Here is a 288,358-nt window from a genome sequence, read left to right as displayed (position 1 = left end):
CTCATCCTTTAATTTATCTTTGTTTTCTTATTCCAGAGAAAGAGTACATTAAAAAAGGTTTCTTTCCAAAAATAATCTCACAATGTTCAAGCATGGGCTTGATGCCTTCCCAGAATACATACCCGGTTCCCCAATACAGAAATGCTGCTATGCCTAAAATCGAAGAGTGATGGTTTCATAGTTAAAGAATTATCACCAGCAGTGTCACTAATAGTGCCTTGACACAGAAAATAGCAAAACCTAATTCAATATGGAGAAAACTTTGTTGATTGAGAAACAAAGAAATACATCATTTCATTCCCTGATCATGTAAAATCATTAGCAGTAAAAGGACAGCAAGGAGAGAAAAATCAAGTGCTGAATCATGAAAAGAGTCAGCAGATCAAGGTCTTTCTTCTAAAAAATCTTTAGCAGGGAAAAGAAGAAACAGTGGATATTATTTCCAATTATTTCTCAAATTGGAACAGAGAAAGGAAAATAAAAAAATACACACACACACACACAAAAAAAAAAAAAAAATCCCTGACTTGGTGCTACTGGAGTTTGTAGCTGGAAGGAAAGTCCTTGCTTATATTGAAGTAAAGTTCTGAAAATAAGCAAAGAACAGATTTATTGATTTTTGGTGAAGTCTGGGTGTAAAAAAGAGAAAGAATAAAGAAGTGCTCTTTGCCCGCTATGTCCAAATGACATCCCCAGTGGCCTTCTTAATGGTGGGGGAGGGGAGGGGGCAGGTGCCTACCCCGGCACATGGACACAACTGCCCTTAGGCTAGGGCTAATGGTATTGGCTGAGCCTGCTGTAAGCCTCTCTTTTCTAATAGCCAACTTTCTCTGTGCGAGAAGACAGACAGATATTGATTGGTCCAAATGCCCTTGAGTTGACAACATCTGAAATGAAAATCCACAAGGCTAGCACAAACTTTCTGCAAGTTCAATTTCTGGAATCTGATTATGAGGCTGGACTGTGAAACCGTTCAGACATGTAAAAGGTCTCCTTTTGTCGCTGCCTTTATACGTGTAATTATTGGGAGGTAAGCGACTTCGTCAGATTTGCTAGACAAATGGCAATTTTAAGAGGCAATTTAAGGGTAATAGCGTTTTGATTAAAGGAACAAAGCAAGCCGCCTCCATTGTGAAGTTTAACGACAAAGGATCTAATTCGCAAAGACGCAGGTCGCATTTCCTAGCTCTAAGCAATAATTAGGTACAAATAAATAAAATATGCATTCTCTTTTCATCTGCTGCTACAAGGGGTGCTTTCAAAAGTTACCGAACGGTGTCAGAGAAAGCTACACAATTTAAAGAGTTCACCTGTCAAGGAAGTCACTTCATCCATGCAAAGTCTAAGGTTCAAACTAACGGTGGCTACCAGAAAGTCTGGTTTTGTTTTCTAATGACTTTGTTTTCCAGAATTAAAATATTGAAGTTACACTTTGCAAATGTTAAGGATGGGGAACGGAGAAAGCCGGAGGAGTTTATTTGTACCTTATTAAGCATTCTTTTTTTATTCTACAAATTCCTCCTAAATCAATACATTGACTACTGTATAAACCTTAAATAAAGCATTATTAAAGTGGAAGCAGTGTTCCTGTCTTAGCGGGTTATTTAGAAGCATAAAAGATACACTCTTAAGAATCAGTCTCATGCCAGGTAAAGTACAGCTGGAATACACATTAAATTTATTCAGTCATTGATTTGTAATGTTGATCCTCCATGGCTTCATGTTTCTTTTCTCATTAATCTTAGTTAACCCTCTCAAAACAATGCCAACATTGTCGTTTGATGTATTGAAGATCCAACATGCAGAGGATGCTGCTTTCTAGACTGTGATTCCTGCCATCAGCAGGGCTAAAGTCACAGAACCAGAGAATCTCGTTCGCTTGGTTTTGTGTTAAAAATGAAAAAGAAAGTTTTCTCTCAGAGGGAGAAACAAGCAAAAAAAGAAGATGCTGTCCCAAGACAAGGTACCTGAATGACTTGGCTGCATGGTATTAATAGATCTGCTGGAGATCTCCTATGGGGCAAGGAGCAAACTGCTGTGGTGCTTCCACTAATAAAGAATCAGCTCGAGAAGAAAGTCACTACAGAGGAAGGCAGAAAACTGCAAAGAACTATCCTAACCTAGTAATTAAGATCTCTGCCTATAAAGTGCCATTAACTATTTCAATTTTAGATTCGTCTTATTAAAGTATTTCCTCCTTCTACCTGCAGCTCCTTCCTATCCACCTGATATCGGTGCTTTTGTAGAGAAACGGGCTGAAGAGGAGGAGGAGAGGTCATTTTCAGAGGAACCAACGGCAAACATGCCCAAGTGTGCGGACACTGGGAAGCCTCGGGCACTTACCACCCTCAGGAGGTGGCACTCATCATTAAACCCCTGTCCTTCCCCGTGCGGAAGGGATTGGGCTTAACCCATCGTTCCTGGGGACTTCACCTTGGGCATGCAGAAACCGAACTGCGGCGATTACTAGCCACTTCTGAAAATCTTGCTTGATCTCTTCTGGGCAAGCGTGGGTAACAATATATTCGTCATCATATGTCATGACACGTGACAAATATCAGCTGTTTAGACTAAACGGCCTACTTCTATCTCATCTCTCACTGCAAAACTGTAACTAGGTTCATAGTCCTTCCTAAGGATGCAAGTGCTTTTGTTATAGATCAGCTCTATGGGCTTTGATTTTAGCATTCAACTTTCTTTAAAATCCATCTGTCCTTTAATTATCATGTCCAAACTTTCCCATCTGACTTTTTAACGAGCTTTGAATCCCAACAATATACTATCTATATAGGACAAAAATGAAAAAAAAAAAATAAAAAAATAATCCCAAGCTTCCATTTTCCCTGTAATTATTTACAGAATGTAGGAGATCAAGACACAGATGAAGAATGGGTATCCCCTTTCATATCCATAGAACTTACATTCAGCATCAAGGGGAAAAGTTTTAGCTGAAGATAGACTATGAAGTAAACATTAGCAGCAAATGTGAGTCTTGTTTTCAGTAAATCCATCCCTTGAAACTGTTTCTTCCTTCAGTACCAAATAGTCTTTCTAATCTTTTGTCTTTTCAAATAGCTGGGATAATATTAAAACCATGCTTCACAGCAAACAGCATTTCTGGGATTTTCCTAAGAGATGTGGCTTTGGATAAGAAAGTGCAATTGAGTTAAAGCAGTAGGAGAGCCCGGAGTCAGTGGGTTTTGTTGTGATCAGTTGACCACTTCCCAGTAGGCATCTCTGCAGTCGCTGAGAATTACTAAACACCATTTCAAGGAATATAGGTAATTCAGTCAACCAAAAAACCAAACAAAATAACCCCAGCATAAAATACATTTTAAAAAACCCTACTGGCATGTGAAAAGTAGAAATCTGTCGAGCGTGCTTTGAATCATTCCCGGTGTACTTAGCTAAGTAAAAATCAAATGGACAAAATTTCGTAGTGTGCACATGGATTAGAAAACAGGTATTTCTGCAACCACTGAAATATTTTTGAGACAGAGAAATGACAAAGCTGGCTTTCTTTTCCCAATACTTAGAACATGTCACACCTTTCATGCAAGTATGTCACAACAGTTTAGAGAGTAAATAAGAATACACTATTTGATATGACAATTCAGAGAAGATATTACAACTGAAGGACTTGCTTGCTGTCAGATAAAAGCGTGTCAGATTTGCCCTGCGCTGAGCATGGCTCTCTGTGGCCTGGCCGTGATTTTTGCTGGAGTGCCTAAAAAACCCAGCTTGTAATCCCTGCCATATTTTCTCATAGCTTTTCATGGTGAATTGAAGCTGGCTGATAACAGCCACGATGAACAGCTGAGGAGCGTTCAGGTACAGCTCACGCAATTCTCAGGCTGTTGTCTTTTCACTTAGAGTTCCTGATCTATCATCAAAAAAATTCTGTAAAAAATTCTCAGCAGGACTTTCACAGCCACTGTTAACAAGTAAATACACGTATGTACGTCCATACAGACGTCACACACTTTTCTAAAATACCAGCGCATGCAAAACTGAATGAACAAGATCTGTTCGTATTTTATCATTATTGCACTTCTAAGACAATACTCTGCTACCTCTATAAAGAATGATAGGAGAGGCAGGCTGGAGTAGCTGCAGGGGATCCTATGCCTGTTGACTGCCAAAGCTGCTTACTACTTAACAACTGATCAACTGGCCCCCAAGGCAACAGCTTAACAAGCCCCAGTAGAAGTGGACTCAAGATTTCTTCCTCAGCAAAGAAAATGAAACCATTTAGCAGGTATGACCAATATCTAGAAAGCAAGGGTAGCAGCACCAACAACACTTCAGCTCCCCAGCTCTTTAGAAATAGCGAGGTATTTTTAGTCTGAAGTCCTGAAGTCGAGCACGGCTTGGCTAATATTGCAATAAGAGAGGGGAACGTGGTCCGGGGCCGCTTTGCAGAGACAGAGCTTGCCTTGCTGTGCCTTGCACACTTTCTGCCTCCAACCCCACCAGCGAGAAGGGATGCTCGTGGGTGCTCTGGGGCAATCCCCTGTCATACGTGTGTGTGTGAGAGAGGGAGAGAAAGAGAGAGCTTCAGTACCGAAAAGCAGCAATTCCTCTGGGGTGAGATGTGGCAGGTGTTTACCAGCACAAAGCAATTCTGTACAGCAGTTTTGGAGAGGAAATGAAGAATACTGTACTCGGCTGAAACTACAGGGGGGATTTTAGGAAGGCAGAATTTAATTACCCACCTGGAATTTGGCCAGGACACCAGGGCTCACACCTCTGCTCTTGTGAAAAGTGCCAAGGGGTCTTTAGGAGTAACAAACGGTCAAGATTTGGGGTTAGCGTTTCACCTGAATGACAACGCCTTCAATATCATTTTGCTCCTTAACAGCGTGCTAACAAAACTTCATGGAAAAGTCCTTGGATTTGCAGTGGAGTTACCAAGAAGAACAGCTTTTCTTATGAAGTTTCTCTTTATCTCAGGACAATCTAGAAAAAGCCACCTTGTAACACGTCTTCAGGTCCACTGCAGGAAATTAAAGGAATATTTGCCATTTTCAGGCAGGGTAGACCATAGAGACTGCCACCTAATATATCCAAGTTAGCTGAATCAGCTCCATAGCCTAACACGATCCCTAAAGCATCCATACTCTAGTTCTTCCATCCCTCGAGTTAGCAATGTTCTTCTTAGGAGTTGTTTGGGGTTTTTTTAGCAATTTTTCAAAAGGAAGCTTGAACCTAGAGGGAGGGTTGACGTTTTTCAATTTGTTTCTATGACTTGCTTTTTTATAGTTTTAATCCTGCAGCCATCAGGAGAGGTGTGAAGAAAACCTGCAAGGGCAAACCTTATTTGAAAATTGGAATGACCTGTTGACAACTCACCTTCCTGCACACAGATTTATTAGCATATGTTACTTGGTGTGTTTAGTGGGGCGTGTTACTTGCATGACTGGGCGAGAGTTCTCCACTTCAAATTTGTCCTCTGTTTTCACTTCTGCCATTTCTTCCTTAGCCATATTCTCCAAATTAAACATGCAGCTTTTTTAATGTCATTTGATCCATGTCTCTAACTCTTCATTTCTAGATCATTATTCACCTTCTCCCTTTATGAATATGCTAAAGAACTTGCCAATAATGAGGCTGCAGATTGCTGAAACTACCCTGTTTAATGTTAACCAGTAAGCGTCACATAATTTCTTAGTATTTTCTACTCATAATAGACTTTTTCTGATTAGATTGGAACAAGAACTGTTTTCTGCTCTGTGCCTCTGCATTGCCCTCTGTAGAAGGGCTCATAAACATTTTTTTAATGACCAAATTACTACTATTAATGGACAAGGTATCAAGTCTGCAAGCCTATTAAGTGTCCAGACGCTTGCCATTTGCAAAAGCTTCTTGGAAAAAGTGAGCGTTCAAAAACCCTGGCTAACTCTAAAATGTTTGTGACAACTTTTGGGAAGGTCAGAATCCTCAAGAAGAGGAAACTGTATAAGCTGGAAGTCCTAAGTTTTTGGAAGAGCTGTGCCAGACCTCCAGAGACAGCTTTTGGGTCTACCAGCAAGCTCCAGCTTTCCTCAGGTATGCTCAAGCATTGTAATCAAGTTTGCAAATGCTAATCTGTCATACATTACAGCACTCTCGATCTGTAGAGAGAAGCAAGGATGGTCTTTAGGACCCAAGTCAGTGGGGTCCAATAAGTAGAAATCGAACATCAGAGCGAGAAACTAGTATAATGTCATACCCAATATCACATTCAACACATGAGAAAATGGATGACATGTCACAGATGCCATGATCTCAGTGAAATAACCTAAGTACAAAAGAACGGAACAAAACAGTGTAGATCTACTCAACGAATATATAAACAAAAACTTTACCTCGAAATTCTAGGCATGACTGCTCTTGCAATGCTGCAACAGTATGTGAAATGTGAGCTCCATGTCTGCCAGCACCAAGAGGATTTCAATATCACAAGTCCTAATGATTTCTATTGCCTCATTGTAGCATCCTCTGAAAGAAACACAGGACTGGATCAATGTAGTCATTGACTGACTCAGTGTATGGATAACTGATGCACATTAATACAGTCTACATTCAGCTGGAGTGGTCCTCAGAATTACAACTAAAGTTACAAAAATGCAATCTTCACTTGAACCTGAGCAATAGCTGAATTGACTTTTCCAGCTCTGTTTTCAAGTAGACGCTGCTAGCTCCATTGCAAGGCAGTCTTGCAAGCCCCCAAGCATCCTCTCCGTAAAAAGGGGAGTACTGTTAGGTGAATTAACCCTCAGACAGAACCCATCATAGCATACATCTGCAGCATTTAAAAGTACTTTGCACTTCTAAAGCATCTCTGTAGAGTATACTGATCTATAGGTGCTTTATATATACTCTTAAAAACCTCACAGGAGATGGTGAGAGATAAGAATCAATATTCTCATTTTATAGATCAGCAACCAGATAAAACAACATACCAAAGGCTACACAAATTTTTGTACCACAAGTTCATAAACTGGAATCCTATTCCGTTGCTGGGATGCATATAGGATTTTCTCCTAAACTATAAAACTCATCTTTCCCTCAGCCACAATGAACTTGCCTGTAGCATATAACAATTCTGCAACTTTACGGCTTCCTTTGTTTCATCTGTTTGTTTGTTTTACTGACCCAGTATCACCTCTGTAACACGGAAACCCAGGCAAACCATCGAGTCCTGCTTTCTGCCATAGCAGAGCAAGGGGATTAGAGAATAACTGTTCAGCCTGTAAAACTAAATTGCATATACTGTACACACCATACCCCATTTTATGTGCCGCAGAAGAGATCTTGTCAGTGCAGCTGAGGTCTGAACTGGGTCCTAGGTGTTACACTGTTTATTTCAATGGAAAAGTGACCAGAAGGAGGAAATCCCTATGACCAATAAAATTAACACCGTAGTTCACTAGTACCCAGAGGCCAATGGCAAGCCATAGGTTTTAGAAGTTTGGGGGGATGAATACCTAGCAACCAATAATTCATCCAGCCAAGATAACTATTCAGAGTAAACAAATACAGACCCCCAAATATAAGTTTTAAAAGAAATGAAGCCCTACATACCTTCTTTCCAAGTTTTCATCTTAAACTTTGATTAGTTCAGTGTTTGGTCCATTTTTTTGCACAGAAAACCAAGCAAAAGCTCATTCTGTGCCAAGGGACTATTTTGAAAGAGGAATGAGAGGAAATTTACAGACCGGGTTTAACGTTTCAAGATCCAGAATTTCAGAAGACAGGATTACAAATTGTGCTTCAGTGTGATTAAGTTGCATTTTTGGGTGTTAGTCTGATACATTTCAAGAGGAAAACTTCCTGTCTAATGAATTGAGAGAGTAAATTAGCAGGGTACTGTAAAACATGATTACCCATACTACAATTACTAAAACAATTACTGTTGTAGAATTTCTTATTTGGTATATACCTTCTATATTGATTGATGATGTCATTTGGAAAATAATTAATGGGTAAATGCCTAAAAATAATGTTAATTTTTGAATATTTGAAAAGTACTTTTAAATACTTCTAAAAAACTTTTTTTTTTCTTCTTTTTCTTCATTTTCCTTTATGAAAACTGGTAATTCTAATTTTACCATTAGAAAACAGATCAATCATAGAGAGTCATTTCTATCACTTTGTTTATTCAGCATGGCCTACTTCTACATTTAAACCAGAGAGACCATTACTTTTTTGATGCCACACAAAATCTACCAAGTTCAAGCAAGAATATAAGACATCACTGTGATTTCTTAGAAATAAAATAAAAAAAAAAAAACTTTCCCTGTGTTAACTTATTTAGCATACAGTTATCACAACTCTTTGGGGAATCATGTTTTCATGTAGGTACCACTAGCCAGAGATTTATCAAGTAACAGTATACACACGGTACAAACTTCAGCTCCATTATCCTTTCTAAGGAACGCTGAGAAATAATTATGATCTCAGCTATAAAAGCTTTTGTTTCTTAAAAGAAAATCTTCTCACACTTCTTAATTCTCTACTTCATTTAATTTCAGAAGTTCTCAGTAATGATTTCCCAGTTATTAGCAACTCTCAAATGAGACAAAGTGCTATCACACATATACAGTTGTGGTATCTACAAGGCTAAAATACAGCTAAACCCCAAACATTTAAAATTCGATATCTAATTATTTATAGATATGCTTGCATGTTTGCTTCTATATCTTCCCTCACAATGAAAAAATTCCAAAATACCTGTTGGTAAGTAGTCTAGACAGATGTTAGATATGTTGAAAACTTTTTGAAGATTTTCATTCTAACCACTAAGAAGTAGTTCATCAATATTTTCATGTCTAGGACTACCAAAAATTTTTCTTTTCCAGTGAAAGAACTTCGCTTAACATCATGGGTCAATCAAGTGTTTTAGTCTCAGGAGAAAGTGGAAGAAATCACTTGAAAATGGCTGGAAAAAATCTTAGTTCCAGAAGGAGTTTTGAAAAGGTGGACTCAAGGTCAGTAAAGTGCTAAATGCTGTTCCCGACTCTTGCCAATCCCTTGGTGATCCAGTTCATACAGCAAGTTGATTAGAACAAGCAGAGCTGACTGCCTTAAAGAGGCCTTGTAATTGACCACAGTGCATCTGTTAGACTTGTAAAAATAAGGTATATTTTATGGAAAGCCAAGGCATACTTGTTTACACATCTTGGAAGAGGAAGAACAGATGCTCAGTGACTTAAAAGATACAAATACATACGCCGTGATTTAAGTCATAAAGATGCATAAACACATATTTTTAAAAATGATTCTCAATTTCCCTTAAAGATCTGAAAAGCTGTGCAACTTTTATGTCTAATCAAAGCAGATAGCAGCCTTTATATGATAAAATTATTTTTCAGAACAGAACTTAAACATACAGCAGAAGTATCTCCGACTTGGGTTAGTCCTGCTTTTTAAGCCTGTATGCATAAAGTGCAATGATCAAATTAATGAATGTCATGGTGTTTTGGAGGTGACTCTTCCATCTAGAAAACAAATACTACTATTGACCTGAATCCCAATAAACTGACATTATCGTGTGCCAACCAGTCATTTTTATATTAAGAATAAGCTAGTACATGTAGAATTGATTATAAAAGCTAAATGCTCTTGGGATCCTCTACAATGAAATTAAGCTCAACAAGCTCCCAGGAAAGCTAAACAAACTGTCCAAGCTTGTGAAGCTTTGTTTAGGCTGGGGATACTGAAAAAAAAGGGAAGAGAGGATTTTAAGATTTTGAAATAGGTTTTCCAAAAAAGATCATCTCACTTGTTAAAGCACCTGCGGAATTCCTTAGCTAGAAAGAGGCTTATTTTCATCTTTTTTTTTTCTTACCAATATAGTTATTAATTTGATATATTCAGAGCCAGTTCAGAACATTTTAGACTGCAGTAGTTGACACAGCAATTAGCTGACTGTACTAAGTGTCTGATTTTAACATCAACTTATCTTCTTGTTTAACCTCAAGGGCACTGTTTTTTTTACATCTCTAGATCATCAAAGGTGAAGTGATGTATACGAGACCGTTAGAATAGAGGAGGTAAAATTTTTACACTATAGTAACATAATGTATAACAACATAATTATATTCAGGGAGAAATCAGTACTTTTTGTTTAGATGCATTCATATGTATGCTTTCTAGACACAATATATATGTAGCTTTCAACAATAATTTCAGAATTTTTGTCACTAATAATTTCAGAATTTTTGTTCTGTAAAGTTTCAAAATATATTAAGAGAATCAAATACAATAAAATTAAGTTTTTACCAAAATTGCACCTGTACAAAGAAATTCATGGTTTAACCAATTTGAGTCACTGGGATCCACTACATGAAAAATAGGGTGTTCTATCAAAAGAATAAATTAACTTTACTGCATTTTATGACTATAATTTGAATTTAATGGTAATTCAGTAAAAACATTTACCCTACTTTGTAACACAGGTGTCTGACAAAGAACAAAGTCAAAAACCTCTATTTCAAGTCCAAGTTGTTCTGTGATTGACATACTGTAAAAATAATACAACAGTGCTATCACCACATTGGGTGAACAAGCAAAAGAGAATGTGGATTGGAACTCATGCTCATTTTTATAACTTTGTCAGAATTGTACAAAAAGAACCTTATTTTGACTCAAACAGGAAAGATGATTTGATGCTTTCCCCTTTAGCAGTATTAAAAATCACTTCAACAGGACTGCAAAAGCTTGGGGAATAACTCCGTAACAGTTGTACCTGTGCAAACCTTATCTTTCCATGCTCACCTAGAGCTTCTGTATTTTTACATATTTTCTATGTAACAAGATTACAAAGGCTATGAAGTCACTGTAAGCTTTTTCAATTTGTATGGATTTCTTCTAAAAATAGTGGTTGAATGCATGAATTACTTGGTGGAATTCCATGACCGCTTATGCAGAAGGCCAGACTGGATGACCATAATACTCCCTGTTGGTCTTAAAATCCATGAGTCAATTAATATATGAATCTGATATAATTTAGAGGCTTGTTTTCATGGATCCACTTGAGATTAAATATAAATGGCTAAGCTTTAATTATTTTAACATCTGATATTTGTCAAGCAAATTACTTCAAAATCAAACCATGACTTTCCATCCTGGTGAAAACATTTAATTACACTAACTACTAGTAAAATTAGTTCAATCTGGTCTCAAATGCTTTTGGTTAGTGTTAAATACTGACATGTCTATTTATCATCCCTCTGGGTTCTAAAGCTCAGTAACGTTTCCCAGTTCCATCCAGGAAAATGTTCATGCACTCACCTGCAACAGAAGCAGCTACCTGTGCCTTGTGATCTAGTAAGCATTTCCAAAGAGCTGAAGAGTAATAAATACCATTATTATGAACGCAAAAACCTTTCAGAAGAGCTAAACCCATGGTTTTTTGTATAAGCTTAAGAACTTTTTAAAAAAGCCCTCAAAACAATAACTCCAGGTCAATAAAACATTTGTCAGTGACAAGGTACTTGCAAAGCCAGCTATTCTGTTCCAGTAAAAGGCAGCAATGCTTGGGCACACAACCAACCGAAGGTATTCTGATTATTGATAGATCACCTTTCTGCTGAGGACCTGACAATTTTTCGATACCATGATTCGCATGGAGAAGATGGTAGAACTGAGAGAAATATATTTTCATGCACGCTTCGATCTATTTTGCTTGCTGCATCTGCAAATTTCTTCAGTAAAATTCTTTCACGCTGCAAAGATATTTTTGGAAGTGGACTGACAGTGAGCCAAGCCAAGAAACAGAGGAAGTAATTGTCTGCTTAGAAGCAGAGTGTTGTTTAAAAATGAAATGTTTACAAACATCAATGTTAATTTTCACTTATGGTTATTAATATGAGTGTGACCACAATAAGCTGAGGTAGCAATATTGCTGTCATTTCTTCATACTGTACATTTTCTTCATGACAGTAAGAATCTCTCTAGCACTGCAATAGCTGGGAGTAGTAAGGTGAAATATGGCAGAACAACGTGTTACTGAAGACTGTGACAAAAACTGGATTTGATTTCAACAAGGTCACATCCTTAAAAAATCACACATCCTGAATGCATAACTCATTCTCACACTCTTGAGTTGCACTTATGTGGGAGGGTGGCCTGCTAAAACCTGTTTTAAATGCACAAACTGATAAAAATTAGTGTTGTTGCTTTAACACGAAGAATTCTACAAACCCAAATCCTGCTCAAAGCCGCCCACCACCTGAGTAGCTGACTCAAAGTCTGGGCAAACATTTGTGTGCTGATGAAGAGTAAGCTATAACCTATCCCATGACCTGAGGTGAGCAAGTTGCGTTCAGAGATAATTAAACTAATTTATACCTATGTAGAACTGAACAAAATTAAACGCGAGCACCTTAATATTGCAGAAAAAAACATATGTTCTGTTTAGCCAAAACCAGCATGAGATAACTTAATTTAGGATTTCACGGATATATTAAAATGTATACGGGCAGAGCTAAGGCTGCGTACGTAACCTTACCTTGAGAACTTCTCTGCGGAGATTTGAGCAGAAGCTGCTCCTAACAGCTTACGTTTCCCTGCGTTGTTTTTTTCCAGGACAATACACACGCACTGGTAGAAAGGTGTAGTCAAATGCAAAATGCACTTCGGGCTGGTAGTTCTGATCTCCTTTAATCTTCCTCTCTTGATTAACAGTAAGGGCTTCTGTGAAGGACAATTGACGTGGTGCAATAGGTCATTTTCCGGTCTCAACCTTGACAGTGTAATCAGATACATGGCATGCTTAATAGAGGTCAGTTAATGCAAAGATTAAAATTAACTGGAAGTCAATAAGGGAATAATAAAGGAAAATGATCACCCTGTTGCTCCTACTTTGTAAGAGTAAACCTTACATTGCAGGCCAGTAGTAAAAAAAAAAAATTTCGTCGCAAGTGATCCAATAGGCCTTCATAAGCCCTCCAGCAAACAATTTAATGATTTCAGGTACCCTTTAAACTAAGTGGCCAATCACTGTTAAATCCTTTGGTATTCATTGTAATAACATTGATCATGATGAACTCTTTTGGTATTAATGTGGATGTAATATATACCTTTTTAATTATAGAACAAGAAAATCCAATTACCCCTTTGCCTCATCAAAGTTCTTTGCTAGCTGCGACTATTTAAACATACATTATGAAACATTCAAACTGAAAGAGATTTTTGTGCAAAGCAAGGGCCAAATCCTGCCGGATGCTGACCACTCTTAACTCGCAGCAAATTCGGGAGAAAGCGAGTGTGCCGAGCACCCCTGAGGAGAGGCACGGCGCTTTGCAGGATCAGGCCTTGATAGCACGTGGAAAGGTAGAGGACGCAGTGAGCAGCTTCAGGAAGACCCTGATTAAAAAGGCAGAAAGCATTTGTTTATATAATGGAGTGGAAGCTGTTACGAACAGTTAACACGATCAGTAGTTGGGATGCAAGAAACGGGAAGAAAAAATGACGAGCTGTGCAAACCGATTTGGTTTTATTCCATGTGCCACCGGCTGAACTCTCCACATTTTTTGACCCGGCTCCAGGAAACAAGTTGTATTCCAGCCTAAGTCAACTGGAAGCAGAAGCTCGCGTCCTCTGATGCCTCTAAGCCTACTTTGCAGCCAAGCAGCCCAGCAGATGAGCAGCTCTATCTTGCTGGCCTTTCTTACATGGGTAGGGATCTGCTCCCCACTCACTACACCGTGTGGACGGGGACTATTTACACAAGTTAGACCACCAGGATTTTTCCCTGCATCAATAACCAGAAAGAATTATCTGGACAAAAAAAAAATAGCCTTCCCCAGGGATCAAATCCTGCTTTCTTATTCAGTTCCCACATTGAGAAAACTCTGACAAGCTGAATATAGAGTTCAAAATTTAACTATTGGGAGAGAAAAGCAAAAAAATTAAAGTTCTAGAATTAAGTAGTCCTTTTGGAGCTGATCCTCAGCTGTAAATAAAGCTAGCTTCAGAAATATATAATTACACAGTGTATCAGTCAGGTTCCCATATGCAGTGGGCGTCAACCTTTTTGAAGGATGAGATCAGCCCGTGCCCAATGATTACACTTCATTAGTTAATCAAAAATGGTGGGGGGGAAAACAAACGTGCTCAAATACATTTATTGTTGTCCCTTCCTAGCAACCGGCCAAGCAAACCTCACGTCAGAAATGTAATCTTTTTAATTATTTTTTTTTTGGCCACTCTGTCAGTTCAGTCCCATAAAAGCAGTATTTGCCAGAACAGTTCCCACAGAACTTCATAATCTCACCAAGAATTCAAAATATCGCAGAAACCTGCTCTTGAAGGGAACCTATTAGGTATTTTCTCTTATTCCAGTTGAAAACTACCACAAAATCACACACAAAAGGAAATTTTAATGACACCTCCAGTAGATTAATCTAGGCGTAGCTGTCCCAAATGGCAAGCTATAACAGAGTTAGCAAAGCACACTGCTTGCAGGTAGGTATACTGTCTGACTAGGGATCAGGGGAGTTATGTACTACTATGATATATAAATATACTTAAACAATACATGCTTTTACAGCAAAATGGCACTGTAATCACGCCAGACTGTAATTTGTAAGATATCACTGAACATTTACGAGATAATTGCCTGATTTCTATAGCTCCATTGCAACTAGAACCTGTTAATCTCGAAAGTAGCATTCAGAAAGAACAATACCAAATTTTCACAATGCTTTAACGTTACATGAGGCAGTATAGGATTAATAAAGATATTTTAAATGTATCAAATATTGCTCTTCCTTTTAAAATTACGTTACAAAAATCTTTCTTAAACATTATTTGAATAAAGCCTCATTACTCACAGTCCAAAGAAGTTCATTAGGAGAAGATCACTTTGGAAAGCATTCAACTAACTAGCCTTTCTTCTCAGCAGTGAATTACATTAGCTACTTCCTAGTTATTTAAATCTTGAAATAAAAGATGTAAACGCCACAGTGACATCTTAAGATCATTGGTAAGGCAGGTCTTGCATGCACAAAAATGCCCAGCTGGTCTGGAGATAAAACAGATTGATAATTAGTTGCAAAATGTAACATTTCATCAGGAATATTTTGAATAATCCAATTTATCTTTGTCAGATATGCGGCACATATTTTTCCTTTGGAGACTCTTTGTTCTTTAACATAATATTATAATTTCAGCCTCCTAATTAAAGCGCCAGTCGGTCGGACCTGCCTTGATGTCACGCCGCGGATCGGAGGCTGACTGCACCGCGCGGAGATAAGGTGCCTGCCCTGAGCCGCACGCCACCACTAACGACCGCGGCGCCCGCTGCCTCCCACCATCCTACCGAGGCTGTTACTGGTTTGATACGGGGGAGATCAAAGCCGGGGGCTCGGGAGGGAGGAGGGCCTGGCTCCGCCGGCCGGTCTGCGGGAGCGGGGCCGGCGTACGGCAGCGGGGACCGCCATCGCCCCGCGCTCTCCACGACGAGAAGAAGCCGCCCGCCGGTGCGGGCTCCCGCCGGCTCGGCTTTCTAATTAACGGATAAAAACGATCTCTTCCCTCCTCGCTGCTCCAGCCGGCTCCGGAGTGGGGGGAACCTCGCTTTCTTCCCGTCTTTGCCCCCAAAAGCCGTGGTCAGAGGGGTGAGGAGTGATGGACCAGCTGGCGGCAAGCCCCACGGCACACAGCCAAAAGGAGGGAAAACCAGGCACCCAGGTACCCACTACCACTCTTTTCAGGGGTCCTTCTTGCCCTGAGAGGGCTTTCACGTCAAAAACACGCCGGTTTGGGGACCATCCCGGCTCCGCCGCTGTCACAGTTGGACACCCACCGTGCCGAACTTTAGCCCCGACGCAGCTAAGGGTATTTCTTAAGCAAACGCCGCTTTTAAAGGTACCCAGTGTGGAGGGCAGGTTTGATTCAGAGGTATCGAAGGCACAAAAAGAGCCACGGAGTCCCGTTGGACAATCCTGCCCAGCCCAGGCTCCTTTCCCAGCCTAGATCCACACGTGCTGCCATGTCGGAGAACAGCTTACGAATACAAGGAAGAGCTTCCAGCCAAATTTTAGCAAAGCTATTTTCTCAGGAGCAATACAATAACCAAATATCTCACCGGGCAGAGGCGAGGCGGAAAGTTTTTCCATTAGCTCTTGCAATATAACAGTCCCGCTCCTCCTCTGCTTTGCGATTCAGGTGCTCACACGCACTTGTGGGCAGTAAGTGCCCCTCGGCCAGCGTGCCCGTGTCCTACACTGTCAAGGGTTGAACAAGCATTTGTCATCTGCAAGAACAATAACTCATGCCCACCTTGTGCGCTTTAAAACGTTCACCACGTTGTTGGCTATAACTTGTGCAATTCATTAAATAAATGCTTATTCACATGCAGTGCTTTGGCTTTTTTAATTTCAGCTGAGCTTTATGGAAAAAAATTAATTTGGGGACCTAGATTAAAGTTTTGTGCTAGTACTTTGCCAAACTATCTTCAATAAGAGATGGAAGTCATGTAGTCTTATCAGCCTGCACCTCTGATATGATAATGATATCTGTACCGCCCAGAAAGTAGGTCACAGTAATTCTTCATAGCAGTTTTTGTAACCTACTCAGGGACTACAAGGCCAGCTATTTTAAAGATAATTCTGAATTTCTTTAATAAGATTTTATTGGATTCAGATAATTGATCCGATTATTGAAACCTGGGGAAAGTGCTATTGACCTGAATATATACATCAGTAATTCTCTTTTTTAAATGAATTTAGGTCATTACAAACTTATTGTCGCTGCTTAGTGTTGGGCAAGGTGCTCACTACAGGCCTGACAAACCGATGCGGATCCCATCCTTGCGCACTTCCCCACGGTCCTGTCCTACGTCTGCACGTAATTCCCAAACTACGTGGGCAGCTCCTTCCCCCTCGCTCACGATGAGTCGTGGGGCTTGAAGCCCGAGTTAAGCACGTTGGGACTGGTTTCACCTTGACAATGAGAATCATGTATTTTGCTTTCTTTAAATCTTTTTCCTTTTTTTTCTCGGTAGGCAGCACCAGCAGATGTCCAAACATCTGCGGTTGCCTGTCATCTCGTTACTGGCGCTCCACCTATTTCTGACCATTCAGTGACAGACAACTCCGATTTATTTTCCCACCTTACTCTTTGCTTACTTCCATGCCATCATCTATAAGACTTTTCTCCATAACCTTTGACAAATTTGTTTCCGCCGAACCTAGCACAACCAGCCCTCCCACGCTCCTCTCGGAGCAGGAGAACCGCAGCTTGGAAGTCATTTCTAATTCCATCTCCTCATAGTCCCTATCGCTCGTTACCTGCCCTGCTGCCCAGTCTACTGCAGCGTGGTGAAGAGGAGACATCAGCTCCAGCACATGGGTCCTTTTGCAGACCCAGCGGACCCCCCGAGAGGTGATGGAGGGCTGTTTCAGAGCTGATGGTCCACGGCGATCCTTCTTGCCCCAGGTGGGTGGAAGAGCTCGATGCTGTGCGGACTTCCACACGCACACGGATAAAGGCTTTACCTAGGAAGGAAAAAAAAAAAAAAAAAAGACATTTCTCCACTTCTTGCAGTTTATCAAGTCTCAGTTCAGGGCGGCCGGGCTGCTCTGATTGTCTGGGTACGCCCTGCTGGCTGGGCTATTGCTCACCCTATTTCCTTGCTTTAATGCAATGCACTTGATTAGATCTCACACACCAGATACAGCAGTGATGGGCATGATAGAAATACGCAAGGGGACAGAAAGCTGCAACAGCCTCATTCCCACCGGTCATATATAATGTTACTGAAATTATTTGTACAGCCGTGTCGTGGACCTACCTCTATCATCCCGGATCAGTTCCTGATGACTGACCTTCCGCAGAAACCGCGTGTTGCATTCAGGAGCAGTTAGAAAAAAAGTCACAATGTTTTTATTTTTTGTTACACTCCTCAGCTGTACAGTTCTCCAAACAAACTTTTCCTTAACCTTAATAACCGCACTTTTAATTTGACTATGCAGAGTATTTTTTCTTTTGACTTGGATTTGGCTTTTTACAAGGTTTTTTTTCCTTTCTTTTGTACAAACTCCCAGCCCCACTCTTGCTAGTTTAAGCATTTTTTTTCCCACATAGTTTCTGTCCTGAAGCAAAAGACTTTCTCCAAATACTACAATTCTAGCCTGTTAGCAGCTCCATCTTGGTGGCAGCGTTATCCTTCCTTCTTCAACCAACCTCTTTGATTTACTTGAAACTCTGAATCAATAGGAAGGCTTTGTCTGTATGGGTATGAACACCAAGCTGTAAAGTATGAAGTAATTACCAAGCTCAAAATAAAAGCAACTATCAAGACTTACATTGCAAACCTTTGGATGACACTCTCTAAAGCCTGGTCCTCAACGGTCTCTCAGACTGGTCAGGAGCTTCTCTCTCAGCTGCGTGCAGTGGTGCTGGTGGAAGAAATCTCCGCACAGCATTCGGGTACCTGAGCAGGAGATGACAAGTCCCATCCATGCCAGAGACCAGATGGTGACCATCAGCTGCTGAGCCAAAGCTTGCAGCCTTGAAAGTCCACCAGACCCTCACTCTAGTCCTTGATAACCAACTTATTTGGCTGTGCTTTTCTGTGATTTTTCTTTTTTTTCCCTTTGTTGCTGCTTCTTATTTCTCTTTGCCTTGTTGTGGAATTACATGCTCTAATTACGTAAATAAACAGCCAGAAACCAAACCAAACCTCTGGGAGTCCTGAGGGGTTTCCCTTCCCTACAGACACGCTGTCCATTTGCAGGTTCCCACTATCTTTGCTTTTCTCCTTTTTTTCCTTCTTATGCTGCCTAGAGGGGAGAATTTGTCACTAAGCGAGAGCAAGTCTCTCAAACTTCTAAGAAAATCATAAACAGGCTGCAGTCCCTTATGAAGGCGAAGAAAACAAATGTGTGAAAGGCAAAATCAACTATCTTTAATTTATTTATCATTGAAAAGCTAATTGCATTCCTCCTTAGAAGCATCAAAAAAGCCTCAAAGTGTTGCAAAACACACAAGCGTGTAGGCCATCCCCTGGGATTATTCCAGCCGGCTCCTGCTACCCTCGTGTGATGCCAAAGGAGACGGCTTGACCCTACAGGCTTCGTGCCCCCCAAAAATCTGTGTCTGGGGTGCAGCTCCCCATCATCCTTAGGTTGGGGAGTGGCAGAGGCTGTGTTTCTCATTAAGTTCCCATAAAATATATATTTTTTTTCCCCAAGACACTGTTAGGTTAGATATGAGAAAAGAAAAGTCTTCAACATCGTGAGGAGTTTTGAGTTTTCTTCCAAACCCCCTGAAAAATTAAATTTGCCCTTGGAGGAGTCCTGTAGCATTCAACAGGTGCAGTTCCTGAAAGTACCTAAATAAAAATAGAGTCAATTCCGGCAGCCATTCCTTAAAAGAAGAACTGAACAGAAATGATAATGTTACCTGGGATTTTTATAAAAAACAAATTTCTACGGTAAGATAAAACCCTCGATTAAATTTTACAGTCTGGTATAAAAAGTGCTGTATAAAGGTTGTTATTTTCTATTAACAATAAGGTTTTTCTTTAAGGCTTTCAGATAGCTCAGCAGGCTTTTTCTCAGACCTGATTTAAGACAGCCGGAGCTGAGACTGAGCCAGCGAGGCGAATTTTCCTGAAAGTCGAGCGAAACACCAGGTCAGAAGAAGAGCATTGACACAGCAAGGACGATAATTTTCCCTTTCCCTATTCCAAGACACACAGCACACGGACACGCGAAAGCTGGACCTGTCTGTGGCAGCTGCCGAAGGAGAAGCCGCACGCCCCGCACCAGAGCTTCCAGATTTCAGCACTGGAGCGACCTGAAAAAAATGTAATACAATACACTTCGTATCTTCTACAAATACTATGAAGATTTTGGGGATTACTTCGAGTTCACAGAACTTTTGTTTTCCTTGGCAAAGTTTGGTAGTGAAAAAATGTTAAATATATGCTGTACCAAAAAATATCTAATAAAATTAGCACAGAAATCTTATTTTTTCTGTTTTGTCTATATATTATTTTGCTGTAGACTCACAAGAAAGGTACCTATAAATCTCTAAATCTGAAACTTGGGGTTTACTTTCTTTTTGTTGATCCTTTCCAGTGAAATAACTGCAAGTATAGTTAGTTTGTGTATAATCGATATCCTCCTGCCGGTGTTAATGGGATATGTGATAACATAAAGACAGCCCCTCTCCAAAACAAATTACTGACACTTACTATTAATCATTTCTGAAGGTTTTTTTTTTTTTCTCCAAACCAAAAATAAGCAAGGAGTATGTTCTTTGTACGCACAATCATAAAGTGATCATTTGAGAGAGCTATAGATTATCTGTGTATAATACCATCTTTCATCACAGGTTTATGTTGGATGGGCTGCAACATTTTATATAAACTGTAAATGGTATATAACTCAGCTGCATGCTGAGATGTGTTGTTGAGTTCGCAAATTAACAAAGTAAATGTATGAGTAGAGGAAAATGCCCCATTTTTACTAGATAGGAGCCATCATCTTTTCATAGACTGAATAAATATGCCATTTCCAATCTGAACACCACCATTTCAGTAAATTCTCAGAGCACAAATAACAAGATGCCTTTAAAAAAACATCTGTAACATTGGGATGTCTTAGCAGTCCTCTCTTAAAAAAACTTTTTTTTTTTTTTTTTTAAAAAAAGTTTCATCTACTTCAATAAAATCCTAGTTTAATTCATCTATTTAAGAAACAGGAAAACAAATATTATTTATGCCAAATGGAGCTGAGATATACACTGCGATATACACTGACCTTGCCATCCTGAATTAATCGTAAAGCAAAAGTAAGTTAAAGTCAGTATGAAAACGGAAAAAGTAAGAAAGAAAACAACACCTAAATTAAAGAACTCTTTCTCTCCAGCCGTTTGGTCAGCAGCTCTGACTGTCATCAGGGGATAAATCAATTTGCAGCAGCTGTGGACAGCTATTTAAGTGTGAGCCCTGAATAGCTTAATTGGGGAAGTGTGTTAAAAGTTGAAGGCGCAGAGTCACGCTAAGTTCAGGGTATACGTGCAGGCACGTGTGCAGGCGTGTGCATGCGTGCACTCGTATGTCGTCCTCCAGAAAGTCTCTTGCCCTGAATTCCTGGAGTCTGCAGTCACGATACGCTTGTCTCTGCTCACCAATGAAACTCCCAAATATTGCTATTACCTGATTTGCAGAACATTCTCAAATAAAAGGGAAAAAATGATGATGCAGAGGGTACTGTGGAACTGATTTAGAGGTTAAATTTTAACTTCTAAACAGAGCCAGGCCTGTTTTCTCCTTTGAGGATGGTGGTGCTGGAGACGAGAGGGCTGGTGGTAGAAGGCACGTCCAGCTCTGGCAATGACTTCCAAAAGCCTTGGAAAAGGGTCAAGAGACACCTCAAAGGGACACCACAACCCTGGGAAACACCTTCCTCAGTCCCAGTAGCTAATGGAGAATGAGATTACACATCCCCTAGCTTTACCTCATCTCATGCAACTATTGCTATCCAAATCTCTAATTGCTGATTTTCAAAACACGTGACCCTCCAAACTTCTTGAACTCTTGTGGCAATGAATCCTACATCCCATCTGCAAGACATCTCTCTCTTGTTATCAGCCCGAGGTGCAGTCCCTGCCACGTCCTTTGGACGTTCCTGTATTCCTGTATAGGCAAAAACGGGGGGGGAAAGGTATCCGCAATATTTTCCTGAGCGCTATTCATTATTTGATACCTCTTTACCATTTTCATTCTTGTTAGCCACAAAATTCATCTTCCAATCTTGACAGGCTCTCGTCATGCACAAATCTAGCCCTCTGTCTAATCATTTCCGTCAACCATCTATGAACTTTTTATACTTCAGCTGTACCTTTTTTGAAATGGAAATGAATACAGCATTCAAGGCAAAGGCACATCACCCCTTTATGTAACAGTATTCAAATATTTCAGTACGATTTTCTCTCTTGTATTTGCATACATCCTACGCTGTGGTTTGCTTTTTATCAGTGCTGCCACACAAGTAAATGGTTTCAATGAAGGGAGCAGAATGTGATGCCCACCAGTTAGACCTGGTAGAGAGAAGTCATCTGGTTATCACTGTTGTTGACCTAGGGTGGATCATCCCTTTTTCTCCATACTGCAATTTTGCCCCCCAAAGATAATAGTGATACGAAGATAAAATCATGTTGGTAAAGTACTCTGGACCCATCTCATATTGGGCACCCTAGGATACATTTACCACACGTCCTAAGAAGAGTAAGTTACTCTTTGTACCATCAGCACTTACCTTGATTTGACCAGGTAAGGATTGCAAGCAAAGGCTGCGTTATTTCTCAATGCAAGCTCAAGCGACTCCAGCATCCGAATGAACGTGCTGTATTGGGCACTGTGAGAAACCATTTAGTCTGCTCAAAAAATGTTAACTACATAGCATAAATAATACTTACTCTGCTTGTTGGGAGACTATGCTTGCTCTGTCTAAACCCATTTGCTTTCGAATGTTTAATAAAGGGACTTCAAAAGCTGTTTCTTTACTCATGAATGGAAGTGACAAAACGGTATTATTTTTCCAAATATTGGAACCTCAATAATATATCACACTAATCTCCTAGCCACAAAGGTATTTTATAACTAAAGCAGGGTGTTTTTTATGGGTCAGATGTTGTTGTCCTACTGTACCACAGCTTGTATCCTCCTGATACGACACATGTTTGTTCTCTACTTAATTTTTAATGTATGAATTTGTTTTTATATTAAAATTCAATAAAATTTTAATTATAAAACATAATATATCACACCGAAGTATATATATCTGCAGAGACACACATCTGTGGTTTTACAACAGATGCGTGTATCTCTGCAAATATTTAAGATGCAGATTTTACCACTAAAACAAACACGTATCCAGCTTGCTTACAGATGAAAATTTCAGGTAGGCCCAGGTTGAATGCACCTAAACGGGTCCCTGATCTCAGTGGAAGCAGAAAGCTGATAACTAGATACTGAATATCACCAGGGACCAGGAGGAAAGGCAGAATTAGAGTCACAAGAAGCCAAAAAAAATGGAGAATATCTAACATGCTGAACTAGTTTTTCCACAAACGTGTTTTTAAGGATCTGAATACTTTCTAATTTGTTTGAGTGTTGCTCTTTATCGCTAGGAGCATCTTTCATCCTGCCTTTTCTGAACCATAGGTCTACTTAGCATTCACTGGCAAGGGAAGCATTTTTCTGTAGGTATCTCATGTAAAGTATCCACAGCATATTCTGTGCAAATGGCTCTTTGGCAGGACTCTGAATATGCAGAAATCCTCTATTTCCTTTTGATTTGTAAAGCAGAATTTATTCTGCTGCCACTGACACGAATGGGTGTACGTGTCTGCCACGTCTGCTGTACTTTATATGTTATTTCTTATAAGTATTTCACAGATGCAAGAGCAGAGTCTAACATACAATTCAGAAGAAACTTGGGATGAGAGGGAGGGAATGAAAATAATAATGAATGATTGAAATTAAAGGCTGGTTTCAGCGCTTATTTAAAGTAGTCCAAAGTTTTGTGCAATGGTCATGCAGATATAAATCAAAAGTAGCCTCAGTGAGAAAATCAATGTGATGGGAGGAGAAGTGGGCCCTATGGAGAGTAGTAATGCAGAATTTATCAGAACAAAACTATATCAAGATGGTTTTTTTCAGCTTAAACACCCGCACTCCCAGTTTTGCTGGTGCAATTTTGGAGTGGCTCTTCTGGTGTTGATGGAGCGCTCTGGATTTGCGCCGACATAAGCAGGTGCTAAATCTGGTTCGTGACATTCAGGGAGACAGCCCTGGGACATAACGTGAGCCCACACCATCGCACCAGCCTTCGGAGCGGCCGTGACAAGCCCCTTGCACCGTCCAAATCACACCTAGGTTTTAGGTCGACAAAAAGCCAGCGTGGATTTGGGGCTTGGCCAGGATGGAGGGGCCACTGGAAGTTCCTTTCTCAGCTCCTTTATCTCTCTTATCTCACAGCAAACTTTCAGTTTCTCATCTTACACTTTCAAATGAGATTGTGGAATAGTTAAATCCTCATCTGAATAATAAATAAAAACAAATCCCCATAAATTATCCAGACAAGCCTACAACAGCACGCTGCAACTTGCTTTGCAGTACCTTGTGCACATACAAATGCTTAAATTGGCATCTTATACTTTGTCGCGCTGAGCATTACCAACATTTTCTTTAAAGACATATAAAATTCAGTTCCTGAAATGAAGCATATTTTCCTATTCATTGCCCACATCATAAGGTTGACCCACATAATTTTAAGCAAGAAGCTGAAATCCTCCAAACTCCACAGAGATTACATGTGATATTGTTTTAACTGTTTGCTGAACTCTTTCCATTATTATTTATCCTTAATTTTGGTGAAATAAAATGCATAAATAATCATGTTTCACCCAGGAGTATGAAATTCTAACAATGAGTTTTTAGCAATGAAACCATTTTTCGGGAGGGATAAGGGAGAAATCTGAGTCTGAGAGCAAGGTCTGCAGGTTGTCTACATGTTTAAAATATTAATCAGTTGGCAACCTTTCTCCTCTGGAAGAAAAAAAAAAAAGAAGAAAAAAAAGACACATTACATAGAGCCAATAACACTCACAACTTGAGAAACCGTAAGATGATCCTTTCCTCAGAAAAATCCATCACCAGTTTAACTCCTAAAACAGAATTAGTTTTCAGGGTTGCTTTTTTTAAACAAATGAAATAGCTGTTCATTTTCTTAAAAGTAAGAAATGGCTGATGCTAATGATTAGTTTCTGTCATAATTGCAGCAAGCTGTCATCAACAAGAAATTGCAGCTAAGACCCCGCGTTGGCAGAACTCTTGGGAAGTACAGCAAGAGTAAAATCTTCCATGTCAAACTTCTGCAGATGGTGCAGATTTATGCTATCTATTAGACTCCAATATAACATGCTGTCTTTCACCTTTTTTTTATTAAAAAAAAAAAAGAAGCTATTATTCATAATCTCCTTGGCATTTACCACTCTGTGATTTGCTTTTTAAAATGATGACTCTAACTGAAGTTTTTAACACCATAAATAAACTAAAACCTTCATGCTTCAAGAATGCCAATGCTGTTTGTGAGGCGCTTTCCCTTTCTTCTTGCCTTTTGCTTCTTGCAGAGAGAGACTAAACGCACCATATTCTTAGACTTTCAAATATGACACACAGATCTATTTTTAAGCATCTATTTTGAGATGCAGAAATAAACTCCTTATTTGTGTGGTTTTTGCTTTTTTTTTAATATTATGGGAAAAAAGCCTGATATTATGTTCCCTTCATTCTCAGCACTCCCAGCCAACTTGTTTGCTGTTCATACTGCAGACACTGGGAATTCTGAATGTGCGATGAGAGCACATCAAGCCCAAAGTTCAGTCTCCCTCTGCCTTCATGGACTAGAGATAACAAATTGGGTTTTGGCACAATACTTAGTCCTTTGAGAATCACCGTGCTATAGGTGCCGCTGTTTCGTAAACCATCATTTTCGTACTTCTTTTGCTTATAAGAATGAAAACTGGACCCTCAAAACCCTTTGCAATTCAGTCTAGCAGCCAAGAAAACACAAATATTTCCATAATCCGAGTATGAATTAAAAGTCAAATTACTTTATGGATTTATTTATATTTGTACACAAGGGACTTCATCAAAACAGACCTCAAGAGCTAAAAACCAATTTTTTTCTTAAGCACAGCTTTTCTCTTTCAGTGTTAGGTTAACAGGTTCAACTTTGTGATATTGTAAAGCCAAAAGGGGAAAAGGAACTTTAGTCTGTGAATTTATGAATTCGCTACTTGCGGTACAAGGCAGCTAAATGCGTGTGAAAGAAGTGTGAACATGTTACAACACGGTTTTAGTGAAAATGCTCTTCTCAGAGTCATCTGGACAAGCGTGTAGGTGAGATTTGCATGTGGCTGTGCCATACGTTCCAGTACAACCCAGTGGCAATGCACCTAAAAGAGCTCGGTGCCAGTGTCACAGGGACTGAGCAGTCCGGATATGCTCCCCTTCTCTATGGCATAACGATGATATGACTTAAATCATGGCTTTGTGGTGAATTTCCTTTATTTTTTTCAATAGCTTGCCTTTCACGTTTGGGGGAATCTAGTCTTTTTATTGATTAAAATTTGGGATTCTGAAAAAAAATAGTGACCTTTTGATGCAGTCTACAAAGTACTCCCACTAAACAGGCAATAAGTGAATCTAATAGACACCCCAACCCACGCCAAGTCCCATAAAATCAGGGTGTGAAGCATAAGGGAGAGAGGGATTCATATTAATAATTCATTCCAAGCAACCCCCTGGAGCAGTTTTACTATGATATGCTATGCAGAATGCTTCAACACACTAATTAATATTTTCAAAGTGTTCCACAAGCCCCTTTTAAAAGCACTTTTGCCATTCATTGAGCATTCTGCATTTTATAAGGGAAAGATCAGTTCTGCCCCCCAAACCAACTGATGAACTGCCCTCTTCAACCGAGACTTGTGGAGCAGAGGAAAGCGTCGCAAACACCAACATCCGCACCAAACATTTCACATGCGCCAGATTAATAGCCTGTGCATTTTTCCTCCTCAAATCCAAAATTAACTGGAATAAATTATGCTCCCTTTGCAATAGATGTAACCAAAAACGCAGGTGACCTCAAGAGATATCTTGTAATTGCAGTGAAGAGTCCCTGCCGCATTCCCCTTTCCAGCTAACGCGGAAAGAAAAGCACTGTAAATAACTTGGTATTGATACCACACTAACTTCTTCTTATGCACGTATCTATTGTTTCTTGCAATAAGTTAGAGCATATCTACTACATCTTTACAACATAGCACGATTTCTTACTTCAATTAACAAGAAAATATAGTAAGGTTGTATTCGGTGATGAAAAAAAGTGGAGCTTTATGAGTAATGGACTTAACCCAGTATTTGCACATCAGTAGAAAAATCTATCTGTAGAAATACCTCAGCATAGGTCTCTCCATCATATTTCTATTAAATGCACTATAACACTTTAAAAAAAAAAAAAAAAAAGAGCCAGGGATGACGCATGACCTTCTCATGCTCCAAAATCATAACAAAAGAATTTCTTGAGTAAAAACGAGGCAGAACATACCATGTGAGTGAACTCTGCCCAAATGATTGTTTCCTGGTTTGTACAAATAAGCTCTTGTCTAATTAAGTGCTAAAGAATTCAACGAGTAAATTATTTTTAACCTCTGGCATGCCAGGGAATGTTTTGTAAGGTGGGGGGGGCTTCTAAAAAAAATGACCCAGGACTAAGTTTCAGCAAAAATTGACTGGTTTTAGATGGAAAAGACAGAGAATTAAGCTGCCTACGATACCTAGGAGTGCAGGCCAAATATGCACAAATCTCCCACACCCGTCTAAAATACAGGTCCTCCTTGTCCTTTGAAGATCCAGTTTGTGCAGGCTATCTGCACAGGGCTCACTGTATCTCATTCTGGGGCGATTGTCAGGATTTGACCCTAAAGAGGCACTGTCAGCCAACCGCTAATACAGATTGCACGCTAAACCATCTTGACATTTATGAAAAAGCAAAAAAATAAGATCCTCCACCATGTAGATGAATCAGCTGCTGCTCAACAGGCTCCGCAGACGTGCGGCAATAAGCAGTGGAGGGACTGTGTTTCTCCACACAAATCTACAGTAGTTCTGCCAATGCAAATATTAATAATCAAGATAATCGTGTTGATTTTGGACACTCCCTTGAGAATGCCCTCTAACCCCAGCTTGGCAATTTTCAAAAGATGTAATCTAGCGCAGCTCTAAAACCTCTCTCTCCCCAACCACTCTCCAAAGTGCCCCCATGGGTGCCGGGCAATAGTAAGAACAGGATCCCACAGCCCACGAACACCCAGAAAGCCACAGAAATAGTCAACGAGAAGCCAAGGGCAGGTAGGGGCTGGGAACCATTGCTCCCAGCTCCTGCCCTGCCCCAAACCACCTTGCTTCCCATCCCTAGCTCGGATCCCCCCGCTACCCCAATATTCCCCAATACACCAGACTCCCCAGCAACAGGGGAGGAGGTCTTCTGCCTGCAGAGATCCCGACCCAGTACCAGCCCCTCTCCTAACGTGCTGGTACCTTTAGGATGTGCATCACACTGGTACCTTTAGGATGTGCATCAAGCTGGTACCTTTAGGATGTGCATCATGCTGGTACCTTTAGGATATGTGTTATGCTGGCACCTGGGAAGCATGCCCACAAAGGGCTCATTTGGTGTGCAGGGCATCAGAAATTTGTCCTTTTTGCAACATGTGCCGTGGCTGCCCTTGATTTCGCGATGCGGTGACCCGTTGCTACTTAGTTTTTAATAAGGGTTTGCGCACAGTTTTGCAAGATTAAATCCGACTCCGGCAGAATGGGCTGGCTGATGGGAGGACGGCTGACTCCAGGGCTATGCCGAAGGCCCTTGGAGTTTCATCCCTGGTTCAGCTGCTGCCCTGCCTGGCGATGATACGGCCCTTTTTTTGCATCAGTGAAATGGTGATGTCAAACCCTCTTCCCTTGAAAAACGGGCTGGCATACGCTGCCCTAGCAGGAGCGGTGGCATTAAGCGCTGGTGGTCAAGACCTGATGGAGAAGTTTGAAGCTCCGTATCCAATAGGTAGATGATACCTTCAGGTGAAGAAAGGAACAAAGGAGCAAGGTCTTGGTTTTTTCCCCTGCCAGGAAAACATATCAGGTCAGCGACCTGTACACAAATCCAGGGCAAGCTGCTGCCTGTGCAACCACCATGTACCACGAGGCTGCAGACCCGGAAAATCCTTCCAGACCCCTGACCACAATACCCAAACCCACCTGGCAGGCGGGGAGAAAGGAGCAGAAATTGCTTCCACGGCTGCACTGGTGTGCAGTGATTTGCTGACTTTTCCGACAGGCGCACACATACCTCCCAGCCAGGGCGATACAGTCACCAGAATAACTGCACTGAAAAGGACGGGATCTGCCCCCCACCCCCCCCCACCTTCTTCCCCTCCCGCGCACGCTTTAATATGGAGTAAATTTAGCGCTCCTAGAAGTTGCCAGATTGATAGAAAAGAATTCTTGTTTGTAAAACAAACTTAATAGCTAAAACCGTTCAAGAAAACAGCCCCCACTGCTGACTTTTGTACAGCTTAGGCTGCGCGGAATAAGCTACAAAACAAAAAAATATGACCTTTTTCCCCCATAAATGTCCAAACACGAGCTTGCTCTTGGGCTGCAATGTTTGCGGCCTTCTTGCCACAGAGAAGGGCTTTTTTAACAGTTTTTTTTGGTGCATCCAAACCAGTATTTCCAGCTGCTCTTCACTGCCCTTCAGCCACTCAAGGGACCGAGCGTTCTCCCTTCCCACAAAAGGGGGAGCGCTGGCCATTGCCGGATCCAGCCCACAGTGGTGGTGGCACTTGGGGTGCAGCCCACAAGGTCACGGCGTGGGGTGGGCTGGGGACAACCTGGGACATTCAGATTTCAAGGGGGACTCCAAGTTGTTGTGTGTTGTGTGTGATCCCCCCCCCCCCAACTCCTCCTTGGCTTTTGGCAGGGGAAAAAATAGGTTTCACATTAAATGCTGAGAGTTTGATGAAATTGTTTGAAAGCTTAAGAGTGCCATCGTGTGGATAAGGGACTCGGTGTCCCCGCTCCGTGGGCCTGGGGTGGGAGTGGGGTCGGGGTTGCCCCCTCAACCCCACTCCCCGGGTGGCCAGACCCCGTGCCGCAATGGAATCCCCGGCCGGGGCCATCGCGCACCGTCCCCAAAAAGCCACAGGTGAGGGATTCAAACCCTGTCCGCCCCAACACGAAGATATTGAGCTTGCAAAAAAGACCACTCCTCCGTTTTCTCAGTATTCCTACACAGGGCATCTTGGGGACAGTGGGATTTGGTCGCGGGCAAAAATCTGACCGAGCGTCGAACAACAACAGCCAGAGCACGGGACAAACCTTCCGAAATGCCCAAGTGATTTGTGAGCACAAATCCCAGCAGCTGCCAAGGCGGCCTGTCAGCCTAGGAAACACAGAAACCGTTCTGAAGCCCCCTCTTCCCCCACCAAACATAGTTATCTTTAATTTCCTAATTTTGGGGTCCCACTGACGCACCCACTCTGTGCTTGCAATACCCTTCACTCTTTTTTTTTTTTATCATTGTTTGTTTTATCATCATTATTTTTTATTATCATTGCACTTTATTACCAGTTTAACCTTTTCCCTTTTTTGTTTATAAAACACACTTCGTCCTGGCACAAATCACAAGAAACTAAATAAACCGTGTTACAGGGCAGCAAGAAGAAAATAAATGTCTTCATTCTGAAGCCATTTCCTTTGTGCTTTTGGACTCTGGAGCTATTTGTATCTCAGAGTTGCATGTTTTACTTGATTTTAATCGCTAAATTAAAAAAATTAAAAGATGAACTGCTATTTGTGCCTGTGGTTTAGTTATATGCAAAAGATTATATTTCTAATATTAAAAAATGAGTAAGGTTTTAAATTCCATACATCTTTCAGTAAAAAAATGGAAATAACTGAGATTTCCTAAAGTGGGCTATATTTTCACAGAAAAACAACAGGTAAGGATTTTTTTTTCTTCAGATTTGAATGGTCATGGGCAAGCAAAGAGATTGTCCTTTTTGTTAAAGTAACTGAAGTTAATTAATGAAATACTGTTAACAAGCTATTTAAAGGCATGGGACTGATCCTTCTCTGAACTTGATGGCCTAATTCCTTCTCAGTGCAGTAGGTTTGGGCTAAATATCTGGGATTTCTTTTGTCAGAGAGTTTTTAATCCAAATGCATTAAAGTCAGTGGAATAACTCACATTGCCTTGACGAGGGTGGCATCAAGCCCCAGAGAACATCTTTTCCTTACATATCCATTATTAAACAATTCAGGCCCCAAATTTGACCTGCCTGCCTTGAAACCGTTATGCTCTGCTAAAGAGCAGTCTCCGGATCCCAAGTATTTGCTTCTTTTTTAAAGAATTTCTGAATTCAAACACCACGGGGGGGCGGAGGGGGGGTGTTGATACTCTCACCAAAAACACCCAAAGCCATGATCAGAAAAAAAATGCAACATTTTACCCAAAATGCTGGTGGGGGGAGTGTGAAATAGCAGCTCCACGGCTCCCCACCACTCGGCCTCCTTACCAGAGCAGGTTGGGCATGCGGACCTGCATATTACAATAACATGAAGGAAAACAGAAAGTGAGAATATCAGGGTAGAAAATTGCATCTAATTTGTTTTAAATTCACAGAAGTCTTAATCTTTTGGGACATATTTTTACTTTACATATTTGTTAATGTGAAATGATCTCGTTGCCAAATATGCTTAATATGCAAGTGGAAATGGATTCTGCTTTCGCCTCCTTACTCTTCCTAAACCAAAAATAAATCTGCTTTTGCGTTACACAGATTTCCCTCATACACCCATCCTTTAAAATGCCAGCTGAGAAAGTATAAGCACAAATGTCACCAGGAGGGTGGGATTTTCCTTTGTTGTAAAAAATGTTGTGTCAGAAAATTCCTGCTTTTCTAAACAGATAGTTGTGGATTTGGGAGAAATAGTACAAAGCTTTTAACACAGGGCACGTTTATTTCGAGTGTTAAATCTCAGCAAGTGAAAGTGGGTCTTACAAACTTCATTTTAAAAGCAGACTAGACGTGGGCTATTACAGCCCTCAAATTGAATAATTCATATTATTTGCGATCATTTAGGAAAGCTGCTGAATGCGAACGAATAAATATTTTGAAAAGTACTGAAATCTGTCCTTCAACAACCGGGGAAAAGAGACGTGCCAGCAGTGAGAAAGAAAAGCATCTCTGTGTCAAACAAATGCGTTCTGCTGCACGGCGGCAGGAGTAAAGGACCAGTTTAAAGATCACCCACCCGGCTCTGCCAAATAAAAGTCCAGTAGGAAATCCTCTCCGGACCATCCTAAACGAGTCTCCCCCCGCATCAGGCCTGAATCAAGCAGGGAAAAGCCCAAGCAAGGGAAAAGGCTTCCCCAGGAAAAGCAGCAACCTGCCCAAAATGTCCCAGTGACCCCCCCAGTAAAGCTTTAGCTGCGCAGACCAGTCCAAAGCACAAAGCTATTTAGGGTCTGGAACAAGCCCTCTCTAATAGGCATTACTTCTATTACTGCCTTTGTCATCAGTCATATGATGGTAATAAAATTTGTAACTGTTTCACTTACACTAGTGCTGCGATTTACCTAGTCTAATAGACAATGCAAATGCTAAAAGGCACATATACATCTTCATTATATAAGCTGGTGCCTGAGTCATTTTCCTCCAGAGACAGTTTTATTCATTTTTATACAATTTGCCTACTGTACAGTGCAGATGGTTTCTATTAAGTAAAATATCTGTTTGCTTCCAAATTTTTAGTTTTCATGATTAAATTACTTTAAAATGATGGTACATTGTATTATCCTCTTTCAGGACTTAATTTAGTTGCAATAGCACAAGTATAAACTCTAAAACCCAGTTCCATCCAGTCAGAAAATGGATATTTTGAGCACATGCTGAGAATTCCTTAGGTCTGTTTTATACACGCTGCAGCATTTCCCCATAAGCCTTAACTATGAGAATTATTTACTAAATATACGACTTAACAAGGGATTTCAACAAAAGCGTTGGACAACAGGACGGGGGGGGGAAGCAGAATTATTTTTGGATTGTGGAAAAACCTCTGCTCATTAGCTGGCGAGCGTGCGGTGCGAGGCAAGGCCAGGGCAGAAGAAGCAGGGCTGTGCGGCGCGGCGCGACATCCATAGCTGTGCTGCCATCGGGTGGAAAGCTGGGAAAGCTGCACGCTCCCACCGCGCCGCACAAGTGGGGTTGCGAGGACCACCACCCACCGCTGCTGCCGTACCCCTGCGAGCAGGGAGATCTCCTCCCGCAGCAAGAATAGAGATATTCCTCAATTTCCCTATTTGCCCCCCCCGACCCCATCTAACAACACCCTCCGGTCGCGTCTGGCTGTCAGGGCGTCCCCGGGATGAGGTCCTGCGCGAGTCTTTGCCCAACCGATGATGATCTCCTGCACCCAGAGCAGACCTCAAAGCACATGGCAAAGCCGATCACTGGGGTTTTCTCCCACGTCTCCCGAGCCCCTCTACTCCCCCGTGAACACAAGACCGGGTTCGGGCGCCCGGGCAGCAGCCCGTGGCTTTGCGCAGGACCACCCCACGCGTGCAGGTTTACCACGAAAGGTCAGTTCCTGCTGGCACATGCGTAAAGCAAATCACCCGCTCCTGGTTTGTAATTGTAACTGCTGCCTCGTCTCTAAATTTAGAGATTTGTTGAAGGTGGGAAGCAGGACATTAACGTGTACAACAAGAGGGTACCATTGAAACATAAGATTCCTGTTATTCCATCTGCCATCTCTCAACACCATAAAGAAATTTCTCCTACAATGTATGAACTGTCTTCTAGTTCACCGTTTTTTAATGGAAAGAAAATAACTCTCAAACTTTGAATTTATCACACGGCATTACATAAAAAGCAACTCTGAGGCATAAATTTACCATTATTTCCCTGCTTTTGAAACTCATAGAAGTGGAAAGAGGTGCAGGAACCCAACTGTGGGGTGGGGATGGGGGAGAGCTGTGCCCTGGCCAGGGTCCGCTCCCTTGGCAAATACCCCCGCGCCGACTTTGGGGGCAGCCAAAAACCCATTGGCATGAAAAGCTGGCACAAAGAAATAAATAAAAACAAACTGCAGGGCGTCTCTTAGCCAGTGTTTGATGCCCAACATGACCTAAAAATGAGCTGACAAAACTTTCAGACGTACATGGAGCTTTACTAAATGCCAGCAAGGCAAACTGGTAAGGGAGCGAGTGATCCAGTGTCACGATCAGCAGTGGCAATAAAAGTGCCCTCCCAGGGACAGGAGGAGAGAAACAAATCCTAAAGAAGTGGCAAGCCCAAGGAAAGCTGATGCAGTTCTGGTGGCTCATGCAAACAGTAGCATAACCCCGTTCTGTTCTCTGCCCAACCCAGAACGAAAGCTTGTCGTGTCTGCCAGAACATACAAATCTTCTGGAAGAAGATAAGAGAAAGAAACATACATCTGTAACAAGTCTCCACAACGTCAAGTAAAAATCCATTATCAGTCCAAATAATCTACTGGCAATGGCAACACATACCCATAAATCAGACAAAGCAAAATATTGCTTTCATATCCATTTGAGATGTTCAGGGAAATAAGGATCTCATCTCTTCAGCTGACACAAAAATTATCCATTACATCAGAAAAGGCGGATTTTGAATGTCAGCAAAAGCAACGAGAACATCTGTTACGTTCAGCTTGTCCACTGCCTTTGTCCTTGAGAGCGGCCGGTGGAGAAAACCTGATGGCAACTAAAGACAGCTCCTGCTGCAGTCAGAGAGGGTCATACAACAGACATCTCACCAGAAAAGGTCTGCGAACACACACTCCGCATCCCCAAACACCATCCTGAAGGAGACAGCAGCACCCTGACACCTACAGCAGAGCACTGGCTCAAAACCCCAACAGTGACCAGAAATACAATGTGCCACAAAGGAGCAAAACTGGAAATCACAAACACTTCACCTATATCTCCAAACTGGCAGGAAAAATGATTGGTGAAAATGCACAGATGAGCCTGGGAAATGTAGTCGCACACATCCAGAAGAACGGAAAGCAACCACCAACGCAGATCTCGCTAAGGGTTGTAATCTTAACTGCTGCCTCATCTCTAAATTTAGAGATTTGTTGAAGATGGGAAGCAGGACGTTAATGTGTACAACAAGCAGGGTACCGCTGAAACATAAGATTCCTGTTTTTCCATCTGCCATCTCTCAACACGGCAAAGAAATTCCTCCTACAACACATGAACGGTCTTCTAGTTCACAGTTTTTTAATGGAAAGAAAATAAAAACTCTCAAACTTTGAATTTATCAAAACCATCTTGAACAGTCTTTCAAAGGCCACCCTTTCTGATAGCTGCACCAGCTGCACCTAATCATGCCAAATAATTCATTTGCAGATATCCAGTGAGCTTCAGGAAGTAACTAGAGCGACTGCAGTTCAAATCCATAGGATGATTATACGTGGTTGATAACACAGGGAAATGTGATTTCCAGCTGAAACAATACTGCGAACAAATTGCAGGTAACCAATTTAAGTAAAGCCAACATTTTTTCAGAATGAAGTCCCACCATATGATAACCACAGAATAAAATAATTTCCTGGCTCCTAACACGTGACCTCATTCTCCAGCTACACCGGATTTTTGCAAGTACAATACCCAAAATACATAATTGTGAAGTTCCTAGCAGAAGGATGATGTCACAGCTTCAACCAGTGCTCAGTGTGAACCACGTCACTAAAGAGGAGTGGATTGTGCTGGGTTGATATGCAGTTAGCAAGAAAAACCAATGACCTCAAATTCTGAAGACACCACTCCAAGATTTTCATTTCTGAGCTTTTGTGCTCTCAAGATACATCTCTATTAGCAATTTAATGGACTCCCAGGACAGGACAGAATTGCAATACTTGTGAAGGTTCCTGGTCCCTAGAGTCAGCAGCAGTTTGAATTTTAAGTTCACCAGGAAGTTTTGAATGTACTGAAAAAAAGGATGCTGCAGAATAAATGGAATGTACTGAGGTGCCACAGCAAAAGTACTAGAGCAAATTAAGTGTTGAAACAGCACTACAAAACCAAAATCTTAATGTACAGAGCTTTCAGAGAAATATCCAATAATTTCTTAGGGCAAGTGAGAGGGGAAGAAAGCAACATAGTAGTTTTAAAAGGTACACCGATTTTCAGATAACAAGCAAAATTATGATGAACGCAGGAATCAGGACTATAAGAAAATGTAGAGGGTGGAAGATGGTCATCCACAGGACCTCAGCTCTTCCAGTAGCCCAACACCACCAGAGTCCCTTGGTAAGGAATACCACAGAAACGAGGCCCATGAGTACAAACATTGACAGGCAGTTTATCTAGAAAAGAAATGTCGTATCTGCTCTGGAATCAACTTATCTCTTGAATATAAGAGTACAGAATAAAACCTGATGGCAAAAGGGAACAATGCTATCAAACCATCCAACCATGGGAAAAGCATACCACAAACATCCCTGTCATTCTTCTTCCCCACACAACTAGAGGACAGAGTCACTCACAACAAGCCAAAATTGGGATGGAAACAAGTTCTTACCCTGAGAGTGCAGTGGCCTTCTGAGCAGCTCTGAGTCCAGAAAGATAGAAAGACTGTATCCAATCGAGCTGTAAATGAACCAAAATATGAGCAAAGCAGAAATGCTCTCTCCTGCTCGGTTCAAAGGGCAAAGAACAAAACAAGCGGCTAAGTGTTAGTGATATAAACCACAGTCACACCAATAAAACCTCTTACCAACAGAAACACGGTAATCAACGTTGCCTTCATGGTTGCTGTCATTTCATTTGAGGTGTTTTTAAGGCACGATGATTACTTGTACTTCGATGGAACAAGAAAGAGAAAGAGTGTTGGAATTTAATACTGTTCACTATCGATCACATCAGACTCCATCTTCTAATGAAACATGAGCACTTGTCCCAAAAAAATGTTTCGTGGCACAGACTTCCTATGGCGCTATATCATGATGAAGTTTTGAGGTAATAATGCATAAATCAGAATGTAAAGGCAATATTCATGTGGTGGAGGAGAAAAACTGAAGAACAGAGATAAAAGGAAAACTATTCTCTCTGTGGGAAAAGAAAAGGCTTTAAAAAAAAATTTAGTAGAGTACCCGTTTTAAATCACGTAAGTGCAATGATGTCTTAACAATTAGCACCACCGCAAATGATGAGGTAGTGAATTCATCCCCAGTTCAGAAAGATGCTTAAATCGTAACCTCAGCAGGACCATTCACATACCTTTGGGATCAAGTTCTTGAAGTGAAATTAAGTCTTGAGTATACTTTCCAGGCTCTACTTCAACATAAGTTTCTTTGGTGTTGTAGGCAAGTCGCTTATGCAGTCTGTGCATCAATTAAAACCATATAAAACAGTGCATCACTTCTGTGTTTGCAGATGAAACCTTAGAAGCACTGAGATGGTCTCTCAGTAGGCGTTTAAGGCACCCAATATATGAAGATCCAATTTTGGTTGAAACTACAATACAAAAAATAGCTGCTCGTAGACATTCACAGATCATGGTCAGTAGACCATTAGACCAGTCCAGCTATCACATCCAGAAAAGCGCATACGCACCTTTGTTCACTGAAGTTAATCCAGATTTATAACTCCTGTAATCAAACCCACGATTTTAGCTTCGGCCAGGTGGCCAGTCCAGCCAATGTATTTTCTGTATCTTGTAGGGCAGTAGTCATTAAACCCAATGATGGAGTAACAGTTCCAACACTAAAGAACTTGCCCCATCTGCTGAATATCTCAGGTCCTAGTAAAACAAGTGGATCCATCCTGGCTGCAGGCCAGCTGAGAAGTAGAAAGATTTATGAAAACTCTCAAGAAAACGTTTCAAACAGCTGTAATAGAAAGGAAATCCCTGCAACATCTGAATCGCAGAATTATTACCCTGCCACTCCATACAGTATTACCAGGGTCCCTCCAGCAACTACCTTATTTAATAGACCATTTAATAGACTATTATGAATCCAGTTGTCTTCATTACAGCAAACAGGCAAATGCACGGATAATGGAGCTATTTTGCGAGTGGAACAACTGCTTGGAACAAAAGGTGAAACAACACACTGATAAACAGAGAAGTCTCGCAACAGGCAGAAGTAAGAAGGCATTATACAGGCTGAAAACCAGAAAATTTCACGTACTAAACAGTTTAACTCTTATGTTATCTTAGCAAGCGAAAATAAATAAATCAATAAATATGAATGGGAGGGGAGAGGCATGTGGTGCTAATTACCTGATATATATCACATTGAAAAGTGCTTGCACAGATGTTGAACATTTTTTAGGATGAGTCAGGACACTGACTGTTTCTTCAGAACAGCCCCAACATCTGCAAACAATCAAGATGGAGACAAGGTCCAGCATTTCACATCGCTCTTACAGAACACGGTGATTTAATATTTGTAGGGTCATGATTCAATTCCAAAACAGACCAAGTGTGGATGAGCCACACGGTGTCTGACCCAAGGAGGTACCGAACACATGAAAGAAAACAGAGAAAAGCATGTTCAAGAACATGCAGGAGTGCTCAGCACATTACAGCATCAGTTCCTAAATCAGCTCTACCTGCGACCCTGCTGAAACATCGCTGGCAGTGCTGGATTCAGTGGCTGGAGATTGCCATGAAAACTCGTGAGTGCAGTGCTGAGCCAAAAAGCCTCAATAAGGCAAGCAGCCAGGGTAATCTGAAAGCTGTTTTCCATGATGCAAAAACTTCAGGATTAAAAAAGCAAGTGTTTTCAAACACTAAACTTGCAGCACTTTTCACAGTGAGAACTTTAAAGAGTCGCTAGTTGAGAAAATACATACTAAAATACAAATTTACAAAGAAAAACTTCCTCCTTCACAGTTTCCCACACAGCTCAACTTAAATAATGACTTAGCAAACAACCCCAAGTTAGGAGCAGCTGTTCCAGATCCTGAGTTTGAGTGGCAAGACATTCCCTACCTCCTCCTTGGGATAACACTGGAAAGTAGATTTCTCTCCTGTTTTGGGGCATTAACACTCTCCTCTGTGACGTCTGCCAAGGTTGCAGAGCAGTGTGGGGGAGTGCCAGGGCTCTTGCAAGAGATCCCAGGAGGAAATATCAAGTATTACTTCTCTTCCCGTTCGCTCCCTTGGGCAGACAGGTCGGAGCTGTGACAGCCGTTCATCGTTGTCTTCATGCTGACATGGTTGTGCTGCCCTTCCTCGAAATTCAGATCCTGGGTATCTGCAGTGGTACTTCTTGACACAGCTTTTAACTAATTGTTAACCAAGCACCACAGTAATTTGCCCCAAATTTTTTCTGTTTTAGTACTTTGTAAAGCAATTTCAAGACTACCGTAGTATTTTCTACATTTTAATGAAGCAAAATTCAGGGAACTTATAAAACTGACTTGTTCTTACAACAAATAATATAACTTCTTTTTCCAGATCTAAAACATTCACAAGCTTTATGTCTGAACACTCAAGCCTTTCCGAGTCTATGAGTGACTGCTGGGTTTAACTAGGATCTCTCCCTCGGGATTTTACATTGAGGTTCATGATGGGTGCAGACCCATGCCCAGATGTTCCCGGACTGCCGCCAGTGGGGATCCCACACCTGGGGACAAAACAGGCTTTCGTCGTTGTTGGTTTTAGAAATAACATTTCAAAAGAGTTCCAAACGGTTATGTATTGCTGGAATAAAGTTAGCCACTAATCTTGCTGTTCCACTCTCTGTGGTGTAAATTAAAGCTGCTCTAAGACTGTTTCCTTCAGAAAGACTACTGGTGGTAGTAACAAGCCATTTACAGCCTCGAACCTGAAATAAACAATTTGGACGTTTTGATTCTCCACACACTTCAGCTTGAAAGGAAAGTAAAATAAGCATGTGGACTTGCAGCTCTGCCCATGTGCAAACAATTTTAAAGACAATTAACCTTTCAGTTATAAGACTAAAATACAGCACTATGTTAGAGCAATCTCTTGTGCCTGTGCTTAGGACGTACCACATCCAGTAGCTCTCACTTGTGGAGATGACTTAAGAGAAAAAGCAAGACCACTTTTCCGGAGCTCCTGCGGTAGCTTGAAACAAACAGGAATCCACTATTATTCACATTAAATATGCTAACATAATCTGAACAGAAAACTGGATCACTAGGAAAAATACATTCATATATGAAAATTTTACCAGAGCCATCATTAACACAGATCAGGATGTCTAATGTAAAGTGTGTGCTCCAGTGGTCTTAAATACAAGAAAAAGTATGTCTTGGTAAATTAGTTCTCTGGAGGCCAAAGTTGAGAATGGAATAAGAGCATATCTTCATTTTCAGCAAACATCAATTCTTTTTCATGGTAATATCATTAAACAATCGCATCAGTGCAAAATTTCCCTGGCAGTGTTCCAGGACAAAAGTACTTTTTCCTCCAGGATTTTTATCGTGCCAAGTAATCAATATTTTAGCAATGTTTCACCCATTTAAGTGCGAGCCTTGCCGCAGCAGGAAGATGATAACATATCCACCCGTGGCAGAGTTCGAGGCACTTCCAGGATGGGTTATTGTCACCTGGTAGATCACTGCAATGGGGGCACGGGATTTAGCTTTTGCTTTGTCACTGGGAGTTAGCACAGGATAGGGTACCAAAACTGGATATAGAATGCACAGGGATTTGCCTTTAGAGTACAGAAAATTTCAGCTCCATCAGCTTCCCTGGAAGGACTGGGCCTGGTGGTCGGTTCCTGCTGAGGACTGGTGGGTACGGCGTGACCACATCCACTGGAAAGATGGGAAACCAGGGCTCGGAGCCAGATGTCACCATCAAACCAGGAAGGTATGTTCCCATCTGGACATTAAATAAGGAAGCAGACCTCCGTTTTGAACGAAAACAACATCCAGATTTTACTGTACCAACCAGATTAATTAAATTTTGCTTTTTCTAATTTTACAGACTATCAAAACAGGCAAAAAATTATCTAAATTACCAACACAAAATTGTAACCTGCTCTAGAGCTGATGACAAAGCCCTATAATTTCCTAGGAAAAACACATCTTTCACCAAAATTGACAACTCCGCAAGTGCTAAACTTGTACCAGCATTTGTAGTGGTGCTGCCTCATGGAGAGAGAGCAATGAAAGGAGAAAAGATGAGAGGAGAAAATGGAAGGTTTTCTTACTTTGCAGCTAGGCTTCAACCTTCACCAGTCGAAAATTATTTCAAGATTATTTCAAGAGAAAATAATTTCAAGAGATGAGGGGCTTTGGAAAAAAAAAAATTAAATTAAAAGGTGTCACCACCTCCGCGTAACTAAATGAACTTGCTTACCTTGTGGTGCCAAATAAACGTTAAAACGTTGGCTTTTATTTGTCCCAGTTGTAATCCACGAAGTGCTACCATGTTTCTTCAACATCTGGGACTCATCTTATCTCTCCTAATGACTCACTGGTCTGCAGAAAAGGCATGCTGAGGCGCAGATGTGCAGTGTCACGCAGACTTAATGGCATGCAAAGGGAACAAATAAAAAGGTATGTGTTAACGATTAGGGGGGTAAGTGCAGGCAGTTCAGAAGGTGGAGGATTTACATCGGGAGTGCAAAGGCAGTCAGCAAAGAGGCGCAATCAAGAGCAAACAGGCCTGACTTTCTCACTTAGGCATGGTTATTAGGCTGGGTCCTGCTGCAGGCTAATAAGCGTCATTAGGGAGAGGAGCAGCTCAAGATCTCAAAGTCTTCTCCCTTCTCCGCGCCGCCGCTGCTTGCGCTGCACGTAGGGTAAGGCTGCGGATGAGGCGGATATTTATAAGACATTTATTGTTACGGCACGCAAGGACACATCAGTCAAATCCTCTTTCTGCGTAAAGAAAAGGCAGACTTTTTCTAAAGTGGTTTGCTAATAGAAATTTGACTTTGTCGAAGACACGCATCTTTAAACCATGCCGCCGGAGAAAAGCTATTTCAACGAGTACATCTTTTATAATAAATACAAGGAGATTCACAACCAGAAAGGAAATTGTATTTAGGAATAAATTTGTGTTAGGATTTTATTACTAATTCATTACATTCTTAATCTGAAAAATCCTGAAGCAGCACAACTACTTTAGAATTATCATTAATAATTACATTGATACTGAATTCTTTTATGCAAATAGTACAGTAGACTTAGAGATAGCACTCTTTGTAAGCCTCCTGAGTGTTTGCAGGAAGTTTAATTCATTTCATATCTCCTTTAGTTTGCAAATGAGGTGTGAAACCATTGTCTGTTTCTAGAAGGTGTCAGCATTCAAGTGCCACACATAGTACGTACGCAGCCCTGTTAAGTTAATGGATTGGCGTATACTGTCATCCAATATATCCAATGTCATGCAGTCATCGAGTGAGGTCATCCAGATACTATTAATTATTACAATTTATTGAGTGCTGACAGCATGCCTGGCACTGTAGAGATGGCCCGTGTCACTTTGCAGCGCGCCCCGGGTCTGTACGTCCCCGTCGGTCCCGCCGGGAGAGAAGGCGATGGGCAGGATCACCCGGGGGACGCCGGGACCCACCGATGAAACGGGGAAAATCTCCGGCCCATCATTAGGAACTCCTCTACCTTCCCCAAGGAGGGAAGAGCTCCTGAGCACGTAAACATCGGGACGGCTGATTAATGAGATGCTGTAACCTCCCAGCTACTTTTTGTTGGTTTTTTTTTTTTTTTTTTAAAGGCAGATATGCTGTTGCCAAATATTTCTGTGAAGGAAACAAAACAATTTTGCTAAAGAGATTTCATCTGAATATGTTGTGTCTGAACCTCATCCTGGAGTATCTCAGCTTTCGTATCAGTCTCTGCTAATGAGTTTAGCTCCCTGGGTAGTATGTGTCTGGTAAATTTTTCAAGAACTGATCATTAGCAATGTTTTGTATATTTTATTTTCTTGTTTTCACTGTATATAGAGTTGTCATTTTTAATTCATTGCCCACTGGAATTTTATGAAGGAAAACTTACATCCTCTTAAAAATAATATGAGCACGTTGGCACAGATTTTAATAGATGCATGCTATGCTGCAGGTGAAATTTTCCGATTCTAATACAAGTATGTGAGAAACAAGGCAACATGGACCACACTGAGAAAGCACAACAGTTACAGACATAAGAAACTTGCTCTCCCAATGGCAGGAGGGATAGTGCTCTAATAGTTTAGAAAAAAAGTCCTAATTCTTCCACGTACACGATATGGCCATTGCCGTTTCTGAAGTGCATCGCTACTTCTGGCCTCTGGCTTGAGATTAGAGAATTTGAGCTCAGCAAATTGGGGATTTTGTTGGCACAAAAACCTGCAAATGCAAATTTAATCCTGATTTAGGGGGAAGGGGGTAACATAATCTTCTTACTTTATGGCATTTAAAAGCGCATAGCAGAATCAAGTGGTTTAGCCTAATATAGCTGGTTTTCTGTTAGATTTCTAAACCAAGATGAAATAAAATTAGTGTGTCCACACACAGAGCTTCTTCTCATAATGGGTTCAGAAATGATTCTGGCACAGAATTGTAATTGTAATACGGTGTTACAATATAACACAGTGCTCGTTTAACTCATTCTTACTTTTTGGTTTACTACACCATTATGACATCACAGCACTTACGTTTTTCCATATTCCATCACACAGAAAGTGATTTGCGTTTTGCTGCAGTGTCTCCCAAGCTGCAGTTGAGTCTCTGAAGTGGGCTCACCCCATGGTGCTAAAGGAGATGAGCCCTCCAGCAGTGAACCTCCCGTTCGGCTTACCCCCTCTATCAAATTAACCCTAGGTTTTCTAGCCATTTTTTTTCCAGGATCGAGGAGGAGGGACTTCTCCTACTGCAGATCTGCCCCTTTAAGTCAGGGTTAAAACAACACACAGTTCTCCAAAGCCTGTCGTTGTCTGTAACGGGAAGTTTTCCCCACTCCTCTGCTTTCCTCACCCATTTTTCCTTACTGAGATCCATGGAAGCATGAAGCACTCCAACTCCACCTCCTTTGCATGGTGTGGAAGACTGGAGAGGGGTCCTGCTGATGAAAGTCTACAAAGCTCAGAAGCTGGTGGGACTTGGTCATTTCTTTCTCACCCTGAACTAAACCTCATAACCACAAAACTCAGGGTCTCCTCCCATGGCAAACAGCTCCGTTCGTGGAGAGCAAAGATTCCTACTGGGCCTGTAAAAATGACCTCGGAAACATACTGATGTGAGTCGCTTAGTGTCCACTGTTGAATTTGAAAATCAATTTAGAAACCATTTTCTCTTTCTCCACACAGCAAGGGAAAGCACAGCCTGGCCTGGGGATGTCGGTACCCAAAGCATTCCCATAGTGCAATGCCAATCCATTCTTATCACATCCCATCCAAACAACTTCCCAGCTTAAAAAAATCCACTTTTTGCATCTCTCAAAGTGTCACAAACTAAAAGAAAAGCGAGCACAACCTCATGCAGAGCATTTCCTGACTTTCTACTTGAAATCACAAATGCGTTTGCTATGACGCTCATTGATCATGAGGCCAAGCATTTAAAATATTGCAACAAAACATACTGACAACTCCAGTGTCTCTCAAGGAACATACAGAGCAGAACAATATGGACATTTTGCAGAAAACCGTGCATATTAAATGACAGCATATTTATCTGCTTTTGTTCATCCTTTGAAAACACGTTTTACTGTGACTAAAGAAGATAGATAGGCAGAATATGTTATTGGGTAACTAAGCCCAGATATCAGAGGACAAGGAAATATTTGACATCTTAGTGGTAACTTTTAATCAGAAAACCTGCACAAAAAAGAAAAGAATACATAATAAAATGATTCCACAGGAGAAAAATGTATGACTTCAGCCTTACCCATAACATTATAAATGGATTTTGTCAGCTTGCAGTCTTACAAGGCTCGTTGATAGTAAATTAAATTTGGTCAGTTTATAAAGGTATTGCTTTCATGTTTCTCTCATAAGATCTTACATTCCTCTGAGGTTTGGAATCACCTTGCTTCTCCTAGCTTGTCTTCTGTCTTCTATTCTTCATTACACAACAGATGACCTATCAGATATTCTTCTTCTATTCCAACAGATTTCCCGTTGCCAACCTTCAATGAGAATAAAGCCTGCAACCCTTTTTATCTTCATTCCGCTGCTGTTTCCATCGGGTGGTTGGTTTTTTTTTTTTCCTAAAGATCGTTTGCCAGCATTGCTTTCTCAGTTTTACCCAGTGGAACAAGCACTGTCTTCTGAACTGACAATTCTGACTTTTTGCTGCTTGTGATTGTTCTAAAGCATGACAACTACTTGCATGAAGACATGGTAAACCTTTTCAGATAAGGAACTCAAAAAAAGAACAGCCTTTCAAAGAACAGTAGTAGTTACTGCAGAATGAAACAAGTCTCCTATGTATTAATTTAATTCAGTCATACCTTTTCCATGGCAAGAACAATTAGAATCATGACTTTTTAACACATTATATTAATTTTTTTTAAAGAAAAAGAGTATTATTACAAAAAATAAAAACTTTGTTATTCCTAGCAACATAAAAAATCTTACTAATCTTTGACATATTTTATTCTGTATGAGAAATATAAACAGAAATAGATAGGAAATGGATCACTGCCACTCTATTACAAGTAAAGGCAGGTCTGGGGTAATATTTTTTTAAAAAATTTTCCACTGCGTATATCTCATCTTTCACTTTGCAAATTAATTATTGGTTTATGGGTAGGCATAGGAGGGCATAGATGGATGTAATGTTTGTTACTGACTCTTGTGCATTTTTGGTAATTAAGCATAAAAGGGCCGACAAAGACCCAGCAGCATGTTCGAGCTCCCTGTCAGACACAGGAATGGGTGAATCTGCAGAAGTGAAATGCATCCACCCCCACGCACTGGCTTTTCTCTTGCGGAATACACTTACTCTTGACCACCCCATAGAGCTTTCACACAGGCTGAAATGGAAAGGCAATCAACACTTCTCCAGGTAGCATGGCAGAATACACTTGGGTTTGATACTCTTTTAGCAAAACCTCTGAGAATTTCCCCTCTCTTCCTCCCCCCTGCTTTTAAACAGCAGTGAAGCTACCTCTCTACCCCATCAGGGCTTGCCGTTATAGCAGCAGGACATAGTGTCTATTCTTCAAAAGGCTGTCTCAAAGTAAGAATTAGAGGAAAATCACTGTTTTCTGAATGAAAGAGAAGGGTTCTTGACTACATGCCTAGGAATTGCTTCTTTAAAGATCTTGGTGTGACTAATCTGTGAGTAATGAGGCCAGGAACGGAGCATGGGCACGGAGGAAGCGTGCTGGAGCTGACGCCACGGAGCTGCCTAAGGCAACAGCTGTGCGTCGGGGTGAGACAAGACAGGCTTCCAGGAATACATGAAATAAATGAGCAGTTCTCAAGTCCACAAGTCAGTCTGGACAATCCGATCAAGTATCTGCTGTGCAGACAGTAAGCTGTGCTGGAGCTCAGATGTGGGTGATGTGGCTGCAGGCCAGTCTAGAGGGATCTTGGGCGATGCTGATGGAGGGAGGGATGCTGCCGGGAGAAGACTTACTCAGGTTTGCAGTTTGAGAATTGTAGAAGAATGATTAATGATGATGATAGAGACGGTGTTTGTTTTGCACAGTCCTTAATACAGTTAATAGAAGTTCAAGGGGAAGAGCTGGGTTCCTTTTTAGAGCGAAAGGCATTACCCATGCCTTTATCTCTGCTCTTCAGAGGGAACTTTCATCAATACTCACCTAGGTGAAATGCTATTAAGACATACAGTACTGAGGACAGCAACTGCTATAAATGCGGCGGAGGAGAATAAGTCAATAGATCCTTACATACAGAAACAAAACTATTTTATCCCTCTTCCATAATGGATTGAGAGAACAGCTATCAGGTTATATTATCTTATTGTAAATGTGAATGGAGGCTAATAGCCTTCTCCAGTGCTAAATTAAAAGGAGGATTGAATCAATATATGCGAGAAGATGAATCAAGTGTCCATTTCCTTGAACTGATAGCAAAAATAATGTGATAATGCATGAGAAGCCCTACTCTAACATTGCTAGCATGTAACTGTAGAGTTTTCACTCAGCGCCAGTGAAAGAATAAGGCTCTTCTGACTTGGGAAGTCAAAAATGAGACTTGATGTAAAATGCATTGCAAAAAGAAACGAGCACTGTGAATTCAACTACTTACCAATAACTTTTGCTCAGCAGCAAATCTGTCAACTCGTTTGTTTTTCTCTCCTGCTAGATTGGAAGCGGTGCAAAACAGATCCTTTAATATCATTTATTACGATATCTGCTATTGTTTGTTGGCACTGGCAGCATCTCCACCATAAGTGATGGTCCTGTAACAATTCCAAATTGACTTTAGGAGTTATTTTGCAAAACTAAAAGGCACAATCAGAAATACATCACCTGCTCTCTGCTGATTTTCCTAGGGCCAAGCAAGATAGTTTAAAGGCGAGAGAGCATGCAATATGACTCAATTACACCTTACGTCCTCACGGAGCATCTTCTTAATGCCATCAGCACCACTCATCATCTTAAATTTTAGAGAGAATTAAACTATAATTGAAAAAATGGTACCGTTGCGACTGCCGTTATGTTTTCAGCAGTACTGATTAATCTCACAAGCTTTTTAACAAAGTAGCAAGTTCCTCACTGAGGTAATGGGAAAGGGAAAAAGGTAAGCGAGACGGTCATTGACACTATTAATGTATTGATTGGAGTAAAGAGCCTTGATTCTGTTTCCAGCTCTGTCACAGACTGTCAACGTGACCTTGAGCTTCTCACTTTCTTCATTCCATTTCTCTACCTGTACAATTAGCACAATAATAATTCCTCACCCCTCACCTTTGTGCTGTGATGGGCAACACAGATTATCTTTTGACAGTACATTAAAGCACCTTTCCTGAACCCTCTTTGGTATGCTATAATACAGATGTAACCTTTTCCTGCACTGAAAGATAGTTTTCCTTAAAAAATAAACAAAAAAATTATCTGTATGAGCATGGCTCAGAAGCTGCTGAGTATTTCAGATAGCCTTACCATATACTTATATTATTAGTATGTGTAAGAGCCACGCAATAACTGAGGTTGGAAGAGATCTCTGGAGGTTGTCTAATCCACCCAGAGCAACAGTTTGAAGCTTTTACTCCCAGATTATAAAACTGCACAATACATTTGCCTGTTAGTTAATCTGAAACAAAGCCCAGAATGGCTCAAGGCAGGACAATCCTGCAGTACACCACTGAGAAGACCTCCTTTCTCAGGGACATGAAGGCCAGTTCTCTAATTCTGTCTCTCTGTTTCAACCCTGTTTCAGCAGCCTCTACTCATCCTTTGACTGAACCCCAGGACTCGTGAGCCTTTCCGGAAATTTCTGCTTCTCTTACTCTTCCCCTTCGGTTATCACTTTCCTCCTTTGCCCTCTTCATTTTCTTCTGCAGAACTTCCTACAACGGACCTCCTACTTCTCCTGACAACGAGGTCGATGGCTGAGCCCCTTATCCACATAGACAGTATAATGTCCATTTTTATACAAATGACTCTCAGATCTACCTCTCCGGTCACAATTTATCTCCTTTCATTCAGCCTTGCCTTTCGCTCTCTCTTTGACGCCTATTCCTGAATGTCTCCATACAAATTCTAATTTAAAGTGACCAAAATGAGACTCCTGATCTTTCCTCCTAAGATACGCTCCTTCCCGAATTCACTGTCAGCCCTGTCAATACTGTCATCTTTCCTGTCATTCAGAACTGTAAATGAAGTGGTCATCAGTGATGACATCCTACCTTTTATGTTTTAGCCAATTAATGGTGACTAGAATGACAGAGATATGAAGATAATGAGTATCTGTGCTATTATTTGTAAATGTATCTGTGAACTTTGATTTTTATCAGTAAAAAGTGTTATCTTAATACAGATGCATAGCCTCATACCTGGATGTGCTAAATCTAAAATCTGGAAATAAAATCTAGAAACTGTTACAGATTTTCTGTACTTTCTCCAGGGGAAAAAAAAAATAAAAATCAAGTATTAGCAAGAAAGGCTTAAAAAAGTCCCTAATGAGGAGAGAACGCTAATGGATGGTTTATAAGATGAAACATAAAAGTTTATATGCTTGGGCTTTTAGAAAGGCCATGCATTCATAATATCCAGATGTATATCTAATGCTTTCCCAGCCCCAGTAAGGTGTTACAGAGGAAATAAGTTCCACGCTGTATTACGGGCAAGAATGAAACTCCTGTAAATTTATACACCCCATAGCAACAGGGACCCGATCAAGGTCACATATGTGCTTTCGCTATATTCAATTAACACAAATACTGCTACCCAGGCCCTGCCTGGTTATACTGGTTTGCAGGGAGCAGTATCGGTACAGCTCAGGTACAGACCTTGCCGGACAGCTGAGCGCCGCGTCGATCGACAGAGCATCTGTTCACGCACTGCAGGATCTCAGCAGTAGGCATGTTTTTCCCTGATCCATGCCCGTGTGGTGTTGTCAGACAGAGAGAGGGAAAAGAAAAACTAATAAATCAGCCAAGCGCGGGCGGGGGAATATCAGACAATATGAGACCAAAATGTAGCTCTTCCCGCAGAAGGAAACTGGTGGAAGGAGTCGCAGGAAGGATGTTATAGCCTCTGAAGTCCTGCCACAATCCTCCCACTCACAACAACAGCCATGTTCCTGGTTATTAGTGCAGGGTAAAGAGCAGAAATTCTCGTGAAAACTCTCATTTAAATATATTTCTTCAAAATCACAGATACTCTAATTTAATCTCCAAGGTTTTATGCTTCCCTTCTTACTTGCTACAACAGTTTTTTAAACATAATAATTACTGACTTAGACTGCCAGACTCTGTCATGTGGAGAAGCTACAAGCCTCTCCTCCTGCTGCAAGACTGTCGTCCTGCTGCACCTCACACATGCCTTCTGGCTGTAGATGCTTTCAAGATCCCCCAAAGGCTTCTCCACTCTGTCAGAAAATAAGTAAGCATCTTGTTTCTGTGCAAGATGTTGTTTTCTAACTTTTTTTTTTTTTTAAAAAGTTCTGGAACAAACTAAGGTATTGTTTGAAATGGAAAAAGCATACACTCTGCTGTCTGCCAGGTTTTGCAGCTGTTTGAGGAGCACCAACTAAAGTTGTCCTGGCTGAGTTGTACCATGGTTCAGAGAAGAGTGTTCAAAGTTCATGACAAGCATGAAATCACTAACAGCAGCTTTGCAGAGATGGTTTCAGTCCTGCAAAGATACTTAACATAGATCAGACAAATTAAAGTCTTATACAACCTGAGCTGGCTCATTTAACTCAATGTAAATGCATCTTGAAACTCCGGATGATTCTGGATGCTTGCATAAAAAGAAAATAGGCCTTCCTAGATAACACAAAGGGAAATTGAGAGTAGAGCTGAACAATCTTTTCCAAAGACTGACTTGGGATTCCAGCAACGTTGCCAGTGCAAGTAAAAGCAAGGTTTATCATATTTTTTACAAAAAGAGACATACCCCAGCATTTTCTGTTGCTAAATGATCTAGATGTTCATATGGTGGCAGGGACTTGAATCTCTCCCAGTCATCTGCCGGCTTCAGGTGAAGCAGCATACAGGTGATATTTCCTACATTCAAGATGAATAATCTGACCACATTGCTATTTCTGCAGTCTCATACCTTCAACATCAATTTCATCCTGAAATTGAGACGTGTCTTGGCGTAGGAGTTTTATCAAAATTGGAAGTTTGGGCTTTTCTAGCAGATGAGTGTTTACCAGGGCAAAACGGAAAAGGCAGCAAAACAGTTCCAGGCAGGCCGGTTCAAGGAGCTGTAAATAATAAAACAAAACAACTTTAATACCTAACTTCCTCCAGCTAAGATCTGTAATAGTCTGTTAGACTTCTCTTAACGGGTATTGGTTTTAACATTGCACACATATGTCTTTTCCATAGTCCTGGTAAGATCACCTCATCATCACCACATCTTACTATCAAGTGTTTCTGTAAAAGCAACAATTTATTCATATTAAAAAAGCAGAAATAAAAGAATTCAAGTCACACCCAGCACACTAGCTATGGTCAGCCTGCAGCAGAGGCTGTGCCAGGCTGACAGTGGCAAGAAGTGGCCCTCAGGGGTTCAGCCCCTTCACACTTGGGTCTGCTGGATCTGGACTGAAGCAACAGCCACCATCGAGGCAGCAGAATGCCTGTTTGTCATCTTTCCATAAATCAACAAATGCAGACAGAAAAGCTGTGGCATCACTCATAAAACTTGTAAGAAGCAGCTAAGTAAACAGCTTTAGAACCAATATTAGGTCCATCATCGAAAACACCCAACCCCCAAAACCAAAACCACAGAAAAGGGACCTATCTGCCCTGAGGCAATACTGCAGTGCGTCACTAAGAGATCTGCCTTGCAGCCTTTTAGCAGCAACTTACTTTACACCTATTTTTGGTGAAATCTGTGTTAAAAGCAATGGCTTCACACCTTGGCTTAGCCTCGCCCGCAGCAGCTCAGTACCTTCACCTCGGCGGGCTCCTCTCCCCGTGAGCCTGGGGAGCACAAACCCGCCGAGGAGGGGTCAATGCCACCATTCCCTGGGACGGAGGACAAGCAGCCGTCACCCTCCTTCCACGGCCTCAGCTTGTTCCCTCTGTCCTGGCAGAGGGACGGGCAGAGGAGCGTGCCGGTTACGGCAGGACCGCAGCTCCCAGGGCAGCGGCTTTACTGTGTCTTACTTTGTCGGCATCCGGCAGTGCTGTTGGGCTTTTAATAGCCGAAGCTTAAAATCAGACATCTACTTTGTGTGCTAAAGAAACCCTTGTATTTGGTCGCATTAGGGCTGCTGCTGGTTGCTGGTATGCCCTGGAGTGGGTGTGATGCTCTGCAAGAGCAGCTGAGAGCAGCGTATAAATACATGCTTGCAGTTTATTCCATATCGAAGCACTTTGATTTACTTAGGAAATAAAGTATCTTCTCTTGCTCCATTCAAATGTTATATACAGATTTAATCACAGGCCCCATGATACTTAGTGTTACTCACAAAGCTGTGCTTTTGTACGTCTCGGATTCCATTCCTTTTCCTTTTTTTTTTCTTTAAGTACCCATAAGGTTAAAAAAAAAAACCAGAAGCCAAATACAGGGACACCAATGACATTTTTCTTTTTACAATCTTATTTCTAAGCCAAATGACATGATCTGGGGGACTCACCTCAACTCCTGAATGCTTGGGATTGCTTGTGCATTATGAGACACGCTCCATCATTGGCATATAGCACATTATAAAGAACTGAATACCACAAGCGACTTGACAATGCAGTAACAAAAAGGTACACAGTCTGCTGGGGGGAAAAAAGGCTAACACAAGCAGGAGGAGAACAGAAGCAAGGACCTGGATTCAATTTAGGAGAAGAAAGGGGTCCCCTGAAAGCAGTAAAAGCTTAGGAAAAGGAGTAAAGAGGAAAAGGAAAAAAACCAGAAGGTTGAAACAAAGATTTGAAAGGGTCACACCTTTATAAAGACACTTATCTGAACCACCAAAGCTTTGTGAGGATTGAACTTCTGAACTTTCTGAGGTACCAAATGAATCCCTCAGTTCCCTGGACTCCAACCGCATCCCCACGCTCTCCCCTCCTCCTCTCCAGCCCTTCCTCACTGATCGCTCCCCAAAACAAGTTTATCAGTCCCCAGGTAAAGGAGCTGCCATTCAGCTTCCCTCCTGCTAGCGGGTCTCCAGGAGTTAGCTCGGAGAGACCTTTGGAGCGGGTCCGGGGTGGGGAGGCAGAGCCTTGCCGGAGCTGGGGGCTGGAAGGCAGCACCAAGAGCGAAGAGGCAGCAGAAGGAAAAGCAGGTGCAGCAGCTGAGCTAAAATCTGTTCAGCCCTCTCTGCTTCAGTAGGCGCAGTATATTTCAGAGAGATTGCACTTACTGCCTCTGCTGTTCCTAAAGACACGCTATTTTATATATACACACACGTATGTTAAAAGCTTATGGAATAATGCAAAAGACACGGTATCAGAGTATCAGTTCTCACACGTGTTTAGTATGATGCTGGCAAAATTCCTGTCAGTCCCACTTCTGAACGGCACACACCACTTTCTGAGATGAGCATGCTGTTGTTGATTATTGAGCAGATAAAGAGATAAAAGCAACAGCACATCTTGGCCGTTCTTTTCAGAAACACCTTGGGGTGTGTTTCGCTTTGCTGGGGGTTGTCTCTAATCACCTTACCAAGCTTCCCTGGTGGCTTGGGGTCATTCTTAGATAATCCAACATCAACACCTTCTGGTTTCCTTGAATAAATGTCTTCTTCAAAGGTATCAAAAGTTCTTGATCCTCTGAAACTGTACTGACCTCATCCTATCCTCTGGCCTTGAATAATTACTGATTTTCTTCACAAATATTTTAAGCAAATTCTCACTTAAAACAGACTATATGTCTGAGCTCTCATTTTCAGTTTCATTCAGCCACCAGGATTACAGCTTCTGAAAGCATCCTTCCATTTGCACTGAGCCCCCCTGAACACTTCTCCTCCCCCTCTCCTTCACATGTTGTTTACATTTCTTAAATTGTATTTTTGGTGCTTCGTATGCTGGGCCATGGAAAAAAAGCATTTCAGAAGCACTTTTTTTAAGGGTACAGCATCAGTTTTGCTGCTGTGCTTACAGCCGCAAGCACGCAGCAAAGCATCCGCAGCTCCCCACACGCCTTAGCGGGGGAGCCTTTTTGGAGGGGGATCCTTTGATTCTGTTTTCCGATGGCTTTGCCAGCACTGACTGTATCACAGACAGCCTGACTGCGATTTGGCAGCCTCCCACATCAGCGAAGGGAAGTTTGGGAGCAGGTTTAGGAGCAAGCGGCTCCCCTCTGCGCTCTGTCCTCGGCTGCACGGGACACTGGCGAGCAAAAGTGAGGTGGACAGCAAGGCAATACTGGCAGCAGGTTATGACAGAAGGGGGAAATAATCATGAAGCAACTCAAAGACTGAAATGCAGTAGCCTTTAAATTTAACTACAAGTAACACGCAGAATGTACCTGTTACTTTAAGCAGTTTTGTCTGTCTTAAATGTCTGGTGGTAGTCAGATTTTGTAGTCAAATTCAGCCTGGCTTTAATGAACGTATCATTTATCTATACATTTGTTTCTCCATATGCCATTCTTGCTGCCAAATGCCTATTCCTAACCCAGTAATCATAACCACAGCGGGAAAAAAAGAGAGATTTATGAATCTTATCTTGTGGCCTTGATTTTTGCCAATACAGTTTTGTATCCTGATGCACACTCCCTTTACACACCTATGGCAACTATCACCCTTGCACTTTTGGGGAAGAGTTAACCCGGATAGCCTCATTTGCAGGTCAAATCTACGTCTATTAGAGAGAAATGGACAGTCATATTTCCATCAAAATCAAAGCCAGCAGCAGGTTGGGAACAGTTGGAGCTGGGGAGAGACTGACCCATTGCCAAAGGGCGTCCTTGGGAATTACCACGTTGGCATCCAAGCTTTGCCGGATCGAGTCATTAGTGCCCAGGTGCACATCACCCTCAACTGTCTCGTGGTGAGCTGTAGCTGAGCTTTGATGCAAGAACGCAGTCATCTTGTGAAAAACGAGCAATAAATTATTACAGTGCCCTTCAGCAAAGGCATTATAGGAACCAAATACTGGATCGTCAGCAAATATGTCAAAAAAACCAGAGTAGACACCAAACTTGGGCTGTGATGGTTTAAGTCTCTTCTCTGTCTTTCGTGGGACCACAGATAGACCCCACTGCAAAAACCCCCGGTGCAGGACGGAGGGGAAAGGCACGGTGAATGCCTCCGTGCTTGCAAAGGTGTCTGGTTAGAACACGGCCACGCAACAGAGCCAGGTTCAAGGTACGAGAAAAGCCAAGGATTTAAAACTTTGCTCATATTTATTCTTCAAGTGGTGTTTAATACCACTTCTTTTGTTTGTTTTGACAATGGATCTTATCTTTTGGTAAGGGCTGTGTTCAGGACTATTATTACCCTCTATAAAAGCCTCATAGTCTTTCTTTCCACTTGTTCAGCACACCAGAGTGGCATAGCAAATTTAATCGAAGAACGCAGCTCCAGGGAGAGCCTTTGGAGACTCTCCCCTTTTTCATAATGCTGTTATCTCCCCTTCCTTGTGTTGGGGATGCATAAAAATCACAAAAAAGTCATTCTGAGTATATTCTTCCTGATAATTATTGTCAGACTCCGAGATAAGTACCCTACGTGATGTAATGTGTGTTAGACCCGGCTCTCTGAATGCAAATCCTGCAACACTTATAGGCCCAAACAATGGTCGCCCTAAACACTAGGGCCTGGTATTTTGCCACAGACAAGAGAGAGCTTTGATTTTTTGTGTTTCGATAAGGCGCAATCTGGGTGCCTTTATCTCAGCTGTTATATTTAAAGATGACATTCTAGCCTTGCAGCCTTGCCTATTGTTTTGACCCTGATTATCTCCAAATGTTGTTGTTTAGTCAAACTCACCGGTTTAATGAAAGGCCTGCTCCCAATTTAAGGAAAATTATTTAAATGCAGAGTATCCTATACACTGCGGTTTCGAAAAGAACTAGGCGGTTAATCAAAAGTTAATTGTATAATTCTCATGCAGATTAGGGCCTCTTGCAAATGAATCCCAGGTTGTGATTATTAAAAAAAGGGAAAGTGCTGGAGTAATGCACAAGGGTCTTCAGTCTGGTAAACAATCAGCTAAGGTTTAATTTGTGGTAAACAAAGTGCTGATACACTAGGGGTCTCCAAAGGAGACAAAAAGGTGAAAATAAATTAAAAAACAACATACAGATATGATCTTTTTGTTTTTAGGCATCTTTCAAAAACACGGGCTAAATGAATAAAAAGTAATCCATTAATATTTACTGGCAGCATCCTGGCAATATGCAAATGATAGCAGTTCTCTAATTATACTCCAGCCCTCGGACAGGGATCCTGATCACGCAATGTCGCCAACCACCTCCAATAACTACCTATGTGGTGCTCCTGTGTAAAATAAACAGCTATAATGAACAGTTTGATTAATCACAAACTGTTTCTCTATATGCCAATAAACAACCTTGGCAGAAAAGGGCACAAGCAGTACCTTAAAACCCTATACATATGCTCTGGAGCTATCTGTTTGAGCTAAGGAATAAACTAGTAGTGATGCTGTCCATGCCAAAACAATCATTGCTAAGTTAAAAAAAAAAAAACAAAACAAAACAAACCAGAGGCGTTGTTCAAGTCAATCTTTAAGGCCTTTTAGATTGAGGAGGTGAAAATTATACCGACTGAATTGTTTTCACTAGGTAGAGCTACTTATGATGAAAAGCAAAAGTGATGTGAACACAGTTAGGGGAAGGTCATATATGACTGCAAAGCCCACTGCTGTCAGGGGGGATAGTAAGAACCAGAAAGACTCGTCTGTCTGCCCAGAATTAGTCTATTATTAGCCTATTTATTTACTGATGACAATATTCTTGGTCCTGTAAAAACCAGACGACAGCAGCATCCCCAGATGAAGACACAAGCTGCTGTTTAAGCCCCCATCCCGCGTGGGTAGACCGGCTAACCACCGACCCCTGCGAAGCCACCCAGAGAAAGAGGCACTTCTGGAAGGGTCTGCATTTTAACCACAAGGTCTTACGGACAATCGTATCGCTAACCACTGACTCTTCAAACCTCACAGGGCTGGCCCCAGCCCAGGACGCGGGGCGCTTCGTACTCACCTTCTTGCTTTTCACTTTGTAGAGGGAACTGAGGCATAATTTTTCCCTGCAATGAAGATACTTAGCCTTCAGGTGTAAATTAAGAACAGGATCCTCAGTCAGATCCAGGTGATTTAAGCAAAAACTTCCTAGCTGGCCACACTCAGGCAGACTGAGCAGTATCCTAGAAGAGGAAAAGAGGCTTATATATATTTGAAGAGCTATATTTATATACACACAGGCACACAAATATAAATACATATGCACCTATCCGTGTATATGCGTATGTATACATGTATGTATAAGTGTGATGTATGTATTACATCATAATAATAATTTAAGGTATTCTACCCAAAGCAGATTTTCAGGGACTGCTATGACAGCCGTCTCTGTCAGCTCCACAGTGAAGCAAAACACCCTGAAATTGTACGGGAATTTGGCTCGGTTTCTGAGTGAGTGAAATTAAACACGGAAACAGGGATGTAAACAGGGACTAACTTCAAGTCTCTATCATTCTACCTTCAGTAACAAAATGCTATCATCAACTACAGTTTCAAGAAGAAATGGATACAACACACTTCTAAATACTCAGAAATCTAAAAAATTATAGTAATCTGCAACATACCAGGATTTAACAGTAACTATTGCAATATTTTAAAGAGATTATTTACATCAAAGATAAGGCCCAAAGGTAGCAAGCCTCCTATAGCTCATGTTGAAGCCTTCATCTGGAGGTGAAGGGAATGCTATTTGACATTAAAATTTGTAATTAAAGGGACATACGTTTATTTGCCGGTAAATTGAAAAAGATTACTAAGAATGAACAAATTTGTCTCTAAAGGGAGTTTTATTTCTTTTTTACAGTATTATTCCTATTTCCTTTCCTCCAAAGGAAAAGGAGGGAAAATGTTGCCTTCCAAATAAAAACCTAGGAACTATTAATTGCCCGTTATTACCTTTAAAAAAAGGGTTCAGTTCCATATATGTGTATCATTATAACTACAATAATTTTCCAGGGAGCTGAAGTCTGTCTGAAAACATTTCAGAACTCCACTGCAGTATTAACACACGCATCTCTGGGTATTCTTGCAGCGCACTACAATTAAATAACCCTGTAGCAGAAATCTGCTGTGCCAGGTCCTCTTCGTGGAGTTTGTTTCACAGTCACCTCTGCAACCACATCTGCAAGTCACCTGCGACTATGTGACCCCTTATTATCATTTATAGGGTTTTGCTCTCTGTTCGTAAAGAGCAGGAGCAAATGAGATCCCCTGCAAAAAGCTGAAAACCTGGAGCTGCAAAACTGGCTCCTGGGGCAGCAGCGGCAGGCAGGAGCCCTGGGGTCGTGCCAGGGGGTGGTTTTAAAAGAGCAGGGAACATATATACCATTTATAAACCATGCATTGCTTCAGACGTGCAACACTCACTGCACAGAGTTCATAATTATTGTTTCTTTTTACAGAGGAACCCCAGAACAGCAGAGACCTTTAAACAGCACTGCCCGGGGTGCAGGTGAGGGGAACGTTGACTTTTCACATATTCCAATCGGACCATCGCAGATACCTAAGAAATCTTACATCAGAGAAAGACTTTTGAAACCAAATTGTTCAGTAATATGCATTTTCGATCAAAACACGGGGGAGACTTTAAAAATGTACTGCACATAAATAAAATATTTGATCTTTCTGATTCTTATTTTCCAAACCCTCGCAGACACTTCATACTAATATTGACATTAAACTTCAATATTGATGTAGGAATGATAAAACAGAACTACGCGCGCTATAAATATTTTAACAGCACGCAGTCGGGTGTTTCCGCAAAAGTAAAGCGTTTTCCAGGGGGTTCTTGGGATCACTTCTCCCCTAGTGCCATACCCAAGTGTGATGAGGTTGACGGCAGCCCTGGGCAGAGCCGCAGCAGCTCATGCTCGTGCCCGCAGGCAGCTGGAGCAAACCCAGGGCCGTACCAGGGACCACCGGGGCAGAAGCAGCGTCCACCTCCACGCAGGAGCCCGGCTGCGGGCAGGAGTCAGGGCAGCAAGCGTCGGACAGGGCAAAGGTACAGCCAGGTAGGACTGTAGGTGAGCCTGAACCAAGAAAAAAGAGGCATCTAGAGGACAACGGCAGGCTTTCGGGCAACGTTTGTAAAAGCCATGAAGAACTGAGATGGCTCCTACCTCACCCACAATGTTTGCAGTCCCCTGCTGCTGTCTGGCTCTGGGTGAGTCTGGAGAGATGCTCCAAGGGATGTCTGGGCACAGCTTTGGGGATCCAGCCTTCTCCTCAACGGCAGCATGCACAGCAGAGCCTGGGAATGCAGAAACAAAAAAATGCCCTGTGGATGCATGTCTCTGGTGGGGTCTGGTCCCACGTGACTGCGACCGCTGCATCTTAATGCATCAGGTGAGCTGAGAAATCTACAGAAAGCCGCAATTCTTGCTAAAGCACATTAGGTGCCTGCTTAGCACAAGTAAAAACACAAGTCTCCGTGGCATGTCTTACTATTTCTACAAGAACGTTACCCACTTTGTTGAATTTTCTTTTTTTTAAAAAAAAAAAACAAAACACCCAGTTATTTACATTTAGGCATGTTCTCTTTTCATTGTGGAGGAAGAAGCAAGCGACCAGAGCCAACATAAAAAAAATAGCATCTAATCTACTTTAAAAACAGAAAAAAAGGTCAAATAATTAGAGTCAGGTTGCACGGGAATCATTACAGAAATCAACATCCAGCACCAGTAAAGTATCTGCAAAGTACCAGATGGTCACTAGTAAAATAAAGACCGTGAGAACTAAAATACTGTCTTTCAGGGGAAAAAAAAAAAAAAAAAAAAAAAAAAGATTGTGAATTTTCCTTGGGGGAAGACAAAACTAATCAAAATTAAATTCTTCAATTTCGTAATGAGCTTGTTTTGCTAATCAATATCTGAGCATAAAGGCCAGGCTGCGGGGTGAGCAGTGTGCCCTGTCTGGCCAGCATCCGAGCGGGGAGCTGGCCGGGATCCGCTCCTCTGGCCCCGGCTGGTGTCCACACACGTGCCAAGAGCTCCTCCTGCCTTCACGTGATGAGAGAGACGTAGTTTTGAGCTACACAGCCAGTGAATTCAAAGCAAGAATTTCTCAAGATACGTGTTTGAACAGGACCTACCATAAGGAGTAAATAAGGAGCAAAGGAAGTAATGGCAGTCCTCTTCTGATGCACCTCCTGGGCCAGGACCAAGCCACCAGCGTCCCTTGGTTTTGGGCCACCACTGTATTCCTGGAGCTCAGATGGAAGCTTGTCCTCCACCGGAGCTGAGCCAACTGAGCAACTTTGGTAGTCTGTCCTCCTCGTATGACATGTTTCCACCGCTCTTCAGCATATGAGTCAGTTTATGGGGTCTTCCTTCTCTGTAGCAGGATGGATGGTAGGTCTTTGCAAAAGCAGGCAGACATTCCTCTGGTTTTCTTACTTGGTCACAACTGAAACAACCACTTTGAGCAATGCATAGAGAGTGCAAACTTTTGGATTCAGTCCAGTGACAGGAAACTATGTACAAACAAACACTAAAAAACAAACAAACAAACAAACAAAGAATACAGGGTCTTATCTGGAGTTTAAATTTGTAAAGAACTCTCCAGTCCTACACAGTTATTTCAAGTGAAGCTCAAGTACTTTGTTCCCCAAATTAACCTTGGATAACAAAATAAATTGAAGAGAACTCTTCTCCCATCCTACTGAGAACTTGTTTTTCATACCATGCCTGTTGGTATCCTATGGTGTCTGCCAAAAGAGTTTTCTTTTACCAGATCTTCACGAAGCTGAAAAAAATAGGGGTTTGTCATCTTTGCTAGCCTTTCTATTAGGTATGGAAGTGCATGCACGTGGTCACTGCTGCTATCTTGCAGGCTAATCAAAGTATCCCTTAAATAAGTGATTGCACCTGCTATAAGTTAAAAAGAATGTATCACCATAAATATTTAGAGATACATATCACGCTGCTGTTACTACTGCATACTTTTGAAAGTGGACTTCTAAGGTACGACAGGAAAGTCAATGAAGAGACCGTGGTGGATCTGTCACGCACAGACTTATTCAGAGCACGTGGAGGTAAAAGCATCTTGGCCTGCTGAGGCTTTTCTGTCTAGTTTTGCTTGGCCTGTCTCGAAGTGATTAATATTTGCAGCTATGAAGGCAAACAAATACGCAGCCAGCACTAAGTGTGGCTACAGAGGCAGAATTTAATTACTAGTAGCAAAGAGGAAGGCCCTGGATGGAGACAACTGAGCAACCAGCCCTGGCCACCTGAAGGCCATGGGCAAACCTCCCGAGATCATCGGTTCTGCAGAGCGCAGCGGCACAGACAGGGAGTTTGGGGAGCCCCTGAGCCAAACCTGTGGGCTTGGGCCACCGACTGCAGAGCTGGGTCCTCACCAGAGACTCAGTAACTCCAGCCTTGAGTGTAACTGGTGGACTTAACCTTCTGGTTGACCTGAACGGAGGGCCAAGACCAATGATGCTCCTACCCGTGGGTAAGAACATCCTCATTCAACCAAAGTGCCTGATGCATAATGGCTATAGATAGCAAAAAAACAGTCACAGCAAAATCTGATTTTTAGATGAGAAGCGCCTTACTTTGAAAAACTTTTACTAATCATTTGCTGTAGGTGAAGGGGATAACAGCTGAAATAAAAAGAAAAAAAAAAAATTTGGAGCAAACTGTCCCTGATTTCTTTGAAGTCCACGTAATTAGGAGTATTATATCCGAGTAAGCGTGAGGCTTGCATCCCTGAGTCTGGGATAGAGTAGTGAAGTATGCCGCAGAGGTGGGGCCATGGAAGGTGACCAGAAGAAAGGTAAGCAGCACATAGTAAAACTAGAAATCACAACTCTTGCCTTATTGGTTAACATTGGGTCAAATTTAATTCTTTGAAGCCTATGTCTGACCCAGGGTTGAAGCCTTCTGCCATCTGTGACCTCATTTACAGGGGATCACACAGAAACATGAGCCGTTTGGCATGAATTTTCGGTTGGTTTTATTTGTATCTAGACATCCCTCTGAGCTGTCTGAACCAACCAATATTACTGTTATTTCAACTAAGGAATAACTTGATTACCTGGTAATTAAGAGCTGGACAAATGGAGGAATGCCAGGCACACTCTCAATACAAACTGGGCATATCTACAGAAGAGTGAGATCATTTTCATTATTTTATATTTATGTCAGGTTTTAAGGCACTGAGGTCACCTATGCAAATTCCCCTACTGCTAGCTTAAGTGCAGAAAATATGCAGAGGCACTAATTTGGTAATTTATGCTCTTCCATGAATCAGTCATAGAAAGAGTCGATGGCTGTATTTGTGAATGTCAAGACTGTAGAAAAACAGGTTAGGCAGCAAACATAAATTAAAATTATAAAGCATGCAATGATAAATATCTTGAAGAAGATTCTGTTTTGAGTTGTACTTTATTTCTCCCATCTATTAGGTGCCAGATCAGTATTTCTCCTATTGCAACAAAACTTGAAATACTTACAAGCTCATACAAAATGAATTTGGTTGTATAGCTTCATGGATGCTACACTTAGTGTAACAACCTACAGAGGAGTCATATTTCATCTTTAATTCATTTAAAATAAAGTGACTGCATGACATCACTCTGACATTTCCTAAGATAGTAACAGCTAGCTGATGTCACACACACTCTAAGTAAATATGTCAAAATATATTAGCTAATATTTTTATCTGGACAGCTATCAAATTAAGTCAACAGAAAACAAACTAGGTTGAAAGCAAACATTTCCATTTTTACAGTCAGTCTTGAAAGGGAAAGAACAAATTATTTATAAGACTGCAATTTTTACATGCAGGCAAGACCTTTCTCTTTAGACTTTAGGAAAAAGAAAACGAGGAAAGTATTACAAGCAAGCTTATTTTCAAGTCTGCACAAATTCCAATTTCATAGGTGTACAAGCCAGCATTCCCAGAAGACCGTGATTCATAATTCTGTCTAGATACAGGCTAAGTATCACTTGTTGTTTTAATGTGAACATTGTAAGAGCTTGGGAAAAATACCAGATGACTTTTTTGGTTGTTGTTTTCACAGAGACAGACACTGTTTCTGTCTCTCTCATCCTGGTCCCACTGTGAATCACACACACAAATACTCGCACCTCTCAAATTTGCATTTTACCCAAGCCTAAAAGGCAAATGGCAGTGACTTTGCAAGCCTAGAGAGACTCATTCAGAAGAGTCTGAACCTCTGTCACACAGCTTGCTCCAGCTTTAAATAATAAATAACACGTTTTCCACATTATTGACACGTTTATCACACAAGCCAACGGCGGCAGAGAGCAATGCCCATCTCCGTCCCCGCAAGCCTCGAGGTCCCCATCCCCACCTGTTGCACAGCGGTGGGATCCAACGCCAAACCTGACATTGGGTGGAAAGCAGCTATTGTGGTTTTATCTCCATTTTATTGTTGGCTCCATGCCCAGTTTTGTTTCCAAAGATAAAGCAGACTAGAGTCCGTACGCTTTAGCAGGAATTTCTGATACCACGCATAGATTGCGCGGCAAAGGTGGCAGCTCGAGCTGAAACCCAACGGTGATTATAGCCCTCCTAACTCAGTTGCTCTTAATTTTCTCAAATTCCTGCGGGGCTGAAATTTTCCGTGTTTGCTCTCCGCCCAGAGGCAAACAGTTGGCTCCTGAAACAGTCAACAGAACCTGTTTTGCTCTCTGCAAATGTTTACAAAAATAGTTTGCTTTAGTTCTGCGATCCGGGTATGTTCACATGCAATTCACTGACAGTATTTTTGACCATTTTCTAGTCATTAATGGCTTTGAGGAGCAAATAAAGTTTGATGGAAATGACCTTTCTAGATTGGGAACTCCAATTCTCACAAATTTTGTCAGAAAGTTCATTTGCAGTATTGGTTTTTCAGCTAGGATTTTGATTTAGATCGCAGCTATGAGCACTGGTTATTCAGAAATTCACTGAAATTGTTGCTTATACTAAAATAGACAAATATTTAGGCCTTTCAAATGACAACCAAAGGAAGGAGAAGTGGGAGATATTACCACCATTTTACTGGACTTTTCTGCAGGGCGAGATCAGTCTTTATCTCCAACTAGACAGACCAGATTACTTACAGTGAACTCGATACTTTTTTCAGAGAACACCATACAGACCGAAGCCTTTCCTGTTCCGTAGGCATTGGGAAGCCCATGGTGAGTTCCGTAGAAAGGATCTGTAGAACTGTCCTTGTGTTAAATGCCTTCATTGCCAGTTGTTGGGCAGCATCCTGCACATCAGTGGGCTGCTGCTCTCTGCTCCCAGAAACGCTCGCATTCAAACAGTTTCCTTTCTAATGGGTAAGTAGAGAGGAAACAAAGAGACTCTTAAAATGAAAAATGACATTGTGCTAAACTTTACTAAAATTTTATTGCAGTAAACCCTGCTGAACTCAATTTTATAACAAGGAGACATCCCCTAGGAAACAGATGAAGCTTAAATGACACTGAAAGAGAATGACTGTTAGTTAATCGGACCAGCACAACCACAAATTTTACTTAATGGAAATGTGTTTAGCTAGTGCCAAGGAGTTAACCAGGTATTAAATAAGCAGAAATTATCCAACCTTTAAATACACATTCCCAAATAAAGATTAAGAGATTTCCTGGGTACTCAAGAGAGGTTGGTCACATGGAACTGAAGTTTCAGCAATATCAAACCAAAGAGTTCTAGAAGTTTCACTGTTAATTTTCAGTTTTCTCTTTAATTAGAAACAAAAGCAAAATGCTATGCAAAGCATATAACTGTATTTACAGTTTAAAAAAATAGCCAGTCTGTGTTCAGGAATTGCAGAGGTAAGGTTCTTCTAGAACCATCCCAGCTCTTCCCTTCTTTTTTTTTTTTTTTTTAAATTGCATCTGCCAGATATAATCTCTCTTGATATCACAAATCCTTTGTTAAATAATATAATATGAGCATAATGATTTATCACCATGTACATAGAAAACAACTTCATAAATTGTACCGCCTAGCCACACTTGTGTAAAATTCCTTATTTTCACTGGGGTAGCCTAAAAAATGCAAACATAGGTGGACAGTTCTGAATTTACCTCAAAAATATCTGTTTATAGTATCACAATTTTGTAACATTTGAAATAAGTGGGGAATGATGAAAAAAACCCCACAAAATACTTGCTTTTAGTGGGTTCTTTGATGAGAAATAAGTCTTGTCACAGGTCAACAGCCACACATGACATCACTATAGCTTTCTGTATTTCTTGTAGTTGTTTTTCTCAAACACTTCTGATGTTGAACATCTACAGAAATGGCTTTTTGCACAGGCCAGCATGGCTCTGGGGAACATGTTTTGCCCCATTGGAGAGTCATGCTTTACTCTCCCACGCTACGGAAGTGATGCCACATCAGTGATGCTGACCATTGCACTTGCCTTGATGGCGTTTCAGTTATCCCCAGTCATTCAGTGTATTTTAACTAGCCGTAATGAACGACTGCTGGTAGTCTCCTGACACACGAACCAGATGTTTAGAACAACAGAGCTGAAGCAGGACAAACATTGTTTTGATGCTGACTTGTAGGCAATGCTCTGACATGTTGCTGTTTTGTATCTTGTCTTATTTATCAGGATATATTACCAGGATCTCATTTTATACAAGGACATGAAGACGCTACATATGGAAACAACTACAGAGCATAATTTAATGACTGTAATTGTCCTGATCTCACAGCCATGCAGAGGAACAGTGATGACAGCTTCACTGTAGATATTTATTACGTTAGAAGCCAGCTACCACTTTCATTCCATGTATTCCTGTAGTGTCCCGAAGCTGCTCTACTTTTGCTATTTTCTGCATAGCTTTATCACAGACTGTGACATATTTTGAGATGGCAAAATTTATCAATAGGTCTTATTCCTGCATTATCAATCTCTAAGATTGTTCAGGGCTCTTTTCACCTGGGAGAGTCTGAAACAAGACCTAGCTTTCGTATGCTCAGCTCAGACCAAACCACCGGGTCATGCAAGCACTGGTCCTTGCACAGCTGCCTGGTCTGTGTGCAGCAATGAATTTGATCAAATTTGATAGTCACCTGGCAATAATGGAATAAGTCAACAATAGTTTCCAACTTTTCTGGGCACCTGTGTTTGTACAGAGGTTTACAAAAGCCTTTACCTCTACTGATAACCAAGGTTTTATTTAACACAGCAAAGCTCATAAGTCAGACCAACAGCCAAACTGACTTTCTGGAGGACTCTTTGCAAGCAGCCTCACTAGCAAATGAACAAGGTGGGTTTTTTCTTCCAGTAAAGGTTTTCTTTAAGTGGAAAGCTACAAGATTCACGGGTGGCTGAAAAACACGTAATGTATAATAGTATAAGTTCAACAAAACAGACATTGTTCCTAATGCTGTAAGAATTCTACTCCAAATTGTGTACATACAATACACATACACACACACAAAGTGATGAGCTTGACTGCACATAAATGCGTATTTAGAAGGCTGCTACAAACACAAGTCTGTATCACAGGCTCCCTGTGAAACAAATGTCCTTATTCAGTCTTTCTGCTGTGGAATGCACTAGGCTTTTATGGGTCTGGTACAAAGCCTGCTGGAAGTCAATCCATTGACATCATATTGCTTTGAATTAAACTCATCTTGACCTAAAGCACCAACTCTTACTGTGAGTTTGGCCCTGGAAAAACATATTATTTTATCCACTGACCACAAGGGAATTAATTCCTAGTTACATATAAAATTCCAGCCCTCTGTCCCAATTTTTCCATTTGCTGGTACATTTCTGCCATTGTGTTAGAGACAATGCACGGCACTGAGCGGAGGGCAACTACATAAAGACAGTAACCTCCACAAAAGCAAATGGAAGTCCAGACCACTTCCTTTTCTGGTTCTGAAAGGCTGAGCTTTTGTGAGCAATCTACTGGCCCTGGGGTATGTTTTTGGGCTGAGGTGCATGGAAGTTTCACTTGAGAGGAGGCAGTCATACCCCAGGTTATACCTAGATGATGCCTGAACAGTGTCACTGTAATGAAGAAACTACAAGAAGGGTTGATAACAGTGTCTGAGTACTACAGCAGGAAACTGGACATATTTGTTCAGCTTCAATATAAACTTATACACCAATTTTCACTCAATGTTTCTTTGAACATAATCCTGAACTACCACTTTATACTCACAAGCACAAGATCACAAACTATTCTGATGATAATAAAAAGCATTCATCAAGATGTGCTATTTTTTTTAATGGGATTGCTCTGGATTAATGGAAAATACCCGGTGAAATTGACCTATGTAGTATTTTCTTGAAACATCAATAAACGGTATAACACTCAGGCCACAAGATCTAACAGTTAATACGTTAGGGCAATACAGCTGCAGAACATTTCACAGACTCAGGTTCAGACTTCATCTGATATAAACTAACATAGACCCACTATTGCAAGTGGAACAACACAATCACATTGACCTAGACCAGACGCCAGCTTAGTTCTGTGTATTTTCAACATCACTAAAACACACGCCTGTGTGGCGATATTTTAGTGCACAACACTATAACACATTAATGTTTTCCTCTCTGTTCCTCACAAAATTTAGTTCTACCTGCTGTAACAATCCTAGCAAGCATGCCATATTGTTCGTGAGTTCCCATGCACTTGCATTTGCAGAAAAAATAATGCTGTGTAAAATGAACTTATTCACTGACAATTATATCAATGTTATTTTTGTACTTCAAGCTATCTAAATTGTTCTTTAAAACATCAGCCCAAGATCTTAGCAGATTTGCATATACAGCAGCTTGGAGAGATCTTTTTAGACAGATCTAGCTACTTCCCTCCATTTATCTTTTCGCACTGTAGAACCTTTTTCCTCCAGACGGTGCTTTATTTCCTGCCATCTCCAAACACTGGAGTGCTATATAACAGCATTTTGCAGGTTAGTGCTTGCTAGATATAGCACGAAGATTCAAGACCCAAGGAGCACGGAATCACAAAATGAACACAAAGCATTAAATGACAATGCCAAAGCGTAGGAAGGCAGGAAAAACAGTGAGCTGACGAAACACAGGGCGGCGAGAAATATTGCAGAGGGAAATGTTTTGATTCTGCTGAGGAGAGGACAGCTGGTGGTGACTCAGTCCTGAAAATGATCTCAACCTTGACCTAGCTTTTATCTTGCATTTCTTTCTGGGGAGCACTTTGGGCATCATTCTCAAAGCCACGTGTCTCTATTTTAGTGATCTTCTCCATGAGCCACCACTACACAATCTGTTTAGGTGCAATACCTTGGAACAGAAAAGTCTCTATGTTCCTATAATAGTACCTAGTTATGAAAGTAAAACCTTTGATCGAGTCCTGATTGACCGATCATTTTGGATTGCTGCAAAGACTTTTAAGTCATCTGGTCTAATTCTCATTTAGGGCAATGTGAAAACAATTTTTTCCCGAAGTGCTCTTTGAAGCACAAAACAATTAAAACAGGTTTTAAAAAATTACATTTAGTACAGACACTCATGGACAACAAATATGTTTGAATGTTTACAGAAACGCAGCTTGTAGATAAATCAAAGTGATCGAAAATTAAGTTCTGGCCACAGAAAGTACCACACTTCATTTTTGCTAGTGCTTTTGAAGAAGAACCAAAGTGCAGCTCTCCAGAGATGTGTACTCAATATGTGCTCAGAATCAATTCATAGTACATTGCAGTGACGGACCGGACTGGAGCAGCTACAGTCTATTGTGTCAACGTGTATTTTGGGCAGGCTTTAATCTGAAGAGCCACTCGAGTGTTGTGTAACTATGTACATTAAACTCATTACATTTTTGATAAAATATAGTAACTCCCTATTCACAGCAGCCACTTTTCAAAACTGTGACTTGACTATTTAATTTTTTTTGAATAGCAAAGGATGCATAGTCTGCATCACAGACTGACTATATTCAAGATCATTGTATAAAGTAATTTTAAATGACAACTGTCCTCTGAAAAGACTTGTAGCCTGAAAATACTATGTATGTCATCATCACTTAATTTATCCCTTGCATACTTACTTAAAAAATAAATACCATAGGGAAAGCAGGGTAGGTTTTACATTTAACTAAACCAATTCATTATGCATTTGTACTTTAAAAGGTCAAACACTTGCAAATATTGACAAGCAACGAGAAATGGAGAGAGAATGGTCAACTTGCATTGAGAGAGGGAAACAGGAGAACATCAGTGACCTGACCCCATCTTCACACTGGCCTTCCAAGACAGCAACTGATGTCTACTTACTTTTTGGCTCCTGAATATATGACTGCTTTTTCCTGTGATTCCACCTACTGCACAAGTCCTCAAGGAAGAGCAATGGAGTTGAGAAACCTCTGCAAGCAAAATGAAGGATGTGGTTATTTGCCAACCCTGACAAAAACACCTCTTCCTTCCCACTTCCCCAGAGTCATCATGCTGTTCACAGAACTTACTTTTCTTCTAAGTGATCCTTTGCCCCAGGAACACAAAGAGATCAGACTCTTTATGAATACCCACACCCACTGTGACTGCAGTTGATAGCCTTCAACCTTTATTGACTGCTAAAAGCAAGGCTAGGGAGGGGCCACTGCAGCTATCATTCAATTCCCTGTTACCAAAATAAAAACCTACTAGTAGAAATTCCATTTAGGAGGGATAAAAGATAAGTAGGAGAAACTGTATTAGCAACTCCATTCAACCACAGCTCTGGGTTTTCTCTTTCTCTGAACTCTAACCTAGGCTGAATTGTAGACAGGGCACCTGGTACCTCCCCAGAGCAACACAACAAATCTCCCCTGAAGAACTCACAGTTGGCTTTGACCTGGATGAACCAGACTTGGAACTGGGCTCTGAGGGTGCCTGGCTTTGCAATGAAGCTCTCAGCTTTCTCCCAAAGCTAGTCCTGAATGAAAAGCCTGCTAGGAATAAGCAACCTATTCTATTAATCTGAGCAAATTACGTACCCCTCGAATAAAGCACATACCCCCGAACATCACCAATATTACTCAGAAAAGCTAAAGAAGCATGCAAAAATAACTTAAGAAAAGCTTTGGTCCACTTAAGTCAAAGGTAGGGAAAGACCATATGTGATCAGAATGTCAGAAAGCAGATAAAAAAAATCACAAAGGAGGTAATAACAAGAACACAGATAGGCCTAGGAGAGAAAAGACAACATTACCAGCTGCTAATTTTCAATGTTTTCTCTCTCTTGCTGGGCATCTCAGAGGAAGCAGGGCATGAGGCAGGCACTTTGCAATATATCTCTGTCAAGTATAAAAAGAAGTAAGATGTCAGGACAGTTTATGCATACAGCGATGATTACAAAAGTTATGTAGGAATAATGCTTGCAACATGCAAAAATGTTAAGTGTAAATGTGCATGTGAGTGTTGAACATCTGGGTGACAAAGATGATTTACCAACAGACAGAACAGTATATGATAAATAGATACATATACATTATAAAGATATTAGATACAGCTAGGCCATGCTCAGAAAAAGACAAGATGGTTATAGAGATTTTAAACAGCTACGAATTACTGATATCCCTTCAGAGAGCAGATAAGCTGAGCCACATGATGAATTTCTTCACCACTTAAGTAAAGCTAAGGAAAGGAGCCCTACCATATGGATATCCTATGTCTTGGCTGACTGTTTTTTCTCTCTCCTGAATGGTCCCTGGCAAAGATTCAAGCTAAGCATCCAGAAGTGGGGTTCAGGGTGTAACATCTGTCTGTAGTGCTGTCATGGGATTTTGGAAAAGAATGAAAGGATGATGAGTCGATTGTTCAAGAAATTTGTCACTTTTAGAATCAGTGCTGCTTGTCCCAAGCTGGGTTATCAAAATGATGTGGCCTGAGACCTGCATGAGCCTCCCAATGGTCCTGGAGATTATAAGAACTGGAAAGAAGACATAAAACGATGCCAGGGCCTAAGACAAGGTAAAAGCATTTGGCAGCAAGCCTGGACTTGCTTTCTCCCTGGAGAAGATCTGTTGGCACTTGTACTGGAAAGTGATGAACAAAAGTTTCTGCCTGTGCAGCATTTCCAGGACAGAGGGATTGAGAAACCATTCTACAGAAAGGACTTACCATGGGGTGTGTTTTGGAGATCCAGAAAGGACGGCATTTGAAATTTGATATAAAATTGAATATATCAAGTCCACAGACAAATCACATTCTAGCATCAAAGTGACAACCTCGTTCCTTCCTTTTCTACTCATTGCCGTAGTATATAAGTGAAAGCACCTACAGTCTACAATCCTAAGGACCTACAGGGAGATTGTGTCAGGGGAATTCTGCTGGCCCCTGGGACCACTTATAGGGAGTTTTCTGTTGCAAGATGACAGTAGTTAACAAACCTAAACAGAAGTACCCGATTTCCGATTGAGATATATGTTATGACAGTCATAGCTGGCAGAAAACATTCACTATTTTATTTCAAGGACATTATATTAAGGGTAAGAACTCTGGTAGAATCCCAGCTGGTCTTCCCATAGGTAACTGGATAAATTTCTGCTCCTGATGGAGCTGTAGATGATGTAGCTTGACCACTCTATAATCCATGGCCTGAGGTGCACTGGTCAACACTGTTCTTGGATGTCAGTCTCCCTTCTCAGCTGGAACCGTGCAAGAGCAGGGAAACTTCACCAGTCTGGACTGTCAACCTGTCTGAAGGCATACGGACTGTGTCAGGACTAGATGCCCATGGTTTTTAGAAGAATTATTGTGAGGTGTTTTCAGCAAGTTAATTTATCACACAGAGACACACTTGTGTTCATGTCTTGTGCAAGGCAGCTGGAAATTGGCTTTGCAACAGAAGTCTCTGCATTGCTCTGACTGTTCTCCTACTTGCTCATGACACTTCAAAAATATCCTCTGTTCCTCAAAAGTCAAAAGATTCTCAAAAGCAACTAGATTAAGCAAATCTGAAGACTTGAAAATTAGTCTGGCCAAATCCTGTCTCTCCAACTTCTTTGGAAATTGATTGGTAATACACTAGTAAGGCTGATACTTATTAAAAAAACCACCTTTCACTCTCTTGTCCTCTCTCTTTGGAACTGTATTCACCTCCCTTTCCCTCTGGGATGTTGTCCAAATATTTCCTACTTCATCCAAAACCCTCTTTACCATCTGCCGTAGCAGAAAAGTACAAGAAGGAAGACAGTCCTCTGCACTCTGTGGAGGTTATAGGAATAGAATATTGCTACGGGAGTCTCTACTGAGGTGCAGGATCTGTGCCATACAGCCCCTGTGAAGTTAGAACCATGCTCAGAGGTGCTCTGAATGGCTCCAGTACACTGACATTCAGTTCAGAACCTCTGCTAACACAGACATGGGGCTAAAGCACTACTGGTATCCCCTGCTCTTGAAGGTACTCACAATAAGCAGATTCCCAGAGTCCAGGCTGCATTTTGAAGACTTAGGTAGGTATTTTAGACTCTTGTCAGTGCTGGGATGTTTCCTGCAATAGGAATGAAGAAATTGATTAAGCAATAGAAGACTCTTCAAACTAAAAGATGGCATAGGCAGGAGTTTGTGTTGCAGCAATCTAAAATCCTGTGCATGGAGCATTGGAAAAAAAAAAAAAAAAAAAAGAGGCAAGGGGAGCATGGGTAGACAAGTATATGAAGAAGAAATAACCAGGCTCAGGCATCCCTGCTGTTTTCTTTCATTTTCTTCTGAGCAGAGGGAAATCTTGTCAGCTCTTCCCACACTACAGGAGGAAGAGGAAAAAAAAAAAGAAACATAGTCAACTTGCTTCCCAGTCCAGGTACTTTATGCTGAACAGAATCACTGAAGATAACCCTGAGACAGGATGGCCCTGGAGACGCATGACACTTCCAAACAGCTGATGGGTGGATGTACAACCATCAGAACAGCTCCATGATAAAAGGGCTGGATGGAAAGCCCCAATGCCTGCTCACCTGGAGAAGATGAACAAGGGCTGCCAATGTGTCTTACCTGGTTACTTACTGAGATACTGATAGGAGCCAGCCCAGCCCAGCCTTGCACGGGAGTGATAAGAGCCCTGGGGAACAACTGACCTCTTCAGTAGTTCTGAAAGTCCTCCTGGCTCTTGGCTATCACCAACCCATGAAAGATTTCTGTCTTTAGCTGTATGAAACTTCTGGTCTGGGCTCAACTGAACCTCTGGGGAAGAAACAGCTTGGAGAGTATTCCAAAAAACCCCAAACCCCTTGATCCAAACCTGAGAAAGTATGTAAGAAGATCCAACAGGTGATGGTAGAATTAAGGAAAAGGGGGAAAAGCAGCCTTTTACTGAAGGTAAATGGAGAATTTGTGGAGAGAGGAGTCACAAGAAGCCAAACACTCAATATTTAGAGTTGAGCTCTGTCCTTGCTCCCTATCCTGAATTTTCACTTACGTTTCTGAAAGAAAAAAAAAATCCAAATATTAAAAACTGGTTTTTGATGATGAAGAATATGTCTATCTAGATCTTAATACAAAAAAGGGAACATATTTTGTTTGAACATTACATACTCAGCTGCTTATTAATTTTTAACCATAACTCTCCATACTGCAGGGTCGGCTGACTATTATTTGACTCATGCTGACGCTGTTACCCCAGAGGTGAGCGTGCCCCACTGCACTGTGCTGCCTGGTGGCCTCTGGTGGCCAAACTGGCTTCTTTCTATTTCCAACAAGGAGAGCAAAAGCCCTTGAAAGCTTGGGAGATAAAAATTCCTGCCAGATAGTAGAATTTGGCCATCATTCTTGCAAACAATGCTTTTTGCATGAAAAGCTAGATTTGTTGTCAGCTAATATGGGTTTCCAAAATCAGGTATATTTCTATTTTGAAATCTGTAAACTATAAAGATCTCCTGGTTTTAATTCTGGGTTTACACATGAGTATTTTTTTTAGGTATGTTCACCACAAAACCTGACTTACATTTCTATCACTTCCACTTCTATCAAAATTCAAGCCAATTTACTGCATAAATTGATGCAACTTTGGAACTGAAAAACTTTACCTAATACATTATAAATGGAACTGATAAGGCTCAAAGTATCAATTGGTGCCCACATGAAATATTCAACAAAAAGGTCAGAAATCCTATTTCCAGATGCAGAAACTTCATGAGTGGATTTCTGAAGATAGGGAACAGTATTTTGGTTCTGTTTGAAAAACGATACTTGGGACCAGCACAGGGCAAAGTTATGTACGAAGAAACTACTAGAATTGTGTTGGCATTAATGCACTTGACCAGGGCAGCTGGCATTTCTCATCCTACCATGCTAAAAGAACTGGACTAAGAACAAAAATATCTATTATAAAACTGGAGTTTACCAGAAAGAAATGACAGGGCAGGAAAAAAAACCCCAAACAACAAAGATATTGTTTGCAGGCTGATCGCAGTGAGACAAGGACTTCAGAAGAACAGAAAGGAGCTCTAAGTACTTGACTGTTCTTAATCTGTTTTGGTATTATTAATGTGAAAATGCCTGCAACAGTTAAGGGCTTCTTAGCCAAAAGAGAAAGGTGAGAAAGTCTAAGAAGAATCATATTCTACAATTTTGTAAGAAGATTAAAGGTACTATAACAAATACCCTGTTCACATTTAACTGCTTCATCTTTTCTAAGGCCAAATCCATCGTTAATTCACTTATACTAGCAAAACTGTATCCATATTGTTCATACCAAATCCTTGAATAGAAGTCTTTCCTCTTATTACAGTCTTTTTAAAAAATACATATATCTGTCGGCAGAAGAAATTTTTTTTTACCTGACGAGTAAAAGCTTCTAGTTGAGGCAGCTGTAGGCATAATTAATTGTAGGAGGAAGTCTGTTTCACATACTATCTATATAAATCACACATTCAAGTACATGTATTTTTAATAAGTGTACCTTAAAAGCACAGATGAAATAAGATCACTTCAATATTTCAAAAGCAAAATTATTAAAGGTTTGATTCTATTTCTGCCTAGACCGAGCATCTGCTTCGCTGAGTGATCAGTGTCTCTTGACATTGAATACACATGAAGCTAAGGGAAAAAATGTCAGGAGAACAGGAATATAATCTAAAGAAATAGTTACAGAGTAAGGTCTGTGTATATTTTTCTTTTGCCACTCCATCAATTACTCAAGCAAACAAAAAAAAGCTTGTTTGAGTTCTGTTTTTCATTTTTAAATATTTGATTTTACTACTTCTCTTTGGGCTTTTTTTTGTTTTAATTAGTTGATTTTACTACTAGTTTACAGCAGGACAGCTTTCATGTATGTCTATTGCATATCCAAAAGCAATTAAATTGCTAATAGTCAGGTATTTACAAAACCGTGCGCAGATGATATATAGCAACTGCTGACACCAGAAAATAACCTGAAGCAAGAGAAAGTTGAGTCCTGGTAAATGAAGGTTACTAAAGAGATTAATCTAAGAGCAGCAGTTTAAGTAATCTAATGCTGTATTTTCTTTTCAAGATTTTCAATTAGGACAAGAATGAGACCTAGTCTTTCTACTTCTCATTTACATTTTCAGCCTTCTTCACAGACAAATATTTACTTACCTATCTTAACATGATTTCTTTCCATTCTGAAAAGGCATTCATGTACATCATTCAAAGCAAGTCATGCCTCTGTATAAAAATAAAACAGATGTTTCAATTCTGGGCAACCAGTTAATCTACAAACCAGAACCGCAGCAGTGCAAGGTGCTGAGCACTCAACTCTCACAGACTTCAGTGGACAATGAAGGTGTCCAGCACCTTGCTGCTTCAACCACAAACCTTTTCGCTGCACAGTAAAGCACCTATCAATTAGGTATGTGACAGGTACTGCCTCCTACATGAGGGACAAATGAAAACAGAAACGTTTCTTCTGATAACGTGCAATACCGCTTGCTTATCAGGTGTTTTCCACCTCTACAATACAGTAGCACCTTTGATAAAGAGCAGTGCATTGATATTTAGTCATGAGCAACAATTTAGTTGCCTTGCTGCCAGAGTATATTACACACTTAAATACGCATATTTTGAGTAGGCACTAGAAAAAAAACTTCTTTTTTGCCTTCTTCAGTTTTGTATGCTAATTGTCACGCTCATACAGCTGAGAAATTACATCAGGCGTCGTAGTGCTGGGAAAGCTCTTCCATGCTGTTTTGCCAGTACACTTCAGTCCTGCCCTTCTGCATCCCTGTTATTCCAGCCTTTGCCCTCTCTTGAGCAGAGGCTGCCAATTGTGCTAAATTGGGTAGTGGTTTTGGAAGTGAACAAATTGGGACTAGAAAAAGACCCCAAGCTCATTTTCAATTTTGTTCTGAGCTCCTATTTGAACTCAAGTAGTTAGGAAAGCAATAAATAGGCCAGGGCCATAGGGGAACAGCACTTGATGTACATTTGGGTCAGGGGCTACCACTAGGATTTCTTTAGAAAACCAGATGATATTATATTAAAAAAAATTCAAACCACAAAAAAGTTTTGCATGGAACATTTTGGCTAGTCACAGACACAATACTTTCCTAGATACTACAATAACAGCGCAATTAGCACTGCAAAATAGATAAGAATGATATTTAGAACAAAGTTTTTTTTACTCAATCACTTACATATTGCAAACTTACCTCCTCAAATGCCTCAGCTTCCGTTTTAAAACATGTACACTACACACGATTTACAAATAATTACTACAAAAAGATAGTAATTGATGAATGCCTTACACTTAAATCTATTGTTAGAAAAATCTGTAGGTTAGTCTGTAAGAAGTCAATAATAGCTTAACAACAAAATTTCAGTCTCTATCATTATTATATAGATTATTAAACTACAGTCATCACTATATTATCCAAGTTTATTATAGTTGCACAATTAAGCAAAATAACAAATCTGTCTGTCCTTTTTTTGTTCTTGTCCTTTAGATGACTAACAAGGAACATGTTGATGGAAATTAGGTTGTTTTTTTAAACGGAGACTTTATTAATCGTTTGGAGTTTGGTGGGCTATTGAGTTCAAGTTTGCTCTACTTTTCTCATACACGGGCTGTAAAGAATTTACGTTAGAGTGAAATGATTCTGGTGCTTAGACTGGAAGGTGATCAGGTTTGCATGCAAACACGCTTGCTGGCAGCAGGGCACACCGGGAAGCATGCAGCCCACGGGGTGGCAATTTAGTGGATTTGCTCCCACAGAAAATTCCTCGCTACATTTTCATGAAAAGCATTAAAAATATAACTTTAATATCTTCAGCTGAAATTCTTGGAGCATCAAAAACAAGACTCAAGCCCCCTCTTTAACAGAATAAAAAAGCGTTGCTATTACAGACATACCCAGGTAATTGCAAGGCACAGCATATTAGATAAACTGATGTTACACGTTCTAGATGTGGGGTAAGCCAAAGACTGGGATAGACGTTTTCATCGTATCTTTGCAGAGATATTATAATCTCTTTATTTTAAAGGTGTCTACTTGCTTCTTTTTTTAAGGAACTTTTAACAACAATGCATAATTACCAGTATGCGAAACACCTTTGTGCTCACTACTGTCATGCCTTTTGAAGCAACAAAGGGGATACTTTGGTATTCATACAAGTAGATTTGATTAATGTAAACAGCAAGCAACTGTTGTTTACCCTGACTCCTTCCACTCCTTCACAGTTGGACACTGTTTATTATTGCTCACTGATAAAACTGTTCTTCTAACGGAATGAATCATTCAAAGAAATGACAGAAGAATACATAAAAACAAGAAACATCCACCTTTGCTATTACGGAGACAAGGTCCTTCTCCCTTTACCCTTCAGGGACACTGTGGTGTTTTTCACTAACCCTGAATTTACTTCCAGGAAGGAAAAAAAAATCTCACATTGTTTACAAAATTATCAGAGTGGCCTGAAAACTAATCAGAGGTGCTTATTCTCATCTTCTCTCAGATCCTGCTTGTATCACTTTAGCAGTCTGCTTGCAGCCCTTTTGATGATACAAAATATGCACATTGGATCACAAAGAAACAGTTTGGGAAACAGGGATGACAAAGCTTAGAGCTACATTATTAAACAAGGCCAGAAAGGTTGGTTTCAAAAACATAATTTTTAACAGCAATATGATACATGATACTAGGTGGATTGTATGATGGGTTGCCACCTTGGTGCATAAAGAGAAAACTGAGGAAAGGTAGTAAAATAAGGGTACATAAGAAAAATACTCCATAGCCAGTTCACGCCACTAAACTTAAATCAGAAAGAATCTCATGACCCTTGAAATAAATCTAAAAAGTCATCTGTCAAGGAATTGACTAAGCATTTCTTTAAAAAGGGGATATAAAGTTGGAAGACCCTGTCAGTATCTGCAGCAATATTATTTGTTGGCATTCAAAAAGTCAAAGGGGACCCCGAAAAAATGAAGACCTCTTGTCCATACAGTCCCAACTCCTGAGGTAGGTTGCCACTTTGGTCTTAGACCTGCATGCAACCCTTTTATCTAAATACAAATAATTTTCATTACATTAAATATAGAAAAGCACCAGGTTATAAAGTCCAGAACGTCTGTTTCTGATGCGTTTCATTCATGCTTATTCCAGTGAAATGAGACCTCATAAAGTTGTGACTTTTTTTTTTTTTTTTTAATAAGAAAAGCATCCAGTCAGAAATATTTGACCAGGTTCTTCTACGTGAATGGTAGAAAACCCTAAATGGCTTTCTCTCCAGCGTCCGTCCCTATAGGGAGATCTCCAATGACTTTGTCAACACAACTGAGTGAGTATGAAAAGCTTCTATGTTTCTACCTTGGTAGCATTACCGTAGCCTCCGAGCACGATGTACGTTGAATAGAAAGCTGAGCTCACCCTGTCAGACCTTTGCGACCTGTGGTCAGAAGTGGCAGGAGCTCTGCTTGCGGCAAGGTATGTGTGGGCATGCAACTCTTGGTGTCTCCCAACTAGCAAGGCCCACCAAAAATCACCTCTTCTACCTGATAGTAAGGGCTCTGTTAGGTATGGAATGCAAACAGACAAACAAAAAGTAACAGCAAATAGGAGAAGTTTTAGCCTAGCCTGACAGCCAGCACATTCCCCACTGCGTACAATACAGGGGTAGCAGAGAAATGATGTAAAAACTTACCAAGATTGATAACTTCTTCCTAGTGATGATCAGCGAGTGCCACGGCAGTGGAGAAACACCTGTATGAGCCCTGCTGTGCGCCTCATTCGTAATAAACATAAGAATGTATTTACAAAAAGGTAGAACTAAAACATAATTGCATGAAATATAGTTACTGGTTAAATCAGAAACAGTTTGGGAGATCACACCTTCGAACAATTAAGAGCACAGAGAATGCACTGGTAAACATTAAGCATCTTAAAGTAGGACTATCTGATTCTAATAACAGGATAAAAAAATTTGGAGGAGAAAAGAAGAAATGAAGACTTTGCTAACTGTTGTTACAGTTGTTTTCTGCTTCTCTACATACGAGCAGAACTCTTCATTTTCACTCTCTCATCTTTCTGTTTTTAATTTAATTTTCAGTGTCAGCCAATTAAAAAAAATCGGATAAAAACTAGTAACTGCTAATCAGTCCATCTTTTCTGAACATGGGCGTTTATTCGTTTGAAACTAATTTACTTGAAATCAGGTTATGTGATGGAAAACAATAAAACTGCATCTGTAAGGGTCCTGTTCTCAACGCAGTCGTTGGTGACTGAGGCCACGTCAGGATTCAAATGAATTAAATTATTTCAGTTTAACAGATCACTACCCAGAGTACCCACATGTAAATATCGCACAACTGGTTACCCAATGCATCTCTCAGTGACTTAGACAGAATTAAGTCTCATTATTTCTCAAATGTGCTGTTCAAAATGATTTCTAGTAAGGGCTATTACGTGGTCTTGAGCCAGCATAACATCCATGTATTTTGCACACTGAAAAAGACTTTTCTGTCTTCACTCCCCAAGGCAAAAGTATTTCCTCTTTCCTTCGTGCTTTTCATGAGGGAACTGGTCTTTTCAAAATAAAAAAAAAAAAAGGACCTGGAAAAAAGGGTATTGCTTTCAGAGAGATACTGGAAAGTTCTTAACATGTGTACTCTAATGACTTTTCTTTATTACTAGATCATCCGTGTCATCTTTTTGTTCTGTGTATATGTACAGGTACGAGAACAAGAAAAAGCTAATAAAATCCAACAAACCTCTATCTTTTTGGTTTGGAATTTAACACAGATTCCAGGACTGGAGGCACGGGAGGGAAATATATGCTGTGAAGGTAAACAAAGCAGTCTGAGCCATTTCTTTTTTGCGCAGTAGCAACATTTAACCCGGCATTTTAAAAGATGATGCTCACAAATATGGTTAAGTCATGTATTCAATTCTGCTCAACTACTGGTGTGAAATTTTAATCAAAAAACTAGAGAGCTCATTCAAAAAAGAAATTAGTGAAAAAACTTTGGTCGTCTCTCATCAGTGAAAACTGATTTAGTTATGCAAATTACTGCTATGAATATTAAACCACTGATGAAAGGTTTTTAATGAAGGGATCTTTTGTTTTGGAAATGCAAGGGTATATGCTTTAATTTCTTGCTAATTTACTGTTCTTTGATAATGTTCGCATTTTCCCCAAAGTGACTTCACTGATGGGTTTAATACTGTGAATAGAACTACAGGCCAACAATACTGGTTTTGACAAGCCTTCCCCTGTGTAACTATAGATCATGATTTGCAGCCCCTTATGCACAATTCTATTAGGGTGAATTTTGTCTACAGGGCTTTCCATGAAATGAATTCTCATTTTAATGTTAGCCTCCTGCAGTTTTTAATTTTTAATCTGTAATATGAAATTGCAAATTTTACAAACATCATTTGAAAAAGCCACTAGGACAGAACCGAATGCCAAAGTTTACATATTGCCTAATTAGACTGTTATGAGAAGCAGCTTATCAATGTCAAGCCAAAGATCATCAAAAAATCCAATTACTAATTTGAAAAACACATATATTTATAGGTTCATTTTGTTTAATTTGCATCCGATTAGCTTAATAATTGTTTAAAAATTGTATTAAGGTTAATAATTTTGGTTCAGTTAGCAACACACCTGGGCTGCCAAAGTGGTTTAGCAAATTAGTCAGCTACCCTACCTAAAATAAAACTCAATTGTAATCTTTTCCATCGTAAAGCACAGAGAACTCATTACTCAAATGACAAAGCAATTTTAAATATGAAAAGGTATTAAATCCGCTTACTAGCTGTCTCTTTACAGCTGTATTACTGGTCAAACGCTAAGGAGGAAGGGCCCAGTCCGTGTGGGCTCCCCCAAACCCTTCGGAGGACGCACCTCTTTTTACAACGCAGTATATTCTGTCTTGTAAGAGACAGCCAAGAGCTGCTTTGATATCCTAACACAGTGCAGGAGGATTTGGCCTTTTAAAAGTTGGTATTAAAAGGGGAACAACAGTGTGCAATGCAAAGGGTTTATCTCTTTACAGTCAATTTAAGTGCAACTTCAAAAGCTTACATTTATAATTATAGCAATGGATAGGTCTGTGAAATAGGTCTTAGGGTTGGACTCGATGTTAAAGGTCTTTTCCAACCTAAACGATTCTATGGAATAAGTGCCCCATCCAACTTTACGTAACAATTTTAACTCATGTGAAATGTTCCTTTCCTCCCTGATGCGGCATTGGCGAGGTCAGCGGTGTCCTGAGAAAACACAGGAGCTTGCCGAGACAGAACTGCTGAGTCCATAGACAACAGCAATCCCACGGACCAGCACAGTACACCTATGGAGAAAAAGAAGGCAGGAAAGGTGGGGTGGGATCACGGTGTCCGTGTTTCATCGGGTGACGTGAACGGGCCTCTTCTCGCTGCGGCAGACGAGCAGCCTTTGCCCTGAAACTCAAAAGTCAAACTCGGTCTGCGACTTCCTTTATTAAAATGGGAGCGTGGTTGAGAAGGGGCATCTCTTGCCTGGGGATGCTAGTCTTTCCCTTTAGTTAATGGAAAGAAGTAGGCTTCTCTAGAGGGCGAATGAGAGCAGAAAACCAAGCTTAAGTGCCCTGGAGGAGCTGCCGTGTCTCTGCTGACTACACAGGGATCTTGGGAGGCAAGTCTCGGGATGATCAAATTAGTCTTTGTGCCTGACTCATTCCCTAATTGGCATTAGGTATACCGACTAATGAACAACGTATAGCGTAACAAAGGAAGCACACACTGGAAAAGGAGAAAAATTAGCGGGTGCTAATTGGTGGTCTTGACTTTGCTGATAGTAATCACACACATTTTAAGAGGAGGGCTACAAAGTAATGCACACACTGTAGAAGGTATTACAGTGTATATATACATATGTGTGTCTATATATATATATAATGGTTATACAATTCTATCTTGGTAAATTGACAAACTTGGATTTCAACAGAAAAAAGTTGATGCTTCTTCACCTGGTCCAGCTACCAGATTAGACTGATGGAAGTCTCAGTTTTAGTTTTAAACTTAAGTTGCAGGCTTTGACTGAAAACATGCTCTCGGTAGGTTAAATTAAAATGAATTTGGCCCTTAACTTGTCTTATGTTATGATCATTTCTGACAGAATGATCTGGTTGACCCTCCTAGAGGGTTTTCTCATTTTCCATTATTTAAAAATAGGTCATTCAGAGCTTTATGAACACATGCAAAATATTAATTACAAAGTTCACGCAACACATTTTTGGTTAGCTTGTGGAGTATCTTCTCTCTCAGAGAAAAGCAAGGGTTTACTACAGTGTGCTTTGCTTCAGAGATTTACATGGTAAATGCTCTTAGGTGGCTAAGAAAAGTCCAGACTTTAAATATAATCTACAGTTCTAATCAGTTGATTTTTAGGAAAATTTGTTTGACCTTAAGGGCAATGAAACCTGCACCTTTTCTTGGTATTCATAAACACTGGATTTTAAAATACTTCTAGAGTTGCAAAACTAAGTATATTAGATAAAGATGTAGATGCAACTCTCTCTGAAACTAGCAGAAGAGAAGATCGTGAGCTCATTTCTAGGCCATACAGTAGCCATTTAGATTTCCTTATATCCTTCCATACTTACACAGCAGCCTGGAAAAGGCTCTTAATTGCACAACATCCCACTTTTCATTCCACCATGCTGGCACTTCTAAAACTATGTCTTTTCCTAAAAAATGTGATCCTCTCCCTGAAGAAAATAATACTAAGAAAATGAAATATAAAATCTAAATATTAAATTGTTTTATTAGAAATAAACTATTAGAATAATAATTCTATATTAGAATAAGCTATTTAGAAATACTTTTCAGATGGCTGCAAATCTGTGCAGTCCTTTTATCTACCATCAATGGCAAAAAATGGTACATTTCTGGAAATCACATAAAAGTGCTTTGTTTAAGGAAAGAGTTTTTTATTGCACCTTTATTGTTAAGAAGTTTCTCTTCTACTGGAAAACTTATGTGTGTACATTGAAACAACAACAATCCAACAAAATACTGTGTCTGTTCAAGCATTCAAACTTGATTAAACTTCTCTTTCAAAGTACTGCAGTTCAGTGAGCCCAGATCTCTCCTAATGCTTGGACATTTGCGTTGAAGGATTTGTATCAGCAGCATATTTTAAACTGCTGTTTTGAAGTCAGAATAGATTTTTTTATTCCTAAATGAACACTTAAGAGTGGGACTTCTCTCACACAGTTTTTGTTTTAAATATCCATACATCTTAAGGGGGTAAAACAAGCCATGAGGTATTTTCTGCCAAGATGTTTGTTTTGACTACTTGATCTTAGCATCATACTATAAGCTTTAAAATGTAGTAATTTCATTCATGCAATTCTTATAGTAGCATTAAAAGCAGTGTTAAAAATGCTGATTTGTTGCCAGTGTTTCTTCCTTAATATACATAGACACAGGAATATTTGTCTCCAAGTGTTTAGATTTCTTCTGGTTTTGGCTAAAATATTTCCAAACAATCTAGAGTGACCTGGACACAGTGATGCTGAATTATGACGCTCAAAATCAGATGTGACTGGATACTGAAGTACTTTTTTCCCTCCCTATGTTTAAATGGTACGCCTGTCCTTAATTCTGAACTTTGACTGTAGGTCTCCAAGTTCATAAGGCATTTAGCAGGGAATATAATTTTCAATTTACTTTCTACACTCTTAAATAGTACAATTTCTTTTTTTCTAATTATCAAATATGCCGTGTATGACTTTTGAAACAACACAGGCCTGCCTTTCTTGAGGTATCACATAACATAAATCACAGTTTTTAAATGAGGATATGGCCACCTTTTCCCAAGTGGCCAGCAGAGAGACCACACATGAGAATGATAACCATCCCATAACTAGGTAAGTACCTTGCTTTCCACAGGATCATCACGGTTTTTATTGGGTTCTTTCCCCGGCTCACAGAACGTGTGATGGTGCAAACTGTGTGCCAACTCCAATGAGGTTGCCCTAACCTGCACACTTACGCCTGAAAGACACAAAGAGCTGCAGTTTGTGATAGCTTATGATTGCATTGCAACAGGCTTAAAATTCTTCTATTAAAACTTGTTAGATATTGAAACACTTCGTATCCATTTCTTGTTAAAACTGATAATTTACAGCCAAGGATAGTAGAAGGTTTTACTCATTACTCCTTCTGCCACCTATCCTGTAGAAGCTGTGGCTACCAAACATCGGGTTTGGACTACAAGGGTGTATTTTAACCACAAGCTATCCTGCATTCTACTGGAATTTAAAAAGTCCTTCTTGAAAAAAAAAAAAATTGTACTACATTAATATGGAGAACTTGCTTAAACTCATTAAAAAAAAAGGTCAAATTTATAATACTGAAGAGCAGATCACTCATTTTTTCTTGAGTTTTCCAATACACTGGTGTTTTTCCAATTTTTGGTGTTAATACCTACTGCTATTTTCTTTATCATACAGATGACTTAGCGAGGAAAAGTAATGATGACACTGCTAGTAACAAATTGGCAGGTACTAAAATACCTCCTAGGCATAGGTACCCATGTGAACCATAAAAACATATTAGTATCTGTCTTGAGTACCATAAAAAGCTAGCAGATGACCCAATACACCTGACAGTTAAAATTCTAGTTGAGTTTCTGTTACCTTTTTTTGCACTATAAAAGGAAAGGTTACTTCATGAGATGTTCCTCAAGTTTATTGCCTCCACAAATTTCAGCCTTTGATGTGCGTGCACCTCTACTCGCAAACCTGAGAATATTCACTAATTATGACTTTTGGAGTTGCATGTAACCTCACATGCAATTTTTAAAAAGGGTGCGAGTCCCACCTGTCTCCGTTTTTTTTGCGACCTCCTCTGAGTACCAGCCATAAATTATATTCTAAAGAAACAGGAAAGGAAGCTGAAGTGGGAATCTATGGAGACAACATCCTCAAAGATAATCAATTACCTGATATCTTTTAATCTTTGAGAATTGCCTCCATCAGATCTCAGCCTTTGGGAAATTATCAAACCTGATAGTGTTTACAACTCGGCTTCAAGGTTAACAACTACAATCATACTGTTCTCTCAAAATAGCATTGCACCTTAGTGTCAAGTCAGGAGAGGAATGCCACGGAAAGATACAAATTAAAAGGTGGAAAATTCAAACCAATACAAGTTTTCTTTCCACACCTCATGTAATTAAGCAGCTGATCTTGCTGTCAAGAAACTCTTTCAAGCCAAGAACTTACAGTACTCTGAAAGGATACTGGATATGAAAGAGAATGCCAAGAACAGACAGAATTGTGGCATTGATTACAAAGCAGGTTTGAAACATTAAAATCCTGTTTTGTTGTCAGGAATTTTTTTGAAGGTTTTTAAACTCTCCATGACAATCAAGTTGCTTTTTCAACCTTATTTATGTAATGGAAGTAGAAAGTCCATATATTTTTCATAAGCGTGGAGATTAAATTTAGAGTATACACATAGGTTCCCACAGTGAACTAATGTAGGCCAGTGACAATCAACAGCACAGTAGTGAAAATGCCATCAAAATGCTGTTCATACTAACATTCCTAGAAAAATGGGATCACGTCTCCTCCTTAAATAATAAATACCCTGGAGGTATTTAAAAAGATGTGTAGATGTGGCACTTAAGAGACATGGTTTAGTGGTGGACTTGGCAGTATTAGGTTTACGGTTGGGCTCAGTGATCTTAAAGGTCTTTTCCAACACCTAAATGATTCTATGATTCCAAATATCATGATCAGTCAGCTCTCTGTATCGAAAACAAGGTTTAAAATATTTATTTCTTCTTTACTGCTGGTTCAAGATCACTTAACAAATCTGAATACTGAGTTGGCTAAAAGCCCAGCCTTACAAGATAATAGTTTTGTGACCACATTTAGTAAAGTGTGACCATGCTCCTAAACACAAAACCAAACAAGAAATATTCTGTCTGTATATTCACTTTCTTACTATATCCATGTAAGATTTTATTTAAAAGTAATACAAAGTAACAGCCTTTTAAAGGGTACGTATTGTACCATTCCTGAAAAATTTCTTGATCTTCTATTAACATACTTGCTGGTATTTCTGGAATATTATTGTTTCTTTTGGACAGAAAAAATACATTTGGTTTAGTCTTTCATAGTGTAATATTCAAATATACCAAAGTGAAAAAAAGTCCTGTGCACTATTTAGCACCACTTATTTTTTTACACTGTTCTTTTTTCCCCCTCCTTGGTCTAAAGCAATCATGCTGCTGGTAAAAAGGCTGGCAGTCATGGTTTTGGGGTTTTTTATGTTACCTGACCGTGGATGTTCACCACCACTCTTCACCACCATTACTTACTATTTATTCTCTACTATCTTTCTTGATGTATAATATTTTAAATAGATTTGTAGGTATAAAAATATATAGATATATATACATAGAAACATGTAAATGCAGCCATGGGTAACTAAGCACATTTTTATAAATCCGTGAAACGTGAAGTCTTTATAAAAAATATGAAAAGTCAATTTTTTTTACCATCAAACAGAAGCTTTCTAGGACCAAGGCATTAAAAGCAGTGAGGCATATAAAGAAAATTAATTACATTCTTTCAAAATTCACAATCAAAACAACCTAGTTAGGTGGCTAAGCAACACACTATCTAGGACTGCGATGCTTTACTGCAGACAAACACATTAAGGCAATGTCTGCCTGACACTTTGATCCCTCCTGATCTTAAGAATTGCAAAAACTCTTCCGACACTAGAGGTCACCTGTTTACCCATCTTTAATTTTCACATTACGCCCCTTAAAAATTATACAAATGTTTCTTTAAATGAAATACACACCGTGCTCTTTCAACAGTACGCTAAAAAACTAGTTGCATCTTTGCTGCAATCACTTATAGCTCATACTTTGGGATAGAAAATGACACTGTAAACTCACATCCCAAATGTAAATAAATTGAGGTAGTTGAGAGACTTACAAATTTCCTCACAGAATGTTTTACAATTCATATCAAGTATGAGCATTATAATGTCTTTGAACTCCTTTAATGTAGTCTATACTTTAACATTTACTATATTTCAATTTTGTGTCCAAAAGTCCAGCACAGGAACCCTTGTTTTTCCCTGGAATATTTACTTATCATAAGACTTAGAATAACAGCCCCTTTTTTAGAACACATTCTGACACAGCAAAACAATTGTGATTTGCATTCTTTAAGGACTCCACCACCTATTTGGGGTTCATCTTCTGATTCCCACAGAGTTTCATAGAAGAGAAAAAGTCACAAGTGCTTTACCTGATTTCTGTATCTGCCCAGCTGATTTCATTTTTTGTCAGTATGATCAAAAGCGGGTCTTTCAGAAAAAGCAAAAACACTACCAGAAACAAATTTATAACAGAAAGAGTGAAATGGAAGTATGATAATTTGGGAATTATTTTGTCAGCCGTTTTGCAGCTCTACAGGTTTTTTTTAAACAAGGCATTCTGTTTCCTGAATAAGCAAAAATATCTGGCCATTAGTAGCATTTATAACATACAGACAGTATACATTTTAGAAATACCAATAGTTTCCTGAAGGGAACTATTACACTGTAGGTGTAAATTCAAGAGACAACAAATGACACATGGCATGGGATGAAAACCCCACGTTTGTATTTGCCAGTAAAGTGTTTGAGGAAAGATTAACTTAATTTGAGACACATATCTATACTTGAGAACAACTTGCAAGACAATTTTTGTGTGCTTTCTTACAGAAGATAATTCTAGGTTTTGTAGTTTCCCTTGTTACAAACTGTGAGGCTCATAAGAGGAAGGCATTTCCTCTCTGTCCACCTGAATTACTATGATGCTACAGCTAATATTTGTCATTGCAAGATGGTTCTCCAAAACTGACGTTTTCTATTACCAGCTCCCAAACTGTCCTGTGCAAATTTGTGAAACAATGCTGTGTTACCTCTTAGTATCCTTGAGCATTGTACTGAGATGAGTATAGTAGCCTTGGTCCATGGATCACCATTCAGTTAGGAATGGAATACCAGTTCTTCTCTACTGATGTTTAACCCCCAATACGGTAAAAGTAGTAAATGAGTTCACTGCCACACAGATATTAAATGTATATCAAGTATTAATTACACAGTGTGTTTAGAAACAGGTAAACTGAAGTAACAGAAGACAATAGTTACTATTAGTTGTACTGTAACTCAGCTCTAAAAAGTGAATTTCATTCTGCTGCATTTCATTCAGCTGGAAAATAGCTAAAATATTTAAGTAGTTCATACCTTAGAATTTAATCCACAGATCAAATCTATCTAAATTTATATTTAAGGTTGAGTATTGCTTTCATTGAAGGAGATCTTGACACGGGAATGTAAATCCTTATTTAACTATTTTCTCCCTGAGGTCACATACACATCGACTCAAAGCAATTCTCCAACAACTGCTTAAGATTCATAAACTCAACACTTAATCTAGACAGCACATTCTAACACTTCTCCCAGAGGTTTGTAGAGTGCTCCTATCTGACTTGAGAAATGCTGCTGGTCACTGGACACGTCCAGGCAGAATTTGGGCGGAAAGCAACCGTCCCTCCCTCCCTCTCATAACTGGCCTATTACTTAACTAACTATAAATAAATAATTAACATACTAAGAAGGAAATGTTCTCAGCAAGGCAGAATCTGAACTTCTTTCTACACTGAAAAAATATTTATATTAAATACGTAACTTTGCTAATCATACTTTACATAAGTATAGGAAATAGGATTTAAGGGATTCGAGGCTGACGGATTTGGGAAGGAATGAATGAACTATATTGCAGGGATCCCACATCCTCCATTCAAAGACCATTCTGATGATCTGCAGCACCAATGAAGTGCACAGCATCTAATGATGAAATCAAACATATTTAAATACTAATCACACCAGAACAGTTCACTATTTCCATTTAAAAGAACACGAATAAGATAGGTACTGAGGATGTAGGAAAGTGGAGGTGGTTGCTTTGATCATTCAAAATTCTGGCAATGGAAGCTGGAGAATGATAGGTAATTGTCAATCTTAAACTCCCTTTTTCTTAGTCACCCAACTTCAGAAATGTGCTTTACTGCAGTGAAGCAGCTTTAACTTATACTAACAACATCCTTCAGAGATAGATACAAAAGAAATGCTCAGAAATGGCCAGAAAAGCTACTACCTTCGAGTTCTTCAGTAAGAGCATGACAACCTCTGCTTCCTGACATTCATTTTATGTTCCATTCTTTTCTTTATTTCATTATAAGAAAGTAATCTGCCCAGATTAAAAATCAAAAAGAAAGAGGAGTTTTTAGAGTGGTTAGGTTTCTCAAAAATATATAATGCTGGCCTTTGATGATACAGAAAAGTTAGCAATGAACTTTTTCTACAATGTGACCTTTTTTAAAATTTGTGTTGGCACATTACCAACAATGTCGTCCTAGAACACAGAGAGATAAGGTAATTTGAAAATTTTCTAGGGAATAAATTTTCTAGAGGAAAGAGAAGACTTGTTTCTTTGGTCAACCCCTCAGTTAACAGCTTTGTCTCAATTCTTCCTGGGAAATTTATTAACAAAACTTTGGAGGTGCATTTGAGGTGGACTTGCAATTTCAAATTTTTCGAGTGAAAATGTAGTTACCAACACAATACATCTTTATAGAATTTGAGTCAATGTGATCAAGTAAAACATGAGCTCTACAAAAAAGCACTAGGTAAATCTACTTTGGAAATGTTCTGAACAGAGAGCAAAGCACTAGTCTGTATGTGTATAATACTTTCACAATTAAAAACATATTTATACAATAAAATATGTCCGCCAGTTATCTTATTCTACTGCTATTTTTCCTGGTTTACTGAGAACACTTCTACAACTGATATGACAACACCACTTACTTAAAGACTTACATTAAAGACTTAAAGACTTAGTAAAGACTTACTTGCAGACTAACATTTTTGACATTAGGGACTTCCCATCCTATCTTGTTCATCTCCTCATTATACAGATCTGAACTTCCACAGAACTTTATAGGATATGCATGATCCTAGTATTACAAACAAATGAGAAGTTACTCTTACACCAAGATCGAACTTTAGAGATTTCTCCTCTTTCTAGAAACTATGGTGTTACATTCCATAAGGAGAAACTCTACTGCTTACCTTAGAGAAAATTGTGACTAGTATTCCTTATTAGTCTTTAGACCAAATCTGCGTAACAGTGAGGTAGCCTGTGAAAGTAGGAACAAGAAAAGTAGACAATTCCTGAAAGACAGTTTTGGCTGGAAGGGCAGAAACATCAGCCATGGAGGAGGATTTGCAGTCATTTCATCTGATCTGGCCCCTTGTTAGATTTCAGACTAGGACCAAACACAAAAAAATGACATATCAAATGGATTCACTGGAGGGAAAAAAAAAAAAAAAAAGACACATTAGTATCAGAAAAATATTCCTCAGTGTTTACCTGTATTTCTCAGCCATGCCATATAGTTTGCATATGTGTTTACGTGGAGGTGGCCATTTTCATGTTAGGTGTGATGGCAGGACTTTGCTTTCCTCTGAGATTCTAGGCCTAAAGTTTTATGGATGTCATGTTTTGGAAACAGAATTTAAGAAAACAACCAAACCCCCATATTCTTCTTCTCATGTCATTTATATTGCTTGGGTCATTATTTTTTTTTACCTTCCCCCCAGCCCCGTGTTAAATAGATGTGATTTACTCCAATCCAAATCACTGTTTCTGTTCCTTATGAGAATGAAATGCATAGGCTGTTGATCTTCAAATCCTACTCAAAACCCAAAATATTTCTCAGTTAACTAGTTTTGAAGAAAACAACTTCAAAATAAATCAGACCCACAAAACACTTCAGTTTAAAGTCCTCTTTAAAGCCTTTACAGTGACACATACAATCACTGGTTCTGTGACATGAGACAGTCACAGATACTGTCTTAAATTGGTTCTGAAGCCCATATGCTTCAAAAAAGGAGTATGACACTCTTTAAGTGTCAGTTAGAACTAGGCTGGTTTATACAGTAAGAGCAAGGACAAAACCAACTATCACCTTTTGGAGAGAATTTCTTGGACTGCTTAGGCCATTAAGACCTATTTTGTTAAGACAGACATTGTCTTCTCTGGTTTCCCAGCAGACACATCCAGTTGTTATTTATGGACTATTTTTTAGTTATTAGGTATTTAAAGTCCATTTAGTTAGAGCGGGCATTAGCTGCTCAACAGAAAATAAACACAGAGCAGTTACTTTCTTGTAGACTGGAGCACAAACTAATAAAAGCCCGAGGAGCTGCATGCAGAGCCTGCTCAGACACATCACTGCGCTGTTCAGCACACACACAGCAACAGTCTGCATTCTAGCAGTTTCTTAGCTTTAAACTCATCAGCAGACATGTGCTGACTGCAGCTGAATTGGTCAGATACATATCGTCACAACACTTAAAGCTTCTGATTGTAAGCCTGCAGATTGGAGAATGAATAGAGAGCCACCTCAGCTCTAGCACCACCTAAAAACCACTAGGAGATAGTGTCTTCTGCATGGATCTGCTACAGCCAGCTGTGACTAAGCAGGCTTCAATGTCCAAACTACATCATTTTCTTCCATTACCTAAAATATCCCCAGCTTCCATTACCCCAATAATGGGGAGTTGATGACAAGTTCCCCCTGAAGGGAAACATCAAATGCAGTAGTTGTAGCTAATCAAGAGCAGTATAGCCATTTCTCATCTATCTGTCTGAAAAGTTGAGTGCTAATGCGGGCTTAGATGAAAATACAGTCGAGACTGAACATATTCTGACATTCTGTGAAGTATCTACTGTGTTGGAAAGTTTCAGGTCTTCATCTTCCTGTGCACTGGATGCATCTCCATACACAGGGATATGTACAATGTCTTTTTTGCATATCCTATAAGGCTACTCAGTGAATACACTGGTCTCCTCACGCCGCTGACAATCTATTTGCTATGCACAATTCTGCACAAAAAGGCCAATATGCCCTCTTAGATCCTATTGGCAGCTGAGAGTTCAAGAACTGGCATGTAAGTTGCAAAGGTCTCTCAAGGACTCTCTGTGCTTTAACCTATTGTACCAGAGTTGCTCAGGCATCCGTCTCTAATTAATCACAGCTACCTTTTATGCTGCGTGTGCAACAGGTACCTTGATATTCAGAATTATATGCAGTAGTTCACCAGCCCAGGTTGCCAACGTGCCATGGTTTACCAGTGTGGCAGCAGAGCTGAAACGAAAAACAATGCAACTACTTTATGGCAATAGTGGAAACTTCCTTAGTATTATTCCTCTACCAGCATACCACAATGTACCTGCACAAGGCTTAGTTCTCCTGTAGTATGGAGGATGTTTCACTGCTGAATGCTTCCCATCTAAATTAGAGAAAATGGTGTGACCCATTATAATTTTAAGAAACAGTTGCATGCTATGCAATTAAAAATGGAGCATTTTCTCAGTGCAATAGCCTTCAGCCCCTTCAGCACAGTCTTGGCCTCTGCCTTAAGACTTTATCATTAGGCCAGAAATTACTGCCTTGAATAACTACAGAATATTAAAGACTGCAAAGATAAGAGAGGTACAGCCACTTACAAGCACCTGCTTCTCTTACGTAACTATGAGAACAGAGCAGAAAATTTACAGATGTGAGCTCAAAAACCAGCAAGCCTGTGGGGCTCACCTGGAAGAAGGGTACTTACATCAAAAGCCCCAAGAGGTTAAAGCATTACTGTATTTCCTCTTCATATCCACATTTTATAGCGAAAGCTACCGAGCCCAAATAAGGAGAGCTTGCTGTATTTATGCAATCAAGACACGCAGTAGGAAAAACTCCTTATGGCTCAGTGAAATGTAAATGTGAAAGCAGAAATGCCAAGTTCTGAGCAGAAACTTTCATTCAGGTGGATCAAATAGTGAACAGGATACCACAAATGCATAAATGATTTCTTGAGGAGTTGAATGCCACGGAAAATGAGAGTACTCCAAAGAGAAATATCCTCTGCAATATAAGATACATAAATAAAACGGCACATACATAAGCATTGTACAGCAGTGCTCTCCAAACCATTTGCCTTGATACCACGTTCTGCATTTCATTTTCTCTGCACGTTGTCATTTATTACTGTGCATCACTAATTCTCCCCTTTGTTCTCTGCTGAGATCTAGCCATCTTCTGCAAAAAATTCAGCTAGTAGACAACAATGAGCCTGTTTTCCATTAGAATGTCAGATGCTAGGAAAAACAGGGTAAGAAATGATACAACATCAGTGCTTAACAATAAAAATCTTCCTTTTAGCATAACTTTAAAATAATAGCATAGCTTAGGGATTTAAACCTACAGTAGTGTCTGCAACATTTAGGTGTTATGGGGTTTTTTAACCCCATAATGTGCACCATAATGATAATGGGGTTCTGACAAAGTGATGCCCTATACATTAACTTCAAGGCGTTACAAACACTAAGTTACTTTGTCCCATTTCCCTTCTGTGAATCAGATGATGGTTATAGCCTCTGGGCTTCTCTGAAAACAATGGGGGATACTTCTAGGAAGCAGCCAGAAGGGGCTGATAAAGAAATAGGTTTACAAAAGTGGAGTTTTAGATGCTGTATTGCAGTTAAGACAGACTTAGAGCCATGAACCAAGTGTGAGGAGAAAGAGAACACCCTTTTGTAGGGTGGGAGGTAACTGGAGAAGTTGCTCAGCCTGCTGGGACTTAATATAAATATAGGTCAAATAAAACAGGTACAATTCTGAAAAATTCTCGAGTAACAGCCCAGACCTACTACTTCAGCTGTTGCTGTGACAAGATGCGTGAAGCTACATGACCTGAAAGTCAGGAAGACTGCAAATCCTGTGCCATAGACCAATTAAACCTTTTGGGTAAAGACATTCCTCACATTTGGAAGGCTGAAATAAAAGCTGGAGAAAAGACTCCTTAATCCTAAAGCAATAACCATCACCAAAGTGCTGACTCATCAGAAAAAAAGGCTTGGGGGGTTGTTACTATTTCAAGACGAACAGACCATCCATTGGTCCTGGTCAGTGGAAAGCATGTAACTATGATACAGCAAACATATGCAGGAAGCAATAGAGCTAATTTGAAAAATATGACTAGATCTACAGCATTTTACACTTAAAATCTACACACTAGAATTGAAGTATAGAAAAAATAAGTGCATTATAAAAGGATAAAATGCCCAAAGCATTAAAAAACCCCTATGCGTAGGGACACAGCACATTCTACATATTGAGGAAAAAAAAACACTTAAAAGAAATTCTTTGTCATATCACATCTGAGCTCCGAATGTATGGACAGCATCCAAAGCGTTCCTTATTTAATCTGACTATTTTTTAATTTAAAGAAAGAGAACAACAGACTTCACAAACAAGAACTCACCTGAAGAAAGGGCCGTTATCATTCCCAGAAGGAAGAGCTAACAAGAACACCCTAACACAGCATTCAACTGCCCTTCCATAGAAACGTCTCTAACTCCATGGACTCAATAAAAAAGTCGACTTTTAACTCCGGTCTTAAAACTGCACAAACGTTAGATGCCCGAGATGATTAGTTTTCTCCTTTTCTGCATTTAATACAGTAAACAGGAAGCCACCAACCTTCAAGAGAAATGCACACTGCTATTACCCCTACACTGCAGACACTGATCTCTGAAAACAGTCTCCAAACCATACTAGCTACTGCACATTAATTGCAACTCTGTGAAAAGGGGCAACATCACAACTTCATACACTCACTACTCCTGTCTCTCTTATCAACGCTTACTTACACATGGAAGTGCTGCACAGCCCAGCCCTGTTTACAAGTGTCTGTGCTGCAGAAAACCCACCGTACGCTTTCAAAAACGTGCCATGTGGCTAGGAAGGATGAATCTTTGAAATACACTTGTAAGAGGACAGTAGTAATTACATATTATTAACTGTTCTTAAGAACACAAAACACACAGGTCCCAAACTGTTTACAAATTTAATGACTTACAGATCTAGACTTCTCAATACAATGGACTCAAGGGTTTTTTTAAAAAAATTATTAAAATTTCCGCATAATAGTTCTGCTAATATGTCTATAGTTTTTTAAAGAATATTTACAGAACTGTAATGAAAAATAAAAGACTTAAGCACATGAAAATTTAAGCAGAAAATAGCTTACAATTAAACTGGCAGTAAAGCAATATGGCTTCCTGACTGCTGTACTGACCAACAGAAAAAGGGGGATACTGTTACAAAAAGATTTATTTTTATGTTTGCAGTTTTGCACAAGCACCCCACCATTTAGGAACCACTACACATAGACAAATCTATTAAAACAGATATCTACGCCGTATCTGTAAACACGTTAAGAAATATATTTTGAGAATATCATAATTCATTGCTTTACAAAATCTGAGTGCAAATCAATTCACATTAAAACCCTGCAATTTCAATTACTGAATTGATTTAAAAACTGGTTGTGTGACTATTAAGACTATTTTCTCGGTTTGCACTTGTTCTTGATCTTGTCTTCCTGTCCGTTCCTCCAGCGGTCCGAGTAGCCCTTACATCCTCTTTGCCAAGTTCTTCTTTAGTTTTGTTTCTTTTTCTTTTCTGTAGCGATCTATTTTCATCATTCTCTATTTGTACACAAAAAAAGTAACTGTAAATTTGTATCATAAATCAAACATTTTATACAAAAGCCAATCTTCAGTTACATTGTTTTTAAAGGAAATGTCCCTAATGACTACATTCCAAAGATTACATCTATGAATTCAACAAACCAGTTACAAACCCCATACTTCTGCATATCCAATATCCTTTAAGACAGATCCCTGAGGACTTACAGCTATTTCTGAAAGTAGGTTAACATTAATGAGAGCGCCAAAACCAATTAGCTACCATTTTAGCTGAAATTCCTTCTACTGATATGTAAAACTAAAACATATCCAACACCGAAGAAAAATCTTGCAAAAATGAATATATAGTAACTGTTTTATGGTCCAGATAAAGCTGGAAAGTCAGGCTTTTAACTGTAAAGAAAAGACTAGACACCTACGTAAGTATCTAGATAGCACAGAAAAGTTAAGCTGCTCCAGGAGATAAGCATCAACCCAAGCACCAGACATACAAACTGTCACTAAAATCCACATGGGGAAAGATGACCTCCCCGGAAGAGAAACTATCCAGGCAGGTAGTAAAGCAACAGAAGAGATCAATCATTTGGCAAGTACATATAGCAGTATCCGGAAGCAGGAACTGGCAAGAGTGTAAAGGGAAACAAAAGACAACTTAATAAACCAAGACAGATACATGGCAAAAGAGATATACATGTTATATGAGGATAAGCATGTGCAACAGAAAAGGGAAAGAGCCAAACAGAAATGAAATGAAGGGCATGGTCAAATCACAATAAGGTTTCTAACACAATTTGGCAGGAAACGCCTCAATATGTAGCTCGAAAGATTCATTGTTATTTCCATTTGCACACATTTATTTGATAATATTTTTCTAATTGCATCATGGTAGTTCTTAAGCTACATCACATCAAGCTGAAAATTCCAGGGAATATTTTAATGTCTGCAGCAAGAGTTCCATTGACTTGGGGAAAGTAAAAGAATAAAGGAAGAAATGGGAGATGCATGGAACTTTTGCTGTCTTTTTATCTCAAATACAGCTTCAGGCCCTTCTAGCATCAACTTCAAAAAACAGTTGATGACTAGTAAAGGTTCTCCAAAACCTAGAGATTTAAAAGCAGGAGCTTGGATGGTATTTAGGAGAAAACAAGATGAACAATGGTTGCTACAAACATGTGATTATCATGTTCTGTCATTACCACCTTCTTCTGCATGCAAGTTAGTCACTGTATACACTCTAAACTACAACTTATTGTTATGGATTGAGAGAGAATGTATTATAGAAGAGCACGAAGACATTTCAATACCCCATCAAGGAATAATACAGGTCATATCCCATAAAACCAATCCTTTCTACTTAGGAACACCATCTTGTTTATATAGGATAACAGAGACCCTATTTACTTAAGTCTTCTTGCTATTTTAAAGATCTACTCTATCTACATTAGCGCATGGCAGCCCACAGTAATACTAGAACTTTGTACACATTATTGTTAATATCTATACATAACTTAGCTATACTTAGAATATAGAAAGCAAATTCTTGCCTCACCTGATTTTGATTTTTTGGATGCTAAGTCATCTGTTGGCAACTGGCATTTTCTTCTGCGAGAAGTGGAAGTTGCCTGTTGTATGGGGTTAACATCTTTTCCTTTTCCAGACTGATTACTTTTATCAGAACCAGAGGATATCAAACACACAATCTGAGTTTCCAAAGTGTTACCATTTTCTGGCAAGTCGTCATTTTTACGGAGAGAAGTAGAAGTAGCTGCCTCTGATTTGAATTCTACCTTTGTCATTCTGTTCCTCAATTGCCTTGTTTTTCCCTGGGATGAACTATTTTCTAGAGATGTATCTTCACCTTCTTTAAGAATCCTCTTTTGACCTCTCTCTTTGGGCAAGTCAGATTTTTCCCTGAGAAAAGCAGACCTAGTTTCTTCAGATTTGGAAGAAACTGTTTTCTTTCTGCCTACTTGTGATGGATTTTCTTTTGCAGATGGAGCTACTTCCAAAAGTATACTCTGTTGTTCTTCAGGAGTTTCATTCTTACCATCTTCTGGCAAACCTTGAAGTGAGGTGGAACTAAGAGCCGGTGAAGTGACTGTTTGTCTTGAGTTCCCTTTTGAAAGATCCATATTTTCTTGGGAAGTAGAATTTTCCAAAATCACTTTTTTCGCTTCCCTATAGTTATTCTTTTTACCACTTTCTTTTGATAAGCCCCATTTTCTCTGAATAGAAGTAGAACTTGCGGCTTCTAACAAGAGGGCAATTTCTTTCCTTCTGCCTTTTCTCAGTTGATTATCTTTTACAAATGAATCAAAAGTTTCTAATGGAACACTTTGATCTTCTTTAGAAGCTTCTTCTCTACCATTATCTGCTGGCAAACCGCGTTTTCCTCTAAGAGAAATGTAATTAGTTGTTTGTGATGCCAGAATGGTTTCTTTCCTTCTGCCCCTTCCTAATGGCTTCTCTTTTGCACAGGACACTGTTTCCAAAGGTGTATTTTGTTCTTCGTTAGTACCCTCCTCTTTACCATCAGTTTCTGTCAAGCCACACTGGAGAGAAGATGAACTTTTTGCCTGTGCTGCTAGATCAATCTTTTTCCTTTTGTCTCTTGCTGATGCATTCGCTTTTGCCTGCAAAGTCTTATTTCCCAAAGCTGGATTTTGATCTTCTCTCACAGTAATCTTTTTATCATCACCTTCTAGCAACCCATGTCTTTTTCTGATAGAAAGAGATCTAGATGTTTGTGATGCTGCAGCAACCTCTCGTCTTTTCCCTCGTCTCAGTGGAATGTCTTCTGTTGAAGAGGGAGCATCTTCCAAAGCTGAATCTTGCTCCTTTACAAAAGCCTCATCTTTACTATGATCTGCAATTAATGTTTGTTTTTCCATAAAGGTAGAACAAGCTATCTGTGGAATGGAAACAACTTGCTTTCTTTTGCTCCTCCTTACTTGTGAAGGATTTTCTGAAGTCTCATATTTACAAACTTTGTAAGTCATTTCTTTGTCATCCCCAGGTAAACTCCTTTTTCCTCCAACTGCTTTGGAACTGGCTTCTTCAAGTTCAGAATTAACTTTTCCACCTCTACCTCTTCTACATGCCGTTCCAATTTTTTGTGCTTGATTCTCTTGCAGGATTTCAGTTTGCTTTGGTTGAAGTATTCTCTGTTCATTTCTTAACCACTTTTGATTGCTATGAGGAAGATTGTCACTGTTTGCAGCAGGTATTGATGTGGCAGCTGGGTCGTTCTGCTCCTTCGTGACTTGGTATTTATTCTTGACACAAACAGAGCCCAAAGAATCTTTGAGAGAAGATTCATCCATTTCTGTTTCTGACTTAAATTTAGGAGTAACTAGTTCTAGATTGTTTACACCTTCGGCAAATTCATCAGTCTTTTTCTCCAAAGAGTCTTTTTTGCCTCTCCTGTTTCTAGTTCTGTTTGTTTCCTGTACTGCAGTTCTGTTTGCTTCCAAGTTCAGAGCAGTAACTGGAATTTCATTTGTCTCTCCAGAAGGTGACTCTGCCTTTAATCTTTGAGATGCTTCTGTTGCATTTTCCTGAGCATTTTCTGTTTCATCTCCCTGAGATACTTTAGTCTCATTTTTGATGTGTGATTGTGTTTCAATATCAGTTTCAGTTGAAGTTTCCTCAGTTTTCTGAATGTTTTGTATATTTTCAAGCGCCATGCCGCACGCGTCTGCTTTTACTTCAGTCAAGTGCTTTCTAGCACTTCTTAAAGACTTGAGTCTTTTCTCTGTTACCTTTATTTCAAGTTTAGTTCCTTTTTCAGATTCTTCTGCTGTGGGAGTCTCAGTATCTTTGTCAAAAGTCTGTTCATCTCTTTGTATCATCTTTGCCGATAGGTCTTTACGAAGCTTCCTTGTTGTCCCGTGAAGGTCCTCTGAAGAAGTGTGTTTAACTTGGTCATTTCTAGCTCTTCTTCCTCTTTTAGGTGGAATCAGTGGCTCTGCGTTCTCTACTTTTTTTACTTCTCTAGAACTTCTCCTAGATGACAGCAGCATTTCTTCATTGTCTTCTACACAACCTTCATTAGACTTGTTTTCAGGTTTTTTTAAACCTGTTTGCAGTTGACAATTTTCATTTTGAATGCTACTGGATACACTTACTGTCTTTACAGCTGGATCATCTTCAGTTTCTAATATGTCATTGATACCATACTCCTGCAAAGTCTGTTTTGTATTTGCAGGTTCTTCTTGTAGCACTGAAGAATCTTTGCCACAAGACTCAAGGTTCTCACTTGGATGTTTTAACTCTTTTGGTTCTTTCCTTTTACCTCTTCCTGGTCTTTGAGCAGCTCCACGTGGTTCCACAAATGAAACAATTTCAACATTTTCCTGATCAGGGTGATTTGAAACAACTTCTTGTATGCAACGGTTTGTTCTCCTTCCTTTTTCTTTGTTTTTAGCTACTGAAGTTGAAGTACTCATCCCTCCCACCTCCTCTTGGGTGCTCTTTTTTACCAGACTTTGCAATTCTTTTAAATTCAAACCCTCTTCACTCTGCTTTTCTGAAGCAGGATGTACTGTCTTCCTCGATCTGCCCCTTGTTAGCCTCTGAGTAGACTGGTCTTCACTAGGTGATTCCTTCTTCTGAGAATCTTCACCTTGTGAAATATTTCCTTTGTCTTCTAAAACAGGGATTTTTTTTTCCCCATTCAAAGTTTTAACATAGAAAAGAGCAAAAATAAAAGTTACACATTACTATGCCTGATCAAAGTATCTGAGAGTTTCAATTTTCCTAACAGAGTCATCTTGCTCAAATCACACTTAATATTCTTAACTAAAAATAAATAAAAGAATATTTTAACAAATTACTAGATAAAAGGCCAGCCTTCTGACCAAAGATGTTTGGTTTATTTGGTAGGTAGCATTTGTAGGTTTCAGCTCTGTTCTTGAAAGTCTGCAAAGAAATATAATTATAAGTGGAGACCTTAACATCAAGTTTTTTTACACTGCTATGTCTGGAGATGCCAACATTATGACACCAACAAACTACTACACTGTTACTTCCATACCAGTAGGATTCCAGCACCTGGTGTTCATTAGGGATGACTGCACAAATTCCATAAGCTTTGCACACTTCGCACTGGATATTTTGGAATTTTTAAAACATATGTTAAAACTCCATAATAACATCTATTACCTTATATATTCATTATTCCTCTATAGTTAAAGTAAAAGTAATTGTACTTACCATATTTATGAGTGGAATTACTACAGTGAGATGCAGTATCTTCTTGCTTAGAATCTGTAACACTTACTGATCTGGCCTAAGGGAATAAACAATAATCAACAAATGCATGTCTGACAGGACAAGAAATAATGGAGCAAACCTATAAAAAATTAATCTATAGTAATACTTGAAAAAAGTCTTGTCAAATACTTTTCTCTAAAAATGAAATCAACTTAGTTTTATAACTGCAACCATATATATGACATTAGCACATAAATATATTGAACTTAATACTTGCCATTGAAGCTAGTATGGCAGTTTTTAAAGTTAAAGATAATAAACAGTGCATAGTTAAAAAAAAGTATTAATTAAGTTGGCTGACAAGTGTCTAAATGAGTCCTCAAAAGGAATCTGGGGTACGAAGCCGAATCATTTGAGTGTTTTGTAGTGTTTTATTGTAGTTCTACACTGATGAGCGCTAAGTCCAGTGATACTCAGCATTTTACCTATGGATCTGGGAATGAACATAAAAATCAATACTAATAAAATTCACAAATGACAAGACTGATGAAGCTGTGAATTATAAGGTCAGAATGGTAACCCAGAGCAACCTCACTAACTACTTAGACAGGCTTCCTTCAAAGAAAATACATATTAACACAAGCAAATGTACAGTGATATATATAGCTGTCTCTATAAAATAGACAGCCATTCAGGAAAAAATGAATGAAAGACTTGGGGGCATAGAGAGCAATCAACTGACCATATGATAACATGTTTTGTCAAAAGCTCAACACTTTTGGATGTGCAAAGGAAAAGAGAGCTTAAAATTTAATCTATAGGGTATGAAACAGCTGTACAAAACAAAACAAGAACAACCATGTGCCTGGCTTATGAAAAAGAAGGCTGAGATAAAATCTGACTATGGTTTGTAAGCAATTTAAAGGGTTCTTTAAATGTAACAGGAACAAATGACCAGAAAAAAACCCAACAAATGTTCAGATTCAAATTTGTAATAAGCTATATCTTCTAGCAGGGGGGCATTTATCTGGACAAAGCTACCAAGGAAAAAAAGATTGCCATCTTTACAGCTTTCAAATCAATACAAGGTACTTTTCTAGAAGGTATCTTTTCCTTCAGAGATTATGGGCATGACAGATTTAAGCACTGTAACATACAAGATGTTACACTAAGAGGTTTAAGAATTCATTCCAACCACAGGCTTCAAAGTCTAAATACATTCCTTCCAAAAGCTAAAGAAAGTATTTTACCGTAATGTCCTCTTGTATATCAAACATTTCCGTAACTCCAACATAGTCCACTTCAAAATCAGAACATTTCTGCCTGGGTTCTGCCATAAGCCTTTGCAGACCCACAAAATCATCGACTGGTTGATACTTTTCTCTTGGAGTCTTCACTAATCTACTAATACCAAACACATCTTCTATGGGTTCAACTTTTTCCTTTGGTGTCTTGAAAATACGGCTGACCCCAATCATGTCTTCTACTGGTTGATATTTCAGCTTTGGAGTTCTCTTGGTTAAAGTAACACCTGCTACATCTTTTACTGCTTCCCTTTTTTGTACTGGAGTCGTCAGCAATCTTTCAAAGGCAAATTCATCTGTAACAGGTTCCAACTCTTGCTGTGGGGTCCTCATGAGCTGCTTGATGCCCGATAGGACCTCAACTGGCTCTGGCTTCTGCTGTGGGGTTCTCATGAGCTGGTTGATGTCTGATAGGGCCTCAGCTGGCTTTGACTTTTGCTCTGGTGTCCTCATGAGCTGCTTGATGCCTGACAAAGCCTCTACATGCTCCAGCTTCTGCTTCGGGGTCTTCATGAGCTGCCTGATGCCTGACAAAGCCTCTACGGGCTCCAACTTCTGCTTCGGGGTCTTCATGAGCTGCTTGATGCCCGACAAAGCTTCTACAGGCTCCAGCTTCTGCTTTGGGGTCTTCATGAGCTGCTTGACGCCCGACAAAGCTTCTACGGGCTTCAACTTCTGCTTTGGGGTCTTCAAGAGCTGCTTGATGCCCAACAAAGCCTCTACGGGCTCCAGCTTCTGCTTTGGGGTCTTCATGAGCTGCTTGATGCCCGACAAAGCCTCTACATGCTCCAGCTTCTGCTTCGGGGTCTTCATGAGCTGCTTGATGCCCGACAAAGCCTCTACAGGCTCCAACTTCTGCTTCGGGGTCTTCATGAGCTGCTTGATGCCCGACAAGGCCTCTACTGGTTCTGACCTTTGCTCTGGGGTCCTTAAAAGTTGCTTGATGCCTGACACAACATCAACTGGCTCCAACCTCTGCGTTGGAGTCCTCCTTTTTCTTCCTGATTTCACCAGAGACACTTGTTTTTCTGGAATTATCGATAAACTGTCCACACTAATATTTTCTTCCAGCATAGCTTTTCTTTTTTCAGGAGTTTTTGTGCATATTGCATCGAACATAGACTTTAGAGACTCCTTCTCTCTCAGAAAGTGACAAATGCCTGGACTATCTCGTTTCTGTTCTGAAGCATCTGAACTATTTAATGGTGACACCATCATCTCTCCTGAAATAAGCAACAGATTTATGTAATTTGGAAAATGAATTAAGCCGAAAATCCAAGCATTCTAACTGCTGTATAACTAAGTAAAATGGATTCAAACAGACGGAGCCTTCTACAAACCAAAATCAAAAAATGTGCATTGACAATTGATTTGGTAATTAGCTTCTACAAGGTACAGCACACATTTAAAACACTGACTATAAAAAAATCTGATTATTTTTTCTTATTTAATCTGATATAAAAATTAATGTTTTCTATTGTCCCTAAAACTTCTTGTGGTGCAAGAATTTTATTGCAGTTTCCTTTGTGTTTTGAAGCAATACATAAATCACAAATTTTCACATTCAAGAACATACATTTGACCTTCCCGACACCAGGGAAGAAAAAACATGACAAGATATTTTTGTAAAATTTATATCATAGAATATCTCAAGTTGGAAAAGACCCATAAGGATCATTAAATCCAACTGCCTGCTCCTCGCAGAAAACTACCTAAAACTAAACCATATTAAGAGCTTCGTCCAGAGACCCCTTGCACTCTGACAGGCTTGGTGCCATGACTACTTCCCTGGGGAGACTGTTCCAGTGACCAACCACCCTCTCAGTGAAAAGCCTTTTCCTAATGTACACCCTGAACCTCCCCTGACACAGCCTCATTCCATTTTCTCGTGTCCTATTGCTGGTCACCAGAAAGAGAAGATTGGCACCTCCCCCTCCGCTGCCCCCCTTGAGGAATTCGTAGACTGCGATGAGTTCACCCCTCAGCCTTCTCTTCTCCAAGCTGAACAAACCAAGTGACCTCAGCTGCTCCTCATAAGTCTTGCCCTCGAGACCTTTCACCATCTTGGTCACCCTCCTCTGGACACTAATAGCTTGATATCCTTCTTATAATGAGGCACCCAAAACTACACACGGTACTTGAGGCAGGGCCACCAGTACGGCCTAGAGCGGGACAATCACTTCTCTCAATCGGCTAGTTATGCTGTGCTTGTTGCACCCAGGACACAGCCGGCCTTTTTGGCTGCCAGGGTACACTGTTGACTCCTATTCAACTTGCCACCAACCCAAATGCCCAGATCTCATTCCACAGGGTTGCCCTCCAGCCTCTCGCCCCCCAGATCGTATCTATAACCAGTATTACCCCATCCAGGTGGAGAATCTGGCACTTGCTCTTGTTAAATTTCATATATTTGGTGCTTGGTCAGCTCTCTAGTCTATCAAGATATCTCTCTAAGGGCATCTCCATGCTCAAGGGAATCCACAGCTCCTCCTAGTTTAGTATCATAGGCAAACTTCCTTAACGTACATTTGATTCCTGTGTCTAGATCATTTATAAAAACATTAAAGAGCACTGGCCCTAAAATTGAGCCCTGGGGCACCCCACTGGTGACTGGCCACCAGCCTGATATAACCCCACTTACTATAACTCTTTGAGCCTGACCTATCAGCCAACTGCTCAGCCAGAATATTATGGGCTTGTCTAGCTATCTGCTGGACATTTTATCCAGAAGGATACTGTGACAGCATCAAAAGCTTTACTAAAATCCCAAACCACCACATCTACTGACTTCCCTTGTTCAACTACATGGGTGACCCTGTCAGAAGAGGAAATGAAGTTAGTTAAGCAGGAATTTGGCTTCATGAACCCATTCAAGACCAAGCCTTGAACATTGAAAAGCTAGCCTTGCTTTGGTCCCTGGAAAAGTAGTGGAGCTGGTCCTCTTGAAACACACTTCTGGGCACAGGAAGAACAGAGTGATTGGGAACAGTCAGCATCAATTTATCAGAGGAAAAATCAAACCTGACCAACCCAATTACCTTCTCTGGTAAAAAGAACAGATTTGTGGATGAAAAGAGAGCAGTGGCTATTATTTAATGCAACTTTAACAAGGTTTTCTAATGTGACTTCAACAAGGTTTTCAACACTGCCTCCCACAATATTTTGGTATCCAAACAAGAACATCACAGGCTATATGAATGGGTACACATTTGAATAAAGAACTGGTTGGATGATCAGGCTCAGAGAGTTGCAGTTAATGAGTCTCTACCCGAAGGCCAGTAATGGGTAAGAGTACTGCAGGCTGGAGGAACAGGCTAACTCAAGGAGTCCCTTATCCTTAACTGCAACTATAATCTCAATCTTAAAACTACCACTCAGTTCATTTTAAAAGCATAACCCTCCTCTTCAAACTAGAAATAAAATACACGTGTCTGCTGGTGTCAGTTTTTAATCAAGGCTTGTAGGATGTAGCAATAACTTGCCTTTGTAGTTCCTATCCTGTCAAGTCCTAATCATAAGATAGATGTTCAAGTCCTTCCAAATTCCTGGTCCAGCAGGATTAAGAAATAAACTAGTTTTTTCAACCCATATTCCCTAAATTATGAAACTAAAGTATTCATGACGTACAAAAGGATCAATGTGTATAGAATCTAAGATTAAGGGCTTGCCCACTGATTGAAGGAAAGCACTAAGTAACAGGATAAATAACATCTGATAACAGACATCTTCAAATGAAGATCACTCTACTAGTTCCCCGTTTCAAAGAAAACACTTTTTGCTGGACCCCCTTCTGAAGTTGTAACAAGGTTTGTTATACCTAAGCCTATCTTCCACAACATCTGAAATAATAAACCAAAATACATTTCAACTATTACTATTATTATTATTATTATTTTAAATATTGGAGGATTTATTCTTGATTTTTCTTGGTGTTTCAGTAGATGGTCAGTTTTGCTAAATTCTCAAGAAAACAGAATTTTAATTTCAAGAATTCTGAGTTATACAGGGACATGACGACTGGTATGCAAGGTTATTAGTAAAAGATCCACAACCATCTTAATATAAATCTTCCTAACCTGAGACTTTGTAACAAAAAAAAAAAACAAAAAACAAACCACCAAACAAACAAAAACTTAAATAGATTTTTTTCTGCAAGATTACACAATAACCTCTCCCTCCCATGAAAGTTTGTCACTGGATTTAGATGTATCCACAGATAACCGATTCAGAAAGTGCCATGCTTCAGCACAAGATTTGCCTGAAACATTTTGAAGTTTCATACCAAACAGAACAAATAAGAAAATAACACCTACTCAAAAATTAACTGGAACTACAAAAATGTCTTTTAATACATGATAAAAATCAACGGTTCCTTTTATGGGTTGCCAGGTGCTTCATCTTAATACATCAAGTCTGCCTAGGCTGAGATTACTCACTGTCTCAAGCAGCAGACACACCACTACACTGCTACCCCTAAATATACCTAAACAATCCCTTTCTTTCCAAATAACAAACATACCAGATTCTTCAGGAGTGTGCAATTCAGAAATTTCCACTGCAGTACATGTTGGTGTAAAATCAGTCTTCTGAACAGTGTCCAAAGATAATGTTTTTCCACTCTTATTTTCCGGAGTTTGAAACATTTCAGTCATTCCTATAAATTATATTCAGAGATATGAGCATATGCTTTGACAAAAGAACTACATAGTTGGCAGAGTGAGCAACACACTATAAAAACTTACCCGTGAAGCTTTCATCCATATTCATGTTTAGCTTCAAGATAGGATTTTTCACCACTTTAGGGACTCGTCCAGCCGTTCTGACTGTGGTGGAATAAGCTCTACCTACAACTATTGTAGCAGGTGACTCTGCATGACCTGTACTAACATGACCTTTTATTTTTCTTTCTGGAGTCTGCAGAGGGGAAAGAAAGGAAAAAAAAAAGTTAGTAAACAAAGATTCCTTATATATAAAATCTACATTTCTTACACACTGTGACAAAGACATCAACACCCATTTAACATACTAAAAGCTCAGAAGATTCTAGCTTCTGTAGCAAAATACCTACAAGCTGTTTTGTGGTTGTGCAAAAACAACAAAAAGAAACATGAAAAAAGAAAAAGAATACCTTCAGTGATTGGATTATTTTCTTTCGGGATCTTCCCTTTTGGACACGTTTTTTAACAGTCTTTGACTGTGGTCTTGCAACACCTAATTTTACCACTTCTGCCCAAGATTTTGCAACTAGAAAGCAAAAGAGAAATAACCCCTTTAATTCTTAGATGTATAAACTGAAGTTCACAATTATTTATGATTCCAATGGATTTGCTGCAGTGAGGCATAGGAAAATGGTTGTTGCATCATCTGACAACACCTATACTAAAGTGGTCCATGCAACACTTTCACTTGGAAGACCCAATTTCAGCTGAAGTTTAACAAGTGTCCAAGTACCCAGTATGGCTTGCCACAATAAAACAACAAAAAAAGCTTCATACAGTGTCAAATAGGTGTTAGACCCTAGAATTGAATGCTGACCCAATTCCATCTTTGTTCTTTTTGTAAAGAAATAATTTTTCCCAATAGAAACTTGCCATGAGCCTTTCAGTCTCATTCATTATTATACCTGAACTTTTCCCTGGTGGGACATGAGATTTAACATTAGAGAAATGGCTTCTAAGTTAAACATATCCAGCTTTTCTTTCACCACCTTCCCAAGGAATTTCGTAGTCAGGAAATTATTTATTTATACTACTTACAGCATTTAGATCTACACAGACATTCCATAATTTTTTCTTATATGACCTCCTCCTTATAACATACTTTGAAAATTCCCAAAGGTTACCTTTATCACAGCATCATTCTGTACACAGAAGAATCAGGGAATTAGAGCTGTGTAACAAATGAAGCTGTAAGTTGGTAGGACATCTGCCTCATTTACTTCAGAAATAGGCTATGTGAAGACAGGGATCATATAAAAGAAAAGTTTGGGTTTCTTAAACTAGAGATAAAAAGGGGAATGCCGTTCCTGAAGAAAAGGATATTATTACTCTCTTGTCAGAATTGCTATGCAAGTTGGGGAAACTCTGTAAATAAAAAGAACTTTCAAAAGCTGTCATTGCTAGGTTGTTCAGGATATGTAGAAAAATGCCAAGCAAGCAGTAAATTATCTGACAAAGCTTTGGAAACACAAAGAGTTTTATTTTGGATACAAAGGAGACATCCAAAAGTGTTCAGAACTGTGGTGATCTTTCCATATTATAGGAGAAACTGAAGCACTGATATTAAAAACCACTTACACATTACAGAGAGGTGGTGAAAAATAGCATGTCATTAATATTTGTGAAGTACTCTGCTGCTATTATAATATGAATGTAACAACCAAAGCCACTGGAAAAAAAACCAAAACAAAACATAAAACAATAACAAACCCCACTTATTTCACTGAAAGACTAATACCACTTTCAGCTGTATTAACCAGGAAGCACTGTGAAGGCCTGTGATCTTATCTCATCATGTAATAATAATAATGAGACCATCACTGGGACATCGTATGTAGTATGTTGTTCAAAATTTTAAAATGACACTACAAAAAAATGGAGATAGTAAAGAGCAATAAAAATTCCTGGCTGAATGGTGGTGTTGGTGGGAAGCTTTAAATTTGATTTTAAAAGATTTTGAAAACAGACGACAAAGACATCTTATCTGTGAGTTTCTTCAAAGATAAAAACTTCAAGAACCAGAGCTCCCCTATCATAATGTTTCCAATGCTGTTGAAACTATTTCGAACCAGTGTTCAACATTCAAATTCAAATGTTCAACCTCAAAATATTCAAATTACTGCCTAGTTATCATACTAATTTTAATTATTATTAAATTAAATTATTTAATTAAATATTAAATTACTTAATTAAATTATTATTTAATTATTATTATTTTAACTGTCAACAGTTAAGTGCAGTCCACTCCATGGACAAAGGTTGTGAACTGTGTATAAAAAAAGGCACAAAGAAAACTGAAGCTAGATTGCGATAAAGTGCACGTCTTCAAACCACAATTGATGTAATTGATACAATTTGATTTAGTTCAATACTACTTTAACTTGAACGATCACTATTGCAACTAATCTTGCAAACAAATCCTTAATTCTACCATTTTTCAACTTGTCAATGTTAAGATTTGTGTTCTAAATACAGTTTATGATTTAGTGATTTGCTTTATGAATACGATAGAATGTAACACTTTGCAATTCCCAGTTGTTTCCAACAAGTCCAACAACCGTCAGAAGATATGCCAATCATGTGGCAGCCTCTGCATAACAAAATAATAGGCCTACTTCAGTTCTGTTCCTGTATGTTAAAGCATTAAAGTTAATATTAAAAATTAACTCCTGAAACAAACCTAGTAAATTGGCACTAGAGGCACCACTTCTTCTTTTTGCATTGATAACTGCTACAGCTCCACTTCTCCTCTTCATGGGAGTGACCTTCAAAGCAAGTTGTGCACTTCTTGTTAATTTGTCAGGTGTAGCCATTAAAAAAGTTTTATCATCTTGGTTAATGTGAGAGTTTTCAGGTGTTTGCACCTGGGCATAATTTTTTTCCTTGGTATTCATGTCTTCTGCAACAGCATCCTTCTCGTCTACAATTGGTAATGCTGTTGCAACATGAGAAACAGAGAAACGTCCTTTTGTGTACAGTGCTGGAGAGCTTAAGGTAAATTTAGGTGTTGCCTTCCCAGAGGCAGGGGATGAGGCAGCTGCGGACTTCTGGGCTGGTAAATTTTTTGGTGACATTTTTTCTTTCTGTAAATGTTCAGAAAGCTCCTGGTGGAAAAAAAATACATTAAGATAAAACGTTACTGAGCATAGCTGAACTACAAATGCTCATCTACATCTCTGACAAGTAAATACAATAGTATAAAATATCATCAGTTCATTTGAAAAAGCTTTAAATGTTATTCTCTGAAAACAAGCCTGTAACATTTTACATTTCAAAGCAGTCTCACAAGACATGCAAATTCAATTGAATAAATTAACTGAATTTATAATTCTACTTTATTCCAAAGTTTTATTCACATCAAGTACACTACTCACATTTTAACAAGTTTAAATCAACAGCAAATGTGTTCAAACTTCTAGCCAAACCACGTGGCAGTAGCTTGCACAGTCTACCAACATGCTACTGTTTTGTTTTCTATTGTTTTTGGGAAACTGGAGCTTGTAGACACCGCTGCTAAGTACAAACATACAGAAATGTACTCCTGTATATGCAGGAGAATGAGCAATAGCATGTGAGGTAAATAAAAACAGACCTCCTGTATAAAGACAGGCAGATATAAAGGCTAAGCTAAGCCCTTTCCTACAATGGAGAAGTTAAAAAAATGCTGATTAAAATTTGATTTTAAACACCCCTTTAATGTGCTATTATAATTTCACTTCCCAACATACGTCTAACAACATTTACTACTAATTTTTAATTAACTTTTAGAAGCCTTAGAATTTATAAATTCTGTTCAGATTAATTGTCTTAGCAACTTGGTTAGTCTTAACGTTTACCTGGACTGCAAAGTGCTTCAAGCCCTGAGCCTTTTTCAGAACAGCACGTGGCGAGTTTCCAAACGGTAAGCTTAGTCTGGCAGGAATCGCACCTTTTTTAAGGGGTGAATTGGGAGGCAAACTTTTATCAAAAAGTTCTGGACTTAGCTGACCACCAAAAGACACTCTCTTTCTTTTTCCTAAAGGCTGAAATAACAAATCACCACTTTTCCTCTTCTGAGATATCCTTTTTTTCTTGCCTAAAAAAAACAACAAACAATTGGAAATATTTCTATATATCCAAGAATCCAAGTCAACCTTTTAACCAGCATAGAAAACAGTGCTTACTTGTGCATTTTAAAGTTGGAAATATATCAGACTGTAACTTACCTTAAAGAGAAATAGATTCAATTGAGGAAACTTTTATACATATTATTGTGGTCAAATATAACTACATGATAAATAATTTAGAACTAATACGTCAGCAATGGATTTTACTTTTTATGTAAGTAGAAAATTTATCATAAAAATGCTACGAGAATTTCTCAAATACAAAAACAATAAGGCAGGGGATTAAACATATTTACCTGATTCGTCTCCAGCCAACAGGCCAGAAATACTCATTTCTGAGACATCCTCATTGTCTTTGAGTACAGTAGCACTTCCAGAAGACCTTCTCTTTGTTGACAATCTACGAGGTCTTGTAACGCTGGCATCTTCCAAATCTTGTTTCTGATGATACCCCTTTGTGGCCAACTCTTCTTTAGTTCCACTGTCTTTTCTGTTTGTAGTCTTATCGTGATGTTCTTGAACAGCATTTGTCTCCAATGCTTTTCCAGCTAGCAGTCCAGAGGTCCTTGGTCTACCCCTTTTTCTTCCAGAGTCAGCTTTCTGACCAGCAGGAGATGCCAGTTGTGGTGTTAACTCTTCTGCAGCCAGTGTCTCTGAATGGACACTTTTGTTTGATAATTCTTTACTTTGCCTGTTATTTCTTCTGGGACTCTTGGAATTAGAAAAAGAGGTAGGAGTTTCAGAATGTCCCTCTTTTGAGTTAACAAAGTTTGCCTGATCACCAATTTCTTTCAGCACTACTTCTTCTACAGGTTTTCCTGGTGTATGTTGCTTAATATTTTGTCTTTGTTTTAAGCATTTATTTTCTTCCAAAGGCAGTTGTTTGAGGCTATCATTTCTGCACACTGAATCTTCCTTTTGAGTTTCAGATGAAATTTCTGAAAAAGACTTACGTTGCAATGACACACGTCGTCGAGTTGTTGGAGTATCGGTATTTACAGGATTAATTCTGCTAGTTTCTTTGGTAGGCGATATGAAATGAGACCGAGGACTCTTCCTTCTGGGCGTTGGTGTAGAAAGAACATATCTATCTACTTCAGAAACATCTGTCATGTTAGTTGTTTGTGCTAGTTTATCTAATGCTATTGCAGGGCTGTGTATTTCTATTTTATCTGCATAATCCAAGCATTCTATAGAGCACTGCTTCAGTGAAAATGCTGCATTTCCATCATTCTCCTTACTGGGTTTGGTTGTGACTTCAGTACCTTTAGATTTGCCTGCTGTACTTAGTTCCTTGTGATCCTGCAAGTGATTTCTTGTACCAGTATCCCTTGACATCTCCTTTGAAACAGAAGTTCGAGGACTTCTGGTAAAACTCTTCTTGGTAGCACTTCCTATAGCTGAGATCTGGTTAAATTCTGAATTGATTACTTCTTGCTGTCTTGTTATTTTACATTCTTCAGTATTTTCACTTCTGCCTATTTCTTTTTCTTTAGTCAGGCTTCCCAGATCATAAACACAACTTGACGATGAAATTCCAGCACTTGGTTCTAGCAGAACACTCTTACCATCTTCTTTTGCAGCTTGTTGAGGTACATTTCCCTCTTGCAGAGGTTTTTTCACTTTAAGCTCACGTTTCAGTTTTTCATAGAGTTTACTAAAGGGAGACATTTCATTTTGCTTGTTACTACATTGATGTATTCTGTGTGAAGATTTGGGTGTTTGTAGTTTGACGGGTAAAGCTTTGGAAATATCTTCCTCTGTACTTTGTTTATTTTCATTGGCATGTTTTTCTTCACACTCAGCATTATCTACAAAGTAAGCAAAGCAAAGCAAAACAAAAAGTAATATAGATGCAGAGTTACTTAAAAATTGCAGAACTACAAATATGAGTTCCATATATACAGCTAAAAATTCCTTCCTTTCCTCTCCCAAGACGGTCAACCAGGGTCCAAGATACAGTACAGTAAATAGAACTCTGTTAACAATAACAGTTTCTCTCATTATAGAGGCATTAGTATCTAAATGTTTAACATAAAATTTATGTTGTAATCTGGAATTTATACGATATTCAGGTAAGGCACTTGGTACTTCATGTTTTTGTTTTTCTGCAGAATCAATGGCTCATATACATCTTTCAGGGCTGCCACAAAACAAATCTATGAGTATAGAATTAATCAACCATTTAGATCAGCTTACCACAATTCAGTCTGTTTTTTGTCCTGCATTTACACAGGTGCTATATAGCTTGAACTGTAGCAATGCTTCTTTAGGGTAAAGCCAGACAGTAAAGCAGAGCTGCCACTTCCCAGATGAGACATAGCAAGTGACTGCATGTGTGCTGGCGTTCCACTGCAATCTGTAAACTGCATCCAAGGAAGCTTGAGGTAGCATGCTCCATTTTGCGTTTTCCATGAGCAAGGGGTATATGCAAGCCAACAGAGTTCATCTGATAAGAGGTGCCTTCTTAAGCCACGAGAAGCTGAGACCTTATGTACAACTATACATCTACAAGGTCTACTTCTCAACACTGCTTTATGTCAGCATGAATGCCTGCAGGAACAAATGCTGATACATGTTGACTTTTCATAACTGTGATGGGAAATAATCCACGTAAAGATGAAAGTAGAGACTCTGACAAAGAAGGAAAAGCCTGTCAATTACCTCCCAGGAAAGGGGAAAAGGGGGGGGGGGGGGGGGGAAGAGAGACATGGGAAAGAACAGGAAATTAGATCTTTCTGTGAAAGCTTTTACACAACCAGAGACATCAGTATTTTTTTTTACTGAGCTGACAAGTTGTTCCCTCAAAGTTGACAGAACAACAAAGCAAAGACTGTTGTATTGTAGGACAGTGTTGGCGAACCTATGACCCAAATGCTGTGAATACAGATGAGCTCACAACAACCCACTGAAATGGAACACTTTGAAACAGCCTGGGTTTTTTGCACTGGAACAAACATTTGTCACAAAAATCAAACCTGCCTGTAGATAAATAGCCTTCATGTAACAACCTCATCTCTTCCTATGAAAGCAGCATTACTTAAGACAAGAAGGATGACAAGGTGAAGTCCTGGCCTTTAACCAGCCTATGGTCTATAACAACCCAGACTTAGTAGCTCTAAATGATTTTTACTGGGTCTACATGAAACAGCTACTGTACACTATTATTTCAACCAGCAAAATTAACCCTTCCCATATATCTCCAGAATTATACCCGTTTCAATTTCTTATTAGGTAAGAATACATGAGATAATGCAGTATTTGCTCAAAGGGGATCTAGCTGTATTTTAGGTCAGCAGAGAGCTGCAAGTTAAATTTTAATCACAAAGGTGAATTTGTCATGTTGTACTCGTTTGGTGCTGCTGAAAAGTAAAATGTAATAGGCAATCGTTTCACACATCAGTTTCAACTGACATTTGTACTGCATTTGCAAAGCTGGTGTACTGAATTCCCTTCCTTGCTATAAACTTCATAAACTGAATTTGCACAAAGCAATATATATGGATTTCACCAATTCGAGGCTAACTGTTACTGCACGTTTCTCAGGATGCAATTAAATTGATTTCTCTTGGCAGGACTTAGCTTTGGTAAATCACAGCATCCAAGTATGATGAGATAGTACACCAACATAGCGAGGTGTATTGTACTCACATTGAAAAGTCTTAAAATACATTTCTTTTGCTCTTTTCAACCTCATTTTTCCTCTTATGCTAAGATTAAATGCAGTTAAGGCAGAAGAAGAAAACAAAGCTCCCAAAAAACAGGTACCAACCTGAAGCATGAGGACTTTTAGATCCTGAAGTTTGTTTGCATAATAATTCCACTTCTGCCACCTGCTGAACATGAAGAACCTGTAAATTTGTACAATATTACAGCAGAGCAACAAATATTTTATAGTTTACCTTTCAACCATACATTGAAAAACACTAGATTTATAAAAGTATGTGCATTGTTGACTAAACAGGCTTAGAGGTATTCAAATTAAATCCTAGAATATTTCAAAATTTAAGAACATTGACCAGTGCACATTTAAGGTCCTATATCACAAGAGCTTAAGCCTTATTTTATCATTAAAATTATTAGCTCTAAAAGCAGCTGTAGCATAAGAATGCACATTGCAACTATAACATTAAAAAAAAAAATAAAAATCTTTCAATAGACACAGTATGCCCCTTTAAAGGAGAAAACTTTGCTGAGAACAAAAAAAGAAACTAATAAAAATAAATTATTAGAAGATAGGCTTAGTTTGGTATTTATAATTCCAACAATACGTTAGTATACTAGCATACAGAACCCCAGATTATTTTTGAGAAAAAGAATGCTCATTCTCTGGGGCAAACTTCCCCATTTAAAGTACATGGATATTCCAAGGCTCACAGTCTGCATTTCCTGCATCCCATCCTCTCTTGGAAAAAGCTAAGGATTATTTTTTAAGAGATTATCTGTATTAGTAACATTATAGATTATTAACTAACTATTACCAGAAACTGACAAGTCTAAAATTAATAAATTATTAATTTTTTAAAAAGTATTTATCTGAAGTTTACTTGTATCTTCAAACAGAAAGGTAGTCTATGGCTGAAAAATTATTCCTATTAAGAAAACACAAGAAAATAGAATACCATATCACTACTAATACCAATGTACTTGTAATAAATAAGTGTATGGCCACAAAATTACCTGCAGCGTTTCATCTTTTGGAGATCTAGAACGCCTCTTTCTTGGGGTTGATTGGAGAGGATATTCAAATCTGGAAGAAATATTTTAAAAGACAACCATTTTTTGTCAAATAGCTGATGACTAAATTCCTGTTATTAAGATAAATGACCTAGCAATAGTTGTCCACTCCCAACAATACACACATATCACTTTTAAAGACCTTAACTACATTAAAATACTTCTAAATTTTCCCCTAAAAATGACTACCCTTGAAACAAAATCAAAATCATCCTCTAGACAATTCTATCTTTATTGGTTTAGCTTAACATAATATAAGTGATTAAAAAATCTCTAAGCAATCCTGCCTTCTGAAGGTCTATAAGACATTGTAAAGAAATATGAAATAAATTAATTAACTTCTGTTTCTGAAGATGGTAAAAGGACATTTTAATTTTTCCGATTTATCTACGGCCATCTTCTGTATCTTCATCCAGCAGTAAGAGCCTGTGTCCACAAAGCTCTCTGCGTTTTTTACCTGCAGAACACATTCCAGGATCGAGGCACTAACAGTCTGTCATTGGCACTTACCTGAAAGAACGATCAATAATAGTTAACACATCTCCATGCTTCAGAGGTACAGGTTGCTTAAAACAACTACCGTTCAGCTGCGTAGGATTTACCGTACTTAAATTAGTCAATATTGCCTAAAAATAAAACAAACATTTCAGTAGCCTGATGAGATGCAATGATGCAATGCATATGTCATTAAAATATGTATATCTTACCTCCTTGTTTTCATTTACTTCAATTTTACAATGTTCTTTTGAGACCTGAGGCAATTGGATACGAATATCACATTCTGTTCTCCTGCAGGTGAAAATACAATTTGAGTTTCAAGACACACAGTAGACAGAAGAATCTGACTGCTATAGAATTAGGTGATTTTCCAACTTTTCAGCTAATAATTGTACAGCAGCATGATGCTTTCTCACATTTAGTATCATGAAGAAAATGAACTACCCAAGTCTTTCAACTGTGGTGAAAAATAACAGGAGCTCACACTCCTACATCAGAGAATCCATATCAGGAAAAACGTGTTAAAAACCCAAATTCTAAAAAAAGTAGTTCACAACAAGCTGAAAGAGACATGTCTACAACAGATATCTGGTGGTTTGAGTTTACTTAGTTTCCTGACTTGCAAGTTGCTGAAGAGTTGTGGAATATTTTTAGAAAATATCAGCACGTGCTCTTAAGCTCGCTCTTGGGCATTTGCTACTGATCACTCTCAGAGACAGAGTAAGAGGTGGATGGACCTTTGGTCTCACCTGGATAGCCACTTCTACCTTCTTAAAAGCTGTTAGTAAGTGAAAGCTGTGTTTCTAAGCATACAGATTTTTTCTTTCTGTTTTTGGTTGTTTGTTTTTTTAAAGCTAATCTGTAATGCTTTTGACATGCTGTAGGTCTTAGGCATCAAACATATGAGCTTCTGTTCATAGAAGTACGGGACACCTCTCACTGATAGAGCTGGCAGAAATTAACATTTGTACCATTTAAGTATCATCTGTCTGGGCAGCTCTGCTGAAGCCAAAGAACAGTATTATTGACACTAGAGTGCTTCCCATAGACTTTCATTATGGAATTTGATTCCAGATTGAATAATTACAGTTATTTAAGATATCTATCAGTCAGTAAAGTGCTGAACAGACCTAGTTTAAGAGAAGTAAAAACATTTTATTTGAAGCCTATTTATAGTAAGATCATCTAGTTAAGTCTTCACATATACCATCCAGGTATATTAATTTTATCTTTTAATGTAAAATAGCTGGATCAAACTCAAAACCCACTATCACTCAACTGTGTGAGTTGAAGTTTCAAGATTGGAGGAGGAGGTATAAGTTCTTACTAATTTTTAATATTAATTCTAGATATTGGCTGACGTATTCCTGAGGTTTTGGAGAACCAAAAAAAAAAAAAAAAAAATCAATCACCAAACCAAAACCCAAAATAGAGAAGAGCACTGAGGTAATGAAGATGGTCAAATGCAAGCCATGTACCTTACTTCTCTTCCCTAGCCAATTATCTGGAAACTGCCTCTGCATAAAAGAATACCATCACTTGCTTGTCAGCTGTGTATTACTTTTAATCCCTTGCCTAGATTTCCTTTGGCCAGAAACTTTAAGAAAAAAAAGAAAAAAAAAAGGTAGTTCTAGCAAGGAAAGGACAAAAATTAAGTTCAGCTTTCTAGTCTTACAAATAACCTTAGACCAATATCATCCCCTGTACATCATTCACAAATAAACAAACATTTATTTTTGCAAATAAGTATTAAAAGATATAATCTGCAGGAAAAATATCACTAATATTATTTTGATGTATGCAAGTACTCAACTAATTCTCACCTTCCAAATAAACAAGAACTTGCAGTGAGTGGAAAACTAATTCCATCAGTCCCATTCCGTTTAATTACAACAATATTCCCAAAGAGCGGCATCTTGAACTATTAGGAATCTTACCTATAAAAGAATGCCAAAATTACTCATCCAAATAATGCTTTACATATTTATGAAAGTAAATCAATGTAATTACTTTTTTTACTTCTGTTCAAGAGACATTTTCTGATGTTCAGCAGAAGAATCTCAGTGCCATTTACATGTGCTTGACTGTGTCGAAAACTGGGAACTATTTACCGTGAGCAACCACTGTAATCGCACACAGGAAGCTGAAGGCACTGTGTGTTTGGAGAAACTGATGCTTACACAGAGTGGCAAGAGCAGTCACCACATGTACATGTAAACTTGGTTATACAACTTTTACATATGCAATAGGTATTTGCTACCCATCAGAGCCTTTGCGAAGATTCAGGGGCAACACATATTTCATCCCATAAGCAACTTAAAGCTATTTTCATATAAACAGTTACCTCTCCTCACCTAAATCTAGATATTACACATTCTATTCCCACGTGGAAATTCTTAGACTTTATTCTAAAAGTAAACAGAGACCAACTGACTACGGTTGTATCCTCCTGAACAAGGAGGAAATGGTGGCATTTCCAGGAAGGAGCACTCCCAGGAAGACAGCTGAAAAGAAGGCTGAAAGTTTAGCAGTTGCTAGGATCTCCTGATAGGCTGCTGATACAGCTGAGAGGTGGCAAGTGCATCAGTGCGTACACATAGTGAGAAAGGAGAAGGAACGTTCAACTTGGAAAAAAAAAAAAGAAACCAACAAAAACCCCAACAAAACCCAAACCCACAGCGTTTGCACAACCAGATACGCTATTCCTTTCATATACAAATAGGAGTGTGCCACGAAGTACAAGCAATCCTCAAAAAAACATATATAAAACGCACTAACAAATATTACACATTTGGAAGTAGCAAGCGAAAAACAAGGGAACTAAATGCAGCTAACTCTGAACTCTTTTGCTAGGTTTCATACTTATCCAAAAAACAAAACAAAGCACACCCTAGGACAAATTTGACAGTACCCTGAAGAAAAGCCTTTACCTGCACGTTACAGAAAACTGCAATCTTCAGTTTTCCTTACCCAAAGTGCCTGCCCACAGTTCCCACCGACTCCTACGAGCGAAAAACGCCGCACAAGCCGCAGAAACCGAAGTTTACACCACCCTTACGAGCCCAGGCTCACCTGCGGCCCCCTCTGCGAGCCAGGCGGCCCACAGCCACCGCCGCGGCCGGGGCTGGTGCGTCCCGGCTCCCGCTGACAGGACAGTTCCACTGCCGGGCAGCAAACATCCACCGAGGACAGCAACACGGCCCACCCCCTCCCCGCGGCGCCCAGAGCCCCAAAACCGCGTCCTCCCGGCCCGATCCTCCCCTCCCCTCACCTCCAGGACTGCCTTTCCTTCCCATGAAGCCGCTTTCGCCCACCGTCGCGCTCCACAGCCCCGAGACCAGCGGTGTCCCGGACGCCTTCTACCCTCCGGCGGAGCCCTCGCAGACCCGCTGAGGGGGCGATGAGGAGGCTGAGGGGGCGATGAAGCGGCTGAGGGGGCGATGAAGCGGCTGAGGGGCCGCCCCTCCCTCCCTCCTGTCAGTGCGCGGCGCGGACTGAGTCTTCCCGCCAGCGGCCGCCGCGACAGAACCCTCGCACCGCCGGTCGTATCCCTCCGCCGCGTCAAAACGGGGGACGGTTACCGCGAAAACGGCCCCCGGTACCGCCCGCCGCCCTCACCCACTGACAGCCGCCACGGCTGAGGGGACACACGGAGCTCGGCCGGCTGGGACAGGAGCCCCTCGGCGACCGGACTCTTTTAGCCTTCGCTGACGCCGGCTTTGGCGGAAGGAGAAAAGGGCCGCCCCGCTCCTGAAGTCGCGGGAAGGGGTTGTTTTTCGAAAAGGCGCGCGTTAGCCCGCGATTGGTGAAAGGGCGGTCACGTGGGCCGCGCGGCGGACCCAATCAGGAGCGCGGAGGCGGTTTGATTTCAAATGGCGGGAGGCGGGCGGGCCCGGCCTGAGGTACCGTCCCCGGGAGCCGTTCCTCGCCTCAGGGCGGCTCCGCTCCGCCCGCCTAGAACCGCCGCTTGGCGGCCTTTCCCCTTCCCTCACCGCTGCCAACCGCCTTCTGCCGGACGAGAGACACCCCCACGCGCACAAACACCCCCCCCCACGGGCGAAGGTTTGGGCCCGTACCTGGACGGGTTTCTTCAGCGCCTCTGTGAGGGAGAGGGATTCACGGGGGACTCGGCTGGCTCCCAAATAACACACCTCTTCAGCTAATGATGTTGCTTGAGCCTCATGAGAAGTCCTCGGGTCAGTAAAAAAAGGTCCAGAATCAGTTTATAGCGCTTCGGCTCAACGTAGGCTTTCTAAACTAATTTCAGCATCTGTATCTTCTTTCTGCACCGGTCTTTTGATAATGAAAATGTTATTAATTAAAATATCACTAAACATAAAAATAAGGGGCTTTAAAGGAGGAGGGGAAAAAAAAGGGGGGGCAAGGATGGGAGGGAGAAAGCAGCAGTATTAAAAATAAAAAATAAAAACTAAAATTAAAAACTAGCATTTTAAGTCCATTTTAATCAGCCATTTAGTTACCTTCATTTATCTACAAAAACTGATTCCCATCTCTGCTCTCTGACAGGAATCCACTCCTAAGACATGAATTTGAGTATCTGTAAGAGAAACCAAGGATCAAGACAAACACTGTTTGTGCTGCTCTGTATTTAAAGACAGAAGAAAACAAACGAACAAACCCCAAAACAACACACCTAGCAAGTAACCAGAATTTGGTTCAGTCACACAAAGGCAGAAAGAGCTGTTCCTAGACAAATCCAGTATCATTGACATTCTCATCCTTGATCAGGTTTATATTTTGAAATTGCTATCAAGTGTTTGTATAAATTTAAAAATTAATCTCCAATCAATGAGATAATCTCCTGGTATTAAAAATGAGGAGAAGCCATAATTTGAAAATAGCCAAGGAGAGGAAGGTACCTTTGAATGTAATCTCAGTTTAGAAACATTTTTCAGATTGGAAGGCTTTTAACCATCGCCCTCTCCAGAATACACAAGATAACTCTTTAAAAATTTGTGCAGAAAAATGCAGATTATGCTGAGACTATGCAACTTCCATCTTTGTGTTCAGTTCTTCTTGTAGTTTGAACATTTGCACCAGGGGTCTGAAATTATGAAATATAGGCCCCAAACACCTAATTTTAGTCTCCAGAGTCTCCTCTATGTGATGCACAATATTAAGTTTCAAAAGCAAGATGCCTATTTGCTTTCTCATTCTTTTTGATGTCCAAGGGAGTCATGAAAGCTTTTGGACTTCTAGAAAAGAGATTGGAAGGTGCTGGTTCCGCCTGCATGAAACAGTATAGGAAAGTGCTTAAAAACAAAGAGAACAGAGATTTGCCAGGCAGTGCATGAAGATTCAGGCAAATTAATGCTCTTCCCCTCCCTGGAAGGCCAATATTGAGGGGGACAGGGAGCAAGACTGTTCTTTTGGCAGCAGTTTGCTCAGACTGCCTGATACCTCATTTTCAGGCCATGGTTCCACAAAAATCTAAGCCAAATTAATTTCTGTTGCTGGAGAAGTAAATAGAAAAGAAATTTAAAATAAGTACAAAACCCAAGTACTTCCAGAAATTCTGAATAATTTGAAAAAAAGGAAGAGCAGTTTAAATGGACAGATTATATTTAAAATATACCCTGCATAACATACACAAGTAAGTTTGAATTCCTGATATTTCCCCCCTCTATTTCCTAGCCACCAAACATAAACTGGTAACTAACACTTAAACCTGGTTTTTATCTTTTAAGACGACCACAGGAAAAACATCCTGAAGGAGCAGTGTGGGTTCCAACTTGCACAGTATTCTTGATATGCACCATGTTATCAGGCACATAAAAGCAAAACATTTCAGTTACCAGACTCCTTCGAAAAGCAAACCTTATTTTTATCATAACTAATTGACAGCAAAGACAGCCTCGCTCAATTCCTTCCTTTCTACCCCAACATCATAGTATCCCCTCCGAGATGGCTGGGGAAATTCCAAGGGAAAATAGACAGACTGTTGACTGATGCCTGATTTTTTTTTTGTTTGTTTTTATAATAAATATGCATTACTGAGATATGGAATCTGGTGACCTTAATTCCAAGTTAAAGTTCTATACATGCATGGGTGGGGGAAAGAGATACAAAGGGAGAAAGGCCTTTTCCAAGGTCATTCAGTCTTTTGTGCTTCAGGGGATAAAATTCTACTATTCAGATCTTTCACAAAGCAGAACACTCCTTTTGATATTATTACTATTTTATTTAATTATTTACTTTGCCTCAAATACTATTTTATGTGGTATGATGACTTTAGGGTACTTTAGATACGATACAGTTAGATGTAAGCAGCTTTTTAAATGTTATTTTTTTCCTTTGAATTAAATTACTCTGAAGTGTATTTTATAAGCTTTGGTGGGGTTTTAATTTAGTTCAGCATATTAAGGCATAACCTTATTATTATACCTTCAGCTTGTCACGATAGCTTTTTGCTACTGGACAATCTTGTATTTAGATGTAAAACATTCAAACAAAATCAGAACTCTAACACTGGGTATCTCTGCCAATAAAGATATTAAAGTCAGATCCTTCCTGGGGGTTTTTACAAGTGCAGTTATACCTGAACAATTATCTAAACCAAACAGTTTATACCAGTAAAACTCTTTAATTCGTTACAGTCTCTACTAGCCCATATCTGATCAAACTGAGCTGGACAGCAAAAGAGCAATTTTGCTGCTATCGTTACATGGGCATTGTCATGTTGACAAAGGCTTTGGTGATTTAAAAAATAAAAATAAAAAAAAATCTGCAGTATGCCAATAATTGTATATTCTAGCATGACATACAGTGGTTTATTAGCGCACTTACCGCACAGAATCCTGTCACATCCTTTGTGATAAATGTCTCTGCAAGCACAGCAGTGCTTACAGGAAAACACAAATTATAATAAAGGTTTTAAGCATGCCTTTAAATCTGTCTTCAAGAGCAGCATGGCTCTCTTAAATAGCAGATATACAAATATTTGCAAAAGTAGATCTATAGGAGGGAAAAAATGACATTTTCTTCAAGGTTTAAATTTTCTGTTAGGTTAATTTCTATCTGTGAACATTTAATTTACTAGGAGTACAAGCCGACAAATATATCTGCATAGATGTTGTTGACAGTAAAAACTGTCAACTTTCAAAAATGTGTTGAAAAATAGTTTATTTTAAATCTGTCCTTGAATCTGCTTGCTATTTTTTTTAGACATTTTTTACTTATTTGACCAATGAACAGGTAATTAGGAAAAAGCTACTTCACTGAGATCCATCAGTACGGATCTGTGAGCCTTTTCAGGACTTAATGATCAGGCTTATCAGTGGAAGATGGTGACCCAGTGATACAAAAAGGCCCCGAATCATTAAAGCATACTGGGGCTGAAGTCTCGAGCCAAGAGCACAAGAACAACAACAAAACAAAGAGAATGAGAAAAATCAGCATCTTAATTCCTCACATGAAGATCCTTATGCAAGGTTATTTGTTCTAGTTTCTGAACAGGTGGTTTGGAAGCACTTGAATGAATGAAGCTTCTTTCTCACAGATTTGTACTACTACTGTTTTTTAACTGACAGTCTAAGAAAGCACAAGTTCCAGTTAAAGCTTTTACTAGATTAGGGCTTTTGTAAGGTATATAGGTATTAGGTAAATAAGGCACTAAATGCAAGCTGCAACTTCAGTACTAGTGAAAGGCCATCACCACCAATCAGCCCCCATTTTTAGAAAATGGAGTTACCTTGGAATACACTAGTGCCCTCTCAATGGAGTTGTAATTCGGCCAGTGGATCCAGAAGACACAGCAGGTAAAGGAAGAGAGGCACAAGCAAAACAATCACAATAAGCCTTGCTTCTAGAATTGCCAAAACTAAAAACATTCAGACAGAATTATACCTGGTAAGTGATGACTGAACTGCTAACTTCTAACAAAAAAACAAATTAGCATTAATTCAGTTGCATTGTCATCACAGACGAGTTCTCAATTTGATTTGTGAATTTTTATTGGGCCCTGAAAAAAAATATAGTTCAGGCTATTCACACTGTGCAAAGCGAAGTCCAGATATTAGTAAGTTATTGTATGATGAATCTCTGAAAATTTACTGTTTTGCAATAGACTTCCTCTCTTAAAATGATGGTTTATTACACTGACACATTATTGCACCTAAGATTTTTTTGAATGCTTGTGTTCACACACAGAACCCAATTTTGACAAATTATTTTATGTGTGAGGAATCTGCATGAGTTTATGAACAAATGGGATATGGTTTCCAAAATTAATAAATATTTTGAAATAATACATTTCTCTTTCTGTGGTGAGAAAACACAAAATAACAAACTACTACGAGAAAGAAATGGTGAAAGATCAAACTTCTGTATGTGATGTGAAGCACTAATATTGTTACACAAAAAACTTCTATATTTCACAAAATCAAAGTTCATCTTGAAAACTAGCTTTCTAATAGGCTGTTTTCACACAGACCCTTCAAAGCCATGAAAGATGACTGGAAAGCAAACTACACAATGTCATGATGAAATCTATCAGGTTTTAAATGTAAATTAATACTTTGTATCTGGGACTGGGCATGTCTTTGTTCTGTGTCCCTATAACAGTCTTGCCAATTACAAAGTTACAGAACTGGTCACATAATATGTAAGTATACTGCTCAGCAAGAAATGTATCACTGACAACTCAGGATACTAAAACAGTAAAAACCCTCTCATCTGGGAACAAAATTCTCACTCCAGGAAATTTGCCATTAACTTCAAGAGATCACTTTTAATCCTAAAGGTAACCATAAGAGGAGTTTTGCCTTGCTCATTCAGCCCTTTTGCACATCTGCTATTTGTGTAAGAGCTAGTGATTTGTACGCTTGTTTATTGTGACCGGAGCAAGATTCCACCATGTTCAGCAAATTACATCAACCTCCATTCAAATATGCAGTCCTCTAACAAGGGCGGAAAGCTATTCCATGTGCTGCTTCCTTGGAAACAGCTTTTACTCAATCCAGAGGCTACCACGTAGTTACCATAAAAATTTCCACCAGAAAATACTTGTATAAAATTTTGAAGCAAGGTAATGTAAAAGCAAATAAATAAAAAAAAAATAAAAAATTTTTTTTTTCATAGAGACCAAGAGAGTACTGGTGACTCCAGGCAGACAGGAATATAATCTTCTCTCACAGGGACCATGAGCAGGACGGAGACAGCCCTCTGGCTGCTCACTCACTCACTGCCTGTTGTACTGAAACACGAAAAATGCAGCCTTCAGCCTATATTCTGCTACACCCTGGCTGCTGGTATCAGATCACTGCCACCACGAGCACAAACTGAGCTTCATAACCTGACACTATTGCAACTGTGCTAAATAATTCCTTCTCAAGCTCTTCCAGACCAGTATAGTTGTGCTTTTTTAATGTTTACCCAACTGGCATTGGGTAGACACAACTACCCTGATCTAAGTCACAACTTCTGTTCAATGTTTATAAATAGTTTGTGTGTGACATTCAGGAAAACGCTGGAACAATTTCTAATGCAAGGCAAACAGGTGAAAGAAAAAAAAAAGATTATTTGTGAAAAGAACTTCCTTGGCAAAGTCTCATCTTGATTAATAATTTACTAATTCTTCTACTCAGTGCAAAGTAGCACAGAAAATGTATAAAAGAAGCTCTTATTAACCTATCTAAATTACAACATAATCCTTTAATACCTAAGATGAAGAACATTCATGGTGAAGTTCAATTGCTTGAAAAATTCTCAGATGCATTGCACAATTTCTGTATTAAGGAAAGAATAGCTTAGACTTGACATATATGCCCTATACTGAACAAACATGTCTTTGATCTTGCTTATATTGTTTAAATAACCTCTTAAAATGAATATATTTCATGAACAGTTTACAGTGAAAGTGTGTTTTTTCTAAAAGCTGAGTTTCTAAAAACAACCATCTTCAGCATCACAAGATGTAAAATGCAAAAACTCGATAAAGAAGCACAAGGTCTTTATGGTATTTCTTAGTAATGTTTCGAAGTAGGAAAAAAAACGTGCACAGTCTCATCTGATGAGCCAAGAAAAATTAATCGCTGGAGAAGTGCACAATGATAAAATTTAGTTCCTACATGTAATTAAAAAGAATCTGTATATATAAACAAGATTGCAAAAGATAGAGGTTTCATACTTTCTGTATAGTTGTATTATTTCTATATTCTCCAAGTGAAGTCTTGTGATTCTTCTATTTGGTACAGATTTGTCATTAAAATGGGACATAGTTAAGAGAACAGCAGGTATCTATTGTGAGGAAAACCCTTCCACTCATTGGATCTTAATTATACTGTCACCTTCTCCCTGAAATCTCTTTTTATGAGATGTTAGAGGCAAATAAGAAAGCTTTATTATCAGTACAGTATCTAAACAGCTGTATGTTGGCTGCTTTACAGAGGTGAGGATCAAGTGATCCCAAGTCCTTTCTACAACTTTAGATTTGTTGTTAATAAAAACACTATGACTTGGCTGCATGTTAACAAAGGCGCTTTTTATTGTTGATCTTTAATACAGAAACAGACCAACAGAAGCACACTAAAATGAACACAGGAAGAAAGTCATTCTTTGTCACGTAGCTTGTAATCCCTGTTATTTAGCCTGAATAACCTAAAAACAGTGATTCTACTATACTGCTAGACAGAACCTTATTATACTAGAAATTGTGCAGATCTGTAGTAATCAATAATTACGATTATCAATAATTATTATCAATAAGTATTGAAATGAACAAATGATTAATTAATAACTGATTAGTACTTAAGATTCTTCTATTTTCTGAAACCACATAAAGGCATCTGTCTGTTCTCACACAAAGTTAACTTTGAGTGGGCTCACATGCTGTGCATCTTGATACCTGCTAAAAGTATACGATCCAATCACACAGAATATTTTATCAGCTCATCTGGAATTGTTAAAAAAAATTAATAGCTTTTACACGTAATGAAAAAGATTACTTGGTACTATTTAGCATCACAGTAAGACAGCAATATTTTCCTGAACACTAATTTCCTCAAGGCTCTGTATTTCAGTGCGGTGTATCCCTGCATTTAAAACTCTGCAGGGAAATTCTTGATTAGTAAATCCATCTTTTTGATGAAGCAAAGACATCTCTTCAGGATGTACGTGCTCGCTGTCTTTAGAAAGCAACACTTAAGTTACTACTGCCAAACATGTTGCTACAGTTATTCCTGGATGGTTCACAATTTGTGTTGAAAGCAGTATGATTACCAATCGATTGCAAACACTTAAATGTTAGAATTGTGCACAAAAAGTACATGCAAAGGGAAAATTCTTCCAAACAAGTTTGGAAAAGATGATCAGAAGATTACCTACACTGAAAAGGTACCTCCCAAATGTCAGGTGGCAGGGGTACCCGATGAAACAGGGCTAAAGGGGTCAAACACATAAATGTTGCTTCATTAAATCATACTTGACAAATAACGTTCAATCTTTTCAAATCTCCGTGATATTAGCTCGACATTAGCATTGCAATCTTTCAGCACGGTTACTCCTGGTTTACAGAATGACAACAGTGGGCCACCCTGACTATTTTCGGCACGAGGTCCAATATAAAGCCTGTTGAAGTCAATGAAGAAATTGCTGTTAACCAGAGTGGGCTTTCAGTTAATGATGGGTGACACACAGTTGAAAGTTAAGCTACTATTTTTATCTCGGTATGGCACCGTGGCGTACCACAGTACTATTAAAATCCACACACGAAAAGCCAGGAAGGTTCCGTGCGCTGCGAGTGCGCTCTCTCCCCTCTCCCCAACCCTCCCATTTTGTGAACTCCCGTCTCCCTCCGAGCCCGAAACCCGCTCCTGCGCCCCACCTGGGCTCCCCCGCTCCTCCCCAGTTCCCGCAGCTCTGCCCCGCGCCCACGCTTTGCTGGACGGGAGGGCTGGGAGGGCTCGAGCAGAGCGCGCCGCGGCGCGAGGTGCTGTACGAATATACCGGAGGGACAGCAGTCGTTGAGGTACTGCAGGGTCAGGCTTTGCATCACCACATTTATACTCGTCCCACTGCAGCCTTCCCTTACGAGTCATGTCAAAGCTCTGTATTGTCAGGACTTACTTATTAATACAGCGTGGGAGGACCCGGCCTTTCAACTCCTAGCATGAGTTTATACGCGCTTTATATGCACAATGCTTCAGTTCCGACGTGAACCAGAATATTACTCCCAAATAGCTGCAGATAAGTACTGAAAAATTATTTATCTAGATAATGGATTTCAACTCTTTTAGAATACTTAATTCAAATGAACGCACAGTGCAGGAATGAAATTAAAAGATTTAAAGGAAGTAATACAGTTTGAGAATAAAAACGAAGCTTTGTTCTTGCATCAGAATGTATTAGATCTTGCAATTTGCATATACAAATAATTCAGCAACATTCACCGGCATTAAAAACACAGCAAGATCAAATTATAAATGTAATAAAAGAAAATAATAATAGCTGAAACTGTATAATACATACATATATTATAAAGATTTGACAAATTAAATACAATTTGGTTATACAGAAAAGTTTCAATAACTTTACATTAAAAATGGTACGAGGGAAATGAAAACCATTTCAAAATACTGAACACAGGTGGTCAGGCTCATTTTAAAAGTTTAAAAAACTGATACGTAAAAATACCCTAAAAAACACTGGTAATTACAGTATGCATTCTTCATTAAGGCCCAATTCAGCAAAGCACTTAAGGGATTGCTTCAGGAACAAAGAACCTATGGTACTTAAATGTTTTGTGGAATAGAGATGTCGTAAAGCGAATGCTTAAATGCTTAGGTGAACTGGAACTTCTCTTAACACGTGAAAACAGACAGTCGAGTCACATAGTGACCAAAACCACATACAGATCAGAATGTACAACTTCTAATCAACTATTTGGCATTTTAAAGTAACTCCATGCAACATAGGAAAATCGAAAAGAAAATTCATATATATCTATATCAAGGTACAGCTCCCCAGTTACTAGGCTGCTGCAATGAGCAGCCTCTTGACTAAACACAAGAACTGGAAAGCAAGCTTTTCAAATTATAAAAAAAAGTCGTTATGTAGCTATATTTGTGACTTCTGAAATATAAGCATTTCTGTTTCCTCCTAGGTCTCTTAGTACAGTTAGCAACTAAAATCTGAGTACCCACTTAGTATCTGACGTTTCAGCGTTACTCCATCCCACTACTTGCTGTAACTACGAAGAGCTGCCTGCGCCCCGCGGAACGATCCCCTGTAGTAAACCCCGCGGGGCAGCCCGAGTTCTGCTGCAGCTCCTGCTGCTGCCGGGGGGCCGCGTCCCCCCGCTAACAGCACACCGCGTTGCCACTGCACGGAGCAGGTTTGCTTTGCGAGGCAACTCTTAATCCAAGCTTTTCTTTAAGGGACCCAAAAGGCTGTCCAACAGACAAATTATTTTTCAAACGTAGGCTAAAGATCCTGACCCTGGGATCTAACCGGGACCCTAAAACATTGGGCTTTGGAAAACGGTGGGAATTTCTTTGCATTATTTTCTATCACCGTTTAACCTCTCTGAGTCTCCCTGTGCTACAAATGATCATACTGAAAACCCCACTGTATTGGTTTCCATACTGAATTTATTTGATGGCTTTTTAAAATCTGATAAAATTTCAGCATGCAGTAGTAATGTAAACTTACTTAGCATTCGTTTTCGTTACTCGACACTTTCTGCGGCTTGAGTGTATCTTCTCATAGCAACTCACAACAAAGGTTTAGTCTTTAAACAATCTTTTTTAAGTGCATAATTTACTGTACAAATAAATACAGAAGTGCATCGATGGGAAGACGAGAAGCAGTAAATGGCAGTGTTCAGAACAGTGTGCTTAGGAATTTCTAAACTGCGCCTTTTGCATTCAGTATGAAATGAAAGGAGAGGTACCAACACCTTCCTGTTCCCTTGCATTGTTACAAAACATAATGCTATTTGCTATCGGAAATGAAAAATGGTCATGGGATAAAATAGTGCAAGAACAATAGTGAAATGATCAGTGTAAATTGCTTATTTTAAATAAGGCTTTTATGTTTGCATTGAAAAAAACCAACCAACTGGACAAGACAGTACTATTGCATATTAGTTATGTAATTAAAGTACATATTCGCATACTTTGTGCTCATTAATTCATATATGCATTTTAAAGAGTGGAAAAGATATACTTTTTAATTATTCAACATTCGGATGCCCTGTGGTTTTTGGATTTTCTAACCCCCAAGCATAGCCTGTTCAGGGCTATGATAAAGACTTTTAAACTTTATTTCACCAATCGTATTATCAGTAGTACTTTCATTAAAAATATATCTATATACACAATCATATACTCCTTTTAGATAAAGGAATCATTCCTTTTTTTATAATATATATGGGAGGGTAAGAACCCAGAGGAGCTTTTTGCTACAACACTTCATGTTGCTAGCGTTACACTGTTAGTAAAATGGTTTTTTTGTTTTTTTCAAAATTTTAGCAAATACTGTTAATTATTCTGTGGAGTCGAATCAAAGAATGAGAGTTCATCTCTCTTGCCTTTTCTCAAAGAAGTGGTAAATTATGCACGTGTATATAGAGAAGCTTTAAATCCATTTCTGACAATGGCTGTAAAGCCTCTTCAAGTTCAGGTGCTGCAAAATATACTCTTCCGATATGCAAAATATTCTCAAAATAGTGGTAAACTCACATTATTGTCTTTCTAAATTGATTTAAGCTGGTGTAATATTTAGGAAAGAACAAAATAAATGGACTTTGAAAGCTATATTAAATCAAACATTCACATCTGTATTTATACTGATTATATCTTATTGACAGTAAGACTCAAAATAGAACTGCCATCAACCAGGAGGTTCTTAAAAACAGACTTTAAAAGCAGTTATATTTTTCAGTTGGACTGTACATTATTACACATGAAGGGCCACATTCTGATACCTTCATCATTAATAGCACTTCACTCGAACAGTCTCTTTGCCTTCAGTGAGACTATTTGTGAAATAAATTACAAGTAAGCAGGAGCAGGTTATCAGAATGTGTCCCCAAATAAACATCTATTTTCATAGTGAAGAAAGGTTTATGGTGAAAACATGTTTAGTTTAAACTTATGTACCACAATTCACTTTTTTTTTTTAGTATGAAATGTAAATCGCCTGCGTAAAGTTTCAAGAATTGGGAGATAACATTTTTGATAAATATTTATAAGTGGAAAAATTCAAAGAAATAGACCCTCAAGAATTAATTTACTGTTATTTAGAATAAAGATTTCTATACCGTCTTATAGTGATATACTGTATATGAACATTATACTTCGCTTTAGAAGATATTTATATTTAAGAAATAACTTTATACAGCAAACGCAACTTTTAGAGCAAACACAAGGTCATATTTACAATAAAGTCAACAATCAAAATGACATGGAATAAATTAACAGAATATACAACTATTTATACAGACAAATTAAAAAATAAGGCAGGAATTTTCATTTGAAATTAGCATAATCAGAAAATATGTCGATGAAATCTTGTACCACTCTGTAGCAGAATTCATATTGTTCCTGAAAAACAATAAAAAAGGTATCAAAACGTGCTTTGGTTGCATCATACAATTACACTGACAAAATCATACTCAAGCAAATCATACTGTTAAATGCAACACGTTCTAACTTGGACCAGTAGCTGAGGACTAGTCTGTTCTGATTTTTATTTAGGAGTTTATTTTTTCAAATAAAAGCAATGGTACATCGCTCTTTTGTCAAATACAGGCTGATTGTTGCTCTTCAGTTAAACTGATTTCTTTAAACTTTCTAGGTGATAGTTCTTAAAATGAATCACTTCTTAGACCTGTCTTCTCATTTAAATGAAGCAGATTACTGCACCTGGCTGTTACCCAGCTCACACCACAGCAAGTAACTCCCCCTGTGCATGCCCCAGGAGCCTGGCTGTTTAACTGTGGGCTCCATCTTCGGAGCTTTGCGGCAGAAACTACACCACCATATAACTTCTGACAATGCAACTCCAAACATATGGAACATGAAAAAACCTCTACATTCATTTTTCTGCCTATGTTAGCCTGCGAGCGAGCCCTCTGCATCCTACAGATGGGACACAGCTGCGGTGGTGCATTTCTTCCCCCTTTCCAGGCTGATTTAGGAACTCGGGACGGCTCGCTAGCCCTTAGCATAAGTGCAGTGAGTGGGGCGGTCCAGCGACCCTTGGCCGTGCCAGGAGCTCCGACCCAGCCGAGGCAGGGAGATACGCCGCGCGTCTCAAGGACTCCTGCTGCCCGGCGGAGGCGGGGGACGGGACGGCGATAGCCAGTTCTCATCACCACCCGCAGCCCGTTCTCATAACAACCTTGAGACGTTACAGCCCTCCCCTGGCCATCTCGGAGCATCCCGTGTCTGCGTCTCACGCTCTTCGCAGGCAGCCTCGGAATTTTCCAGCGCCGCTGGGGTGCCAGCAGTTTGCTGATGACTAAGGTCAATCATCTCCTGAACCTATAAGCAGCGGTGCTGAGCGAGGCCCTTTGAGCTCTCCCGGACCGCAGCGGGCTGCGACCAGCACCTCCCTCCGAGCGGGACGCCTCTCGGAGCTCCCAAACCGGACGGTTTGTGAAAATCGGAGGTCTGTCGCCAAAAGCCGACACGGCCTGGGCTGATTCTCTCCACTCCTTGAGGCTCGGCCCTTCGCCCATCAAGAAAGATGCTGAACCATTTGAAGTGAATCTTTTCACTGACATCGAGGGGAATTTTTAACAGGTAGACCTCTTTTACTCTCTTTTACTCTCTGGTTTGTGTATCTCTTAGTGTACTAACCTGAAAAGGCTACGATAAGCATATTATAGCAAGTGTATTATAAGTTACTACTTTCAGATTTATACTTCAGTTACTGTCGTGAATTCCATTCAACTCTGAATAAATTTTAGGCTGCTGTTATACTCATAATCCCTTTAGATATAAACCGTTGCCCAAGTCTGGGACTAGGAGCCGATCCAGCCGCACCTAGACTCCAACAGGAGTTTAGAAAGCAAGGGGGTCTTCTCCGAACCTCGTGACTCAACGGGAGGGTCTCCCCTACTTTTCCACATTCCCAACCTTTGCACAAATCGCAAGAAATCAATTCTAACTTGATTTTTCTTTGTAATATTTCCTTTTACCCTATACGGTCTCTATATACCTAAGTTTAGTCTGATTTTAACTTCATTTTCCTGAGTGCATTTCATCCATGTAATAATAGAGTGAACCTTGTCATTGAATTCTGTGAAGTCGCAGTTCTATATAAATTTCTATTAAATAATTTTCCTATTGCTAATACAATTGGAGGCGATTCTTTAAGAGATCCGAACTCCTCTCTCATTCCCGCCCCCCACGACAAATTGGCGTAGTTGGCAGGATGGCAAGTAGCATCACCGATTACTTACTAAAACATGGGATTAGTCTGAGTCCCAAATTTTCTGAGGAATGGGCTCGTGATAACTGGCATGATTGGAAGTCCGTGGAAAAACAACTAAAGTCAGCCAGGGGCAATGGGAATGGTGGAAAAGAAAACAGAATTATTTGCCAAATGTTAGGCACCTGCTTAGAAGCCGCTTGTCAGTTTAGGAAGAATAGCATTAAAAGAGAAAAGGACCTAAAGGAAGAAATGGAAGGCAGAAAAGCAGCTGAATTAATACTATCCTTGAAAATTGAGCAGCTGCAGAAACAGTTACAGGAAGAAAAAGAGAAAAAACAAAAGTTAGAGGAAAGGGTTGAAAAGATGCTTATGCAAGCTCCCCGTCCCCTTGACATCGTGCAAATTAGAAAACTGATTGTCTCCCCTGAAGAATGGGATGGAAACATATGGGGTGACCCTGATGATAACTATGCAAACCAAATTAATCCTCCATATCCTCCAGTTCCTTTAAATTCCCCTGAATATGAGGGCAGGGCCATCATAAAAACAGACAACACCGCTGGACCTCCAGGTGGAGCAGGAGATTGTACCCGAAAAAAAACCCCATTCGATCCAATTCAAATGGCCAATTTACAAGAACGCTATGGCCATAAGCCAGGCGAAACTGAAACTGAATATGTACGGCGAGTGCGTCTAACCGGGGGAGACAGAATCTTCCTTAATGGTGATGAAGCCAATGGATTTGGGGGCCCTGGTGTCTTTTTAAATGCTGGACCCGCAACCCCAAAAGATCCCTACTCGATAACAACTAGAGTGGCATACTGGGCTGGCGGAAAAGATGTCTTAGAGGGAGGAGAGCCTCTATTAATACCCATCAAATCCTTGAATGAGCTCTCTACAGCTATTACAAAAGCTGCCGCTATCCAGGCCGTGAACGAATGTGCCCCTCTTAATGTTCCCATACCAGGAACTGTGGATCCTGACATGCTAAAGCCTCTAATTAAGGGAGATCCTGCTATGCCAAAACCCTACCTCATTGTAAAAAGAGATGAAATCAGGAGAGACGCAGACTTTAATCCCCTTTTGGCCATAAGAGAAGCCGCTGACAACAAGGAAGAGGCCTTAGTGCAAAGAAATCTCCCTACCTGGGCTACACTGATGCATGACATCATAAATCAGGGGCGCAAAATGGGGTGGGATAATCTATCTGATGAAACCAAAAAGACAAGTCGTAATGTTAGGCAACCTAAACAATCAATCCAAGATAACCCCCCAGTACAGGAACCCACTGATCATCAATCCAGAACTCAGAGATGGAGAGAATTATACAATCAAGCGTTGTCACTAGGTATCCCTAGAATTGCAATTCAAAGGCAAAGTGCCAGTGCTATTCAGAGTCTAATTCGTGCATTTCAGAAACGTAATGATGATACTCAGAAAGGAAATGCTCCGAACACTCAGACACCGACTCCTCCTCCAAGAGGGAGTAATACCCCTTTTTCTCCCAAAGATTCGGAAACAAAAAACTAGTAGCACTCGGATGACGACTGGGTCTGTCGGTCCGGCAAGTGGAATCTTATCAACAGATTTATAACAATGGCCCATACATTTTGATTCCAACTGGTCCTCGACAACAATTAGTGACATTCCTAATAGATACGGGAGCACAAATTTCAATCTTAACACAACATGATGCTGAGAAGCTGGGTGTACGACCCAGACAGCAAAGAGTTAAAATCACTGGAGTAAATGGAGCAAGTGTTCTGTGCCAAACCGCAAAAGTAAATTTATGGCTCCCGGGCAAGAAGCCTGTGTTATCTACTCACTTTGCTATCAAGACTCACAAAGAAAGTATTTTAGGCTTTGATGTTTTGAACGGCCGAGCCTGGCACTTGCCGGACGGTAGCGTGTGGTCATTCCGTTCAAACTCCAACCCTGACAAAAACCAGGATTCCACACAGCCCCTGCGCTTCCCAATGGAAAGATTGCTAATGTGCCGCAATACCCGATTTCTGCTGCAGCACGGAACGGAATTTCAGAGGTAATAACAGATTTAGAGAAAAGACAAATCATCTCTAGAACTCATTCCCCATATAATTCACTCTTCTGGCCAGTCCGTAAGGCATTTAACAATTGATTATTGGCGCTTGAACACCAGTACAGCCCTGCTAACAGCTGCTGTAGCAAACGTTGCAAACTTAACAGCTACTTCGCAAGCAGCTGCACACCCCTGCATGACGACATCAGATGTGAAGGACATGTTCTTCATGGTCCTCTTACAGGAAAAAGACAAAGAGAAATTTGCTTTCACTTTGGAAGGTGTACAATACACTTTTAACAGGCTCCCCCAGGGATATAAACATTCTCCCGCAATCGCTCATGCTGCACTTGCAGAACTTTTACAAACGGCGTCACTCCCCCAGGATGTGGGACTATACTAATATATAGACGATATTCTAATCAGGGGTACTTCCCCTGAGACACTGAGGGAAGCAGCAGCAGCAGGGCGACAGCCACCACACAGAGCAGAGGTTGAGATCCCACCTGAGAAATGCCAAAGGCCAGGCAGAGAGGTAAAATTTTTAGGTACCTGGTGGATTGCACGTAGTGCAGCGATTCCACCAGACACCCTAAGTAAAATAAAATAGAACAGTTACAAACGCCCCAATCCAGGAAAGAACTACAACAACTCACGGGTACTTTAGGGTACTGGAAAAAACACGTACCTGGATTTTCTGTCATTGCTTGCCCACTTTACTCACTTTTACAAAAGGGAAAACCATGGCAATGGAACTCAGAACACAAAGAGGCAGCTGAAACCTTAATACAGGAATTAAAAACATACCAATCACTGGGACCGATTCACCCCCACGATCCTGTTATAGCAGAACAGCGTTTTGCAGAACATGGTACTTATTGTAATCTGTTTTAAACTGGTCCTAACGGACCTAAGAGACCTTTACTGTTTAGCTCAACTGCATTTAAAGAAACGGAGCAGAGACACTCTGAGTGAGAAAAAGGACTTTTGTCTCTAACCCGAGCAGTAAAATGAGTTGAGAAAATGCACCAGGGACAACCTGTTCAGACTAGAAGGCCATTTAATCTGCTAGATACAATCCTAAAAGGAGCTCCTCTCCCAGAAGGAATTGCACCAAAAACCACCCTCAGGGAATGGTGTGCATACCTGGGAGGAGTAGCAGATGAAATGCAAATGACTGAAGGACACAGGAAAATTTCCAAATTCATCATAAAGGGGTAACCCGTTCGGCCTTCCCCACCGAAACTTTTCTTTCTTTTCTTTTTCAGGAGAAAATGGATCTGTATGGAGAGCAACAACTATGGCCGTTTATCCCCAGTTTGCTCTCAGTTTTTCTCTTAATTAGGATAAGTATAATCCCTTTGGTCCAGACACGAGACCCTTAGGCCCATGCCCTACTAAATTATAATGGAAGCATTGGAATGACACCAGAAAATAAGGCAAACCTGGCTGGATGGACAGGCCCAGAGGGTTGTGGTGAATGGAGTTAAATCCAGTTGGTGGCAGGTCACAAGTGGTGTTCCTCAGGGCTCAGTACTGGGGCCAGTTCTGTTTAATAGCTTTATCAATGATTTGGACGAGGGGATGGGGGTGTTGGGTTGACAGTTGGACTCGATGATCTTAAGGTCTTTTCCAACCCAAACAATTCTATGATTCTAACAACACCTTTTGCGGACAGGAATAGATGATTAAAGGAAAAAATGAAAATCAACTAATTCCATCTTTAAAAAGAGCTAAGGGAGATACCATTTCAAGAGGATGCTGAATTGAAAATCACACTAGATGTACGACATCAGCTTTATACATTATTGTAAACTACACCAAGGGAAGACACAGCATACATACCTGTCCTTTTAAACACGTATGTTGGTATATTTTTACTCTATCTCATTCAGCACATATAATGTGTTTGTGGACAGACTTCAACTCTCATTCTGACCTAGGCCTTCAATTCAGGATTGAAATCAAACAACCAAATTTACCAACACAGCCCCCCCTCAAACTGTCTCCTCACATTCATAATACTGGCATCTAAGCAATTTCACTTATGACCATACCACCAGTAAAGCCACAGCTTTTGTTTTGACAACACGCAATGCTTTGGTATACATCTAATCATTGCGCTGGGATCAAATCACCCTGGAACTATACTCTATCTGATGAAACATAGACTATGGGCCCTACGAAAAGAAAACAAATGGCAAACTATTGATATAGATGCATGCTTTGTACGGGAATACCAGGGATTCATTTGCGAAAGTAATACCATTAAGGCTCAAGACGTTTGTCTTGACACTGAACAAAATGTTTGTCATTTTGAAATACATCCTGATGAAACTCCTGAAACTGTACTTATGTATGTTGGAAACAGATGCGTTTGTATGAGAACCCTTCATGATGCTATACTTATAGACAATACCACCATGGAGATATGTAATCACTCAAATATCTGTGTTTGTAATTTTATGAAAATTGTAGGATGCGATTTTAACTACTCAGCTCCTGTCAGGACTTAATTGCTACAATCAAACTACACAGCTTACCATGACTTACTGCCTACCCCCATTGGAATGAATCTTACATTGGTGAGAAAACTGCTACAACAGGATGACCTGAATCAGTTGCTAACACGAATTTGAGACAATGGACAAAAAAACCCTAATGACTGTCCGTCATGATGCAGAAAACATACACCATACCCTGGAAAGAGTGAAGAGAGATGGAGAACAACACTGGTGGGATAACTTATTCGGAAGGTAACTGACAACAACAAGAACTTTCAATCGAACATTACAGCCTGTGATAATTTTACTCATTTCTGTTATATTATGATTGTTGTTAAACTTTGTTCTATGTATTAGAATGTGGAGGACAGTCAGACAAACATCACTGTCACAGAAACGTCCTCGCATATATAAGATTCCTTAGTTATATCTATCAAACATTTAGAATTAAGCAAACCTACAAAAAATTTCCCTCAAATTACAATTGGAACACGGCATTGATCTGTTTATAGTCACGGAGGCAAGAGGCGACCACACCGCCACTCCGTGAGAGGGAGATGGATTGACTTTTGTCACAGGGTGGAATGCGGTGGTGCATTTCTTCCCCCTTTCCAGGCTGATTTAGGAACTCGGGACGGCTCGCTAGCCCTTAGCATAAGTGCAGTGAGTGGGGCGGTCCAGCGACCCTTGGCCGTGCCAGGAGCTCCGACCCAGCCGAGGCAGGGAGATACGCCGCGCGTCTCAAGGACTCCTGCTGCCCGGCGGAGGCGGGGGACGGGACGGCGATAGCCAGTTCTCATCACCACCCGCAGCCCGTTCTCATAACAACCTTGAGACGTTACAGCCCTCCCCTGGCCATCTCGGAGCATCCCGTTCTGCGTCTCACGCTCTTTGCAGGCAGCCTCGGAATTTTCCAGCGCCGCTGGGGTGCCAGCAGTTTGCTGATGACTAAGGTCAATCATCTCCTGAACCTATAAGCAGCGGTGCTGAGCGAGGCCCTTTGAGCTCTCCCAGACCGCAGCGGGCTGCGACCAGCACCTCCCTCCGAGCGGGACGCCTCTCGGAGCTCCCAAACCGGACGGTTTGTGAAAATCGGAGGTCTGTTGCCAAAAGCTGACACGGCCTGGGCTGATTCTCTCCACTCCTTGAAGCTCAGCCCTTCACCCGTTGAGAAAGATGCCGAATCATTTGAAGTGAATCTTTTCACTGACATCGAGGGGAATTTTTAACAGGTAGACCTCTTTTACTCTCTTTTACTCTCTGGTTTGTGTATCTTTCAATGTACTAACCTGAAAAGGCTACGATAAGCATATTATAGCAAGCATATTATAAGTTACTACTTTCAAATTTATACTTCAGTTACTGTCGTGAATTCCATTCAACTCTGAATAAATTTTAGGCTGCTGTTATACTCATAATCCCTTTAGATATAAACCGTTGCCCAAGTCTGGGACTAGGAGCCGATCCAGCCGCACCTAGACTCCAACAGGAGTTTAGAAAGCAAGGGGGTCTTCTCCGAACCTCGTGACTCAACGGGAGGGTCTCCCCTACTTTTCCACATTCCCAACCTTTGCACAAATCGCACGAAATCAATTCTAACTTGATTTTTCTTTGTAATATTTCCTTTTACCCTATACGGTCTCTATATACCTAAGTTTAGTCTGATTTTAACTTCATTTTCCTGAGTGCATTTCATCCATGTACTAAGTAATAGAGTGAACCTTGTCATTGAATTCTGTGAAGTCGCAGTTCTATATAAATTTCTATTAAATAATTTTCCTATTGCTAATACAATTGGAGGTGATTCTTTAAGCGATCCGAACTCATGTCTCTCTCGTTTCCCCCCCATGACAACATCCTGATCTTCTAGGCATGCTGAAACGCCTTCGACATGATTTGCTGGATTACAAAATCTGTAACAACACTGATAATAAATGGAATTGGCATCTGAATTCACTCATTCTGGAAAGCAGAGTTTAGCAGAAGCCTTTCTGCAGGCTCAGCTGGGAATATCTGTGGCAATTATACCCTTAACTAACATTATTAAATCACAGAGCCAGAACCCCAAAAGAAATATTTCATCCCTGTCTCAGCATAACCCTGGACAACCCAGTTCTACTTCTTCAACCCCTTTCTTCCTATCTGTAGTGTGGACAAAACACCTACCTGAAAAAGGTGTTTTGAGATAATTGTTTCTAAAGAAGTTTCAAATTACCGGATGGAAGCTGCTATCAAAATACAAAATACCAGCACTTTTATATATGTTCCAAAAACATAAGTCTCAAAAAAACCTTATTCAATAGGGAGAAGTGTCTGGACCAAGCTTCACATATTACTTGTAGGTGACCGTAAAGAAGTCAAAGACATTTCTCCCTTTCAGTGACTAACTGCAAGCCAGTTTAAGCGCAGACATTTTAAGGTTAGAAAGAACAACTGATACACAGCTTCAAAGGCATTTACTTCATATGTTTTATCATCTGCAACACTCAGAAGATTTTGGTTTACCTGCCTCCAGTTCCTAAAAGATGCAGAATGTTTAACCAAGTTGTATTTTTAGAAATGCTGTTAAAAAAAAATTCTGTAAAAATACAGATTTCTGATAATACCTTGTACATACATACCAATGATATATAATTTATTTCAACCTCAAAAAAAATCCTTTGTTCTCCTCCCACAGAATATTTACAAACATACATCCTTTGACAAAGATCCAGATCGTTAAATATCATACCAGTGTTTGCACCATATGTGGCCTTTGCAGTCTTAAGCTCTTCACAGCTTGAAATACATCTAAGAGCCCTTCAGCCTTCACTCGTTCCAGAATATTGCTGAGTGCTATGAAGGTACCTGTTCTTCCAGCGCCAGCACTGCAACATAAACACATTTGCTTACCATACAGTAGGATAAAAATGTTAGAAGAGAAATAATAGTGATATAGAATAGCCAAATACTACTATTAGCCAACTTCTACTCAGGTTTTTTTTTGCTTATTTTGTCACCTCAGCTATGCTAGAAGGGAGCCAGAATTAATGGAAATTAACTCGGAGCCAGGCTGGAACGAATAAAGGCTCGTTAGTGACAGCTTCTGTACACAAGCAGGAGATCCTGAGCTGGCTGCGGCAGCACATGGACCCCCTCAGCCAAAGCCTGGGACTCAAATAATGAACTGGCAAAGCTGCTTACTCAAATCTGCATTTGCTTTCAACAAAGACAACTTTCGGTGCTCCCACACTCTGCTTTGGGTTTTAATCTTGATGGGGGGGAACACAATCTCTAGACTTTCAGTTGCAAAACTTGGTTATAATGCAAAGAAGCACTGTGCGACCAAACCCACATTTTTCTATTAGGTTGTGATTTATACTTCTGCGTGGTGGACAGATACAAAAGCATTATTATTATTATTATTACTCCTCCTCCTCCAAAGCAGTTTGATGGAAAATGTCCTATGCAACTGTAATGATTTTAATGACTCTTAGGATCTTAAACACATGTATTAATATAAGGACAAACTAAAGCAAGACTACATATGAGGCTATAGTACACACAAGAAACTAAAATCAACTGTTCTGCCTCTGTCTTGACTACAATAAGCAACATAATGTACTCCAAAGTAACTGTAGTTTCTTTTGTTTCAGTATGTTTGACTCAGTATTTTGTCCTTACATCTGTTTCAGATCACAATTCTGTGGAACCAAAATATATTTCAGTAATTATTATCTGATTTATTATGCTTGCTTAACTCTAGAGAAAAAAAAAAAAAAAAAAGAGATTTCTTTCTCTCGCCCAATCGCACTAATAAGGAACTACTTGACACCAAAACAGTGGTTGTGCACTTGAAAGCCAATAGCTTTGATAGGGAATAGTTACTAAAACCAGGATGGGATTGGGATATTGGCAATCAGTGCTAAGATGGAGTGGAAGGTTCACTGATTGCTGAATAAGGATGAACACAAAATTTATTAAATTTAAAATTTTCATGGGTTTTAACCAAAAGTAGGTGAATTGTAATCACCTGTCATTGCTTCTACCTTATTTCTATCAAATACAACAAAAATCTGATAAGCACAAGCCTTATGAAAAGATAAAGTGCAGATGCGTGTATCCTCAGCTGGATACATTAAAAGTCTTGTTGGAGGAAAAATGAACAGGTACAAGGTATTAGAGGTGTCATTCCCTTTAGACAATTACTTTTATCAGATTAAAGACAAATACAAAATCGAAAAGGGTTCAGATTTATTTGTAATTAGTTAATCTCTAGTAGCCATCTGTGGTTTCTAGAGTAACCCATGAGTGATGCATTTTGGCATAGGTCTGCAACTATCAAAAGATGAGGATGTGAAGACATAAAGTAAACCTGTACACACACATCATCACACACGTTGCTTATTCATTTATGCCTAGGAAGAGGGAGATATGCATTGCTTTGCACTCCATTTTTAATGCTTGTGCTAGGCTCACTCTCCTTTTTTCTTCTGAAAACAAGCTTTTAGCAAATCCTTAAAGCCCATACAAGTTGGGGGTTTTTAATTAATTTAAGAATTTTTAGTATGGATGCATGGAAAACTAAACTGCATTTGAAATGCAGGAGAAAATATGTATTGTCTCATGGGAACACAGCACTACTCTTTGCATACTTGCTTCTCTTTCTGCAATTCCCTCAAAAAAAAAACAGTTAAGAAAGGTAACTTTTAAATTTAACTCAAACTTCATTTCTTGAGACAGAAAGTTCAAGGGCAAAGGACACGCAGAATGGGCAAAGACTGGGCAAAAGACAGAAGTAAGGTATCTCTAAATAACACAGCAGCCTTGCATAGTTTATTAGGGCGCGGAAAGGAGGAGATAGTGAAGAGAGAAAAAGCGTGGGTAGCCACGAACTAAACAGAAGGCAGCTGCAGACACACGCTGGAAGAGAAGGGAGTTAGGATTTAGAACAGATTGTCTTTCAGTTCTGTTGGCAACTCAGTGAGGAAAAGCCTTCTAAACTATTTAGGGTTATGTCTTGATTCTAGTTAAGAATTATCTTTTTTAGCAGCTCCTTAAACTGTTTGTAAATGGTTGGAAAAAATGAACAGAAGTTTTCACAGGTTCATGTGAACACTCTGAGAAATCAGTCTCAGACTTGAAATGTGTTTACTTATTCATAAGGTTACATTCATTTATATTTGAAGACTCTAGTACGACTTCACGGAGAAGTTCAAGTAACTCAAAAGCTGTGATGTACAGGCTGCCCCAGTCGGGACTGGGTTAAAAATCCTAGAATACCTTGTGTGGTTTGGGTTTTATTTTCTTGTTTAATACATTTTAAAATGATTGCAGTAGATTAAAAAAAAACAAACACTAGGTGAAATGCATGCCAAATGATTAAGCTAAGCCTCCAAAGAGGCTTCAGGTCTAAAAGCTTGAAAAAGCAGAAGCAATATATACCTCAGATAGTTCTTGCGCATCTAATTTGTGCATACCAAAGACAGTAGTTTTTATCTCTTATTTTACCAGCTAGAACTCCCTGATATTTTACCCACTTTTAATTATTCAGAATTTTAACTCTCTAGCAAGAAGTGGCTGTTAAAATCTGCCAAATTGCAGAATCAAACACAAAATGTCATCATCGCCCTCAAGTGCAGCCACCACGGGGTGGGAGAACCCACAGTCCCCTCGGGAAAATGTATGAAAACAGCAAAGAGCAAAACACTTCCGAAGCAAGGAGGACAGAGTTTTAGCAATGAATATGCATTGGTACAAGATCATGTCCCAAAACACAACAAATCCGAGTCCTGGCTCAAGTTCTCAAGATCTCTTTGCTTTCAGCAGCGCATGAAAAATACAGGTGACGTTGCAGGCAGCCAAACACAAACCATAGTTCTCAGAGACTGAGACAGCACCTTTGAAACTCAAATCAGAGCAAAATAAAAGTCAGTATATGCTGCAGAGAACAGCTGTAATATGCCCATTCCTACTTCTAACTCTAGTAGAGCAAGCAGACAGGTTCTTCTATCAAAATACTTCCAAATGGTCAGTGAGTGTACTTCCATGTAGATAATGCTACAAGAACAATTTAAGCATCACATAAATCAATATAGCTTTTTTTTTTTTCCAGAAGAAAAAAATAATCAGTCACTCATTCAAAAGCAAATGGATATTCTCTGAAATGCAGGAAAAATCCAGAAGCAGCATCATATTATCTAGCTCACTGACAAAAGGTTGGGGAAGCTTATCCACACAGTAGGCAGTCGTAAGGGGTCTCTATCACAGCGTAGGTGACAAGCATTCTCAATAGTGGGATCACAGACAGGTAGAGAAAATATCAGAATTAATATAACTGATGGTTTTAGCTAAAAAGATGCCAGGAACTTGACCTCCGTGTATTGCTAGAATATGACCAGTGGTCCCGCAAAACCAGTTTATCTTGTACAACACACCCAAAAGGAAAAGATGTAAAAGGTCAGTAATTAGAATGAATTAAATAACTGATTTTCAGGGCAATCGGAGATAAAACAATGATTGGTTTTTATGTTGTGCTTAAGCCTGCGAGCTTCAACTGCAAGAGAGACTCCATTGCAGAAGGTCTTACGTGAGCAGAGTACGGAGGGATGTGGCCTCTGAAAACTCTCACACTGGGTAAGGGCAGCTGGGAGTCACTCAGTACATCTCCCAGAACGGGTCCAAGAAGGCCACAGCAGGAAAGAGGTTCTTGTCAAAGGGTGACCTCTCCAAGTTAATAGCTTCTTATTTAAAAAAAAAAACAACCAAAACATAGGAACTTCTCTTCTGGGGGCTCTGAAAGCCTGCTGACCCTGTCCCTGTGTACTGTGAGCTTGACTTTGTATTGACCAGACAGGAAAAACTTTACTGATTTATAAAATTTAAAATAGTTTAAAAGCAAGGGATGACTTCTGAATTAGGAAAAGGCAGAATACTAGTTTCACTGCTACTACTTTTTTTTTTTTTTTAAATCAGCAGATGTAGTACAGAAAGAGAAAAGACAAGTTTAAAACACTGATAAAAAACCCCGCAGTCTGAAAAATATGATTTGAAAAAACAGAGGAAAAGCCCAATGTATACATTAAAAAAAAAAAAAAAAAGTTGCTGTAATCAAAACGTACAATTAAAAAAAAACAAAACCAAAAAGTGAAAACCTGGCATAGGACAAATATATTCTAGTTATCATGTATCAAGTCAAGTCATACACAAGCTACCTCTTAGCATTAATGTAAATACTGTTTTCTCTCTGCTTTCAAGGACAGGAGTAGACTTTGCCTTCAGCTTAGATTAGGGATATATTCTATTCTTCTGATAGTTTGTAAAAACCAACAGCATTTTGATCTTGATAGAACATTTGGGCTCTATATTAGTGGGGTGTACTACACATCACTACAATAAACCTACAGCTTTACTTTCTTAATCACAGCATTTAGCAAAACTCAGGTGCAAGACTACAACACCCCAAGTTAATAATGCATTTGTTTACCCCCAGCCATTAAGGCTACCATTAAGGTATTCACTTTGCTAATTCAGCCAAAGACAAGTCAAAATCCTTTATGCAATACTAGATTTTCTTTTTTCCTCTCTTCTTCTCTCATTTCTTAATTTTAATGTATTTTTTTAAAGGACACAGTCTGCTCTCTCCTGAAGGAAAACTGCCATAAAAACAACCAGCCTGGAGAGAAAGCAAGCTGGTTCCTTAGCTAATGGTGGGAAGAAGAGGCGAGTCTTACCTGCAGTGCACGGTAATCGGGTGATTGCCTGTTTGCTGCTGCTGCTTTTGGACAGCCGCAATCAGGTCGATCATCCCTTTTCCTTCTGCAGGAATCCCAATTTCTGGCCACCCGTGGAAATGGAACTGCCGAACAAGCCTGCTTTGCTTCTCCTGGTTACCCTGCATGCAGGAAAAAACCACCAGATTTATCCAGCTGTTACATCAAAATGGAAACATGCTTCTTACCTTAAACATTTGTAGCGTTAAATTTTGTACCGCTGTAGTAGACGGGGCTATTTGCAACCTGGTCCGTAACATACTGGTCCTGCAGACCTGACAGTTCTGCTTCTAAATTCCCCATCCGCTATGCTGATAATTCACCCCTATAATTTTCCTTTTGATTTGCACAGCGGTTTCATCTGGGTATTGCTAAGGACACACTTAAAGATTATTCATCCTGAGTGCCAATGGTTGAAAGCTTTCATTGTGCACAGGCCAAATGCAAAGTGCCAGTAAAACAACCCAATTCATGAAACGCACTCGTCTTTGCACAACACTACCTGCTACTTTGAAACTTAACGATTATTTGCCTTGTCTTTATCCTTGCTGATTAAAAGCACACTGAAAGTTCAAATAGGTATTAATACCATGCTAACGCAGTTAGCTCCAGACAGGTTTGGATGCACAAAGGCTCTTCATTTTAACTATCCTGAAATTTGTGCTTGCTGCTTCCCATGACTGCATTATAATAGCGTGTGGATGCAACATTAATATTCTGGCAATTTTACTACATGTCATTAACTCTTGCAAGTCACAGAGAGTTGAAAACACGAGGTCTCTGGTGATGCCAGGTGCTTTCAACGTGTCCACCATAGGGGACATCTGGTGAATGAGTTTGATGGGGAGTCTCAGGACGCTGCTTTGTACTGGAAGCCTGGAAGATGCCACCATTACGAGGAAAAAGGCTTGGTCAGTCCTCCTTCCTCCCAGCTCTGCAAGAGATCTTTTAACATAATATTGCTTCAAATAACATTGATGTAGTCTAGCGGGACTCGGGCATAATACAAAAGTTTCTCAGATTTCTTAGATCTGCAGCAGCAAACACTTCTAACGATGCTGGATTGTAGTGCAAAAATGTTGCTGCTTGGATATTACCTAAAATGCTGTTACTTGAGTTTTAAATACTTGTAATGTGACCTAAGTCAACACATTGACAAGGACTCTCTGCTTTGCGAAGCACGGTGTGTATTCATGCCTAATCCACCACCCTCCTTCATAAGGAAATACAGAGTACTTTTAAATTTTAGTCCTTTTGCTTTGCATGTGCCTAAATTATTTGCAGTGCAGTAAGTAGTTAAATGAATGATATTCTCAACTGCAAGCAAATTTTTTTCTCTTTTATTTTTTTCTCCAAAAACAGCAATGCAAATCAGGTCCTAAAGAAATGATGCAGTGAGTGAGGAGATGCACGCCCAAAAGATCAAAACCAGGTTTTGAGTAGATCATGCCTGTAGCAGAGAAACATAAAGGAAGAGCTGGTAGGCAGAGGCAAGTACATGTGCTGTAAAATGCTTCATAGGATTTAAAAATCTTGAATCAATTTTTCTTTTATAGATATGTGGGAGATGGTAGAAAATAAAAGAATAGCAGCAACAACAAAACATAAAAAACCCTAAAACCCACATCCAACTTCGATCAACGACATGTTTCACTGACCAGAATTTTCATGGGACTTTAGGCAAAAATGTTTCGTATAAGCTCCCTCTTGACTGATACAATGCTGGATGTTGATTAACCACATTTATCTTTAGAGAGAAATTCCAGCATTTAAGTTACATAATCATACTTGCAAATGCCTTCAAATGCAAAAAAAACCCCCAAACCCTCATGTAATTTAAAACCAGTACCTGATTGTACGTAACTATGAAGTCCCTTACGCTTATGGCATCTAACAGACTGTCATTCTTTATTTCTACAGTTATCTCTCCATGAGTTACAGAGCCCTCTGATGGCCAGTACTGGCAGCACTTTTCCTGCAAAAGTGAAAGAGAACTGTAAACATTCCTTGACATTTTTTCCACTTACCTACACTGTCATGAATCTCTGATATAGGAGGTGACATACAGCATAATAAACGCGTTCTAAACACTTTGTAATGAAAAGGCTACTAACCAAGAATACAGTAATAAAACATTTCTATAATATAAACTGTTAAGATGAAAAGGGCTTTGGAGTCATAGATGGCAAATACGGCCTTTAAAACAGATTAGAATAAAAGAAGTAACTCCTGAAAGCAACGCAATGTTGCCTCCCAACACCACCAACAAAACACATTTCACAGCACTACAACACCCTGGTTGCAGCGTTGAACCCTGAATCTTCAAACTGCAGCACATGGAGGTATACAGGACTTAATTAATTAACGATGTACTAGGGGAGGTTCAGAATAAGCCACTGGAGCTTATACTGGCAGAACAGGGAGGGAAGTTTGCACACAAGCTGTGTCCATCTGTTCCCAAATCCCAAACCACTGTTCCGTGTCAGGCATCCCTATAAATTCTGTGCTTTTAATGTGAACTGGGCCCTTTCACAAACCATAATTTTCAGTAGTTTTGCTGGGTTTTCTGACAATTCAAGCAAAAGCAGCAACATCGGCCCACACCAAATAGTGAAACAAGAGCTCCTTTTAGGTAAGGCAAAAAATCTCGTATCGTTAGAATTTGTAGGCAACAAATAGTTTATCTAATATTAATGCCCACAGTTTACAGAGCAACTGCTTCGCTCTGGAGCTGGCAGCCGCAGGACACATACCTGCTCCCTCTCTTGAACTTCTGTGAGCATAACAATGGTGTGGCACTTCCATTCCCACACCATCCGCCAGAAATCCTCCACCGTGTGCGGAAGCGGTCCCTGGGTGGCAATGAAGTAATCCTTCTGGCGATAGCCCTGCGGAGAAAGAGCAGGATCCGCTTATGTCGCGACATGCGAGCAGAAGTGACGGAAGGCGATGGTGGGAGAGGAGATCGCCACTTCAACTGGTGCTTCCCATCAGCCCCGCTGCTCGATAACATGATGGGTACTGCAAACCTGGTGATGCTGAGCCCACCCCATTCCTGCTCGTTGCCAGAAACGCAGGAAAAAATCCCCCAAATTCACAATCCTGAGTTGTATTTTATGACTTTTTACAGTCATGGCTGAAGGGATGAAAATTTTGCGATAAAAAAAGGTAACTGAAAGGATTTCACAAGGAGATTATAACAACTGCAGCAATTAGCTTTACTACAGAATTAACATTTAACTCAATTTTTGAGCTACAGTTCTATTTACATACTGATGTGATCATCACAGCTGTAGTATCCACAATCCTCAATCACTAATGGGGTTTTACTGCTTAAGGATATAATTAATTCTCATATTTAAATAAAAACAAGACACAGCGGAAGGTGTTGCCCAGGTTCCAACAGGAAGCTGGGAAGAAAGTTAGGAATTAATGCAGGTCTGCCCAGGTAAACCCTGGTTCCCAAATACTGTGACAGCCTTTCCCTGTGCTAAATACAGACTTTTCTTTTCCCTTTCCTCAGACAAGCACATGTTTACATCAGTTAACCTGAACACAGATAATGGAACTGTTGGATGTTAGTTGTATAACTAATTTGTTTTGCTGCCTGTTCGTTAGGATTTAATAAAAGCCTTAGTCTATAAATCTAACAACAAGAAGAATATTTAAATTACATGACCATTTAAACTGAAATTGAAAACACCAGATAAGAAATGCATTTGGAAACTCTCATAAGCCAAACCCAAACAAAAAAGCTAACGTTCTTCATAAGCCAAGTTGATTGTGTTTCTCTCTAAAAAGACTTATCAGCAACAGCAAAATATCTGTCTTGCAATATAAATACATTGAAATTTTTCATACATACATCTATGAAGGAAGCATTGATGTAGTCTGTATACTCTTGCCCTCTTTTCATCGACAGAATCACTCTATTAAAATCATCTGGAAAAAAGAAAAAAAGTCTAGTCTTACTTTTGCTAACTGTGTGCTGACTGCTCTGCTATTACATTTGTGAAAGAACAAAACTAACAAAATCTTTTCTCTGAAAGCCAAAGAGCGTCTCAAAGATCTTAGCCAGGATTTAGTAAGTGTGTGGAGGAGGGCACAAGTTTTTCTGCTGTTGTTTTTCCTTTCACACAGGATACGGCCAGCAAGGTCTGAAACTTTCATTTTCAGGTGCAGATGTGACAGTGCTGCTCCAGACCATGCAAGGAATCACTCAGAAAATACGTTGGTTTAAAAGGTGAGACTGCTGAATTGTTTAATTCAGTCTTGAAATATACCTGATCGTAATATATTTTACACCGATCAAGTAAAAATTCATTAAATTCTTTGCAGACACTTCATAAGGGCATTACATTTAAAAGGAGAGGATAGTGCTGTTTGTATCAGTAAGGTCTCTAGAAACTGCAGAGCAGACATGCCTGCAGAGAGGACAACAAAACCAAGGGGATGGCTAATGGAAACACACAAAAAAAACATGTTCTAGCTAAAAATGAAGCAAAACTACCACTGTGGACAGTACAACAGGTTTTGAAAGAATTTGAATTTCACAGGTAGAGGAGTTAAAACTTTTTCTCTTGCAGAATTCCAGTTTCCAAATCCAGGCAGGATCTCTACCCTTGAGTGATCCCAACAGAGCTGTATTCTGAAATAAGCTGAGTTGTTGTCAACATATAGATACAGTATGCGTACTCACAACAGACTTGGGATAACTGGGTATTCATAGCACTTGTTTCTATATATAAAAAGTTGATCTCTTACATGGTATAATCTGGATGACTCTAGCTTTCTTCATATTTGCTGGAAGATTGCCAGTTCTCATGTTTTCTTTCATTATTCGAACGTTTGTCAACTTCTGTAATAAAACACACAAAAGAGGATGAGAACCCATTGGAACAGAAGCAGTTCTCGCTCACCATATCCTGTACTCAGAGGGTTCCTAAGTGTCTTTATCAGGTACAAAACACTAACACAGTCAAAGTGAGACTGACTTTTCACAAAAGCCACTTCATTGTCCTGTCTACAAAAATGAATTAAGAATAATAGTCATGTATTTTTTTTCATACTGATAAATATTTCAGAATCTGAACATACTCCCAAGGCATATCAATAAAGTTTAAGGGTTGTAAAATGAGACCAGTTTTTAACATTTTGGGTCTGTGTGGTGTTTTTTTTTTTCTTAAGACACTTTTGGACCATCTGAACATGGCTTTCAGAAGCACAGAGTACCCATTCCCTTTGAAAAAGTGTTTCTTAAATTTGACATTTGGAAATTTAGTTCCATAAAATAAACCACTTTTGAGAATACCTTTTAATAAAAAGGTCTGTGTACCATTTTATTGAATTAGTTTTAATTTTTTCTTGCCAGCCTTTCCATAAGCGGAGGCAGACTGACCAGCAGACCGACCACCGTTGGTCTCCCGCAGCGGCAGCCCCCGATCAGGAGCTTTCCCAACAGGCACTCCAGCCAGCCAGGCACTGCAGGAACAGGCTTTTCATTTCCACGTTGTTCTCAAGTACTGAAAAACCCCCTCTTTTATTGACTTCACTTCCTTTATGGTCAAAACGTGAACTGATTTCATATTCATATTAATTTCATTCATGTTACTATTATTACAATCCTGTTCAGAGTATTAAAACTCTGGTCCTTTAGTCCTGGACTGTGCTTTCCCTGTGGCACAGCACCCTGTTTCTGGCACAACAAGGTTGCATGAGTTTATGGACTGCTGTGCACCAAATCCTGCAAGTTGGCTCTATACATCTTCAAGATTTTGCTACTGAAGGGACCAATATTCCTTATTGTTTATTCAGTTTGTGCTGACAGCATTCCCAGGGCACAGAAGACAAACAATGCTCTTGCCCCAACAATTTTTTTATAGTATAGATTACACACCTGCAAGGTAACACAACAATAATAAGCTGCTTCTGCCGGGGTGAGACTTACCAGAAGACAATCATAGTTACACAGTTGCATTTCAGCAACTATTTAATATCAATTCAATTTAAATTAAAATTCACTTAATTTTCAAACGCCAAGCAGATTTTCAGGCATGTATTTGCCAGGTACTGAGTTTCAGAAGCACATCTCAATTCTAGTAAAATCTCTAATACCGGCAACAAACTATTAGAAAACAGAACAACCCTACCCTCTGAGAAATCACTTTTCAGCTACTCTGTAATACTGCATTCATAGACTTTATGTCAAGGCTCTCATACTGGTTACAACATAGCTCTACTCTTTTTTTTTGGCGTAGGAGGGCTCAGCGCTCCTGGGCCATCTAAGTGCTTTTCAGAATACACAGCAGAACTAAGCATTACTCTCGGCACTTTAATGCAGCCTTGCTGGCACAGGGGACAGCAAAAACAAACTTAGGAATTCTGGAAAGAGTAGAATATTTGATGCTTTCATTTGCTTCCTTCCCTCAGACAGACCAATACTTTCAATTTTTTAACTTGTTGCTATATCGTCAGACTTATTTTTACATAATTTTGTTTTCCCAGTTCCCAATTTCTGATCAAATTAATCCTTTAAAGGAAAGGGAGAACTCCAGTTAACACCTGTATGTCATTTAATGCTTCAAACCTATATATAGAATAAATATTTTAGCACAGCAAAAGTTACACAAAAGTTCTAACTATTTCCTCCGGACAATAAAATCTATTTTAAACAATGATCACAAACAGCCAGTGTGGTTGCTTTCTGCATTTGGGGTTTCTCCACTAAACAGAAATGCTTTTTTTTTTTTTTTCCTTTTCCTTCCTGACAGGTCTGGATATTGAGCACTAGATGTGTAAATTCTCTGCAATTCTTTCTGCTGTCAGTCATCACTGAGTTAACAATCCCACTGAGATGCAAATTAGATGCACTTAATCCAGCTCCCTCTTCCAGCATTATCTGATCTGGCATCTAGCACCAGACCAAAAGAGTAATTCCATTTTTCTTTTATAAACAAACAGAAAGCATATAGGAAAAGGGCCGTAAAAGGACGTAGCTTTGAATGAGCATTTGCAGAACAGGATGTTAAGCAAGGCCCATTCACTGACTCTGCAGGATTCATTTACAGCAAGCACAAAATAAAACAAGTAGCTCCGTTTTGATGGACCTTTTCTTTTAAGGTTACACTTTTCCTGCTTTTGAAGTATCTTTTTGGCTTAAATGTTTCCACGCTTAGAAATCCTTTGGCAAAGGACTTTCATACTTACTTTAAATTCTTCTTCTAGTCCTATTTTGACGAGGTTTGGCGCCGCGTTATGTGATGTTTGTAGATGTTTTTCTAAGGATGACACATCTAGCTCCGTGTCACCGTAGAGGTAGTATTCAAGTAAGGCTTGATAAATGAAGGAGTATTGCATCTGGAATGAACAAAGAGGCAGATAAGCATACTGTAAAGCAAGGAAGTGAAACTACAAATTCTGGCACTTTCATCTATCTCATTTGGTCTACAATCTACTAATTATCAAAACATACCTTAAGCTAAAACAGAGTTTTCCTGTTACATCGCTCACATTCTCTAAACTTCCACTCTCATGTGCATGGGGAAACCTGGACATGATACTTAAAGATAACACGCCTTACAGCAGTTTTCACAGCCCTAACATGCCTCCATCTTATTCCCCAATGCCATCCTTCTACTGGGCTTTGTTCATTTTCCAATTATCCAGGTGGGCAACAGAATGGGACATACTGGGATGCATATCAGAGTAGAAGCACAGAAGCATGTTCTTCTTTGACTGTGAAAAGTTGTACTTTCAACTGATTAAAGTCCACTTACGTCAGTCTGAACCATCTGCGGACGCTGATTACGGATTCTTGAAACAAATTCAAAAACATCAACTTTCTGTTCCGCATGCATCATGTCTATTATGGCATCTATAACAATAAATGTCCCTGTGCGACCCACACCAGCGCTTGAAAAGGAAACAAAAACGAACAAACAAAAAAGATCAACTGAATTACAGGAATTGCTACAGCAATGACACAGGTAGAACTTATGCCATTTATACTGGACTGAAACATAAAATTTCATTTTTTTATTTTAACAGTGATAGCAAAAAAAAAAAGTTGTGTGAGTTTTTAACATAAAAAGTCACCTCTTAACAGCTCAGAAATGATGACATCAGCATTATATTAGAAAAGAAGGTTGGAAAAGAATTGTGCTTGACCAGCTATAATAATTCAGTCTAAGATGAAATTTTAAATATTTTTTCTTAATTTTTAGCTCTTTTCTGCATGGTTGCTGTTGCATGCTACTTAGATAACAACTACTTGTTACAAGTTCTACACTTCCTAATGCTGCCATCCCAAACGATTTTTTTTTCTTTTTTAATAGCCTTCAAGAGCCACAAGAGGGAGCACGATCATTATAAATTACGCTACTCCCGCGACTTTCAGCTCTTCCTTTCAGAGGAAAAGGGCATGGCATCCTGTGCTGGGCATTAATAGCTCTCCTTTAACCTTCTGTTAGCTTACTTTGTACAGCAACTGCTGTAATGTCCGCAAACACCTTCCGAAACACGACAAAAATCTCTCCCCCCCTCACCCCGGTGTGCTCAAAGATACAGATCAATTTTCAGGAAGGAAACATAAGGTTTTAAGTACCACCAGAAAAAAAAATGATTGCATAAGTAATATGACTTAGCTCATATGTACACACACACACTTTTAACAGAGAACGCCATGTGTTTGAAAGCAAAGCCCCCGAGCCCTCCTATTCCAGAGGTCCGGGGGGACGATGGAGACGAGCAGACCCACGAGTACCACAGCCCTCCACCAAAACGTCACGCAACTTCTTTGCGGTGAACGAGCCCACTGTCACCTTCTGCCTCCAAATCCCTTTGCGTTTCACCATCGGTTTGGCAGGCTCCCCTCTCTCCTCGCCCAGCCACGTCCCGCTCCAACGCTCCCACCCGCCGGTGCCCTTGGCCATTGACCACGGGCCACCGCAGCTTCCAGCCCACGCTGGCCATGGCTCCCTGCCCTCTCGCTTCCTTTCATTCATGTTTGACCTCTGCCACTGCGGACGAGTCCGCCTCGAGTCCTACCGTCTCGACTCTCAGCTGACAGAGATTTTCCTCGTCCTGACACCTCCTGGAAACCACCTCTGACCATGGGTCGCTCATCGCCACTTCACACTTGACCTTCGTTCCTCAGTCCTGTGAGTTTTCACCCACGGAGCCCCACGCTCATCTTCCTCACTTCCCTTTCCTTTACAGATATGATCCCTTCCATGTTCCTGCTAAAGCTGGTAATTTCACCAGCCTTGACATTTGCCTGGGAAGTTCCCTGATTTTACCCATCCTTAACGTACTCTAGGGTATCGCTTACTCAGCTACTCCTCAACGTAGCTCTCTGCTCACTGGAAAAATGTATTTCTGAAAACTTCTGGAAAAAAAGAATTGGCAGAAAATCCTGCTTTTCCCCCACCCGTTTTATCTGCTCTTCTTTACCTCCAAATAATAAAATAGTGTTTTATTAATTTCTGAAAGATTCTGACTGAGCAGTTTTCATCAGAATGACCGGGTGGTATTTTTATAAAAGCTCACTAAATATGGATGGTTACTCACTATCGATGAGTTTCCCTTTCCTTTTTTCAACAATTCAATAGTGTCATATCCTGAACTGTAACGGAAATTGTTACCTCTCGCGTTCTTTATTTCTAATGCAGGCTGAAGCACTGCACTAGCCCCCAGCACTGACACATAACAGTGTTACTGCGTTCCGTTGGACCATTATATTTAAATCTCTGCAGATTTTTATTAAGATATTTTATATTTTCCTTTATTTTGTCTCTATTTCTGCTGATTAAACTAAGTACAGAATTTCCTGCTGGTGCAAAATAAAGGTCAAGCCCGGTATGAGTCTCCACAGAACATCATGGCAAAAGGCTATAAAAATATTGTGGGTTTCTCAAAGGCAATACTATGTGAGACTATTAAAATCTTCTTTTTCCATTTAATGCTTTTCTTTAAGCCTCTTACGTATGACACCTGGGAGAGAAGATGAATCCTAGCAAGGCAAGATCTGGATGGAAACGAAGAAACAAAAAGGCTGGCTTGGTCAGGACAAACATGCTCTTTTTCAATAGTGCACACTTCAAGGACTCTTAAGAGTCTAGATGTCTGATATGAGCAAGAGAAAAAGAAACAAATACATGAATCTACAACCATTTCCTTAAAAACAAGACCCGTAAAGACAAAGCTGCTATTCTTGTCATTTTATTCTAACCTCGCTATGATAATTGCTCCTGAAAAGACACTTCTTGCTCAGTTGTGAGCTTACAGTTGCTATAGAGATTGCAATTACACTCTTAAAACTGATTTGGAGTTTGTTTGTGGTTTCATTAACATAAGAATTCAAAAAGTTTAGCACAAGCTTTTAATAGCAGGACATTCATGTGTATGTGACCGAAAGAGTGGGAATATGTTCTGTATTGGTATGTAGTACATTTCTAAAATTGCAGCATTTAAGTCTCTTAAATGCAAGTCTTTATTCAAAACTTTCCAGGCATTTAATGGATAATTTACATAGCAAACTGCAATTTTATTGTGGGAGAAGTGGGGGATGAATTCTCAGAGGAGCACTTAGTGGCAAAGGTCACAGATTTGTATTACAAGTCTGTTTTTCTGACAGAGAGCATATTTTTACCAAACACTGGATATCACTCATGGATAAAAAAACCCAAAACAAAACAACAACTTCTGTTTGAGTATTGAAGTTACAGCAAAGAGAGATCTTTTGAAATCGTTTTTACCCTGGGCTCTCAAAAAGCTCAGCATATTATTGCCCTTTACACATACAAATATAAATATGTAAGTAAATATATATACACACACATACACAGACACACAAACTTCGCAGCCTATGAACAGAGGATTAAAATTTAACCTGATATTATACATGTAACTCCAGGCCAAGCTAAGAGAACGGCTGGAAGAGCACATACATACCTACAGTGAACCACGATTGGTCCAGCATGGGCAGGATTCAACGTTTTGACTTTTTTCAGGAATTTCAGCATCCCAATAGGTGTGAAAGGCACCCCAAAATCAGGCCAGCTGGTAAAGTGAAGCTGCGTAACGAGCCTCGGAGCTTTACAACCATCATGAAGCTGTGGAGAACACACAGACTCTGAGTTTGACATTTCATTTTTCATGCAAAGATTTACAAACAAACTGCTGTGGTTATTTATGACTTTAATTCCTGCAACACTTAGAGCCTAACTGAAGGATTAGAAGTTCTCAGTGTATGTAAAGTACAAGCACAGGGTGAAATTACCATGTATTATTAAAATGCACCTCTGCAGTGAAAACTGGAATAATCCCAGGACAGGGTTGCAAAGAGTAAGACTCACAATTCATGTTAATAACAGATCAAATCCTAAGTCCTTTTCCATTTATAAAATCCTCACAACACTTCTTTAGGAGCCTTAGATGCAACTCATAAAATTCAGTCTAAACACTGGGGATGTGCATTGCTATGAGATGCCACATGCCAGCTTTTGCCAGGTCGCGTATGAAAAACAAAAGAAGGGCTGCACCTCTAATGGCCAACTACTGACAGGTTCATGACCTGACCTACTCTCCAAGAATAAAAGAAGGTACTACAGAAGCAATGACAGCAGAGCTCAGCATCCTTTCACCTGCATTCACTAATCACAAAGTAACCTTAAGGTTAGAAAGCGTATCTGTCTCGCAAGCTTTCCATCTGTTAGCCAGGGTCAAGGCCATTTCTTTCAAACTGGAGAAAGCCAATTGGTTTTTGTAAGGTTGCTTGGTCTTCATCAATGGGTAACCAAACCCCACAAACACATACTCAGCAGAGATCTGACAAGTGAAAGGCAGCCGGGTCCATCCCTAAACTTCCCAGCCCTTCAGCTTATCTACAGTAAGTACATCTCTGTACGGTTCCTTCTTTCCCATTCTGCTTTCTGAGCACAGTTTCCCTGAGCATTTTTATCAGCAATGCCTTATCAGCAATCACTAGTCATACCAAAGTGATCTCCACGCTAGATCAGCAGAGACTGCTTCACAGTTCAGAATCTGTAACTAATGCTGAATGAATCCACCCGTATCTTGAGGGGCTCTGAGGTCTCCGGGTAGTTCTACACATGGTTTATCACCTCTCGCCAGCCCATACTGTCTTCAGTCTTCAATCTCAAGCAGGCGGTCATTGCATTACAAACACAGCAGCCCTCCCTTTAGGGGGTGAGGATCTCTAGCAATCTGCTCCTGTACAAGGCTACATGCTGTGGACAAAAGCAAAGTCATCCCCGCCACCTCTCTCGTGATCTAAAGCTTTAACTTGTGCTGGAGACCAAGGACACAACAGAAATCAAGCTGTAACGCTGGCAGACGTTGGCCAACTAATATCCACAGACTACTCCAAATACCCAAACACAAATTCACTCATTTATTTATCTGTGCAATCTGCCCCAAAAAAGGTCAAGACACTGCTCCTGGGCTCCCTCTGTGACAGTCACAAGGAATGACTTTCCACGGCCCTTGGCTACAGACAAGAAGAAACCGAGCAGAACCTCTTGCAATCCACGAAAGCGTACCGGATACTATTCGTGCTGACCTGCAGAGCTTGCTTCCCTGCCTAGGAGAGGTGCCAAACCTTTCTTAATTTGCAAATATGCTTAACTAATTTCCTGAATTTCTTTTAAGCAAATATTTGACATTGTACCAATTTGCTTTCAAAATTAAAATGAAGACAAGAGCAAGGGCACTATTGTTACTTACCGACTGAACGCAGAACTTGCGGATGGTGTAGTCCACCAGAACTATGCAATCTTCCACTGACACGCGGATATTTCCATAAGTCCAGCACCCTTGGTCAGGCCAATACTGATAACATTTTTCCTGTACAAACATACAGTGAGTTTTATAACACTGAGCCTGCTTTCATTGTTGGTCACTCATAAAACAATGGAGTTATTTGAAAATAGTGTACATAACTAGACATAGGAGCATGCAGAGGTTCTCATCTGGCACAATACAGCTTTAACACTTTGCTAGTGCTATTGATGCTTAAATTTAAGCACAGAAGGTGAAAATAGCTTTGAAGTTGTTTTTTAACCTAGCCGGACCTAAACAGCTTTTATTTCGGTTTGTTTTTTTTGTTAGGGGGTGCCTAACTGTGGGGACTGTGATGTCTTGACTCTTTGTTTTTAAGCTTTAGGTGTAGTCGGTGAGAATTGCGAGGCAGTCCTCATTCGGAGTCATCAGGAACATCCAGATTTAACAGTTCTGGCTTCTCATACTGGGAATGGGCTCTTCTTATGGACTGCCTTTGCTATTTGAGCTTCAACAAGCAGTACTACAACTGCAGTAAAATAAAGCAGAAGTACCACCGTGAAGAGGCAGACAAGGAATGCCCATCCTTATACCTGCGGTGAGCTGACAGTATCTGAATTATCTTTTTGTTATTGTAAAAAAAATGCACCCAATAGGTATGAAGGCCAAATTCCACACAGCGATATGGCACATCACACCTCATAAGCACATCCTCATCTCCTTCACAAGGCCAGCTATTGCTGCTTATCCCCATATTTCCCCGTTGGCAGGAGAGGTTGCCCTTGGGGGCAAGAATAGCCCAGCTCTCCAGCACTGGGTAGCTTCAGCCTCCTCCCTCCCGCAACCACCGGGGAAACAAGTTGTTGGTTTTTTTTATTGGGCATAAGTTTTTGAGGACTTTATATATATATTTCACATAAGGATGTAGCATGCTCAGTGTGGCAAACTGTCCCCCAGGGGAAAAGAAAATAACTGAAAAGTATCTTTTATATTTCTGATGGTACATTTCCTTAATATTTTAATTTAGCTACTCAAGTCAGTGAAGCAGGAGTGAAGTTAAATGTTTCACGCTTGTTGCATGTGTCTCAGCATTCAGCCAGTACATGTAGAAAGTCTCACACAACGGGAGGATCGAGATGCATACGAGGAGGAATGGGGGGACAGGAAGGAACAGCATCACTCTCACAAAGCAGCAGCTTTGTTTTTTAATTGTTTTGTGCATGTGCCAGAAAGAATTTTCAAACCTAATACTCAGAAAAAATGAAGCGAGTTTTTATCTTCATTTCTAAGCAAACCTGTCCACAAGTGCAGCTTTATGCTGAGATAAAAACACAGGCACGAGAATTTGCCTTTGGCTATGGGCTACAGAGGACAAACTTAGCTATCGGATTTTTTTTCCTTGAGATCAATTCATATAAATTTGTATTTTGGAGATGAAAACTGCATTTATGAGCAGAAACTTAGACGTGCTAGAAGGAAGAAGGAGAAGGAAGTGGTCAGAAAGGCGACTGGCCAGACGCTGAGCAGCCACAACTGCTTTTGGAGCATGGTCTCATAGAGACATCCCAGAGCAAACTTAAAGCTCTTTACCTCTTTTCTTTCTTTCAGGTTGGTTAACATGACGATAACAGCCGACTTCTGCTCCCATATCATCCTCCAGAAATCATTAACTGTTTCTTGCTTCGGTCCTGCAGACAGAATACAGCTCTGCTCAAGAGGGATGATGGAGACCAGCATATCACAGTACTCATGAACACCCCCTGCCCCTGCGTGCCCACCCAGATCTATGTTCACTACAGACTGCTCAGGTTTTGAATATACCACATATTTCTTAAAAAAATCCTATTTTCTTTTACACAATCACATGCACTCAAATCCATATTTCTAGCAGATACCTCCTCTCTTGAGATATTCTTAATGCTCTTTTAAGCAGGCTACGGCAGGAGCATCATTTAGGATTTCTGCTTTGCAGCTCTCCCCCATGCCAAGGTCCAACATCACCTGTGACCACAACGAACCACTGTCTGAAAGCAGCGCATCGTGCTGTGCGGGACAAGAGTATTTCTGAAGGGCAGGGGCAGTTATTGCTTTGTGTCTGGGATTGTGGTGACAAAGTTCCCCAAATTTGTGACTAAATACAGCGCAAGAACTCATGCGAAAATGCTGATTTCTATATCAAGATGGCTTAGACAGACTGTATTATCAGGAGACATCATTTTTCAAACCCCGAGTAAGGAGATTAAAAAGAAAGAGAAGGAAAGTGGGGGTGGAGGGGGGAAGACGAGCCTCTTCACTCAGAGCACTATCTGTGGGTCTAGAGGCAGTGGGTTACCTCATGCTCACTTTAATTTCCTTTAAACTGCAACCTCTAAATCCCACCTCACATTTGGCCACATCTGCAGCTGAAACTAACCTTTAAAACACGTCTAAAATTAAATACATTCGGCCATAAGAGGTACGGAACAGAGAAATGAGAATAAATTACCTTGTGCTGCTATGAATTTATTCTTTTCTTTATAACCCTATGGAAATAAATATCAGAGCAGTTAAAAGATGAAATGCCAACATATGCTAGCAGACAAATACTTACGTAATTCACAGTCAAAGTTTGCAGTTTGGCCAACAGTGGACAACTGTGAACTTACATCTATATATGACGCATTAATGTAGTCTGAAGGTGGGACTCCATCGATCTGGGTCAAAATCACTCTGGAATGATCATCTGGAAGAAAACATATTACAAGCATGTTTGCACATTAATCAGAAATCTGTTATTTCCTTGCAAGCAGGAGGCCAGGCTAAGCACACACTTCCCAAAGCAGCTCTCTCCTGTGCTGTCCCTGGTTCTCATGAAGAAACTTTCTGCACAAATGTCTTGCTTTGCTCCCACACCTGGAGGTCACTGGGACTGCAGCTCTACAATACTGGCAGCCCAAACTTCTCCCTATTTGCTTGCACCAAACTAACCTGAGATCCTAAAATATCCACTTGATGTAGCAAAATTTGGTAGCACCTCGTGAGAACTAAAGCTTTATAACACAGCACCTGATCACCGCTACAGAAAAACCGAACAGGGGAAGATCAATACTAGAGACATGCCACAAAACAGACAGGTTTTGCACATATAACGCATGAAGAACATTTGTGACCAGGGAAATTGTATTACTTGAATATTTTCAGCAGATGAACACTATTACCAGTCTGCTCAATGCCAGAGTTAATTGTCTGATTTAAAAGAAAAGACAATGTCTTACATGGCAGGATGTTAGGATATCTGTTTTTCTCCCTGTTTTCTTCCTTATTCGCCATTTCAAATGTTCCTTGCACATATCCAGGTGTTAATGACTAAAAAAAAAGATACAGAAGTCAATGTGTTAGAAAACAGCTAACTCTTGACTGCACATGGCTTAGGGAAAATCTGCATTTATACATATTGCCTTGCATCCAACAGAATTAAACATTTTTTATTTTTTTTTTCGCAATAACTTTCATTACTCTATAAAAGGAAACTACGTCCTGGCAGATTTCACTACAGAAAACGAGTTCAGCAGTTTTGGAAAAATAAGTAATTTTTCCGCCAGAGATCACAGTTATTTAGAAAATTGTTAAATTCTGAGCTGCTGCTTTAAGCTGCCATCTGCCACGGTGATTCACAGCGCTGTGACCCAGCCGCGTGGATGCGCTGCTCCCTCGAGCTCAGCTCCGACAGCTACTTTTAGCAATAACAGTTGGTTCAACAGCATAAATAGAGTTTGATTGTTAATGGCTCACTGCTAAGAACATTAAATATCAAACATCTTGCCGAGATCCACAGGTGAGGGCCCAACTCTGGCTGAAAGGGAGGAAGAAAAAATAAATCACAATTCTTTCATGCTGCGAGTCGCTGCACGAGCACAAGTCAAATTCTGCAAGTAATCAGCAAGATCTAAGACTGCGGATAAATTTAGTCAAGCTTAAAAAATACATATATATAGTCTTGCAAAGTAAGCAAATGAAAGGACAAAATGGAGAGGAAGAGGGTGAGGATGAGAAGAAGGTGCCCAAGGCCACGGCAGAAGCTGCTGAGATGCCAGCACCGAGGTCAAGTGGCCGATCATCATGTTCATCATGAGATGTGGCACAAGGCTCCTGCCCTGCACTTTTAGCTGCCCCCTCACTGCGAATGGCATAAATGAGAAACGAGTTTCATCAAGTTTCTTGTATCGAACTCCTAAAAAAAATACAGCGTCAGCATGTTGGATCCCACTGAGGTAAAATCCCAGTGGTTTGGGAACATACAACCACCTTCTTCCACCCTTCTTCTACCTCCCACCACCCAGTCTGAATCACATAGAGGAAGGGAAAAAAATGGTAACCGACTGCACAGCTTAAAGCTCTGCCTGGCAGAGAGAAGGGCTTGGAATTTCCCCTTAAAAACAGCAATATGTGTTGGCAGGGTGACATAGGATAAAAGTGGGGGTGCGGGGAGGAATTCACCACCACAGAGGAAACAGCAACGTGCGTTTGTGGTTTTGTTTTTGGTTTGGTTTTTTTTTTTTTTTTTTTTTATATCACTCAAACTTCTGAATGTAAGTAAAAGAGAGAGAAGGTTAAAAAAAGAGTTGAAAAAGAAAGCTGCTTTTAGCAAACTGCTTAATTCCTTATTTGAATGAAGCCCATGGTTTTGCTAATTAAAATACATTTACAGTTTATAAAACACTGAAACTTAATTTATGTTTTGCATAAAAAGAAATAATTGGCACTTCCAACACGATTTCTTCAAACTTCAAAAGTCAGGCAACAAATTCTGAATAACCAGTCATATAAGCTCTGCATCTTCACATGAAAAATGCATGAAAAGTAATTATCTCTGGCAAAATAATCTCTCCATTCCTTGCTCCCTACTCCTGCAAGGCCCTGACATCTCCCTAAAAACCTCCTAATGTCACGCTGCATGGCTTAGAGCAGGTGTTGAACCCTGGTGCAAGGACACAGCCCGTTTTGCTGCTCCCATCCATCTTCAGAGTGGAGGATGTGATTCATCGAGGATGCACTTCATCACGTCCTCTCCATCACCCCGTGAATCACGAGGAGCTGATGAGTCTTGGTGGTGCTGGGTCATCTGCTGCCACCGCAGTCTTATCTGCTCCCACTTGGCAGGAATTCTAAAATCTCTCTGAAGCTTCCGAGGGGCTCAATCTACGCCAGCATCGGTGCATTTTCTCCTTTTTTTCACTGCATGAACCACAGGGAAGTCTTAAGTCAAAATTAAAATTTCAAAAGCAAATTCTTAGAGGAAGGTTTTCAGACATTAATCTGAAAATCAAGGAAATAAACCAGCCATCATAAACTTCAAAAATCCAGCTCATCTTGTGTTATGGATGATAAATAGAGGTAAGTGCCCATACAGAACGGAATATGTTTTTTTTTCTTCTTTGTTTCTTTTCCTTCTGTTTAGAAAGTACACACTCTTCTTAGTGCTCAGTGCTCACAAAGAAATCAAATAGTAAAAAAATGAAGCAACTGAGGGTAGAAGGAGCCTCTGCTATTTTGGCTAGTGTACAAGTGCAACAAGTGCAATATACTTCTTAAGGGTAATTTAGGCTTGAAGGATAAAATCAAAAATACTAAAGAACACCATTACGCACATAAATCTAAGAGAACTGCCCTCAAAAATCCTTTCCATCCGCTACATGTCTTCATCTATCAGCACTTGCTCTGTTTTTCTTTTCCCCAGCAAAATCACTTGGGACCTAACTTCTTTGACTGGTTCACGTGCCTGGCCACCTCTGGCTCACAGGACTCACCATTTTCAGCCTGAATCTGTTTCAAATTCACAATGAAGACCCTGTATCTGTGTTCCCGGCAACCTCTGACCCCGCTGGCATGTTAGATCAGGCTGTGTGAAGAAAACACCAGAGAGGGCAGAGATGTCCCAGCACATCCCCATCAGCTGAGCATCCCCAGCCAAGGCTGCAGTCAGGGTCCACCACGGCTCAGCAGCTCCTGCCCAACGGCTTGTGCAAAGGGGACAGCTTTGGACCCATCCAAAAACTGCAGGATTTGGCAGCTACAGCTTCGAGGGGCAAATACAGGCGTAACCTCAGCTGGTGGGAGGATGGAGCTGAGTTCAGGGCATCCACATGCTGGGGGATGCTCTGAAGGAGATCATCGCATAGATGTCTGTGCTGAAGGGTCTGGATTTCTCAGCCCCTTTCCTTCCAGTGCTGCAATAACAGACTTCTGTTTGTCAGCTTTCCTGGTTTATGCTACAATATCAATCACTCTGATTTTCAATTGTCTTTCACCCTTTCTTCCTCTCTCAGGCTTGAGCAAACTGCTCATACATATATCCACACAAGCAGCCACAGGAGATATACAGCAGGGAAAAAAAAAAACCAAAACCAAACACATAAAGCATCGAGCAGACTTGCTGTGCCATCACCCCCTGTCACTGCTCAGACTGCTCATTTATGGGGACCGGACCCCAGTTTTCAGACTCAGCACTTTTGTGCAGACAAACTCACACGCTCACAGCATGGTGCAGAAAATGATCAAAGCAAAGCAGGTTTTAAATATAAAAATAGATGTCTTGTTTTGCTCCTAAGTGCAGAACGAATTAATCAGGAGAGTCAAAATTCACAAGTGCACATCTTGTCAAATTAGTTTTCACATTCATTTTGTCGACTTCAATAAAAATCTCCACAATGCTCCCTCTCTGATAAGGCAAAGAAATTATGTGTTTTAAATATATCATCAAACAAATTGCAGATATAAATATGCTACCAATTAAGAAGGTAACTTAACAGACTGTCTAATCAATGCATGCATCGGCTTTGACAACTCCGTATTTGACATTTAAGCTACTGCTCTGTGCCACTTGCTTCTGCTGTGAAAGGAAGTGAAGAGAAATAATAAAAAGTATGGAAAAGGTCCCTGAATGCAGACGTGCAAGAGCAGACTCATTGCACAGGGTTTCTCCATAGAAACCAGCTCTGCAGCAGCTCGCCGCAGACTCTGGTTAAGACTTATCTATACAACCACACACGACTGAAGCTCAGGTTACGGGCAGAAAATAAAACCTCCTTTCTGACCAAGGCAATGCTTTAAAGAAAACCCCTTAAAGTTAAGATGCTTCATAGAAACGTATGTGCTAAGGCACAGGGTGCTGCAAATAGGGAAGCAATGGGATGGTAACAAAGAGCAAAACGTCAAATTACCAAAAACCCCCCACCAAAACGCAAAAAAGTCAAATCCCTCCAGGGCAATATTAAAGGCCACACTGTGTCTTCTCCTCAAAGTACTTCCCATAGAGGTGAAACACTCAGATTCCCAAAAAAACCCTCCACCACCACCAAGAAAATCAATGCTGAAGAGATTCATATTCAATTTTTCTCTCCTCTTGAAATGTTAGCAAGTGTCAAACAGTTTATATATTACCAATTTGGCATCACCATATCATAAAGCAGTTAACGTTCCAGATTTTGTCCACATAAAGGGTTACCAGGCATGACAGGACATGTACGAACAGTACCAGCACACTCACACAACAAATGCTGAGGCTCCGAGATACCAGCATCATGCACCAAACATTCTTAAAAGAATTGTTAATATTTGCAGGCGTTTTGTTTTGCCTCCCTGTTTTTGCAAGGCAGCCATCTGCTCCACGTGTGAGGACTTACATTAAACTCCTCCCGGAAGAGCTTCCCTTCATCCGCCGATCGCATCCGAATTTCCTCTTCAAGATTTTCTACTGGAATAGGGAAATACTTCTTTGGGCCCGAGGGAGACCTACTGAGCAGCATGACTCGTTGCTGTTCTGTCAGTTCAAGGAAAGTATGTGTTAAAGGCAAGTCCAGAGCAATGGATAACAAGCTATTTCCAACTACAAATTAATTTTTAGGCTGGAAGATACCAAAACATATTTCTCACATGAGACTTCAATCAGTGATAAAGCTGATATAAATGAAATAAAAAACAAAAACCACAGGCCAAGAGAACATCATAAATTCAAGTGGAACCACTACTGGTGAAATTAATAGTTTCTGTATTTACACCAGATTAAAATGTGACCAAGTTTTATTTAGAAGAGGAGAAGGTTTCTTCAGCTGACGAAGAGCGTCCCAGCCCAGAGATGCTATGCCACAGGGCAGGGACAGTTTTTAGCATCTGTCACCAAAGAGATCCTGCTAGATTATTTCACTTGTGAAGGGGAAATAATAACAGTAATAAAAAAAATCTTTAGCTTGGCAGACACCAGAAGCTCTGCACCCAGATGAGCTATTGCAGTTGCTCTCCATTGCCCCAGATGGCCCCAGCACCGGCTCAGCCCCGGCAGGAGATCGCTCTGCGCCAGCACGGTTCGGTACGGGGATTGCTGCGGGCGCTTCTTGCCACCTAGACCTCAGCTCGTGGTGGGGAATAAACCCCCAGGACACCTTCACCTGCTGCCTTCACGGCCCCTCAGGAGCACAACTGGCCACCTGGAAATTCAAGTGAGCATCCCCACCGGTGGCTGGATGAAGTGGAGGGATTAATCATAGAAGCTTTTAGGTTGGAAAAGACCTTGAAGATCATCGAGTCCAACCATCAACCCAACACCACCATGCCCACTAAACCATGTCCTGAAGTGCCACGTCTACACGTTTTTTGAACACCTCCAGGCATGGTGACTCCAACACTTCCTGGGCAGCCTGTTCCAATGCCTGACAACCCTTTCAGTAAAGAAATTTTTCCTAATATCCAATCTAAACTTCCCCTGGTGCAACTTGAGGCCATTTCCTCTTGTTCTATCACCAGTTACTTGATAGAAGAGACCAGCACCCACCTCACTACACCCTCCTTTCAGGCAGTTGCAGAGAGCGATCAGGTCTCCCCTCAGCCTCCTTTTCTCCAGGCTAAACAACCCCAGTTCCCTCACCCAGTCCTCACAGGACTTGTTCTCCAGACCCCTCACCACCTTTGTTGCCCTTCTTTGAACACACTCCAGCCCCTCCATGTCTTTCCTGCAGTGAGGGGCCCAAAACTGAACACAGGACTCCAGGTGCGGCCTCACCAGTGCCCAGTACAGGGGACGATCACCTCCCTGCTCCTGCCGGCCACGCTGTTTCTGATACAGGCCAGGATGCTGTTGGCCTTCTTGGCCACCTGGGCACACTGCTGGCTAATGTTCAGCCAGCTGTTGACCATCCCCAGATCCTTTTTGGCCGGGCATCTTTCCAGCCACTCTTCCCCAAGCCTGTAGCGCTGCGTGGGGTTGTTGTGACCCAAGTGCAGGGCCCAGCACTTGGCCTTGTTGAACCTCACACAATTGGCCTCGGCCCATCGATCCAGCCTGTCCAGATCCCTCTGTAGACCCTCCCTACCCTCCAGCAGATCGACCCTCCCGCCCAGCTTGGTGTCCTCTGCAAACGCCGTGGCGAAGACAACGGCAAACAGAGCGGCAGACCACCTCCCCACGCGCCAATAACGATGGGGCGACTTTCAGCAGCTGCACTCGCCAACTAAATCTGGCCGGCGGCTGCATGAACCCTTCATCGGCCGAGGGCACTACCCGGCGCCACGCCACCGCGGGGATCTCCAAACCGCGCTCGCCGGGGTTCCTGTGCCCAAACGCCGACCGAGCAGGAAGCCGACGGGTATATTTAGAGGTTTGACTTTCTCTGTGACTGCCACCCTGTTTGTTAACCCACTCTTCAGCTCGTAAGCAGCGACGTGGAACCGGCACAAAGACGTAATTCTCTTTATCATTTAAGTTTTTCTCTTTGTTATCGCTAAAATAATTTATAAGCAAGAAAGGGACGGTTCCTCCACGTTTGCTAGGTTTGAACTGAGCCCTACAGAGCAACCCACCCGAAGGGCTCCCCGCTAACGGAAATAAACCCAGCACTTCAAAAAAGCCAGGGGAAAACATTTTCAGCTGCTGAGAGTGTTTTATTTTAGTGCCGCTGGCTTACAATACTGCCCTATCTCATCCCCTTGCTTGTTTCTCTTTACGTTCAGGAACCAGCCAGTAATTTCACAAAGAGTTAAGGACCCTTTTTTTCCCCTTTTAAGAAGAACTATTGCAATTCTTTCTCTAAATACAAAGATCACAGTGCCAGAAACCTGGATCTCAGCTGGCATCCTAATAAAACATATATAAAGAGCACAAGAAACATTTACAAAGAAACATTTGCTGTAGCACAACTTAAAGTGAAAATTATTTAAAACCAACAACTGCAAGTTAAGATTACATATACACCAATACAGACCTCTATTTTTTCTGCTTTCTCTTTAATAACAATCCTATAACTTATACTACAAATAAAAAGCAAACATAACTGAATTCTTAATAAGCAAACAAGCATGTGTGTACACAAACAAAACAAAATTCACACTGAGAAGGAAAGCAAATCTCTCCATACCTTGTTCTTCTAAGATCCCATTTGGCATCTTTTTGTCCCCGGAGTTCACAACAGCTTTCCTATGTCTTCTGAACCTGAAATACACACAGCACGTTAAGCTGAGTAACTATGTTGAAAGGTAAGAAGCATTTTCCCAAACCAGTCTTTACCAACCATGTAATTCTGGAGAAACTCTTTCTGTTCATCTTCGCCGTGAGAACCACCACCACCGCACCACCCTCCTCTACGCTGTGATGGAGGCTCCTGCCTCACCATAAGTACGCATTTCTCATTTCCTTGTTAGATCATATCGAAACAAGACTGAGCCAGTTCTGCATGCAGAGCTCCACACAGACCTACCTGAAAAAATAGCCAGCCAACAGAATGAAAATGATGAAGACCAAGAGCAGAATCAGCATTGAAGTCAGTAGGTCCTTGTGTAAATTGTTCTCCTCTGTAGAGTCTGTGGATTGAACACAGCAAACGTGAAACATTAGAGACATGGCTTGCTTAATCTGTTGCAGAAACTGTGCTTGGTGCACCAAAAAATCTGTGATTCTATGCAGTAATCTGCTTGTACTTACTGAAAGCATCAAAAATTATTTAATATATGCAAAGCTGAAAGTGAAAGTTCAGTTTTGGTGTTTGGGTTGTGTTTTTTTCCCCCCTTCAAAAGCACAACCAAACTACCTGCTGCTGAGAGTATCAAGGATATTTTTTGGAATGACTGGTTAAGCAAAGATTTTACTTGTAGTTAGAGTAAGTTTAATGGGTACAAGTTAAATTTGAAGCAGTACCCTTATGTGCATCAGCTGTTTCTCAGCCAGACAGAAATCACCCAAGAATGCCACCCCTGTATAGATTTTATTGACTCCAGAGATACAACGTGTTTTAAACATATCTCATCATTTAATAGTCCAAAACACTGCTGCTGGCTGTACAGGGCTGTAAAGCACATGCTGAGCATGACGGAGGGGGAAGGCAGGAGGGAACAGTGCAAACTGCAGTGTCTTCTATGGCTTGTATTAGATATAACATATATATTATATTATATATTACTATAAGAACAAGTAGAAATAATGAGACTTTTAACAAATAGAATGGAGATTTAAAAAAATATATCTTTGTTGTATCTAGTATAAATTGAAAGTCTAATCCTTCTATTAATAGTGTTTTTATGTATGTGACTCTTTACATTTCAGTTTCATTATGCTTTTGTGACCTTTTAATTCTGCTGAATGATTCAATGTACTAAAATCATTAAAAACCCAACATGTTTTATTTAAGAAAGAAGAACTCTCAGCCTTACCCTTCAGCAAGCAAAATACAACCCTGCTACTTGTTTTTCTTTCCAACCAGACAAATAAATCCAAGTTAGTGTAACAGCGGTGGTGGAGACCTCGCCAAGTGGGAAGGATGAGTCCTTCACACCTGGAATTTATTGCCCATACAACAGGACACAGAAAGAGGTCAATCTTTCCTCAGTTACAGCCACAGGAGCCAGCCGAGGCAGCAGCCCACGCTTAGGGCATCTACCAAGATGGTTCCCTGTGTGTCCAGACCCCCCCAGTTTCTCCATCGTTACACCAGCCTTCCTCAGCCTCCTTCATTTGCACCATTTAGAAATCTTACCAATGTACAATCTTCCAAAAGCAATTTTTGTTGCTGCTGGTGTGGTGGGTTTTTTTCTTTTTAAGCTACATTTACACACTTTTAACAAGTTCTTCACCATTCCTACAGCAGGCTTTGAGAATTGGAGCAGTGATTCTCCTAACACATCTTGCAGTCACACTTCCCTAAACTCTTTTTGTTTACTTGCAGCAAAGGCTTTTTGAAGAGATCTTGCACAAGCCATAAAGTGACACGACATAAAGTATCATGAAAGCACAAGACTACAGTAAATATATAGGAGTATGTAACAAACACCTGCAATATTACAGAAAAGAGCTCATATGGGTAAACTGACTGACCAGAATTGATCACTGAAAAACTATTTGAGCATTGGTTTGTATCTTGTAAGCATCTGGAAACTCTCTGGATGCTCAAACAGGGTGTTAGGGCACAGAAAAACTTCCTTTAGAGGCATAGGTGCACTAGTGGCATACAAGGAAAAAAGGTATCTCAAGTCAACATAATAGTACAAAGAAAGGGAAGGCAATAAAATGCATGAAACTTGACATTTAAGTGGTATATAAAGATAAAAGTGACAGGCATGACAAAACTGTAATCAGAAACCATCACCTGACAGGGTTTCAGAAAATCACTACTGGAAGGAGTGTCTGGATGAACGTGCATCACCAGAAACAGCTTAACAATTTCTGTGTGGTATTTAGCAATACTGCACTCTGCACAGAAACCAAGGTCTGACAAACAAACAAACAAAATATCTATTTTTGCCCCTCACAAGCAAAAAGGAGCCACTTTAGCCCACTTTTGAAGTTTAGAAATTTCAGACTCAATATCTTGGAATCTCCAGGATTTAGGGGTTTTGTGTTAGTTCTCGTCACTGGCTCTGTGTCAAGACCCATGACACATGGGGGGAAAAACAACAAGTTTGAGTCACAAGGGAATTAAAATTTCCCTCAGTTCATTACACAACACAGAAATCACCCATCTTTTCCTTTCAGAAGGGCTGATATACTCACACCACCAGTGTCTTTGGAAAACTGATTCCCAGACAAACACAGAAAGCCTCAATCCAACCCAGGAGAAGAGAAATTCAACCTCCTGCTGGACTACTGTCTACATTTCTTTAGCTAAGCACAGAGCTATTCTCTGCATCAAGATCTCACCTCTCCTCCTCCTACCCATTTCACAAGGAAATTAGGTCAAAACCCACAAACAGCCCCTTCTAATCTGTACACGGGCACATCTGGTTTCAAAGCCTTGCAGTGGCACACCAATAGCTTCACCTCTGCAGAGCCTGTGTGTAAGGCACAGTGTGGTTTTAAACAGTTTCACTTATTACCTGTATTTGCTTCAATATCTGCAACGAAAATTTTATAAATGTAGCCCAAAAATTCTAAGAGAAAGTTACAACTGGGCTTACGCCATTGTAGACTCAGAGGCTGAAAGATCATTAGCCAACACAAGTGTCTATATGTTAAGTGGGATTTTAAGGGGACACTGAAAGACAGACCTGTACTACTTTTTTTTAATCAGTGCTGCTTCAAAAATTGACAGCTGAAACATATGAGTAAACGCATGCAGCCACTGCCAGGGAAAATTTTCTACTGCTCCAACACAAAAAGAGAGCTGTGGTCCAAAACCACAGGGCTTTGTGTTCGCAGCCCCACAAAGAAGATCATCCCAAGGGTGTTTTTTTAGAAATACAATGAAAGAGTGACTTTCATCTTGACAAGAGAGGAGGATTATCGCGAGGATGGTGGCAACCCCTCGTGCTTCCCCTGCCACCCACCGAGGCTGACTCACTGGTTCTTCCCGGCTTCATTCCCTGTGCTGCTGGCCCAGCCGTCGGGATGGCTCTTTCTGGAAACGTATCACCATCTCCTTCAGGGTTATGATGTTCCCACTTTCCGTATGTGTCAAAAACAAAACCACCCACAAGAAAAAAAGGGAACTAACAGCAGCGTGTGCACATCAGTAACTGCCCTGTGATCCTCCCTCCACACTCTCTCCGAAGCTTTGATTTTCTTCATCCCGTTATCGGTTCCTTTGCAAGTAGGACCTGAACAGTAAAATGGCCTGTGAATAAAAGTGTGATTAAAACAGTTTTTTCTCCCTCCACAAAAGCAAGCTAACAAGGCAAGGTGCGTGGTTTGCCCTAGAAAGCAAGCCAGGTACCTGAAATTATTCTGGTGATTGACAAAGAACAGACAAAATATTGTTTATCTCAGCACAAGAGAAATCCCACAACAACAGGCTCTATTTACTCACAACTCTGAGCTTCTTTTCAAAAAACAGGGAACTTAAACCCTCCACCTCTCCAAAACTAAAACTAAACTGCTCTCACCCATTATTGGGGTTAGATTTCAAGTGGTTTTTTTCCAGGGTCCATCCTCCATCTCTGCTGTCCCTTCAGCAGACACACAAATGTCCTTTAAACAGTGCTCAGTCAAATCCAACGACCAAAGCTTTTGGGCAGTGACACATGCCTCTGTTTTGGGTCAGAACTGTTTCAGACATCCAGCTCTGCAAAGGACACTGACCTCCTCTGACATTTATTTTACATGAAGAGCGGCTGTCACAACCTCTTGACACAGACCTTATCCATCACATGGCAAACACAGTGCACTCAATCTTAAATAGTGCCATGTTATAAAATTTATGATTATTAATAGACTTCTGGTCAAATTTTAATAGAGATGTTTTGTCACCAGCAGGCACAAAACCCAGCGCTTCCCACTTTACCACAATTTTGGTACTTACACACAACTATCAGAGTTAACGCATCCCCCATGCACGGGATACAGGAGCTTTTAGACATGTCTCTGCTGAAGAGCTCAGTCCAGCTTGCATCAACTTCTGCAGCCAACTTGCGTGGTGGCCATGCAAGACCTCACACATTAATTTAGGGGATACTTCAGACCAGATAATCTATAGTGCATGAGAGCATTGAGTATCTTCCATATCACTCCTTCAACTGTTCATGTTTCAAAGGGCAAGGAAGCATCTTCAATTTTTATGGTAGTCTTTCAGTGCTCCTCACATGCCCCACAGAGCAGGTAACTCTCAAAATTCACTGGGAGCAATCACAGGGAGCGGCAGAGCTCACCAAAGCGCACACAGCCACCGGACAAAAACCCTTTCATGTTACCACCTTGCTGGGGGTACCGGGATGTTACTCGCAGTGCAGATGCCCGTGTGGCGCAGGCTGTCCTCCTGCCATTGTTTGGACTGATGCTAAGGTGAAGACACAGTCAAGTGACATAATTTGGGTAGTCCTTAGTACTTCTTGCGGACATAGGCATTTTTGAAGTGTTTGGATGGGTTGAGTAGCAGGGTATTTAAATTATTTTTTGTTGGTGTTGTAAAAACTTCTGCAAGTGCTTAACTTCTGTTTGCTGAACTTTCTGTTCAGATTTAACAGTGATTGATTTATTATAATTAAGCCTCTCACACATCTGCATGTGCTTTCTATACGCTGAAAACCGACAAGTGAACTCAATAAAAGGAGAAGTGTCCTCCTTTCTCAGTTTTCATCTAGCCACCATGCCTCCTTGAGATCCGGTTGAACTTGTGCTGCGATGACTGGGCAGAAGCAGTCTACCCATGCCAACAGGGATATCACAAAGTACAGACTAAGCTCTCTCACACTATTTTTGGAAGAGAAAAGCCCAGCCCTGCAGAGAATTGCTGTACTTCACCATGCCTTGACTGTGGAGAGGAAGCAGATATGCAGCTGATAACCAGGAGATGCATTTAGTACACATGAAAAACAAACCCAAATTAAAAAAAAAAAAAAAAAAAAAAGGAAGGGCAAAGGAAAAAGACCGGTAGGGAAGACAAACCAGTGCCCACAGCCTGCAGTACACAAGAAGGCAAGCAGCAGCAAATGCAAGAATCGTGCCTGCGTTTGCCATCCCAGAGCCAAAAGCCGCACAGCCGGACTGAGCGCAGCCCTGCCTGCCACTGCAATCATGGAACAGTTTGGGTTGGAAGGGACCTTTAAAGATCATCTAGTCCAACTCCCAACCCAAAAACACCGATTTCTGAAGTTCTGCTTTTCAAACTAATTCTTGAAATTGAGTGTCTACCAGCAAAGCATCCCTTTGGCTTTTAAATACCAAGTAAAATGAGCCAGCCTCCTTCTTCAAAACTCAGTTTTCTGATGTTGCCTCATCTTCTACATGAAAGAAGCACCACGAGTCTAGCGTGAAAAGTCCCCATCTCTGGGTCCCGTTCTGGCTATCATATAGCAAGACTTCAGCCTTCCGATACATTGCTTCAGTCATCTTCAAAGACACCCACTAACCTCTTGAAAGTTTAAACCAGCAATAAATAAGGCATCAAAAGCTGCCTTTCAACCTCCCACTGATCTGATAAATTCATTACCTCTGCATGTTAATACATCGGTAGTGGAAAGAAATTGTAAAGATGGGCATGAAACCCATGAAATATTCATGGAGTAAACACTAAAGGAATTTAAACACTTGGAAAGGACTTAAAAGCGTTACTACTGCAACTCCCAGGCTGCTTTCACATTTAAATTACATAACAAGTAAAAATACAAGAGAAGTAAAAGAATCCTGACTATGATTAATACTGGATAACTAATTAATATCTGAGTAACCAGGAATTATTTGAATGCTATGGACAGTATAATGTATAAATAGTCTGTCACACATATTTGATAGCATAAAGTTTTATCTACTTGAAATATACTTTTTTTTAATGCAAATCCCAATAAATAAATAAATACTGGTTCATATTTATTTAATACAGTTGAATACTCTGGGTAAATGGCAGTGCAATTTCTCCAGTAAATGGCAGTACAATAAAACCCAGAAAATTCTGATTTTATGAAAGGGAAATTTCATGGTAGCAATTTCATGGTACTCTTATAGGAAGTGCAATGGCAGTAGTGCTGAAAAATTGAGCCATACAGACTAGGTATCCATGTTTAAAATAAGAATATACTCAATATTTTAATTCAACAAGTGTTTTAAAAATCAAGTCAGCTAAAATAATGACATGCAATAAATTGTAACTGTTCCTTTCAGAATCAAAAGCATCTTATCTTTTTGGATCATTCATCAAATTAGCATGCAAAAGGAAAGCTGGATTTTTTTTACTATCCTTCAGTTCTCTCCATATTCTTTTAAATGGCGTTTTCTTGATACTTCAATCAAAAATCTTTATTTTTGTATTAAAAAAAATTGTATTAGTTCAATGGGTATTAAATGTATTAGATAATCCTATTATCTTGGAACTTTCTATACAGCGATGTATTTTCAGTGTGCACGTACTTGTCTATCAGACAAAACTCTTCTTCGCTTCTCACTGCAAAGTAATGAAGGCTTTGATATTCAGGAAAAACAGTTTAGTCGTACTAATCATTTCTAAATCGTATCACTGAAATTAAGATTTAATTAAAACACAGACGATAAGATTACTCTTACCCATATTATCATACTTAAATTCAACACAATTTTGAATTAAGCTTTGAAGATGAACAGCATCTATGGAGAAACTCCCTTTTTACTAATTTGATTAAAATTCTGGGAAGTGATACAACTAACAAGTTACTTCTCTTTCCCAATTCCCATATTCTTACATATTCAGACCAACATTAGTAACTTGTTCTCCTACTGATCCAGATGCCAGACAAGAAGCAAGGCACTGACAATGACTTGACAATATTTCAGCAGAGCCATTTATTGGCAAATTTATACTTCGCTAAATTTCTATATTTTTATTTATATTAGCAATTTATTTATTTTGAAAGCCCTAAGCAATAGAACACTAAGATTGTCATTACTAACCATAGAGCCCCTTGCTGCCCTAACCCTCCACTTCACCTGCGGAGGCCTGTTAGTGCTCAGCTCCACCTCCACTCTTCTCCAGCCTCAGATTTTGGTGAAAGCAAATGCCTAACACCTAAATTACCACAACTGCCATTTGATTCTTGCTTGGCTCTCCTTCCATACAGGTGTAAAGTTCACAGGCAGATTAAAAATAAACCAACCAAATCAACCACAAAAACACCCTCCTATAAAGACTGGATGTCAACAACGGTCACCTGAAAACTTATCAAGATTTCACCACACTGTTTATATGGAACATCATCAGCTTTATTTCCCTTCAACCAAGTCCACGGAGCAGCTATCCCTTCGGAAATCCCCCTCTGACGTCAGCACGACGTCACGCGCTGCCACCGCCTCAACAGCAAACCACTGCCTGACAAACACCGCTCACCAGCACAGGGATTTCAAAGATAGCAAGCTAGGATTATGAAGGATAAGGACAACATGCAAGTAAAATATATCACCCCATCACAGAACATAATAGTAGAATCAGTATCTTAAATAAGAAACCCAAACAAACCCTTATTTGACTTGAACGAACAAACCCCTCTCCAGGACGGTAACACGTTAGGATGCAGTTGTAGGAGGGCTTAAAGCAAGAGGAAGAAATACCAAAAATAGAAATGAGGATGAATAAAAGATGCTGTGGTGCACCAGTGAGTAGAAGACTGCTCTCAGGTGTTTGAAAAAGGCTTTTTTATTTTTCACTTGGCCTAATCTTATGCAGGACATCTGCACTATTATCCATCTCCTCGAGTCTTGCCTTAGACAGCTCCTATCATTAGAAAACACGGAACACACATAAAGACTGCATGTCCTCATGATGTTTAAATAGGCTCATCCTGTTGTCTAACTGATAATTTCTTTAATTCCTATTATCTGTGTCCAGGTCCCATCACGTTGGAGACCCACAGTGACAGCTCCTGGGGCGTGCAGACCTTGCAGCCCCGGCGTGAGGAGCCATCCTGTGCTTTCCCACCTCACCCAAAGCTATCCTCCGCATTTCCCATACATGGGAAAGAGAAAGCGAAGCGTACAGCACCAGTCATATGGAGATCAAACACAAAGGTCATCTGGCAAGATTAGAAGCATATTTGTGGGGTCAAAGTCCTGGAAAAATATCCAGGACTATGTCAGCAGGGGAACCTCACCAGAAGTCCCTTTCCACTCCCATCCCCGCAAATGAAGTGATATCCTTACTTGTTGTTGTTGTTGGTTTGGGCAGTTCAGTTCCATTGGGTGGCAAAGCTTGTGCAAACAGAAAACTAACACAGAGCAGAAGGAGCGAGGAGGAACGTTCCATCCTGGACCTAAAATAAAACAAAAGCAAAAGATAAACTTTCAGGTCAAATTACTATTACGTTTTTTCCTCAGGTCAGAAGAAAGCTAAAAGAAAAAGAGATATTCATTTTAGATGAGGGAAGTTTTAAAACTTGTTTTATACTCTCCCACTGCCGTATCACTTAACTTTCAGTTTTGATGCAGAAGGAAGAGCAAAATACCAGTTGCATGCACTAAGAATTCATTAAGAATGTTTTAAATCCACGAACAGTAAGATAACGCTCAGCCATCATTCAAAGACAACGACAGAAATCAGGCCAGAAAAGCTACTCTACATCAGTAAAACAAAGCAGCTGAGGACACCGAGGCAAGGAGTCTGGAAGTCATTTCCATAGATAAGAACAAAACTTCTAAGTACCAGCAGCTGAAATCTTGGGAATAAATGCAAATCTTGAGAATAAATGCAAAAATCATGTATTTTTGGTGATTCCTGCCATAATTGCATGTCTTATGCCTTCTGCAAAGAGCACGAGTAGGAGCAGCGAGGGCTGCAGGAGGGGAAAGCAGCCCAAAACCCCAGCGTGGCCAGACTCTGTCTTAAGGATCCAAGTGACTTTCTTCCACGAGACCAATACTTCCACACCGTGTAACTTCGACACACAATCTTGGCACCACAAATGCCTGGAGACCAAAACAAAGAGGAAAAGCTTTTACCAGACCAGTAACAAGCATAAAGTTTAAAGTACCTGGAACGAGCACTTTGCAGAGTTTCCTTATCCCACCCTTGATTTCCTACAGACATACATATGGTGCTTCATAGATACGTTCCTTTGGAGTACACGTGTGTCACAGCTATGAGTCCGCGAGCTAGAAAGCGTTTGACCAAAGCCTTCCAAACACAGAGAATTTCAGGTTTCATGAGACCAGAAAATAATGTCTGATGTAGAGAAGGTTAGACAAAAAGTGTGATGAGAATGTGCTGCTGGGAAAAGTCAGGGAAATTAATTGTTGTAGATAAATGAGCTGGTCTAGAAACATTCTAGTCCCTCTAAATCAAGGTTTTTGTGGAAAAAATAAATGTTGTTACTAATTTGCTGTACATTTATCCAGTCCCTAATGAACATATTAATTATAAGAGGCTGCCATCTCAGCCATTAGCCAGTCTTGCTTGATTTAAAAATCATTTCTTTGGCATCACACGCAAACATTACTTTCTGTATTTTGCAAATGGCAGAACACATCCAGATGGTGGCTCTACATCCATTGCTAAAATTATAACCATCGTAATACTGCACAACACAGCTCCCCAATGCTTCAGTATGATATATTTAATATTACAATTTCCACGGATATTGTATAGTAGTGCCTAACAACAGACAAAGAAAATCCAGGAACTTCGCAGTCATTAGAATAACCATTCGAAAATCCTTCCTTTCAATGTAAAATGGGATAATCCACCAGAAATAATCTCTGGATAAGCGCAAACGTATAAAAAACTTCTGTAACAACAACTTTCACACCACCTTTTCACTGCTCTCACACGCGTTATTCAGAAGTGAACCTTATTCCCCACCTTTCTGCTATACCTAGGACTAAACTCAAACTCAGCACATACCTGGTATTCTTTAAAAAAGAAGAGAAATAGACCTAAAAATTAATTCTCTCGCGCTTTGAAGGGATGTCAGCAGTAGCAAGGCTCTCATCAAGCCGGGCACAGGAGCGGCCAGCATGGGCTCTGCTCAGCAGAGCGCACCCGAAACCGCAGCTGCCTTAGGGAGCACACAGACCCTTGAAGGAAAGGCATCGAGTAATCTCATCCGATATTACAGTTCATTATTTGTTTTCTTTTTCAAGGCTCTGTTAGATACAGAGCAGCCCTTCTGCCTGCTGAAAGTACTGAAAGCACGCTCAGTTTACCAAGGTAACACTTTCCAGAAGGGATTGCAGGCTGCTTTCTACCCATTGGCCCTAAGATGCTATGTTAAATTCTTCCAAGTGTTGTGAGTATATAGGAGTACAAAAAAAACGAACACGAAAGTAAAAAGACAAAATATATTTTCTGAGAAAAAAAAACCCCACATATAAAACTTTTTTTACACAGGAGCACACACTTAATAGCATTTCTTTATTCTGTCTCCCCATCTTATAGTTTGGAAGCTCAATGGATCTTGCTCTAACATAATGAGTGAAGTAAGAATAATAAAAAGTACTATTAGCATCAAACTTTATTTTCTTAAATGTCTTCTTCCTCCCACCCCCAGTCCAGCTTCCTACTGACAGATTTACTTATTCAATTCCTTCTACTACTGTTTGTAATTTAAGCAGACTAAATGTCTTAAGCTAACAGGCTTAGTCAACACCCAGGTTAACCCTGAACTAGCCATTCTTAGGATTAGACAACTAATTATGCATAATGACTTATTGCAAAATGTATCAGCTTTACCATCACATGCAGACCTGGTCTGACAACTGCGACCCAGCTTTGTCGGCAGCAGACCCATCCTCCTCCTCTGAAACACTCCAGCTTTGAGAAATCGCTTTAGCCAGGACTAACTAGATAAAATCAAAACCATTTATAGTTTTGTTATGACAGTCGCCATAGTAAGGGACCATACTGATATCAACTATATGAAGTTTTATACCTAGGCTGCTTGGGCTGAGTTAAACAAATATATATTCTCAGTCTTGTCTATCCATTGTAACAGTTGAGTAAGAAGTTAATATTTAGATGTTGTAGGAAAAAAACCAGGCTGTATTAAAAAAACAAACAAACAAACAAAAACCAACCCAAATTTAAGACAATCACCTGCCCTAAAAATCCCCAAGGCATTGTGAATATTTCTGTTCAGCAAAACAAACACCCCCAGTGGAATCTGATGTAATTTTGGAAGCAACCTATATTATAAAAAACTGTTATGGCTACATTGTATTTAGCATTATATATAACCTTCCAAAATTTAACAATTAGAATTATAAAGCAATAGTATGCTGGAAGCTCAAAACATGTAGCAGCAGTTTACATGAACTGAGGGGAGGGGAAAGGAAGGAAGAGGATTTGGAAAACTGGAATAAAGCCAGAATAAAAGTGGAATCAACAGGGAAAGGGGCTGGCGTTGCCAGGAACGAGGTAGGTGCTGAATGCTGCACTCCACTGACTGCAATGCTTTACACCCTTGGCAAAGGTTGCTTAAATCCACCGGCCGTTCGAGTAATCAATTCCAGCAGTTACAGTGAGCTGTTTGCTGAACGGTTTTACAGCGTGGCGTTGAGTTCACCAGCTCATCCTTAAAATACATCCAGCTCTTTAAAAAAAAAAACCAAAATAATTGAAGTTGCTGGCAGGTTTCTAAGAGACTGGCAAGTGTAAGGAACATCAACATTTCTCACAGAATTACCATTATAAGGGTTTTACAGATAAAAAAAAAAACACTCCAGACATCTTGTATCTGTTCTCTTGAATGTGATAAAGTGTAACCTGAGTATATATTCAGTGCCCCACAATTTGGTGGAAATAAACACATCTACAAAGATTATGCAAATTCTGGGATCTCATTTTTGTCCTAAGCACTGTCCTGGTTTTGGCTGGGATAGAATTAATTTTCTTTCTAGTAGCTGGTACAGTGTTGTATCTTGGGTTGGTATGACGATAATGTTGACAACACACTGATGTTTTCAGTTGTTGCCAAGCAGTGTTTATACCAAGTCCAGGATTTTTCAGCTTCTGCTGCCCAGCCAGCAAGAAGGTTGGAGGGAAACAAGAAGTTGGGAGGGGACACAGCCAGGACAGCTGACCCAAACTGGCCAAAGGGATATTCCATACTGTGTGACGTCATGCCCAGTATATAAACTGGGGGGAGTTGGCCTGGGGGGGATCGCTGCTCAGGAACTAACTGGGCATTGGTCGGCAAGCAGTGAGCAATTGCATTGTGCATCACTCGTATATTCCAATTCTTTTATTATTATTATCATTTTATTACTGTTATTATTATCTTTATCATTTTCTTCCTTTCTGTTCTATTAAACTGTTCTTGCCTCAACCCACATGTTTGGCTTCCCCCCCCCCCGCCAATTCTCTCCCCCATCCCACTGCGGGGGGCTGGGGGGGAAGTGAGCGAGCGGCTGCGTGGTGCTTAGTTACCAGCTGGGGTTAAACCGCAACAAGTACTTTACACTTCTGCTTGCTAAAGAAAGAAGGATTAAAACTTACAGCAAATTTAGGTGCCGCAGCAAGAGACTGAGCTTAGCACGACCAAGCACTACTTGCAACCAAGTAGTAAGTACTCCTCTTCAGACTGGGGTGGATGGGGAGGTGAGAAAGTTGCAATAACATCAAAACACTGTAAGCTTTACTGTATATTTATGTACTTCACATACAGGACCTCAACTATATAATTTTTTGAAACAAAAAAACTCCACAGACACAGCAGCATTTTCCATCCTCAAGAAGGTACAACATCATGATAAGCTCTGTTAAAAAAAAAAAAAGTAAAAAATAGTAACAACTCTTCAGAGGAAACAGGCAGGTAGAAAAGCACTGCTGAACAAGAAAGGACAACCGCATACTACAAAAGAAGCCTCTTGATAAAATCAGAACGGAAAAGATCCAGGTAGAGACATACATTGTTGTTATTACATGGCTTTGCTGTAAGGGAACTGCTGCCCTGCCTGGAAAAAGAAATAGGAACTGCTTTCATAACTGTATGGGGATACAATGCAGTTTTATCTACTTACATCCTACTACCTCCAGCCTTTATTTCCTGGATATGCATGAGTAAATGGTTCAGGCACTTAAGCTTTAACTCCATGGACTAATATTTTTTTTTGTAGCAAAGGATTCTTAGCTATTTCTGATTATCTGAAGCCTTAAAATGGTGCCAGAGATTCCTGTTACAACCACGGTTTTAAAAGTCTGCATTGTTATAGGTAAATGCTTCTACATCCAACAGAGAACTTGATACTATGACAAAAAAAAAAAAAGTCACTGTAAAATTGCACATCTAACTCAAATCCTGCCAAGGAGGCAGAGCACTTGAAATCTAAATGCAATCCAGTAAGGATCAGCTCAGACACCAGGGGAGCGTGTGAAGCCCGTGCACAGCTCATCCCAGCATCGGGATCACTGCCACCGCTTCTCGCGTGGTCCAAGGAGCTGCCAAGGGGGATGGCCCAGCTCCCCAAAACGTGAGAAAACAGCATGATTTTCAGGGATTACTGGATTAGTACACATGCTTAATTTCTATTTTTGCTGCAGAACTGAATCCTCATCTGACCTGACAGTTTAAGAATAAAACCTGGGTTTTAAGAAAATACGCTAATAAAACCTCTGTCGTGCTGTGTGGCATTGCTACAGCTGTGGGACTTTTTTCAAGGAGTCTGATGCAGAAGCTACTTCAGAGTGGGTTAAATAGATACCTGTTCCCTGTATCCTCCTGAAGCAGGAATAAAACAGCAAAACATCCCATCTAATACAGAGGATGGTGGAGAAAGTGTTGAGGTTTTGTTTTTTTTCCCCCAGGCTTTAGTATCATGCAGCTCAGGTCATGCCCCAGATTTTTAGTGCTAAAAAAAGTAATATTCTAAAGGATAAGCACCATCAATTCAGAAAATATAATTAGAAGTGAGAGACGTGAAAGCCCTGCCACTGTAGGTTGACAAATGCGTTGGCACCTGGGATGTTGGCCACACCATGAGCAAACGCCAACCCAAAAAGATCAGTAGTTTAAAAAAAACAAACTGCAAAAAGGGAAGAGGGGAAAGCCACACTCTCTCCTTGCTCTGCCTTTTCTCCTTTTGCTATTCCTGCTTTTCACCCATAAACCTCCAAACACGGTTGGTCCCGCTGAAGAGTTTTAAGCCCCAGTGCCTGTTTTCTCCAGCTGGCTGGGGGGGTTCCCCTACCTGGAGCAGGCGAGCCAGCATGGGCATCCCCCCCGGCTGGGAACTCCGGGAGCAGCTCTCATCTCCGATCGAGCTGACCGCAGCTACTTTCTCTTTGCTGAAGCTCTGGCATTCCCACCATATCTCTGCCAACCCACCTGAGCACACCAGGCAATGCCAAGTTATATTTTAACTGGAATAGCTCTTGCGTGACTTCATTTTTGGTTAGGACTTTATTGCACCATTATGTCATAAGGCAGGTAAGAAAGCATTGCTGCAGCATTTCAAAGAAAATTATTCATTTGAATTACGTTTTTACAAAAGAACCAGAAAAAGAAGCGCTCCTTTCCATTCCCAAGGAGCAGGGGGGAAAGCGGGAGCTTGCATGGAGATGAATTCAAGACACACGGCGTCAAGATAACGGGACCAACGGCAGAGCGTTGTGCCGAGTCCCAGCGGACCCCTCTGACCAAAAGTCCAGGCTCTCCACCGCCGGAACCCCCTTGGGCAGTCGGCATCAAAGCCTGTGGAGCAGCAGGACCTCAGGCTCCGGCGCTCAGCATCCCATCTCAGCCCCACTGCTCCACGAGGAATCAGCTGGAAACAGCTCTTGGGTGTTCCTCTAATTTGGGGTAACCGTTCAATAACAAAGTGTTACTTGGGAGTTACACCTTAAGCTCCAGATCGAATTTCCAGAAGTTTGGTAGAAGTTACCTGTTTTGATGCACTTTAAAATTTAGGAGCTTTAGAAAAAATGAATGTATCCAGTCTCTTTCCCTTTGCTTTCTTTGCATCCCTGTAATTCTGGCTCAGAGACTTAGGATGTCCCAAAATCCAGAGTTAAAAAGAAAAGCACTTGAGGTATTTGTTGAGATGTTGCGTGTGCATTCAGTGTAGCCCAGCAAGCAGCAAGAAACTCGGGCAGGGACCTGTCTGCTTGGGAAACGTTCTTCAAAATTCAGCCACGCAGTCTGCTACATGGCTGTTCCTCAGAGGCAAGTTAGAAAACACCCCATGATGAAAAGTTAAATTTCATCATAAAAATTTATTTCTTACAGGACTCTCTACAGCACACTCACTGTTGGGTGTTTTGTACATAAAAATACAAGCTTTGTTTCTGACCTCTTCAGGAATAGCAAGAGAATTTAAGGGATCGATATCTAATTTTAAAATCATGTATAATTTAATATATCCACTCACAAAATTATATCTGACAATAACAATTCCTCATGTATCCTATACGAATACCTGCAATAAAGATCATTTAACGGAGATGGCAATAATTAGATTAAAAAAATACAAATTAGAATAACCACTTACACATAAGACCCTGAGCGAGGCAAAGTACCAATTAACTGAATAAAATGAATTCCCATTTAGAATAATCAAGCTTGATAGACTGTCTTACTTGCTTAGTCACTTTGCTTCTAATTCAGGTAGACAAGTTATTGCATTTGCTTTCATTTGCATGTAAGAGGTCAGCATATATAGCACAGAGTATGGGTGTGACAACAAGTTACAGCCCTGTTGAGAAATGATGATTTCTGATCTGCCGGCGGCCAGTTTCTCAGGCAAGCAGGCTAGCAACCTGCATGGCATACGGATTCATGGACTATGTACGGCTTAACAAGGATTTATAGAGAAAATATGTTAGCTGTTTAAAAAAGTTATGTTTAAAGATACATACCTGAATACAGACAAAAATTATCGCTTTTGCAATAGTAATTTTAAAATTCTACTGACCCGATATAGCTGGTCCTATCGGTCTTTCTCAGTATCATGAGCAAGTCTCAAAACCCAGTCTACCATGGCTAACACTAGTTCAAATCCATTTCAATTAGCAATGCTGAGATCTCCAGCGAATATAAATCACTGGTTGTCACCAGCAGATTAAGCACTGCATTAGCAGGTTTGCTCTGAAAAGGATTAAATGACAGTGTTGACAGTAGGGTTGACATGCCACCATTACAAAGTGACATTTGCCACATTAAAAATGGTGAGGAATTTTTCAATTGGATTCTACAAGAGCACCCAGGACCAGGAGGCAGCAGCACTGAGTATGAAGGCAGCAGCGCTGAGTATGATGGTGATCTCCTTCCTTCTATTTTCTTGGGTTCTTTGGTACTACCACTCACCAGGATTAGGTTCAAAGCAGTTATGAAGATATGCTATGTGATAAATTGTATAAAAAATAGGTTTGGTTTAGATGTGTTTAAAACCAGGAATATAATGAACTTTGACTGCAGCCTTAATTTTGGAAAAGTATATCTTTCCCACTCAGGTATTACGTATATGACTTATCTGCAGCCTCATAGTTCTCGAAATGAGGGGAAAAAAAAGAAAGATTTCTTTTCCAAGCCAAGTGGCTCTCAATGAAGCACTACAAAGAATGTGAAGACTTTGGGACATCATATCTAAAACTACACTTGGAACAGACAGCTTTCATACCACAAAAACTCAAAATTAGGAAAAGAGCACACAAAAAAGAGAAGGAACTACAACTTCAGAGAGAGAGAGAAAATTATTTTCAAATTCAAAACTCTGTTTCCATGCTGCAATAAACAAAGGTTAGGACAATTAATACATTCTTTATCTCATAGATGTACGTTTACTCTCAAACACTTTTTAAAGAACTCTTTTGCCAGTTTTTGCAGTTGTCTGACCAGTTTTGGCAGGAAACAACAGTCTCAGCAGGTGCATTTCTGACATAGTTATAATCCACCTCCACTGGCTAGCACCGAGACCAGTATTGATTTAAACTGAGCTAGGGTAAGCCAGTCCACACTAACCAGAACAAATGAAATATAATTAATCAGGATGAAGCCAGCAATCAAATTGTAATTTATAAAATAGCTCCCCCACCTGATGACGCAATGACTGAACACGATTTGTAGATGCAGCATTCTTTTCAGATGTGATGAGTACCATTAAGGATGTCTGCCTTCCAAGCCCAGGCTGTTATAACCAGGAGCGATAGTTCCACAGTCAATGCACCGAGAACACTATTTCACAACTTTCTTACCTGATATACAGCAGTGTTTTAATATTCCTGAAAATTTAAACAAAATTCTTGTAGTGCCTTCCATTATAAAAAAAAACAACCCAAACACAAATACCTATATTAATTTAAAAAATCCCCTAATAATATACTTTTAAAAGATCCATAGCTGTTATGTCATGAACTGGGGATTTAATCATTCAGGAGGAAGTTAAAATAACTCCTATCTAAAGCTAAGTGTAAAGTCCCATGATTTCAGTATAATTAATTGAGTCATGTTTTATTTAGGTGTTTACACAACTGCAAGAGGATTAATTCCCAATACAATCAATATAGCTGTAAAGCGCTCAATAATATGGCAGAGCAAGAAGGGCCTGCCCAAAGCCCTGATGCTCTGGGTAAGGCCTCATCAGCCCAAAATGCAGGGCTACGATCAGTTTGCTATCCCGTAGGTTCATATATTTTACGCACTGTGACATGGGAAGGGTCAGGCAGGTCCTCTCCTAACTTCTCCTACGGAGGCAAACTATTTCACCAACTCGCACGGTGCAGCTGACAACTCCTGCTTCAGACTTTGCAACTGCTCTGCGTCTGCATGCTGTCCTCTCCACAATGTTTCCTAATTAGTCAAGATTGCTTTGAATGCCATTAATACAATACTTCCCATGCAAGCCAAGCCGTTAATAGACACAATACATAATAACATCCAGGCTGCTGTGAAGGCCACACACCTGCACTCCTCAGGGCAGAGTTCTTCTAATTAATAGCTGCTCTGAAAGCATCGGTTTCATCACATCCATCTTCTCCTAACATGCCTCTGAGAAAGCATCATCTCTCTGAGACAGGGTCAAAACCCCACGACAACATCTACAGGGTCTGCTGAAATCTGTAAGGCATGCTACACTGTCATGGGAAAAACCCTGATGCGACAGGACATGTCACTCCTTACACATCTTTCCAACAGTTTCCAGTACTGATATTTAATTGTTTCAGTATTTTTCCTGGAGATGGAGTTAAGCTGTGAAACCTCCAGCTCAAACCTTCCCAAAGCGGACTCACACAATATCCTCTGCCCGCTCACACAACGCCCTCTGCCTGCTCACACAACATCTCCCGGTCCCTGCGAGCTCCCAAACACAAACCTGGAGATCGCTCCAGCCTGTTCTCAGATGAGAATTTCACACAAGCCAGCTAGTTTGAAAATACCTAACTTCACTGGAATGCAAGTTTGTCCTTCCCTTGTCGCAGCCCGAGTTCCCATCCCTGGTGCCTGGTGGGTTCAGTTGCCTGTTCCCTGCTCGTCCCCAGGAAGAGCTGGAGCCCGAGGTGCTGAGCATCCTCTGCCAGGGGGGAGAGCTCATCCACCGCTCTTCCAGACGTTCTTTCACCTACCTTCAACACTCACATCGGCAGCCCCTGAAGGACTATTTCTTTCAGTGACACTTAAGCCCAAGTCATCTCATCAAGGTACGGCTGTAAAGGAGCAGAACGACAGCAACTCTGCAAAACCAGAAGTCTTTTCAGAAACCAGAAAATTCACAAGAAGTTGATTCTTCTCTTTTTGGTCCCCGGGCAGAGACGCTCTCCCTCGTGTCTTAACTGCAACGCCCAGTCCTGTCCCCAAACAGCAAACTGCGGCTCTGGGGAGAGAGCTCCTTGCTGCCGTAACAACCTTGACCTGAAATGCCAGGTCTGAGCCCAAATTCCACAGCTTCATCTGGAGTAGAAGGGGCAGAAACGGGAAACCAGAACAGCAAATCCTGGAGCTCGATGCCAACATCACTCCACCTGTACATGTCCCAGTGTCACCATCCCATTAACACCATCTCACCCACTGTCCACGCTCAGTGTCACACACCAGCCGCTGGCAGGTAACTCCATATGCAGGCACGATTCTCAACCAACTGCTTCCATGCAAAGCCCAAAAGCTGCTGTAAAAGTATTTCTTGAGCTAAAGGACATTTCTTGAGCTGAATTAGTTGTCTGCAGTATTTAAATTGCAATATTCCTGCAGGCTCGTCAGATAATGGTCTAACATGAATCTCCATTGTATGACTTTTTTTACAGGAAGAACAAACTATTTTCAGTTTATTGCTATTTTCTTACTTCTACCGTAGAGTTGGGCTTGGACTTATTCCCTTTTTTTATGACCACTTTCACCATTTCCTTTTTGCTAACGTGCCCAGTTGCAGCAGCGGTTTCTGCAATGCAGGGCTGCATGCATAAAAATTAAGAAAAACACCTTGCTCTTAGTCATTAGCAAAACAACTTATGGAAAGCAAGCAATATATGCTTTAACTACTGCTGACCACAGAATTTAAGAAATAGTAGAATATTTCATATCGTATTAGCAGTATCGTGAGCCTGTCATGCAATTTTATATACAGAAAAGCTTATGATCACCGAGGAGTCAGCCCTCCCCTGGCCCCCGTTGCACGGCACAGGAGGTCATTATATCAGCGATTTGACGACCATTTGAATAACCCCAGCTTTTGGAGTGCACAAAGAGGAGACAATCTATTCAAAGAGAAAAGGCCTCGTCTTATTTTTGGCAGAGGAGGTTTATAAATTGCCCGGGCTCTCACTGCTAACCTCGACTTGCCCCATCAATCCCTTTCCTACCTCAAATCTCGAGAAATTCTAGATCAGAGGCTAAATCCTAAAAGACACTTTATCGTCTAGAGACAGATACTCGGCACAGAAGAAATTACATCCGGATAATGAGTTACAACTTTAAAGTGAAAGGCCCCGGGCAAATCTGTGGCGAGGACGAGCTGTAACCTGCGGTTCACCAGAGGGGCAGCAGTGGCACGGGCAGGATGCCGGCGCTGAGTCAGCAGAAAGCCCACGCTCCGGCCACCGCCACCGTCCGCGGCACACGGAAAAGAAGCAGTTGCGATTCCTTGGTTGGAGGTGACCCGTCGTGCAGGGCAGCTGCGGCTCCTTGACCACCGGTGCCGTAACCGCGCACGCACACCCCAGCCCACCCCACCGCAGCCATGGTCCCTAAGGGATGCTCGCCACCAGCCCCGGTGGCAAGAGTTGTCCAGCAGAGCAAGTGGAGGATCAAGCCGTGAAAGATTGAGTTGAGATTAAAGCGCAGAAAATTATTATGGTGAAAATGAAAGAAAACACGCCGGATTATTTTGGAAGTACATGTTGTCTACCATTGGGTCTATGGTACAGTCATTTTACATTGCTATTTCATATCCAAATGTGTGTCTCACTGCATAAATATTCATCGTCCGTCCTTCCTGATCTCATTTTAGATAAATAAAGATCTCCGCAGCAAGGCTCTATTTTGAATTATTTACCATTTTACCTGCAAGCTCACCAAAGGAGTGAGTTCATTAATGCAGAAACATGGAGAAGGACAAGAGACTCATCAGACTAGTATTTTCAGGGCACTAATCAAACAATTCAACATTGGCCAACAAAAAAGTTCCAGGACTTCCTTATAAAATCTTACAGGAACAAATATTTCAGGAAAAACACCTCAACCGATTTTAAAATCTCATTAATATCTTCTAAACAATTGCTACCCATACCCCAAATTATTTACATTTTACTGAATACATATGGAGACCCTTTCAAGCAAACACAAAAATTCGCATTTACATTTTTGCAAGTTTCCAGCATCCCCCTCTCCCAACAGGCCTGTGCTGGAGACTGAAGTCACAAATTAGGGTCACCTTTCCCAGTGCATTGTCAGCAAATCAATCTGCGACGCCTTTCAACCTGGGCTCATACATAAATTAGGCAGTCTGCAATTGATTCGCAGGAGAAACCCTCAAGCAGCGGAGTGAAACACCAATAAAATCCTACAATTAACTTGAGAAGTTGCCTTTTGTTCCGTCCCAGTGGTCCTTTTATTCTTCAGTTGCAGAAAACATATCATCATACAGATGCTGCCTTGTAATAGATCTATATGAATATTTAAAATTGCTTCTTGAAAACGAAGGCTAATTATATATGATGGAAAATACATACAGAAGAATTACATACCACAGAACGGCCAGATTAAATGCTTATGTTTCAGCAGCAAAGTATTTCATTTTGGAGGCGAGAAGGGGAAGAAGGGAAAAAACAAAAGCACAAGTGCGTGCCCTGTCTACACATTCAGACAAAGCAGAAAAGGAGAACATGACAGCTGGATGTTGGAGAATTCACTCGTAACACATCAAGAAGGTGTAATACAGAAAGGAAGGTAGCAGGGTTAAGGCTTAAAGCTGTTCAGTCCAGCAGGGCTTGGAAACCTTACAGGTATATCCAAAGCCTAGTGTGGCTTTGCACTGCAGATATTCAGACCCAAACAGCATCCCGGCAGCAAAAGCAATGCTCAAGCTCCCAAGTTAAAAGGCGGATTTCACGGTGCATCCAGACACGGGAAGTCAGACCCTGCTTTCAGTGCCGGCATTAGTCTCGGCCATAACGCACAGACAGTGTACTAGCTCGCTCTTGATCCTTCTTCTGCTTCTCTAACTCCACCATGACCTGAGCTCCTCCACTCCAGGTCCTCGGAGCTCGGTGGCTGAGAGCCCCACGTCCCGCTGTGAGCCCCACGTCCCGCTGTGAGCCCCACGTCCCGCTGTGAGCCCCACGTCCCGCTGTGAGCCCCACGTCCCGCTGTGAGCCCCACAGCCCCTCCGGGAAGGAGGCAGCCCCAGAGGCACTCTTCAGAGCGCATCTGGTAAACCAGTTGTTACCAGTGAAGGAAGGGTAAGCAGCCAAGCCTTGGGTATGTTATTGAGGGTCAACTCCATCACTTGGCAAAATTCAAAGATAGAAGTATTTTTTGAAAGCTGAAGATTGAAATGGACTCTATCAACATTAAAATTAATAGTAAGGGTTCTCCTTGGCTGGTGTGGGAGGTCAGCTCGCTGGTGAGACAGGTCAGGAGCTCCAGCCCCACCACAAAGCTGGCATGGCTCGAGAGAGCTCAGAACTGCTCCTTCCACTGATTTACTGCTGGAGATCACTCCAGAGCTACTCAGACCAGCTGCTTCAGGTAACCTGCTCATCCTCCTCTCTTCTTCCCTGCTCGGTGTCCTCCACCAGATTCCCCCACTCTACCGATAATGTGTCTGGTGTCTACTTTAAGTAGTAAGTTCTTGGTTTTAAGCCTTCAGCTGCTTCCCACATACAGCAATATAATTTTTTTGCAATTGTGTAACTGGAGAAATAGTAATGGTAGCAATGTGCTTCAAGGCTTATAATTACTCTCATCAGCTCTGCAACGCATCTGGACATGGCTGACACCCTCCTCCAGCAGGTTCACCAGGGCAAGGAGCTGCCAAGAGTGAAATGAAGAAATTTTTTATGATGAGGGTGGTGAAACACTGGCACAGGTTGCCCAGAGAGGTGGTTGATGCCCCATTCCTGGAAACATTCAAGGCCAGGTTGGACAGGGCTCTGAGCAACCTGGTCTCATTGAAGGTGTCCCTGCTCATTGCAGCAGGTTTGGACTAGATGACGTTTAAAGGTCCCTTCTGACCCAAACCATTCTGTGATTCTACGAAACCTCCTCCTCCTAGCACACACGGGCACAGCTCGGAGGCAATGCCAGAGGGGCTGTACCAGCCTCTGATTGCTGCTCTAAAATACAAAGGGTTTGATAGCACAAAGCTTTACATGTTCTCATACCTTTTGTCTTCCTACCACCCCACTTGTTCCTACTTACGCCAACACAGCCATACATCATACTGCCAAGCGATCAGGTTAAAAAGAGGGGGAGAAGGAAGGAAGGCTTATTTTTTTCTCAAATCTGAACCAGTTTAATGATCAAACTCACAAGCATAGCCCAACCAACAGTGAAACGGAGGTGCCCACGTACTGCAAAGCAGGCAGAGGCAAGGGACTGCAGAGCAGCAGCAGTAAATACAGGGCAGAGCATCCCAGACTGGGAGTGGGATCGGGATCAGCCGGGTCAGGAGCAGCTTGGCAATGCCTGCAGGTGACACACGCACTGCAGGTGGGTTTCCACATCTCTCTCTGCTTACAAGGACTGTTTCTTCGCAGCCTCCTCGGCAGACCTTGTGCAGCTCTGGACCTTGCTGATGTCCTACAGACAGACAGACAGGTACCTGCTCTTCAAGCTGAAATACTGCCTTAACAGACCTTATCCCCTCTGAAGCCCCCACCCCAGGCTCTCCCCTTTCTCTGAGCACTGAGTATTTTCTATAACCGTGCTCAAGCCTCTTCTCAACTCCTGTTATGACCTACATCCATCTCTCGGACCTGGCCAAGGCGGACCCCCGCGGCAGCAGCAAGGATGCACCATCCACACCCCGAGCTGCCAGCCAGGCAAGAGGGACTGCCGCCGAGTCATGGGCATTCCCCACGGCCAGGAACCCCAACTGTCCCAGGAAAACACCCCTCTATTATCCAATTATAGAACCGTTTAGGCTGGAAAAGACCTTTAAGATCATCGAGTCATGGGGGTCTTTGGATACAGCTTCCTCACGCTGAGCCAGCTGTATCCAAACACCGACAAGAGCATGAACCAGAATCTTTCAAAATACAAGAGAGCAAGATGATAAATGTCACTTTGGGGATTATTTTCTAAGCTAAAGCAACAGGAGTTCTTGATGTTCCAACTAAGCCACTCATCATGCGAGGCAAGCAGAGGACCACGCTCACTTCGTACATCCCAGGGGCTCGCAGAAAGCATCAGCTTCAAAACAGCACACACTGCAGTTTACACCAGGCAAAAAAATCCATACGCTTTGTAGTCTTTTTTCCTCTGCAGCTTTCACTTAGGAAATACACGTGTGTGTGTGTATCTCCGATTTTTTTACAAAGAAGCACTAAGACTTTAACTACTAAAAGTTACCCCATAATATTTATCCTTCATACAATCTAACAGTCTCCCGAGACTGACAGCAGTCACGTAAAACAGTAACCAAATCAAAGGTTAATGAAATAGATGGCCATGTGCTACTTCTGAAAACCTGCACCTTCCAACCAAAAGCACTTCCCATTGACCAGCCAGGCTACGCGGCAAATTAAATGCGTAAGAAACAATTACAAAACTAATGAAGCAAACTATGCCAGATGTTGAACTTACGCCCCAGATAATTTCATGTAACACCTGTTTTGTGACTGGTGTCATTATCGTAATAACAGTGCAGAGATTCAAGGGTAACATCTGTTTTTACATTAGTTGCTTGCTGAGCATTCATCAAAAGCCTGATACTCCACTTATTTATTTGAAAGACATCGCTGTCTTGGGGACAGACGGCAGCTCTCTGCTCTTTCAGCTCCCCTGCACTAAGAACTAAAGCAACAGCAGGGCCTGCATGACATATATATTGTAGCATCTGTCACCAGTGTTCGGTATTTCTCTTTTCCTGTGACATTCACTAAGTTAGCAGATATATTTACTTTATATAACTAAATTTACGGTATCAACAGCAGCCGCTTTAATTTGAAATAAGGCTTTGGGACATGAAATGCATCCAATTTTCTCATCCATTATTAAGTTCTAGGCCTGCTAATAAGCCATTTATCTTAAAAAAAAATCGTTACCAATGCAAATTTCTAGGGATAGTAAAGTTCTTTACAGCCTAGAGTCTCAAGAAATAAGTAGAAATTGCATTTACTATTAAAATTAAACTAGCAAGCCTCTGAGTTATTAGAAATGTAAAATCCAAGCCTGCAGCATGGTTTGTGCAGGCAGCTCTTGGAGCCTGCGCCAAGTCCTAGGATGCAGGCACTCAAGCCTGCCCACAGAAACTGCAGGCAGCATCCCTGGGATGCTGAGTGCCTGCAGCCCTGGGACTCCCCCCCGCCAAACCCCGACGAGCTGCTGCCGCAGGGCAGATCCCCACACCAGGCACGGCTTCAGCATGGCCACAAACATCGATCAGAGCGTTAACGCATGCTGCTGTTCTGCACTGAGAAAATAAAATCCCTCCCGAATAAGCTATCTACAACTTTTCGTGACATAATGGAAGATTAAGGTTTCTTGGCAGGGGGAAGAAGATTTATCTTTGCTCAAGCCTGAAAAAGAAGAATTAGTATCATAAAAGAGGAACAACAACTAGGAAAAAAAAAAGTTAACCCCAAGAGGAAAACGCTGATGCAGGCTGGAAAAGCCACCAGATAGAAAAATTACATTAGTTACAAGCTCTCTAACACTCTGTGCTTTGCAGCAGTCGGGGGAGATAAAATGCAGCAAGAACTCCTACCTCCTTCCTGTAATACTGTCTCTGACAGCAAAACACTGACACTAGACTGTGAGGGCAATTCACCACTGAAACCATCTCCATAGGAATGCAGTGAATCTTCCGTCATTCCAGCTCATCAGCATTGGACTGGGAAAATTCAAGAAAACCCAGTAAAACAGTATTGGGCTGAGCTAAACCCTTGGAGCATCTTTCAAAGTCTGAAGCCTTCTCGAACTTTAAGCTTGCCCTGCGTTTGGAGAAATGGAAGTATATTGGAAGATATTAAAACAGAAAGCCACAATACTTTCATCCTTTTGGAAAGAAGTCCTCCCTGAGACATGCATGATACTGGGAGCCTGGGCAGCTGCTCCCCTCCGGCACTCTGCCAAAAATTAACCTTTTTCAGTGAGTGAGAAAAATGAAGGAGTAAGGGGCAGGGCAGGAAGGCACAATTTAAATGTCTGAATTTCCATTTAAAACACCTGCATACCACTCAGAATTAATAATGGCCATGTACTCTTAAAAAAAATTTCAGTAAGTGGGAGCTCAGAGAGTATTTTCCAAGTTCAGATCACTGGACACAAATCAGTCAACTCTGTTTTAAAAGGAAATAAAAAATAAATTCCTTTAAGACAAAAAAGGAAAATAGAGTCTGATAAAAAATGTACTTCAGCTTCTCTGAAGGGCAGCACATAGCCTGCAGCTGCTTATATTAACATGAATCATTTCTAGGAGTCAAGACTCAAAATCCTGCTGTTTTAATATAACATTGTACCACTAAAAATCTATCAATCACTTCAAAGAAAAGAACGATCATCAAGAAAACCCCAAATAAAAAGATAATCTCTGTACAGACAGCAAGTGAAAAGCAACCAACCCCCCCAGGAACTGACCCAGCCAAGGCAGAACTGCAGAGCTTCCCCTCGTGCCAGCCTGCGGCTCGGCAACGAAATGCCACAGAACTGCAAGGAATGGTGGCGTTTTTCAGTTTTGTACAGGTCATCTAAAAAGTAGAGTTTGAGCGCTGCTCAACGGCAGCAAGCTTCCTAAAAAAGAGATTTCTTAATTTTTTTTTTGGTGTCAGTTTTTAAGAAAAAAGGAATGAGAACCTGGATATTTGTTGCAACGTCTGAAGTAGAGAGATCCGATTGGGATCCAATGGGACCAAGAAATAGGTAGCTGGGACAAGGTGAGGCACTGATACGAAAATAGCAGCAAGATTTTGCTTCTAGAAACATCCTGCACTGTTATATATCTTTTTCCCTGTACTTACTGATTACTAAAGGATGCAGGCACTCTTTAGTATAAACTGCATGATATAGACAATAAGCTTAAAAAAAAAAATCTACATTAAGCATAGCAAAAAGGATAAAGCTTTGCACAAGTTTTTCTTTGCACCACTACTTGCACAGTCAAGCTTAAAAACTGTGCTGTAAATTTGTATACTCTTAAAAATGATGCTAAGTATCACTTTCAAATTGCACAACAACTGAACACCATTTCAGATAAACGATTCTGAAATCTAAGATACAGAGGGTTGGGATAAAATCTACCAAGGAAGATGATGATCTCTGATGGTTGCACCGATAACAGACATAGAGTTGCCTGAACTATCAACAGCTACACCGCTGGAGATGTCCTTTCCATGTGTCTAACTCACCTCCCATTCATCATCATCATCTCACTTTTACAGCCCTACAAATTGATGGATTCATGTTAGTTCCTCGAGGCAATGACATTCATATTGCAAAGCCAGGCTCTTGATGAGCTATAAAAGACGATTTGTCACCCCTTCAAATTATAGCTGGAAGCGTGGACTCTTCTCCACAATTACCACCGCAGCCAACTCGGGTGTCTCTGGGTTGAATGAAAAGTATAAGCATCTCTCGTGCAAGGCCACTCTGCTCCCTTTCCTAGTTAGTGCACACTTCCCACGAGAAACCGGATTGAGCCTTGGGTTGAAGATGCTTTGATCAAATAGTAAGAATTCACGTGGGGGAAAAAAACAAAATAAAGTTAAAAAAATAAAAAATATATATAACACCCCCTCCACCCCAACAAGTAACCATCTCCCTTGTTCTTGGCGTTTGGGCCACACTTTGGGACTGTGTACAAACCTAATCTGTACAGATAAACAATAAATAATGGTAAAATGTCCAATATATGGAGTGAAAGCAAGACTGTCTGAGAAACATGTTAAAAGAACACGAAAAGGAGATTTAAAAAAGCACCCCCTGCAAACCTTCTCATCCTGCCACCGGTTCACCTACCCAGCTGCTCTCCAGCTGCGCTCTCCAAACCTCTAGCCTTGCGAAGCAACAGTTTTCTCAGAAACAATCCTTCCCGTTTCATGCATTTTTGTTATTCTAATACAGGATACAGCTCAAAACAAAACTGAATGTTTCCAGTTTATCTTTTTGTTTCATTTGCCACCAAGCACACCACTGCTTTGGCTGAGTTACAGTTGTCATAATATTGGTCAGAAGCCGCTAAAACACTGCAAGATTGCCTTTTTTTCTATTAAAAAATCACTACATTTTTGTACTTATATTTGATACGGCAGTAAGACAGACATTCAGTTCTTTCTATGAATCCAAACAGTTACTGAAGCAATAGCTTGTTGAGCTATCTGACAGCAGTGCACTGAACAAAATCCTTTAACTTGCATGTCAAGTACCCTGGTGAGGAAGCTGGTATTGCACATCTGCTCTCAGCAGAGGTACAGCAATCCTGTTCAAAGACTAGGCTGGGGAAAAAGTGAATTCATCTTCAGAATAAACACTGTGATGGTATTTCCATTATTCTGCTAGCTGTCACTAAAAGCAGGATTACAGCATCAAAGCAATGAAACACAGCCTTAGAACCATATTTTACACTGAGGCTCTAAGCGTATTTAAGGTGATATCAAAATAAAAAAAATACTAACCCAAACCTATTTTCCTAGTAATTCAGAAAAGCTGGTACAGGCCAATGCTTTTGTGTTACTGTTCACAAGGGAGGTATGCAAGACCTAACTGCCCAACAGATATCAGGTTATAGCATTTTAACCATCTTTTGAAAATGTATTTTTAAGGAAAATAAACACTAAATATACTCTGTGTTTCTGGTCTATGAGGTGATAGATAGGTAGGAGGAACCATAAGCAAGGAACTCTTAAAAAAATTAAAAAAAAAAAAAAAAAAAAATTACTGAGTCACACGTCAGTGCCCACGCTGCATCCCTCCGAGGCATCCTGTTCCCTCTGCAGAGGCCAAGCCCCTAAGGAGGAGCAGCGAGGTGCTTAATCCCCTTTTTCTGAACACATAATGCTCTTTCCTAACATCCCTAGTGCAAAAACTCTAACCAGAAGTTTATTCATATGCATAAAGGATAATAATTTTCTCTACTTTCATTTCAGATCTGCAGGTCTGCTACTTCACTAACTTACTTAGCAGCTATTTAAATGCAGAAAAGATAATAGAGCCTGCCCACAATTCTTCCACTGTCCTCAGCAGCCCAGGGCATCACCAGCACTGTCACTGCTTCCTAAGCAACAATTGCCTCCAACCATGTTTAAAAAACATCTGCAATATCTCCAGTATAGAAACACCCTCTCTCAAATGATGCTAAACCCCCTCATTAAACTGCAGAGCACACGTAGGCTGCTAACAGTAACAACTTTTTTACCTGTTCATCAAAAATTTGCTAGAAATTATGGGCTCTTCCAGATGCAGAAAGTCAGTGTATAATAACATCCCTGCCCATTAGGAGCACCTAGACACCGAGTATCTTCAGTGAAGACTGGAAACCTTAAAATCTGTTCATTATAAAATTACTATCATTCTCAACTATAATTCAAAATATTTTGCCTTCTATAATTAAATTGCCCCAAAGCTGTGCACTTCAGGCAGAAAGCTTAAGGCTGAAGCCTTTATGCATCAAGAAGCACACAGATAATTTTTCCATAACTTCTTCTGTCTAATGTTAGATGGCTTCTAATTTTTTCTTCCCAATTAAAATATAAATTCCCTTACTGGAACATTATTAAACTTTTTTTTTTTCCTATCTGAAAAACTAGTATCATCGTCTCAGCATCCCAACTGTCAGTGACAAAAGCCTTAGGCTCTGATCTGCAAGAACTTAACCACTTAGTAATTAATCGAAAACAAAGCTGAGCAGTAAAACACATGCTATATAGTATGCTACAGTTATTATATTTGCAAAAATTAGGGTTGTGACTCCTGGTATCTGTGAGCAGCTCTTAGTGTTTGCACTGCAGAGTACAGCCTAAGTTCCATTTCTTATGCAAGTCAACAGAAAGCTTTCCTTAAATAAGGGCTGACGGCAGCATTGTTTTTCCTTTTCCTCCTTGAGGTGACGTGACAAAACTTCTGTCCCCAAATATACAACTCTTCTCCATACACCTGCAGGATGACAGGATGCCTTATGACAGTCAAAGTTTCTGCCTTACACATCCCTCTGCTCCTTTCCACTCAATTCATGCTTAAAGTAAAAAAAAAAAAAAAAAAAAGTTACTCTGCCTCCAAGATACCTCTTTTCATCCTTGATGGCTGAAAAAGTCTTTGCAGGCAGTACAGTTTACTGAATTTATTATTTAATTTTCTTTTCATCTTCACAAATATTTTATTAACAGCATCCTACAGCCATGCCCTGTACAACAAATGGATCTTCATGCTCAGGGAAGGAGCAGGCAATGACAGACTCCCCAGCTGATATTCTTATTTTTTTTATTGTAGTTTTGCAGAAGAAACAAAGCCTTTGCAAACACACCCATGGCTGCTCTGCCCCCTCCTTTCCAGCCTCCTCTACCTCCGCGATCACCTCGACTTCTCCAAACCACAAGCCAGGAGCCACAGGATCTGCTGGGGAAAGGCAGGTTACAGAGCTCATACCGGAGAGAGCGGCTGGCAGGCAGCAGCAAGCGAGTTCAAGTGGAAGAAAAATGAAATACACACCAGAGGGTACGTCTGCAGCCTCTTTAGTGCATTAGAGATGCCACTTACAAATGTGAGAACGTCAGGGAGGCAGGGGGGAATCACTGTTCATAGTATATAAAAATTATTGACAGCATCTCATGAGTAAAGAAAAATGTTTCTCTACCTAGTCCTTCAGAGCCTTAAAGAAATTTGAACTGTTACAGCCAGGAAATCATCCCCTCTGAAATATCTATTCAAAAAAATTAATGAATATTAGGTATAATATTCAGTCTAACACGGTGCACTTTAAATCTGTTCTATACCTTCACGCTAAGTTCACATTACTAATATATGAACATCCAAGACAATGATAAATTGCAAGTTTACTAAAGAAACTGTGTAATAAACACAGAGTAACTCAAGAAAAGTCCATGCAAATTTATTGGGTCCTGTAACCTCAAAAATCTCCAAACCCCTACTGATTTAGAGGACTAAGATTAAGATTGCTTTTATTTAAAAACCTCCCTGTAATGGAATAGTTCTCAGATAAACATGTATTTCGGTCAGTGGCTTCCCCGCCTTCTCCAAAAACTGTGCTACTTACCTAAAATACAGGAATCTCCCTGCGGTGCAGCTGCTGCATCTTTTGAGAAAATGTATCATTAGCTCAGGCAACCAAGGTCATATTATTTATTTTGTTCCAATGGCTTCACTAAATAATTACATCAGGATTTGTCTCCCTTCAATGCTACCTAAATATAAATAGCAATCTTCAATACAGAAATAGGTTTTCTGGTCAACTGTGATATTTATTGTAAACTAATAATACTGCAACTTCTGTAGCATGGTTCTTCTTGAAAACCTTAAGGAAAGTAGTCCGTGTTACTCGCTGCTGCTTGAAACAACATATTTATGCCACAAATTTTGTGTTTGTGAGATCTGATTAGGTGCCAGAGACCTCACAGCTACCCAAGTCCTACCGTACGCTGCTTTAGCAAGGGCAGGCTATCTTCTCATAAATATGTAAGATAACTGCACAACATTCACAAGGCTTGTATTGTCTGAATATTCAGAAAAGAGCATACTACATCTATTTTAGACCTGCTTCCAAAATGTTGATTGCCATGTGATCTCTTCCTTTTGACTATTCAGTGTTTCAGCCTACTATATGCATCCATAAAGGACAAAATTGTGCCAAAGGGTGTAAATTGTCTGAAATGCATAAATCTATTAACAAGAAAGCCAGGAAGAGCAATCATAAGCATTGACAGCAAAGCCAACCTATAGCACTTACGGGCATTTCAACATTTACATTCATCTTTGTGCAACTGCCATCCTACAGCACTGCCGGACCAGTCAGTCCAAGAGATGTCAAGAAAACAAAAGGAGTTTGTTGGGGGACGGAAAAGGTTTCCCCTGGACAACAGCAGACCTTGCAGTTTATTACCACCAACCTCCCCACACGTTTTACTTCCAACTCAAACACAGAAGCAGCGTACTGCACGCATATGTTCTGCTTGCAGGTTTTAAATCACTAAAAAAAAAATAAAATACTCACAACCTGATTTATTCAAAATGAGCGAAGTCATTAAGCCACAATCAGTATTTGCATACACACAGCCAAGTTTTAAATGCCAGCCATTTCTGCAAGAGCTCCTGTTTAAAAAATGGTTTAAAATGCTAACACACAACACAGGGCTAAAGCCAAGTATGCATAATGTTAGTCGACCAAAGGGCAGCTTTCAAAAGTTAGATCCTAAAGCTGATTTACATAGGCAGTGGCATTCCTCCAGCTGCCTTCCTGCAGGTGGGATTCCTCCCCAGGAGCAGGACTTGGCATGTCCCTGTTGAGCTTCACCAGGCTCCTGCTGGTCCACATCTCCAGCAGGTTCAGGTCCCTCTGGACGGCAGCACAGCCGTCAGGTCTACCAGCCACCCTTCCAGTCGGCTACTGGTGGCAAACTGGGCAAGGGTGTGCCCTGCCCCATTGCCCAGCCTCAGAATCACAGGGCAGGAAAACAGCATAGAAAATTTATGTATAGCCTCCATGTCTACAAATTATTTCCACTGCTGCCTACACATTCAGTAGTCACATTCACCAACTCAGAAACTTGAGCAGGAAAGTGAGCTTTTCTTGCACCAAAGGAGAGGAGAGAATTATAAATTAAATATCATCACTATATTTAGAAAACAAGCTCCTTCCACTGCAGTTATAAATATGTGAGTGTCATAACATTTTTAGCTTCCTTGGAAGTTATTATCTGCAGAAAAAAAACATTTAAACATGGCACATTCTCACTTACGTTTACAGCTGTATCAAAGAGCATAGCTTAAAAACGCTTCCCAGGAAAATCCGGCATAAGGATCCAGTGTCACTCACTGCTCTTGCCTCAGGGCTGTGCCACCCCTGCATCCCTGACACTCCTCAACCCACCCATTTCCTAACTTCCCACTTTTTGCTATTCCTAGCCCCAATGAATTCAGAGACTTTTTTTTGGTTGGTTTGTTTGCATAATGAAAGAAAAAAATACGTTTGTCTCACCAGAGATTAGCAGAATGAATGCTGGAAGATGCTGGATAGCCTCCTTTGACATGAGAGGTTTACTCTTGACCTTTATTTTCCTTCTGAGATATTTATATCCTGTTGGCTCAGAAAACTGAACAACAGTACAATACACATAATGACCTCCTAAAGTGAAACTTAGATCCTTCTCCTAAAAGTGTATCTATGGCAATTGGTGCTAACATTTTTTCTACCATCAGAACTACAGTGATAAATGATAAATCTTCAGTTAAGTTTTCTTTGCATTTGAGCTTGCTAAATAGATGATTCCAAGAAAAATTTATCACTTCAGTAATTCTAAGAGGTTGCTTCAAAAGGCAAGGATTAGTATTTCAAATACACAAAATTAAACCCAAAGAAGTTAAAGAGCCCCCAAAATGTAACAGCTGCAACACCTAGCGCACCAGTGGTTTGAACTGCAACGTGCTGTACTCAACTTTGCTATAACCCCTGAAAAAGCAGAATGTTCACATGTCATTCCTAAAATGCATATATGGGTCTGAAAATACAGCTTTATGCCTCATTTCTTCATCAAAATGAAAACTGCTTGGAAAACAATGAGTCTTTATATATAAATAACTGTCAAAGAATACTTTCATGATACACGAACACTCATTTCTAAGACATTTTCAGGATTTCTACTTGTCTTTATGCACCTATAATCTTTAATTCCTTTTAATCAACACGAAATACATTGTTTATCTGAAAGTAAGCCAGTTTTTATCTGGTAATAAGGCAGCATCATACATACAAGAAAAGCAAGGCACCAAAGAAACCTGGGGAAAAGGTAAAGGATCATGTTTTAACTGAGGACAAAAACTTTGATCCAGGCAATCCGTTGCTTTCCAAGGAACGTATGTGGCTATCTGCAGGTAGTTCGAACAGAAAACACTTGAATATTCATTTGCATTGCAGAATAGCTTTGCAGCCCACGCTGAAGTCGGACTAGAGAGTAAATATAACATACAAAAATTATTTTCCTTGTGATCACATTTATATTACTTAATGATATTATTTTAATTATGAATAACTTCAGAAAAATGGCAGCTGTGCAGAATTTTTGAATGCATCTGCTGGAATGTACTTAGATATACCCAAAAATAGAGATTCCCTACATACAATACATACATCAAATTAGGGGAAAGACTGTATCACATTGTGAAAAGCAGCCTAATAAGCATATGCTACTGACAATGGAAGCAATAAGCCTATAATACTTTTCTATTCCATTCTTGTTAACCAAAGGATTACGATCCATTCCCATCACTATGTTTTTCTAACCACTTAAGCTAATACGGCCAATACATGTTTATTGAAATTCTTCATGCAAACCCAGCAAAGCCCTTGAAATTTAAGCCAAAAGCATTAAAATTATCTTTAAGTCTTCTTTGGGGCTATTTTAGACATGTATTTTATATGGTCTCATCAGTAATGTGATAATCTAGAATAATTCTGAGGACTCGACCGCAATTTCACAGAGCATTCTCAGAAATGTTCAAGATCATCTGAAAATGTTCCATTTTGATGTTAACTTGGGAACAGATCTTTGAAAAAAATATAACTTCAAACACTCAAGCGAAGTCTGATATCTACCGCTAACATACTTGTAAAGTGTCCTTGGAGACTTGCTTGTTCAAATGCAGCACAACCTAAGATTACAGTAATCATTAAATAACTTTTTTTTAAAAGCATGGCCAGAGACTCTTCTCTATCTCTTAAGGACAGGGAACTATACTGGACTGCAAATGGGAACACTGGACAGAGTTCAACCATATTGACTTTTGATTAAAAAAGGAAAAGGTCTTATTTACCTATCTATTACTTGCCCAAGTAATACCCAAGGCTGAATCTCTGCAGCTGAGCATGAGATCCACAAATTATGTATCATTCAGTCAAACCACTGTTTTATCAAACCTAGGAACTTCTGATTCTGTATTTTTAAATATTCTTTAATTGTCAATATTTGTTTTAAGTGACTGTTTACTTTGCAATAAAGGCGACTTAATTCCTGGTTTTAATATCATGGTAGCAATGATAATTTTTAAAGTAATAGGTCTGAATGATTAAAATGATGTATAGTCAATACTTGTCCATCTATACATTCGGAAAAAAAACCATTCTACTTTCTCAGGAAGGAAATGGCATATGGAGCTGATCTATCCCACTGTCAACTTTTTTCCACGAATAAACAAACAGAGGAAAACCATCGCAGGCTTCAAACATTAATAATTGGACGAAAGGGGTAGAGGTCACGTCTTTATTGCCAACTGCAAGTTCTCCACCTTAGGAAAGGCAGATTTAATGGACTGAAATGTATTTCTTGAAAATAACCTAATAAGATTACACTTATGAAAAAAAGTTAGTATGTTTTTCTGAGTAATGGTTGTTCGTTATCTTCTTGAATTCATAGTAAATCTTAGAAACTCTTTTTATATGCTACAGTGGAAGCAGTACTTCCCAAATTATGTAGATGGCTAAAAATATTTCAGCAAGTTCCCTCAAAGTCTAAAGTTTCTATGAGAAAAGTAGCTTTCCCACAGATAAAATCACAGTATCCATATCTATAATTCAAGAACAGTTCATATTTACTCCTATATATCATAACTGTCAGTAAGATAGCATATCAGGTCTTCAAATCATGTATAAGGGTAATTGTGGAAAGGTAAAAATCCCGTATCTTGGATGTGAAGTCTGGTGCCTTGATACTTTGGAAAGTTTCATTGGGCAACTTTCAGTGCCTTGAAGTACCTAAAAATGTATGGCTTTAGGCTTTCAAACCAAAACACGCGAGTATTTTGTGTAAAGCCAGAAAATAAACCCAAGACTCCAACCATCCAGACCAGTGGGTACTATTATTGGGAGACCCATGTATTTCCCCGCACCAACATTATGAACTAGCATAAAAGCCACTTTTATCGGTTAAAATACCTAAGCTGTCATTTATAATAGACACACAGAAATCCAAGCAGGTTAGTATCTTTATATATCATTCCTGTCTCCTATGCCTTCTCCATTTGCTGGCTGCGGGCTTTCATCTACTCTCCTTCTTTCTTCCTTCCCTTATCAACATGGATCAATAGTTAAAACGCAGGAGCCAGAAATAACATGAAAAGATCCCTAATCTTCACTTGAACCCGTGTTTAAGAAGGAGCTGTCACTGTGATTAAAGGAGGAAGAGAAGGAAGGAGGTCGCCCCAGCACAGCCCTGCTGCTTGCGGGCACGGCACGGCGACCCAGCTTGGGAAGAGCTGATGAACGAATAACCACGCTGATGGGGCAGTAGTCCTCCAATTGCCCAGGACTCAGCCCTCTGCTCAAAGAAAAATTAAAATAAAATAAATAAAAAAAAAAAAAAGAAAAGAAAAGAAAAAAAAAGAAAGCATGGTCTAGCTTGCCAAGCGACCTTGACTTTCCATTGGAAATGGGAAGATGTCTTTGAAATTTTACATTTCATATTTATTGGTTAGGCTAAGCAGAAGCTATGTAAAATAGGTGTTATTAAAATGCCATATGTAATATCATATGGTATTTTCTTACATAGTTCAGTTTCTTAGCTAAAGAGGACATGAAACGGTAATTCTATGCAAAATAAGCTCTGACTCAACAGCACACTGCTTCTGTAATTATCAAATTCCCCATTTTTATTTACATGTTTTTTGAGTTTTGTTAAATAGTTTAAATAATTTAGTAACTTCCTGATTAAAAAAAACCCCTAAACCCAGAAAACAACAATTTCAGATATTTGTGTATAAAGATCTAGAGCAAACTGGTACCTTGAGAACCAGCCAAGGACCCCAATATTAAAAACAGGGTTCTCACAAATGACTGGATGCATGGCTACTTCCTCCAATGTCTTAAAATAAAACCAAAAAACTAGACCTTAAACTTCCCTTACAGAAGCAAGGTGTTCTAATTTTATACACAGCCTTATACACGTACATACACACATTTCATGGGGGCTACACACAGAACTGACGACTGTAGCGGACTTTGTTGTTGATATTTTGTTTAGTTTTTAATCTTGCACTTAGATTTATAAATGTAATTACTGCAGTATTTCTTCTATATTTTGGGCTTAATGACATTTATTTTTCTTGAGCCAACAGTACAGGCTTACAAGCACCTTCACCCGAGCATTAGAGAAATAGCCATTGCCATTTGGTTTTATTGACGAGAAACTCTGAAACAAGGACGTGCTAGCACTGCAATCAGACACTAGTAATAATTCTTGGCTGCAACAAAATTTGAAATCTCTCGTTTTCCCAGAAGGGGCCCTTATTTTCGCTGGTTGCCATGGCGATGTCGCAGCATAGCTGCTATGGGCTTCTGTAGCTTCCCACCTGGTCATGGTACAAACTGGGGAGAGGAGCCCTATGCTCGGTGGGGTACCGCTCCCTCGCCAGTCCTGTCCACTCAATATAAAAGCGAACCGCTGTCTTTTGCTGGGGCGTTCAGGGCAGGACCACAGAGCTACAACCGACTGGTGGTACAGGTGCTGCCAGGAGCTGACGCATGGAACGGCAGGGGAAATGCCGCCAAGCAGAAACCTCTGCCCCTGCAGCATGGGGTACCTGGAGGTTTCTCTCCAGTGGCTTCATGTAGGCACCAAGTAGGAACATTTTCCTAAACCTCTAAAGAGGTGAAACTAACCTCTGTTCACTTCTTATCCTCTAGTTCCCCACCGACAAGACAAGGTCTGCATCGCTCCTGTTGTTCTGCACAACTTGGACGTGGTAAAATATTTACTCGAGAACATTCTCCATTTATTCCAGCAAAGTTACTGCTGAATCGGAACAAGAGATGCATTTATCCACATTATGCACGTTACATTAACTTCCAGTCAGGCTTGCTTTTGGCGCACCCTAAGCAGCACATTTTCTCCTTTCAGAAAACTTTGAACCACACCATTTCTAAGATGTCTCGTGTAGGACAAGCTTCAACTCATAAATTCTGGCAGACAAAGGTACAAATTCCCATCACCCACAGTGCTTTACTCGGGAGAAGTAAAGCCTCATATAAGCTGGCTACATTCATCTTCACTCCTGGAAGAGTAAAGCATGGGTTGGCACTCTCAAAACACACTTTATCCTCCATGGAAGAGAAATGAGCAGACCGCAGTCTGATTTACTGACAGGTTTATCCGCTCTTAAATGGGAATATTTGGCGAGAGCAGCAAACTGCAGGTTACAAATCACAGCCGGGGCAAACCTCTGCAGCATCCCGACAGCGGCTTGTTCTGCAGAGCAGAGGGCTGCATCCCTTCGGCAACACCCCCCAGTCCCCAAATGCAAGGTCTGTCGTTTCCTCAAGGAGCTATCGTGGGGGAGAAGGTGGATCTCTGGGGGCAACAGATAATGAGGCAGCAACAACTTTTTCTCACCCTGCAAGTACAACTGCACTGAGATCCATGGCCTGTATATATGTACGTATACATTTCCACCCCCCATTTACAAATTATTTGTCTTTCAGACTATAAAGTCCAAAATGAAAATACACTTCAAACTAGTTTACATCCCAGAGTCATACCTTTTCAATAGAAAATATTTTATTAAATTAAGGAAAGTCAGAGTAAGCACTAACTTCTCCAACAATTCCTGATGCCAAACTTAAAATAATTGTGTACCAGGACATCCTTACAAATTTAAAAGTCAAAAAAAAACCACAAAACAAAAAGCCCCCAACAAGCTGTGGTTTTCATTTTATTCTCTTCCTTTCATAATAATGAGAAATCATATGACACCACTAGAGTCATTGGGAGAATATCTAATGATTTTAAACCTGATTGTATAGTCTTAATGAACTGGTTTGCACGTGCAGTTCCTCGCAGCAATGTGCACTTGTACCAATCTGCCACACAACAGCAAACTGGACTGTTTAATGTAATACTCTTCGAAAACAAATGTGAGGGGGCTTAGCAGACAGATTGAAAATAAAAATTAACAAAAAAAGCTGCCTCCTTTCCTTTTACTGCTCACGTTTAAAAAAAGACATCAAATCAATTCAGCTGAAGCTGGCTAAAACTGTGTATTTAGGTTATCCTGCACATCCAGCACTGTCAGCATGATGCCGGCTGGGCTTCAGCATAAACCCCCCCCTTGTCTTGCCAAGCAAGGCAACTTCTGCGCCTTAGCACGATGACTAAAGCAGCATGCTTAGCAAACCAGGTCATATAGCAGTAATCCAAATAATTACATAATAATATATAAACTTACTATATAAGTATATACTGGTAATCATGGGGTATCATGAGTGTTATTGGGAAAATCCTAATGAAGCCAAAGCAAAAGGAATCCCCAGCACTGAAACAAGAATAGCACTGCTGAACCGAACCGCAGACAAGGCTCTCGGGGCTGCTACACCTCCCCTTAACATAAATGGCCCACAAGAGTCGGTTTGTTAGAAACATTAAGGTTTTTATCTGAAAGCCAAGCTGACAGCAAACATATGTTCAAATACTGCCAATCCAGACAGTGAAGCCCGAACAGTTATTTTGTAATAACAGTGATATTTTTTATTTTGTATTTCAGTTGTGCACAACTGAAGTTAGTGTCCCCATACATTAAGTGTCCACCTCAATGAACATCATGTTGACATTACAGCTACTTTTCTGAAGGAAACAAACACTGTACAAGACTATCATCGTGAATAAACACCTGAAAGGTAGATATTCCCTAGTTTATCATACCAAGGTCTTTTCTGACCCCATACGCTAAAAGCAAAGGAAAACAAAAGGTTCTGCTTTCTCCAGACTTTCTTTATACTATTTCAACATGCCCTGTACATTATTCTGTGCATGAGATTCCCCTTTTCATCCCAGCTTTGCCTGCCAGCTGTGAAGTTTGCTTTAGATCTTGGACTGCAGTTGACTATATTCAATTATTGCTGCACCTTGACATGGGAAACAGTGAGTTTCTATTTCTGCCATTTTCTCACTCCATTCCAGCACAGGTTTAGCTGTGACTGATATCTGCTCCCATTCATTTCTGATCATAGTCAGCATGGGTTTAACTGGTATAGCAACCTCAAACTACTTTGAAAGATTTTACGTGGAGAAAAACAGCAAAGTTCTTTAAAAGTGGTAAAGATTATTGTACTGTGGATAAGCCATAGTACAATATAGGTCTTCAGCTAGGGAGAGCTTCAGCCCCGATACACTGATCCCATGAGAGTCCAAGCTCCTGAGACTTTCTGCTAAAATACTGAACTTCTTCATCACCTTAACATTGACCTGTAGATTTAAGGAGCTACAAAACCCTGTGGCATACAACTGCTCTTTGAATCAAACTCTTCTGATGAGCAGAATTCACGGTAAAAGTTCACTCAGGCCACCACCACCACAACTTTTACTACAACTAACATGACACAGATGAGTACAGTCCAAGTCAACAACAGAGGGAAAAGGAAGGTCAACCCAACCTTCCCTCCTGTCTGCGGATGCTCTCAGCAACCTCTTCCCTCCTCCGGATAATCCCCTCTACACTCACGTCAACAGCATCATCTCCAGGAAAGCACCGTATTCCTGCCTCCAGCTGACAAGACTCCTCAAGAATTAGCAGAATGTCCTTCAAGAAAGACAGAAGCTAAGGAGGGGTGTTATAACCTTTTTGTACCTTTTCACTATACACTTTCCCCCCATGATTTAATTGCTTCATTTAGTGCATTTAAGAGACACACAAGAAGGCAGAACCACACAGAGACCCATAAACCACCAGTTCTTGGATATAACACTTGGCCTGACCCAGTCAAGTTTTTAAAGTGAAGTCATTTTAAAGCAATTCCATCATTCACTGAAAATTGCCAAGAATGATTTAGTTTGCCCCGACTTTTGATAGCTACCCAATTCAGTACAAAACCCAGCAGACTGCTACATGATGGAGGCCCATCTCCAGATGTGCTACTTCATGTTTTGCCCAAAGCTGCAGTTCAGATGGAAGATAATTAATTAGAGAAAACATTCAGCTGCTTATCATGAGCAATGGTTTGCTACTTCAACTCAGAAACTCAGACCTGCTTAACACCTATCCAGTAATCCTCAAAAAGTTGACACTTTGAGAAAGAAACATTACAGTTTGGTGATGGGAATAAGTATTCACCAGAATAATTGAAAAGCTCAAAACCCTGCATTTTCCCTTTATGCAAAAAAAGAAGTGAAAGAAATAGTCTCTCCTCAGAACAGCGTGACCCTTCTGGATAAAAGAGCTGCTGTATTTTCCCACCGGTGCCTGGAACAGACAAAAGTGGAAGCTGATGACTAAAGGAACAACTAAAAATATCTGAAGTAGTCTGGATCTAGGGAGTTTCTTGCCCTCACTGCAATTACCAAATAGCGTATTCAGTTTCACTGATGCTAATGTGTGCAACAAGTTCATTTACACCTCAATTAACTTGAAGAAGCACTTGTTTTCCACAATTAATAACAGTTCTTCCTTCCTTTTGCTATAGTCCCTTTTTTCCCTGACCCTTAGTGCAGTAAACCATTGCCTCACTTGTTTCAAATATGGATTGAAGGGAGTGAGTGGGTGGAAGAAAAGAGAAAAATGCACTTCCAACACATGTAAACAAGACTAAAAGAAGGAAAAACTTGCACTGGATGGGAGCAGAGGGATGCCAGATGGTTTCTGAGATACAAATGTAATTGTGTGTATTTAAGCAAAATCAGGAAAACCCACCAAAGGAAAAGTCCAGCACAGAAAGCAGGGCAACTCTGGTAGCAGCAGGAAGGCTGGTGGCTCCTCTGGGACCTTACCAGGTATGAACACCACGCTGCACCAGAGGTTTAAAGTCAGTTTTCAACTCAAGTTGGAAGAGGAGTTACAGCCTGTACAAGAACTCCCCACAGCAGCATTAGCAGATGGGGCCAAAAGGCTACAGTCTGCCATTGCTTATTCATGAATAAAGTCCTCACAAGCCCTTCTCAACTTTTTTTTTTTTTTTTTGAAGGAGACAAGAGAGAGATTGGCAGGGGCTGGACTTCAATCAAAAAATGGCAATGTTGCGTTTAATCAGCAGATAATTTCAAGCGGTAAATTTCAAGCAATAAAGTAAGGTTGAAAGCATCACTCGGAAGAAAGAGGAACTGGCAGACGTACAGTAACTGGGAAAATACGATGAGAAATAAATCAAAAGATGATGAGACTTCTTCCCCAAAGCACAAGCGAAGGCTGACAGTGAGGAAGGCAAACCCTCCCGGATACCACGGCGTGCTGCAGCTGTGGGTACAAAACACTGATGCTCCACGACCCAGCCATGAGCATCCCTCACTCTTACATTTGCCATTTGTCCCATCCGCTATTAATACTCAACCCCCTTTTTCTTCTGCTTGGATATCGACAACATTAATTAACAAAGAAGTGCACATACATATGCTAATTCAAAGCGGTTTCATTCAGGAGTAGCAGTTTGGCAAGAGGCAGTCCCTGATGGAAAATCCAGCTATTGATTTTCCTATAGGTTGCTGTCATCACTTCTGCTGCTTACAAATAAACAACCTAAAGAATATTTGCTTTCCAATGACAGCTGGTGTCAACAACAGTATGCATTTACTGTCATACTTTCTGCAGAATAAACTGATACTTTATTATTTAATGTGTTTTAAAATCATCACCGGAATTCCTGATGGCATTACTGTTCATAAAATGTACACATATCTTAAACCCCTGGCAAAGCACTGAACATCCACAGCCAGTTAGCATTCAAATTCTTATCAATTTTTTTCAAGATGTGGTATTAAAAAGAATTGCTACTCTTGAACGTATTTACTAAGGAACAGAAGAAAAACTGTATGTGATTAATAGTAGAATAATAATAGCAATAATTTCGAAGCATACTCTTGGGAAATGTTTAGCACAAGCAAGTTTTGAGTGCTGCTCAGGGTATTTACAGCAGATTTTGTTATAGCTCACAAAACCATAATTTTTCAAGGATTTCTAAAAACATTTATTTCTCTTCCTTACTCTGAAAGATGGATTTTTGCATAAAGGAATGTTTTTCTTTGAGGACAGGTATAAAAAAAGGCAGAGTATGTTCCCACCAGCCCTTGACCGCTGTCTCTAAGACACCATGCGTAGAAAAATACAGAGGGCAGTCCCATTTGGAACCTCCTTGGAGTGAAACGCATAACAAAGTTGTAGATTTGACCATCATGTTTAGAGATGCTGGCCTATTCCATCCAAAAATATTTTTTTGGTGGAAAATACCCCTTGGTCAAATGTGGCTAGTTACCATGGGAACAGCTTTTTGAACTGAGACTGTATCCTGGACTTAAGATCAAAGTCAATTACATTTCTATTTTGGAAGTAAAGAAGTATGTTAACTTAAAAAAAAATAAATAATCCAGCATTTGTACAGGACACTCAGTTCCAAATCTGCAAGCTTTATTTTCACAAACACAACAGCAGACAACAGCAAGAGCAGAGCCTACAACCTGGTACTGTCTGGCAGGCACACGTCCTGCCCTTGCTCCCCTTCGGTGCCAAGCACCAGCAGCATCCGCCAAAATAACAGGGTAGGCAAGCTCCTCCCATTGTAAATGCAGTTGTTTTCTGAAAGGGCAGGTTTTTGTTTTTCTGGTTTGTTTGGTTTTGTTGTTTTTTTTAATAAAAAATGACTTTTTTTTCCTGCCCCAGTGTTTACTATGGTGTCCTCTGAAAAAAGGAAGCTGGCAAGAGCTCTGCGTCTGCCCGAGCCATCTGTTTCTGCTTACTGGAAACCTGCTGGTAGCCCAGACTCACGTGGAGGATGCACAAACACACACTCCCCTGCACTTCAGACAGCCTTGGCATCCAGTTATTCACTTACGTGACATTTAGGTCACTTATTTGACATTACACGTTGAGGATAATATACAAGCAGGGGTGTGTTTGGGGGGGGAGAATGCAAGGATGGGCAAAAAGCACATTTCACACCACAGGAGAAGCACGAGCCAAGGACACCAGGGGGTTCCCAGGAATGGCTCTGTCCCTCCCCAAGGGACCACGGCGACACCGGGGGGTCCCGAAGTCCCAGACACAGCCCGTATGTACACACTGGGGTTGCTAATTCAACCTCGACGCTTGCACGGTGCATGGCTGCTCTCAGGCTTTTTACCAGGGAATATTATACAAACAGTTTGTTATTCCAAAATTCACACCCCTCCATACTTCCACTTACCTGCAGAACAACCGAGCATATAGATAGCGTATACCTCAAGGCTCATTTCAGAAGATTAATTTTCTTTCCATATGGGAAGGAATTCGAAGTTTTCACTAGAAGTGCAATTTTACAAGTATCGAGCCAGATTTTTTATGCATCATAGTCTGTTCCCATTACTACTTCTGATGTAATAAAAATACCCTGCCAGTATGATATAGCTAATTAAACAGTAACTTTTTAATAAGACAACTATAACACTTTCAGATGAGCTCAGATTGCCTTAGGCTACAGAAACATAAACACTTAATTTTAGTTTCTGTCAGACACAGAAAGACCCTAAAATTACTTAAATGACACTTTTAGCTTTAGAGGATATGAAACTAAACCAGTCAACCTTACTTCCTTTTAATAACCCTTTCTGATGAAACAGGTTTAAAATAGCATCACCAAAATCTCCAGTATGAAAGCAGTATAATTTAAAAATGCACAGGTACTAGTATTTTTACTTTTCTTTGTTTGTTCTGCATTTTCATCTTCTATTTTGCATAATCGGTTACTACATTGTAACAAATTAATTTCTCTAAAACAAGGAATCTTTCAAAGCAGTGAATATTTAAAATACCTTCCTAGTTTTCCGTGTTTCCTGGTCCAGGGAACATTATCCTGTTTTTTTGCCCTGTACATTCTGGACCACAATCACTCAAAGCACAAATACACACCCATGCTTTTAACCCCAAACCACAGTACCAGCTTCACAGAGACGAGTGACACACATGTACATTTTAGGGTTCAAAATACAGGCCCAAGAGACTAAAGAAGGAGATCCTCCAAATTTTATTTCCAACTCTTTTCACCCAAGTCATTAATATTTTGCTGTTCTATAGTCCTACCCCTAATTTTTTAATTTAATATTCCTGGAGAGATTATTTCAGGTCAATCAATGGACAACCTACTAAAAGTAATTTTGGTTCATTTTCAGTCCTTTAATCTAAACACACTAGTTAAGTTCTGTTTCAGCAAGACCTGCATATTAGATGTGTTTCCACTGTCCCAGTCCCGTCTCCTATCCCTGCCAGTCCCTCACTGCCTCCCTGCACCCCGAGCCGTGCCCCCCTCTTCCACAGCATTTGGGCAGATTTACCCCTGCATGGCAAAATAGGAGACACACATCATCTGTATTTCCCCTCTGTGGTCCCAAAGACAACACACATCTAGAAATACAGGCACGCTTTGTTAAATGGCATTATACAAACCGATTATTTTTATTTTCCTTTTATTTACCTGCTTTCCAACTGACGCAGAGATGTGGGAGAACAAACGCCACTGCCCCACGGGATCCATTTTTTCAGATCAGTTGAATGCTGCTGTCTGTCAAACTCGTCTTTCAGAACATATCAGCCAAAAAAAGGGTGAGCTTTTTTATAGAATAAATTCAGTGTGTTTGTATAGTCCCACCCTGGTAATGGAAACCCTGATTGCTGAATATTTTGCTTGCGGCTTTAGCATGTGATAAGTGCTCATCCTGTGGATTCAATGGAATAACCGGAGAGGCTCTGGCCACGTTATAACATCAAAATTTTCCTCCTGTGACTGGAAAAGGAAACGTTCATGCTGATCAATGACTGGTTGAAGGTGTGTCAAAGTGAAGTCCCCTCTTGTTTTCAACAGAGCAGCTACTGAGAACATGGCCATGTATGACAGAGAAAATCTACTTGTGGTACAGGTAAACAAAATATTCAATATACAGTCTCAGTCTCGTCACACCCTACTCACAGATACTGGGGGAGGAGGGAAGGGGAAGCTGCAGGAAATTTTTTTTTTCTGCAATTTTCCCTCTTCCCTACAAGCGCACTGTCAGTGTGCTCCCACGCTGGCTGCCTCCCCCCTGCCGTGGGAAAACCCAGCTTGGGAAACTGGGGCTCAACTTTAAACCTAGTTAACAGCTGCCTTCGATGCACTGCTCACATCGCTCGGGTGCTGCTGTTCCTCGTCCCCAGAAGTGGGATCCTGCAACCTATTTGCATGAGATTAAATTCAAAAACCCATCTCCAACTACTTTATTTTTTCATCCATGTAGGGAAGCATCTCACAAGAAGGAAAAAGGAGAGAAATTTTGTGTTTGAAAAGATGCATAAGCCTGAGACAGCAGGTACCTTTGGAAAAAGTAAACCAGGTTTTTATCACCAAGTCAGGGTAATTTTCACTATATTCTGTTTTCAGAGTCCAGCAGGCTCCGAGAACTGTCTTTTCACAGGCATTTGAAAGAACCAAGAGTCACACTCAGTGAGCTGGCAAAGCTAATTTAAAGCCTATTAGACGTACAAAAGCAAGGAAATCGCTTTCTGGGAAGCCACACCAACTGACAGTATAACTCACACTCATTTTGAGCGGGGTGGTGGAAAGAGGAGAGGTAGGAGTTCACCCACGTGCTTTGTAGGACCGTGTGTTTCACATAACAACAACAAGGTCTTTTTCTTAGACATGGTTAGCAATTGCTAATTGTGGAAAACTCAGAAAGGCAGCAGATTGAGTTAATGAAGTCTCAGGAAGACTCATGCAGAACTTGAAGCCTCATTAGATGGAAGGCCCGAACTGATTTTCTGGCGAGAAATCTTTCTGGCAGCTGCAAAACCGACAACGGGTAGCTCTGATTTTGCTAGGTTCAAGTCAATCTCTTTCCATCAAGAGAAGAAAATGAGGATAATTTGCTCATATAGCCCTGAGCAAAGCACGCTTGGCAGAACCACTCACTCCTGCAGTGGTAAGGATTATCCCAGGAGACCTCAACCTGAGGAGGCACTGCTGGGGTGTCGAGGGCTTCTCCCCACCTCACACACTTTTCAACAGCAAAAAAAAAAAAAAAAAAAAAAAATACATCCTATATACGGCATACTGCAGTGATGGAGAGAAATGGATTTACAAGCAGCTCTGCAGTCTCTGAAACTTATCCCTTACTTTCCCATCACATCAGGTATTAGCTACAAAAACCTGCCCTGTGGCATGCATATTTTGTGCTTATGATCTACCATCCCAGCTGAAGTCATTAATGTACAACCTAGTGCAAGTTAGCTGTCTCATAAAACTTAACTTAGCCTTATCAGAAGTAGCACTGAAGCAATTCTCAAAAGGAATCATATCCTCAATTCTCATCCATTCATACTCAAGTGTCCTGCATACCTTTCCTGAAAGGCCACCAAAGAACCATAGTCAAGTTGCTGAAAAATAAATGAGACAAAATAATGGGATTGTAACTCATTTCCAGGCTCCAGCTGATTTTGCACCTATTTCACTGTCTTAGTTTTTTGGCAATATCACAGAACTACATAAGCTACATAAAGATATAAATAAAAAAAAAGAGAGATTGCTGGAGAGCAGACAGCCAAGTCTAATTATCAACAAAACTGACGGTAACTAAACTTAGGTCAATACTACTCTGCAAAAACGCACTTCAAAACAAGAACAAAACCCAACAACATTAAAAAAATCAAAACGCACTGGCTTCCAAGACCCCTTTTGTCCATAGGCCAAGTAAAGACTACAATGCAAAGCCTATTTGTGGGAGAAGAGCAAAATAAGTGATAAACATCCTATGAAATGAACCCCCCTCATGTCTGAACAGAAACTTTCCGGCCATCACCAAAACTGCCAAGAAAGCTTTATAACTTCATGGAAAGAGCCAAACTCCTCGCCTTTCTGCATCTTGTGGCTGTTCAGTCATCACCTTCTCTGACCTGTCAGTGAAAGAAAATGCAGACGCACGATGACAGACTAATGCAGATGTTTTGCTGCTAACAGGTTCAAAAGCAAAGCACATGCTGTCACTGGTGAGCAACTCTTAGGAAAACAGTGGTGTTGGAGGAAAGAGAAAAATCTTTCAGCAAAGCTACACAAAATCCTGAGATATACCTCAAAATTTCTTTTATGGAAAAATCTTTAGTGTTTTCATTCATCAACATCCTAGAAGCTTTGTTCTCCCTTTCACACACACAAGCACAGAGATTTCTTTCAGAGAACCAACTAAAGGCATTAACTAAAAAGAAAAAGCAAACCAGATCAGCTTAAGTTGCTTCCTTAAAAAAAAATCCTATTTCACAGCATGCTAATTAATAGAACAGAACCAGTATTTTGATATCATGATTAAGAACAGTTCATTTTCAGCATTTTTCTCAACAGCAGATCAACGCAATTATCTGGCAATTTGCTCACTAAATTACTTTCCAAGATCTGTTACTGAGATAAGGCAATGCCTTCTTTAAAGTGCCTTTCTGCTAGTGAAAGATGAACCTGCAAGGAGTATTTTCTAAACGTACAACTCAATTCTTCAGTAACAAAGCACAACTTTTGCTTCACGAGTAATGACAAAAAATACGAAGTTAGGTGGAACGGCAAGACGCTGTGGGGTTTTTTTCTCCTTATTTCATGAACAGTAATCACTAAGAATAACATTGCGATGGAGGATACTTCCAAAGGATCATTTTTGGAAAATACAGAACTGAAGTTCTTGACTTCATTGTATTTTAACCACGGGACACAGGTGAAGACCTGCTAGCAGGTTAATCACTTGTTCTACCCTTTACTCTTTCTGCTCTAACTACTTACTGGTTTTCATAATGGTGTTTCACGAGGAGCTGTGCTGGTGCCTGGACAACATAAAAGAAATACCATTCTTCAGGGATCTGGAAAAAGGATAAACAGGGAGGTGACAAAATCTGCAGGTCCTGATCAGATTTTGCGGAAAGGTATCACACCACTCGATCGTGACCAATGCAAACTGGTAAAATAGGGGAAAATGCTGACTATACACACAACTTGTCATCTCTCAACTCAGTAGATAAAAAGATCTTGAGAAGATCTTGCTGGTTCTGAAAAGGCCAATGGCTTTCTACCCATCTCTGAGGACCAACCCACTGCACCCGGGGGCACCAATGCTGCCAGAAACCCAAACAATCTGCAAAGTTACCTATGCATGCACCGATGAAAGCAAGGAGGTCCCCAGGCAGGGCTGCTGCCATGTGCTGTCTAGACCAGAGAGGGATTTCCGACCAAAATGCAGAGGTTTTTGGTGCTCGGTTAAACCACGTACTGTACCCATGGGAGTTGGTTGCAATGGCTGAGAGCTATGGCTGTAGCCCACTGTGTCCCTCTACCTCCCAGCACTGATAACGAAGCACTTTTCTAAATATTGCCCAAAAGAGGCCACAGGAGCTCTTCTAGTGATTCATTCAGCAGCAGCCTTTCTAAACAAACATGATTCCCCCAGCAGAATATAATTCAAAACTTATCTGCATACCTTTCTGCACAGCTTGCCAACCTTTTCCTTCTATGAAGATCTAAATCTCAATACATTTTCTGTTGATACTTGATGCCTGCAGAGGTTCCTCTTTCTATGCTGCAGAGGGAAACCCTTCCCTGCTTCAACAAAAAGGTCTGAAGAAAATCATTAAAGATCCACGGCTTTTACCATGACTTTTAACTAGTGCACGCTCATCCACACATGCAAAATGCATCAATAAAAACACAAAAGTAGACATTTTGTAAGACATAACTGTACCAACTTGACCAAAACTGACATAATTTTCAACACTGAAAATTCAAAACAGAGTAGAACTGTGTGTTAGCTTTCATATATGTATAGCTATGATACATGTATGTTTATATAAGTATATATACAAGTATCATAGCTACCACACAAAGCTACCTCGATATGTATCTTATTTCCTTTACAAACTGTTTCTGGTGTTAGAGATCCTGGTTTAATGGGCTAGAAACAGCACTATTTTTTATATAAACACTACCACGATGGGATGGCTCAAGATAAGCTCTCTCCAGAGGATGGGTGGTGGTGAGTGACCAGTATTGAAACATGTTATCTTTTGATCACTGAAATATGGGTTCACTTCTTAGTTTCTTTATAACCATAAACTGTGGACTGTAATGATACTTCACTAAGTCAAGTATACTGATCAGATTTACATTACAGGAAAACAACCATTTCCACATTTAAGCTGAGATCTCACTTTGCCCTATAGTCTGTTATAAGCATTGACAATTTAATCATTACATAAATGTAAAATTTTACATTTCTCTGAATCATCAGAATTGTTTTGATTTCCACTATTACACCAGCTAACAGCATGGCTAAAATAGAAGCATAACAGTACACCTCCTTCATGAAAATTAATTTAAAATATAATTCAATGAACAACTGTAACCAGAGGGTGTTTTAAAGCAGCACAGTCCCACAGAACAGCACAAACACCTGCTGTGATAAGCTATGCTATTCTGTCAATACAGATTCTGAACAGAAATGTCAAACATTTTCTTAGACTAATCATAATTATTAATAATAATGAATAAATTCAGCAGATTGATGATAAAAGGTGTCAGGATCTCCAGTGTTTTGTAATAACGCTGTATATATATACCCAAGTGCAGCTGGAGTTGCATGCAGATGTGAATCCCCTTTCACAAGTCATTCAGAGGATTCATTTTTTGCATTTTTTCTTTAATTCAAAATTAACAATAGCAAGTCACTTAACAGCACGTACAGCTTCCTGGCATGGATTTTAGGTGGGCACCAATGCCGAATGAGATAGAATAACTTCGGCTGAGAAGGACCTTTGGAGTCATCCTGCCCAACCTCCCACTGAAAGCAGAGCCGAGCTCCAGGTTGCTGGGACGTGTGCTCCTGCTGGTGGGGCTCCAAGGAGGAGATGCTGCAGCCCCCCAGGCTCCTGCTCCAGTGCTGCACATCACCCTCATAGGGAATTTTCTTCTCCCAGTATAACCAGTTGCAACTTCTCCCCATATAACCAGTTGCTTGCACCCACTGCCTCCTGCACTTGCACTCTGCGCCTCGGGGTAGAGCTTGGCTCAGTCTTCTCCATTACCTTCCTCCAGGTAGCTGAAGGCTGCAGGTCAGTCCCCACCCTCCAGGTCCTCTCCTGTGGGCTTGTACTTCATGTCCTCACGCCCTCACATTTGGGTTTGGCTGATACCAGGAGGTTTTTCGATGTCCCTCTGTACAGCATCCCTGCCCTCCAGCCCAGCAACCGCTCCTCGAAACTGGGGCCATCTGCCAACCCGCTGAGCAGGCACTTCATCCCATCATCCAGGTCACTGGCAGAAACGTTACACATGAATACATGGCTGAACAGTAGCCAGTGGAAAATGATGTGTAAAGACCTTCACTCTCGTGTTTGTTCAGATTAAATGAGGAACAGCTGCTGGGCAAATCTGACTTTGGAGTTTACTCCCTGCTAGAGCGCAGTACCAGCCATTTCATTTGGATCCCATGTGTATCCAACAGTAAGACGATGATATCACATCAATGTCCTGAATGATCTCCTGGAAGGCCAAGAACATGCAGAACATGCCAAGTTTCACTACCTACCTTACACAAGCTTCCACAGATATGAACTTATTTGGTAGTCTACTTCATGACAAAATATTTTTTTTAAGGGTCTTCGCCAACGTAAACAGGAAAAAACCCACTGTGTTCAGAGGTCAGGCTTTGCATGCCTTCTACGTTTTTGATGTGCAAAGGATGTTTGTTAGGATGTTTTAGATGTATACAGAATACAAAATCAGGACTACGTTAACTAACATGAAACTCTTGTACCACATCTTAAAAAAAAACAACAAAAATTGCTTCTTGACGAATATAAAATGCTTTAAGACCTGCAGTTATTTCAGCAGACTTCAATTGCTAATGTTTTGACCATTTGCCACAAGCACTCAAGGGAGATGAACTCGCAAATGTCACTACACCTCAGTGCAGCAGAAATACAAACAGCTCAGCTGGAGTGCTGCTCACTGATGAGTGTGCAACTGCATTTAATTCTAATATGCTGGTTACTCGCCCTGCATTAATGCATGCATTGAAAGGAGTCTGCACACACACCCCCACTCCCCCTGCCCCTCAAAATGCTTAAAACCAGTTTACATGTGCCCCCCCCCAAAGGCTTCTTTTAAGCACCCTTTTCCACCTGAAATTAATTAATTGCATCTACTGAAAAGGCTGCAAGTCCTGAAAGAGACATGCCAAGGGATTTTAAAATCGATCATAGGAAAGCTGAGGTTGGCAAGGAGCTCTGGAGACCACCTAGTCCAATCTTCTGTGGAAAACTGGGCCTTAGATTAGGTTTTCCAGGGACTGCCAAGTGAAGTCATGAGTATTTCCTAAATTTATTTTAGAACAGTAATTATGAAAATGACTTTTACCCTGCACTCATTAAGGAACTTCCTTTCACGCACAAATGAGATGACAACAACTTTGAAGCATCCGCCGCATATCCAGCTTTAGATAAACCCACAGATGAACTCCTGATCATCGCAGAGAGGTGAAGGTGCACCAGACCAGAGCTGGCCAAAACCCTCAGCAGTTACACGGCTTATCTCAGGAATCTCCCCCCCGCATACCTTTCCCTCCCCTTCAAAATACAACGGCACTGTCTAAAGAGCAGTGCAACACCACTCTGTGGGAAGCCTAGAAGGCTGTTCATTAAAATCTATATAACTTACAGGGGCTTCTCTATGCTCTTTCGTCCTGAAGCACCACATAGGACAGCAGGATACGGTGGAAATGGAAATGGAATGGAAAGTGCCATTTCCAACACGATGGCACTTCATTTGATGCCAACATCCTCCCATGGGCAGCGACGCGCAGCCTGAATGCCATTTTCCCAGGGATCATAATTCACGCCGATGCCACACGGTGGTAGCACTACTAAAGGGAAGAAGAGCAGCGAGCTCTGACAAAGCATTTGGGGTCACGCTCAGCTGCAAATTGTGGTCTTTGATGTTCCTCTAGGAAGCCCATTTCATCTAACCTCCCCAGAGTCAAAACAAGACGACACCATCCTCGTTTCAAAGAGCATAACAATTTGCACTGGCGTTTTACATAACTCCATTCAGACATTTTTCTAACATCTGTGCCTAAATGAAACAATGAAGCACAGTAGATGCAAGACAGATGGCTTGCAAAGTCGTTCAAAATACACAACTGCTATGGTTTTCACCACAAATGCACAAACTGGCCCTTAATAAAGTTGTATGTGGATAGCTGCCACTAAGTCCATCGTCTTAACGGCCTACAATTTCACAAGAAATCACCCTGCAGCTGCATATTTCTTGGTTTCAGATGAACACAATCCCAAACCAGCCATTTATTATAATCTATTCACAGAGCAACAGAGCACAGTGGTTTCATAAGATGGTTATAACCATCTTTCTAATTCAAACGTCTTACTCAAGGTAAGAGTCAACTAAAGACAAGAAAAAATGAAAAGAACGGCCTTTTAGCTTTACTTTGCAACTGTCATTTGTACTCTTAAAATACAGTTTTCCTACTGCCTAACGTGGTTCCAGACAACAGAAGTCCGTGGATTCTCAGGCCAAAGTTGCAAGCAAATTCTCATTGGAAACAAGCCACTCCAGGTCTGAAGAAAAACTCTACCACCAGAAATCCACTGCCACCATAAACCATGGAGGACAGAAGAGGACACAGCAGGGAGAAGGAGGCATACCTGCCCTTAGGAGACACTCTGCCTTACAACAGGTTTTACTAATGCTTTGCCTAATACCAGCCTTCACATGATCAGTCGCCTTTACTGACCAGTTATACCAGAAAATAATACTGAGACTTTATGGTTTTGGCTGTAGAGCAAGAGATGGGGAACAGGTTTGGGAAATAATGGTGGAAGAAAAATTAAAGAAATCCGTAAGCCTCAAACGGAATCATTCAAGTGCTAGGGACGAAAATCCTGCAAGTCAAAGTTCTCCGGTCACTGGGATCACTCAGTTCTTGCTAGTCAACCGCAGTCTCCACCAGCACCACCTCTACCCTACCCGGACAGCTTCAGCAGATCACTGCCAACAGGCTACAGAATTGTAGCTGCTGTAGACAATTACACCGGGCTTTTTTTAAATTGTACATTAGATATCCACACAAAGATTCCAACCTTTCAACAGTTAACCCCCCAAAATCCCGTCCTCGGTCAAACTGCTGAGCACAGCCATCTACCCTCCTCCCAGATCCTGAGCAAGTTCTGTGAACTCCTCATGAATAACTCCTCCGTAGAAACGAACACTGCTGTATTCATTTAGAAAACAAAAACGGTATTATAAGAAAATATGCTGCTCACAATTCTGGTGTAATATCCTCAAACAACAGTGTAATGTCAAAAATGGCATTTTGCTTACCCTAACGTGAACAGTGAAATTTCTGGCTCTCTATAAACAAGCAGAAGTTTCAGGTTTTCTCCTTCAACAGTAGAAAACCCATTTTTTTCAAGGCAAGATTTTATTATGAAATAAATATGTCTAAATAGCTTTTAAAGACTTTGCTCTGTTTTTTCATTTTAATTACCATGTATTAAAAATTCATGGTACAGTTACTGAATTTGTACAACTGCCTACGTCGTGCAAAAGCACACAGAGAACTTCTGCCTCCAGCAGACTGCGGGTCGTTAGAAAATGTCTCAACATTAATTCAGAGCTGTCTAAACTCATGAACATGGGGGGGGGAAAAATAAAAAATCTTAGCATCTCTGCCACTACAGTTTATGCTTCTTCCAAAACAAAAAGAACCAGCATAAAAGTAACTTTTCCAGTCTTTGGAAAAATTCAGCATTTGTGCAACCTCACTCCTGGCAGTCTCTCCCTCTCTGCTGCTCCTCTCCCAGTGCTGGCTCCGTCACCCTCACCTTAGCTGGGGCATCAAATCCCTACCTGAGACTGCATTATCCATACTACTCCTTGGACTTCTGCAGGTTTCTGTGCTGATCATCAGATTTAACTCCACAGCAAATAACCAAAACCAAAGAAACCACCACCAAAGTCATTTAAAATATGAGCATTTTCCAGTTGATGACCCCATTTCTTCTGTTCTTTAGTAGTGATTGTGGAGTACAAAAGTAGAATGCAGTGTAGTACAGTCATTTTTACGAAAGTTTTTCTTCATTTCTGAATACTTACACTGTATTAAAATCAGCTATTTAAAAGAAAATTAGTATAAACTAACTATATTTACAAGCTATATAAGAGTTTCCACTTTATTATATCATTTTTATAGCATTTTGGTTTGAACTTTTCTGCAATAGGTCCATTTCCTTTTTTAAAAAAAATAAAGGTATTTACCTGATTTTTTTTTTCCTCCAACTTAGTGAGGCTGCAAAAATAAAGCCTTGGCTATTTAAACATATTATTCAGATAAGATGTTTATGGAAGGTCAGCATTTACACTTTGGACTGCAATCTTATTGAGACCAAACATATACAACTACAGTGCTCTAAAAGTTGTACTGTAACGGTGAATTGAGGTTCTGAAAATACTAATAGAAAAAAGGAGGGTAAAACTCTTTCATACTTAACTTCAGCTTGAAACCTCAGCATCGCATGAATATGGATTTTGCATTTTATATATATAATCATCAAAGTTTGTAAGGTGCCTTGGGACCTTTGAAGAAGGCACAGAATAAATGAAAATCATTTTAATTAAAAGCAAATTAAAGGGCTTCCTAATCCAGGCAGCAGTAGTAAATCCATTGAGATTTTTTAGAATATGGAACCCTGAAATTACATTGCATATAAACCTCCCTAATTCCAGCTTCCCCCCAAAGGAGGCTCTAAATCTGCACAAGATCAGGTTTATTATGAAAATTCTGCTCTATTTGCTAAAAAAAGATTTTGCTCTAGTTTCTGAGTGGCCAGAAGCACTAGCATCCACATTGAGAAAATGAAAACAACAACAACAAAAAACCAAACCAAAACAAAAAAAAAAAAACAAAAAAAAAAGAAGAAGAAAGGGAATGTTTTTCCTCACTGCAGGGAAAAAAGATAAGATTCTATTTTACGCTCTTAAGAAGTCATTTCAACACTGATTAAGAAAGTTGGGAGTTCTCCTCCTCGACAGGAGGCTTTTGAAATACAGCTCAAAAATAAACTAAGCAACCACATACTAAAATGTTATCACAGAAAGAAACTCACAAGGCAGAAGGTATAGAAATAAAATAGACATTATAACTGTAATCTTTTTCATTACTGTTCCTTCAGCAGGAGAACATTATTGCTGAAGTCTCACAGGTCTTCCACCAGCTGCCCCTAGTTCACCATTGCCTGTACCTATAAATTAAAGAATGAATTTATAAATACTACTAAAAATAAACAGGAATCTAAAACTAGGAATATTATGTTCATTTTTGTCTAAAAGGCATTTTACATGTATTTATCTCATTAAGTGATTGAATTCCTCCATTAAGAGGAAAAAAAAAAACCCAGAAAAAAACCCACAAATCCCAACCTTGAGGGGAAAAAATCCAAACAACTGAACAAGAGGAACAAAAAAAGAAAATGGGCAAAACGCCTGGAGAAATGCTGCTTTGATTTTGACACATGGGAATAAATGGAAAAAATATTCAGCTAACCCTTTTTTTAATCAAAACATCTTCCATCTCGTGTGCAAATTTCAACAGCTGAGAAAGCATCCTACTCAATCTCTCCAAAGTGGTGTCAGCATGTTTTATGTAAATACTAGTTAACAAGGGATGTGTGTTTGCAGCAAACATTTTAGGGTTCTGCTTTAGAAGCTCTGGATTTACCCTCTGTGTCGGAGGAGAAATTGTAATTCTGAAGAAGATAATAGGAGATACACACGGAGGACACAGGAGATTTTTTCCTTTTTTAAAGAGCCAAGCTGTATTTGTTATTGAAGAGTTTTCATTAGTTATTTAACAAATTAACAGGAGAAAAAAAAAAACTTGATGACTAAGCTCTGCATCAATATGTGGCAATATACGTCTTGAAAACAACTTTATTTTGCAACGTCCGGAAGTAACGTTAGGGTTTGATAACATGCTCATTCTGAAAGGATTACTGAGACCAAGGCAATTTCCCCCTGGGGCAATCAGAGGAGTGTCACACGAAGCACAAACATGACAAGCTAAGTGGTACACGAGTGGGCTCTTAAACAGGGACATCCAGGGGAAGCAACAAACTGGAGGTCAGAGTCTGGGGTTATTGGGCAATGCCCATTCCCTCTACACTAAGGAAAGGGCAGCTCCTTCACAGCCATCCCTGCTTTCACATAAACACGGTATTCCTCATCCAGGTTCATAGTGATTTAGTAATTATTAGTTTATTATTCTTCCTATTCGGTCTTTTTACTTTTGTCTTTACGTGGTGTCTTTAAGACATGACCACCAGTTGCGACGTAGCCATCTAAAACACCAAGTAGCCATAGGGGGGGATCTTCTTTTCAACATTACGCTGAAAGGAAGCACAGCTCATAGCACTGGAAAAACAAGAGTGTAGTATGTGTATGAATACAAACAGCAATAAAAACAATGTCCAGGGTCAGAGGCTCCTTTTGGCCCGTGCCCCTCGTCTCTTCTCCCCTCCCTCCATAGCTGAGAACCGCCTCAGCCCAGGTTAAAATAAATAAATAAAATACTAAAGCAAGAGTCCTCCAGAAGGAAACATTTTCCTGTTCTGATTTACAGCCCACAAATAACAACATTATACATCTTCAGAGAGTGGCAGCTCAGGGGCATGAATAAGTAACTGAGGACAGGCAGAAACCTATTAACAATTTTTTGCTGGAAGAAGACATGCATATAACCACAACAGCCTTCATTCAAACCGACAAAACAAGAACACTGTTAGTTCATTTATTTCAGCCTTTGTCTGTCTTCTCTGTTTAGTTTATAACTTTTCCTGTCCAAAAATTTCCTTCACATAATGGCTCCCTGTGGGCAAAAAGGAAGATAAACAGACCAGAAAGACCGACTGCGATGAGCAAAGCAGCTCCTCTGCAGAGCCAGGGAAACGCAGGCTCTGCTTGCAGGTCCTGCAGTCATCTCCACCTAGTGCTCAAGTAAATCGTGAACCATTTGCACAGACTTCAGAATCGTTTTTTCCAGCATAATGCAAACAGAAGCATTAACCCCTGTCCCATCCTGGAGACCAGCGCTGCCAGGTCAGGTCTGCTGCTGTGAACACCCATCTGCAGCCCAGGAGCAGGATCTCCACCGTCAGATCACTGGTAAGAGTTAACAAGTTATTTCCTTCAACTCCCTCTTCTACACCCCATATAATGCAACTCTACTTCATGAACATGACAGATTGCACTAAATATTATTTAAAGAATATATTTTTCCATCAGCTAGAATGCCTAAAACACCTGTTCCAAATGAGATGATACAAGTCAGTGGATAGCAATTTCTATTTTTATTCTTCTCAGAATTTTATCAGTTTGAAAGAAAGGTAACTTCCAGATAAGTACATACAATCTCCCGTTTCTGAGGCATTAAGTTTTTTCACAATGGGATTCTCACAATCACATACCTCAACAGCAGGCAACATTTAAGTATCACCTTCATCTCCATTCTAGCACAGCCTTGCTTTAGCCCTAACCGTTCCACAATCAATAAGATTCAAGTAACTATTCTGTTGTCTAACGTTGCAGTACAGGAGATGTGACTTTCCCCCCTTTACGATTGCCAATTTTCATTATAAATGTGCTTTGATGCCAAGTTAACCTATAGCCTTTTCTTCCTTCCTGTTTAAGAACAGCTGGCATGCAAATAAACTGTTTCTCTGCCTTAGTGCAGAAGAAACTTCCAACTTCTCATATGGAGCCAACTGGAGAGGACTCTTCCTTGGAGACCTGTAAATGCGCAGGAAGGAGGACAGCATCCTCCAGAGACTCGCAGTGATGCTTTAAAGAGCAGAAATTGGTTCCAAGTTTGTTTTCTGTAACACTGAGGGGATAAATAAAAGCTATTGCCCTCAGGGAGCATTTCGTGTTTGCATTTATACAAAGTTTCCTTCATTTGAATATACTGAGTATGTCCTACAGGGACTTGACCTTTTTGCTTGGACACTGCTATCCTAAAACCTTCCTGTAGAAACTCAGAACCACTATTTGCCTAATGTGTGAGACAAAAACTCAAACTTTTACCAGTTTTTTGCTTATTTCAGCTATTCTTCCATACAATTATCTAAAAAGAAAAGGTGAACTTCATTCTTCCTTAAGTCATTATTACTACTGGCTCCAGGAGCGTGTCAGATGTTCACATTTGAAGACTGGATAAACAACCAGAAATCCAGATGCAAAACAAAAACTACCGGTGGGAGGGTGAAATGAAAACAGATAGATCTCCTTCCAAAAATATGAGATTTCATATGGACTCTCACTATTTTGCAAAGATATCATGAGGAAGGACTTCTACAATACCAAGCTGAAACACAAAATGAACACCAACGTATTTTCTGAGATCTCCAGGAGTTGCTAAAGGCTGAGGACAGTGAGTAGTACTGCGACTCCTGCCACCTCCAGAGTCCCATAACTTCCAAGGCATATATTGCACATGGTTTTTTCAGAGTGAAGTCCACATATGACAGGTTTTTAAAGTCAAGAGGTAGACTTGACTCTCCATGGGCTCTTCTGCTGCCCCGGTCCCTTCCATTCCTTAAATAGTGGAGAGTTATGCCCAGCTTTTGGCATAGACTGACTATTTTTCCACAAAGAAAACACCCTCTGTGACCTGGTTGCCTTCAAAAGGCTCAAATAACCGAGCCTGTCTGTCAGAGGAACCTTTCCCCCTCCAATACCAGTGGTCAGATGGTGCGTAAAGTGCCCCTGCTGCAGCCACAGCTTCCAGGGAGATCTGCTTCAGGGGGACAGAAACCGCAGGGCTGTGCTTTTTTAAATACCTCTGACTGTTCTCATCCTTCAACCCAAAATTCAGGGCCCTCAGGAAGCCGAGACCTCAGAGCTGTGACCAGTTTAGCAGCTTCTCAAGAGCTAAACCACAGCTGGGGGGGGAACCAAAGAGAAGAAGACACAAGACGAAGAGAAGAACCACATCCCAGCCCAGAGACTTCAGAAATGAAATGATGGCACGAATTCTGGAAGATGAGGACTATTACCAAGTCTTCATAAGCGCCTCTAATTACAACAAATTTTTTTTTAATCTTTTTTAGACAACATGCAGAACATCTGAGTCACTTTTGCTGATGGCAGCAAACACATCTGTGCATTTAAGGAAGGATTTTTCTCTCTTCATTCCTCCTGCAGTCACTGTAAGGTGTAGCACCTTTCTGTAGCTCCTCTTCTCCAAAACCTACATTTGCCAATGAGATTTTTTTCAGCTATGTGGCAAATGCTATACATGATCATGAAAGAATTTTGACAGCAACTCTTGCCTCTTCTTTTAATGGTCATTTCCTGTCCGACAATTATCCTTGCCCCTTGAGCAGACATGAACAACAGAAATATCTCTGTTACCGGGAATGATCACTTTATGCCTCAGTCAAAAACTTAAGAAAGGTCCTGCACAAACCATCCCCACCAGGTCAGCATCAGAGACGCTCTCAAAATTACATAGCCAAAGTCTCTAAAGGAAACAGCACAGAATGCCACAACATTAGCCAAGGTATCTGTCCCTGTTAGTGTCTTAATACCATGCAATAATATACTCGGTATGTTCACAATACCATGCGTTATTTCACAATATCAGCAGACTTTTTATTTCAAGGGTAGCAGAAGTATTGCTGAAATAGAGTCTGCACAGACTAAGTTGGCTCCTGGCTGGTCCTCGTGAGCCAGCAGCAACTGAGGTTAACTCAGCGAGAATATGCAATAAATTTGTTCCATTTGTTATGCAGAAACATTGTAAAAGGAAAACGAAAACCAGCAGAATTTTTTTTTTTTAAATGCTAACAGTAAACATGTTATTGAAGACACAAATGGAGAGAGGGTATCCCCCAGGAGATGAACCAAAATGAAGTGTATACACTGCCCAGACACAGCCCACCCATGCACAATAACAACTGCTCAGCACTCCCAGCAAGAAAGTTGCTCCTTCCCTTGTAAGAATAACCCCAGAAAATGCCCCAAATCTGCTAAATTAAACCTGGACAGCACCAAACTGGACTGTTGTGTTGAAGTGCCATTCAAGTGCTTTCCATCAGGCTGGAGTGAGGGATCCCTGCCCGCCCCAGGGCATTCAGTTAACGTGAAACAACATTTTAAAGTAAAGTTTTAACAGACATCTATGGAATAATTCCTGCTAATATTATTCAAGGGTGGAAGGAGAAATGGTTTGGATTTGGGTATCTGGACCACAAAGCCGTGACATAATTTTAGCCCCTCGAGGATCCAACACTATAAAGGTTCCTCGTTCATTGGGATGCAAGTGGAAGATCTGAAATGGTTTTTTAAAGACTTGATCCCACCTGGCCAAAAGCTCATGAATGGACACTCAAGATAGTCTCAAACAACATCTATCATCTAACCTTATACTCAGTGCTCCCTCTTGCGATGCTATTTACTTGCATAATTTATTTCCCTTTTTTACTTTCTCCTTTACCTTCTGGCAGGACATTGACACTACATTAGCTGTTTGGATTTGTGTTGAGAATTAATTTTTGCTGAACTTTTCAGATACAGTAGTGCACCACCAGCAGATAAGCTCTTCTGGCATTAAGAAAATAACCTGCATCTTAAGTCAAAAAAAAAAAAAAAAAAAAAAAAAAGGGCCAGGGGGGAAGCAGAGGCATTTCCAAAATAAGGAAAGCTAGCTGTCCACTCGGAATTTTCTTATATTGCTCAGGAAATCAGGTCAGAAATATTAAAGGCTATTTCAAAATAAAATGCAGTAGTAGAGTCCCAGAGGCCCAATAACAATATCCTTTCCCCATTGTCCTGACTTTGTTTGCTTGGAAACAAATGATTCTAGCATTCCAGAAACTTTATAAACAGGCAATGCCTTGTTTGCCCATTCTTCCTACAGAAAGAGACAACAGCGTAAACGTATTCAATACCTGCTTGCATGCCTTGGGCAAAAATAAAATAAAATGAACAGCTGCCAAACAATCCAGAAGCAACATGGGCTATGAGGATTTGGTACAGAGAAATCTACTTTGGGGCCCAGCAACACTAGGGAATTGCTGCCATAAACATCATCCTTGCTCAATTATTTAACTTTGGTCGTAATTAAAACAGACTGAAAAAAACCAAACCCAAAGAAACACACCAACACTGCTGTCCCAACAATCCTGAAATTATTTTTACTACAACAATTACCAATTGCCACTACTTACTATCCCAGTATGGCTTGATTTGATTATACATTTACCATGACCGAGGTATGAAGCTATTTTAAGGATACACTATGTCACAATTCATATTACCAAAGAGCGTGTGTTGCAATTAAACAAGAGTTTCCGTATTTAAAGACTCTGATCGAAGAGGAGGCATGTGATGCAATTGTTTATATGTTTCCAGGGAGACCCAAAAAGCTAGAAAACAATAAAGACCTAAAAAGCTAGAAAACACCTGTTGGTTTTAAGAGGTTCCCATGGGAGTTCTTAAACATAGAGTTAGAAATTACACAAATGCCTCTGCGGTTTCTGCGTTTTGTTTCTTTTTGGTCCTGAAAAAAATATCAACAAAATCTCTTTAATACTTTTGAAAATTTATTAGCTACCACTCAACTGCTGCAAACCCCTAAGTGGCAAATTCTGACAATTCTCAGCAAAAGCAGTATTTCTTCTGATATTCATATGCTGTATCACTCTAACTATTGATTTTAGATGCTGAAACTAGCCCAGAAAGTTCCTCTTTCCTTCTACCCGAGACCACAACAATATTTTGAAACTGCATTTACATTCCATAGATACAATTCATCAATACATTTTTTAAAAAATACTGTATTGATTATGTATAAGACCAATACTACAAGAAATCTTTAAGAAAAGCATTATGCCCTTCTGACCTAATGAGATTTTAAAAAAAAATTAAAAAAACTCACTTGTGAGAAAGATGAACATACATAAAACACAGCCATAAGCCCCAGATACTAAAAAGTTGATACCACCTGCCTTTGGCTGAGGGAATAGGGGACTTCCCTACGCTCCTGCCTTGCCGTTGACAGCATGAAACAAATTGGTGCTGAACATGGTCATTTTTCCCCTCGAGCTTTGTTGCTTCAGTCCCAGAGGAAAACTGTAGTTTCTATGCAGAGATAAAGATTGCTGTCAGCCCCTTGAATCAGACACCGTGAATAGCTGCACTGTTCGGTGCTGTATGACGAGCGAGCTCCAGAGCCAGTCATGTTGCCCAACACAATGGTTATTTGTGGTTCCTCAAGTCAGGGTTGAACAGCAGGCTACTAGACATCAACAGATGTGCTTGTACCACCTCTGGGGAAAATACTCAAAAGAAATACAGTATTTTCTTCAAAAACATTCAGCTTTTTCATTTCATTCTTGCATTTTGAAGCAACTTTCAGTAACTACCATCAAAGCCACGGAGTGTCTTGAAATGAAAGGCAGTTAGGAAATGTGCTTACCTAAGTGAAAGCTACAGCACAGCCAGATTCAATTCATTAAAAAAAAGAGGGCAGATCTTGCTATAAAAAAATCATTTTTATGACAAAGCCTTTAATGCATGTAAGGATACATTTGCAAGGTGTTCTTTGGATTCAGGTTCTTTTACTCAAAGCAGGAACACGAAAGCCATCACCCCTATCAGCTGCAACTTCTGCCCTACATCTGGTTATTCTGAGAAGGTGATGACCAGCAGAGCCAGGAACTTGCAAGCCCACTCCCACCTTTCAAACCCTGCCCTTCCTGTGTGTTTTTTGTAACCTCATCCATCTGCCACTCGACCCGGGCATCACCACAGCCCTCTCTTGAACTCACAGTTATCTATTCTCTTCATTTTGCCTTTCCCCAAACAGCTCTGTTTCCTGACACAAGCCACCTCCACCCCTGGAAACTAAGCATCAACAGGCTGAAGTTTCAGTTCAAGTCTTAAAAATCACACCTCATTTTATTCCCACTCAAACTGTCCATGAACTGTGTCTACCAATATTTTATCAGGTTACCATTTTTCTTTGTATACAAGAAATAATATATTAAAAATATTTTAGTCTATTTGTCTTGTTCCATTAGCTTTGCTAAGTTTCTTTCAGCTGTAAGAAGCACTCTCTATATATGTACAGACACAAATAGATATATGAAATGTACATTACCCAACACTGGAACTCAACCATTTGATCTCCCCATGCTCCCTTCCCTCATCAGAGAGGGACAAGGTAGGACAAGTGCCTTGAGATAAGAAGTGCCCTCAGTACAGGGCAGAAGCCCACAGAACTATCCCTGCAGAAGATTCTCTCTAGCGACTAAAGACAGAGCTTAAGTTAAACAGCCTGCTAGTTTAGGGATACAGTACTGCAGAGTGCACATACCCAAGTTTATAAACTGGGAAATACAAGTTTTCAAATTTCCAGTAATATTAAAATAGCAATGTATCTAGGTTCCTAGAGACTTTAGTTATGTGACATTCACAAATAATCTGCCTTTGAAAACACATGAATAAATTAAATTAATTCTGGAAAAAAACCGCAGCATTACACAGGACATTTGAGGTTGCCAAGTGTATTAACAGCAGCATGCCCCATATACAGATACAACAGTCTGAAAATTTACCCAACCATCAAGTTTCCATTCTGATCATGGCAAAAGCAGTAGTGTTAAAATACAACCCATGCAAATACGCATTTCTCATACACATAAATTCAGCGTTCTGTGTACACAAACACCAAATGACCACTGAGAGGCAGTCAGAGGGCCTGACTCTGCCAGAAGGCAGGGGCACAGCCTCCTTCCACCCCAGCAGCAGCTGGACCTGGTCCCAAACACAGAAAAATCATACAAGTTCACACCCACACACTGTGTAAAAGAACTATTTCTCTGAGAGGCTGCAGAGCATACCTCCTTCTCCTTGCTATGAGAATAACCTGACTACTGGGAGGAAGACAGAATATCCCAGCTCCAGTTTTAACTTTGATGCTCCATGTGCGAGGAACTGCGATACAGCACCTATTCTCCACTGAACTTTAACTTGTCCATCTACTTAATAACGGAGCATATGAACCTAAGTATTAAAGTACCATCAAAGAGGCATACCATTCTTTGCAGGACAAGCCTTTTAGGGTTTGGGTGTTCTTAAAAGTATTTTTAGAAGTAAAATAGAATACAAACATTTTCCATAAATGTACTTTTATAAAAGGAATGTCTTCAAAGTGATCATAGAATCACAGAATGGTTTGGGTTGGAAGGGACCTTAAAGATCATCTAGTTCCAACCACCCTGCCATGGGCAGGGACACCTTCCACCAGACCAGGTTGCTCCAAGCCCCATCCAACCTGGCCTTGAACACTGCCAGGGATGGGGCAGCCACAGCTTCTCTGGGCAACCTGTGCCAGTGCCTCACCACCCTCATAGTGAAGAATTTCTTCCTTACTTCTAACCTAAATCTACCCTCTTTCAGTGTAAAGCCATTACCCCGTGTCCTATCCCTACAGGCCCTTGTAAAAAGTCCCTCCCCATCTCTCTTGTAGCCCCCCTTTAGGCACTGGCAGGCTGCTCTAAGGTGTCCCCAGAGCCTTCTCTTCTCCAGGCTGAACAACCCCAACTCTCTCAGCCTGTCTCCGTAGGAGAGGTGCTCCAGCCCTCTGATCATCTTGGTGGCCCTCCTCTGGACTCGCTCCAACAGGTCTATGTCCTTCTAATGCTGGGGGCCCCAGAGCTGCAGGCAGTACTGCAGGGGGGGTCTCACCAGAGCGGAGCAGAGGGGCAGAATCCCCTCCCTCCACCTGCTGGTCACGCTGCTTTTGATGCAGCCCAGGGTACGGCTGGCTTTCTGGGCTGCGAGCGCACATTGCCAGGTCATATTCAGTTTTTCATCCACTAATAACCCCAAGTCCTTCTCCACAGGGCTGCTCTCGACCCATTTTCCACCCAGGCTGTATTTGTGCTTGGGATTACCCCAACCCACGTGCAGGACCTTGCACTTGGCCTTGTTGCACTTCACGAGGTTGGCACGAGCCCACCTCTCAAGCCTGTCCAGGTCCCTCTGGACGGCATCCCTCCCCTCCAGTGAGCTGACCACACCACACAGCTTGGTGTCGTCGGCAAACTTGCTGAGGGTGCGCTCAATCCCGCTGTCCGTGTCGCCAACAAAGATGTTAAACAGTGCTGGACCCAATACCAGCCCCTGAGGAATGCCACCCATCAACCCATCACTGCTCTCCCCTCGGACTTCGAGCTGTTGACTGCAACTCTGTAAGCGTGACCATCCAGCCAATTCCTTATCCACCAAGTGGTCCATCCATCAAATCTATGTCTCTCCGATTTAGAGACAGGGATGTTGTGCAGGACAAGTGTCAGATGCTTTGCACAAGTCCAGGTAGATGATGTGATCCTACCACAAGTTTTACTAACAAATCTATTGTATTAGCACATCATACAAGTCTGCTGTTCCATTGACCTTGAATCACCAGCCTCTATTTCTTGGCCATAACAAAACACACCTATAGAGAGCAGTAAATGAGGATACGCTATTTTCTGTAATGCAGCCCAGACATTTGAAAACCACTTGAACCATGTCAGGCCCTTACTTTGTGTTTGCTACAAAGACGATGTTTCCATTATCAGTCATGCAACGGTTATTACAGGGTTTAACACTGCAGGCGAAAGTGCAAGGATGAGGACGATAACACAGCTATTCACTCCAGGCAGAGTGCACGTATTTTGGGGAAGTAACTGTCACGCATCTGAGTCACTGACAGCTTCAGAAACTTATTTTGCGAGCAGCTTAATAAAAATCAAACCTGGTGGATTCAATCAGTGATGAGGATATTGATTCCTTGGGTTGAGAGCAGCGGGACTGCTGCACACCAACACCGTGAAAAACATTACTGCGCATTGAGCAATATGTTAAATGAATAAGCAGAAATCCACCAACTTTTCAACACGCATTTGCATAACATCATCATTTAAGATGTTAAAAGCTGCCCAAAGCACTGCTGGGTAGATATGGGGCTGTATAACAGCACAGGACAACAGAACAGTTTATGCTCAGCTGTAAGAGAACAGGAGAGCCTGGAGGTTTTGAAGGAGGTTTAGTAGAAGACATTAAATTTAAGAGTTTGAAATATATATAATTTCAGGTACGAAGGCAAAAAAAAGGCGTATAACACACCTCTGAAAACTGGTACACAGCTGTGAATGCATTTCTAGCTGAAAAATTGACAAAACATTGCTTTCCCCCCGCCCCGGCCCCTTGACAGCTGGGCATATTTCTGCAAACCGCCGTCCGGCAGGATAGTTCCTTCCTTTCCCACGCTCTGGAGCTGGTTCCGATTACAGCTCCCAGAGATGGCAGCGTCCCGCGGGGCAGGCAGCCACAGCCCGGCTTTCGGAATGAGGTACACTGGGGACAAAAGCCCAGGGATGGTCTGTCCCCAAATCACACTGTATCATTTTTAAGGGGCTGAACAGTTTCTCTTCGGAGGGGACAGATCTCAGCAGACCAGAGCCAGGCTGGATGGGAACAGTGGATTCTTATTTATCTTATTTATACCTTATTCTTATTAACTTCCAAGAAGCCCAAGATGAGCTTTGTCTCCAAAAATACAGAGTCGCCTGAGGGTCCTACCTTGCCACAAGAGCTAAGGTAAATAAACACCAAAACCAAAAGATTTTTCATTTGCTAATCTATTGCTGGAATACCTTTCATCTCATTTTGCAAGCAGGATAATTTTTCCTTTAAAAAAATAAAAATCACAGCCCTCCCCCAGAGGGAATTTTCTAACATAATCTTTTTTTCTCCCTTCAGCATTTCACAACCAGCCACCTTTAAGTCCAATTTCAATAAAAGTACACAGAGCAAAACTGTCCTTAAAAAACGTCTTCAGCACCAAAGCATCCTGCATAGTATTAATTACTTAACACATTAGCACTGTACGGATGACGGGCAGGCTGGAGATAAACCAGCACTGATTCCCAGGTTCTGTGCTCTCTTCCTTCTAACAGTCCCTGCGTTTCAATTCTCTTTTATACAATCCCCAAAGAGGAACAGAAGGTACCTCCATTTCCCACAGAGGCTGACAGCTATGAAAATATCAATTGCACTCAAATATCAGTTAGAAAGCTCAATGCCCCAAAGAAGTCAGTATGTTACCAGGGAACAGTACGGTGCAAGCTGTTTCCAACTTTGCCAGCAGTACTTTCACACCAGTTTTCTCTCCTTCTACAACACAGAAGATGCCATGGAGGCTCATTCACTGCAGGTTCTTTTCTTGCCTTTGTTTTTTAAAGCAAAAACAACATCAGGAATATAGACATTATGGCTGCTAAAACTGATGTGAAAGAGCCTGGTAGATGAGGAAGGACTGTGTACCAAAAAAAACCCCCAACAATCTAAAAGATATTGTGCACAATTAACCTGCTAATATTTATTATATTTAAATACAACATTACCGGAGGAGAAAGCAATATGCAGACCCACTGCTGGGACAACGGCAGACTGGCAGAACTGAGCCTGATGATGTTAACTGCACACAGAGCTACACTAGACAAAATATGTAATCTCTTTTGAAAGGCATTAAGCTTTCATTTTAAAGAATAAACTGCTAACTAAGGGCCTTTAGAAATGTAAAACACTGTTTACAGAGGAAGTTTTGAGGGTTCAGTGATTTTTCAAGGAAATTATTCAAGTTTCTTCCTCTGAAGATCCTGGTAAATGAGGCCATATTTCAAGGGTTTGATGTAGTACAGCAATTCTCAATCTTTTTTAGTACAAATTAGAACTCAATCAAGTTACATGTACACATAATAAATGGAATAAGTAACTTCTAAATAACTTCTGCAGTTCGGTAGCCAAAGATATTAAGAAAAGAAAAAGTGAAGAACCTGACTGCCAAGAGCTCTCCTGCACATCATTCTATATTCCAGGTCAAGCCATGTTGTGCTCAGGTAAAACAGACAGTGACTTAAGAGTGGAATAGGCGCAAGTCTCCTTGAAAAATCACACATAATGATAGTGCCAATTATCTCAACACTGCATCTTCCTAAGTTTGTTTCTAATAGTTTAAACTAAGTAATGCAAATAGGTCATTATTTAAATATAGTTCCCTGTTTCCACCTTTTCCCTTCCTCCTCACCTTCCTAGAAATTTTTAAGTCACTAAAACTTTCTCTCCCCCCAGTTCTGCCAGGAACCAGAGAGGTGCTGGGGGTGGGAGGTTAGCCTGTAAAAAACAGATTAGAATTAATTGTTGTATCTGTGGCCTTGAAATGTGCCCTCAGCTGAGTTTTTAATTTGGCTTTTCAAGATTGATCAGCACATGTGTAATTTAAAAGCAATTTGAAGCAGCAAGCTAGATAGTTTGACTTAAAATTAATGAGCTTTTGACAACTGCAAACAAAATGATAATGTGAATCCATTTAAACTCATCCCTATATTTAACAGGAAAAGTATATATCATTTTAACTTGGTTATACAAAGGCTTTTCTTCTGCAATATGAAAGCTATTTCACCAGTCTTGCTCTCAGAAGCAATTTGCAAACTTTGCCCAATTGTACAAGATTAGTAGAAACACAGGCAGCAGATAAAATATTTAATTACTCATTAATATTAATTTAAGTCACATTGTGCACTATGATTAAATGCATTCCTGAAACTCAAATCTAAATAAAAAAAAAAAAAAACTCAGAAAGCAACCAAGACATCTAAACCTGTAGAACACGGAATAAAAACATTACTCCTTGCTTGTTCAAATCAACAGCCTGCTACTCATGAAAAAGCACAACACTGTAGCTCAAGCAACATACAGCATATTACAGCAGAAACTAAGGCTAGGAATGCAAAGAAAAATAATCATCAAAGGACAAACAGCAAAGATGACAAGATTAAAGGGCAAAAGACGACAAAAATGGAATTTACTAAAAGAAATACTATGCAAGGTGAAGGAAGCGTTAATAGATGTATTTGTCTCGGACAAGATTTTTTTTGTTGCTTGTTTATTTTTTAATTTGCACTGTTAGTTTGGAATTCAGTTGAGAAACAGCTACAGGTAAAGAAATCAGCATGTTCAGCAATAAGATCTGTTAGGAAAAACATAATTTTAAGTATGCTTTGAAAGGTTCACACTATTCTAACCAGAGTCTTACAGTATTGGAAGTCTAAAAATTGCAACTGAAGCACACTAGGAATGAGAGCAGACCTAGCACTACTCAGGCAAATGAGACAAGAAAGTATTCTAATAAGTTATGGTAAATTCTCTGCAGATTTCACACACAGATATGCTTACAAATTGCCACATTATACCAAAAATAAATTAAAAGACAGAAAGGTTGGTTGAAAAGCGAATTGCCCCTCTAAGAAACAAATTAAAATGCATACCATGTAGTAGTGAAAACTGCTCTGAAGCTAAAGAACTACAGCTCTAGGTAAGGAAATATTTACAGATCCTTTATCAAACACACTGAAAACAAGAGGGTCTTTAACCACAAATTCTCGTTGTTGACTTCAAGTCGTGATTACATGGGCTTTCTCTCATTCGCCGAAGAGTTATCTTTTGTTTCTGATAAAAATTTGCATTCAAAGAACCAAGGGAGGTAACAAATTATGGGAGTAAATGCCAAGATAAAAGAAGACCTAGCATGAAGCTCATGGAGTATGGTCCCACCCTTGGGAATACAGAGACAGGACACCAGCAGACCTTGGGGCACCAGGACCTCTAGGTTGCAAGACCACAGGCCAGGGAAGTACTAGCTCTACACGACCAACCGAACTATTCTGTCCTCGTTAGAATCCACGTTACACCACGTCCACAGGAAAGTAATCTTTAAAAGCATTGTGCTCCCACAACTCCGCTCAGTCTGGTTATGCTGGCCGATAATCAAAATTACTCTGCTAGTCTTCCATCAGTCCCTTGCAAGGGACACCGTCATGAAGTACGGCAGTGCTCCATTTTAGCTAAGCTTTCTTTAAAAGCTATTTCAGATGAAAGAGATATTGATTTTACTGAAGAGGAAGAAAACGCAAGAACCACAACAATTAAAGAAATGCCCAACCATCCGGAAACCTGAAACCAATTGGTCTAAAAAGAGTAACATCTTGTCATGAATGTGGAGTTGCATATTTCATTCTGAATTATCCTCTAGTGCTTCCAGAGCAACAAAACCTAGAAGCAGGGGGAGACCTCTTAGTCCACCTAACTCCCTTGCTGTGGCAGAAAAGTTTATCCTCCAGCTTATTTAATTATTTCGTCCTGATCTTTTTAAGTGGCATGAGTAACACACTTTTCACTTGCTTCCCTTGTAAATCTTCTGCTATTTGCTTTTTCTAAAAAATTCATAGTATTATTCACCCAAAGCCTTTTCGAGACTGCATTCTTCCGGGTGATTCTTGATGTTGCCGCATCCTTGTTTGTGTGTTTTATCTTCTGTGAACAGCAGCGCGATTGGTACAGCTTCATCCAGCTGCTGGGGCACCCTGGCTCTCCTGCATGAAATAGCTGCCTCAACACCAACAATCCAAAACCTGTCACTTCCATCACTCATATATTATTTTTTTTTTAGTTTGTATCTCATCTCACCTCTACCTGATTTACAGTTTTGTTTTTTGGTTTTACCTGCTCGGATCTCTCATTTTTGCCAAAAATTACTACTTTACATGAGAAAATCTCTGATAAACCTAAGTTTTCAGGACTGAGCCCTTTTTCCTTTTTTACAGCAGGGATAAAAGGGATAGAAAAACCCACGACTGAGTTGTGCCACATTTTCCAGTGACAGTAAGCTGTCACTGCAATCCTCAAACCACTCCAACAAATTTCTTTCCAGTTTTATTTCTTCCCTTAGCCAGGAAACACCTTTGAACACAGATACATCACTGCTGCGTGGGCAAGTGCTAGATCTCTGCGACCAGCTTTTTACTTTGCCACTCCAACAGTGAGTCACTAGCCAGGAGTCAAAGGGAAAAGGGCATTTTTAGGGCATCGCTGTTCAACGGGAGATGCACTCAGTGAGCAGCGGATGGGGCTGAGCGGAGGTAGCCCCCCCCGTGCCCGACAGCCACGGCACCGGGCAGGGCAAAGGCTCCCGTGTCTGTGCCACCGGTGCCAGGACAGACTGCCTCTTATCCCCACGCTCACTGCCAAGACCAGGAGGACAAGAAAACAGCAGCCTTTAATGCTACACTTGTTCAGGGAGCTGTTTCACTGGAGATAATTGGCTGGCTGGCTTACTTAGGAAGAAAAATCTGAGCACACTGCAATCAAAATAAAGTCCAACAGCATCACCCTCTCCCATCAGCAAGAAAATCTCTCATCTGTTCTTCCATTTCCCAGAGGCATCCTCTGCAGACAACACAGAGGATTTTGGCAGGCAAAAGGATATCATTGATGGAATTATTATACCTGCAGTAAATCAACTGAATTAAAAAGCACAACACTGTGCACATGCCTTAAAAATATGTTCCATGTTGTGAATAACTCAAAAATAAATCCTGTACAAATACTTCAATAAATTGCTGCTGCTGAGCTCCTTCTAATCTCTGTCTTACCAGTATCTCATTTCAGCTCTGGCTTACACAAGTTTTCTGGTCTGATGTACGCCTATCTTTTAAAGATATCTATCTACATTGCAGCAAAAAGTTTGGAATAAATACAGGTACTTTTTTTTTTAAAATATTAACGCTTATAGCATTTGGGATTATACAATACATACTGTTATCAGGCAGGACAAAGACTACACCTGGATGAAACCTTGTGCAGAGGGCATAGGCAATGAGAAAAAAAAAAAAAAAAAAAGATTACAGTTAAAAAGGATGCAGAAACCCCATGCAGAGCAGCCCGGTGGCTACAGCCACTTTTCATTCAGCTTGAATTCTGCTGCATCACATCGCAAATCAGTTCAAGCAATATCTGAATCATTCCCTAAGACAGCTCTCAACCCATAAAACGAGGATCACATACAGGGTACACATAAACAACGCTCCACAAAGAATACGTAATTCAGAACTCTTTAATAATGTATCAATTCAATTTACAATACTTTCGATTACGGGGCACCAAATTGTATTTTAGGTTACAGAGGGATTTTGCTTTCATTAATATTGTATCAAGAAATCAATAATGAAATGCCTATCAAGAAACAAAGACCTGCTCACTGCAGGCATCACAACGGCAGCCCTCAGGTTTAGCTCCTCTGCTGCTGCTTCCCAGGCCGTGAGGATGCAGCGCTGGGAAGCTGCAGCATCCCAGCATGTACTGGATGTGGAGCAAGTTACCAAATTTAAGTTTGCATAGATTATTCACGGGGAACACCGCATTGTGCTGGTTTTACTACACTATTTATATATGAATTTAAAAAAAACAAGTATTTCCTTGAAACGCAGCATACAGCTTACATTCCAGGATCGGGTAAACCGCGTGATTACCTCTAAACTCACACATGACGATTGCAGTAACAGGGCTTCCATTTTAAACACGCAGCAATTTCTTATGCAGCTCTCAATCTACTTTGAATGCACCGCTCTTGCTAATCCTGACAAAACTCCTAAGAGCCCTTTACACCTTTCAGTAAACTCAAACATTTAACTGTATACTCAGCAATCTCTTCACCTTGCCCCCTATTGCTACGTTTTACATAAAAATTAAAATGCCAGCATCATCCTCCCAAAACAAGAGGTTTGACTGCGGGCTCCTCGGCTCCCAAGTTTGACTCGCAGGGTGCAGGTCGCTGGTGCTTTCCCCATTCTCTGGGCAGGAACGAGACCCCAGCCTGCCCTCACCTCTGCTCCACGCAGAGATCAGCCTCCACCACTCAGCCGGTCCCTTCTTATCAACCCCCCTGACGTCGATGGAATAGCACCTGCTAGCAAAAACATCCGTTTTCTTGCCAACTGCTTTTGCTGAGAAATTTTCAGGGTACTTCCAGATACAGAGCCACTCACCTTAATGTTTCTATGTAAAGGCAAGTTTTCTCCACTAAAGCATCTTCATTCATTGCTGATGCCTTTCAAGTGCTCTGATACAACCTTCAGACACAGGATCTCCACCTGGTGTTAAGCCCTGCCATAAATCTATGCTGAAGAGTATTTTGGAGACTGAAATACAACGTCACATTTACAGAAAGACAATATCATTCAAAGGAGGTACAAACATCATCCTCAGGTTCTCTATATAATTGAACAATTTCACCTGCAGATCCTCCCAGTCCTTCAGTGAGCAGGGCGGACTGTGCTCACACCAGTAAGGCAAACATTCAGCATTCCTTTTTAGCTTTCTCTTTTTCATCCTACACAGCATTCAACACTTGCCTTGGCTCTTTTTTGTTCTTCACTACAGTACGACTGACCTGCTCCAAAATCTTGGCGAACAAATTTACGTGACACTATCAAACATGAAGAAGCATATAAGCGCTTCACTGATAACATGCGTAGCTGGCTTCTCAAAAATCTCCAAGGTCATCTGTGACAAAGCAGCATTGCACCGCAGACTTCCTACAGCTCTTTTTCACCTTGCAGTTTGTCAACCTATGTCCACCCGTTTTTCTTCATATAACCTCTTAAATGAAAGAGAAAAAGGTCACCAAGTACACCGGTCAAAGTACTCCTATAACACACTCTAAAACTAGTTCAGTTAATAACACAGCTCTGCAGCTTTGGTCCATAAACCAATGGCTCCAAAAAACCAACTTATGGCACAACTTCTCTTACAGAAGAATCAAAAAGCACATAACAGGCACAGTGCGAGGCAGGGGTCTTGCAATCAACAAGTTTAATGAGTGCAACTTTTGCTATAATGAAGCACACACTATCCTCTGAGAAAGATGCCAAGAAAATACTTCAAACTTCAAAAACCCCATAAGCCACCGCTGCCACCTTCCAGTTGGGAATGCACAAGAGTCCACTTAACCTGTGCAACGCAAGGACCACAGCTCTGCCTACCCTCGGCTTCAGCCTCACGAGAACCCGCGTGGATGAGGAAGGTCTTACACAGACCTCAAACCTGCAGAGCCCCTGAATCATCATCTTCCAGCTTCCCATAATTTCAGCCCACATGGTGCATTCCTGCCATCGCCCAGGCCGTATAATCCGGGAGCTGGGAATGCAATGGAGGGTGGGGGAAGAAAAATAAGACCAAGAAAAACAGGGATTCAGAACAGCTGTTCCGGCAGAGGCCAGCCCTTAACTCACATAGATGAAAAACCTCGATTGAGCCAGGTAAAACAGATTAACATCAACACATGAAATACAAAAGAAGAGAGAAAGCAAGATACAAAAGCAAACTAGGACCCAAAGATGCTAAAATTACCCCCTTTGCACCCGCACTTCACAGGCTGAGGATAAATTACTGTAGTCCAAACAGTATCATGATACTGATTTGAGGTACATAAAGATGTCTGGTTTTATTAAAGGTGTCAGGGGCATAGGAAGCTTTTAAACTAGGAATTCAGTTTTTCTCTTTTACTTGGAAGAATGTATTAAATGCATTTAAGGAATACAGAGTATGTTAGTCAAAGCACGGCAAGCAAGGATGGCTGGTGTAACACAGCTCCTATGTAATTCTTATATTTGTGAGCAAAGAGCAAATTAAAGGAGTCAAACGCTACACCCACACCATTTTGTTTCTTGCATTATTTTCTTTCCCTTCCTCCCCCACATTTCTACAACAACAGGTTTTATCACTTGAGAAAACAAACGTTTTTAGGGTAACTCCCTTCACTCCTGCTAACGCAGAGCCCCCATACGTGATGTTTGCGTCCACACCAGCATGGTCCCACTCATCTCGGAGACCTCAGCCGGATGGTCTCTGCTCGTCCCACCTCCATCCTTACCCCCTTTCTCTCTCGGGACACAAGTGCCACCACCCCAGCACAAAGCAGAGGCAGGCTGCCCCGCAAGCCCCCCCACGCCATCAACAGTAATTAGAGATCATTACTCTCGGTAGGGACTCCTCTCCTCAAGGCCCAACTTCTACCGCCGGCAAGAAGAAGACGGGGCCGGTGTCACCAGACCACCTGCATCTTCCCACATCGAGACTTAAAATGGTTTTAGTTTGTTACCCAGCAAAGCTAACTGGGAACTTAACGTGCCTCCTGGGTGAGGAGACCACATTATAGCCACATAAAAAACGCTTTTAAATGACATCGAGTTTCCAGCTGAATGTCATTAATGTTCATCAAAAGGGGTTTTTTGTTTGGTTGGTTGTTTTTTCGTTTGTTTGTTTTACAAGCCCCAGAGCGCAACATGCCCAGAAGCTAAGATTGCCATGCACATAATAAATATTTTTCAATTCTCAGCCTCTTTATTTCTACTTTCCAAGTTTCCTCATAGACCTTATAACATCTTAGGAAAAAAAAGCTCAATAAGCGATGTCATTTCTTTTAACACAGCAGTCTCTACCCCACACAAATCAGACACAGGCACTGGTTTAGAAGCTACGCAGCTGAACGCACAGCAAATCACCTCATTCTATGGAAATTCGCCACAAGAAGAACCTCACAGAAAAAGTAAAAAAGAAAAAATTAAGAGACACCCTTTCCCAATTAAAAAACACTGTTCAATCTCACAGCAGATACCCAATAACACCTTCTACAACCCATGATAAAAGTGCAAAAAAAAAATCCAACGATGGGAGACAGTTAATAGTTGTCTTTGCATTATCTTTGTGAGGTTTGCCATTATTTTTCCCAGTATTTTAAAAGAAACCATAAGCAGGGAGGGGAAAAAAGCCACAACACCTTTGGTTTTGGAAGTAATAAATGTAATATTTTCCATGAAAACCTCATTAGATTTCTCCCTCGCAGCCTGTATAAGGAAAACACAAAGTTTTGCCACCAGCTGCAGGCTTTACACCTACCTCCACACTACCAGGTGCTTTCCTTGTCAGCGGCCCTGGGGAGCCGGGACCCTTGCTGTGCCCGATGGCTCTGCCACAGGGAAGGGGCCACCGGAGAGCACAGAGGTGGCACAGGCAGCAGCACCGACCCCGGTTCCTCCGGTGACCCCCATTTGGTGCCGAATCACAGCATTTTCCAGGGCACCGCGCTGAACTGGCCAGCCAATGTAAAAGCAAACCAATAAAAGGCATAAATGGAAATGTAGGGGTTTTAAACAACGCTAATCTCGCCCAAGGGAGAGTAAAAGAGTTTGTACGCAGCCATGTCGCCGCCTTGGTCACTGGTCCTGTACACCTGAGCACCGCATGTACCCACAGCCCCGCTCGCCTCCGAAAAAGCTGGATGAAAACAGTGTGGATGCGCTGACGGGAGATGGATAAACAGCTTTTTAAAGCTGAAGTTCACAGGCGAGACCCATCTTTTGGGGTCCGGGGAAGAGCCTGGCAGCCCAGACACCACGCTTCCCAGTTGGGCAGCGAGTTAACAGGGATGCCCATCGGCGGGACGCCCAACCGCTCCCTCGGCCCCCACGCTATCGCCCGTGGGTCCCGCAGCGCCCCAAAACCCACCGTGGTATAACAGCCCCCCCCTTCCCCAGCGAGGAGGCAGCCGGCCGCCTGGTACATGGGGGAGCCCGCTGCCCCCCTCAGCTCCCACGCGTCCATCCCTCCGGCTCCTCCGGTGGGACAGCCAGCACGGCGGCACTTCCCGAGGACGGGCATCCCACGGAGAAAAGGGACACGCGTGTCGCCCCCCGCCCGCCTCGGGGACAGTCCCGCAGGGCGAACACGGCCCCGCAGCGGGGGGTCGGGCTGCGGGAGCAAGGATGAACCCAAACCCTCGATCGCTTCCCGACGCGAACCCAGGGACGGGCCCCGGCCTCCCGCGGGGCGCCGAGGGCATCGCCCGCCCGCCCGCTTCTCCACACCCGGCGGCGGGGACCGCGCTGTCCGTCCCCCGGCACCTGCACGGCGGCCGGCGAGCAGCCAGCCCCGCTCCCCCCCCACCCTCCTCCTCCGGCAGCACCCACCGACGGCGGCAGCCCCAACAACCCCCCCCCAGGTCCTTCCCCGCCTATCCTTCCCTCACAGCCGCGCCGGCCAGCCGGCTCCGCTCCGCTCACCTCACCGGTTCCCCGCAGGCGGCTCCGCGGGCCCCTTTCGGCGGCCCCCGCCCCCGCCGCCCCGCGGACCGGCCGCGGGACGCCCAGGCGGTTCTCCGGCCCGAGGCGGTGGGTAGAGGCGGCGGCAGCCAGGCAGGAAATTTCCCTTCGCCGCCGCCGCCTCCCTCCTCCTTCTCCTCCTCCTCCTCCCCTCAGCGCCGCGGCGGCGGGAGCGGAGCCGCCTGGCGGACACCGCCCGCAGCGGCAACGGCGGGAACGGGGAGGCCGGGGCCTGAGGGCCGGGGCGGCTGAGGGGAACCACCATCACCACCACCACGATCACCACCATGATCGCTGCCTCCCCGTCCTCGGCCCCAGCTCGGCTGCGCAGCGGCGGGTGTTTTTAATCAGGGCTCTCCCTCCTGCCGAGGAGGGTTTGCGGGTGACCGGGTTAAACACCAAAGTTACAAACGGGGGCTCCGCTCTCCGGCGCGGGCACGGCTAACTGCTCCACCGGCCAAAAACATCAGGAGGCTGACCTGCTATCCGTCCATGTCGGTTCTTCTTGCGCTTCGACAGGGCCCCGCGCGGGAGGGCGAGGGCCCCCCGGGGCGGTTTGAGCTCTCCTTGGGCGGCAAAGGGCGAGGGGTTGGGCGTCCTCGTTTTCCTGAGGCGCGACCCAGCTTTGGAGGGATCCGAGGGTCCTCCGTCAGGATCAGACAGCCTCCCGGGATCCTTCCCCACCGTTAACGTGCCGCCATGGCGCCGGGGTTGGAAGGGACGGGTCCGAGGCCTTTCGCACCCACCTCCCCCTTCCGAGGAACCTCCGCGGCGGCTTGGGCTGCACAGGGCCGATGAATCAGGCCGGTGAAACCCAGAATAGAAACGTCAGGCTGAAAAGTAGGGCAGGGAGGAGGGGATTACCGGAGGAAAGGCAAGAATCGGGGAGGCTGAAGGCACGTCTCGCTTTCTTTTGTCTCCACTCCCTAGGATACACCACCTCTCGCGGAACGAGGAAAGTCTCCCTGCCGAAGAAATCGCTCCTCCAGGAGGGATCCGAGGATACGTTGCTTTCAAAAACTCGTATCCGCACGCGCCGTATTTATTTTAAGCGTACCAAAGGATGTCAGACAATTAGGGGGGTTTTATGAAAAGACCATCGAAACAAAATATTAGAACATCTGTGAATATTTGTGTCTTCTGCGGAAAACTTAATCAGAGCCTAATTATGTCCCTTTGGCATCGTGTTGACTAGGAAACGGCAATTTAGTAGAAGGCTAAAATTTTTCAGCAGCCATGGCAGTGCGAATGGGCACAGTACCAGGAAGGCGTTTGATTTTAATGAACGTGTTTGTAGATCAAATGACTGCAAGTCAGCAATTTTCTCGCTAGTAACCATTTGCAAGAAATTGTATATTAATTTAAATGACTGCTTGTACCCGAGCAATAAAATAAATGGAATTATTATACACGTTGGATAAAATTACTACGTTTTCTATTAGTGCAGAAATTAGAAGTACAATTATACAGTGGTTCCAAAATTAATTAGTCGTGAGAAAGAAATGTGAAGCCAAGTTGTACAAAAAAGAACCAAAGAAAATGCACATTATGGTTACTGGCACATTATTTGGGGGGAAGAGATTTTCTGTAGATAAGGGCAACATCTGAATAAATCGTACAATTGCAAAATAAGGTTGTGAAAGAAACTTCGTCCAATCTTTCTTGCTCCAGCACCCTATACTCAAGTCCTAAATATAACTGTTGATACAGCATGGCAGAAATTTAGCCTTGCTAATCCACATCAGTGTTCCTAGCTCTGCTTTCTTGCAGTCATGTCCAGGATACTTCTAAGCCTGGGTTTATGCTGCTGATGTGTTTCAGGATACGCTAATGAGCTGGACTCAACAGGAGCGAGTAAGCCTGAGGCTGATTTTATCTTCAGTTGTTGGCTAAAGAAAAACAACATAGTATGATGTTCTCTGATATAGTGCTTTATCCGGCAAACTAGATTAGTACTCCGCAAAGTCTAGGAGCTGGGGATCAAGGTCTGAAGAGAATTTATGCTGGTAAGAAGGGGGAGAGAACGAAAAATGAAGCTGCTGTGGGATTTGAAGCAATTTAGCTACATTGACAGAGCTTACTTGCTTCACCAGAAAATAAATTTAAGAAATTGGAAGACTGAAACGCTGTAGCAAAAATAACAACAGGTAGATGTCCGTGTGTTTAGCCCAACAGAGCTCCAACAGCGGCTTTTCTTTGTCCAACTCACAGTCCACTGGTCATCTGTCTTTTCCTCTCTTTCCATCACAAATCAAATACATTCTCAGAAATGTCAGCTCTTTGGCAACCGTTTCACCTTTGCTTCCAATTTGCCGGAGGAGCTGCAGGACCTCCGACAGCTTCTGGCAGGACCCAGCACCCGCATCCCTTGTTTCGCGCCGTGGAAGGAACGTTATTCCAGTAGAAGGTGGAAACTTTCCATGAGCAATTATAGTCACTTTGCTACTCTGTTACAAATAGTATCTTTGCTGCTTCAAGCTCAAGAAATATACAATAGGAAATAGGCAATATTTGAACACCAAAAATTTATTTCAGGTATTCCAGCATGATAGTGAACCTGATAGCGCCAAGTAAGGTAAAATTATGTTGTCTGCTTTCTGTACTATGCCTGTAAACCCAAAAGGCAATAAGGTGTGGTCACAGCCTTGAGAGAAAGGGTTTCAAGGAGGAGCATCTATAGTCTTGTTAAAGCATACGATACCGAGTATAATCCTACACCACTTCCCTTCACTTAGGCAAAAGATCTCCAAATATTTACCAGGCTTCCATATTTACTGAGAAATAGCCACTATACCCTTGGCAGCAGCATGGTAGATCCCTCTCTTTACTGATACACTGGAACACAAATTGTAAACGTACTGAAGAAGTTAGAAAATCGGAGGCAGCACAGGAAATAACACAGACATGTGGTTTGTGTAACTGCAAATATATCTCAGCCTAAAAATACAGGAAAAACTCTTTAAAGTACAAATAATTGGGCAAAAGCATGAGAATATGTACCATCCTAGCAGTAGCTAATTTAATGACTTCAAAGAGGTATTTGTCTAAGATTTTTACATTTGGAATCTAAAATTATGAGTATCTAGGAATATATTTAAGTATTCAGGATGACATATCTTTATAATTGTTACAGAAACTGCACTAAATGAAAGCCTGCCCTGCCAGCTCTTCTCTCCATCTCCACCTCCAGGGTTTGTTCTAAACATTACAAACCTTGACACAGTTTCAAAGCCACATTTTGTTAAACTGAAATTATTGCAAAGGCTGTATTTTCTGCTTCTTACAAGGCCAGAAGGCTTTTTCCCCCCCACTCTTCAATGAACTGTACTTGACTGCTCAACTTGCACTGTTCAGCCATGAATGACAGCACCTTTTTAACGCCTAAATGCATTATTTTAAAGTTTTGCAAGTCATCTTTTGAGGGCTGGACATCTTAGAGGCTTTAGTGGAGCTCAGCTGTTTTGGTAACTGCAGTCACTGACCTTCAGGGCTAAAGAAAAACAAAAAACATCTCTATGCATTCAAAATTCTATTTTAAGACTTTTTATTTTACCAGAATGGCCTATGCTGTTCTGTTCAAACCCCCCAAACATTTTACAGCTTGGAAATGGAGAGAAACAGGATGAGCGAGAAGTCAGATGTTCAGTGAGCTGCTACCGAGGCACGGCTCTCCTTCACCTGCCTTGGCATCTGCTGTGCGAGAAGTTTCAGAAGATAAAGTTCCCGATGGAAGAATTAACTTCTTACCAAAACTTAAAGTTGGCTAATTTCTTAGTCTCAAAATCTTCGAGAAAAGGCAATTTCAAGGGCTGCCCCTGCAGCTGCCAAGCAAGGCGAGTGGGTTCCCGTTCGGGAAGGAGCGCTCGTGGCAAGCGGAGGAGATGTAGAATGTGGCTTTTTCTCCTCTACCAACATCAGGCATATTTGGCCATCACCTCTTCAGGTGTTGGAGTAAATATATATATATACACAGTAAATACTGTAAATATATTCTGGAGTAGCACAGGTTGTGCCTCAAGGTACCAGAACAGACACAAGCTAGCTTACTCAGATGGTAAAACTGAGAGTGCTCTTGCCGCAGGCAATCGTTTTAACCCAGGTTTTTGCTCATCACGTTTGCATTGGTACACCAGTGTGGTGGTTTTGGGATCTTCCACCTTTTTTTCTTTCAAGGTGGAAACCAGCAGTCACCGTTCCTGCTGACCGCTCATGTGAAAGGATGCTGCTCTGGAGGGGCTGGTGGCAGCGCAATATTCCGGCTGTCGCTCCAATACTAACCAATATACTCCAGCGTCAGAGCTCAGAAATCGATAACTGTCTAGTGATGGAGTTCTCAGCTGCGAAGATTTAGTCACTTTCTGGGAAGAAATCCAAACAACATTTAAAACGTGTTTGGGTTTTTTTCCATAGTGCTGTGAAAAAGGTCAGAGCAAGGGAAGAATGAAATCAGAAGATGGAATAGTACAAATCCACCGCACGAGGTATGGATACACAAAAATTGTTGTGATCCCATCCCTCTCGCTTTCCCAAACAGTTGTTGCAATAATTTTGCAGTTCAGTTGAGCTTCAAATTTTTCATCTGCAGCTACAATAAAATTCATGATGCTTTATCCAATTTCCCTCACCCAGTCCAAAAGGCATAAACAAATCCCTGTTTCCATCACCACTCAGAATGCTGCCTGCAAAGCTACCAGAGAAAAAAAATCAATCTTGTTCTTAGGATCCTGTAGTATCTATATAACAATTTGTTTCAATTACAATTTATCCATCTTAGGAGAGGTGGAGGCAATGCTGATAATGCATGGCCTGCTCCTGCAATGCTGCGCATATATCTGCCTTGCGTGGGGCTTTATCGACTCCTTTTGGGGCCAGGTGCAGCTCAAGGGTCTCGCCATCTCAGATGCTGAGCCCCTCTGCAATTAGACGTGGAAAATGGAAAACAAAAAGGATGTGAACGAAAGCCTTGTGTGATATACAAGGGTGTACCCCAAAGGTGGTGTCCAAGGAAAATCACAAATATCAGTGCAGCTGCCAGCCAACCACATTGCTAAATCATCTTGCCACCTCTCAATTGTTTTTTAAATGAAAGATTTTAACTAAATATGGATTTTTTTAAACCACCAGCAACCGTCGCTAAACACTGCGGTTGCAGCAGAACAGAAAATAATTTGCAATGGCTTCACCTTGAATTTCCCTGGCTGCTACTGAGCGCACTTACCTGCGAGCCAGCCGGGAGCGAGCCCTCGGAGCCCTCCCCAGTTGGGAGAAGGCATCCCTCGGGAGATGGCATCTCTCTGGAGCTGTGGGCAAAGCAACAAACCACTGTGCGATTTTCTTTTTCGCATGTAAGAATGTGTTCGTAGCATAGAAAAATAAATGTATATGAGATGTTTGCAAATAAAAGCTTTCATTTTATATTTTTACATATCTGGTTGCTTAAAGCAAACTAACTTGTACATAAACAGAAGAGAAATACTCACGCAATCTACCTTTACAAATACAGGGCAATATGTAATTTTATATAGCAAAGGATTCCAAATCTCTTTGCTGTCCATCTGATTCATAATGAATTGCTCTGATTTTTCTGTTTGACTATTATGCGGGGCTGAGTCTGTATTAGTGGGGGCAGAGTCGGTGAGGGGCTGATGGGGAAATATTTTCTTTGAGCCAAAGGAAATCAATCTCTTCTCTTTTCTCTCAAGTGATGAGGTATGTCATCTCAAACTAGAATTTCCATTACAAGTTATATGATGCTTTTTTAGGTAGCTGTGAGAAAAAAAGACACAAGGAATCATACCATCAGCAGAGAATAGATTAACTTCAAGGTGACAGGCAAGAAAAAGGCAAATTACAGTCTCATTTACAGAGCAATTCCCCCGACCACAGGAGAGTTTCAATGATTTGAGCCACAAAAATTTGAGCTGAGTCACCAAAAACTAAATATAATTGAATAAGATTGTTTAGAAAGGAGCTACAGACTATCCACTACAGCTCTTACTCTCTGTTATTTAGCATTTTTTAAAGGTGTGGGTGCTCAGTTCATTTAAATTTGGTTCTCTCAAGTCTGCCAAAGGAGGACCACTGAGCAGCGGCTGAAAATTTATTCCCTCAAAGTTAGTACCAAGACAAATATCAATTCTTAAATATATTTTTTTTTAAGTTTACTTCATAAGGGACAAGTGGCACAGCTGACGGCACAGAGCTGATGGCAGGTGGGCAGGTTTTTACCCCAGTTTAGGAAAAAAAATTCCTGGGACTTTAAATACTTGGACTATGCTCGTTGTACACAGCTAAACAGCGAATAGAACTATTGGATCAATGAACTTGTAGGGGTGGATCAGTCTAATAAAGCTTACCCATATTGCTATGGTTAAAATTTAACTGAAGTACTGGACAGAAAATGACAGGCAGGTCTCTTGTTTCCTATTTCCTTAGAAGGCCTGAAAAGCTTCCCTCTGCTCTTCAGTGCTTAAATCCTGTACTGACTGATTTCTGCTATGTTATGCACATTAAGTACATACATGAAGCATATAAACTATTTATGAATAAAATGTATCAATTCTTAAAAGCAATTACATCAAAAGTATCATTAAAGTCCCATATAATTTGAAAAAAAATACACGAGACCATATCATATAAAAGACCAGAAGTAAAATACATCGATTTCAAACGTGATTACTGCTTTTAAGTTTTCAATCAAGAAAATGTATCACCAGAAGAATTACATATAATTACACTGCATTACAGAACAAGTAGTTTCTCCTCCCAAGAAGTTCTTTGCCATTTCAAATTCATAAAAATTTAATCTCTCAATGTCTTTACAGTACAAACCAATCAAGCTTTAGGAAGAGAGCTCAACAGGTTTATTTAGCAGCACTGTTAAAACAGACTGCTTTTGAAAGGTTAATTAAAAAAACACTGGATTATCCAGAAGCGTGGGATCAGTATAACATGGAATAATGACATTATGATTAATAGAAATAAAAGCTAATGGAATCTCTGTTACTTTATCCTGACAATAGATTATTAATTCACGTTTCGGATTTCACACAAACAAAATGGGGACCCTGGTGCTTAGTTTCCCTCAAATTCTAGAAATTTGGCTTCAGTCTTATTATTAAGCAATGTATGTTCTGTTTGATACCATGTTGTTACTGTCTTTTGTCTTTATTTAGGTCACTTTGGGTAGAAGAAAAGAATATACTCTCTTGCTTTATAATCCACAACAGATTTCTTCAGTATTGTTCTCTTTACATATCCACCGCTTCATTGAAATGAATCCCTATTCAACGTATTTGTTTTCTCCCTCTCAAAAAAAAAAAAAAGTCAAAAAAAGGGGAAGGCGTTACTGCGTGAAAATATGGGGAGTTTAACTACAAATTATAGCTCTCCCTTAGAAAATAATCTATTGACAGTAGATAGAACCTCCTTAGCCCCGCCCCCCCAAAAAAGCCAAGACCAAGCCAGAGTTTTCACAAAGAGCATAAAGAATTTAAAAGAGATCACAAAAGAGATAGTTGGGTAGCTATTAAGCAAGCTGGGAATTCAAACAGAGAAGGAACGTTTTGTTACTCTTTACCATAACACAAGATACAGATTTAGCAAAAATTCTTTCCAGCCTGGTTATCAGCCTTTCAAGAGAAAAAGCAAGCATAGGCCAGAAATTTTTGTCAGGCACTAAAAAATCTGCCAGCAAGCAGTGAGGCGAGGTGGGAACCCGCGGGGCTCAGGTTCTAGAAGATGCCTCCAGAGCCGTGGTCAGAAAAACTACGGTTTGGCAAGGCAATCATAAATCATCCGCCGACGATTCCTGCCAGCCTTTACCAGGCTGGTTTTGTTGTAACTATGGCAACACCTTTTCTCCAGACCAAAGTTCAATTATTTTACATTTTATTACCACTGCTGTTTGCTTAAAGTTTACCAGGGTAACTTTCTGCTAGCAGAGAGAGCAGATCCCAGATAGTGAGGAGGAGGAAACAACCTCATGCTAAGCAGGACTAAAGAGAAGAAAATACCTTGAACCGGTGGAAAAACCTCTGTCTGACATAATGCCATCCAGAAAAAAAACAACCATGTTTGCATCTGCTTTTTTTACTTGCATTTGCTCTTTCGTGATAATCTGCGTTGTGCTGGCGACCCAGCACTGGATGAGCAGCAAGGTTCGCTTTTCCGGCACAAACTCCAGCATTACCGTGAGTCTCACCTACGGACTTTTTAGCGGTACCTGTGAACAGTTCGTCGATGTGGGACTTCAGGTTTCAGAAAGGACTTTCCAAGGTGAGTGGTGTTACGCCTGGAAATGGACGGCATCTTCTTGCTCATGCAGGTGATGGACGTAGGAACCGCGGCTCACTCTTCTATTCATCTGTATGACTAAACTACTTTACGTGAGAACCCGAATATCTGTAAACCAGTCTGGGGATTTAAGTGGTATAAAATAAGACCCCAGAGTGCTGCAGCTTTCTTGCCAATAGCAACTTCTTCTAATTACCTGTGATCTTAGCCTACGCCTTGGAACAAGGGAAAGATACAAAATAGGAACTTTGTGTAAAATTGGTTTTAATTTTCAGAAGCTTTCAGTAAGGAACAGAAAAGCAACATTCAATTAGCATTTTAGTAAAGGATTACAAAACTAATTCACCTTCCAGGATTTTTTTTTTAAATTTTGTTATGTTACATTAACTGTTTGATTTAAAACATATTGCCACCTGCTATCAGCTCGGCACCATTTTTATAGAAGAAGGTTTTAGGAGGCTGCTGAAGGGAAAAGAACAAACCATGTAAAACAATAATTTAGATAGATATGGTGTTTATACGTGTGCTGGACCTAGTGACAACATTCTTTTTATTTTTTCCTTTAAGAGGACCTCATTCCATTTTTAGGTGATATCATCGAACTTAACCATTTGGTTAGTATTTCAAAACTTAGGCTTGTTCATGTCTTTTTTCTTATGCTAGGCTGTGAAGTATGAATTACAACATAGCTTGTCATCTTTTATAAGGCCTTTCTTCCCCCACCTAATGAGCGGTTTTCAGGTGACTTCTCATAATCATGACTTTCCAAAAAAACTCTGAGATGAAATTTAAAACAAGGTTATTAGAATAAGATTTCAGCAAACGTCCAGTAGATTCAAATTAAACTGTATCTTACGTTGGTACGCAACAGATCTTACTTTTTGTTCTTGGTATTTATCCTCAATGGTAGAATTATTACAGAAGAAAAAGAATAAAAATGGTTAAATAATTAAGGAGGACAGAAAAGCTGAGAGATAAAGGAGGAGGTATGCTACATGGGAATAAAGCAAAGTTAAAAAATAAGGGGAAGAGCAGAAGAGGTTTTACCTAGAGCAGCCTTGGAGAAAGTTGAGACAAGCATGAAAAATCCTAGCATGAGAAGCAAAACATGAGAAAAAGCAAAACAGAGACAAGAAATTATGCATACCAAGTATGAACCACAGACTCAATACTGGTTCCACATAGTTCAGCAAAGATTTGCTTAACTCTATGCACAGGTAGCTCTACTGATGTGAAGAAAAGCATTCATAAAGCCCAAAGGTAGATAAGCCTGAACGCTGTTGCAAGGATCAAGGATTTGCACTCATTTTATGTACCTTGCTGTCTCGCCGAATTCAAAGCAATAATGCTGATATACACGTGTGAAAGTGAAAAAAGCCAGTCAAGAGAAACCTAACGAAAATCAGGAAGAATAGGTCAAACAATTTTGAAACAAGATATGATTAAGAAATATTTTTCTTTTTTGGTAGGCTGTTGTAAGATGTCCCATCACAGAGAAACCACCAAGGTAGAGCACAGCAGACCTAAGTCTCAGATGGTTCCCATCTCCTAGCTCTTTCCCACCTTAATTTAGTACAGAAATGGTACCTGTACAAACAGGCACCCAAATTACCACAGCGGCAAAGTAATATCACGCAAGCCGGTTCACATTACAACAATTATATCATCATGAAAAACCTGAACACAGCAGTGCTCCTAGCAAAGCATACAGCGTATCTTGAGATCATTACATAACAAATACAAAATCACAAGTCATTCAAACCAGTTTATTTACAGTCATAACAGAATAATCAAAGTAATTTTTAGAAGAGTAAATAGGCGTTTATAAAAATAGTTTGTATATGGTTATATCTCCCCATGCCAGTTGGCTCAAGCCCCAAACTTTGCGCCACGTGGGCAGATGCTTGCTGATTTTAATAGAGCTCCGTGTGAAACGAGGAGTCCACCCGTGGAGAGCTTATTGCAGGGCAAGGATGGAGTCTGGCAGGAATTCGGGGCATGTGTCTTGCCTTTGTCTGCACAGCAGCTAACACAACCCAGTCCCACGGCCTGGGCGCTACCACTGGATAGATTTTAATTACAGTTAATGACAAGCATTCACAGAACACTTGCATCAGTAAAGGATTTCAGGTCTTTGCATGGTCTACATACATTTTGGTGGTGGTTTTTCCCCCCACCAGATTTAGGTTTCTGTGCTTATCATTTACAAAACGTTATCTCAATTCTCACACCCAGCCATTTAAGGATGAACAAAACAAGTGAGCTTCAGGGTTGCTAGTTGCTTTCAACAGCTGCTGAAAGAAAGTTGTGCTTTATGAATACTCTAAGTATGGATTTGTTCACATCCCTCGCTAGTTCAGTTGGGCATACATGCAAGATGAAATGAACTGATTTTACATTAATTCTTAGGCTCTATACTAAGCATGATTGTCACATTTTATATTAAGTATGATTCCATACATTCTTGAAATAGGAAAAATACTTCACAGAATTGCATACACGCTATTTTTAAATTCAAGTAGTCAGGTCCCCCTAAGACAGTAGATGTCTTTCATTTGATGTTATCCTTAAGTAAACGGCTTGCCTGTGCGATGGAGAAATGAAGTGCTGTGCTTTCTCCACTCTAACATTTCAGACAACAGTAAGAAGAGTTATAAGCATCCTTTTAAATCACAGTGCGATCTGTCGCTCAGCAAGTGTGCCCTGGCTGGGGGTCTCTGCTGTGCATCCCGAGTGCATTTCTCAAATAGCATTGTCATGTTTGGGTGTGAGAAAGGAGAAAAGAAATCATGAAAGAGTAAATCAAAGATGATAGCTTGGGGATACAGATTACTTGTTAGTAGTAGCCCGGGTTGGCTTTTATTAATGGCCATACAAAAGCAGATTATCAACAGCCTTTACAAAGCCCATAACCTACTCTTTTGAAAACCACAACATCAAAATACATTTCTGAGTGTAAAGATGAAAGGCAAACAAAGGAATACAGTTTCTGCAAGCGTACAGTGCATGAACTGCCTGGTCAGGGCAGCCTCTTGAACAGACTGCCATGAACGACCTTAATAGAACAGTAAATCAATACGGCTACTTCAGAGGCTCTGGAGATGAGCAGAATGATCTCACAGAATGTAAAAGTTATTTAATAACTTAAGTCCTTAGAGTTTTCATTAGCTGTTTTAATGATTTACCTTAGAAAGGAACCACCTATGAAAATAGTCTGTAAAAGAGCTTGTTTGCAGCTTTGCTTGCTTCCAAGTCAAGCACATAAAAATTGTGAGCAAGGTGCAGGAAGAGGCACACCCAGACAGTCCTGTAAAGTCAGGATTTACCTGGCTCTTGGCAACCAGCAAGGCCAACGGCACACAAGGAAGTCTTAGAAATTTGCTATAACAGAGAGGAATCGATTAGCTTTCTGACTTTTAAAATACATGGCAAATGCTTGAAAACTGCTGGAACTTCATTAATGTTATCATCAGTTTCCACATGTGCTATGTGATCTCCTGGAAAATAGAAAGCTATGTGCTTTGTTTTGAGTTTGTTTGGTTTTTTAAATGAACAATTGATTATGTGTCATAAGTGATCATGGACCTCATAAAAGCTGCCAGATCAACACTGCTTAGAAAAGACCTCCAGGCTGGCAGCTGGATGTCATTCACACTCAGGTCAGTAAAAGTCTGGCAAATTCAATCCAACCATACAAGAGTTAAAGATGAAGAAAAAAAAGAAGATACAGGAAATTAAGGAGAGACCTGGCAAAGGCAAAACCTTCTGCTTTCATTCTGAAATTAGGTTATTTTACACTGATGCAGAGGTTATCCAGCTGTGGGTTACTATCGATCCCATTCAAGTAGATCAGCTACTGTAGATTCCTTCAGTTTGCACAGACTGCTTTATTTAGAAAAAAACAACCACCCTGCCGCCATGAAAACAGCATTTTATTTAAAACCTTTAGCCTTGTGCTGTTGCAGGCGTGCTTACAACAGGCGGAGTCTGACAAAATTACATCCCCTAAATCGTGGTTCACTGTCAGAGATAAACAAGATCAATTAGGGGGTGCAATAGGTGCAGCCAGTCAATTCTGGAGATGTTCCGAGTGATAAAATTAAGTGAGGCTGCCAGAGGGAAATTACACAAACCTGTCTGATTTGGCTCCAGACTTATATCTTGAACTAGGCAATGCCCAAGCAGTAAGGCTACATCAGCGCAAGTGCATGGTACAACTGGCAGTGTGTTCACTTCCATTTAATTGAGCGAAGTCTCCTGAATGCCTGTCTTTCCTATTCTTCTAGCAGAATTGCTTAAATTTACAACTGATTTCCATAACGCATCCTTACCTGCCATTTCCTCAAACAGAAATTAACTCCTACCAGGAATATTATATAAAGTGAGAGAGAAGCTCTCCTTTTCATTTATTTCCAATAGCTCTTTTAGTTATGAGTGTTCATTTTCTTTTTATGGGGTTTTTACTATTTTTTCTGCTATGATTTCTCCAATTTATGCACTAACGGGATACTTTGCAGTAACGGCTCTGTATTAAAAGCAGCATAGAAAGGAAGTTTTCCTACAGATGGCTGTCTATCACAACACCCATTTGAACAGGGCTTGAAAACATTGTTGTCGTGTTTGTTATAGGATAAGGCAGCCACAGGCACATTATAGTTGCCTTTTCAATCTTTAAACTGGAAAGAGGAAAATAATATATTTCAACACAGCTATACTGCAATTACACTTTGAGTACGTTGCATTCACATTTGTGTCTCTTATTATCAACAACATATCAAATAACTAGAAGGATTTAGGCAAAAACAATAAAATTGATTACAGTCCTGGAGGGGTTGACTATATGTACCACGTATATACAGCCAGCTATGCGTATAGCTACAGAAAAATACACCAGGCAACAATTTATGTGCACCAACTCTAGGAAGCTGGAGCAAAAAGGAGAAGTGCCAGCATGTTTGATGGTAAGATGCGTGACTCTGACGTGCGGCCTCAGGAGCAGAGACCCTGAGCGCAGGGCTGAGCCGGCAGCTCGGGAGCCCACATTTGTCCCCTTGCCGAGCCCAGGGCCACCAGTTGTGAGACTTTTCCCCTTGCCTGAGAAAAAAGGCAGGAGTTGCTCCTTTTTTTAAAAGACCAATGTACCTTCATCCCATTTTGGATTTGGGTTCCTGTGCAGTGTCCAAACCTACTGTTCCTGCTACACCCCGATCTCTACAGATCAGCCAAATCTCTGGTTATTAGCTTTTAATTACAGCCAGCTACATGTCAGTAAGTCAAACCATCATCCGAGCCCACCGGACTGTGCTGGGAAGGCTGGTTATCAATGCTGAGCCGCTGTATTTCAGTTGCAGATAACCTGAGGAACACCAAGACAAAAAGCATGATTGTTGCGATTATCGTGATTCTGGTTCTCAGTTTACTGAGTTCCCTTCTGAGTTCTGGATTTACCTGCACTAACGCTGTCAGTAATCCCTACCAGACGTTTTTGGGACCCACTGGAGTCTATACCTGGAATTCCTTATGCGGTGAGTAACGCATCCCATGCTGACCGCTTTCTGCCCACCATAGGGATGATACTGTATTCTCATTGATTCCAAGATTTAGAAATATATACCTATAAAAGGAAACACTTGGAAAAGTATTCTGTTCAGTTGGCTTTTGTTTTTAACCATGTCTGCTGGCATACCTGAAGACTATCTCTTAAGTACCAGTAAAATAGTATTATGTACTTGAAGTGACACCATCGAGCAGTAGGAGTTTGGATTTGCTGACAGCAGAAATGGAACTGAAAAAGCCCCAGCAGGTGTAGCATCATTTCATGCATGATGCACACGGAGAAGAACAGAGTAAACCGACAAATACAGAACAAAACCGTAACAGAAAAGTATGCACTGGATGTGACTACAGTGTAATTTGTAACCTCTTCAAGGTCACTATTTGATGGTATTTGTAGCATATTTGTTGCTGGGTTACCTACATACCACATTAGGGCTCTAAGGTCTAATCTATAGGATGGACTTTAGCTTCATTTCTGAAAAATGCGTGGAATGAAATACAGCCACAACAGCATTACCATGGCAGGGGGTGGCAGTTAGGAGGACTGAGTCACAGCAAAATTTATTTCCTTCTCAAAAAAACACTTTCGCAGAACAAAATAAGTTTTAACATTCCCTAAGCAGACAAAAATGGTAGAGATGCTGAGTTATTAGAGATGTGAACTGTGTCAAACAGCTCCCTGGAGGTGTAACCCTTCGCTCACCCGGTAGACTTGAGCCTGGCTGCTCCTAAAGCACCTTCCAACCCTCTTCATCTTGCCATGGTAATGACTTCAGCTCTGACACTCAATTTGTCTCAGGAGGATTATGCGTTCCTCTAATAATAGGTCTGGATTCAAAAAACTTTCTTTAAAGACATCTGATTACAGAGTCCTTCAGCGTTAGTGTTTTGTCCTTCAAAAGCTCTTCAGGTCTGAAGAGGTTCTGCTGGTGGAGCAGGAGCTTGCTCTCCCTTGAGCCGTGTCCCCAACAGCATGGTCCTGTCCTGGGGCCGCACTCTGCGAGCTGCCTTTGCCAAAATCAGACCTTGGTGGAAAGGGAATTGTATAGATAAATGTAGTCTTAATCATAGCAAGTACAGGTGGGGTTGTGAAACCCAACCCTTTTTCTCCAGCCATGGCTAACACAGCATATAAAGATAGATGCTGAAACAGCTGTGGATGCCTTGAAACACAATAAGAAAAGTGAGCAAAAGCCTGGGTTGGGACAATTATTCAACTTTTGAGACAAGAAGATCTTTGTCTCATCACATGAGAAAGTTGTTTGTTTCCTGAGCCCAGCACTCGTTACGCAGCCTGAATCTGCAAGCTTTGACCTGAAATGAAAGGACCATGGGCTTGCCAAGATAAATATTAGTGAGAAAGTAAATCCCCGTGTTGACTGAGGATTATGGTTACTTTTTACAGCCCTGTAAGTGCTATGACCTGGAAGTCTATTTTGCCGTGGGCATATTGTTATGAAAAATCATACATCATTTGATGGTGAGTGTATCGTGAAGGTTCCTAATTCTCCTACCAGATGGCCTGAAAGTCCAGTGTCCTCCTGAAAAAACCTGAACCTGTGTCAGCAGGAACGTGTGTAGGATGATGTACCTAGAGGGAAGGAATAGAAATATTTTCACCAGTGTTCAGAGATTACACCTCCATTAGCACTATGAGAGTAGAAACGTAAAAGCTTTAATTAGCTAAATGTCAAAGTAACTGAACTCCATTTAGATTTGGAAGGCTGTAGGAAATAGATACAGATCTAATAAGACATCTCATTTTGGCTCATCACAGTAGTCATTGAATAATTTGGGTTGGAAAGAACATGAGGTCTCTAAGCCTAAGCTTTTGAGCAAGGCTGGGCCAACCCTGAACATAGACCAGGTTGCTCAGGATTTTATCCAGTTGTGATACTGCACACCCCATGAATTTGGGCTCATATCAAATAGGCACTCTGCAAAACACCCAAAGGGTGAATATATTATACTCACCAGCACTAAATTCAGTGAAAAAAAAATTACATTAAATGGCCTTATCTAAGAACAGTCAGTGAGAATCTGTTAATTTTAGCAGAAGATATAGTTGCCAATGTCAAAACACCTGACAGACACTATTAGGTGGGACAAGAGTCCTTTAAATGCCCTCATATTTTACTAATGGAAAATATTAGATTAATCTTTGTCTTAGTCCAGGTGTTCTGACCAATTTAAGTAGGATATTTACAACTAGATAAATAAATAATAGTACAGTTTCCTCTCCAACATTTGTATTTGTATTTTCTAGGAATCTTCATACTTATAGCCATGATACTTTTCCCTGTGAACATAGAAGGAAATGGCCTGTCTGTAGAATTGGCCTATGGATGTTTTTCTGTTCTGCAGACACATATCAAATCTGAACACACGTATGGATATTCATATTGGATCATGCTGCTCATCATTTTTCTGAACATTACTTCTATCATCATCATATATTTCTATGACCACGCAAGATATTCTAAGAAGAAAGAACAGGAAAGACCCATTGAAAATGCACCAAAAGATGTCATTCTGTTTTAAGGATACCACTGAAAAGAGGATGTAAAGAAAAATGACTATTTAATATGGACAACCATGGCTGATCATTTCCATTCAAATTGAAGCTGTGTATATAGTCCAATTAACAAAATAGCTTATTGTGTCTTCAAAACAATTTTATTTTATCTTTATGTTAGGTATTAGTGAAATACTTATAAGCTCCCATTGGTAAATGTGCTGCCTGAACACCTCTGAGTAGATAGGGCCCGAAGCGCATGATGCCAGACCTGTCCTATAGGAATAGACCTTATACACCGTACGGCTCTGCTCTTCCCTGGAGAGACAGCTGGGAAAATATGCTCCTAGAAGGGTTCCTCCTCTCCCTACCACCACCGCTGCTTTTCCAAAAAAAAAAAAAAAAAAAAAAAAAAAGGAAAAGCTCCCTTTTGCCCACGCAGCGCAGAGGGGCTGGTTCCCTCCTTTGCTTTCTGGGTTTTCTGGACCAGCGGTGGCCACCCAGGCTCTCAGCAGGGATGCACCAACATCGGCACGCCACGAACGCGCTTCTGGGTCTGAATGGGAGGGCACAGACACCGTTTGGGTTGTGTACGTAATTTGGGATCTCGAGGGGCAGAAACAGCGCAACCGCCAGGACCCCTGGGGATGACAAGAAATGGTCACTAAGGTGTTGGTGCTTCATTTTGTCCTGCAATTCTTAACTGCTGTCCTTTCCCTGCTTAGGACTTTTCTCCTGCAGGTCCCCACGGCACTGCCCCGGTGACCACGGGCAGGCTTGCAGGCTCCCGTTCACAGGCAGGAGCACGACCACCTAGAGAAATTCACCTTCACGTCAAACCTGCTGAGAGCAACAGCACCGACCCCTTTCCATGCTTCCTTAGGTCCGTGCTTTTGTCCATGGCTGGGGTGGCAGGCAGGGCAGCACGAGGCTGGGCCATGGTCTACACAAGGCAGCACAACAGTCCAGTGTCTGCAAGTTGTTAATGGGTAGAAACATTGGCAAAATCCTGTTTCAGGCTATTTAGAGACCCTTGATTACAGCAAACTGCAAAAACACACCTTGAGCAGGTGCGGCCGTCTGCTTTCCCACCCTTTACACCAGGCTGGCATTTTGCCTCAACACAAATGCCAAATGGTGGGCTGCTTTAGCAGTCATTTATGGCCAATACCATCCCTATGCCCAGTTTAATTAGTATTTAATATGCACACAAAGACACACAACTGTAGAACTGCACAGAAGCGGGGAGCTCCCTTCCTGCCCCACCAAGGGAAGGCGAGCAGACAACTGTGACCTCGGGACAGATGCCATCGTGCAAAATCACGGTTAGCGCACATGCTCTAGAAGTGCACCGTGCAAAACTGTGGTCAGACCCTTCTGCTCCTTTGCTCCTCACCTCTGCAGCTAGGAGAACAATTTTTTTATCACCTGGTTGTACTTCACAATATGATTTTGACAGTCATGCTTGGTAGCTGTCCTATGATGCAAGAGATGCTCATGGAGGAAAAAAAAAAAGCATTTCTGAAAATGGGATGAGAAGATATAAGAGGTGACTTCTTACTATTTATGTTAAAAAATAAAGCTTCAGGTGCCCAATACTTTATGCAGCTGTGCTCTTTCAAAGGAATCAAAGCAGAGGGCTTTTCCTGCTTAAGAATTTGACTAAAAGTATGATGAGGGCAGAGTGGGGGAAAAAAATAAAAGAGGGTTTCTAAGACTTGAGGGGCGGCATAGGTCAATGAAATAAGAGATGTTATCTGCTCCTTACTGCTGACAAGAACCATGCCTAGAACTGCTTTTTGGTGCTGTAAACATTGCAGTTAAATCGTCAGATATTGTGCACCCGCGAGCTAAGCTGGCGGAAAGCCAAACATTTGCCAGTTTTGCTTTGGCTGCAAAAATTTTCACACAGTTTCAGCATGCATCTGTCACTGTTGTACTCAGCCAGCATCCATCACACAATACAATTACACTTATATCAGGCACTTGCTTGCAGAGAAATAAAGTCATATGAAGTAATAGAATAATACCAGAGGAGCAAGGGCTCCTGCTTTGAAAAGCAGCGGCTTACTGTTGCTTGGGCGTTTCTATCGCACTGAAGTACTAACTGCCATACAAGAGCTGGAAAAAAAACCCATTCCCACTTCCATGTGCCTGTTCGAACCCTGTGGCACTGTCAAAAATCAGTCTGGAAGTCTCAAGAGACCTTATGCTCGCCTGCTGACACGTACGGTTGCGAAGCGGCGGAGACACGCGTCACCAGAAAGTCGCTGGGTAGCGAGAACTTACCTGATTTGATGTGAACTACAGATCAAAATCATTACAACACTAAAATAATCAACTTCAGCAGTTGACGTTGTAGGTGACTAACAAGGCTACCTTGATATTCTCAGTCTGAATGTTTTATTTCAAATTAAAGATGGGACTTTCCTTCTTGAGCTCAAAACGATGCTCTCTGCCCCACGCTACATACTTTCTGCTTCATGCAACGGTGTCAGCTTGGCAGATGTTGCTGAGGGCGATTTAGCAGGCGGCGACGAGGCCGAAGAAGGCGGCAGCATCCCGCTGTACCGAGCCCCCCGTGCCCCAAGGAGCAGCCGCGCATCCCTGCACGGATGAACTCACCCAACCTCGGCCAGGCTGCGGGGGAAGCGCGGGGCGAGCAGCCGGGAGAGGCAAGAGGAGAAAAAAAAAATTGTCACGATCTTTTCTCCCTAGGTTTCCCCCCAAATGCCACGAGAGCTCTGTAAGACGGTAGCAAAGCGCTGTGCGCCACGGGGATTGTTGTATTTTAACATGAGGCCACAAAAAGGTCAGTTATCAGGTAACTGCCGGGATTTGGAAGCACCTGCTCCAAGTTAAATTACAAAATAAGAGAGATCTGGAATTACCTGTCTCCCGAAAAGAGAGCAGACTGCCCAGGAGCCATCCAGGACGGGGCTGGCCCTGGCAGGCAAATACGTGGGATGAACAAACAAGAAGCCAAACCGTCCAGGCATCTGTTTGCTGAATCAGGAGTTTGGTAAGAAGGGAATGTGCGTGTGGGTTACAGCCACTTCTACCAGGGGAATCAAAAAAGAAAAAAAAGAAAAAAAAAGAGGATGCAACATAATCCAACCTTGCATTTAGGTTTTAGGATATCAAAAAGGAATTGGTCTGGCTTTTGCCAACTAGGCAGCCTTTGAAATGAATGGAGCTGTGTTCAGTACACTTATCCTCTTAATGAGGACAAATCCTGGCAGTTTACCCTTAGGTAAAAAGGAAAAAAGCTTGCTCTGTCAGCTTGATGCACCCTTGAAAGAAAAATCAAGCTCCCATCTTATCTAAACCTGGAGTAATTTTACACATTCATCACTTGCCAGTAGTTGAAGCGTGTTGCTTTTCACCAGGAGCTGTGTCTGATCAGGTCAAGGGAAGGATCCAGGCTGAAACCAGCTGAAAGATGAATTTTCCCTCCAGCACCCGAGGTCCCAGCTCCGAGCTCGCCGGGGCACTACGCGTGCAATGTGCTCCCCTCGCCTTGCACGTCAGGTCTGAAGGTGGCTACGAAACGCCGAAAAACGAGCTCGAGTCCAGTAGCTGCGTGCATGGCTTCTGCTGCCTGCCTGGCTCACCGCTGGTATCCCCAGCGCAGGCTTTGGGTAGGAAACCAGGAGATCTGGTGCGAACAGGACCAGGAGCGGTTTTGGCTCCGGCCGATGGAGCCAGCACCAGGGGAGAACAAGCAGGAGGGTCAGCGGCCTCGGTGTTTTGCTGTGACTTTGGGCAGCAGCACCCACCACGCGCGGCGCTGAGCGGGGTGAGTTCTGCACGCTCCGCGCTCTCCGTTTGCAACACGCTTGGGAACCCATGACTCACTGCCGCTACTGCAAAGCCCTGCCAGAGTTTGACAGCTGGAGAGGAACAAGAGGAGGATTATCCAGCAAGGCAGCCGGCAGCTTCCCTCTGCTCCCTCCTCTGACGGACATAAAATGTCTCTTTTCCTTCTTTTTCTCCCCAAAGGAGAAATCCAAGGCAGTCCCTCACTCCCAATTCATGCTGACCTATCCAGAACAGTTGCTCCAACTAAATGACTTACTTTGCTCTGGCTAAGTCAATCACTTGGATGCTTCTACTAAAGCGATCATGACTGAACTAACAGATTTTAAAATAATCATATAGAGCATTACTTGATAATAAACCATGACAACATTCCCGCCTCAGAAGCTCTGCTTCCTATTTATGCAAGATCTATTTTAGCTTTACGGTTCACTGGAAGAGTTTCACACTGGATAAAAGTTACACCAAATTCAACAGCTGTAGAAATGCTGAATAAAGGCAGCTTTTTCTTTGAAAACACAGAAGATCCTGAATACCTGGTAAATTATCAGTTACCTTAATGTTTAGCAGCAGCTGAAAACATTTAATAAGACACACTGCAAACCTCACAGCAGGCAAATGCAATAATTTTTGATGTAGGCATATCTACTTGACAGCATGGCAGAAGCTAGTTAACTTCACAATTATAGAAAAAAGAGCCAGCGCAGCTTTGCTGTTACCCACAGGCAAAAGAGACTCAGTCAATAAAACCAATCCCTGTCCCCCAGGAGCTATTCTGCTAAAGAGTCATCCGGCTCCTGCTATTTAAAAATCTCTGCTGGTAGTGACTGCCAGAATTAACAATCAATGTTCTAAATCAAGCACAGTATCGCCAACACGGTAATGATTTTTATTATAGGAGTATCACAAAATTAAAAATAAATATTACTCTTACAGCCCCATGGAGGGTTTGGACGGTGCATGAAAGGGAGGAGAACCTGAAACCAGGATCACCACGGGACAGCCCAGCAGTGTTCCCCGTGACGTTACTTTCCATCCCATTGACCGGGTGCAAAATGCACGATTGCAGCTTTTTCTCCGATTCCCTTCTCCAAGTGAAGCCTTTGGGACAGCTACTCCAACGTAAGGCAACTCAAAGACTTATGGCACAAGAATGTACAGGAGAGCTTTAGACTGGCACACACGTGAGCGTTTTATTCTCGTAAGACAGACCTATGTTGAACCAGGTTTTCAATATTCCCTGACCTAGCAGCTGTACTTTTTACTACTCAGGTACCTTCTCTCTGCTTGAGCTCACCTAACGCTCCTGCCTGCCATAAAGCTACATTGCCTAAAGTGTTATTACCTGTTTTGTCACACACTAGGAAAAATGCAGAGGTATGACGTAAGCTGGGAAAGCATTCGTACTGCCAGTGCCTTTGAAACCTGTGGATCGGCAGCTCCTCCCTGCCCTTCCACCTCTCACCTGCTAAAACCTTCGCTTTAAAGCCACGACTTAGTTTTCAAAAGCTCAGAAGCTGACGCTGGGAGAGCACAGAGGCTCTGCTCTATGGCACCCCTGCCACAGCGATGCCCGATATCACGGTGGCTGCCTTCCTGCCAACGCATTTTTTAGCCTGAGCTAAAATTTGGGGTTCTTGGGTAAAGAATTTCAACAATTTCAGCATTGCTGGTGAAGCACGTATTCATGCCGCTCCAGTATGAGTAGCAGAGCCCCCAGCAGTCAAATCGCAGATGAGTTTTCCCCTTCTTGGACAGAGGCAAGTCCCACATGGAGCACAGGCCAACTTCATGCACGGGAAGCTCTAAAACCTGCTCCCAACGTGGTCCTGAGTGTTTAGGATTTTTTGAGGCTTTACCACAGGCATCTTTTGTCCCACACTTAGAATGGGGTTTCATCAGATAAATACTTCTACAGGCGCCTTGAAGGGCACACAGAGCGTGGCATGGGATGCACGCCGAGTTTCACGCGATGTGCGGTTAACGTGGAAAGGAGCACAAACATCCCAGAGGAGCCCCCACTTGGAAAAAACAACTGCGAGGACAGAAACAAAGCTTTTATCCTCAGTTTAAGTGTCTCCTTTCTGGGTAATTTTTGTCATCAGTGCTTCTAGGTGAGCTTCTCGTTCAGTCTGCTAAAGAATGGGCACAAGCTAGTAGTCACATTTCAGGGATCATCCCAGGTCTCTCCTGTCTACTCATTTGTCTTTTAAAAGGAATCTAGGTAAGAATTGCAATGGCATTCAATGAGGATCTCTTTAAAGTCATCTTTTGGAGAGGATATTGCGATACCTCCTCATATTATCACTGCAAAGCAGTACTGGGGGAGAGGGGAGCAGCTTCCCAGAGGAAAGCCAGAAGGAAGGATCAGGTACATGCACGTTCTCTTAGATGGGTAATAGGGCCGGAGGCCTTTTCAAAAGGAGAATAGATCAGTGTCAAAACTTAGTTCAAAGAGAAAAACTCTGCTTATAAAACAGAGTCCAAAGAGGCAGCGAGAGAGACTTTCCTGCTCTCTGCAGTGCTCGCCGAGGGGCACAGCTCCAAGCTGAGCCCTGCGAGCTGCACACCCTGATTAAAAACACCTACAGCTCTTCTCCCCGTACATTTTGCTAAGGCTAAAACTTTACCCCGTCCTCCCGAAGGGCAGAGGAGGAGAGCTGCCTGTGGGGATGGAGCAGCAGGGGCTTCGACACTGCCGGGCAAGTTGTTTAACTCCAAGGGCAATGGCTCTGTTCAGATGCTGCGGGGTCACACACACGTCTAGGCTCTTTGGTAAATCAAAGCCTCGTTGTCTTTTCTTTTTTTCTTTTTTTTTTAATAAAGCAGCTGCAAATCCTTCAACATTGAAGAAAAGAATCGAAACTCACCTTTCTAGGTGACAGGATATAGGTGGTGACAGATATTTCTATAACTGGGTGCATCACCACTGCTATCTCAGGGTAATGAACTCCAGGCATTAATGGGCTTCTGCTGCCGGAGGAGCAGTTACCTGCGGTGGTCAAACCACATCAAACTGACCTCTTAGAAGAAAAGGAATTGAAAAATAAGGAAATAAAATCCCACAAAGCAGCATTCTCAGCAGTAATTCAGGACATTCAGAGTTATCCTTTCCTGCTCAGCCTGTTCAGTCCAACAGCTGGGTTCTGCTCCTGTGCATTGCAAGAGACTTTTGCTGGAAAATAAGGGGGATCCTGTAGCTGCTCCTTAAACCATTTTCCTCCTGGCTGTTCGCCTCGGGAACCATCAGAGGGCAGCAGCCTCCTTCCTAGGCTGCACTACCTCCCTTGCTTTTTTTTTTCCCCCGTTTCTTCTCTGTTTTGTTTTCCTTTGAAGGGGAGACTGAAAGACAGAGGGAGGGAGCGAGAGAACTGTCTTAACTGTACATGCAAAGACAATACTATATTTCACCTCCTTCTCTAAGACAAAAAAGACCAAAGAAAAAACATTACCCAAATTGCAGTTTAATATTAGGTGCTCTGATCGACACCCCAACTCTGTGGGCATCCTGGAAATGAGCAGAAGGGGTACAGCATAGAGTGGTGGGTTGCTTATACATACACTGGAAAAGGTTTCTTGGCTAGTTCCCAGTATTAGAAAAGGTAAACTACCAAAACCACCAAAAAAGCCAGAGGCATGCAAATCTAGAAGCTGTTCAAAGCCCCTTAACCAGAGATGCTAGTGCGAATTCTGCAGAGCTATGGAAGCTATTGATTAATAATGGTTAGAAATACACGCTCAAAGAGAAAATGGGATTTCATACAGTCCCAGCCTTCAGAGTAAAGGGTACAAATACGATGTTTTGCAAAGGTTACCAAGACAACATCCGCTTGTATTTCTTGATCAATAGGGTATGAGCAAAAATAGCATCCCAAATAAGAATAAAACAGTGTCGCTTAATTAACAATGTTTGGAAAACAATTTTATCTCCTGGATATAGGAAAGACAGAATACATCTGTGACCACGGGAGGGGTGGTTTGTCCAGTTCTTCATCCAAGACTTTAAAGAAAAGGATGCTCCTTCAGAAGCCAAATCCAGACAAGCCCTGTGTCTGTGTCAAACGCTGGTACATTTAACCTGATCACCAACTCCATACACAATGGAAGCAGGTTTTTCAGCTTCAGATAGGTTCTGACAAAAACCTATTTTTCATAGAGGGGAAGTAAATATTCTGGAATGAATAGCAACATTTTTGAGACTCCAGATTTCTGCATGACGAAAGAAAGAGATTAAGAAAAAATCCTAGGAAAATACAGGGTGATTGTGGAGATTGATGGCACTCTTTAAGAAGTATTTTTCATCTAGTTCTACATACTAAAGCCTCAGAATAAGCATCAGACATTAGGGTGAATATTAGTATATTCAGATTTAAGTTTCTAGGGCAAAGAGCAATTCTAAAAATGAGCAGTGCAGAAGAAAGCTGTACATAATTAAAAGTGAACTTCATTCAACAACAAACATTAATGTGGGAAGATACAGATGCACAGTGGAGTTGTATTACTCTGCCATTTGTACGCATCTTCCAGTGCTGAAGTAATCTTTTCCAATGAAGAAATGCCTGCTTTTTTTTTTAGAAAGAGATTAGGAAAAAAAATCAAAGAGATTAAATTTGCAACGTTTTAAAGATTTTCTAAAACTATCCCAAACCAAGAAATTATTGGTTGGAAACATCGCCAGCCCTTGTCCCCTGTTCTTTGTTTGGGGTTTGCATGTGGTCAAAAAGAAAAAAAAAATAGTCAGTTTTCCATGTTTCCAAAGTTTCAGACCAGGTCTAGGATTCCTCTGATAGATTTTCCTCATGATTATCCATGCTGTATGTTTACACTTCTGATGTCATACATTATGTCTTGCATGATGTATTCAAAGGAACAATATAGCCTAAAACACATTATTTATTTGAGGAAATTTTTCAGGACTACTTTGCTATATTTAAAGAAGGTGGTTTAAGCTCTCTTACATTTAAGTTCTCCCTATTTAAATAAACTTTTAAAATAAGGAAAAACCAACAACTGGGAAGCCCTAAAATGCCACCAAATATTTAAAAAAAAAAAATCTTTCTGGGAAGCCTGCACTTCCCCAGGTGCTTTCTGAGGATGAGAATAGTCTCTGCAGATCATTGCTTCTGCAGCAAAGCACCCTGTGTTGTGACAGCTTCTCCTGAGGGACTTTTCCCTATGTCGGAGATCCTGCAGTGGTGACCCAATTTACTCTGGGTTGTTTAGACTGTTTGTTTTCACGTATGTTTTTATGTCTTAAAGATCAGATTCATCTCCTATTGCTCCCATCTGCCAGATGGGACTATTTGAGAAGAAAAGTGTCACTCAGTGTAGAGAAACTGAAGCAGCGGGAAATGCTCACAGACTTTTGCAGAATAGGGCAATACATCAACGCACTGGTACTTGGCCTGTCTACAGCCCCAAGGAAGCTGCCAACGCTAATAAAGTCACTGAAAGATGGATGATATCCTAATTATAGGCATTTCAAAGAAAATCACCAATTATAACAAAACTACAGCTTAATTTCCTAAGGACTTTGGGGTTCAGCCTAGACATTACCTTCATCTGCCCATGCTCTAAGTATGTACAGTGTTTCTGGCCTCCTTACTGAATCTGAGGATTTCATATATAAGATGTCATGGCAAGGAGAAGAAGGAAAAAAAAAGGCATTTCACGTAAAGTGCCAAGAAATCATGGCTTCATATTCAGTCACACAAAGAAAATTGGGAAATCTGGTGAATTCTTTCACTGCACCATTGCCAAATGCTTCAACAGAAACTGTTTTAAAACAGTGGCTTTTGGCAGCAATTGCCCAGCTAGAATAGACTATAGTCAGGAAAACAGTCAAACTTCAAAGAGAACAGGCAACAGGACAGTAGCATCACATGGCAAATGCAGAATTATGTGATTTACACTACAAAAAGAATGGCTATATTGAATTAATCTAACAATACTGAGCATCAGGCACCTTTGGATACACATCACATCAAATTGTTATCTCATGTGCTGGTTTTGGCTGGGAGTTAATTTTCTTCGCAGGAGCTAGTATGGAGCTAGGTTTGGGGTTTGTGCTGGAACAGTGCGGATAATTCAGGGATGTTTTGGTTACTGCTGAGCAGTGCTTGCCCAGAGCCAAGGGCTGTTCTGCTCCTCACCCCACCAGCGAGGAGGCTGGGGGGGCAGAAGGAGTTGGGGGGGGGACACAGCAAGGACAGCTGACCCCAACGGACCCAAGGGATATTCCAGACCATAGGATGTCATGATCAGTATATAAAACTGGGGGAAGAAGAACAAAGGGGGATGTCTGGAGCGATGGCGAGTGTCTTCCCAAGTCACCGTTATCCATGCTGGAGCCCTGCTGCCCTGGAGATGGCTGAACTCCTGCCTGCCCGTGGGAAGTGGGAATGAATTCCTTGGTTTGCTTTGCTTGCATGCACACCTTTTGCTTTACCTAGTAAACTGTCTCTATCTCAGCCCACGAGTTTTCTCACTTTTGCCCTTTCGATTCTCTCCCCATCCCACTACAGGAGCGAGTGAGCGAGCGGCTGCGTGGGGCTTAGTTGCCAGCTGGGGTTAAACCATGACACTGCTATGCTGATACACTGCTGAATAAAAAAGGACAAGTGCTATAGCACAGCCATTAATGCCAGTTATAGTAGTGCCATCCTTAGAAAACCTGTAAGCAAAGTTATAAACATTGCAAATTAACCATGGTCACGATCTTCACTAATATTCGTATATAACCGACTATTATTATCAGAGCTAGATCACTATTGCATTATAAATATATTCGGACTACCCTAAAAAGACCTATTTATTTAGAAGGTCACAGCATAACCATGCTCAACAGAGATGATATGCATGAAAATCAGATGTGCTCATCGGGTTTTCATAGTAAATGTTGTCTGCATCACAGGTCAGGAGTATCTGGCCAGAAGACATTTGCAGACACTATCATCGGACAGTCTTCCCTCTCCGTTCCCCTCCATACAGGAGAAACAGAAACAAATGCCCTCTACTCCTCAGTTTCCTACCTTGCTCATTTTTCTGCAATTCAATCATGAAAAAGCATTCAATGCAGTGTGATGAAACTAATACATAAGCAACATTTATCAATCATTTTTTCCCCCTCTTGTAGAGCTAGCCTCTGCCTTTTTTTGATGGGACTGAAACGTGGGCAATGCCATGGCCATTGTCACATGGCTGTAACAGAAAAAAAGACGATGTACCACCACAGAACTATCAAATTATTATAAGATGACCCATTATGGTTGTAAAATAAAACACATTTCAGTGCTGACTGAGAAAGATTGAAACCCGCCCATCTTCTTTCTCAGCACAGAAGAGATGACTCACATTTTTAAGAAGCAAATCTCCACTTCCCAGTAGGTGGCTAAATCTGGAACCTCACAAATGCCCCTGAATTACAGAATTTAAGATAAGGGCTTAGTTTTCTTTAAATTTTGCACGTGTGATTTCTATCCTTGGCAATGTGGTGGTGATGTCTCTACTTTTATGCCTAAATGGGAGACAAAGAGCTTGTGGTTAAGGTTATGGTCAAGGTCTGGGAAACACAGGAACCACAGACGCGATCGCTGTTCTGCCATGCGGTGCACAACTTCCAGGGCTAACGTTACGTGTTTTAAGACTACGGGCCTGAATTTAACCACGTTAAGGCCAAAGGAATTCACCTTGATTTTCAAACAAGCAGTTTAGGTGCTCAGTTTACAGACCAGTTTCTTTGGAGAACTGGAAGAGTTCTGTAGGTTGGTGCAATATCTTCCACAGACTTTGAACTCTGCGGAAAGCAGCAGGTCCTGGTCTCACCCATCCCTCATCACGCTGCACCCAGGTACCTTCCAGTACGTATTAGACAACACTTCAGGGTTTGCACTGTAAAATAAAAAGCCCTGATGTTTCTATCGTTCAGACACTGCTGCTCTCACCCCCTGTGCAGGCAGGAGCAGAGGCACGCAAGGGACGCAGCGCTTGCTGCTGGGCTGCAGCCTTTGCACCAGTATTTTAAGATGTTTTACCAGCAAGCTGGGAGTAAGAAACAAGCTTTTAAGAACAAATGCATGTATTTATCAGATTTAACAGTCTGTCTGCAGGGAGGAAACAACAGCGAAAGAGGCTAAATGAAGAGGGTCATGCTATATACCGCAGGTTACGCGTTAGCTTTGATGCTACTATCAAATCCCCAACCAGCAAAGGGAAAACAAAACAGAAACCACACTGAACTATCCACAAGAATAAACCTGCTGCTGGCTGTGAATGTCTAAAGTTAGAGCAGCTTGGTAAAACACACCTCTCAAGTAACAGTTTCTAATTTATAAAGAAGATTTCTCAGCCCATAAATTGCTATTTTCCAGGCATGGCATGTTACCTGCAATATAGCTGCAGAGGCGGATGAGTAGAAAACTGACGACCCATATTCATCCATCTTCATTTGTCTTTCATGAATATGAGAAGATAAGTAGGGCCCCCATTTCGCAGCGCTAGCCTTTGCTCACTGATACCATCTTGGTGGTTACTTATCACTGTCTCTCCCTTTTTCTCTGGTTCCTTCAGTCCTGGCCTTATAAGTTGAAACATGCTCAAGTGACCGCAGTTCCTAGATTTTGAAATAAGGTGGTTTTATTTTTCCAACGATTTGCTGGAAATTAAACTTTGCACTGGAGACAAAACAGCACAAAGGGATATAATTCAAAACAATATTTGAATAGACACATCAGTTAATTTTTAAATGCTCTTTGCAGTCACTTCTGTTACAAATATCACAGTGCTCCCTGCAGATCAAAACTGTTGCACAGTATATTGGATTTTAATAGCACCTCTAGGTTTAATATGAGATAATGAATGAAATATGCCCACAGATGTCAAAGCATCTTGCAAGCAAGTGTGCTGCAGCCAGAGGGTGACTATTTCTAATCTGGAAATAATTTCCATTATTGAAACCAAAGAAAAAGAAGGTTACTGAAAAGGATCTGTAGCTTCTGGTTAATTCTGGGGTGACCATTCAGACATTTTTTTATGAAACCCAGGTTGAAAACAGTTTTAGGCAGCTTATTGCTAAGCAGCACAGCTAACACAGGTAAGGCTGATAGGAAACTGTAAGATGTAAAATAGTATCAACAGCCTTAGTCAGAGGGATGCAGTACAGCAGGTAAATAAACTCAGGTATAAGAATGGAGCTGAACAGGGGAGCATCTTCTGGTTTTCCTCCAAATATTTTTTAAAGGAGAGTCAGGGAACAGGGCATTGACCTTTTCTGTAGATAATAGTCTTCATCCCTCTTTAGAGAAAAGAGGATGTCATCACTTATTCCAAGAAATGTTCCCTGGCACAGACTTGCAAGAATAAACCCCAGAGTTTTATTTCATCATTTATATTGATCTATTACATGTGTCCATAATAATTTGAAGAACAAATTTTTTTCTCTAGGAAGCTGGCAAGTGCCAACCATGCACTTGCAAGGATGCAGAAACGCTCTTCTTTCACATATACACTATTATCTGCTAATTCTGAAAAGCAAAGCCATCTTGTGTATAGACAAACACACTCTGTGTGCGCGGACTGTTTTCCGAGATGAATTTCAAGACTAAAAATGTTCATCTGAAAGTCATAAAGCATCTTGAAGAAGGATTTAGTCTGTGAGATTTTCCTCTCTTGTAAATCTCAAGCAGCTGTAGCTACTTGTGAGCATTCATTAAGACTAAGAGCACTCTTGTTCTCATCTGTAGAACAGCTTGAAGCCCAAGGATAGTTTCATTTCCCCAGGTTGAAAAAAAAGATCCCTCTGATCTGACAGTATAGTGGAACTGATTTAATTATGGCTGAACACCCCCTCCCCCCCATTTTCAACATTTATGAGTTAGTTTTCATAGCACACCAAACTAAGACATGCCTAAATAAATGTGGGACATCTCTACGAATGCACTTAAACATGCTTAGATGGTGCAGTAAGGGCTGCGTTTGTCCAGGAGCATCATGGCAGGGTCTCCTCCTCCCCCAGTGGCAGGTGCTTTGCTGATCAATGACGGGGAATTTGCCTGCAGGGGTGCTGCTTCCTCCAAATCCTTTTTAGAGGAAGATATTGAAGCCGGTACATTCCTTCATAGAAATGGCAGGCAAGTCTTATGTTGAAAGTCTAACAAATAAAAGGACTCAATTTGTCAGTGTCAGGATGGGGCAGTGATCTTTTTTTCCTTCAAGCAGTAAAAACCTCCCAGCACCTAATGGTGCCTCACACTGAGATGTGATCAAATGGAAAGGGTCTCTCAATCAATTAAAACAAGATCCACTTTCAAAAAAGAAGTGGGCTTAGGCTAAGATATGGCAAATATATTATGAATAATATTAGAGGCAATATTAAATATTTCCAACAGGTTTATGAACTAGTAAATGGTGTACAACAACAAAATAATTTGGTTGTAATTCTGTTTTTCCCAGAATTCCAAGCTCAAGGCTTGTAAGCCTTACAACATGTTTGTTCTGCCTAACACAATGTTTTCTGTTTTATTTCCCACATATCTAGCTCCTCTACAAATCTAAACACCTGGACTCCTATTCTGAAATTCTTAATTCTGGCACCATTCTTAAAAAAAAATGGAGGAGAGCATTAACCACACCAAACTGAGGGGATATTCAGATATACTAGGGTAGGGAAAGGGCTTAGACATCTAGTACAGAAGTGGGAGTGCTGAGTGCTGGTGTTCATCCATCTTCAGTTTTGAAGATCCCCAGAAACCTGCAGTTGTGTGTCTTCGAGATCCAGACGTGTCCTCCACCCGAAGGAAATCCAGTTTAGCATCCCTCCTCTCTCTCTTTCTCACAGCTCTCTCCCTCTAAGGCAGGCTAGTGCACTCTGAGGAAGAATTCGTTGAGGTTTTCCCAGCCAGAAGGGCAGATAACAGAAGATGTCCCCTTTGCCACACGCCAGCCACGTGCCCCACGGCGGTGGGGTCTGGTGCTGTGAAGTTGCTTTCCATCGCAGGCAAGAGGAGAGAGTTTGAACCCCTTCAGCAAGCAGCAGCAATTAAAGCTAATACAGGTCCGCCGCTTCTCACCTCCTGAAAGGATGAACCGATTCCTGCTGGTTTGGCCTCATCTCAAGCCGAGCATGGAAGCATTGCCAGGCTTCAATCAGTACTTGATCAGATCACAAGGCAGCTCCTCACAACCCGACTTTTATTTTACATTCCGTTGAACTGAAGACCACTGGGGTTACTCGTGTGAGTCATCGAAACTGAACAGTTGCCTTTTACGAGCCCGTTGTTGCATTTTGTACCACTTTTATGGTTCCTGTGTACAGGCATGGAGAAATAAGGAGCACTCCAGCTGATTTTCCCATCCTGGATGTCTTGTTAAGAGATATCAAATCTACCTCAGCTTTATTATAAAACTGACTCAATAGTTTTTCTGGAGTCCATGGATAAACGTTACAAACAAAAACCACACACAATTCATCAGCTAAGCTACCAGCTGAAATGAGGAGCAAAACCCAAATGGTTCCTATCAAACAGAATATTAAAAGCACTCAGGAGGACACTGGTACTGTTAGAAAAACCTCACTAAATATCCAAGGCACCTTGGCCATAACCCCCAGAGAAATTAAGCACCTCTGAAAATCATCCACATTGCTTCTAAGGGGATAAATGGGCTCTCGCACAGACCCCAAGAGCCAAAAATCTACTTTGGAGTAGCTCTTCAGAGAGCAGATTCATTTTAGGGCAGTATAACGAAGCAATATCACCTGGGTCAGTGCCCTTGTATGTTGAAGGCTTCAGAAGAGCTGTGACTCAATTTTATAAAGACAGTCACCGGTGTGTTTAAAAATATATAATAAAGAATTTACCAATGGGCATGTGATTTTGATAAATGCTAAAGAACTCTGAAACAAGAGGGTTTAAAGCACAGTTCTTCTCTAGTGCCTACGGGAACCTCTAATGAAGACAATAGTGTGAAACAAAGAATAAAGAAATAGCAAAGGTCGCTGAGGTCTAGGGAAGGGGTGAAAGAGCACAGGAAATTATGAAAAGGAGTAGAAGCATGGAGGAATGCCGTAAGGTTGAGACTTGAGGATCACTGCCCAGCAGAGTCCTGCTTGCAAACGGTGGATTAAGTATTTTAACTATGCACTGCCAGAGGCTGTCACAAGGATTTGAAGTTTCATTAACCCACAGGCTGTGTTTTTCTTTAGAAGTCTTTCTTGCTACACTAACCAAAACTCTCCAGTCAGTCTTAACTCAAAACAAAGAAGCCTACAATGAAATCACGGTCTGATGGGAAACCAAAGGTTCTCCGCAGGTAATGCAAAGCTGCATTTTGCGCAGGCAGCTGCAGCCCTGTTGCTGCCCTGGTTCACAGGAGCCTGGCTGCTGCACACCTCCGCAGTCCGCCCAGGGAAGGGGCTCCCGCGAATGAGAAAATCCACTGGGCATCTGCAGTCAGCGTTTGCTCGTCACAAAAGCCAGAATGGCGCTTATATGTAGAAAAAGAACTTACTTTTTCCCACTGCCCTGGTATACAGCCTCCCTTTTCATAATGCTCCATCATGCCTCAAGATGCTTCACATCAGAACAAGAGAAAACACACAAAAAAATATGAAAGAAATCAAAATGTTATTGAGGACTCAGTCTCTCTCTAGGACCTTTCCCTTCAAGGGACTCAATATTTGCTTGCTCGCAGGAGAGCTCCTGGCTTGTGAAGGGGTATTCTTTGAGTTGCAATTTTCCAGCCAACTACATTATTCAACTTCTTCCTAAAAGTATTCAGGCTTTGCAGTTTTGAGTTTGGCCGTAGCCTTTAATTTCTCCACTGTAAATCAATTAAAATGCACACTGTTTCAGCATCCTACCACAGGCTTTTGAATTATCACCAGTAGAAACAGGCCAGCCAAACTTCAAGTCCTAAACCAGACCCATGTTAGAAAACCAATCCCAAAGCCCAAGCTGCACAGCTCAGTTCTGCTAATGGCTTCTTTTCAGAGTTCAAAAATCCTCTCAACCCACAAACAGGTAGAAATACCATGACTGGGACATGCACATCTCTTTACTACTGTATAAGTACAAAGTTTGAATTATCTATTATTATTCAGCCTCAGACTTAGACCTTTGTTGTATTTATGCAGTTAACACACTGATTTGATTTTCTGTACCTGATACTTTTGCTTGGAGTTGGACTCAAATCTCCACAAACCCAAACTTTGTCAATGAAATTGGCTTGTAAAAAAATCTATGTATTGCTAAAGAGATCTGCTTAGTTCAGGAGCACTTTCCCCAACAAGCAGTTTCAGATGACTTAATCCAGGTACACAAATGGCTCATTTCAAATCCAGAGGGATTTATACTGTGTGTAAACCATGCAAGGTGCCTGCAGTCTGTAAATAAAACTTGATGCAGAAATTTTATGTCCTTATTTTGCTGTTTTCTCCAGGCAGGAGGGGAACTCGAGTCAAGACTTCTACTTATTATTAATCTTCAGGAGTGGTCTGCGCATTGATGCATTTAATTTCTAAAAGCAAAGTGTGGTTGGGACATACAGGACCGTACAGAAGTCACTGGCAGCTCTCCGCTGATTTCATACCCTAGGGCAGGCAGGGATTTTGCTCTGCACTCGAAGCAGAAGCTACCCCACACTGCAAGTGCATGTCAGTGTGTGTGTCACATCCGAGGCAGGCAGCTCCATGGGCTGCGGCTGTGCAATAGCAATATTTGAAGTAATTTTGTATTCTACATTGTTCTGTCTTCATTTGGGCACATGCAGTATGGCCTTTATTAGTGCTTTTGTCTTGACTGTTAGGTATCCAGCGCTGCCAATTAAAATTTGCCATTTGTTGAATGAAAAAAATATGAATAGAAAACTTCCAAAAGCTGTTACTGAGTTTCAGTCATTTGATGTTTAATTTCAGAGTCATTGTAACTAGGATGCTTCTAGATGTTTGGCGTTTTTTTTTAAATGGAAAAAATGGCCCCACTGCAAACCCTTTAGAAAGGAAGCAAACCATAATCCTGCATGCTAAATCTCTCCAACTGCACTGATGTAAGGTACAATTACAAATATTTGGTAGTTAAGAGGAGTAACAACAGTAAGTGCACATCACATACAAAATGGGTGTGCGTTTTTTTCAACCAAGCCATTTCTGAAGCTCTCCCAAAGTATTTATTTCAAAGACTCAGCTATGCAGTGCTTGTTATATGAAAATATTACAGCAAAAACCTGCTAAGATTACGCACGAGTGATTAGGAGTGAAGAACAACCTGGCCCATGTCACTCCAGCACTGGGGATCCCAAGCCAAGCAAGAGGCACCGCAGGTTTGTACCGTTCAGAAACCGATGAACATCTCCCTTCTCTGTAAAGTGTCACATAAAACAGACAGGACTCGCCGGCATGAATAGTGTCTCAATGAAAAGAAAGACCAAGCACATTAGGAGGGGGTGAGTCTTGTTTGTGATCAGTTTAATAAGATTGAACTAGTAAGTCATAACTGTTGTGGGGAAAATAAATACTTTGCATTCTATTATTCCAGCATTGCTGCTAATATTAGAAAACAGGAGGAGATAAAGAATAGTTGTGAAAGTGAGACATGGAGAGCATGAAAGCTCAGCTGCATGAAGGAATAGCATTAAAAATAGTAGATTTCTAAACAGATAAGTTTGTTTCTCTGACCTCTAGTGACCCCAGGGAGGTACTAATTACTGGGCTGCTAATGCCCTTAAACCAAAAAAGTGTTAATTCAGCCTGGCAAGGGATTACACAATCAGGAAAAGGGGAGAAAAATATGCTGCTACCCTTCTGTTTACAATATTGATTCATTTGCAAACTGGCTTGTTTAACATTAAAGTTAAAAAACCAGGTGTCAAGCAACTTCCCTTTATGAGACTCACAACTTAAACTGCAAACCCAGAACTAAACCACCCTGACTCCTGAGTTACTGCACTGGAAGCAAACACGACTATAAAGTCTGTTCGATCCCAAGCTCTAATATGAAGCTTCCTATCATACGATATACAATCCTACCAGATAAGGGTTTCTGAGTGCAACTGCAGGCCAAAACACATTGCTTTTTGGTCAGGCACAAGGCAGCAAGTGAAGACATTTGTGCCACAAAACTGAAGAGATCTTAAAAGACTTTATAGAGCAACAATACAGTATGTAGCTTCTCTCCTGCACGTGCCAGTAGGCAACAGAAGATCAAGTCTTAGACATTCATGCTGTTCACACCATTATTTTCTCCACTAGTAAGTTCTTAACTGAAATACTTTGCAAGAGAATCATAGATGCACAAAAACTGGAATGAAAGAGATGCAATTCTTTAGGCAACTATGAAGAAAAAGCTAATTTTTTAGTTTTAGGGTCCAGCATGGAGGAAGTTGCTAACACAAGGCTGGAGATGGCTGCCTCTTGGCCAGGATTTGGCCAGGCAGGTCACAGCCAGGAGAAGCAAAGCCCAGCAGAGACATGCCGAGATGCCTGTACCGGCCCTAGAGAGAAGCAGAGCTATTGCCATGGTGGGAGGAGGTAGCAAAGTCTTTGATTTTGCCCTGTGACTCCAGCCTGTAAATGGGGAAGGAAGAGGGTGGGAAAGGGGTGATGAGGCTCCAGCGTGGCCACCACAGACAAGTCTGCCACTAGCCAAGCCAGGCAGTTCCTGGCTTGCTATGACTGCCAGTCTGATGGCCTGCTTGCACCCAGAGAGACAAGAGCGTACCAAAGTGTGACACTTCAAGAAGCTGGGAACAGTTATCTTTGGAACTGTTGAGTGTAGATCATAGAATGGAATCATAGATGTTCAAGCTGGGTGGGAAAATCAAGTCCTTTTTCTGTGAAGCAGGAGAGAGATCAGGCCCACAATAAAAACGTTCAAGTGAAGGGCCACCACTGATAGTAGAAATTATCAGGCAAAGATATCCTTCAGGAATTACTCCACCAATGCGACCTCGAGATACTAACTGCAAGGACAGGGAGGATTTCGGGTCCCCAGCGCCAAGGAGAGGACAGCAGCACAGATACACTTTGCTTAAAGAGAAAACAATTTACCCATAACATCTTCTTGGGTTTACTCTCTTTGGCTTTGTGGATGGGGGTTGTGCCTCTCCTTGGATGATCTCCAAGTGACAGTTAAAAAGACAAAAATAAAATAGATTTTAAAAAAAAGGAGTTTCATTGAAGTAGCAGTTTGGCTGATAACCTCTCCTCCATTTTTCTGAGACTGGCACGTCTGTTTTGATGTTACCGTAGTGACAAAGAAATAACATTGCAAGCTGAAAAGGATGTAACGGTACTTCAAAAAAGCCAAGGTAAAGAGGGAAACAAGTAAGTAAAGGTTCTTAAAATAGTGCTCACTGAAGCATAAAGTCAGAAGACCTTCTAAGCTAAAACATCAGGATTTATAGAGCCCCTGACTCCAAGGTTAGCTTCCCTCCTCCTGCCCATTTCTGAAATGTGTTTTACCCTCTGGTGCCAGGTATGAAATTATACCGTCTGTAGAGAAACTAGTATTTCAGCCCATGTGGGAAACATTTAGACAAGTGTACTTTCTGAAAGCAAAGAAAACATTTTAAGACCCACAAGTATTTTGCCTCAGGAAATTTCCTCTTAATCTTCACGCTGACACCTCTCTCAGACACTTCTCAGCACTTTAAACCATACAGGAGGCCAGCAGCAACTATTCCCAAGGTATTTAGTTTCTCCCCACAGATTTTTTGCAACGATTATGTGACTTCAGATCTGAAAGGCTGCTCTTCTCCTTAAATGACAGGTAATTGAACGGGTCTGCAGTGTGGGGCTGAACAAAGGTGTTTCCTCCAGACCAGCTCCCCCCCCCCCCCCAAAGACAACAACACGTGCTTTTTACCTGAAAATGGGGTACAATTCTCAGCTAATATTCTCTTAAAAGAATATATTTCATAACAAAGTGTAACTGCAGATTTGGTTTAGACTTAATTAAGAAATACAGCAAAGGTAATTTGGGGTATCTCATGACAAAGCGTGTTAACAAAACCGAACGCCACATAGACAAATAGTGGCTTTTGGGGGTGACACCAGCTGTGGCCCCTGGCATGGGGTTACACTCAGATATGTGGAAGGTGAAATCTCTGCAGGAACATGGTCTGCTGTTGCTGTTCAGTCCCTCCTGCCAGATAAACACTTTCAGGTGTTGCAGATGTTACATCTGCATGTTCCCAAGACAGAAACTCAATTCTCTTCATATTGTCATCCAAAAGAAATGCCTACTTATGCAGACAGAAGAAAGCCAAGTACCTAAAAAACTTTTAGCTATGTAAATGACAAAGTCCCCAAGCTTCTCCACCAAAACGTTATATTTGCACCTCAGCAGGAAATCACGGTTGCGAACAAGGAGCTGGGCCGTGGGGATTACCACGCTCTCCATCATCTCTGCCCTTCGTTTCCAGCTAGCCTCGGGTTCGTTACGTCTTGTCCCCTCTCCTGCAGTCAGACACCCTGTCGCTGGAGCCAGTTCCAGACGCTGTGCCCTGCGTGGGGAGGCAGCTTGGTGTATTGTTAATAATTTCAGTATCATTACAGTAACGTGACAGAGGTAGGCAGGCTCGGGTGTTGCTCAAACAACATCTTGGCCATCTTCCCCTGGCAGGGCTCACACACCAGCTACATGCTGATGGCCTGGAAATGCCCTGGGGCAAGGCAGTAATTTTATTTAGAGTGCTAAAAGGCAGCTCTTATTGTCCCTAGTCCTTATTTTAGCTGTACTTTAAGTGCGCAATGTTTGTACTTTCTCATGTATCCCCCTCGGTCGCATAGGTTTGAGTCTTGGGGAAGGATGGTGGGTTTTGGCATCCCAAGGCTGTGACATCCCTGCCCACGCTGCAGGCATTTTGGGATGGGTAGTGGAGAGTACGGGAGCTGGAAACGCCAGCCCAGAACCATACCTGGTTAGCACTGGGGTTTTTATGAAGAGCTTTATTATAGCTGACAGCACAAGACAAATTACAGCACTTCTGAGAAATCAGCATATAAAGTTATTGCACTTTATATAAGGTGGCAGATCTTTTATAACAGAATGGGAATATATTGTGAATTTCAATTAATGTGTTTGAAACTTGGAGCCATTTAAAGCCTTTTCAAATTCTCATTCACTCTGGCTTTAACTAATTCTACTGTGCAGCGTTTTATGTCAAGATTAGCTACTCACACTTTTTTCTCAGTTAAGACATGGGAAGGACACTGCTGTCACAGCCCACAGACACGTGCAGACTGCTACTTGCTCTCAGCTTTCCACCTATGAAATAAAACAAATTCTGGGGACATGAAAAATCTGAATTCAGTAAGGACAGAAATACCCTGGAGTGGAAGCTTTATAAAAGTAGCAGTAGAACTATTTCCAAAATAGAAATAAAAATAAAAATCTCATTTGTATCACCATCTGTAAGAGGGAACTATTTTAAACATGACTTTCCAGCCCTCTAAAACAGATTTCCTTCTTTACCAATCCAGCAATTATCTTCACCTATTCTGAAACTCACTTTACCAGCTGAATTAAAAGATCAAACAAATGATTTTATAGCATTGTAATATTTTTTGATAGAATGGAGCAAGGTCCTGAACTCAATATCAACGTGTTACATTCAGTAGGCAGACAATCAGAGAAATACTGTAAATTTTTTTTCCCAATCAGTACCAAAATTCCCAAGTCTCCTAGTTTCTAAGGAAACTGGAAAACCAGAAGGTAGAGGAAGTCTCTGGGTAGAGGTAAATTAAATAGCTCTTTTATGACAATCATTTATCACCACTTTCCAGCTCTTTCACCTTGGCTCTACCCATGTTATCAATAGTTTTAAGCACCAAGTGACTCCTGTCTCAGACAGGAAAGAAATAAGGCAAGGAACTGCAATGAGTGATCACACACGAGTGCACGTGTGGGAGCAAGGGAAGGCAAAGGCAGCTGCTCGTTTGCGAAGGTGGGCTGAGATTAGCACCCACATGTCAGGATCAGTACCCATGCCCTTGCAGCTAAGCATCACTGGTTTGGCCTCTGAAAGCAACAGAATGTGAATGTAGACACAGAAGAAAACACTCAAAACACCTACTATTGAAGAAAGGATATAGTGTGGAGATGGGGCTGCAAGCAAGGCATGAGCCAGTAAACACAGTACGCTTGCTCTGGAGTAGCCAGATCTCCAGTTATTTTCCAGATCTACTCCGATTTTCCTTCCTCAATGCCTTGTTGGAGGCATTTCAGAGGTTTTTCAGACCATTTTTCTATTCCATCTCATAACAGCAGCTATCATCACAGGCAGTGAAAGGCAACAGGTCAACCTCAATCCAAGACTGCAACTGATAGTTGTATTGAAGTGTTCCAGGAACTACTCAAGGATTTCAAACAATTGCTGCTATTTCCAGCAGCCCACCCCACCCCCAAGTTACAAGTTACAGAGTGGTTATGTTTTGCTTGAAAACAGAAGGTTTTCCATTGCGCTAGGGATGGGTGAGCCAGTTCAGAAACAGAGTTAGGAGTTTTTCCTCCATCTCCTGGTGAGCTCCATGCCCAACTGCACAGGACGGCATCTGGGGTAGTTAGTACCCAAGACCACCGGGCAGCCAGTACCCACGACCACCCTTTCCCACTCCTGGTTTCCAGGAGCAGCAGTTTGTGGGCACACTGCTCCCTTCTACTGCAAATGAGCCCACAGACAGGCAAGACCTGCCCAGCTGGGACAGACGGCTGGTCCTCAGCAGGAATCCTCCCCATCATCTCATACCTGTCCCAGGATCCGACCCATTCCAGTCCTTTTCGTGGTTACTGACTCACCACTAAGGAACACCAAAGCTTCCCACACACAAGCTGCCTGGGGACTTCAACATTCACCGAGCTAATCCAGCAATGACTTTGCTAGATTTTTTTGCCTTAGCAGCAATCACAGCAATTCATGTGGCATTACTTTGGATTGTATTGACAGTAAACAGTCTGAAGCCATTTCAGCTGTTACATAGGGAGGGAAGACAGGTATCTTGATGGCTTTTACAACTGTGGAAAAAACCCAGACAAGAATTTTATATGTCTAAATGTTTACAGCAAGTGATACCTTCAGAGCATTTGAAAGGGTAAAATGCATGCTTGCTTGGGGATGGCAGGAGCACAGCTTAGACAGCAGTTACACTTCCTTGCATCAGCTTTCTGCTACAACCAGCCAGTCACAACAGGTGATACAGGACAAAACTTGTCCAAAATAACAGAAAATCTCCTCTGGAATAGGCAAGAGAAAATTGATAAACCTTTAGTCTGTGAGTTACAGTGAACAGGATCAGTTCAAGTACAAAGAATTGTATTGGAAGGAGACAGGAACGAATCCCCCTTCCACCTCCCAGAACAAACCAGCACTTGCTGCCGTGCTGTGAAAAAAGGTTGACTTCAACCAAGTCTGCTCTACCCTCCTCCTCCTCGCTACCTGAGTCAGGGCGATGCCTGGCTGTCATGTCCCAGCATCTCTCCACAAAGGCACCACAAAGCAAATTTTAGTTAGTCAAGCTTAGAATTGATTTACAGGGTCCAGAAGTTAAAGGACAAGAGAAATAAATCAATACAAGCTGAACTGACACAAGAGGGAGGGCGTGAGCCGATGCCGAAGACTCACCGTGCCATTTGGCTAAAGACATGCTGTATGGACATGGCTGTCTATGGCTGGATTCTTGCAGAGCAAAACAAAAATAACAGTACTAAAATAACACTTCTCATGCCAAATTTGCCTTTCAAGGGTCTTTCAGAAAGGATACGGACTGCCTGGAGAACCCTTTATTAGCCTTTTTTTTGTTTTAAGCTCTAAGGAATAAGTGTCAGTATTTTGTTACGTTGGCACAAGTACATTTAAGCATGGCATCTTATTTGACAAGAGGAAAAAACAAAGAACTGTTTTCATTGCACTATCAATAACAGTCATGAAATAGTGCTGCAGGACATTTTTAATCAAATACTGGTATACATCAGGCAAGCCAGATTTCAGGCTTTAAATCATTCTGGA

The 288,358-nt window shown here is 40.9% G+C and overlaps 3 protein-coding genes and 2 long non-coding RNA genes across 12 annotated transcripts; 1 reads left to right on the top strand and 4 right to left on the bottom strand.

The window, feature by feature from the left end:
* Positions 1 to 36,387: 36,387 nt before the first annotated feature.
* LOC142030721 (uncharacterized) lies at positions 36,388 to 37,438 on the bottom strand. Its single transcript, XR_012650247.1, has 3 exons — positions 37,227 to 37,438; positions 36,891 to 37,127; positions 36,388 to 36,471 (listed from the first exon to the last, which is right to left on the bottom strand). It is a non-coding gene; the product is annotated as an uncharacterized LOC142030721 (long non-coding RNA).
* Positions 37,439 to 40,869: 3,431 nt separating this feature from the next.
* Positions 40,870 to 49,525, bottom strand: LOC142030719 (uncharacterized). Its single transcript, XR_012650245.1, has 3 exons — positions 49,019 to 49,525; positions 46,813 to 46,966; positions 40,870 to 41,121 (listed from the first exon to the last, which is right to left on the bottom strand). It is a non-coding gene; the product is annotated as an uncharacterized LOC142030719 (long non-coding RNA).
* Positions 49,526 to 94,752: 45,227 nt separating this feature from the next.
* MKI67 (marker of proliferation Ki-67) lies at positions 94,753 to 119,474 on the bottom strand. 3 transcript variants are annotated; one of them, XM_075026619.1, is made up of 16 exons: positions 119,250 to 119,474; positions 117,802 to 117,915; positions 116,188 to 116,269; positions 115,991 to 116,106; positions 115,424 to 115,493; positions 114,516 to 114,594; positions 111,040 to 112,554; positions 110,474 to 110,712; positions 109,318 to 109,741; positions 107,048 to 107,163; positions 106,662 to 106,833; positions 106,439 to 106,573; positions 101,866 to 103,142; positions 100,616 to 100,691; positions 96,951 to 100,049; positions 94,753 to 95,401 (listed from the first exon to the last, which is right to left on the bottom strand). In XM_075026619.1, the coding sequence occupies exons 2-16, from the start codon at positions 117,891 to 117,893 to the stop codon at positions 95,229 to 95,231; spliced, it is 7,665 nt and encodes a 2,554-aa protein (XP_074882720.1). In that variant the 5' UTR covers positions 117,894 to 117,915; positions 119,250 to 119,474; the 3' UTR covers positions 94,753 to 95,228. The 3 variants fall into 3 exon arrangements, with proteins under 3 accessions (XP_074882720.1, XP_074882721.1, XP_074882722.1); XM_075026620.1 differs by having other exon boundaries at positions 96,951 to 100,046; XM_075026621.1 differs by having other exon boundaries at positions 114,516 to 114,576.
* An 8,810-nt stretch (positions 119,475 to 128,284) lies between these two features.
* Positions 128,285 to 247,258, bottom strand: PTPRE (protein tyrosine phosphatase receptor type E). 6 transcript variants are annotated; one of them, XM_075026612.1, is made up of 20 exons: positions 236,306 to 236,352; positions 177,521 to 177,630; positions 169,194 to 169,296; positions 168,855 to 168,928; positions 166,131 to 166,267; positions 161,724 to 161,814; positions 161,115 to 161,191; positions 160,955 to 160,991; positions 160,060 to 160,157; positions 158,416 to 158,535; positions 156,622 to 156,782; positions 153,447 to 153,582; positions 152,878 to 153,027; positions 150,436 to 150,529; positions 149,537 to 149,613; positions 148,425 to 148,559; positions 147,521 to 147,646; positions 145,633 to 145,793; positions 140,652 to 140,787; positions 128,285 to 131,541 (listed from the first exon to the last, which is right to left on the bottom strand). In XM_075026612.1, the coding sequence occupies exons 1-20, from the start codon at positions 236,335 to 236,337 to the stop codon at positions 131,467 to 131,469; spliced, it is 2,130 nt and encodes a 709-aa protein (XP_074882713.1). In that variant the 5' UTR covers positions 236,338 to 236,352; the 3' UTR covers positions 128,285 to 131,466. The 6 variants fall into 6 exon arrangements, with proteins under 6 accessions (XP_074882713.1, XP_074882714.1, XP_074882715.1 ...); XM_075026613.1 differs by lacking the exon at positions 236,306 to 236,352 and adding an exon at positions 247,138 to 247,258 and having other exon boundaries at positions 128,286 to 131,541; XM_075026614.1 differs by lacking the exon at positions 236,306 to 236,352 and adding an exon at positions 247,143 to 247,255 and having other exon boundaries at positions 128,286 to 131,541.
* A 7,966-nt stretch (positions 247,259 to 255,224) lies between these two features.
* Positions 255,225 to 263,568, top strand: CLRN3 (clarin 3). Its single transcript, XM_075027007.1, has 3 exons — positions 255,225 to 255,453; positions 260,817 to 260,996; positions 263,294 to 263,568. The coding sequence occupies exons 1-3, from the start codon at positions 255,225 to 255,227 to the stop codon at positions 263,566 to 263,568; spliced, it is 684 nt and encodes a 227-aa protein (XP_074883108.1).
* Positions 263,569 to 288,358: the final 24,790 nt, after the last annotated feature.

The sequence above is a fragment of the Buteo buteo genome, chromosome 4 (genome assembly GCF_964188355.1).
Source record: "Buteo buteo chromosome 4, bButBut1.hap1.1, whole genome shotgun sequence".
Lineage (NCBI taxonomy): Eukaryota > Metazoa > Chordata > Aves > Accipitriformes > Accipitridae > Buteo > Buteo buteo.
The sequence above is the reverse complement of the archived record's forward strand: the minus strand, read 5'-3'. Positions and strand labels throughout refer to the sequence as shown.

What these genes read in the sequence shown, in the direction of transcription:
- PTPRE (XM_075026612.1), bottom strand. Translation starts at nt 236,337, where the DNA reads ATGCATTCACAGCTGTGTACCAGTTTTCAGAG. An exon ending in TCTTCCGGGAGGAGTTTAAT is followed by an intron (nt 161,815 to 166,130) that starts GTAAGTCCTCAC and finishes CTTTTTTTTTAG; the next exon opens with TCATTAACACCTGGATATGT. An exon ending in TAAATTCATAGCAGCACAAG is followed by an intron (nt 160,158 to 160,954) that starts GTAATTTATTCT and finishes TTCTGTCTGCAG; the next exon opens with GACCGAAGCAAGAAACAGTT.
- CLRN3 (XM_075027007.1), top strand. Translation starts at nt 255,225, where the DNA reads ATGCCATCCAGAAAAAAAACAACCATGTTTGCATCTGCTTTTTTTACT. An exon ending in TTCAGAAAGGACTTTCCAAG is followed by an intron (nt 255,454 to 260,816) that starts GTGAGTGGTGTT and finishes GCTGTATTTCAG; the next exon opens with TTGCAGATAACCTGAGGAAC. An exon ending in TACCTGGAATTCCTTATGCG is followed by an intron (nt 260,997 to 263,293) that starts GTGAGTAACGCA and finishes TGTATTTTCTAG; the next exon opens with GAATCTTCATACTTATAGCC.
- MKI67 (XM_075026619.1), bottom strand. Translation starts at nt 117,893, where the DNA reads ATGCCGCTCTTTGGGAATATTGTTGTAATTAAACGGAATGGGACTGAT. An exon ending in TAATTCCACTCATAAATATG is followed by an intron (nt 100,050 to 100,615) that starts GTAAGTACAATT and finishes TCCCTGTTTTAG; the next exon opens with AAGACAAAGGAAATATTTCA. An exon ending in ATCCAAAAAATCAAAATCAG is followed by an intron (nt 95,402 to 96,950) that starts GTGAGGCAAGAA and finishes GTGTACAAATAG; the next exon opens with AGAATGATGAAAATAGATCG.